We start from the raw sequence: 288,358 nt of genomic DNA, 5'->3' as shown, positions 1-288,358 counted from the left end.
AAGGCCTGCCATAGTGATCATGAGGCTGAAAATCTCCTTTACCAGGAAAGGGTACGTGGCGTTTTAGATTAGGAAAAGGGTGAGTAAGGGGTGACGTGGTAGAGGTGTATAAAATTATGCATAGTAAGGGGAAAGTGAACATTGGAAGCTGCCTTATGCTGAGCCAGACTATTAGTCCATCTAGCTCAGTATTGTCAAAGGGACGCAGGTGGCTCTGTAGTCTAAACCGCTGAGCCTCTTGGGCTTGCCGATCAGAATGTTGGTGGTTTGAATCTGCTTGATGGTGGTGAGTTTCCATTGCTCTGTCCCAGCTTCTGCCAACCTTGCAGTTCAAAAGCATACTGGTGCAAGTAGATAAATAGGTACCCCTGTGGCGGGAACGCAAACGGCGCTTCCATGCGCTCTGGCACGCATCACGGTCCTCCATGCACCAGTGGATGTTTAGTCATGTTGGCCACATGAGCCGAAAAGCTGTCTGTGGACAAACGCCGGCTCCCTCGGCCTGAAGCGAGATGAGCACCGCACCCCATAGTCGCTTTTGACTGGACTCAGCTGTCCAGGGGTCCTTTACCTTTACCTTTTTTAGTATTGTCAGCTCTGACTGGCAGTGGCTCCGCAGGATTTCATACAGGGTTATCTTCCAGCCCTATCTAGGGATACCAAGGAATTGAGCCTGGCATCTTTTGTATGCAAAAAAGATGCTCTACCAGTGAACTACGGCCATTCCCCAAAGTGGGTAGAGAGGTGTCTTTCTCCCAGATGATGTCATCTGATGAAGATGAATTGTGTGAGATTCAGGATTGACCAAAGGTAAAGCATCTTCGCACACTTCATGGTTCAACTACGGAATTTGCTACCAATTTAGATGGCTTTAAAAGGGGATTGGACAATATTCAGGGCAGATCAGACTATCAAAGGCTACTTCCTGTCCATGGTGACTATATGGCGATCGCTCAGTCGGTAGAGCATGAGACTCTTCAACTCAGAGTCGTGGGTTTGAGCTCCCTGTTGGGGGTTGGACTAGCTTGACCCTCTTGGTCCCTTTCAAGTCTACAGTCCTGTGATTCTGTCTTTGCATACCAGTTGCTGGAGAGCAACAGCGGATGAGGGCTATTGGTCTCAGGTCTTGCTTGTGGGCTTTCCAGAGCCATCTGGCTGTTCACTGTAAGAAGCAACTGGATGAGACAGGTCTTTCATCTGATCATGCAGGACTTTACCTATGTTTATAAGTATCCTTTCAAAAGATAGGTGAGGGAGTTCGCTGCAAACTGGGACGAGGGGGCTCAATCACGATTCCCAAAGCCTTGTGCACCACTCACTGAAAGAGATTAATTAAGCACATACACGCATATTTGTTTAATTCAGATAAACGATACAGGCTACAAATTTTAGCTTTTATTAATGTGATTCCTTAAGGGCACTTTTTAAGTCAACTAAGGCTAAGTGCGCATTAGTTGATTAAAATGTAGCAAGGGCGTTTCGCCCACGTTGCCTTTGAAGTCACACAGGAGAGGGGGCAGGGATGTCTTCACCCAATGCACATTATGTCATTTGATTTCCCCATGCAAGCGCCCAAAACTATTCAGTGAAGCAGTCGTCTGTGCATATTGTTGTCATCTGCACACACGCTACAGGTGTCTCAAATGTACACACCTCAGCTTAACCACAGTTTATGTTTTTAAATCAGATGGAAAGGAAAATGCACTGAATAGCGGTGTTTTTCAAGAAACTACAGGATACATATGGATTGTGGCTAATGTCACGTGAACACCAGTAGTAAGAGTACACTAGAACTAGAATAAATTGTGATATAGGCACAGCCTAGCACTGCAATCCTAAAGCCAGTTATTGGGAACTCGATGGAATTTACTTTTTGAGTAGACGTTGCAGCAGGAAATGTACACAATTACTGAGAATATTCTAGCAGATTCTTTATTCAGCACTGCAGTCCTGGTACTTACTGAACCTTCTTTTTCATATCTGAAACTTAATCCACCCACCCACTCTCCCCCCTCCCTTCTCCACCTAACATAGATTTCTACTAACTGGTGTTTTTAAAGCCTTTCTCAGCATTGTTAAAAAAATACTAGTATGAGATCCAAGCATTATGCTCTGCTGAGTGAGCATTGTGAATGGCCCTCCAAACTGTGTGCAAGGGTGGGGAGGGGAGGCTCGATAACCTAAATGCACTGATGACAAAACACCCTTAGACATCCCAGTGGGGGGAAGAAAGCATTTAAGTAAACAGTGATTTATGGCGACTCTGTGGGTGCTGCTGAAACAGACAAATTATTGAACGCCTTAAAGGAAAAAACAGAGGTCTGCTGGGAGATTGACGATTAAAAGCCACAGGGAAGTAAATCTTTTTTCACCAGAATGGGAAAGTGTGCTTTTAGGCCCAGGAAGCAGGTCAATATAGGTCAATGCTTGAATTGGAAACATTAAGCCAAGCAACTCCTCTGCCCCTTTGTTTCGTTGTCCCCCCACCCCCTCGCTTGATCCTCCCCCATTGGCAACCAACTGAAACTAGTTTGATATTATTTTGGTATTGCAGAGCCCCCAACAGAGGTTATTAAGTTTGCACAGTTACACAGTAAGACTCCACAAAAGCTTGTGCCACAATTTTATTTACTTATTTATAGCTTGCACTTCCACCGTGAGGCCCCAAGCGGGTTACATGCAGCTCAGTATAAAATTTTGTCGACACCCAAAATCCTGTGTGGAAAGGTGCATCTTGACCTGGATACCTCAGTCAGTAGAGCACTCTTAATCTCAGGGTCATGGGTTCAAACTCCACACTGGCCAAAGGATGCCAACATTTCAGGGAGTTGGACTAGATGAGCCTTGTGTTCCCTTCCAACTCTACAGTTCTATGACCTGACACTGATTATATACAGTGATGAAGCCAACTATGCCTCAGATGGGAGGGCATTCCTCAATTTGGGGGCCACCACAGAAAAGGCCCTCTCACAAAACTTCACATAGCGTCAGAACTGCTAGCAGGGTCATCCTTGCAGGTCTATATTGGAATAGCTTCCAAAACAACTACTCTATTCCCAACTCAGGAGTGGAAAGCGAAATACCAGTGGACAACAAAAGAGGTTTAAAAATACTTTCAAAGCAAATCTTTAAAAATGTAACATAAGCACTGATAACTGGGAAACACTGGCCTGCGAGCGTTCCAGTCGGAGAACAGCCTTTACCAAAGGTGTCATGGACTTGGAAAAAGCATAAACTCAGGGTGAAAAGGAGAAAAGAGCTAAGAGAAAGTCATGTTTGACAAACCCTCACCGTGATTAGCTCCTGCCTGGAAACCTATGTCCCCACTGTGGAAGGACATGTGGATCCAGAATTGGCCCCCTACAGTCACTTACGGACTCACTGTTAAGACCATGTTCATGGAAGACAATCTTACTTTGCTATGATTGGTCGCCATAGAAGAAGATTGGAAGAGGCACTCCTTCAGCTATTTGAGACCCAAGTTGTTTAGGATTTTGCCTGTCAACACAATCACCTTGAATTGGTATTATCTAATAAACGCATTCTTTTTTAAGGTGCTACCAGACACTTCATTTTTAACAGGATGATTTCTGAGCCAAACACAAACATTGTATAGACAAAAGTAAAGATAAAACCATTAACCCTTACTCAGTGAAACCTAGCTTTTAATTTCTATGGCGTTGTTTTTCAAACTGTTTTCCCTAGGAACGATGGGTTCTTCAGATGCTTTTCAGGGTACCCTGATGAGAAGGCCAGAAAACTGAACTAGCTGTCTTGGCACTGCTCTCCTGCACATGTCTACACAGAAGTAAGTCCCATTTGAGCCTGGGGAGATGTAGCCTCAGGAAATGTGTATAGGATTTGCAGCCTTGAATTAAAAAACTTGCCTGGTAACCATGGGCCAAGTATACAGTCCAGTGGAGCATGGATCTCTTCATCCTTCCTCTCTGCTACTTGGAAGAAGGCCACATTTGGCTATTTGTGTTTCCATCCTGGTTGCAGAGGAACATTAAAATGCTGGCTACTAGCTACTCAGCAGGCTAGTAAGAAAATATGTCAGACTAATGAGAACATGGGAGTTGGATCCATGCATTAACTACTGAAAGTGTGATTAGTCTGCTCCAACAGAGGAGGTTCTATAAGGCATCTTGCCAGTTGTTTAAAGCTTGCTTGTTTCTCTGTCCAAGCTAAGCAACTTCTTCTCAGTCTTCCCATTTCTTTCTTCCTCTCGGCTAAAGTCAGGCTGTATAATGTTGCTTGCAGTGTGCTGTTGCAGTAACCTAAGCAGTATTTGCACTGTGTACGAGGCTGACTCCTCTGTCAGTAATACTAGCATTCTGCTAAGAAGTTCATTAATTTACGGGGATTTGGTGTGAGCCGTGAGGAAGCCAACTCTGCTTATGATACCAGATTGTTTAGGGTGGCTAAAACAGAAAAGGATTGCAGATAACCCCAAAAGGATCTTCCCAGACTGTGTAAGAAAGTGCAAACTGATGCATATTGGGACAAAAAAAAAATCTGATAACTTGACATACACACTAATGGGGCCTGGAACAAGAGCTTGGGGTTGTAGTTGGCCAGCATGACTAAGCCGCTTCTGGCAAAACCAGAGCAGCACATGGAAACTCCATTTACCTTCCTGCCGTAGTGGTACCTATTTATCTACTTGCCCTGTGCGCTTTCAAACTGCTAGGTTGGCAGGAGCTGGGACCAAACAACAGGAGCTCACCCCATCACAGGGATTCGAACCGCGACCTTTCAAGCGGCAAGCCCAAACGGCACAGTGGTTTAACCCACAGCGCCACCCGCGTCCCTAGTATTGTTAATAACTGATACGTAAATACTTCAAATAAATAAAGTTCTGCCTCACCTCTAAAAGGATATTGTAGAGCTGGAAAAGGTTCAAAAAAGAAGTTCTTACATTATAAATGTTGTTATAATAATAATATTGTTCTGAAGACATCTCAGTGAATCTGAATGCAAAACAAACTTGCACCCGGAAGTTATATTTTACCTCAGCTACATTCCTCTTTCTGGTTTAAATTGTCTTCAGCTCCCTATTAGTTTTGTTAAAACAAGATGAGACAGTAGCATTCCAGTTAAATATCACTTCTCAGATTAATATGTTAGTCTATGATGTACTTTAATTTCCTCAGGGACGAAGAATGTTGTTACAAAGCATTGTGGTTATATAGCTGTTATGTACTGTAAAAGTATGAGTCAGTAGTCCTTTAAAAAGTTAACAGACCTTTTTGTTCCAGGATGTTCTATCTAGAAAAAAAAAAGTACTGTAATCCAAACAACTGAAACAACTAAAACTAAATCCTTTGGTATTCAAGCACGATATAATATATCAATCATAAAACAATAATTTGATGTCTGACATTCTTCAAAGGTAAATTATATTTTGGTAAAAACAATGCAGCGTCTCACACAAGATATGCGTGGTTGAAGCTTGTATTGTTTTGGAGGCCTGCCTGTTTATGAGAAGCTTGTAAATGAAGACTAGTTTCAACCATGCAAGCAGAGCTGTAAAATGATCATGGCTGCGGGCTGCTTACACAACTGTACATTTGAAGCACATTTCCTTCCTCTCAAAGGATCCTGGGAACTTTAGTTAAAGGTGCTAATTGTAGCTCTGTGAGGGGTAAACTACAGTCCCCAGGAATTTGGGGGGTGGGTGGGTATGTCCTTTAAATATATGTTATGCAGTGCTTTATTTCTAAAAAAAATGTTTAGGGGTACTCTCATTTTCCTACTCATATTGAAATACTGCCCCACAATGAGGCCAAACTTAGATTCACAAAATGTTTAGGGGGTATGCATACCCCCAGAAAAAAAGCACCAATGTTATGTATGCAGCCATGATCATACATGGACATAGCATGAGCAAGGGAGAAGCACACACAAAGTGTGTGAAAGGCTTTACTGTCCATTGATGATAAACAGGCAGAATGAGCAAGCCTGATTTTCATTTCAAACCAGCTTTCCTGTTCAGTTCTGGGTAATTGGCAGCAGTAAAATCCCAGGCATTCTCCCGTCATGTTAAGTAAACGTGTGGCATGTGTGTGCAGGGATGAACATGTCATCACCACACCAGTTGACATTTTCCACAGTTGAGCAATACATTTATTATGACCAATTGAAATGCCATGAAGTAATGAGCAAGCACTCATTGTCTTCTTTCTTTCTTTCTTTCTTTCTTTCTTTCGGACCAGCTTTGCTTTCTTATAGGCCTTTGTTTTGTTTTTTTACATGTCCTGGAAAATCAAGATGCTGAAACACATGGGGAGTCTCCACTGATACAGGGGCAGCTGACCATTTCAGACAGGTGCCCTCCAACTTGTGGAATGTATAGTTAAACTGTGGAACTCATTCCCACAGGAGGCAATGATGGCCACCTACTTGGATGGCTTCATTTATTAAATAAAATAAAAAATGTGCTGTGGGAGGGGGCGGGGTTATTGGGGTTTGTTGTTGTTCTATGTATTTTGTGGTTTTTATATTGTAAATTTACGTTGCTATCTGCCCTGAGATCTGCAGAGGGAGGGCGGTATACAAATTTAATTTAAAAAAAAAAGAGAGGATTAGACAGATTCTTGGAGGATTTGGCTATCAATGGCCGCTAGCCACAGTGGTTAAGTTCTGTCTCCGCTATCGGAGGCAGTATGTGTATGAACGGCAACTGCTGGGAATTGCAAGTGCTGTTGTTCTCAGGAGCTAGCTGCTTTTGGGCTTTCCATCGGCAACTGGCCACTGTCAGAACAGGATGCTGGACTAAATAGACCACTGGCCCTTATACAGCTTGTTCTCATGATGGTGATGAAAATGACAATTTGGAGGTTGTGGGGAATAGAGCTAGCACATTGATCTTTGTGGCTGTGATAAGAATTTTAAGGTCTTAGATATGTGATAAATGTTCATAAATGTACCAAGCAAACACATACATAAATAAATATATAAACCACATGTCTGAAAACCCCACAGAAAAAAAGTCCTGAACAAATTGACCTCAATTATTTCTCTGCAAGGTCAAAGTGGGAAACCTCCCCATTATCTTTTTCCTTCACAAATCCTGTCTTAAGGGCACATTTAAGATATGACTAGGGTGTGAGCCTGTGACCTGGCTCAGGAACTAAGTATTTATCATTACAAAAGGCTGGCCAGGCTCCCCAGGCAATCCAATCAAGTGACCATTAAACAGGTAACCTGTAGACCGCCTTTTCTGTGATGTAGGTATGATGTATCTGGGGTGGTGGTCTTAGGTTACACCCCTTCTGTGCTGTATGTATGATGTATGGAGGGGTGGTCTTGAGCTCCAGGGCAGGGAATTTAAAATGTCTATATAAGGCCTTGCGTGCCATTGTTCTGGGTTCCTCCTCCTTTCCTGTGAGTGAGGGGAGCACCCTGTTGCAACAGATCAATAAAGATCAGGCTTACTAGCTGCTTTGCTTCTCAATATTCTCTGGTTGGCCTCTGTTATTTTCTCCTACCAATAGGGAACCTACGTAAGGACTCTATATGGGCTCTTGGATACCCCATAAGGGGGGGAAAGGGCAGATTTTTGTTTACAACATGGCCTCCCAAGAGAGCTATGGCCTTCCAGGACTTTAAATTGTGTCATAGACCTCTATGCAAGTAGAGGAGGCTCCCTTGCTCACACCTTTGCCCTCCAGCTCGTGTGGGGCGGCATAGGGAGGCAGAGCTTCTTGGCACAACTCACCCCAGCTCTCCTCCACATGATGCTACTTCTGTGGGGAGTCCTAACTCCTGAAGAGAGTTTATGTTATGGTGGTAATAGTCCTGGCATTGCACAGCCACATGGCATGGCATGCCTGCCATCTCTCCTCCCCACTCCCTAATACTGTTGTCTTTTTATAGAAGACACCGAACAAGTGCTCGCTCTATCTCCCGGAGCCTGAGAAGCAAACGGACTTCCAGATTTTAACGGAAAGCTACAACACGTCAGTGAACCGTAGCTAACGAATGCAGAACATGGCAATTATTGCACATGGAAGTTGGGGCAAGGGGTTTTTTTTTTTTAGGTTTTTTTTAACACTTGGAGTGTGAAGTTTTCTTTCTGCCAGACCTTAGACTGCACTTTGCACAGGCTTTTTGTCATTAAAATACTCTTATGTAAGCCTAATTGACACAGTTAAAAGAGCTATTACTCACAGATGTCTGTTGCTATAGTAATGGGGGAGAAAGGCAGAATGCTCTTAACCCTTCTCAAAATAATAGACATTATCATATGTAAAGGCATTGTGTCTTTTTTTTTGTAAAGCTCCTCTTCAGAAGCTAGGCACTTTGTACATGTTGTAACAAGGATGAACCCTCATTAAGGAGTTCATAATAATTTTTAACACCTGCCAAAATGATGGAGAGGGAGAATGAATGCAAGTGTAAATCATAATGTTCCAGGATACAAGTTATGCTTTTCTAGTGATCTCAACTTTTTTTTTTAATGGGGGTTTTAGGAAATCAGTATTGTTCCCATGGAATTGAAATTAGTATCAAAAGCTCCAGAAAAAGAAAACGTGGTATTATTTTATGTGGGGGGTTTTAGCCTCTCCTTTTCCCCTCACAAAGTGGTTCAACAATCAGTCCCTCTTCCCAAGGAATTCTGGGAACTGTAGCTCTGTGAGGGGAATTGGGTCTCCTAACAACTCTCAGCATCCTTAAAGTCACAAATGTGAGTGCAATATTGTATTAAGTATGGCCGTCCTGTGTACATGTCCTGTGTACATGTGAAACCTGAGAGAGCCCAGGACCCTAGCCATTTGGTAACTTTCTTCCACCAACACTGCTGCCAACCTGTCTGCTATTGCCCCTGGAATACAGCATTAAAAAATGGATAGCTGTGAATATATTTTTGCTTTCATCTTTATTGTCCTGGGGAAACTCTACTGGTGCCCTTCCAGAATGAAACCCAATACCTTCAGCATGAAGAAAGATGCTTTGTTTTCATATATAAGATACTGAAACGCATTTCAGGATCAATATCAAGTGCAAGTGCTAGTCGGACAATATTGCTTATCTTTTATTTGCAATGCAACCTTCCATGTCGCTATTTACTTGTGCAAAACCTTTAATGAAACGGCTCCAAATCAGGCTGCCCAGCCAACCAGAACATGTCACTCTTGCCTTAACTTTTCTTCCATGCCACAAATGGGTAAGCAATTGGAGGAAAATACAGGTTGAGGCAGGCCCCATCCATCCAGGCTTTTAAATGAGTTTTAGAAGTCTCATCATTTCAGGTTGCATTGTTTGCTTGAAGGATTTGTTGTGCAGCGGTTTTGAAACCGTTTCAGAATTTGTAATGCCAACACGTGCTGCTTTAACTGCTTATTTTTATTGAAATGTGAGGTTGTATTTTATTATTGTATTATGGTGTCAGCTGCTTTGCTTTGCCCTGAAATAGTGGCCTATAAATATTGAAATAAAGGAATAAAGTAGGGATTTGAACCATGGATGTAGCTAGGATTTTTGTTGGTGGGGTAGGCTTTCGTTGGGGGGGGGGGGCAGAACCTCATATTTGTATTGGCTTTTATTTTTATTGATTTAGGGGGGCAGCTGCCCCCCTGGCCATGCACATGATTTGAACCTGGGTCTATGAAGTAGGACCACTGAGAAGTGGGTACACAGACTGTATCGATGTACTGCAAGCCTTCAGTCAGCTGGACCCCCAGACTCTGAGCTCCCCCCCCCCTTTTTTTTAAAGTAGGTCTAGTCCTCTTGGAAATAAAGTGATGGAACAAACTGTACATGTACTATTCACAGCCATTTCTGTGAGATGAGCCTTCCTGGTTTCCCCCACCTTTCATTATTTTTAGAGTGAAGTTGGGGCTATGGGTGTTGGCAGCAAGTCAGGTTAATTTTATGTTTCATTTTATTTTTCTTTCTATTCTCTCTCCTTACTATAACTAACTGGTGAATTCTCAGACTAAAAACGAAAAGGGAAGGGGAAAAGTAATACTGTATTTTTTTAAAAAAATTATTTTTTTAAATTTCAGATGATGACAATCTGTGTTATTTTTAATAATGTCTTCTGTGGACTTTATAGCTTTGCATTAACTCTGATTCTTTACATAGAACTTGTGTTCTACTTTACCCATAGAAGCTGCATGTGTACATCACCTTCTGTCTATTACTCAGAGATCTAGAAAACGGTATCTTTGTTCCAGCTCAAGTACAATATGTTCATGCAAAGTCTACACACAGGCCTTCCATTTCAGATACTGTGGTGTATTTTGACCTGGCAGCCCCATTAACAGCTGAGTTTGTTCTGATAGCGGGACGATGTTTGCTGTCCTTGCCGAGTCTGGCAATTACATCTGCTTACACCACAGTCTGCCTGGTATTTACAATTTAATATTTGCTGCTTTCACTTTTTCAGGTTTCACTGCTAATGCTTTAAATTAAGCCACAAGGGAAGGCTTGAGGCTGAAGAGCATTTTGCCTAACACCTTTCCCAAGCTGTCACTTCTGCCTTAACAATGCATTCCTGATTTTGCCACAGCTACAGTACTGTTGTTTGCTAAAATCCCTGGAAGTAAAACTGCAAGTTTTAATTGTTAGATCAGCCCACTAAAACTTTGGCTGAGGACCAGTTTTAACCAGGGGGGTTAAAGGTAAAGTCTCTCTTTGTGTGTATAGACCTGGTGTGTCGCTATACTAATGAATGAAAAAGAAAATATTAAAAATGGCCTTTCCTTCTTTTGCAGGGAGCCTTTGCTTATTAAATGTCTTTCTGTTTTATTTCTTTAAAGCGTTTATTGGCCTCTCTTCTGCTGAAGCTACCAGAGTGCCGTAAGCATAAAACAACACTGCAACCCAGCAGTTGTACTACTAATGATTGATGAACAAGCTTACTCTCAGGTAAGTGCACAGGATCGTAGCGTAACAGCAGTTGTGTACTGGTGATGTGCTGGCTAAGGGACAATAGGATTTGGTGGGTGCGCTGCTACCAATGTTTTGGTATTTTAATGATTGTATGTTTTAAAGTAGGGTTGTATTTTTTAATTGACCTTACTGATTTTATCTTTTGTAAACCGCTTTCAGGTGTATAAATTTTATGAAAGAATTTTTTTGAACTGAATAAGCAAATACAACATCAGAATGCAAAATTCTACGCTGTCGTAGTGGCAGAATGCCTAAAGCAGGACAGAATAAAGGATGGGCTGTCAGTGGAACAGGGAAACAGGGAAGGAACACACAGGTCTCTTCCACACTGTGGGCACATCCCATCAGTGGCACTTCTGGAAGAATAAATGTCCCTCCCATAACTTGCTCCAGGCAGGCTCATTGGGCTGCCTCCCAATGTCCCCTACTGTCAGGGGGTGGAGGAGGCCAAGCACCGCTTCAGTGGCCAGCTGCTGCTTCTTCTGCCATGGAAGACTGCTGAGCATGAGAGAAAAGGAGCCAATGGCCACCGCTTTTGGCTTCGTCCCCTGGCTCCTTCCAAAATGCCATGTGACGCCACATGATGCATGTGTGATGTCACCTGGCCCCTCAATCTTTGGCGCAAGTTGGTGCCTCTGTCCAGAAGTCAAGTGTTTCTCATTGCTTCCTGTACTTGGATTAGACCAGGAGTCAGCAAACTTTTCCAGCAGGGGGCCAGTCCACTGTCCCTCAGAGCTATATTTTTTGTGGGGGGAATGAATGAATTCCTATGCCCCACAAATAACCCAGCGATGCCTTTTAGATAAAAGCACACATTCTACTCATGTTAAAACACCACGCAGGCCCCACAAATAACCCAGAGGTGCATTTGAAATAAAAGGACACATTCTACTAATGTAAAAACATGCTGATTCCTGGACCATCAGCGGGCCGGATTTATAAGGCAATTGGGCTGGATCCGGCCCCTGGGCCTTAGTTTGCCTACCCATGGATTAGATAACACACAGTGATCCCCCTTCCCCCTTTCAGTTTCCAACTCTGGCCAAGGGCAAGTCCTTTATATGAGCTGGAGAGAAGATTCTAGAAAATATTGGAAATACAAAATAAACTCATACAGGTGTGGATGTTGGGTTGTTTGAGGGTGAAGCAAAACAGATCAGGCGGGGTGATACCAGTCCTTTAAAACCATAAAACAGCTGCCTGCTCCTCAGCCAACAGGAATGTATGTACAATCTTTAGCAGAATAAGCTGCTTGTCTTCCTGGCCAGCTTGCCTCTGTTAATGTTGCCTTTATGGGAATCAGAGAAGTTCTGTCCACAGCAATCTAGTTGTTGCAACTCTGCAGGGATGGTAATAAATGTAATGGAAACAGGTGTCCAATGGAACGGAGAAGCAGATTCCACACACAGCTGTGTCCGCCTCGAATAAAGGTTAATTGTTTCACAGTCAGGAGGCACTTCTTAATGGACAATTGAAAATGGATCATGGTTAATGCTTCCATTAAAAAAATAAAGAAGAAAAGAGTCTTTAACTGCGTAAAAAGCAAAACCCAGCAAAAAATCCAATGTCACCTTAAAGAGTGACAAATGTGTTACGGCATAAGCTTTTGTAGACTAGAGTCCACTTCATCAAATGCATGGTGTTATTCTAAGTTGACAGGTGTGAGTGTGTGTGAGTGTGTGTGTGTGCACACGCACACACACACACATATTTGGGGGGGGAGAGGGAAATAGAGAAGCAGTGAGGTCCGTAGGAAATGAAATTCAAAGAGGAGGGATTGTGACCATTAAACCTTAAATGTACGTAACAAACAGTGTGATGAAACACAAAGCAATGTTGATGAGAACACAAATTTATTGGCAGAAATTCAACAGGAAATGATGGGGAAAGATTTATATCCATTGTCCAGAAAGGCTCCACCTACTTGTTTCTCCACCCTCAACTCTCCTTAACTGTAGGCCAGATTTCATGTTAAGGTAAGGCTATTTTCAGAAAAAGACATTCTGAGATGTTCCTGCCATTGATTTTTATGGCCACTGCATCAGGCCCTAAAGGCATTATTTGAGCTCTTATGCAAACAGGCAGTGCAGTGATTCCGCATAACTTGTATAAGGTTGCCAACTGTTAAAGCCCTGTGCCTTTAACAGTAGCTTGACACAAAGAAATTAAACAGGTGTGTTTTTGTCAATGCAAAAAGGCACATATTTATATATATATATATATATATCTGAGGTGGGGAACCTGTGGCCATGAAGATGCTGAGCTACAATTCTGGTCATCCCTGACTACTGGCTGAGACTGGTGGAAAGTGGAGTTCCAATAACATCTAAAGAGCCACAGCTCCCCTCTCCCTTCCCTGCTTTAATGTAAGGTAAAATGACATACGGGACGCAGGTGGTGCTGTGGGTAAAACCTCAGCGCCTAGGGCTTGCCGATCGCATGGTCGGCGGTTCGAATCCCCGCGGCAGGGTGAGCTCCCGTCTTTCGGTCCCAGCTCCTGCCCACCTAGCAGTTCGAAAGCACCCCTAAGTGCAAGTAGATAAATAGGTACCGCTTTATAGCAGGAAGGTAAACGGCGTTTCCGTGTGCTGCGCTGGTGCCGGCTCGCCAGAAGTGTCTCCGGACAGCGCTGGCCCCCGGCCTCTTAAGTGAGATGGGCGCACAACCCTAGAGTCGGACACGACTGGCCCGTACGGGCAGGGGTACCTTTACCTTTACCTTTTAAAATGACATACATTTATGAGTCCATATTATAGTTCATATTAAAGTGGACAGAGGGAGACCAAGCATTTTGAAAAGATTCGCTGACTATAAATATGTTTGCTGCCAAATCAGATAATAGTGCTTTCATGTATACCAGTGTTTCCCAAACTTGGGTCTCCTGTCAGTTTTTGAACTACAACTCCCATCATCCCTAGCTAGCAGGATCAGTAGTGAGGGATCTTGGGAACTGTAGTCCAAAAACAGCTAGAGACTCAAGTTTGGGAAACACTAAAGTATATAAATCCTTTCAGAGAGCCCTGTAGGACATTTTGAGCGTTTAAGGGCACTACACAGTCAACTTACCTGCACAATAAGATAAAGGTCATTTTCCTGAAGTACACTGGCTTCAGTGCTATAATAAGTGTACTTAAGGAAGTTTATGGAAAGGAAGTTTCCTATTCCTTCTTTGCTGCAACAGTCAAATCTTGAATAAATGAATGAACTCTCCTAGGGAGGAGAGATGGCATCACAGTGAAGCAGCAATGCAGTCCCTTGGCTTATTGTTCTCTTGCCTATGATGACCAGCCAGGTGAAGTGGGAAAAGACCTATCCATTTGTCTCTATGGCAACAGGGCAACCTCTTTGGACATGCAAATGGAAGGACTTAACTGGTTAGCTTAACAAAGGGTCTAGTCGGACTGGTTCACCAGGTTTCCTCTTGTAGATTCTAACATTCACAGGATCATAGTGCTGGAAAGAACCAACGGGTATCATCTTGATTGCCCCCAACCTATTAAAAATACATTTTAATATGATTTATAAATATACATACTGTACCACAGTTCAAGTTCAGTTTAGAAATTATCAGGGTGGTTCCATGATGATAGCAGCAAAATCATAAAATATACTGCTAAATAGGACCATAAATACAGTATTAAAGCACGAATGAAACCTCGGTGGTCTGGAGGCACCTGGAGTAATGTGAATCTTACCATTGGCAGCTGGATCTTTTCATCCTGGCATCTGGAACAGACAAAGTATAGGTTGTGAGTATATCCAGGAAGAATAGTGTTTATTTACTTTTCTGTAGGTTCAACCTGAATGATCTTCCCAAAGATCATTCCAAAATGATCTTCCAAAAACAAAGAAATCTTCACAACATTTCTTTAAAATGTGTTAACAGTGCAACTATATATATATATATATATGCAGGTTTTGGTGTCTTCGGGTGTCTTCCCGTGTAAGAGTCGGGGTGTCTGTGCGACGTTTCGACGAGGTCTCACTCGTCATCTTCAGGCTGGTGCTTTCGGCTTCTTGTTACTGGAACTTCTTGTTACTGGAAGCCGAAAGCACCAGCCTGAAGATGACGAGTGAGACCTCGTCGAAACGTCGCACAGACACCCCGACTCTTACACGGGAAGACACCCGAAGACACCAAAACCTGCATTCCTGTACCCGTGAAAATCTACGAAAGCATATATATATATATATATATATATATATATGCAGGTTTTGGTGTCTTCGGGTGTCTTCCCGTGTAAGAGTCGGGGTGTCTGTGCGACGTTTCGACGAGGTCTCACTCGTCATCTTCATTTCTCGTAGGTTCTTGTCAGCTGGAAGGTTTCCTCCCCGTAGAGGTGAGATATTTGCTTTCGTAGATTTTCACGGGTATAGGAATGCAGGTTTTGGTGTCTTCGGGTGTCTTCCCGTGTAAGAGTCGGGGTGTCTGTGCGACGTTTCGACGAGGTCTCACTCGTCATCTTCATTCTCGTAGGTTCTTGTCAGCTGGAAGGTTTCCTCCCCGTAGAGGTGAGATATTTGCTTTCGTAGATTTTCACGGGTATAGGAATGCAGGTTTTGGTGTCTTCGGGTGTCTTCCCGTGTAAGAGTCGGGGTGTCTGTGCGACGTTTCGACGAGGTCTCACTCGTCATCTTCAAAGATGACGAGTGAGACCTCGTCGAAACGTCGCACAGACACCCCGACTCTTACACGGGAAGACACCCGAAGACACCAAAACCTGCATTCCTATACCCGTGAAAATCTACGAAAGCAAATATATATATATATACACACACACACACACACACTCAAAAGTAAGCACCATTGAGCATAACGGACTGCAAGCCTAAAATGTGCACGTAGAGAGAAACTTCTTTCCAAAAAAAGGTTTTCTAAAAATCTTCCATCACAATGCATGTGTTCAAGAAAGAGACTCAAGGCTGTCAATGATTGTTTATTCCAGTTCACTGACTTGGGCTGCACAGGAAAAGAAAATCCCATCAGCCTCCCTGTGCTATGTTTATATGAGTGTGTGTATACAATGACTATTTCCCAATCTGACTGGGAATCTGCCAAAACTATTTGGTATTCAGTGTTTTTTTAAAAAAATAATAATAAAATTTACTGCATGATTGTTTTTTTAAAAAACCCACCTCAAAGCAGTTTACAGAAAGAACATATAGGACATCTATGGAACCAGAAAAGACGGGAAAGCTTCACCATTCCCAAAATGTATTCTGGCCTATCTCAAAAAATACAGAATTTTTCTGCAACCTCTTTTGTGTGGGAAAAGCATGATATTTTGTAGCCTCACATCCAGAGAAAGTGCCAAACAAGTTGGCAGTGCAAGACTGAAATCTCTGGGGTTTGCAACAGTCCTAGCATGTACAGTGAATAGTCTGTGTTTTCATCATGGTAAATTATGATCCCAAACTTTTTACCTTTTTTTGTAACAAGGCCACAACGTGCATGTGTTAAGAATAGCCTACAATGTGTGTACTATGAACTACCATTCTGGATGAAACTGATCCATGCCCACTGCACATAAGCCTGTGAATAGAATTTTGTGGGTTATTGTTGCTGCTGTTTTTTTAAACAACAACAACAGTTTTATCAAAATGTTAAAAGTCTGTTGTAATCAACTTGTAAACACATCAGTTGTACACAAAAGAGATGCAGCAGCAGGAAAAAAATTAATCCTTTAAGCAGCTGGTTATCTTGGTTTAGATTTGGAACACTGCAAACTGTTTTAAACATGCAAGTCGAAAATGTGGTTTGTCTGCTTGGCTGGGTGTGGGGGAAACAGCTGGATCTAAATAGAAACTCCCACCTGTGCATACACAACTTTTAGTATCCACAATAAGAGTTTTCTGGCCACGCCGCAATTTCAATTTGTCAGTGTTTATTCTGGGCACCCAAGCTAAAAAGTCTTCAAATCCTCTTGGACCATATCTACTTTTCTTCTCCCCCTCACCCGTTTTTAGAATGCATATAAATGCAGAGAATGAATCCACAGGAGGATTTTGGATTTGTTCAGACATTACTTTGCTCTTGCATGGAAGCCATCTGTATAGAAAATAATTCAAACATGTTTTTGTCTGAAGGGCAACTTAAGTAACATGAATTAAGAAGTCACCAAGCATCATCAAGTTAATTTATAAGCCACTTTTCCAACCGATGCACAAGGCAGCTCACAAGAACCGTAAACCAATCAATAATGTACAGTGGTACCTTGGGTTAAGTACTTAATTCGTTCCGGAGGTCCGTTCTTAACCTGAAGCTGTTCTTAACCTGAAGCACCACTTTAGCTAATGGGGCCTCCTGCTGCTGCTGTGCCACCGGAGCACGATTTCTCTTCTCATCCTGAAGCAAAGTTCTTAACCAGAGGTAATATTTCTGGGTTAGCAGAGTCTGTAACCTGAAGCGTATGTAACCTGAAGCGTATGTAACCCAAGGTACCACTGTATAGGTAAAAGAAAAACAGCTGTAAATATATCAAACACATTTCACGGAAATAGTGTTTGGTATCCACATGAGCAATATCGCAAAAGCATTCATATTAAGGTACATTCGGCAACTGGAGTCTGTATGCTTAGTTATTATTTAGAGTGAGTTAGACCAAACTGATTGAACCAGTAGACATATGAGTTTATTGGCTCATTTTAGGCAGTGGGGAGCAGGGTTGACTGAGGAACTCTATTGCAACCAACCACTTTTTGTTAGTGTTTGGCACCTCCTGTTTGTGCCTAAGCGGCTTGCCAGTGGCTGCTAGCCTGTGTTAGTGGAGACCATTGCAAGAAACTGGGAGGAGTTGGCCCTCCCATCTGAGCAGTGACTCTGGGAACAGCTATTTTACTCCACGCCTAACAGGGGTGAGCATCTGAACAGAACAGGGCTGAGGGGGGATTGTCTATCTGTCTGTCTGTCTGTTTCTCTCTCTCTCTCTCTCTCTCTCTCTCTCTCTCTCACACACACACACACACACACACACACACACTCACACACACACCCTCTGCTGCTATAAGCTGAGGCCAGAGAACAGCTGGAGATTTGGAGGCCAATTTGTGTGACGGATCTGATGTGATGGAGAAAGTGGGGAATGGGGTCACTTTTGAGATTTGATTGTGTTATTTATTACATTTACAGTGGTACCTCGCAAGACGAATGCCTCGCAAGACGGAAAACTCGCTAGACGAAAGGGTTTTTGTTTTTTTGAGTTGCTTCGCAAGACGATTTTCCCTATGGGCTTGCTTCGCAAGACAGAAACGTCTTGCAAGTTTGTTTCCTTTTTCTTAAAACCGTTAATACAGTTGCGACTTGACTTCGAGGTAGCCTTTTTTTGAGGTTTTTGAAGACTTTGGTGATTTTTGAAGCTTTTCCAAAACTTTTCCGACACCGTGCTTCGCAAGACGAAAAAAATCGCAAGACGACAAAACTTGCGGAACGAATTAATTTCGTCTTGCGAGGCACCACTGTATATATCCTAGCTTTCCTCCAGGGATCTCAAGGTGGTGTACATTGTCCACATGTTAACCTCCCAACAACCCTGTAGGGGAGCTTAAGATGAGAGAGAGTGCCTGGCTCAAAGTACGTGGCTGAATGGGGGATTTGAACCCAGATCTCCCTCATCCTAGTCCAGCACTCTAACCACAACCCCAGTATGTGATAGTTTCAGATTTTTAATTTCTTTAACGTGCAATTTTAATAACAGGATTTTGACGGTGTTTTCTGATATTTTTCATATGTAACCTCTTGACTGTGAGCTGATTTGGCTTTTTTTGGTTTTGAAAAGCAGCATGCAAAGAGCGGTATGATAGTACAGTTACTCACAAAGTGGTCATGTAAGGCAGTGTTTTTCAACCATTTTTGGGCAAAGGCACACTTGTTTCATGAAAAAAATCACGAGGCACACCACCACTGTGTGCGGAGAGGGAGATGTCAGAGCCCCACTGCTCTCTATGGGGAATCGGATGAGAGCAGACCGCCTGTCTGCTCTCATCCGATCCCATCCGATCTGATCCCCACCCAGGATGGATGGAAAATAGGGTGGACACAGTCCAGCGCCAGCCTAGTGGGCGAAAATTTGACTTTTTTAAAAAAAAAAATCTTTCGAATTTTTCAATTTTTCCCACGGCACACCAGGCAACATCTCGCGGCACACTAGTGTGCCGCGGAACAGTGGTTGAAAAACACTGATGTAAGGTACCCTTCCTTTGTTGCAGTGATAGCTCTCTCTCTCTAGCCCAGCTCTCTCTCCTCCCAGCTGTGGAATGTGCTTGCATGGAAATTCCCTGAACTATTAAGGAGCCCTGGAATTCTTTCTCTGAAAGTGGAGTGATCTGTTTAATAAACTTGACAACTTACCCAATGAACAGTAGAGACTAAAGGGTGGGTGAAGAAACTAGAAAGTAGAGAGCCAACCATAACATACTGACTCTAATGTGGTGGTTGTTTTCATTCACGTATGTTTCACTTGAGACACTAAGAAGCTTTGTTTGCTCCACATGTGAATTCTGTTAATGAAGAAGAAAAATAGATGCAGGCCTGATGTGGGCACCTGCCATCCTAAAGTAGCAGGCCCCACCAGAGCTGACGCCTGCCTGCCTCAGGGCTCCCCATTTCACACTGCTGAGTTGGCTAGACTCTATTTTAAGTTCCCTGCAATAGCATTACTGATGTTCCTGGGCACTGTGGGAAATTCAAACAGCAACTCATAGCCCTCTGCCCCAGTTTGGAGTACAGTGGTACCTCGGGTTACATATGCTTCAGGTTACAGACTCCGCTAACCCAGAAATAGTGCTTCAGGTTAAGAACTTTGCTTTAGGATGAGGACAGAAATCATGCTCTGGTGGCGCAGCGGCAGCAGGAGGCCCCATTAGCTAAAGTGGTGCTTCAGGTTAAGAACAGTTTCAGGTTAAGAACGGACCTCCGGAACAAATTAAGTACTTAACCTGATGTACCACTGTACTGCTGTTGTTGCCACTGTCAGATAAGCCCAGTGTAATATGGGGCCCACCAGAGAGCACTTTACATGGGGCCTGCGCAATGCTGGAGCTGGTCCAATAGGTGATACATTTTTGTCAACATTAAGACCAGTTAGGGGAATAGAATCCAAACTTAGTGTATGAAAATTTCATGAGTCCTGAAATTCTGTGTAGTCCAGGGAAAATCACAATGCTTTTGGCATTACTTTAGCTTGTGTGAATTCTCTGGCTAAACTAGCATTAAGCACAGCTCCAAAAGCTGCCTCTGCTGTCCAGGAAGGATTTGTGACAGAGCACCCTGCAAGACTTCAATTGCAAAATGCTTCTGTCACAATGTATTGATTCCTACTAAAGGCATGGAAAATAACCCTGGTGCATTATCGGTTCAAGCCTTAGTTCCATTATTATCTCCAGTAAAAACTTGAATGACAGCCTGCCTACTAGAGATTTATAGGTGCAAACCATTTGTCTTCAGCAGTGCAGTCAGATTGCTTTGCTCGCTTATTAGACTTGACAGCTCCACTGTAGTGGGCCATAAGTCATTCCCAGATCAACCGTAGACAATGAATGGATTGGAAGCCGTCTAGGGTCAGCATGCCAGCCCAATTGACCTGCTATTATTTGGTTGCACTCAGATATTGTCAAATATTCCATACAGTCAAGAGTGCCCTTCTGTAAATGCATTTCTTTCTTGACTGAATCATGGGGCTGTTCAGAATTCCAAAGGCTACCTCAATATAGGCTGGAGAGGTTTCAAGGCAGAGAAGGAAAATCTCGGAATGTGGCTCTTCTAGAACTTGTACAGAAGTACGGATTCCTTGAACAAATTCATGTCCAAGATGCACAAGCATATACAGTACAGTACGCAGTTTCACTGCATTAGTGGTTATAGTGGGAGGGAATGCAGAGGAGTGTGGCTCTCAGATGTTTTTAGAGCAAGGAGTGGTGATGTCATTGGCTGGAGTGCCAGGTTACGGTAATCTATAGACTCTCCTTGCTCTGACAAGTGAATGAGGCATTCAGGTTTTGCTTTAATTGCATGGAGAAAGTCTGAGAATAAGGTCACTTCCAGATAACCTGTTTATTGAGCGCTCATCCTGATTTGTTTGCGCAAAGTTTGTGGGGAGGTTATGCAAAGTTCCAGTGCATTTTCCCATCACTTTCCATAGTGCAAAAAATAGAAATATTGGGGGGGGGGTTGGAAGCAAGCTTGTTGCACAAAAAGCATCAAGCCCACTTTAACTGTGTGAGCTGAATCTGCTGGTATGAAATTGCATTCTGTCTGAAAAATAGTGACAATCAAGCAGCCTAAGAAAAATAATCAAGTGCCGGGGGGGGTGTATATCCTCCTTAATGCTCACAGTTTAAATGGTAACACTTATTTGTGTATCTAATGAAAAGCCAAGGGTTGCATTTCATCTACCTGAAGATCTCTTGTTAAAACTGTGGTTTACAAGACAAACGTATGCAGCCAAAATAAAGCTCCACTGAATGCAACTGAGTGTATTCCCAGGAAATGGCTACTAGTCATGATAGCTATGTTCTACCTCCACTGCTGGGTATCTCTGGTGGGCAGAGTGCTGTTCAGGGACGCAGACTTATAAAAAATATTGGGGGGGCCCCGGAAAGCTCGTGAAATGTAAATAAGCTCATGAATATGCAAATAAGCTCATGAATATGCAAATAAAGTGGCACCGCCCCCTCGTGAGCGAATAGGGAGAGCGTGCTGCGCCTCTTAATCAGCTCCGGAACAGCTGATATGCGGGAAACGGGCTAGCCGGAGAAGAGAGGGCGAGCCCCCTCCGCTCCGGCCCTAAACCGCTGAAACCGCCAGGAGGAAGGAAATTCCCCCCGGCAGTGCCTTGGGAGTGGCGGTGGTGCTGCGAAGCAGCGAGGCAGGAGCCCCCGCCCCCGGGGATTCCCTAATCTCGCGGGGGACGGCCGGGGCTCTCCGGCTAGGGCGCGCAGCTGGCTGGCTGGCTGGCGAGGGAGCAGGTGGGGAGGAGGCGGGGGACGGCGGCGGCGCTCTGCTGGAAGGGCGCCCGAGATTATTGGGGGGGCTGAGCCCCCCCAAAAATTTTTTTGAGGGGGCTCGAGCCCCCTCAGGCCCCATTGAGTCGGCGCCTATGGTGCTGTTGCACATATGTCCTGCTTGTGGGCTTCCTTCGGGCATCTGATCAGCCACTGTGAGAACAGGATGCTGGCCGAGATGGACCATTGGCCTCATCTAGCTGGCTTGTCTTACGTTCATATGAAACTATGCATCAGGATTGAAGTCATGCCAGCCCTTATAGATTTAGCATTATGTTACGTACTGCTGCTCTTTTGGGATAGGGTTGACAGTGGCGTAGCGTGGGGGTGCAGGGGGGGCCGGCCGCACCGGGTGCAACATCTGGGGGTTAGGGTTAGGGGGCGCAAATCCACGGGTTAGGGGCGCAAATTACTTGCCTTGCCCCGGGTGCTGACAGCCCACGCTACGCCACTGAGGGTTGATGGACCCAGCTACCTGCATTTTATACTTTCCTTGGGATTGTGGCTATGAAGGCTGAAATGACGAGTTCCAGCAGGCAGCTCAAAATTTTCCACTACACAACTTTGCATTACATAGATTTTCAGTTTGGACAGAACAGTTATTTTTGGTTTGACCAAAAAAACCACCTTCTGTACTGGCAAATTTTGACAGACAGACAAGAGAGAGTTGATCTTGTCATTCCAGAAGTACAAGTTGTGACCTCCCCAGGTGCATTCCCTGAAATACCAGACATAGTGCAGACCTTAACTACTATGCAGCAGCTGGAAATCAAGTAACACCAGCCAGACATAAAATAAAATAGATCCACTCCTGTCTGCCAGGGCAAAATTCCCTGTCTCAGTAATGTTGGTTTCCATCATCACATATTAACTTAAGTTGATCAGAAAAGGCATTGGCTACAAGGGGTGTAGTTCAGTGGCAGAGTATATCCTTTGTATGCAAAAAGTCCAAGGTTCAACCCCTGACATTTTCCATTAAGCGTAGGAAAAACTCTGAAACACTGCTGATCTGCTGCCATTCTGTGTGGATGACACTGAGCTTGCTGGACCAACAGTCCAACTTATTGTGTATGGTCATAAAATCCACCTTCAGGCAGCCATCTTGGGCAGAATGGCTTCTGCCATGCCTTCTTCCCCTTTTTGCCTCTTTGAATATGACTTGATAAGGATTCACGTGAGCCTCAATAGTCTCTGTACTTTAGAACAAAATCTGTGCCCATTTTGCATCAGGGAACGACACACAGCTGGGCAGTCTTTATATATTACACAAATTAAATACATCTGCATTTTACTTGCTTTATCATAATTCAGTTTGCTTCTGTTTATCCCGGAAAGGGGTCAAAGAGATGCAGAATTCTAAAGCCCCACCTTCTCACCATCAAAAGTCATGTCCAGACATGTTGCAGGTTTTTCTCTCGCCTTCTCTCAGAGATTACAAATTTACACATGGAGTCTGTATGGGGCATTTTCAAATGAGAACCTTGAAATGATACATGCTGAGAGACCTAAAACACTTTTATCTCAGCATGGGTACAATATATTTTGCTGCCTAAAGTCAAGTAGGAAACGGTGTGTTCTCCCTTCCAGGTCAAGTTGCACAAAATTGGGCTTAAAATAATATTTTTTTCTAGATCAATAGGTAGAGCATATATAATCCACACTAGCGTGCCGCCTGTTTTCTCTACCTATATGGCCCCCCAAACCCAAATCACTGAGGTGGAGCCAGAGGTCAATATCTGTACTGCATATTCTATGGGTTTGAGCATGCTTTGTTCCACCCTCCCTTCTTTTTGGGGAGGGGGCACCCCATTTACCCATGAGGAATTACTGCTGCCAGCCCCTAGCATCTGCTGTCTAAGATGGCTGCCTCATTTTGCCTAATGGTAGGACTGGCTCTAGTTAACCTTGAGGAGACACATACCATTTATTTATTGGCACACAGGCTGACAACCGCTTTTCTGAGGCAATTGCATTCTGATGGACATACTGGTTCCTCAGAGCGCCATTTACCCTCTTGAGTCATCCATTAAGTCTCACTGGACATTTTCCCAGTGAGGGCCTGCTGAGGTAATTTCTAATGATTCGAACATTGGCACCAGAGGTCTGCTGAAGTAATCCTGCTAAAAATGGGACGGATCATTACAATCTGTGGATTAAGAGCTCCAGCAAACTCTGCATGTCAGTGACATCACATTCTGTTCACATGGCCACTTTTAACGGAAAGGAAGCCACAATATTGGAATTGGATCCCCTCTATGCCCAGATCAAGCTGTAATGGTGACTGTCCCCTTTCTCCTGAGCTAGTTGGGGCATCAACCTGCTGCAATTACACAGGAAATGTTTAACTGCACTAAATCCAGACATCCTGGTTTCCAAGTAGACTCCTTGGTAATTGTCTAATCTACCACACTTAAAGGGCAATATGCAAATACCCCTGTAGCCAAAAACTTAATGTAATGTACACAGTGGAAAGCTCAGATCATTATCTCCTTTATTTCCCAATACGTATATGATGAAATGAGAGAGAAATAGATGTCTGGACTGCTGATTCATGTCCACAGTGAGGATGTGCCAATAGAGAGTGTCTTCTGTATGACTTGGATAAACATGTTGCCTTTAGAAGGACAAAGCTGACAGCAGCATCAGAAAATATTATCCAGCAGTTTGTGCCCATAAATATGAGGAATTGTATGTGAACCTACCTGTTACACCTGCACTAGCCAGAAGGCTGGAACATGGGGAAGGCTGGGCTTTATCCAGGAAACTGCTTTACTTGCCAGCCATAATAATGCTCTCTGGATATTGCAACCACAATACTGGTGGGAGGCCAAGGGGTGGGGGACACAGGGTGGGACAGAACTCGGGCCATGTGGGGCATGCTCAGCAGTAGGTACTGGAGCAGACCTAGGCAGTGGGGCACAGTAGGGGCATAAGGCCAAGGTGACAGAAAGCAGTAGGAGAGATTTCTGTGTTGCTGGGGGGGGGGGTCAGCTGGTGGCATGTGTACTGGATGGGCCTGAGGCCAGAATATGCAAACAGCATGATGGTCCACAGGGGAGAACTGGGGCAAGTAGCATCACAGCCCAAAGATCTCCACAGCAATATGGACCTATGGGGCAGTGCCAGAGAGGCACTGTCTCCGCACTGTCTCCTCTGGCTCATCCCCTGCCAGTCCCAACAATGTCCATATCTATGGGTAGCTGCCACAGCAGCACCATGCTGAGCAGACAGCACAAGCCATTGTCACCTTCTTAGAGAAGCAGGCCATGTGCCGCCACCACCAGCTCCTGTGTCACAGAGGCAGCAGAACCACATAGTGAACACCACAAATGCATGTTAAACAGTGTGCCCTGTTGGAGCAGTCCATGTACAGTACTGTAGTAGGGAATGAGCTCCTGACTGAACTTAGGTAAGCGCCTTGGCCTCTTGCTCTTAGGCAGCTATTAAAACTTTACAATGAGTAATGTGATGCTGTGGAACTCTCCTTTCCCTTTCCCCGCACCATTTCCTGTAGTATGTATATTTTTAAATAAGGAGGAGGAGCCTATCTCTGTTGTAGAGCGTGTGCTTGGAAGGTCCTGTGCCTTATCCTGGTGTCTTCAGTTCAAAGGATCAGGTAGCAAGTTATGGGAAAGTCCTGTAACCCGAGACAGCCCAAGAGCAGTTGCCCAGACAATACTGGGCTAGATGGATAAATACTCTGCTTTTGTATAAGGCCGCTTACTGCGTTCCAAAAATGCTGCCCTTCTGCTAGCTGCTGTTTTATTATTATGTTTCATTGAACTTCAGACCACTCCCTTTGTGTGTTCTAGCCTACTTCTGCATCAACAGCAAACTACTTTGCATTCTTTTGACAAGGACAGGTGTGGTCAAGAGCAGAGTTGCTTTTTTTATTTTTGTGGTGTGGCTGTCATCACTTATTTACATGTCTTCCAAGGTTGTTGGGGGGGGGTTAAGTGGGGGTGGGGGTGGTGTTGTCCAGAGATTGCGCACTATCAGTGTGTCAGCCCTGGCTTTTCAAGGGTAATCATCCCCAAATAGGCAGGAAGAAAGGAACTGGAGAATGCACATACTGGAGCAGACTGTAGAGATGCACACACGCAGGGTATAAGATGGTATACAACCCATACATTGAAACCACATGGGTTCCGCCAAAGAATCCTGGAAACTGTAGTTTACAGAGCTACAAATGTCAGCACCCTTAACAATCTAGGCCCCAACAGTTTAGTCCTGGGGGAAAGTATTGTGCTTTAGATGTATAATACTGGCCTGCTTGGGGGTACCTGCTAGTGTGTCTCACTATGCACACTGGCTAAATGTCTCCTGGATTGCATTTTGAGACTCATACCCATCTTGGAATCTAAGACTTGTGAGTCGAGAGGCTACTAATATTGCCACCGTAAGAGCGGAGTGGAGTCCCTTAAGGCAGCTGGGTGGCACCTTGTACACCTTCTTTCAGCAACTCCTGTGGCCAAGCTGGTGTCAAATGCATTGCTCTGCTTTCCTCTGGACCACATCAGTGAGGCCTTATTGTCTGGGCAGCCCACGACCTCCATACACACTGCCCAGGCTTGCGTCCCAGGGAGGTCACTTCAGTGCTGATGATGCAGCTCTTTGACTTCACCCCTGGACGTGCACTCTGTTGTCTCCTGAGACAGACGGATGCCAACATGGTTGAAGCCAATGTCAATGATCTCCTGTTATTAATAAAGGGACTGGAAAGGGTTCTAATTTCCTGACATACAATAAAAGAAGAAATATTTTATTTGCTTTTTATTGAAATTTTCCACAGAAAACAAAAGGCATATAGCAAAAGAAAAAGAAGAAGAAAGAAAAAGGACAAACAAAAAAAGTAAAAATAAACACTCTTATCAATCAATGTTAAGTATCGTCCACTTATTTACATTGCGTTAACATGAAATAAAACAAGAAATAAATGTATGTATAGATAGTTGATAGCAGAGGCAAATACGGAGAAAGAACTGCAGCTCTGGAGCAAAGAGACCTGAAAGCAAAATCTCAAGTTTCCAGGTCAGGTCATTTCTTAAACTGAACTGACTTTTAAAATGTGGTGCTTAATCTTAGTTTGTTCCTACCAGCAAAACTGCAAAGCCACCTCCTAAATGCTTTGTCCTATATTTGTTCCAGTCTTCTTCAATAGTACTCAAAAATTTTTTCCCAGTTTAGCATTCAAGTAGGTCACTGTGACACCAGGTAAAGTTAAGAGAACACTGTTACAACATTGGAATAGAAACGGAGATTCAGCCTCAAGTGATGTAGCAGTTACTACTGCTGCTACAGCTGAGTAAAGGCTGCATTGTCCTATAATACTTACTTGGGAGTATATCCCATTGAATTCAGTTGGATTTGTGTCTGAGTAGCCTAGGACTTTCCGATCAGAAGGTCGGCGGTTCGAATCCCCACAACGGGGTGAGCTCCCGCTGCTCGGTCCCAGCTCCTGCCAACCTAGCAGTTCGAAAGCACGTCAAAGTGTAAGTAGATAAATAGTACCAATCCGGCGGGAAGGTAAATGGCGTTTCCGTGCGCTGCTCTGGTTCGCCAGAAGCCACTTAGTCATGCTGGCCACATGACCCGGAAGCTGTACGCCGGCTCCCTCGGCCAGTAAAGCGAGATGAGTGCTGCAACCCCAGAGTCGGTCATGACTGGACCTAATGGTCAGGGGTCCCTTTACCTTTAGCATGCATAGAATTAGGTTGCCCATCTATCATGACAGTGGTTTTCAACCAGTGTGCCATGGCACCCTGGGGTGCCTTGAATTATGGTCGGGGTGCCACAGGCAACACTGACCTCTGTCCCTCTTTCATTCCCTCCCTCCCTCTGATGTGTCTCTGCCTCCCAAAGGCTTGCACAGCTGTTTGCTGCAGCAGCCCTGGCTACAAGCTCCACAGGCGAATGTTGCTTCTGGGGCTGGCCAGAGGGTGCTGGTTGCCAGGAGCTGAGGCGGCCTTGGAGTCAGGCAGGCGCTGTGCTGGCCTTTCTTGTGCTTGCTGTGTTCAAGGCCTGCCTGGAAACTGAGAGTCTTTCCACCTTGCAGGCCCAGCAGCGCCTGCTGCTGTCTCCCAAGGTAAGGTGTTGGCCTCACGTTCACCTTTGGCCGGTCTCTGTTGGGCCAGTAAGCCTGGGAAATCCTCTTCCCAGACCCCCGTGGAGCAGTGTGAGAAGGCACCTTTCTTTGGGGTGGGGAGGCAGCTCAGAGACCAGGGGCGGCAGGTTATCTGACCTATTTGCAAAAGTTGTTCTGTAATATTTATCCTGTGAGGTAGGATTAGCTGAAACCTGGCGGTTTACTACTCAGGGTAACCAAGGTTTTGGCTAACCAAGGATTTGGTGTGATGTCTCCTAAGCCCTGCATCCTCTTTACTGTATAACAATAGCTCACAGGGAACAGGGAGGAGTTCACAGATTGATTAGATGCAATTTGGTCTAATTAAGTCACTACATCAGCTCACAGGACCCACCAAACCTGTTTCTCTGGCCAGTCAGATAAAACATGCAAGGTTTCCTGAAGAGGGGTAAAAAGGTAGCAGTTATGTTAGGGCCCAAATATTCCCTTTTGGAGCTGCTCTAGATTTTGCATGCTTTGGATGTTGTTGTTTTGCAGATGTGGGATGAATTTCCACATCTGCACCAGCCACATATAATGCAAACTGAAAAGCCACAAATCACATCATTGCCTTTGTTCTGATGGAATAACCTCCTTATCTCAGACATGTCTCTTCATGGTTCTCTCTCCTCCTGGACAAGAGACTTACCAGCACAAGAGCTGGAGACTTAGAAGCTATTACATGGGCAGCTATCCGAGGGGCTCACCAGACCACCAATATTCTGCAACAGAGAGTTAAGCACATACCAGAGCACTAACTAGGTTTGTGAAATTAAAGTGGACTGAAGCACTTCCTCACCCAACTGCAACAAATCCACTGGACAATATACTACTGAGTTCTGGCAGTGCGAGGATCTCTGCTTGCACAATGAACCTTCCCCCCCCTTTCCCCACGTACTCCCCCCCCCATCTGCTCTGAAAGGTTGGGGAGAAACCCAGTACAGATTTAAGGGTGTGCAGGGAGAAGGGAGGGAAGGCATTCCACTGCACAAGCAGAAATCCTTGTACTGATGGGATGTGGTACTTAGTGCTACAGAGAGAACCCACTTTTTAATTTTTTTTAAAAAAAACAGTCTTCTGTGGTTTCAAAAGTGATTGGAAAATGCATCAAAAACTGTGGGATGAACAAAAGGATATATAAACGCCATGAAAGCAAACCAGGAAACTAACTTTAGAAAGATTGCCCTTAACTTTCCACTTTTTTATAAAAGAGGAAGCAAAAACCTATATTGAGTGTCCTTATATGACCCCTTTCTTGCTTTCTCTTTCTTCCCTGCAGACTTTGGCTGCAAAGCACAATAATTTTCTCCTGCCCAAGTTGCCATTTGCTTTCTTGTCAACTGGACTTCTGCGGACGTTACTTGGTGGACTCTACTTACACAGTAAGATTTCTCTACATTTAAACAAAAAACAAAAAAACCCTACTGCATCAAAATAACATGTATCAAGTAGTATTATTTTATTTTCTCATCACATCTGCAAGTTGTTGCATAACAAATATAGCTCTCCTACCCAATCGTATTCCCCATCTTCAGATCGCCTCCTTTTAATTCTGAATATACTTCAAGGTAATTTTCCCTTCTCCCCCCCCCCCAACACTTTAATCTTCACCTTCCCTGCAAATCACAAACAGAACTACAAGGCTCCTGTTCCACACCAGTTAGAGCCCTGAAAAGGAGTATTCCTGCTAGAGGAGTTGGAAATACACTGCAACCTATTACTGCAGGTCCCCACTTTTATATACTAGCATACACTTGAGAGGGAGTTAGTTGTTTTACAAAAAACTTGCCATTTAGGCCAGCAGAGTCCCAGTGTGAGAAACTTGGTTGGCACGAACCAAAGTGAAAGACCTTAAGTCACAGCTGAACCCAAACCAGAACGAAACAGACATGAATAAGTTTCATTCCTTGGCCACAACCCTCTTGGGTTATAGAGAGCTTTCAAATACTAACAGTGTTATCCCTGCGGGAGTGAGATGGAGGGCCACACCAGCCAGTGTACACATTTAGGACACATGCACGAAGGAAATGCAGGCTTTTGATTTAGCACTACAGAACTCCTTTCGCAAGGGTTTGCTAAGAGATTCAGGGCCAGCCTTAGCTGACAGTTCTGGGGGGGGGGGTCTCATTAATGGGCACCCAAATAACTCCTACTCCATTATTTTTAACCACTGGATTTTCAGCCCCTGGCAGCAAAACACTGTGGTATTGCTGCAAGTGGCTTGTAGAAAAACATACTTAACATCAGGCCCTGAATAATTAGGATGCATGGGTGTAAGTGTGTGTGTGCCCAATCCTTCAAGACCTTGCTCACTTCCAAACTGAGCATGCCCCTAGCATGCCCTCTCTCTCTCTTGGTTAAGACAGCTGGAAAAATTGTGTGGAGACACTTGCGTGCAGGGGACTTTCCAAAGTGGTCTGGCACTTTGGTCAGAATGACGTCTCCTCGACTCCCTTCATGTTCCCCCGTCACCAGGGTGGGAACTGGGTATTCTTCTGAAGACGAGAGGGTAGCAATAAACGAGGGCTGTGCATTTCCAGGCTCTTTCCCCGCACCTTGCCCAACTTCTCTTGTATTTTTCCACTTGGGCCATGCCTCTCCCTCCCCCCACCCCTCTCCACATTTCGTTCCGCGCACCCCTTCTCCTCCTCTTCCTTCCCCAGCTCTCCTATTCTCTGCTTCTCCTTCTCCCTGCCTTCCTTTTGTTGCCCGGGCTCGCTATCCCGGACGCTGCAGGCCGCCTCGTCTGGCTCCGCAGCTCGCAGAGCCGCGTCACGTGCGTTAGTGACAGCCTGTCCCGGCGCGTCCCGGAGCACCGCGGGGCTCCCAATTGGTGCAGGCGCGGCTGTGCGGCCCTCCCCCTTTCCCTTCCTTCGCGCGCCCCCTGCTAGCAGCGCGCCGCGGGGTGGGAACGTCGAGGCAAAAGAGGCGGGCGGGGCGGGGCGAGGGGGCGGGCGCTGCCGATCAGCTGTTCGCCGGATTCTATAACAACAAAAGGCTCTGCGGGGAGCGCAGACTGGCCGGTGCAACAGGGCTCGGGGCGCCCGCAGGAGCAGCCTCCCCGCCATCTACCTCACTCCGCCGCCGCCGTCCAGGCTCCGGATTTGCCCGGCTGCTTTGCGGACGGTGAGTGAAGGGCTGCGGGCATCCTTTGTACCGGGTGCGTGTGGGTGTTTTTTGGCCACAAGTGACCTTAGGCGCGATATTCTTGGCGTTGGGTGCGCGTTCCGTTTGGATGCAGCCGGGGGGGGGGCGGGAGGGAGAGAAAAGGAAATCTGGTCTATTTTAAGAACTGGGCAAGGGGGATTCCCACCATCTCCTCCGCCTATAAAGTTTAGTATATTTATATATCTGGCTGCTGGGCAGAATCGCTTACCCACTAGCCCTTTCCTGCGTTCCGCTTTCTGGGAAGGGTCCGTCTCGTCCCTCTGCAAAGTATGCAGAGATGCGGGGAGGGGGGGGCGAATAACACCGGAGTTCATGCAGGGAGAACTAACTCTCAAAGTCTTCTCTTCTCTTCCTCTCTTCCCCCCCCCCGGCTCTACTTCCTTAAAGGTAAATTACTGCGCGGTCCTCCTCCCAGCTTTGTCCGTCGCTCGGCAGCGCCTTCCGACTGGGCTGCTCACAAACCACTTGTGGCGTAGTTTTGCCAGCCAGCCTCGCAGCCAGCGAAGCCGCTTCCCTGGAAGCGAGCCCTGCAAAATTCAGTTGTTCCTACTTCCTGGTTAATGAAACTGCCGCGGGTTTCATCTGAGGCTGAGATCGTTAAAAAAAACAGAAAAGAAAAAGCGTCTTATAACTTGTCCTCTCGAGTACCTTAAGGGGTGTTTTCGTTTGGTGATGGTGGTGGGGTTGTTTTATTAAAATTCGCGGAATTAACTCTTATTTTCGTGAGATCTAGCAGTGCAGCCCATAGCCCGTTAAATATAAATTAGTAGTTTTTTAAAAAAATACAACACTATCCCTAACATACTAACTTGAAAGGAGAACCCCACTGATTTCGGTGCGACTTTATTTTTCAAATAAACGGCTCCTGTGAGTGCTTAGTGCCAAGTGATTTTATCCCGATGCGAGCTCGCATAGGATCGCATCCTTCAACCTTACTATCGCCAGATCTGTAGGATCGGGGCTCGGGATCCCCTTTTCAATATCAATTGCAGGCGCGCGCGTGGATCCCTGCACCGTTCCGCGCGCGATACTGCGGAATAATAATCCGGCGCGGACAAACTTTATGTACCCGAGGAGAAGTGCGCGAGCGTTTGCCCGCCTGCCCTGCGCGCCCCGTCTCCGGAGCGGAGTTTCAAACTGCTGGCGAGAGAGGCGCAGGGTGGAGTCCGGCGCCGATCTGGGCGGGCGGAGAGCAGGGGACCTCCCTTTCCCCCCCTAAAGGGCGGGGGTGAAGGTCGTCCTGCGGCCAGGGCCATGGGGCGTGGACAGAGAGCTCTCCGGCCTTGGAGATGTCCTTTCCAAGCCAACTGCCCAGGCAGTGCAGCCAATTCACGCGCCTTGTGGAAGCCCTCCGCTTCCTCTCCCCGCTTTCTACCCGGCCTTGGAGCAACTCCCCCTCCCTTTTGTCTCTGTCCTTGCCCGCCCCCTGGAGAAGGAGTGGGGGGACTGAGGCCGAGGAGGAGCTGGGGTTGCCTGATCCGCCCAAGGGGGCTGGAAAGGGATCGGGTTGCTTTCCCCCCGCCTCCCGCATATCCTGTTTTGTTGACAGTGCCGAGAGACCGCCCTTCCCTTGGTGTAAGGCTTCCGTCTCTTCCCGTCGGGGCGGATCTTGGACTCCGAAGTTGAGTCGGGTTCAGGTGTGTGACTAACCTCGCCGGAGCAGCCAAGCGGCGCCGCCCGGGGAAGAGGCAACTTGCGCGATCAAAACAAACCAGGAACTGGTGACTCACGGCCGCCAAGGGAGGGGAGAGGGGGGCAATCCGGGTCGGCACCCCGAGGCGTGATTCCTGCCGAAGCCCCATCCTGAAGCCCAATATACATGAACAGACAAGAGCAAGCTATGTGCTCTGGTAAACACGCACAATCCCCCCCAGGGGTGCCAACTTAAATAAAATATTGGGGAGGCAGGTAAGCCCTGCCCTATATAATTGATCACAAGATGTGGCTCGCACACACCATTTGAATGACGGTGCCTATCAACTTGTGGGCCCCTGACCCCCTCAAATATTTTATGGGCCCCCCAAAGGGACCTCAGCTCCTAGGAGTTGGTTCCTATGACACACACACATGGATAAGCAGTTGTGTAAGTCACTCTTTATGTAACTACAGTTAGGAAGTTGCCTTTGGCAGTGCTTCCCAAATTTTACACGCACACACTGCCATAGATCACTTGAAAACTGGCAGACCACTCAAGATCTCTCTGCCTGTTGGTAGTAATTGTGATGTGTTGTGCTAGACTTATTATTCTTAATTGCAGTTTAATTGCTTCATATGGCATTACGATTTACATTTTGCAGAATTCAGATTGCAATGCAATAAAATGTAAAAGCAGCAATAAAAATCAATACAGTATGGGCACAACCACAGATCCACACTGTGGACAACCTGGATGAAGCTCTGGTTCATTGACCGCAGTTTTGAGACCCCTGCCCATTGGTCCACCCAGTGTCTGCACTGATTGGCAGCAGCTCCCCAGGGTTTTTAGATGGAGATCTTTTCGAGCTTTACCTGGAGATGCCACCAGAACAAAGCTGGGACCTTCTGCTTTTGCATGCAGCTGCTGATCACAGACTTCATGGCTCCTCCCAATTGAGTATAGTGGGCATTCTGCTGTGCAACTTTCCAATAGGAGTTCCTGATGCTTTGTGGGGCAAGGAAGTTAGTTGTCCCCCCCCCCCCCCCGTGTGTTTTAAAGTTTCACAAGTATTTATTTTTCCACAGAAGGCTCTAGTCTTTGGCAAACTGTTCTGGACTTGCATTTGTTTTGCTTTGCAAGAACATTTCACATTTGATGCAACCTCCGAGCATTTGTCTGATGCAACCTCTGAGCATTCTGATAGGCTTCCGAGGGCTTTTGGAGATGGTTTTGGGTGGGTGGGTGGGTGGGTGGAGAATGCTTGCATGATTGCTTTTCAGCTCTTATGGTAGGCAGTTTCAAACTTCTAAGTTCTCTTTAAGACTTTTGCCCACCCATATAGTGGAATGTGGTAGCAGAATTCTTCCATGGTAAAATTAACAATACCACTTCAAACTGCACACAGGGCAGGAATCATTTTTTTTTAATCCTTCACTATGTTTATTGTAAATATCATTTGATTTGCAGTCCATTCTTCATGGCCATCTTTTTCCTGTCTTTCAACATATCTGTGTCTCCCCTTAATTGGTGTCTGTTTCTGTCTCAGTGGTAACAAAAAACAATGCAAATGCAAATACAAATACAGTACTTTAAAAAAAAAAAAAGATGGCACCCTCTAATGGCAGCCTGATATATCACAGTCTCTTCTGTTAACTTCATTCTCTCCTATATGTAGATCAGACCAAAGTTGTGCTGATTGGATTAGAGGGAGCCAGCCATTGTTCAAGCTTTTGCAACCTGTTTTCAGTTTTCATGGAGCTGCCTTTGAAAGCAGTGAAAATCAACAAGAAGAAAAGTCCTGAATGGTGCAAAAAAATATTTTAACAAATGATTTACCTGTTGGCTGCTGCCTGCTGCACAGCTTTGAATGAGCTCGGCTTTGCATCAGGAACTCCTATTGGAAAGTTGCACAGCAGAATGCCCACTATACTCAATTGGGAGGAGCCATGAAGTCTGTGATCAGCAGCTGCATGCAAAAGCAGTGGAGGGTTGAGGTGTACTGCACATCTGAATTAATGTTGCGGCTGCATATTTGGTTTTATGCTGTTTTAATAGTACTGTTTCATTTTTATTTAGAATGTGCATATTTCTGCCCTGGGCCTATTGGGTGAAGGGCAAACAATGCTTTACACTAAATAACCCACTCAAGACAGTGCCCCCTCCCTGAGAGACCCTGGAGAATCTGCCAGCCTGAGCACAGGCCTGATGGGTGATCTGAATCTGCCCACTCATGTCTGAGAATCTCTCTGCAAGGCTTTTGCTTTTGGACAATGGGGTGGCTGCAGAGTTAAAAACTGAAGGGCTTATGGGGAAAAGGTGGAGGAGTTAACTGGGTGTTCTGTTGGTACCTTTTAATCTATTGTTCTCCTGCCAAAAAAGTCACTCTAGCCCATGGGTAGGCAAACTAAGGCCTGGGGGGCCAGTCTGGCCCAATCACCTTCTAAATCCGGCCCGCGGATGGTCCAGGAATCCACAAGTTTTTACATGAGTAGAATGTGTCCTTTTATTTAAAATGCATCTCTGGGCTATTTGTGGGGCATAGGAATTCGTTCATTCTTTTTTTCAAAATCTAGTCCGGCCCCCCACAAGGTCTGAGGGGCAGTGGACCGGCCCCTGCTGAAAAAGTTTGCCGACCCCTGCTCCAGCCTGTGACTTTGGGGAGAAGTAGATTTAAGCAAGGGGTAGTGAGAAGAGGCGCAAGTATCATTTAAGGTAGATCTGGGGGGAAATTCCAGGCAGCTTACCCAAATGCCTAGAACATGGGGGTGATTCTCTTCTCTTCTCTCCCCCCGCACCGGGTGCATCAAGGTGTATCTGAGAAAGAATTCCTAAGTAGCAAAAGCCCTGAAGAAAAAGAGCCCCCAGCACTGGAGCTATGAAAATTAATATAGGGAATCAGATAATGCTGTGTACAGGACGGTGCTGATTGGAAAATATTAGGGTGGCTTAAGAGGGTAGGGATCGGACCTCCTTAGAGAAGCCTGTCCTGGACTTTGTTCCATTGCTCTGCTTTCTACCAGTCTTTGTGTGTGTTTCTTACTTGGTTTTCCCTCAGCATTTTAATGCTACACATTTACAGTAAGTTTGGGGAACATAGATCAGGTCTACTGAGATTATGTTAACTGTATAATGTGCTATTACTTTCACGTTATCTGGCTGCCGCATGTCCTCAAACAAGAACTCTCTCAGTGTCTCAATATCATTAGCATTAAGACAATTTCCATAAGCTAGTGAGACTCCCTACCTGTGCAACTGGAATCCCGCTGCAGAATGCTATCCTGATAAGTGAAGAGGGGGGGGTATGCTACTTTTAACTTAAAACCTGCGCTTCTGAGCCCCCTGCTGGAAACAGTGATATTGCTGATCTTTGAAACGGTGAATGTGGTACTATAGAACTGATGGACTTTCATTTCTGTAGAGCTTATCCCTAGAACACTTAATAAGAGATGAGAAGGAGGCTGTTAAGTTTGTCCTTGCAGCTGAGTTGAAACATCTCAGAAGAAAATATTTGGATTAAGAACCAGGAGTTCCAGAACACGGGCTGTTCTTTAGATACAACCTTAAGCCCTAGCGCTTCCAGGAAGCTAACTACTGTTGGAGACTAGAGAGAAGGAAAGCATTCTAATTTGGTGATAGAGCACATGCTTTATATGCAGAATGTCCCGGGTTCAAATCCTGGCACCTCCAGGCAGGACTGGGAAGGGGGGGAACCTATGGAGCAGTGGGGATGGCAAGCACAATATGATGGTTCAATGAGCAGAGCTGATTACCCCGTGAGCCTGGTTTCACCTATATGGGCAAGTATAAAGATGAGAGAGATGAGGAATCTTAATTGCCCTGCAATTATCTCAGATTTTCTATAGTGGTATTGTTTTCTCTTTTTTAAAAAATGTAACTACAGTGGTACCTCGGGTTAAGTACTTAATTCATTCCAGAGGTCCGTACATAACCTGAAACTGTTCTTAACCTGAAGCACCACTTTAGCTAATGGGGCCTCCTTCTGCTGCCACCGCAGCATGAATTCTGTTCTCATCCTGAAGCAAAGTTCTTAACCTGAAGCACTATTTCTGGGTTAGTGGAGTCTGTAACCTGAAGCGTATGTAACCTGAAGCGTATGTAACCCGAGGTACCACTGTAATGCTTTTGAAAAGCCACTGGTTGTTTTGTACTTGAAGACACCATTGGAACCAGCTCCCCTCTATAGAAATTTGAAACTGCCCTTTTATTGTGCCATTGAATCTACTTGATAATGGTGCCTGCAGCTCCACATGGCTCAGTGACAAATACGGGTTGCTGCCATGTAACGTGTGGAATAACCCCTGAACAGTATATGTTTTCTGTGTGTGCATGTAGCATTAAGACTCCCCCCCCTCTTTTTTGCAGGATTTTGTAGCAACCGTTTACAAAGAAAGCCATGCCTCCCCATGTTCTGTGCCTAAGCAGATAAAAGTATTTGTGCACTTTAATCTTCTACCTGCACCCTTGGCTAGTACATTGTGAACCTGTACCTTAACTCTTGCATACGAAGACGTTCCAGCCAGAGTCTTGTTATTGCCTTAGTAATGTTCCAGAGGCTGAATAATATGTTCGTGGGAGAAATCAATAATTTGCCCAGGCAAGAGCCAGAGTTCAGCGAGAAAGAAGAGGAGGAGTGGATTCTGGTGGATTTTATCGGTAAGATCTCCATTTCACTATAATATAAGAAACTATAATTTCTTATAGTTTCTTAATTATAAGAAACTATAATTTCTGCATCAGGAAGCAAGTTTTATTTTCTGTTTACAAAGGGTTTTTTTTTTTTAATTGCAGGGAATATTTCATGTTAAACATGAAATTGTGTAAGGGGGAAAAAGGAATAAAAAACTGCTTGTTCAAGCTGGGAAAGTATCTTGCCCCCATCACAGGGCATTTTCCCGGGCCAAGTTCTATACTGCCAACAAATTTCCACAACTCCGTAATTATAAATGGTTGATCTCTCCTCTCTTCCCCCTTCCCATGCCCCAACTTTGTTCAACTATTGTAGAATGTAAGCCACCCCCCACCCTCTGGAAGGATTTGTGGGTTGGTTCAGATGCTTACCTTAGCGTAAAACGGCTGATGACCAGTTGACATGCTATCACCAACATGCAGGTCCTTTTGGACCCAGAAGAAGAGCATGGTGGGTGTAACAGGGCTATGCATGCTTATGCATTGGGGCTGGGATTGGAACCCCCACGCAAAATCCTTATCCTTATCCCTATAGAGGAGGAGTGGGCATTTATGCCCTGCTCTACCATGGAAGGAGAATCATCATCCCATGTAAAGATCTGAACAGATTTTGTCATTCCTGTGTTTTTACACTGCCTATTGCACTAGTGCCCCTATTCTTGTGCTAGCAAGAATTAGTGGGATTTTGCCCCCATGAATGTTCACGCCACCCCCAAATCTGCTCCAGAGGTTGGGGAAAACCCCAGGACACATTTAGGGGGCATGTGGGGGGGGAAGGGAGAATATTCCATAGTACTACTAAAAAAAATTGCACTGGCAACAATAATCATAGGTGAGTACAACCGATTATTTCATTTATTAGACACTTGTTACCTAAAAGGTCTTCCAAGCATCCATTAGCGGTATAAAATTGTGGATATTTTGTTCCTTGCAAACTAAGACTGGGGAACCTATGGCTCTCTGGATGTTCTTGAATTCCAACTCTCAGATGTGGCCAGAACGGCCAATGCTTGCGGAGTTGTAGTCCAACAATATCTTGAGGGGGGAACATATTCTTTGCACCTACTGTAAACCATCTGAACTCTGGCTGCGTCAATCAACCTCGCCCATCTATCTCAATGGCTGTTGTAACTCCCAATAGACACCTGTACTAACTTCTCAATGATTGAAGAGGAGGAGGAGGTGGAGGAGGAGGAAGAAGAAGAAGAAGAAGATATCCATAAAGCATCGCCTGTGGACAATTCACCCGTCTGCTCTTGTCTGCCTCCTTCCTTGGAATGTTTGGCTGATGACAGTGAATCTTGCTTTATCCAGTTTGACTCGTGCCCCATGGAGGAGAGCTGGTTCATTACGCCACCTCCGTGTTTCACTGCGGGTGGCCTGACCGCTCTCAAAGTGGAAACCAGCCCCTTGGAGAACCTTCTGATCGAGCATCCCAGCATGTCTGTATATGCAGTCCATAATACCCGCCACAGCCTCAACAAGACGAGCTGTGGTGGTGATGAGGAGGAGGAAGAAGAAGAAGAGGAGGAGGAGGAGGAGACAGAGCCTCGTGATGTAAGCAATCCTAGGTAAGATATTTGCTCCTTGGTTTGTACAGAACATCAAATAATGTTCACTAGGGAGAAAATATTCCTTTAAAATTAGCACATTTTGGAATACAGTCAACTTCATCAGACGTATGAAATGTTATCCTCCGTTGGTGGTGGGGTGAGCCCAAGACACCTAGCAAAACTCCCTGTGTGCAAAAGAAGCTTTTCAAACATGTGCAGAACACCCCACACATCATCCCATGACTAATCTCCTTAGTATGCTCCATTTTCCTTCTCTTATTTCTCTTCCCCTCACCCGCGATTCTTCCCACTGGTACATTTCTACTATTTCTCTGTATTTGTGACACTACTCCCTCCCCAACCAAATTTCCCATTTGGTATATGCCCATCTTCTCCCCCTGTGATTTTTTTATCCTTGGTACATGCAAGGATTTTCCTCTCTTCTCCTTATGGTACACCCTCCTTCCTACTCACTCCCCCGTCATGAATGCTTCTACTACAATGTTCTGGTGTAATTGAATGAACCCCATTTCTTCTCCTGCCTTCCTCTCCTTAACTTTGTCTACCTTTCACAGACACACATATACACAATGCATGTCCCCCTCTCTTTAACAAGCACACTCAGACCACACATCCCTCCCTTCCAGACCATATATGCATACATAAATTCTTCCATCCATCCATCTATCCATCCTTTTGCAGGCACACACAAAAAATACCGTATTTTTTGCACCATAACACTCACTTTTTTCCTCCTAGAAAGTAAGGGGAAATGTCTGTGCGTGTTATGGAGGGAATGCCTACGGATGGCGGGGGATCTGCTGCAATCGTGAGCAGAGGATCCATGGTTCCCCTTCCTTACCTCCTCCATGGCCCGCTTTGAGACAGCAAAGCGGGAGAGGAGAGGAGCCTTCTCCTCTTATACCCCTCTTCTGCATTATGAATAGCATCCTTCTCCACCCAACCCACGCGTGTTCCTTGTCCCTTGAGTGCTTTTCCTTCCCTCCCCACTTAAAACGTGGTTACAAAGCATGGATCCACATGGATCCTCAGGATTTTTGCACTGGGCTACCCCAAACTCACCGTCAGATCACATGTCTGTGGCCACAGCATGAACCACAGAAATCATACACCCAATGTTTCGTTTAGAATATTTTTTTTCCTTGTTTTCCTCCTCTAAAAACTATGTGCGTGTTATGGTCGGGTGCGTGTTATAGAGCGAAAAATACGGTACTTCTTCCCATCTATCTCAAGAGCACATCTTCACATAATGGAGTCCACCATCAAATGCATTCAGGCCACATGCATCCAGCACCAGCCCAAAGGGGGTTCACATACATTGAGCTCAATAGCGAACATTAATCTGTGCAAGCCCTTTGTCTAAAGCAGAAACAGGGTACAGGGTCCTCCATATATTGTAGGATTTCATCTCCCATCCACCCTAGGGAGCTTGCACTAGTAAATCTTTTGGATGGGCAAAATACGGACTGCAAGAATAAGGATCTAATCAGTTTTCTTCTATTAGCAGCTCGTTAATTTTTACAAGATGCTGGAAATATTTGGAAAATTCCACTTTAGAATATTGGTAGGATAGAACCGTGAACTGGACCCTATCTGAATAGTTAATCCAAAATTCATGTGTTTACATAAAGGCATAACAAAAAATATATTTAACATGGTGTGATTTTATTAAATACAGTGGTAAAGGTAAAGGTACCCCTGCCCGAGCGGGCCAGTCTTGACAGACTCTGGGGTTTGTGCGCCCATCTCACATCTATAGGCCGGGGGCCAGCGCTGTCCGGAGACACTTCCGGGTCACGTGGCCAGCGTGACAAAGCTGCATCTGGCGAGCCAGCGCAGCACACGGAACGCCGTTTACCTTCCCGCTGGTAAGCGGTACCTATTTATCTACTTGCACCCAGGGGTGCTTTCGAACTGCTAGGTTGGCAGGCGCTGGGACCGAGCAGCGGGAGCGCACCCCGCCGCGGGGATTCGAACCGCCGACCTCTCGATCGGCAAGCCCTAGGCACTGAGGCTTTTACCCACAACGCCACCCGCGTCCCCAAATACAGTGGTACCTCGGGTTAAATACTTAATTCTTCTGGAGGTCCGTTCTTAACTTGAAACTGTTCTTATCCTGAATCACCACTTTAGCTAATGGGGCCTCCTGCTGCCGCCGTGCCGCCGGAGCATGATTTCTGTTCTCATCCTGAAGCAAAGTTCTAAACCTGAGGTACTATTTCTGGGTTAGCGGAGTCTGTAACCTGAAGTGTATGTAACCTGACGTGTCTGTAACCAGAGGTACCACTGTATATCATAGAAGCAACAAAGGCTTCAGTAATTTCAGCAGCAACAGACCACCTCACACTTAAGTATTTCCCACTTCATTTGCTGAATACTGCCAAAAATATAAACAAGATTCATTTAACTGTATTCTTTTATGTACAGTACTAGGATAGGATAGGATATTGGAAGGGTGTATTTGTTTTAAACATTTTGTAATGCCAATCCACCATCACAACTTTTCTTCTAAAAATCTCCCGCCCTCCCTGACCATTGGCTATGCAGGCTGCGATTGATGAGAGATGTCATCCAGCAACCTCTGAAGGGGGCTCCATGTTAGGTCCCCTGGGCCTTTTCATTTGCCTCTCCCTCTGGACCCAATCCATAGCACCTTCCCGAGGAGAGAAGGCAAAAGCATATGTAGAGGTCTCTTCTCCTTGCTCTCAGGAGCAGCAGCAGGGCCAGAGATCAGCAGAGACCACCCTCCGAGAGACACACACTGGGGCATGACAGCTGCCCATCCATGCCCACCCTTGATGCTACCCCTAAACAGGATTCTTAAATCCACAGGACCAGATCTTTACCACATGACAAAGAGCTACCTTTGTGCCAACCACAAGCACACACTGGCTGTCACCAGAGTGTCTTGACATGCAGACCATCAGTGGTTGTGCCATAACCTCTCTCTCCTTTGAATTCTAGATCAGAAGCCCAAAGTGAAAGGGGTCAACACATCCGATGCTATTTTGCAGCAATCACTGCTCACTCAACCTTTCTCGAACAGACCAAGAGTTTTCGTCCTTCCCAGTGGATAAAAGAACACAACAAAAGACAATATCTGAACAGAAACTGCCTCCGTCGCCAAAACCTCACCAGGGATTGCTACTCTCGGCAACTCAAGAACAACGGATTGTTTGTTCACCAGCCTTGCCAGCGTCAGTATAATTACTGAGGGCATCTTGCGTTGTTGTTTTTTCCTCCTTCAAAAAAATATTATCGGTTGACTTGCTGTTTGTATTTTTCATGTGTAGGCAATGAAGGCGAGATCAATCTTAGGCTGAGCAACACTTATTTCTACACAATCACTAAGTGTTACATTTAGGTTGTAAACCACATTGTTGTAGCCGTGTGCGCCTCACAGAATGACTTTACTACATTTTATTCATGGCTCGGAAACATAACAGTACAATAGTGTTTGTGTGACTGGGGGTTTGCTCTTTTCGTTTTTGTACATGACTTTCTAGAAACTTTTTATGACGGACGGATGGATGGATGGGTGGGTTTGTTTTTATATTGGCCTTTTTAACCAAGGCAGAGCAGGCGACACATCACTTTGTAGTCCAAATGCAGTTACAGAAATACTCAGGGTCAGCCATACACTTGCAACGATCTGTGTATACTGTATATCCTCTTAACCTAATGGGCGTGGCTAACCTTTGACCTGCCAGATGTTGCTGGGCCACACCTCCCATCATTCTTGGCTGTTGACCAACCTTGCTGGGACTGATGGGAGTTGCAGGTTAGCAACTTCTGGAGGGCCACAGGTCCCCCACCCTTGATGTTAACATTTGAACACGATTATTAAAATGTGATAGACTGTATGGTGTTGAACTCTGAATGACGAGCGAATTGTCTATGGGGCAGGAGAAGAATCTTGTGTGACCTGACTTCCTCCCATCAACTTCTGCTTAACCTCCGTTGCTCAGTGTGGTTTAGCCGGCTTCCTCCACAGAGTAGAGCCTGAAGCAGGCATGCAAGTGAGGGTCATTGTGGTATGTTGGACCTTCTAGACCCAAAAGACAGCGACAAACATTTCCAGTGTCTCAGGCTATAAAATATAAGTATAGAGACAGATGATCACTTGACCAATACTCGCCTTCACTTGAAATACTACCAGCTTAACTAATATATATTTTTAACGAGTTAAAAAACAGCAACCATTCTATTATAAAGTGGTTAAATTTGACCAGTTAGTCCAAATAACTTAGAAGTTTTAAGAAATATGTGGTGGTAGTCTTCTTCTGTCTACAAATTAATATTTTGAGTCTAATGCTTGACATCTGGAGTTCCTCAGAGCCATTTTTCTGTTTACTTCCATACTAGGATATCCTGAATTTCAGCCAGTTGTTCATTTTTTTAAGTTACACAAATGTTTTACCTTATTTCGGTGGTTACCCAATACTGTTAAGCTTCTCTTGGTTTCATGGACAAACACCACAGATATATTTATAAACTCAGGAACGCTTCAGTGTTTGACTGTGGTCCTAGGTACACTTGTTTAGAGGTTTGCCTAACTGAAATAAAGTATTAGCAAATAGCTCTGTGTAGGTTCTTAGTTTTGATCTTTTGTCTCCAGAAACCATTCTCCTTCCTGTTTATAGGAATATTAAAATGAAGATTACCTTGCCCACCTTATTTGTGTATGTTAGCAAACGTTTGAAGTTAGGCTTTCTAGTTGAGATATACAAATATTCCTTACCATTATTTTACTGGATAACTTTCTAGTGATAGAAGCTTATCTTTTTTTGAGGTAGACACACAAGCTTGTTGCACAAATATATGTGCTTTTTGGTTCTTAATATTGGAAATAATACAGTTGGGAAAGGAATGATTGCATTACATCATTATGTTTGACTCTTAATTGTCTTGCATATTTATGTTACTAGTTCTATAATGTGCCTGGAAGTCTTGGACTGTTAGAATTTTTTTTGCTTTTCTAATGCTATGTGTTTTGTGAGTAGGTATGACTTTTTATATAGTGTGTGGGTTTTTTTAAAAAAAATGTATTAACTTGTAAAAGTGGGGGCCTTGTGCTGTACTGAATGGTGATTCAATAACTTTGCTTAAACTGTTTTTTCATATGTATTGTAAACAAAACTGTGCCTTTTTAAGTGACTTGTATACAGCAGACTTGAACTTGAAGACTAAAAAAAGGGATATTTCTGTTGGGATAAATACTGTACACCAGTCTATGCATTACCAATGGCAGCTTCTTTCTAGAGACATTTTTGTTTTGTCCTTGTAGCAGTTCTTTAGCTATTCAAGGTTCTAGCACCCTGATTCTACAATATACAGTAATATCTCAATGTAGCTTGTGCTTGAGTAGTTACTGCAAATCTGTTTCCTGTGCAGAAAATGAGACAGAGATACGCTATTATGGTACTTATTAAACATAACCCCTTTGGAAATGGTTATTGCAGTATAGCAGGTGCATACTTCAGCTGGTTCTGTATACCATTTAGTTTTGTGATGGGAACCTGTTGCCTTTCTGAAGTTGCTGAACTGTAACTCCCATTATACCTGACCATTGCCCATATCTGCTGGGATTGATGTCCAACAAGCAGCTCAACGGCAACAAGTTGTCTATAGACTTCAGTGTGTTTATATATTTCCCCCATGTTCCATCACATCTATAGGATCTGGCTTATACGGGGCGGGGGGCATTGTTTTCCCATTTAATTCCATATTAAGTTACATTTTCCATTTATATTAATTGCATTCCTTTTGTTTCTTGATGGTTATTCTTGTTTCTTTTTCTGCATTGATTTCAATGGAAGACCCATCCAATCTTCGGCAGACTGCAACCTTTTGGTGATCCCTACTTAAATGGCATAGGATTTGCCTTTGTTCATATATACAAACAATATCAGACCTGCAGATTTCAGATAGTTTAGACAGGGGTCAGCAAACTTTTTCAGCAGGGGGCCAGTCCACTGTCCCTCAGACCTTGTGGTGGGCCGGACTATATTTTTTTGGGGAGGGGGAGAATGAATTCCTATGCCCCACAAATAACCCAGAGATGCATTTTAAATAAAACGACTCATTCTACTCATGTAAAAACACGCTGATTCCCAGACCGTCCACTGGCCGGATTTAGAAGGCAGTTGGGCCAGATCTGGCCCCCGGGCCTTAGTTTGCCTACCCATGGCATCTTCTGATGGGGTTGTACAGTGGTACCTCGGGTTAAGTACTTAATTCGTTCCAGAGGTCCGTTCTTAACCTGAAACTGTTCTTAACCTGAAGCACCACTTTAGCTAATGGGGCCTCCTGCTGCTGCGCCGCCGCTGCACAATTTCTGTTCTCATCTTGAAGCAAAGTTCTTAGCCTGAAGCACTATTTCTGGGTTAGCCGAGTCTGTAACCTGAAGCGTATGTAACCTGAGGTACCACTGTAATTCAAAACATCTCAAGCACATCAGGGTGGCCAAGGCTAGATGAGGAACCAGCCAATTTTTAAAAGCGCCCAGTACAGACATAGCATAAGGGTTATCAACATACAAGGTAGAGCTTTACAGTTTGTCTTACTTGATTTCACACGCGCTCTATGCCCCAGAGAGATGCACATATACATCACATTTCAGGCTATGCAGCCAGTACAAAGCACCTTGAAAATGAATGGGCAGTGGGGAAGCCCTAAGTCAGGCATCCTCAAACTCTGCCCTCCAGATGTTTCGGGACGACAACTCCCATCATCCCTAGCTAACAAGACCAGTAGTCGGGGATGATGGGGATGATAGTCCAAAAACACCTGGAGGGCCGAGTTTGGGGATGCTAGCCCTAAATGGATTTCACACACCCATTTCCACACTTTGCGATTTGTTTTCTTCCCTTTCCGTTTTCATTATAAAAATGAAGAGAGCTCATTTATTTCACTGAAAATCAATGCACATCTCTACAGAGTGTGCCATCGCAAGTTAGTGACTGCACAAACCCACAGGATTGGGAGGGGAGAGAAATCCTTACACCTAATAAGCCAGATGGGATGAGGGTTTCCAGCAGAGCCAGCCTTTGGCTGGATATTCTTGTACTCTGCATGGAGGTACTTCTACTACATTACCTGCTGTCTGTTTTGACTGAAGCTTGCAAGCAAGAACATTCCCTTAATAGTTCCAGCTACATGGCGTAGCGCTCCTGCAGGTGGTCTGCCCCCTCACATTGAGAACTTGCTTCCTTTGAAAACTCATAAACATGTAAGCATTATTCCCCCAGTCATTTTGCAAGGGCTTCATCTGTAAGACTGGCTTCAAGTGGTTTGGTTCTTCTATAAAACCAGACATTACCTTAGCATGCATCTTGGAACAATGAAACCTTAGTCATGCACCTGATGTTCAGCAAGGAGAGTGCTTGTCTAATTTCAGGTGGTGGAGAGTACCACAAGCTTGGGCCCACAACCCTGAGTACACTGATTTATTTTTTAATGCCAACTGAATTGATGGCATTAAAAATGTATTAATGAAGTTTATATCATGCCAAACTGACATTCTGAGATAGGAACAGGAGATGAGCCCTGCTGAATCAGATCACAGGCCCATCTAGTTCAGCTGCTCCTTTCCCACAATAGCCAGCTAGATGCACCTGGGAAGTCCACCAGGACATGGAAGGCAAGACACCTCTTCTGATTTTGCTCTGCAGCATCTTGTATTTAGAGGCATGCTGCATTTGAATATTTGCATACTCTGTTCCTGTAAATGGGCGTGGGGGGGGGTAAGGATGGTGTTGTAGAATTGAAACATAAAAAGATGTGTGTTTATCTCTACATTTCAGATCTAACATTGTTATCCTTGAAACAAAATATTTTAAAAAAAACCCTTCCAGTAGCACCTTAGAGACCAACTAAGTTTGTTATTTGTATGAGCTTTCGTGTGCATGCACACTTCTTCTTGCTATCCTTCTTTATACGTTTGTCCAAAGACACCAGTATGAATCCATTGGCCTTTGCAAAAATGTTAAAATTGCTGCCTGGTTTCCATAATCCTCATTGCATTTACTATGCATCCTTCACCTGTAGGTCCCTGGGCAGAGTGCAACAATTAAAAACTAAAACCAGGTGAAACCGATTACAATCACAAGGATAGGGTGGAAAACACACACCTCAGGTGTCAGATAACACTTTTCAGGGTCAAGAGACTAGTACAGCACAATCCTAACCATGTCTACTCCGAAGTACTCAGTGGATCTGACTCTTAGGTAAGTGGGTTAGAATTGTACCCTTAGTGGGACTCAGAACTTAATTTATAAGTTGAACTGTAGTAGGGCCTAAAGCCATCTGAAAGTTAGCCTTCTCTCCCTTAAACCTCTTCTTAATGTAAGTTGATGGAGAGCCAATTGATGTGATGGTGAGAGGAAAATACTTCAGGCATGCATGTTTATTCTTTCTCTTCACCTGTTGCCAGCTTCCAAGGATGGTCTGTGGCTGATTCTATGATCTTGTAAAACTTCCACTCTTTCTTTTAACCAGCCCTTTGGCAACCAGGTGACCCCCCCCCGGATGTTTTGGATTACAAATCCCATCAGTCCTATGCAGCTGTGGTTGATGGGAGCTGTAGCATGAAGAGTGCCAGCTTGGAACAGGCTGTTTAAAACAGAACTGGAGCCACACTGATTACTTTTTCAGTTGCTGTTTCTCTAGCAGCTATGAGTCATCACAAGTTCCTTGCAGAGGCTCATTTTTGACTGCGTTATCTTATGATTGGGCAGGCTAATCTCCTTATCTGCAAACGCCACACCACACCCAGGAGGCTGAGTTCTGTTAGTATATTGATGCAAATTGCTCTGATGGGAATGACCTCTTCACCAGCAGTTTCAAGTGAGATTCAGCTGCTGTTTTTAAAAAAATGAATGTGAATCCCAGAAGGGAACCTGGTAATTCAGGTCACTATCAATCTCAAAGGAGGAGCAAAAACAAAACAAAAACCCCACATTGCATTTAAATGCAGCCCAAAGGTGGTAGGCAACACCTACAGGTTTTGTACAGAAAAATGGTCTGCCAGCTGCTTTCTGGTCCTTTAGAATTCTTTCCTATCTTATATTCAATGCAAATACCAAGTTACTCAATTCTATCTTCACAATGGTCCTGTGAGGGAGGCTAGGCTGAGAGAGCGGATAGGCTTAAGCATCTCTGCACTGAGCAGAGATTTGGGACTGGGTCTCCACATCAAAACACAAGGGTTTTGCCTTGATTCTGATCACATTATTTGGCAGCAAGTTCCACAGAGCTTTAAGGAACTTTTATTTCTTTTCTTCTTTGGAAAACAGGTATGCTGAGGATTGCAGCCACAGCTCGGGGTAGGCTTTGGCAATGCAGCTTTGTGCACTTCAAGCTTATTTTATTTTATTACAGATTTCCTTGTTTTAGAGAAGTAAGTATAAGGTCTCTCATATTTTTTCCATGTAACATTTTTACAAATCCGTTTCATTTGTTGAGACATTAGGGGGAGAAGGGGGGGAAAGGGGGTGGAGGGGGGGAAGGGGGTGGAGGGGGGAAGATAGGTGGGGGTGGGGTCGGGTGGCGATGTTTCTATTATGCTTAATGTATGTAGGGTTTGGTGTCAGCGTTGCTTATGCTGTTCACTTGTGTTCCTTTGGTGGTGAGAGAGGTTGGGGTTGGCCTAGGGTGTGGTTGCTTGTTTGCGATTGGCTGTGGTGATCTTAGTTTTCATGTGTGAGTGGGGTGGGTGGGTGTTTTGGATCAGGTTAGCCATATTTATTTGTATGCTGTTGGTGGATTATTGTCATTGTCTTGTTGGGCTGTGTATGTGATAAAGGGGAGCCATACTGGAGTGAAGGCATCTTCTTCTGTTTGTCCCCGTGTCAGTTTCAGTTTATTGGTTAATTTTTCTAGTAGGGGTGTTTCCCATACTATTTGGTACCATTGGTCCATGCTTGCTCCTGACAGGTCTCTCCAGTGTCTGGTTATGGTGTTTCTGGCTGCTGAAAGTACATTGCCAACCAAATACACCATATAATAGCATATATACTCAAATATGAGACAAAACAATGGGTACACCTAGAGAGGGACACAACTGAAAATATCTGCACTTCAAGCTTATTAACCCTGCTTCGTTCGCTCTGCTTACAACATCATCCAGTCCTGAATGCTGTTTAAGCAGACAATGGAACTGTTTCTTTAACACATATTGGCAGTGAAGCAGTTAACAATGATGGCAGTAGGTGTAATCCACACCATCCTACTATGACAAGACTTTCACTGATTGCATTTGCCGAGGGCTCCTGTCTTAAACCAATTATGCACTCCCTAAGATGCCATAATGCCTTTTGTCTTGCTACAGTAGACTCAACACAGCTTCATAAATGACATTTCTTTCTCCTTTCTGGGATTTCACATCCACATATGCTCTTGGCAATGCCTGCTTGTGCTGCAAAACAGACATGCAGTATTTAAGCAAACCCCACCTCCCACCCCCATTTCTCTCTATCTTTCTCTTTTAAATGCTATTGTATTTTATGATTTTTTTAAATCGCTGTCAGCTTTTCTGGGTGATGCATAGCCAACAGAATGGCAGGATATCAGTTTTCATATGAATAAATACATTAATGACGCAGTCCCAGCATTTATCTTTGGCAACTGATTTTAATATCTGTGAAGGGTCCCACCATTAAAAGAGGCTCAGCTGGTGCTTAGGGAACAATCATTGAAGCATCAAAGTGGTCTTCAAGGGAAAATCTGACCTTTGTTGGACTTCCTTACACATTCTTCCCCCTTTTTTGTATTCTCATTACTTACTCCCAACAAAACCAATGGGCGGACTCCTAATGTAGACTGAAATAATGCAAGGATGGCACGCATTAGCACCTGACATATGTGCATTTACATCTCTGCATATATTTAAATTTTGTGTCATTTTAGAAAGTAATCTTTTATTTTATGTTTTAATATTTTTATTTTGAATTACCTATTGGGAGGCACCATAATCTTTTCAGCGTTTAGGGCCTCTAATGGTCTTCATCCAGCCCTGAATTTAATCAAAAGCAAAGGATATCAGCACCAGCATGAGCTGGTTAAAACAGAAAATGCAGAAACAATCTTGTCACTGTGCTGCTGCAGTTTGAAAGGATTATATAGGGAAAGATGAAGATTATAATTTCCTAAATGGTAATTTTGCACAATGTTCATTCAAAAGCCTTGGGGTGGTATTCAAGGAATACACACTGAAATTAATGTATTTAAGTTAGTCAATTTATATTGACTTCAACCAGTCTGTTCTGTGTAAGACTATCTTTGAATTGGTCTGAGTACTCAATTTGCTTAAATGATCACTGTTGGGAAGTGTTTTAAACTGGGGTCAGCAACCTTTTTCAGCTGTGGGCTGGTCCACTGTCCCTCAGACCTTGGAGGGGGTCGGACTATATTTTTTGGGGGGAATGAACAAATTCCTATGCCCCAGAGATGCATTTTAAATAAAAGGACACATTCTACTCATGTAAAAACATGCTGATTCTTGGGCCGGATTGAGAAGGCGATTGGGCTGCATCCGGCCCATGGGCCTTAGCTTGCCTACCCCTAGTTTCAAACATCTAGGGAGCAAGGCCTGGTTTTTTTTGTTTTTCCTTTTCCCTTTGCAAGCCACTTTGAGGGTTTTTTTAAAAAAAACAATCAAGCGCTGTATAAACTTTGGTAAATAAATGCCAGTTGCAGGAAACTGCAGGAGAGAGTGCTCTTAGAATCATAGAACTGCCAAGTTAGAAGGGATCCCGTGGGTCATCTAGTCCAGTCCCCTGCAATAAAGAAATCTGATAGTGCATTTGGAATACTTCTTTTGTCTTTAATCAATCTTATAGAATCATAGAATCATAGAGTTGGAAGAGACCACAAGGGCCATCGAGTCCAACTCCCTGCCAAGCAGGAAACACCATCAGAGCACTCCTGACATATGGTTGTCAAGCCTCTGCTTAAAGACCTCCAAAGTAGGAGACTCCACCACACTCCTTGGCAGCAAATTCCACTGTCGAACAGCTCTTACTGTCAGGAAGTTCTTCCTAATGTTTAGGTGGAATCTTCTTTCTTGTAGTTTGGATCCATTGCTCCGTGTCCGCTTCTCTGGAGCAGCAGAAAACAACCTTTCTCCCTCCTCTAGGTGACATCCTTTTATATATTTGAACATGGCTATCATATCACCCCTTAACCTCCTCTTCTCCAGGCTAAACATGCCCAGCTCCCTTAGCCGTTCCTCATAAGGCATCGTTTCCAGGCCTTTGACCATTTTGGTTGCCCTCCTCTGGACACGTTCCAGTTTGTCAGTGTCCTTCTTGAATTGTGGTGCCCAGAACTGGACACAGTACTCCAGGTGAGGTCTGACCAGAGCAGAATACAGTGGCACTATTACTTCCCTTGATCTAGATGCTATACTCCTATTGATGCAGTCCAGCCTGGGAGCTGGATGGCAGGCGAGGGCATCTTGAGTTACAACACCCTTAAAATGAAGAGTCTCATGCTCTACGGATTGAGCAATCCTGGGTTATTCTTGCACTCAGGTCCTGCTTGAAGGCTTCCCGCAGGCAGACATCTGCCTGGCCATCGTGAGAACAGACTGCTGGGCTACTAGGTGGGCTCACCTTAAGTTCTCGTCTTCCTTATAATGACTTACTAATAATTGTATACAGTACTCATCAGGATACTGGCAGTACTTATTTACCTATAGATCGTATTCTATTACAGTCTCAAGCACTTTTCCCTTTCTTTTTCTCCCCACCCCTGCGAGAAATCTCTCCCCCCCCCCCATTATATCGAACATTTCTCGTGTTCCTGACCACATGCCAAAGCCTGGACACAGCCCTGCGCGCTGCAAGAAGGCCCAGCACCCCTTAACGGTGCTTTCACAGTCCCTCCATCTTTGACAGCGGCCTTCCTCCTGGCTTCCCGCGAGCCGTGTTTACATTCTGCCGACAGGTCCACGTTGCCGAGCCATTCGGCCTTCTGATTGGCCGCGGCGCGCGGCGCGGCTCCGCCCAGAGGTGGAGCCCGACGTGGCGAGCTGTCTAAGCGCGCGTGTTGCTAATGCCAGGCCGAGAGCCGCGGCCGGCGCAGGAGCCATTCTGGTTGCACGGGCTCCCGGGAACGCAGCTGACACGGCTTTGCAGGGTTAACGAGCTGTTAACCGGTATGTAAAAGACGCGCAACAACGGGCTGAGAGGACGTTTGGGGAGGGAGGAGGGCTGGTTGCTTCCATAGCTGTCAACTTTCAGATTTGAAAATAAGGGATCAGCAGCCTCACCTGTCCTGGGGACAGTCTACGGGATATCTAACAATCCAGGATAGCAGCGGGAAACTGCGCTGGAATAAGGGAATTTCCCGCAAAAAAGGGAAGGTTGACAGCTATGGTTCCTTCCCCCACCTGCCTTGGCGGGGGGCTTCTCCCCTCCCGCCTCGGCTGTCAAAGCCCCATGGGTGCCAACTCTTTGGGGCCCTGGGTACCCGAGCACCCACCCAATTCCCCATGAAGGGGCCGGGCACCCACACATTTCGGGGCCAGGGCCTTTCATGCGCACTGCATGGCACCCACGGCCCCGGAGAACCAACGATCACGGGGTCAAGCTCTTGCAAAAGCCCCGTCGCGTCTCCGAGTCGCGGGCACAGCCGGTTGCCATCTACGACCGGCCTCGGAGGCGAGCGAGCATTTGGCGGGACTGGCGGGGGAAGCGGGACGTCCTCCTAAGGGGACACTCTTACGCAATGTCCCCCCCGGGGGGCGGGGGAGAGAAGACGGACGGGGTGCGGGTATGGCTGGGCGATGCGCGGGAGCGTGCACCGGGCGTGCCTAAAAAGCTGCCCTCCTGTCATTGCATATAGTATATTTTTTTGTGTGTGTGTGTGTGTGTGTGTGTATATATATAGTAGTGTTTCCCTCTCCGAGGGGGAAAAACCCCAGCAGGAACGAGCCGGGGGTTCCTAATGTCTGCCCGCGGCTGGGAATCCGCGAGGTTGGTCCTTTTTGCAGCGCGCGGGGCGCCGGGCGCGCTCCACCTCGGGGTTCCGGGGCGGTCGGGCGGGAGAACTCGCAGCCCGGGAACTGCAGGCGGCGACGAGAGGGCTGAGCTGGGACCCAGGCCGGCGCATGCGCAGGCGGCGCCCTATATAAGCGCCTTGGCGCCGGCGCCAGCTGAGAACAGTCCAGGTTTGGGCGGCAGCGGCGGCTGAGGTGCGGTCTTGGGGGGTCTTCTCTATGGGGCGGGAGGGCGGCAATGCTCGGGAAGGAGCTGGATGGCGGGCGAGGGCAGCGAGGGCTGCTCGCGCCCTGCTGCTTTCGGCCTATATAGGGAGGGGGGCTGGCTTTTTTTAAAATTCCCCCCTCCCTGCGTGTGGTGAATGTCCTGGCGAGGAGGGGGCTGGGGGGCTGAGGGTGCCGGGGCGCCGCTTAGGGGGCTGCTGGGGGGGGGGAGGCAGCAGCGGGCGGCAGGGCTCCAGCGCCGGCTGGAGAAGGAAGCGGAGCCAGAAGGCGGGATGCCCGCCCTCCCAGCTCGCCGGCCGGGCTTTTTTTGGAGGGAGAATGAGGCGGCGGCGAGGAAAGAGCGGGGACCCCCCACCCATCCGGCCCGGGGGGGCCTCTCGGGGGCCGAGGTGGGGGGTGGCGAGGCGGGAAAGTGAGGTGTCTTCCCTGCAGCACATTGTGGGGGGGAGTTGCTCCCGGTTTTTCCTAGGGCGCCTCTGCCTTTTTGGGGGTGGGGGCGATGGGGGTCTCCCTATGGGGGACCCTTTGCACCCCCGCCCCACCCCCGGCAAACCTGTTCCTCTCGTCGGTGTGGTCTGGGAACTGGCTGGGTCGGCCTGCCCTTGCTGGGCGTGTGAGGCTTTTTTGGAGGGAGAGCGACTCCTTCCTCCGGGGGGGGCGGGGGGCGGGGAGCCCGCCTGGTGGCTTCCCGGGCTGACCCGAGAGCACTTGCCTCCGTCTTTCGCCCCCGGACCCTTCGGGGTGTTTTTGCGGGGGGGGGGTCTCCACAGAAGAAAAGGTGTGTTTCGGGCGGCGGAAGGGATCTTCCCCCTCCCCTGGAAGGCGGGAGAGGCAGATTGGGGTGCGGGGTCCATTCTGCAGAAGCCCCCCGCTTTGGCTCTGGACTCGATTTATTGGGGGACGGCGGGAAGAGAGGGGGCGCTTCTTGCCTGGGGAGGGGGGCTGTGTTTGTGGGTCTTTCCCTCTCTTGCTGTCTTGATGCAAGGAGGGGGGGCAATCGGGGTTTCTACTCCTATCCTGTGCACCCCCTCTGTAACATTTCCTCTTTTGCAACCCCAGTATATAGGGGGTCGTCTTCTACTCAGCATATATAAGTGTAGGCGGGAAATGCTTTTCTTAAAAAGAGAGCGAGAGATAGAGCGCTCTTGCCCGCCCCCCCAAAAAACTCCCTCCGGTATCCCTCCCCCACTTTTTTTAAAACACTGTGCTCTTTTCTTCATTATTATTTTTTACGTTTCACCCTCTTAGGGCAAGCGGGAGTTTCACCCGCATGCTGGATGGAGGGTGGTGGCAGAGTCCAGCCTGCTGTTGCCGCCTCCTGCATTTACCCGCTTTCTGTAAATTGGCGCGGGCCGGAGAGCCGCGTATAGCTGGCTCGGCAGCTTGGGGGTGGGGTGGGGGGCTCCTGAAGCTGCTGCCCCCCCCCGCCCTTCCCGCTTGGCAGGCAGCGGGGAGAACAAATGGCAGAAAGAGGAGGGGGCAGCTCGAGTCTTTGTGGTTTACTTAGTTCACTCGAAACAAAATGTGTGTCTTTGCAACAAGTCATCATAAGTGATAAGATCCTAGTGAAAGTACTGTAAAGCTTGGCAATCTCCTTGCACGTAGGATTTTGGTGTGTAAACTATATTCATGTACAGTAATAGCTGTTTATAGACATGCAAGTAGTCTCGGCTCCTGACAATGCTATGTATGGGGTTTGATTCTGAGCGCATGGGGCATACATATTTGCAAAATATGCAAACCAGCACTGCTTATGATTGATGGGGGTACAAAACTTGCAAGTCGGCAAATCTTACCTTGGGACTACATGCTCATAGCAGAGTTCTCTGAGGAAGCAAATGGAATGGTGCCTGGAGCAAGGCATGAAGTGGAACAAAATGGCTACTGGCATTGATGCTGGGAGGCAGCAGATGGAAGCTGGTTGAACCTGAAATTGACCAGTGAGCACATGGATGATGAGAAAGGGTGACCTTCAGTTTTGTGTGTGTAAAGAACTGTTGCTTTGAGCTGAGATGGAGGCAATTAACACAGACCACCCTTGCTAAGAGGGATTGCGGGGTAATGTACTGCCAGTTCACTTCTCTTCATTCAGGTGTGCAGGGTTTTTCAGGGACTGGAACATGACTAATGTGGGCAGTTTGCCCAGATTTCCTGTTCCAAGCGCAGGATTGTCACGAGGTAACAGGTGCCTGCCTCCCTGTGGAACACTTGTAGGCTCCTGGCTGTACATAAAAATGCCTTGCCCACGATGTTGGGCAGTTGCCATTTGGATGTTCTTGGTCTCTGCTACTTTCTGGAAATATCTTTGGGGTTTAGGCAGCAGGCATGCACACACTGGGAGCTGGACTTAATTTGAGGGGAAGGGCTGTAGCTCAGTGGTACAGTATCTGCTTTACACATTCAATCCCCAGCATTTCCAGGTAGTGCTAGGAGACAGCCCTGCCTGAACACCTGGAGAGCCACTGCCAGTCAGTGTAGACAGTACTGAGCCAGATGGACCAATGGTCTGACTTGATGTAATTCATGAGCTAAACAGCACTTTGTATGTACTTTGGGTTAACCTATAGTCTTCTCTCATTTGCAGGCAACTATCTGGAATCCTAATAAGATGTCAAGGCGCAGGTAAACATCACTTTTATAATATGCTAACTGTATACAGTCTGACTGCAGCCCATAAATATATGCCATCATAAAAATGGTTAGTCTTTAAGGGGCCACAGTGTATGTATAGCAATGCTCTCTACTGCTGTCATGATGGGAAAATGTATTTACACTTCCACAGTAGTCGTTTACAAGCCAAGCTGCACCAGCCCTGCCAGGAAACGTCTCCTCAAGAACTGCAGCTGCCAGAGTCTCTTCAGAACAGAAAAAGGAAAGCAATGCAGGTAAGTAGGAATTGAAACGGTCTCCTGGAGCCAGATGTGGTTAAGAATATGAGCAGGATTGCCTTGTTCAAGCTGAAACAAGAATTCACGGCATTGATATTGGTAAACCACCTTCCTCTTGGCCTCATCCTCACATCTGAAATGTAGAGATAATGGGTGGAATTCAGCACCACACTATTACAAATGTTCCGTCTCTGCAAGCATATCAACTTGTCGGATGGGACAGTGGCACACTGCTCTAGGGGTTCTCCCACCCACTCCAGAGCCAATTTCAGGGACATACAGTACATGAGGGGAGGGGAGGGAAGCCCCATTGTGGAAGCCTTTGAGCAGGCCTTCTGGGGATGGGATTTGTTAGGTGAACCCCACACCATATTTGTAAATAAGGCAGACATCGGCACCTGGCACTCTCAAGTGGTTGCCAAGAGGCTGCTGATGTTGAAGTCTCGAATTCCTTGGTCTGCATCTTCCCCCACCCTATCCCAATTTTGGTTTGTGTGGAGCTTCCCCAACATTTTATATTTTCCACAATAACCAAAGCAGCTCATTGTTTCTGTGGTTTGCAGGCATCTGCCGCAGATCACAGCTCTGTTGCTGCCTGTCCACGCTGCCAAGTCAAGGGAAGGGGTGCTGACACTAAGCAGCACTTTGTCAGGGAAGATTTTAAACCTCGTCCTGGCTCACTTTGCATATCACTTTTTAAGAATTCTGGCATAATCTGTGAAGGATATGAGCAGCAAGACCACTATGCCTGTTATTTTTTTGTATGCTGTTGGATGCTATTAAGAGCATTCTGATACTTGCATAATGTTTCCTCCGTTATCCCTTTTTTTAGTTAGGGGAAGTATTTGAATTATCACTGTTTAATAGCTGTGATCAGTGGTTGGGCATATGTTGCCAGTAAATGACTTTCAAAAATGAATAGTTGTGCACTGACGGCTTTAATGCTCCTATTTTTGAGGGAGGGATTTGAAATTGAGGGAGCCCTTGATGTACCAGGAGAATTTGGCTTCACTTGGTTGCTGCTTTGCTCTTAATCAAGGTGCATCTGTGTCTGTTTTCCAAAGGACCCCATGAGAACAGAAGAGATCAACATGAGACATCAGTATGAAATTAAGGTAATAATGACCTGCGTAACCATTGATTTTTAACTTAAGTTGGTCTGCATTCTTCAGTATGTATGATAATTTAGATTGCTAATGTGGTGTCCATTGTGAGCAGGAGGTTCTTCACTTTTTGTCAGGGAAAGCAGGTTTTTTCTTTTTAACTAAATACATAAGGGAGAATTGATGACTCCAGCTGCATAGTGTGTGATTTGTATTCATTTTGTTATGTTGGCTGCTGCAATTTCTGTTCAATGAATATTTCACCACTGAAAAACTTACTTTCAACTTCCAGGAATGTATAGTGTTAATTATATCACTTCCCAATATCCCACCTAATGTCTTGCTGCTGCAAGGGTTTGGATAAAACGCTTTAGGGTTTGATTTGCAAGGCCTAGTAAACATTAGCTGGTTGATGATCTACCGTATTTTTCGCCCTATAGGACGCACTTTTCCCCCTCCAAAAATGAAGGGGAAATGTGTGTGCGTCCTATGGGGCGAATGCAGGCTTTCGCTGAAGCCTGGAGAGCAAGGGGGATTGGTGCGCACTGACCCCTCTCGCTCTCCAGGCTTCAGGAAGCTATCCACTAGCCGTGGGAGACGCAGCTCTGTTCTGGGGGCTGGAGTCGGGGGAAGCTCGGGCTTCCCCAGCCCCACACCTGGGGGGGGAAATAATTTTTTTTCTTTATTTCCCCCCAAAAAAACTAGGTGCATCCTATGGGGCGAAAAATACAGTATTCTATGTGACAGTGAAAAGGTTTCAAAAGGCTGGGACAAATTCTGCTACTCATAAACTATCTTGCTTGGTGTTGTATGTATTTTTCTCATGCTAGCTCTTAATATCTCATTTGTAGAGTTGTTGGCCATCTACAATATCAGGCGGCATCTCCCCTTGTATTATAATAGAAACTCCTCACAAAGAAGCGACAACCACTGATTTTTCCAGATTCAAAAAATACAGGTTCAGAAACCTCTTCATAAATCCATCACCTTTACCGGAACTTAGGTAAGTTACCTATAACCAAAAGCAATTGTGATGCTGCTATACTTTGATATTTCAGCAAAGCGAATGTAGTGCAAACCCCCTGTGTTCTTCACCAATTTGTATTGGTGGGTAGTCTTTGATTTGGAGCTAGTGGCATATAGAAAACACAATGAGGAACACCGCTAATAAAACCGTCTTGTTTTAGTCCTTGGTCTGAATGCTTTGCCTATCATCAAGGGCAATATGTAAGCAGTGAAATTTTGATGGACAAATTATATTCCACCCCCATGTATAAGACGTCCCCTATTTTGGGGGACTCCAAATTAAGAAAATGGGGAGGATTACTCAGAGTTGTTTAGCTTTTTTGTGGGGGGAAATTGCCGGAAATCGCTCAGCCGTCACTGACAATTGCATGCATTGCTGAAGACACGCAGTCGCCAAATGGCCACCCTATTGCCGCAGCGGCAGCCAATCACCAACAGCCCTTCTCACAGCTACCAATCACCCACACTATCGCCACTGTGAATCTCCTGCTCACGGCTGTGACCAATCGCACCCCCCCCCCACTACCCATGTATAAGATGAGGGCTAATTTTAAAGCTCATTTTTAAATTAAAAACCCTTGTCTTATAGATGGAAAAGTATGGTATGTGTTGGTTTCCATGTCCTTTCTCTTTCCCTGCCCTGCTTGAGTGAAATTGACCATTGTTCTGAAACTGCCCAATTGTCAACCTAGTCCTAATATAGTCATTCATTGTTGTCAGTCAGAAAAATCATCTGTTACAGTTTTGCTTAATGACAAAATGACAATAATTTGAAGCAGTTGTTGAAAACTTACTGTCTTCTGACAAGTCTCTATAGCCACTTAAAAGCTCAGTGAATTGATTACTGAGTAATATCTACCTCTTTTCAGTTTTTGCCCTTGAAGGCATGCAACATTGACCATCCTTGATTGGATTTACAAACCTCAAAGCAACTCCATTTGATCAGGGGCAGCAGCTGAAGGGAAGAGCAAGCACCTTTTATTATGCTTGTCATTGGCATAATTAAATCATAGAAATGGTGCAGGGGTGAAGGATTGAAGCCTCATCCCAGGGATATTACCTCAATCTCTTATCTTGTTGGGAGTAGGAAGTAGCCATGCTGTGAGACCTTTCAGTTGAGAGGGGCTAAAATGCTATAAAGAAATGTCCCATCCCTTCAGCTCCCTTTAAAGTCTGAAAAGTCAGATACAGCCATCTGCATCATATGTAGTCTTCAGGCAAATGGACTTTCCTTATCTGTTCTACCTCAGATTTTTTTTTTAAAAAACCCTGTATTTCATGAAATCCAAACAAGCTTCGAGTAGAACCCCTTTGGAAAACTAAGGTCATTAGAGTTTGGAGACTAGAAATAATACATTGAATGCACTAAATCCAAGCATTTGGCTTCATGCCATTGAAGTCCAATTTTTGCTGAGACCACGTATTTTATGTCTTTTTAAAAATAATCTGGAATTTAAAATGTCTGTCTTTGATTTTAGCTGGGGAAATTCTAAAGATGTCTGGTTCAACATTCTCAAAAAGGAGAACAAATATTCTCACTGTAAGCATTTCACATCTCTACACTCCAACTTGCAGCCACACATGAGATCAATTCTATTGGACTGGCTTCTGGAAGTGAGTATTGAACTTATAAATGTAATGTGTGTATAAAGGACAGTCCTGAGAAGTAGTAAGACTGACCCAGAGTGCTTCATCCCCCCCCCCTTTTAAGTATTAAGCTTGTTTATATTCTGCTTTTTCAAATTGTGCTAAAAGCACCTCACAAGGTTAGTCAACATATCAATATACAGCAGGGGTCACCAAGGTTTATCTTGCCTGGGCCGGATCGGTCTCACAGAGATCCCTCTGTGGGCCAGATTGGTGTGCATGTGAGTGCCCAAGCCCACAATTTTCAGCATCTGCACGTGCGCAGATGCCATTTTCAGCATCTGCGCAGACGCGATTTTCGGTGCTGCAGAAGCGAGTCTCCACACCGTGCTGGTTTAGTGCAGCGCACGAGCGGGCAGCTCAGTTCAGGGGCGGCTCCTGGGCAGGTCAAACGACCTCCACAGGCCACTTCTGGCCCATGGGCCTTAGGTTGCTGACCCCTGATATATAGGCACAACAAAAACATAGGCATAAATATATCCCCTGCTGAATTACAACTTTTTAAAAATGTTTTGTCTCGCTGTTTGTAGTATAGTGACTGTAAATAAACAAAGCTTATTCTGTAACAGGTATGTGAAGTATACACGCTCCATAGGGAAACTTTCTACTTGGCACAAGACTTTTTTGACAGATTCATGCTGACTCAAAAGAATTTAAACAAAACCATGCTTCAGCTCATAGGAATTACAGCCCTGTTCATTGCTTCCAAGCTTGAGGTAAGTAGCTGTCAGTGAAACCATTCTGCCGTTGACAATATAGCATTTTAAACCCATAATTGTGCTGCATGTCCTTTACAGACTAAGGCCCATCCCAGTATAGCAGCTGAGGAAGAAATGGGTCTTTTTTCTTTTGATTAAAGTAGTTTGGCTTATTACTGAGGAAAATGGAAGGTCTGAGTTGCAGAGTTTGCACACTGAAAGAGCAGCTCTTGGAAGTGTGTGTGTGTGTGTGTGTGTGTGTGTGTGTGCGCGCGCGCGCTCACAAATGATAGCCCTAATTGCCATTAGCAAATAGCTGCCTGTGTTCTTAGCCCTCAGAGTTCTTACTAGGATTCTGATCACGGGGAAATGCATCCCTCAGTAACTGAAGGCTGGGAGTTTCCTAATACTTAGCTGAGACTGAACACTTTATTTTGTATCCTTTCTGCTTTACAACTTGCCTTTTCACCAAGAACCTCAAGGTGACCTGCATCGTTTTCCCCATTTTATTCCCACAACAACCCTGTTAAGCTGAGAGGTGGTGACTGGTATAAGCTCCCGCAGTGAACTGAATGGGGGTTTGAATCCTGGTACTTACAAGGGACGCGGGTGGCGCTGTGGTCTAAACCACTGAGTCTAGGGCTTGCCGATCGGAAGGTCGGCGGTTCGTAGCTCAGTCCCAGCTCCTGTCAATCTAGCAGTTCGAAAGCATGTCAAAGTGCAAGTAGATAAATAGATACCGCTCCAGCGGGAAGGTAAATGGCGTTTCCGTCCGCTGCTCTGGTTTCACCAAAAGCGGCTTAGTCATGCTGGCCTCATGACCCGGGAAAACTGCCTGCAGACAAATGTCGGCTCCCTCGGCCAGTAAAGCGAGATGAGCGCCGCAACCCCAGATTCGTTTGCGACTGGACTTAACTGTCAGGGGTCCTTTACCTTTACCTTTTTACTCCCAATTCTAGTCAGAAACTCCAACCACTACCACACTGGCTTTTGCTAAGACTTGCTAAAAGAAGAGCACCGATATGTATGCCTAGCAGGCCAAACATGTCAACATCATTTGAATGATGCAACATGTTTTCGTTGTAAACTTCACCATCTTTTAATACACTATATGGGCCGGGCCTGTACATCTTAAAATGTTTCAATTAAGCTGGCAACTGATGAGATCTGTAAAGATCTCAAGCACAGCTTAGGTTGGGGACATGGTAAAGGACTTGATTCTAATGGTCTGGCTTCAAATTTCACCTCTGACTCCTGCTTTGTGACAGTGGTGCTTTGCAAGTCAGACCTGGGCAAGTGACAGTGATTCAGTGAAGAAGCTTTCGGACTGCCCTGTGCAATTGGCCTTGGGATTTCATGGTGTTGCCAGTGGGCTCATGATATGAGACTTTGCACAGTAGTACCACTTCTGTGAAGTTTCTTCTCCATGTGTGGGGATCAGTGCATAACCGTAGTGGCTGAGGATCTATCTCAGCGAGTGCTTGGCTCTTTGCTTTTTCAAGTGCTTGCCCACTCCTACATGGAAACAAGGATTTGCAGCTGAGCCTATAAGTTGGCATGCTAATGGCTGCTCTCCCATGGATGGTAACAGGAGCCTAAAAGCATCTGAATCTAATTTGTGAAATTGAAATGGCTGTGGTATGCAGAATAGGGTTGTAGGAGAATGGATCAACAAGTCTGTAAGCCCTGTTGGATTTGCTGTGGTTTGTTCTAACATTCTGTCTTTTTCTTCTTCCTTTAAGGAGATTTATGCTCCCAAACTACAGGAATTTGCCTATGTGACTGATGGTGCTTGTAGTGAAGATGATATTATAAGAATGGAGCTCATTATATTAAAGGTAACAAAATGAAAATGCTGACCATTTTAGCACATATTTAAGAGTCTACATCCTAGGAATTACTCTATTGGATGGGTAGCTAACATGGTGCCTTCCAGATGTTTTAAGTGCAGTTCCTATTACTCTGACCATTGGCCATGTTACCTGCTCTTGATGGAAATTGAAGTCCAAAACATCTGGGGGGGTTATCATATTTGCTCCTCCTACTCTATTGGCTTCTTAGGCAGAGCAGATCGTATTTATTTATTAGCAATGTCTCCAAAATTTGGAATCTGACTCTGATGTGTACTGTGAAAGCTGCTTGGATACACTGTGAAAAGAGTGGATCCATTTTAAGCTTTGTATTTTACAGAAGATATTTCTTGACTACCATCTCAGGGCTGGAAAGAGTTGGAGCTATGTATAAAGCAGCTAAACATCTCATGCCAGTGTATACATCCTGGAATGCTCTAACAGTACCCTCTGGGATAAGAGAATTGCCTGTGACTTGAGCAACTTTACTTGATTTTACATAAGAACTGGTTTTGCTTGGCATTCTCAGAATGGGAGTGCTTAATCGGAGGCTTGTTGCCAGTACCAGGAGAGGGCACTGGGATCTTGTACATATTTTCAGGCAGGAATGGGGTATCTGTGGCCCTCCAGATGTGTTGATGGGAGTTGGAATCCAGCAACGTCTAGAGGGCAACACAGGCTCTCTATTCCTGATTTAGGGCATTGTGCAAGGGTTAAGTCTTGCAGAGCAGTAGATGAAAAGACCAAGTGGATTTCTGTATCATAGGATAGCATGAGGGGAGGGCTCACAACTTGAATTCTGCTTCATTCTACACAAAGAATGCTGAGCATGTTGGGGAGAAGGAAGAAATAGAGAACTGTTCTCCCTGACGCATCAGTGATACAGTGCAGAAACAGTTCTGCACACTGCTGTGTGAGAACTTGTGCAGGGTTTTGGGCTGCATGAATAAAGCCTTTGTTATGATATTCACACACATGTAGGCTCTAAAGTGGGAGCTGTGCCCAGTAACGATCATCTCTTGGCTGAACCTTTATCTCCAAGTGGATGCTCTGAAAGATGTCCCAAAGGTGCTGCTACCTCAGTATTCTCAGGAAAAGTTTATTGAAATAGCACAGGTAAGTTCCTATTCCAGCACACCTGGTGCATAAAAGCACCATACAGATATATAGATGCAAGATTTCAGCTCAGGTAGACAACTTGCAGGATTCATGTTTGAACACCAGGAAGATGACATTGAGGTACAGGGCAAGAATCAAGTGATGGAAATTTCTTCAGTGCTTGATCATACAGCTGTCTCCAGCAGTGGTCTCCCACAGACGACTTGAAAATTGTGAAGGGTCTTGGCAGACCACGTAAATGATTTTTTTGCCTGTTGGAGCAATTGTGCTAGATGCTGTATTATTTTTAATTGTATTTTAATTCGAGCTTTGCTTATGTATTGCATTGTAATACAGTAAAATACAGAATAAGAGAACATGCTTGTTGCATTGGTTATAAAGCCTGTATGCTATAACCCCACCCACCCAGCTTCAAAATATATGGAGGTACCCAGTTCACCTGGTCTCTGGATGATTCAAAGCAGTGCTTGGTTGCAAACAAATTATAAGATGAGAAACCTTTAGTGCAGCGCATCGAGCTCTTGGCAAGTGGATACATAAGACAATTGGTTTGGATTCTAAAATGTGATGAGGAATCTCATGAGCTAGCATCAGTGCAGTGTTGATCTCGAGGACTCAGGACAATTATGTGAGACTGTAGCTTGCAAATGTTTTCCAAATACATTTGATCTTAATTCAGTTAAAATATTTTATTAAATTAATTCGTCCTTTGGATAGCCCTACTCAGACACAATAGTCTTAAGTGTTATGAGGAACCTCCGTGTATCAGCTCAAGTAACATAAGCTTAGTGAAACTGGTGCTATTCCTAAACTCTAAGCCACCGACAGGCATCATTTGTAATCTTGCACCCTCATAATCCAAGCAATGGACAAGCAGCCATCCATCATGGATGCTTTAGTTGAGATTCCTGCATTGCAGGGGACTGGATTAGATGACCTTCAGCATCTCTTCCAACTTTGATTCAGTGAGTTACTTCAGCTTCTAGTGATTAGCTATCTAATACGGAGATTGGTTATAACCAAGTATTTATACTAATAAATGTGGTTTTTCCCTCCTTGCAGCTTTTAGATCTATGTATCCTAGATGTCAATTCTTTGGATTTCCAGTATAGAATATTGGCGGCGGCTGCACTCTGTCACTATACTTCAGTACATGTAGTTACAAGAGTCTCAGGTAAGATGGAGCATCTTTTTTGTTGTTACTCAGGTTTTCATGTCCTAGCTATTGTAAGATGTCTGAGGCTGCAGTAAATATGTGGGCATGCAAACTGGCACAAACTGGCTAGATACCTTTTTATTTTAGAAATAAAGTACAAGCAGGGCTCCTCAACAATATTGTATCACTGGTGTGTTACCCGATATTGTGGCTGAGGGGGCTGTTGGCTCAGGATTGAAAAGGGTCGTTCTCACTCTCTGGAGGGTTAGTTATGGAGCCTGCTCACAAATTGTGTCTGTGTACTTCTCAATAGGCTAATTTTCCCTCTGTTTCCTCCCTTCCACCTCTTCCCTTAGCTCATGCGTTCTCATAACTCTGCTGCCCCTTGAGCTTTCTCACATTTAATCATGCTACATTAAATGTTGAATTCTAGGGTTACCTCTCACTTTATCCCTGGGCACATTTAAAAATTGCCTACCCAAACAATGGGATTTTTCCTGTCTTTTACACAACGTCTCTTCATCCTGTTCTGTTTCATTTCTCTCCTCCATGTGCAAACTGTGATTACTCCAAGCATGATAAGATTAATGAGAAACAAGAGGGCGTTTTATCTGCAGTTGTCACTAGCTGAGTCTATTAGGAGTTATCCTTGGACATGCTGGGTACTACTTTATCCCTTTGCAATAGGAATAAGAATTGCTAGATCCTCTTGCCAGCACACCAGCCACTATCTTGGAAATAATATTTGGTAATATCTTGCACTTATGCTCATCTAGCTTCGCTGGGCTGTGGCTGTTTATATCTGAAACAAGGCATATAAACTCTGCACAAGGTTCAAAGTTTCAGAAATGCACAGTAGTGGTGAAACCAAGGGGTTCATGACTGTTGTTTTATAGTTTTGAGGTTGCCTTGAGTCTGAAACTGATGGCCAATAATGAAACTGAAAGCTATTTCAGCGAGTGCAAGAACATTAAGCTATGAATGAGAGAAGCTAGAAACTGAAAATCTTGCCTCTGCCATGAACTCGGTAGTTGGCCTGGAACAAGCCACTGTTCCAATAGATTTGTTCTAGCATTAATGGCTTAGTAATATACACAGAGTGCCATATAAATACTTAAAGGCTTTTATTTGTAATCATGTAATTTTAATAATAATAATAATAATAAATTTTATTTATATCCCGCCCTCCCCAGCCGAAGCCGGGCTCAGGGCGGCTAACAACACTAAAATAGTGCAACATTATAAAAACATCATAAGAATTAATTAAAATCAAAATTGATGGCAACCATAAACTAAAGTATTGTAAAGATTGCCAAAGGAGGGAGTCAGGCTGTGCCCTAACCAAAGGCCTGGTGGAACAGCTCTGTCTTGCAGGCCCTGCGGAAAGATGTCAAGTCCTGCAGGTTCTGTAATTTTATTTACATTCTGTCCAACTGTTTATGTAAAATATCAAGTGTAGCTCTTGTATGTTGTAGAGCAGTGAATACGCATTATGAAGACCTAGACTCAAAATTTCTCTTTTATTATTAGGCTTGGAGTGGGACAGTATTGCAGAATGTGTAGAGTGGCTAAAACCGTTTCTTAAGGTTGCAAAAAAATCACCAGTGAAACTAAAGAATTTTAAGAAAATTGCAGCAGAAGACAGGCATAATATACAGACGCACACAAACTACTTGGACATGCTGGTGAGTTGTTTCTCCCACTCTGAGTGTTAAAGTAATGTCACGTATCTTGCCCTCTTCCAGTGTAAAAGTTATTTGGGCTGGCAAGACATATTTGTATAGCACTACAGAGATGTTTAAAGAAATAGGTTCAAGGTAGTGAGTTCTGGGCCAGATCCAGCTGCTTCCTCCTCCACTTGAGCTGGTCCAGGACAAACCTCTGACCCTTAGTGTTTCATGTTTTAAAAGACCTATCGTCCCTGACCATGTCCATGCTGACTAGGGCTGTAAAGACAGTGATGTACATTTTTGGCAGTTAATATAGTTGCATTAGAAAGTAAAACTAATGTATAAAGATAACTGAAATTTGAAGATGCATCTCGTTTTAAATACATGAACACACTAAGAAATAAGCTGTGTTGGAGCAGTAGTACAGTTGGTCTTTTATCAGTAGACAGACATACTGTAAACAGAACCAATGTGCCCCCAACTCAGACTAGGTGGGCTACTGGCTTGATCCAACAGGGCTATTTTGACCAGTCACTAGGCTTGTTTAAGGGCAATGGGGTAGGGGTGGATACATGAACCATGTAATGTCCCCTTACCTCCCTGGAGAAAAAGGAAGGAAATTCTTGCCATTTGCATGAAAGATGCAGACCATGAGGTGAGGAGAGGGCACCCTAGCTGTACCAGTTCCTTTTCAAGGAAAGGGGGACTATATGTAGGAATGCAAGGGAGCAATTTTCTGCCTTTGAGTCCACAGGCAAAAACTCTCATGAAGGAATGTGCTCTGAACCATAGGGGAATAGCAAAGCAGAAATTGCTTGGTTTACCATTTTGGTGCATTAATTTAAATATTAATTAAATAGGATGAAGTCAACTATGAAGTAGCTGTTGCAGCACCAGGCCAGCTATCACCGGTGTCTACAGGAGGAATAATTACCCCACCCAAGAGTTCTGAAAAATGAAATCCCTGCACAACAGGAGTGTGTGCCAACCTGAACAATATTGTAAGACTGTTGGAAAATGCATCCTGGACTTTTTACACTTGACAAGTGGTTGGGAAGACTATCAAAAGGAAGCTCACATTCAACTTTACTGACTTTGCAGCCCAGTAAAGAACAGACTATGAATTAACTGTTCAGCAGTCAGAATGAACTACACATTTTTAACCTGTTGAATGGCCTCAAGTAACTGAGTTTTTTGATACCTGTGGGTGAGTGTGTCAGTGGTTTAGCTATGTATGAACTTAAGATATATTCTGCTGACTTCTGTTGAAAGCACATTGTACAGTCAACTTCTACACTCAACAGCATTAGTCAGATTTTAGAAGCCTGCATAGCAGTGTAACTGCTACTGGGAGATCAATCTTGCTACTATACTTGTGTAGTATAGCTATGAGATAAGGTGAAACTGGTTTTAAGCATTGGCGTAGGAAAGGGGGTGAGAAGAGGCTGCAGTTAAACATTGAAACTACTTCTAAAATCAGCAGGCAACTTAAGCAACCAGCATGTAACTGGAACAACACCTGCTTTACCGTGAATAAATGTCACATACTACCTCTTTCCTCATGAGGTGCTATCTTTCCTTTTATACAAGAAAAGCTGCCACAAAGCAAGGGTGAAAAAACAAGCAGGTGAAGGACTGTTCTGCAACAGCTTAAGTACTACGGAGAGTCATGCTCTGTCCAAGGTATTTTACTGTCCCTCTTTATGCCAGCTTGCATTACAAAAGCTAATTCGCTTCTGTATAATCTTGTAAAAAGAAAGGAAGAATTTTTAAGTTTTCTAAATAGGAAGATGCCACACAGTATGTTTATAAATTTGTAAAAAAAAAAGGTCTTATGCGTTAATAAAGTGTTGGAAATAACTTGCAGCTGCCATCGTTTATCTTGCTCTCTTAGAAATGGTGCTCTAAAAGTAAAGCTTTGCCATTGCTTGAAGAAACTTCTTTTTCCGTCTTTGAGCAGCAAGCTGCAGCACTTCTTCTGGATTACTGGAATTCAGCTCAGTCTGCCCAATAGCTTTAATCTAAGTATTGAAACAAGCATCAGCATAAGTTAGTACTGGCAATAAGCAAGTTATGAGAATCATTTCAGAGTTTTATATGCAATGCATATTGTTTATGTAATGGCTGCACAGAAGAAAGCACATAGTAGCAAAACTTAAACAGCAACTTACTGCTATTTGCTTCTTGTCTGTCTCTCCTCGCTTATGATGAAGGTCTGAAACACAATTAAGGAAACCTAGAAATACAGTGAGCAGGACTTTATATAGACAGTTTTCACATCCTTTAGCCTCTCACAATTATTAAATGCTCCTATGAATGGAAGTTCTGCTTTATTATCTTTTTCATCTTAGTAAAATAAACCATTTTAAAATAAACCATTTTAAAATGTCATTAATACAACAAAATAGAATCATGGAATCATACAGCAGAAAAAATAAAGTGAAGTTTATATACTTTGATGGAAAGAATCCTTCTGTGAGCACAATTCAACAGTATAAGCCACCCTGGTTTTCAAACCAATCCCACGTGGCTGTTTTTATAAAAGGATACATGTCAAGTATTCCAAGATGGTAATATCCCAGATGTAGTCATAATAGGAGTCCATTGCATCATGGCTAAGAAAGAAATCTTAGTTAATGTACGTCAATACATTCAAATGCACAGTATGTGGAAATTTAAAAACTTTCTTACCTGTTTTGCTCCTGAAGTGCTTTAAATGCAGTTTTATAATCTATTTCTCTAAGAAACTGGCACAAAATGGCTACCTAGAAAAATTGAGAGTTGATAAAATGTAACTATGTCACTAACTCCAGATAAGGGAGGCTCCTATTTCATTTATATTATACTGCAATGAATATTATACTATACAAGTCTGTGTTTTATTCTAGCAGACTTGTATTGGTAGGACTTGTTTCTAGGTACACAGCGGATATATGCCTTACCTGCGTATGGCAGTTGAGGAGAGAACAACATTTTATCATTCGTTTTATCACCTGGAGAGAAATGGATATACCATTTTTAGTAAGTCTATAATGTATCCAATCATCTGAGATAATCATCTGATACTCCAGATACAACTAACCCCTCCACAAAGCACTTAGCCTGCTACTTTTTTTTGGCTGAAGCTAGCAATAATAAAGTAACAGAGCAAATATATCTGGCAACTATATCAATTATCCTTTTGCTCAACATGAATTTCTACAGGCTTCTGGTATACCTAGAACTAGGTTTCTTTGGCTCTGGAACTGCTCAGAGCCTAGGGAAACCCATCGACTGAACTTGTGTTATCAAACTTTGAAAACCAGAGCCCTATTTTATGTTGAAGCGGAACATCTTTTGCTTGTTAGCTGAGATGTAACTCACCTGATCTGTATATACATCTGGCGGTACCATTTTAGTAAAGAAATCCGAACACACCGCTCCTGCCTGAAGATAGTAGTGAAGAGCAGCAGAGTACTGATTGGTTGCTGCATTGGGGACAGAGCAATAAAAACAAGCAGTAAATTTCTATCCTGACTCTTTGGAAACAGCATGCAGTAGGTAAGATTAACTGAAGACAGCAGTAAAAGGTAAAAGGATCCCTGACCATTAGGTCCAGTTGTGACTCATCTCGCCTTATTGGCAGAGGGAGCCGGCATACAGCTTCCGGGTCATGTGGCCAGCATGACTAAGCCGCTTCTGGCGAACCAGAGCAGTGCACGGAAACGCCGTTTACCTTCCCACCGGAGCGGTACCTATTTATCTACTTGCACTTGACGTGCTTTTGAACTGCTAGGTTGGCAGGAGCAGGGACCGAGCAATGGGAGCTCACCCCGTTGTGGGGATTCGAACCGCCGAGCTTCTGATCGGCAAGTCCTAGGCTCTGGTTTAACCCACAGCGCCACCCACGTCCCTAAAGACAGCAGTAGTTAGTATTTATTATGGCAACTAAGGAAGCAAGGGTAAAAAACAAATTTTCAGTTAAGAGTCTAGTCCAGGCTTCCTCAAACTCGGCCCTCCAGATGTTTTGAGATTACAATTCCCATCATCCCTGACCACTGGTCCTGCTAGCTAGGGATCATGGGAGTTGTAGGCCAAAAACATCTGGAGGGCCGAGGTTGAGGAAGCCTGGTCTAGTAAGCCTACATTTCTGTACTGGCTGTGGAGGAAGAAGATTCCTTTCTGCATGAAAGTGCAGCTACAAACCTTTTATAATAATAAAAAATAATAAACCTTTATTGTCACTACACCACCTGTGTGCAGTGAAATTAAACCTTCTAAGCAGGCTGGTAACCTGTTTATTTTTGAAGCTGCTCTACAAGAACAATGACTACTCATGAGACAGAACGCCCCACTTGCAATTCCAGGCATTGCTTCCAGAGGAGTCTCAAAACTATTATTCACCAAATCTTTCCTTCTATCTTACATAACAAGATATATGTGTGTGTGTGTGAAGACAAGCCAGCAACACAAATGAAAGAGTGAGAGGAAGAAGTTCATTCAACTTACCAAAATAAATATCTGCTTGAATGATTAACCAGAAGTGATTATTTGAATTTACAGTCAGTGCATAACTGACCAACTCTTTGATAGTAACAGCTACAGCTTCAAAATCCACTGACTGCAAGCTGAAAAGACAAAACATTTTATAACATTTGTCACCTACTTCTAAACTGAAAGTGTAGCATTCAAATTTTAAAGATGTAATTAAACTCTCACATCGTCATGCACTATTTAAACACATTTCCTGTGTATGATTAAAGTACCCCAGGATCACAGAAATACCACCGCTTGGGCATGTTAAGTGTGATCAGGAAGAAGCCAGGCTGAAGCAAGAGCTACTTCATTTTGGTCTGCAGCTGGTGCAGAATTTGGCAGCCAGGTTGCTCACCAGGGCAAGTTGGTTTGAGCATATTACACTGATCCTGGCCTTACTGCACTGGCTGCCGATTCATTTCTGGGCCCAATTCAAAGTGCTGGTTTTGACCTATAAAGCCCTAAATGGCTCAGGACTGCAATACCTCAAGGACTGCCTCTCCCCATATAAACTGACCCAGACTCTGCATTCATCACCTGAGGCCCTTCGTGATGTGCCCCCGCCACAGAGGGCGGAAACATAAGAAAATGTATTTTCTTATTAATATTCTACAGCCTTTTAAATGTGTTTGTGGAAAGGGGGGTTATTGATTTTTTTTGTTTCTGTTTCAACTAATTATTTGTGCTTTTATCTTGTATTTTGTGAACTGAGATCTTTTGAAGATGGGTGGTGTGTACATCTGAAGAAGAATACAATCTCATTACAGTGGTCTAGTCACACAGGAAAGAAGTCATGTGCAGTTTTCCACTTCATTAATTCTCCTATTCTCCCTCACCATTATCAGCCAGGATTAAATAACTCTCTTTCCAACTTTGCATTTCACAGCCATTCCAACAAAACACCTCAACCAGGAGATACATAGAGCAAACAGGGATTCCATTATTGGTGTTATACTGGCTCCAGGCTTAAAGATGTACAGTTACCATCCTACACGATGCACTGCCAAAACTGGCTTGGGTAATTGCCCCATAATGTTCCTTATATATTCATTTGGCATAGTCTCTCCAAGCTGATCATTATCCAATTCCCCTAACAAACCCAGAGTCCTCCTCAGGCATCACCCGCTGTCACATAAGCTTTAAGAAAGGCACGTTAACACATGAGAGTAGTTAGTCAAGCACAACCAAAAGGTATCAAGCCCTAAATATTCTAGATTTAACAAACAGACATGGCTCTCTCCGGGGAAAACAGAATGGGAGGTGTAGTTCCTTGCATAATTGACAGGAAAGCCATTTTATTCTTTAAAATGAAAGGCGCAGAGTTGCTCCTGAAAGACTGTTAAAATATAATTGCCGTAGTTTTTGCTCCATAAGACGCACCTGACCATAAGATGCACCTAGTTTTTAGAGGAGGAAAGCCCCGTTTTTTTGGGGGGGGGGTCAGCTCACAGTTCTGCAGCTTCTTTTGCAGAGGGGAAAAGCCCCCCTTTTTTTGAAGATCAGCTCAAAGTTGTTGAGCTTTTCAAAGGGAAAAAATCCTGTTTTATGGGGTTCAACTCACAGTTCTGTAGCTTCTTTAGGAAAAGAAAAGGAGCCGTTTCCAGACAGATAATCAGCCAGTCAGCAGAACATTCAACAATGGAGGCCTGGGCATGGGGGCGGGGCCAGAAAGGGAGCCAGTGATCGGCCACACATTCGCTCCACAAGACGCACAGACATTTCCCCTTACTTTTTAGGAGGAAAAAAAGTGCATCTCAAGGAGCAAAAAATACGGTAACACATAGACAACCCTTGAAACAAGACACTCAGGACCAAGAAGCAATCTGCAGATCCCCAGAAAAGCACATTTCGCAATTATAATTGGAGCAAAAACAATTTTCTTACTTAGGAATGGATGATGGCCAAATAGAAATATGTTCTGCGGTAATATCATTCACAATGTCTTCCTAGAAGAGGAAAGAATATGATATGGGAAATGAGTCCGAGAGGCAGACATCAAAGTCAAATATTTATGATAAGGAGAGTACTGCACTTACCCGAACATTATGAAGCTTGACAAACAAAGATAATATTGTTGTCAAAACTAGAGGCTCCTATAGCGGAAAAACAAAAGTACATGATACAATGCTTCTTTTCAGTGTCAGGGAAATCCAGTTTTTCTTTGCAAACTTTCAAAATGCTTATACAACTTTGAAATGAAATCTATATACATAGCCTCTTAGATTACTGATAAGGATGTTACATGTCGTAGAAAATTATACAACTTCACACACAGGTTAAGACCATTTTGCAAGAGATGCGTGTCATTCTTTGCATTTCTCAAGTCTAAATAATAAAAAAGCTGCATGGCCTACAATGCACGCTTGATTAAAACAACTGTCTTCCGAATCTCCCCAGCATATTAAAATATGGCAATGTACAGAACAGGCGTTCTTGCAGTTACTTGCGAAAATATATTTAAGTAGCAATTCTTAGGTAAGTTACCCAAGCTATTTATCTGTAGGGCCACACCATAGCAAAAAATTATATGGCCAGCTGCATGTTTAGGGTTGGGCTAGTAGTATTCCTTCTATTCAGAACAGGGAGCTTGTTTCTTACCACTGCCCTGTTGTTTCTAGAAAGTCTGGTGCATATTATTGGTAATATACAATATATAGCTAAGCCTGGATAGCTCAGAACATGGTGCTGGTAATGCAAATGTTGCAGGTTTGATCCCCAGATGGTACAGCTACATATTCCTAGATGATTCTCAGGGTCCCTTCCAACTCTGCAATTCTGTGATTCTACAATTTTCATTCTATGTATTTCTCAGTTTGTGGAATCAAAGGCAGCCTCTTTGTTAAATCAATGATAAAACAAGCAACCTCAACAATAGAGTCAATTTGAAAAAGGGGACTGTCCACTGAGCACACAGAAGTAGTTGCTGATCTCTCTGGAGTTTGATTGATTTGCTTCGGTTTATTACATTTATTCTAGCGTATATCTGGAATTTGGCAAACTCAACCTGACAAAGGGGAATGCATCTCCTGTTACAACTCCCTTTGAATGAAGGATGAGGAAATAACACATTTCTCAAGAAAAAGATAATATCCGCCTTCAAAATATTTCCCTGCAACAGTGTTTTTTTTACTGGGTTAGTCTCCATTGCAAAAACTTTAGCTCCAAACTCACCCGCAACTTTTTGATAAAAGAGAGCAGCTCACTCCTAAATAATAGAAGACATGTGGTTACTGTTATCAATTATTTAAAGTAATTCATTATTTATATTTATTCCATTTATTTGTAAAAGGTTTTAAAAGCAAATTTTAATGCAACAGGAACTACAATGTACAATCAACCATCAGACCTGAACCAAAATGCTGAAGTATATCTTCAACCCCAGAACAGGGTGCTACAAACTGTAAGGGGCTCAAATAAGCAGGCCAGTTTATTCTTTCCCCTCCCCACCCATATATTCAATTAATCCTATGCAATAATTAATTTAATTAGACTCAATTTAGGGGTGGAGCAATGTTGTAGCTCTTCCTAACGTTGGCTACAGGTACACCCATGTTCAGAAGACACCTATTTTGGCTTTGAGTTGTATTTTTTAAAAAACTATAGCAACTTACCTGTACATTATGCCCAACGTTGAATCTCTCTGCTTTATTAAGCTCACTCTGCCATCATTCCCTCGTTTGTGTTGGTTGGTTACACTGCAGATCTGTACAACCACCTCCCAAAGGTCTTTCGCTGCCCGTCTACTTTCTTTGGGTCCAGGAAGATCTTTACATGTTGCAGCCAAAAGCTGTCCAAGCTACGCAAAACACACCACCAAGAAGGAACCGTCAGTCTTTGAAAGCTTTCAAGGCACGCTGTTTCTCTTCCCAGTAATCTGTGCCTGGTTACAGCTAGGAAATCAAATCTGGCAATGAAATCCTCAGCTACACAACCCAGAGACCTACTTCAGGGAAACCCAAAGTTGCTTCTGCATGTTTTACTCTTTCCTGGCAGCAGACAAACTCTTACACCTCATATAACACGTGCTTTTGGGATTTAGAATTTCAACAAGTTTAGCACATACCACATTTTGTGAATCTTTGTACTTTTGTCCATTTACTGTTTTTATGTTTCCCAATTTGAACTATCAAATGGTGATTTTCTTGAGCCAAAATGAGAGCACCCCTAAACATTATTTTAGAAAAAAGCAGTGTGTGTGTGTGTGTGTGTGTGTGTGTGTGTGTGTGTGTGTATCTATATCTAGACAGAGGAGTTAAAGCACATGTTGTTGAAAAATAAAGTTCCATTAATTTGGGATGCATTTGAATAGAATAACAGGTAAGTCAGTTCCGAAACAGGTCTTACCTTCACGTAAGGATTGGTCTGAACCAGTGGGAGAGGAACTTGCATCGTTAAGTACTCATTCTCCCTCCAGTTCAACAAAAAGGCAACGCATTCCTCTGCTACAACTTGTCGAAGAGGAATATCTAAACAATATTTTTAAAGAGCAACTGATTAGATACTTTTAACATCTTATATGTTTACAAGCATACAATGTTTATTTGTTTGAGAAAATTTATATATCACAGTATTGCAGTCAAACCTCTAAGCCATTTGTTTACAAGAAACATTAAAATTATCATTAAGAAGTTGAAATCCGTTAAAACATTTAAATATAATTAAAATTGACAGCAGATTGAAGATCGAAGCGCATCAATGTTACTTCAGCATCCTGTTGACATCCTTCCCGCAAGCACCAGGACTGGAGAATACAGGTAAAATCATTCACTCTGATTACAAGCTAATATCTATGAGTTGTGGAGTATTTCCCCTCCTCTGATCCTAAGCTTCTGAAGAAGTTTTCTCACATAATTAGCCAAGCATTCTTACCAGGAACCCTCATTTCTAAGTAACCTCGAACTCTGCTGATCAGGTTAGAGGGGGGTGTTTCTCCCAAAAGCCCTGCTCCTGCTTCATGGGAATAAATGTCCAAAAGTAGCACCTCGTTCAGCATGACTTGGCGTAGCTTTGGAGAAAACTCTGTCACAAGTTCAAGGCAAGCAGCAAAAAGCTGTTTTGCATGGACAAAATCCTGTAATAAATAAATAAATAAATAAATAAATAAATAAATAAATAATTATTAGTGTGAGGAGTTTGCCTATTTCTCTTCTAGTTTGCATGTATGATGGTGTGTGTGTGGTTTTTTTTTGGGGGGGGGGGCGGGAGCGATGACAGTAGCTACATTCATGTACTACAACAAAAAGTCCAGAGTCCTGTAATAAAACATTTAGCCTACAGAAGCACATAATGCAATACGCTTGCTAAAGTGGTGGTTTGTTTTGGTGGAGGCAAAGGGAAGAATTAAATTCCACATTCTTGATTTTGGTTGCTGCTAAGAAGGCTGGGATAAAAATCAATGGCCCCCATACCCTGTGGAGATCACTGTGCTGCATATCATGACTGTCTATCACATGACTATCTCCATCCTGTCTTAAAGGGCTAGTAGGCTTTTAAAATTATTACATTTTGAACTATATAAACTGAAATCAACCCATAGAAAATAAGGAAAGTAAAAGTTGTAGTTTTTTAAAAAATCTAAATATTGCATGGAGCACAATGTTTTCATGCTTACAATTGCCTTGCTATGCGCAGCAATGCAGGCTATGGAGCCAGCTACCCCTCTTTCTCATTTGTGAGAATAGATCTTCCCAGAAAATGCAGAACAATTCCAGAGCACCTATTGCTGATATACAGTGGGAAACCCATCCACAAACCTATCCCACCCCATGTGAAAGGCCAGTAGTCTTCAGGCAAAAGGAACATAGAGCAAATTAGGTGCACAGCCTAAAATTACAAGTCAGCCACATTTCCCTCTCATAATGCTGGTGGCTTTATGTGCAACTCAAATATGCCATTTGGGGCCTAAGACCAAGACACCGGACATCACAGTGAAGGGAACAACCACGGCGAATAGGAAAGTGGCACCATCTTTTTTTAAAAAAATCCCACATGCTTAATCTCCAACAACATAATACTCAGTCCTAGTAATAGTTATTAGTAGCATTCCATAATGTTAATTGGCAAGATTCTTATTAGCAAGATAATGATTACCTCACCTTGACTGTACTGCAGTGTAGCCCCTTTGCCATAAGGATGTAGACCAAATCCCTGGTCAAATTATCTTTGATCCCTAGGATTACATTGCCGTAAACATTTGGCACTTCCCACTAAGAAAAAGCAACAACACAGAAATCAATAACTGTAATATAGCTCACATTTAAACAATTTTCCGTATTTGTCCATGTTTTAGACGAGGTTTTTTGACTCAAGAATCATCTGAAAAAACTGGGGTTTTCCTATACACAGATAATGCAGCCTGCCAGCTGGTTGGTGGGTGTGCAATTCCCTCCCCCATGCTGCTGTGAGAAGCGTGTGCTCTAAGGAGCTTCCTCTGCCTACAGTGGTGTGTGGGGAGCGGCTGCCCACTTTGCCAACCCCTAGCAACAGCCCTACTGGGGTGATTGTGCTCATGCAATTCTCCCTAAAAAAAGCTCAACAACTTTGGGCCATCTCCCCTCATTTTCTTTAAATTTAGTCCCCCAAAATAGGGGCCATCTTATACATGGGGGTGTCTTATAAACGGAAAAATACGGTAGTCAAAAAATTAAAAGTACCTTGTTAGAAACTGTCCAGAACTGGCGTTCTGATGTCATGCCATGCAATTCAATTAAAATTTGGCGGATCCTCCAGGGATCAGCTGATAATATAAGCTGATGTTCAAGCTGACCAATATTCACACTTGCTGAGGCTGGGAGAGAAAGTATCACGGAGGTCAATGAGCAATTTATTATATTGAGTTTTCCTTGAACCAAGCTACAACTAACTGGAGGCAACAGACAAAAGATTGACATTTTTAAGAAAAGATGGATCAACTAAAGATGCTTTTATTTTACACCAAAATGAAATCACTTTAATTAATGCTATCCACCATATAAATGTTTGAATGTACAGTGCTAATGTCATTGCCATACGTAGACACAGACATGCACAGGAACCTTCAGGGGGCATCAAGACTCTTTGTAGTCATAGCCCTCAAGACACATTAATTTTGGATTCCCTAAAAACGTTACACTTCTGTACCTACCACCCACACATCCACACTGTGTTTGGTCATACTTTTCAAGACAGGGAAAATGAAAATTCTGCATTGGGTTACAACAATAAACGAATAGACTCTTGGGCTCGATAAATAGTCTCAAAGAGAATCTCAGTCTCAGAAATAAGGCATGACAGCAATATCCCACTGTTTCACATAATGCCCAAGATGATGCCTCTTTCCTGCTCTAAGCTCTCCAACTCAACTCCCAAGTAAATTTGGGTCATCCTAGCTGCAGCTCAGAAAGCCATGTAAGTCCAATTCTGTGCCTCCCTGAATTAAGCTGGGAAGGCAAGCAGAAAGATCTCTTTCCTGCTCCCAGGAGCACCTTGAGAGATTGTATGCTTGGTTCTACCACTCTCATTTCTGCCCTGAAGGGCCAGTAGCCCTTAAAGCAAAAGACAATAGCACCATCTTCACAACCTAGCACCGACTAGTCCCATTATCTTAACTCTTTCAAGCCAGAGCGCAGCAAGCAACAGTACTCTACTGGCTACAGGTGTGCAGTTTAGATTTTTCACTCAGATGCTTGCCAGGGAGATAACTATCGCAGGTTGAGTAGTGAACTGCAGGCCTGTTGATATCCCATATTGAGCTGAAACCCCTAGCACCTGGTAGTCAGAAGTGCATGGCTTCTGAATATGCAGGTTGCAATGTTAGCCATCTATGATGGCTAACAGGAATTTACAATAACTGCCAAAACACATACTATAGCAACTTGTTGCATAAGCCGATTACTTCTTCGCACAGGGCTTAACTTACTGCAGGACTGTCATTTGTCTTCAGAAAAAAAGCTATCAAGGAATATTTTAGGGGGGAGGGAAATAACCTGGAATATCATAAAATGAAGTTATAGGCTTAGTGCCTAAGTTGACTCGAGGCGACCTTTTCCTCATTTGATCAATAAGCAGCTTTCGTTCATCATCTTTCAGCAACGCTATGAAGAGCTCGTGGGAGGAAATCATGAAGACAAGTTGGAGGTCTTCCAAACCCAAACAGAGATTTCTGTAAAAAACAATCAAAGGTCTCATTAAGCAAAGATTAGCAGAAAGAGAAATTGCAGCACTTTGTGTAGTTTGTAGTGGCATAACATTTGGAATATACATTCAAAGATGTTTTTAAACAAGGGGCTATTTACTAATCACTGCGTTTACAAGTGAATCATGCCAGGTGTCCAACTGACCACATGAGAAAGGTAGTTGAGACACTGGTATCTTGTGTAGCAACGGCTAAGGAAATCAGCAGGTCTTAATTACAACTGCCTTTTGAATCACCTACCTAGAGTGGATCATGGCAATGAACAAAAAGCATTCTACGTAAGAGTTATTTAGCTTAGGTTTGACCACGAATTACACCAGCAGTTATCACCCCACCTTTTAGAAGTGGCACATGTGGGAATCTGTTGAAGCTGAGAAAACGTCTGAGGCCTATTTAGCTTACAGACAAACACTATTATGTTGTTTCTTCCTTGGTACCAATGATATCTTAGGACCTGATATACTTAGCACTTAACTACTTCCCTGAATGAAAGATACTAATCAACTTTTTAAGGGGAACTGCAAGTAATCTAATATTGCATACTTACTTCAGAAAATAGGCCATTTTCCTTTTTGAGGATTCTGAAGCACTTTCTACTTGTATTGATTTTGAACATACCTGCAAAGTTGAAATACTGAACTGAGCTTAAGTGAAAAATTAAGTAAGCTTAAAACAAAAGCACACATTTAATTTTTTTTTCAGATTGCGTATACTCCTTCAGAAAATAGGCATTTTCATAAGCTCCCTCAAAAGAGTATGCAAAAGAGGAGTAATAAAGATAGCATGCTAGCCACTGAGGGAAAAAACATTATAACAACTGTATGAAATGTAATAAGGTCCCAGATGGATTTGGTGGTTCATGAGAACAGCACCTCTACACAAATGCAGCCCTGCATGCTACTGAATGTCTGAATCAATCCCATGAAAGAGCAGATATTTACCTGAAGTAGTTGTCAAGGCAGACTTAAAGCTAGCCAGCAGATAACCTTTTCACATTCATAACATTAATTCATTTGGGTGAGGGCAATCTGAAAACATACTGCGTATTGTGGCTTCCAGATGCTGGTTGTGTACCTTCTGAAGCAGTTAAGTGTATACACTCAATTGTCTGATAACTCTAACCAATAATTACATGGTAAGGAGATGTATCTAGTCAACCAATCTGCTACCCAAAACCATAACTGAATGGCTAATGATTTCATGGCCACAAAACTAAGCAACACATATTTTAAAAGTAAGTAGCACCCATTAGTTCGGATGCAACACTGAAAAGCATAGCACTTAAAAAGTGCATTAGGATCAATAAGCTGTATTCAGTAGCTTTAAAAAGCAACTTAGAAAACAGTTTAAGCAGATATGCCTAAAACTGAGGACAATTCCATACCTCTAGGAGAAAGTCTATTTTTTCTTTGGTGGGTCTAAGAAACAGCTGGTTAAACTGGACACCGACTGGTCGGCCTTGCATTACATCACAAACACTGTTGCACACACACACCTTGAAACATATTTCTTCCAAGACATCATTCCTAGAAAAATACGGAAAGTTCACATGCTATAGAAGAAAAGCACATAAAGGGACACAAGGGACAGTTCTTACACTCCAGAATGCAGCTTGACTGCCCAGAAGGGGCTACTGCAGAAGCAAGTTTGAGAAAGGTATTGATAATGGACAGTAAGATATGGGGCAAACAATTCATCCTTCACATTCCAGCCATTCTCTTATTTGTTTGTTTGTTTGTTTGATTTATTTCATAAAATTTATGCACTTGTATGGTAAAAAACCTCAAAGCACATTTATCATCAGGATAGAAGACAGAGATTATGAATGTGGCATCAGGACTGTGGAAAGATATACACCAGGGGTCAGCAACCCTTTTCAGCCGTGGGCCAGTCCACTGTCCCTCAGACTATGTGGTGGACCAGAGTATATTTTTTTTTGGGGGGGGGGAATGAACGAATTCCTATGCCCCACAAATAACCCGGAGATGTTCCCTAATGAGGCAACATAAAATACAGCTTCTTAACTCTTTTTTTGGAAGAAATAAACACAGAAAGCGTATGCTTCGAACCTAGTTAGGGGGGGTGTCGTCAAATGCATTTTGAATGCTTACAAGTTAGCCCTGCACTGAACCAATGAAACATTTCAATTCTTTTCACACTAAGGGAATAGTAGGGACCAGACACCTAGGATTATTCAATTCCTGCTTGAAATGCTGTTCTAATAATGAAAAGCAAGTAGTTCAACATTTTAAAAATAATGTGAACTACAAGCAAATCAGGCCAAATTACCTCAGAGTTTTAAGTTGTCAACCATGAGAACTGGTCCGAGCCAACTGCTCGGAAATCTATACCTTCTGCCTGGCCTTAACTGTTAAGCAAAGCGTGCATCGGAATGATTCATTCAAGTTATTTCTCACCCTTGTTGAGCTTTCTGGGAGAGCTCCCTGAGAACTGATTGCCTGAACTGAACGGGTAAACTGGGTGTTCGGTTATCTTCAAGGAAAATCTTCACTAGTTCCTGAAGTACATGCAGAGAGAAGATGAATCAGTTTGACAATATATGGCATTTGGCCCAACACCAAGACGGAATAGTTTCAAAGTTAGCTGGAACCAGTTTACTGGATACTGCAACAACAACTCAACTTATACAGATATTAAATTAACTTATACAGATGTGAAATGTTATTTTTCATTGTTTTGAACTTAAAAACATGTCAATATATAAAGCGTGCTGCGAAAACCAGAATATGAAAAGGTTTTAAAAGTATAATGAACTTTTTTTGTTATTTATGTAACCAATTGATTACAATACAAAATTAAAAGAGACAGCTTTGGTTCTATCTGGTTTTTATTCTCAGGAGAATAACAATTCCTATATACAGCAGACTACTTAATAATATTCTGCTTACTACTAATAATATACTTGCGGAATAGGGAAGCGGGGGGCACTCTGGTCTAAACCACTCTGCTCTGTCCCAGTTCTGCCAACTTAGCAGTTTGAAAGCATGCCAGTGCAAGTAGATAAATAGGTACTGCTGTGGAGGGAAGGTAAAAGGCATTTCCATGCGTTCTAGCTTCTGTCACTGTGTTCAGCTGCACCACAAGTGGTTTAGTCATGCTGGCCACATGAGCTGGAAAGCTGTCTGTGACAAACACCAGCTTCCTCAACCTGAAAAGTAAGATGAGCGTCGCACCCCGTAGTCGCCTTTGACTGGACTTAACCACCTAGGGGTCATTTACCGTTTACCTTTTTACCTTACTTGAGGAATAAACAAGCAGACTAATATAAGGATCACATGATGTGCAATTCAAGCTTTGCAAATCCTTTACCTGATAACTGCCAGATCTTAAACAGCTGTGGATTTGACTGTAAGGGGTTGATGGCTGTGAAGTATTGTCAGAAGGTGCAAGAACTCCACAGGCTTGGCAGTAACCAGCTAACCTTTTTTCATCTATGATGCAATGAAGCGAAGAGCCAATCTGTAAGAAATATCCAATTTCTATCAGTAACTTTAAAATAATTCATTATTTAAGACAAATGTCTTCAAAGGCTATATATGATGAAATCATTTCCTAAATGTATAAACATTATGCATTACATGTTCCAATAGAAAACTCAGTTTTCTTGTACTTAAGACAAAGGATCAGGAAACCCAAATAGGTAAACCCAAATTGCTAACAGGATATATCTAGTTAAAGTGAGCACTAGATCGCATTGCATGAATGTGAAATATTTGGTTACACATGCAAAAACTGAAATGAGCTGTCTATTGTTGAATGACTTACCTTTGAAATCAGTTCCTTGGTTCTAAAAAATTTCTCTCTGGCGTTTCCATAAAGAGCAGAATCTGTGGAACCTTGCTGAAAATAGATGGCACCTAAATCATAGCAGACCTGAAACACAAACAAGCAGCATTTCTTTCAAAATTATATTTTTTGTTTCTTATGCTGTGGGAACATAAATCTATGTTGAAAGTGCAGGATATAAATTATCTAAACAAACAAAACTATGGTAGATATATAAAATCTCTGTGTCTGCCACAATCTTTGAGAAAAGCTTGAAGGAAAAGATTGACTATGCTCAGAGTGTCGAAGACTCTGTGGTACATATTTGCTTGAATATGGGTTTTCCTTCCATTTCCAACAATTGGAAAATATCCAAATTGAACTTAGTAATAATTGGGAAAGGAACAGAGGCCTAGAGATAATTGTAAGACTCCATACTTGAAGCTTACTTTTTGTAAACCACTTTGATATATTTTTTTTAAAAAAAATACATTCAAGTGATATATGCATTTATGAAATAATTAAATATGAAATAAGCTTAGAAGCCACAGGTAAATCAAGGAAGCTTGAATATAGAATAATAGTGGTGCTTTGAGGCATCATGAATTGCATCATAAGCACCACCATTTCAGCAGCTATGCTTTCAGGCAAAATGTCTAGCATACCTGACACTGCAGTTCCTCAGCACTGATGTTGAATCCCGCTGTGGAACTCTCTGTTTCTCCATTAACCACACCAGGGTCCATGGCTAGCAAATCTAGAGTCCGTATTGTGTGAATATAAAGATCTTTATTTAATTTGAGTGCTCCTTCCAAGACCAGAATGGAATCAGCAGCCTGTTCTTTTAGCTGTAACGACCCAAAGAAATGCATGTATCCAGTTATTATTGCCACTTATTTATTCAATGTGTTCATTATATTTAGAATATTTAGCATAAAGTTCTCCTTTACTCCATAAGCAGCATAGGATCTTACTAACTTACTTAACCCCAAACAATAACCCTTTAATTGGCTCCCGGTTCAGATTATCTTGCACACTTCAGAAGTAACAACACAGTCCTAAACATGCTCACTCAGAAGCAAGTCCTACTGAATTCAATCACAATCTTCAACCAGGCCTTTGGCTGATTAAAATTATACACCAACTTTAAATGTGCCTGTGAGAAGAGAAGATTGTTGCTTTTGTTTCAATTATTTACTTGTGTTTTTATCTTGTATTTTATTCTGTGAACAGCCCTGACATCTTGTGATGAAGGGTGGCAAATAAATTTAAGAAATAAATAAATAAAAAGAGCCTGGCTCTTTCTTCCTGTGCTTTTGTGGCCTAGTTCCTTGCACCACAATACACATACGTGAGAAAATTTCCTTCGGGGTGGGGAGCTGCATCTGTCCGGCAGACCAGATCATTATGTGTCCCACCCCCTTCCAGGTAGAGTGTGACTGGTCCGTCAACTGACCTCACAAATGACACCAGGTGATCTTTTAGCCCAAAGTTGTCTCCAGTAGCCCTCTTTAAAGCACTATTTCACACAGTGCTTTGCATAGGGTTTTACAGACACTGCCAATCAGCTAATCCCTGAGACAGGTTTTTATCTATCCCATACCTTACATCGTATATGACACAAGGTGTAGGTGCAGGTGGAAATGACTTAGCCAAAATGACCTGGCAGACCAAATTAGGTCAGAGGTTCTCCACCCCGACCTCCTTGAACAAACTCTTTCTTATAACATGGACCCGGAATTAGACCACAAATAAGAGGGCACCAACAGGGTCACAGGAAAGTTACAAAAAAGATGGAGACTACGATTACAGCAGCGGTGAGAAAACCTCCTTAAAATCTTAAATTGTTACCTACATAAGCTAATTAATTGAACTGAGGACAGTAGCTGCAAGAGAATTCAGAGGGGGGAGTTTACATTCAGCCTATACACAGACTTACAGTTGTCTGAAGTGTAAAGGTAAAGGGACCCCTGACAGCTAAGTCCAGTCGCGAACGACTCTGGGGTTGCGGCGCTCATCTCACTTTACAGGCTGAGGGAGCCGACGTTTGTCTGCTCCACAGACAGTTTTTCCGGGTCATGGCTAAGCCGCTTCTGGCGAAACCAGACCAGTGCACAGAAACGCCGTTTACCTTCCCGCCGGAGCAGTACCTATTAATCTACTTGCACTTTGACGTGCTTTCAAACTGCTAGGTTGGCAGGAGCTGGGAGTGAGCAACGGGAGCCCACCCCGTTGCGGGGATTCAAACCACCAACCTTCTGATCGGCAAGTCCTAGGCTCTGTGGTTTAACCCACAGCGCCACCCATGACAGTATATGGGACACTTAATAGCGGCGTGGATCAGGGACTCAGGAACTGTAGATCCTTAGCACAGGAAATCTTAGAAACTAGTGTTCAAGAACCTGCTTTGCCGACATCGCCTGCACAGCGACGGCAGTCGCTCACTGCTATCTGCCATAATGACAATAACTTTACAGAACAACTTAATTGGGGGGGGGGTAATTACCGTATTTTTTGCACCATAACGCTCACTTTTTTCCTCCTAGAAAGTAAGGGGAAATGTTTGTGCGTGTTATGGAGGAAATGCCTACGGGTGGCATGCCTACGGATTTTCCTCCTCTAAAAACTACGTGCATGTTATGGTCGGGTGCGTGTTACAGAGCGAAAAATACGGTAATAGCCACCTGTCAGAATGAGTACTGACACCAACATAATTACTTTAAATGTGAAGGGACTGGGAAATGTGGTAAAACAGGCCAGAATGGCAACATATTTATACAAAATGGACCCACACATAAGTACAGTGGTGCCTCGCAAGACAAAATTAATCCGTTCCGCGAGTCTCTTCGTCTTGCGGTTTTTTCGTCTTGCGAGGCATGGCTATTAGCGGCTTAGTGGCTATTAACGGCTTAGCGGCTTTAAGAAAAAGGAAATAAACTCGCAAGACGTTTCGTCTTGTGAAGCAAGCCCATAGGGAAATTCGTCTTGCGGAACGACTCAAAAAACAGAAAACTCTTTCGTCTTGCGAGGTACCACTGTATTCTTGCAAGGAACTCATAAAGCAGACAGTTATTTATTTACACAGTCATGGGTTGGGCAAAAATTAACAGCCAGTGTCTCCAATAAAGCAAGAGGAGTTGCTCTGTTAATACACTCACATCTTAATTTTCACTCACATCTTAATATATTCCTTCCTTTTAATGAGATTGGAGCACATGACGTGTTATTCTATGGTTTTTAAGAGCATGAGAATGTTTGGAATATATGCTATGGCAAATAAACTATTGAAAAGAAAAGAAAGTTACGAAGGGCCATATTTATCCAGGAAGGGTTTAAATTCAGTACATTGATCCAAAGTTCCACATTTTTTCCTTAAATATGTCAATCCACTCGCATTCACATCTAGCAAAGAAAAAGGCACTTACTACTTTCAGGATATTTTCTGTTACTTCCTTTTCTTGCTGAATCTGATTCATTCTAAATAAAAAAGGCAAAAGCAACAATGAGCATACCTTCAAAGCAATATTAAACGGATGCCCCTATATTTAGATTTCCAAAACAGCTTACATCTTCTGAATTTAAGAAAACAAAAGTTTTTTTTTTGTTTACGGCATTTTAAATTTCTCCAACAACACTTCAGTAATAGAGAATTGATTCAGTTTTTAAATTTTAGGCATTTTACAAAACTTTTCTGGATATAATTTGCTCTAATAGGACCAGAACCTATTCTCAGCTACAATCAATTCAGTGGCAGGGTTCTTTAAAAAAAGTTTACCAGCACGCGCACACACCCTTTAAAAAAAATACAGTAAAGTTTCAATTGACCATATAACAAACAATAATATTAAACGTCTGAACAATATTTATTGTAATGATCTACGATGTTAAACCACTGCTATGCCTTGCTAAAATTAGAGTTAAGTTGAGTAATGGATTGTTTGTAAGGGTCTGAAACAGATGCACAAACTTACACATTTAACTGAGGTGGACCAGGTTTCACTTGTTTGACAGGAAAACTGCTTTTGACTATGGTCCTAATAGCCCTATTAAAAGAAAGTTAAGTGATAAGCATACAGTTCAGTCATGGAAACAACCTGATTTTTAAATTGTTTTTTTGCCCCCATTATGTTTTTACTGTAATTTTACTAGTGTTAGCTGCCCTGAGCCTGGCTCTGGCCGGGGAGGGCGGGTTATAAATAAAATTATTATTATTATTATTATTATTATTATTATTATTATTATTATTATTATTATCTCTATCCATTATTACAGCTTCAAACAAAAGTTTGTGCTACATTAAAACAGCACTCAAAGTGTGATAGTCACAAGTTATCAAAAAGCACCAATAGCCTATCTGATTCTAAAAAAATATCATGTATGGTATTGCACATGAAGTTGCCAACTTTTTTCTTGCATGGCTCCTACGTATCAAAAAGCTATTTTACAAGGAAAAATATATGAAACTTTATCCATGACTGCATATGCCCCACCCAAGAAAAATGGCAACAAATAGATCTATGACTCTACACCACATTTAAAATGGGATTGTGGTCAACCTCTCCTCCGATTCAATAACTTGACAGTATATCCCTATAATTTTCCTTGATCTTTTATGTAAGTTACAAAATAATATTATAGTTAGGGATCTACGTACACATTGAAAATAATGATTTATTACAACTGCTGGTTTAAATCTCAAAGAAAACTGCAAACCAATGTGCATACAACATTTTTGTCAAAGGACTATCAAATTAGACCAGTTTAGTTTAAGCAATATAATCAAGATTAATTTAATCTTAACACTTGTCTCCATATTTGAATTACATCAATGACACTCAAACAATGACGTTCTCACCATCTATTGTAGAGTAGTATAGCCATTGCTGTGGTTGGAGGTAAACTGGCAAGGTCTACATCTACATGCTTAGTTCCTGGAGGAACCTTACTAATGCACAGCAGTTCGTTCAGCAGCATGTTCAATACAGGAACCGATAAACTGAATAAAAGACCAAGGATTGCAGAAGTTACTGAATGGTACTTCGTTACAAAGCTTCCTTAAAGCAATACAACTTAAGGTAGCATACATCAGGTTTCCAAGTGTTCTCCCATGCAGGCCCTGACTAGACTTGTTTACTTTCAGCAGGCTTGCTGAATCATGATTAATAATTATTAATATAGCACTGTAGGTGCTTTTTAAAGCATACATTTGTATTAGCATGTGCTCCTCTAAGACAACAAAAACAATAAAAACCAGAGAGAACGTGCACAAAATATGTAAAAATAAAAATAAAAATGAAAGCTGTCTAAACCCTGGGACCCTCCAGATGATGTTGGACTACAACTCCCATCAGCCCAGACAGTATGGCTAAAGGTGGGAGATAATAAGATTTTTCTGGTCTACAATTCCCAAGAGCTGCAAGTTCCCCATTGATTATATGTTAACAACATTAACCAAGAAGTCCACTGATACCTTTTCTCCAGTACATCCAAATCCCACTTTAAATGTGCTGCAACTTTCAGAGCAAGCAATTTTAAAATGCGGTTTCTCTTGTTATCAGGTGGAGGCTGGACCTGATTCTGCTCATTCACCAAAGGTTTGGAAGCCTGCTCCAAAAACTGAACGATTAGCTGAACAGGTGAGGGATCTACTGGGCAGAAAAGACAGGTTTGGAAAAGTTTGATCTGGATGAAAATGCTAGAGAAAAAGAGGTAACCAATACAAAGCAAACAGCATTCTTTCCAGGATGAACGTGCAGCGATGACTTTTTATTTAGAGAAAACAAACTTGTCTGATTATTTAATACTGATGAAGATTACAACCCTGCATTTATGGCCCTTTCACACATCACACAGACACAAACTCAGGTCTACCACCAAATGAACACTGTAACCAATCATGGCTATGTTTATGATGTGTGCTTGCAAATGTTTGCCCTATTTCTATTCAATATGATACCTTTTATATATTTGTTGCTAAACATTCACACATTCATAATACGTGGCATTCCCTTAGGCTAAAATGCCACTGATTTCAATGGGATTTAAGCAGCTTAACTGTACAGCCACATTCAAATGACAAGTAACAAATTTAGCTCACAGCAAAAGAATTCCTATACATATAACTAAGGAGAATCCTAACCATTCCATCAGAAACAACACAGTCAAGCTCTCTTGTTCTCTGTAGATTTTTTGATATTACTAACCAGGCGAAACTTTTTTCAGATGTTTGTCCAGCAGAGACTCCTCCAGCAAAAACTCAAACCAGGATGTTTGGGGAGGTGTGCAAGGTCGACTTGAAGTGACGGCCTCCCGGTCAGCAGCTTCTGCACTCATCTTCCTCTCTGCAGTTTCTTTCCCTTTCTTCAAGCATTTGCTGGGCCAGCAGCTGCACCAGATTTAAAAGCAACATCATAACAGAACATGGCTGCTCCATACAGTGCAATATATTCCTACTACTGCAGAGTATCTAAACCTCACTGAGATCCACAACACAAACACAACAAATGGGGATCCGGGGTGAGCGGGGACGGATATCTTGTTTGTTTGTTTGTACGAAAAAAAAACACCCCAGAACCATCAAAACAAATGCAAAATAAATAAAATGCAAAACAAACAAACAGCTATTTAATTATTGATTGGTCTGCAGCCAAACATCCATAGATCTCAGGGGCGGTTCACAACAATAAACGCTTCTCATTAGGCTCCATTTCCATTTCACCTGCATCCTTACATGAAAACCAACAGAGAGGCCCTCATTAAAAAACATACATGAAGTGACTCTTTTTTTTGGTTTTTAAAAGGATTTCATTGAGGCCTTTGCTTTTGTGCACCGGAGCTGTCTTCCCCAGGTGCACTAGAGCTGTTATTATCACCTGACACGGATACACGTAGAAACGTTGCAAACGTTGCAAACAGTGAGCTTTGCATAGAAGCGTCACCTTTCAGGTGTGTGTTGGCTACCACCCTGTTGCATCTCACATACGAGGGGGGGCCAACCATTCCTGCATCCAGACCCCGGTTTGGAGGGGCCACGGCAGCGGTGCAAAGCGACACACTGCGGGTCCTGCGGCACATCTTCCAGCGCCTCCTCCTTTGCACCCCTTTTATTTTGCAAGACCGCACGCCACCTATTTAAACACCCCATCCCTTCAGAGCACCCCCTCCGCCCCACAACCACTGGAGCCCAGCGACGCGGCAGCCCCTTCGCCCTCCTCACCTTTGCCTCTGACCCTTCACAGGCAAACACCTCCGCCTCCTCCTCCGCCTCCCGCCACCAAACAAAATGGCCGCCGCCTGCTCTTATCCCGCCCGCCCAGTCTCGGGGAAAGGGGAGGGACGGAAAGCCGGCCGGCCGGGCTTTGGCTCCGCCCCGATTGTTGGATTCCGGCCAATCCAGAAGCGGCGGCAAGCCGGGCTCGGAAAGCGATTCGTCGCTTTCCGGCTGCCTCCGCCTCCGTTGCCGCTCGCCTAAGCATAGTGCCTTTCGTTTGCTTGCTCGCTCGCGCAGGATTCCACTCAGGACCGCAGAACTCGCACGTGCGCGGCGAGAAGCAGTAATTCAACCGGTAGAGCTTCTCCCGGGGTAGCTGTGCGGCGGATGAAAAGGTTTAATGGATTGTTAATCCCGGGGGGAGCTGGAGCATTTATGCATGTGTGTGTGTGTTTAAGACGGTGGAATCCTGCGCATTATCTTGGCACTATCCCTTGAGATAAGTTGCAGAGATGTGTCTTATCATTTCTACACCGCCTGATTGCAAATATACGGATCAGCTGTGTCTCCACTATCCAATCGCGGAGGATTTTTATAGTGGGCTGAGCTGACATTGAGCAACAGCACCGACAGGTGGGCGAGAGTTGAGCAGTTTACAAACGTCTACTCCCTCATTTATTGCCCACCACACTTCCCCAGGACCCTGGTAATGGTGGTTCACCATCTGCTCTCTCTGACCCAGGTACCTGCAGCCTTTTTCTAATTTTCCCTCTTTCCTCCAGGTGAAGTGCTCAGCACAACAGGTGAGCTCAATACCACGTTCCCACCCATCAAGCATCCTCTGTATGTGGCAATGGAAGCCTTCCAAAGCAACTACTCTATTCCAAACTTAAAAATGAAAAGTGTAATGCTGGTGGTCAGCAAAAGAGGGACTCTTTCAAGGCAAATCTTTTAAAAATGCGGTATAAACACTGATAACTGGGAAACACTGGCCTGTAAGCGCTCCACTGTGGAAGGATGTGTGGAACCAGAATTGGCCTCCGTAGTCACTTACAGACTCACTGTTAAGATCGTGTTCATGGAAGACAATCTTACTCGGCCATGAGTGATTGCCAAAGAAGTTGGCTTGTATGTTCTCACCAGCTGGCCATTCCCCAGCACTCCGTATCTCTGCAAGAATCTGGGTTAGTCACATACACACCCCTTCTGCTTGCTTCTGGCTCTCACACAGGAATCAACCTAATTAGCACCCAAACTTATAGGCGGGAGGCTCTAGAAGGAACAATGCCCTTTGGTATCAAATCATTCACAGGCAAGCCCAACAGCATCAGACCCACCACTCAAAGAAGTGCTTCCCATATGCCCATGGGGGGCTGTGGGTTAATTCTATACTAATTCTACATTTTATTTGTGGTTCCTGCTGCCGCCCAACTGTTATTTTCTTCCCCTTATTTAGAAAAATGAGTGAAGATTTTATTGACGCCCAAGTACAAAAAGAGAGGGACAAGTAAACAAATGTATTTTACAATATCTACACAATATCTACATAAAACATTTAGCATTAAGAGGATTAAATAATACAATATGGCGGAAATTTACTTGCACATCTAGATTACTACTAAAGATTCACACGTTACAGATACTTTAAAGGCTACTCTTCAGTGCTACAGAATTCCTTCATTTCAAAGCATTTCAAAGCTTCACAACAAATATCTCTCTAACGTTATTTGTACAACAGACACTAAAATACTGTATACAGATAATTTAAGGGAAGGTGAGGAGATCAACCACACTACTGTTCCCAAATAACCAGCATGAATAAATAGAACCAAAATTGGATTGTTAAATAAAATACTAAAATGTTTTTGAAGTGCGCTCTCCTAGGAGTAGGATCCATCACACAGCAATGTGCTAGGTTCCTGTCTCCCACGTTTTACAACTGTTCAGTTGGAAGTTCATAGAGCTCTTTCAACCTTACAAACTTTGGTCCCCATTCTTGGAGATAATTATAATTTAGATCTTCCTCTATGCTGGAGAGGTCCAAGGAATGCAAGCTTCCACTCAAAGAGTGTTGCCACTCTCGACAATAAACTTGAACAGTATCAGCTGGAAGGCTCTGCAAATCTTTGTCTGCATCCTGTTGTATTTGAGACACATAATATTTGAGGTCTGGGACCAAAGAAGATTCTTGCAGGCATGCGTGATTCACAAGTGGGTTTCTTTGTGGTCCAGAATGTGATCTGAGGAGTGAAGCAGTGTTTCCTGAGGAAAGATGAGGTATACTTTGTAGAGGTTGCTTCAATGCGTCTATATTATAAGCACTCTAGGGAGGAAATGGAAAGGAAACATTAAGCAAATAAAATTACTACCTTTAATTATTTTATCACACTTTTCATCACTTTCAAGTCTTTACTCTGTTTTCTAACCCAGTGCCCTGGGACGTCAGTCACTATTTGTCCTGTTTGAAAGATGGTGACCATGGTAGTAAGATGATGGACTTACTCAAGGCCATATTCAGACCATGGTAGAGGAAGGAGGACTTTGCATTGGGAGTTTTCCAGATCCAAGTCCATCTCTCCTTCCCCAATATGGTGGCCTACAGAAGCTGTAGGACTCCAACTCCCATCAGCCACAGCCAGCATGGCTGATGGTCACAAGTGATGGGACTTGTGGTCCAAAACATCAGGAAAGAACTGGTTTGGGAAAGGCTGCTTTATCTACTGAATCCCATTGATTCTCAAAAACTCAGTCAAATAAATGGCAGTGCTTCACATATTAACCCTTAGCCCCACCCACCAAATACACACTTCTACATACAATCAAGGTCAGGTCATACAGAATTTCTTAAAGATTTCTGCTTCCCTTCTGTAGGTCCACAGACTTACTAGCCAATGAACATACAGACTCAAACTTCATGTGTTGATGGTTGGGGAGAACCACTCCTGCCAGACCTCTTAATTTACAGTGTATATAGTTTTCCCCACATGAAGATCAAACTCTTAAGAAATTTTTATTATATGAAATAGCTTTCAGAGACTTCTCATGAGGGAACGTTTTGGCAAAACGTCAGTCCTAGAGCAAGACCTCTGGCTGATTCCAGAGAAACAACACAGTTAAAATGCACAACGCCAGTTTTTTAAGAAGTTAATGCTAATTAATATTAAACACAAGACAGGAGAGACAGTGTCAAGTACCTTTTGTACTCAGAGTTGGTTTAGCCTCAGCTGAAAGTACTGTATTCAGTTTTATCTCTTCTTTTAAATGTGGCGACCAATAAAATTTGCGAGTACTCCAGACCCGGCTCTTGGATTTTGGGGGGCGCTCAGACAAGGCAACCCTGGCCCTCTTAACCTGGAAGAAGCAGGTCACGCAAACTGAGAATCCTCTCGTGCTGCCACTGGGAGGGGGAGGGCTCCATACAAAAGGAGAATGGTGGGATGATGGGCCCTTCACCCATCTTGAAGCCTCCTCAGAAGCACACCTCATCATCCCCTGAGCCAGCCCTGGAGTACTCAAAGGGGAATTCACATAAATGTGCAGTAAAGGACTACATGGAGGGTCTGTGTGGGTTAGCACACTTGTGCATTACTACCACCACACTCTGTAACATCCGTGTGTTCAGTGGCATCAGGAAGAGTTGTACCCACATGTAGATGTACACAGGTAGAACTCCTTCCAATTTCAACTGAACATGAAAACTTCAGGGGAATGTGGCAGTGACAGGTAAGGCTCTATGATGATCCCTTCCATGTGGAGGGGTTCATGTGAAACACCCTAAAGGAAAGTGACAATGACAAAAAGGGGAGAGACGTGAAACACAAGGGAGGTCTATGGGAACTCAATGTTTACCTCAGACAAATAAGTCTGGGCTGGTGAATGTGGTCCAGGATGCTAAGAAGTCAGGGTCTGGGTTTTTAAAATCAATGTTAATGAGAATATTTGAGGGATAGGCATCAGGGATAAAATCAAGGGCAAAGGGGGTCTTATCACAAAGGCAACATCTCTTTCCCATTACAATTCTGGAAGTGGTTGTGACACTTATTTCCTCACTGACCCACCCATTCCCAGCCTCCCAGTTTGGTTTTTTAAAACTTTCATGGCATACTTCCTGTATCAAACCCACAGCCCATGCTTTGCTAGTCAATTAACCTGTTCTATTTGGAACCTCGCAGCAAGAGGCTTATAAAGGATGGACTTCAGTAACCTGGTCAGGTAAGCTGCATACAGCTTGGCAGGGGCTGCATTATGCAACTGTAATTTCTAATCTCTTCCAGTTTTGTAAGAATGTAACTAAGATTTGTTTTGTAACACAATAACAGTAATAAAAACTAATTAAAAAAACTGGAAGCACAAATATTCTTTGCAATGTTTTTGTCTGGAGAGTACATTTTTTGGGGGGAAGTATGTATTTTACCCCGATTTTATTGTATGCATTTTACCCCGATTATCTTTTCCCCTATATTCACTCTTTTCTTATCTCTCCCCCCCCCCCACTCTTATTCATATTGTAAACTGCTTTGTAAACAAAACTTGAAAGCAATAAATAAATATTAATTTTATGCAGTCCTAAACCTGCACACTAGGGAGTAATCCCCACTGAACACAGTGGGGCTTACTTTTGAGTAAACATGGACAGCATTATGCTTTAGCTATGGTTAAGTATTTCATTTACGAAACTTTTCCCCTGACAAAACAGTTTGCAATCATGCCTTCAAAATGTTTATTTTACTTCTTTTTTATTTCTCTGATGCATATTTGAATCTGGCCTATTAAGGAATTTAAAATGCCGTCGTGATGCCATACCAGGTCATGCAAAACCATACCAGGTCATGCTCCCCTCCACCCTCCTCGTTATAATTGAAGATGTTTTCTCTAACATCTTCCCAGCTTTCGTGTTCCTCAGGGATGTGGTAAATTCCTCCTTTCCGAAACCTTGATCTCCCCCACTGACTCCACACAGTATAGGAAACTAATAAACCTGAGGAAGGAAAAAGAAAGAAAGAAAAAAGAAACATTGGTTATGAGCAGCCTTCAACCTGCAGAGCATAGCTGTATACTATTCATAAAGAAGAAAAGCAAAGCATTTAAGGTTTATATTCGTATGGAGGAAATTCCGTGTTTTAATTTAAGGGTCAATTAAACAAAAGTACATTTTTCAGGAGTGTAATGAATCATCTATATCTTAACATCAAGCTTCATTAAAAGGGTATTTTACTTACCTACAGGAATCCACTAGGACATTTAAATAGAGGGCATTTTGGCCAGTCTCTGGCCTTTCACCAATCCTGAGTAAATAAGATACCCAAAGTAAGTAAAACACTGTTTTAATGAAGATTAAAGTGGTATTATAAATTGAGTCATTACTTTTCTGAGACATGTACACAGTGGCCGCATTTGTATGCTCGTAACTTGACTTAAGCTGAGGCACATGAACCTTTTACTCATGCGTGCAGCCCCTTCCTTCCTCTCCCCTTGTTGAAAACCACGATGAAATGAGGAAGTCTGTAAATGACCATAGTTTCCCATTTCATCTAAATCATGAAACTATTGGTGCCAGCTTCAGAACAAGTCAGGATATTAAATCACGGTTTGAATTTGGTTTAATATATCTTGGCTTGTTCAATGACTAATAGTTGCTATAGCTATATACCGTATTTTTTGTCCCATAGGACGCTCCGTCCCATAGGACGCACCTAGTTTTTTGGGGGGGAAATAAAGGAAAAAATTTTCTTTTATTCCCCCCACCCCCAAAAGCAGGTCGGGGAAACCGAACCAGGTCGAGGAACAGCAGGATGGCGGCGCTGCGCCTCCCTGCTGTCCCCCGAGCTGTGGGACTGGCCGATGTCTGCCCGGCGCGAGGGGCGCTCTGCTTCAGGGCACCTCGCCCACCGGGCAGCAGGCTGCTAACCGCAGCATGGGGAGCCCTGCGGGGAACTCCTGCAGGGCTCCCCACGCTGCGGATGTCTGTCCAGAGCACGGGGCGCTCTGCTTCAGGGCGCCCCGCCCGCCGGGCAGCAGGCTGCTATCTGCAGCCTAGACATCCCTGCGGGACCTCCCGCAGGGCTGCCTAGGCTGCGGATGTGTTCCCGAAGCAACGGACACTCTGCTTTCAGGGCGCCCGACGCTCCGGGAAGCAGGCTGCTATCCGCAGCCTAGACAGCCCTGCCTAGGCTGTGGATGTGTTCCCGAAGCGCCGGGCACTCTGCTTTCAGGGCGCCCGACGCTCCAGGAAGCAGGCTGCTATCCGCAGCCTAGATATCCCTGCGGGAACTCCCACAGGGCTGCCTAGGCTGCGGATGTGTTCCCGAAGCGCCGGGAGCTCTGCTTTCAGCGCGCCCGGTGCTCCCGGAAGCAGGCTACTATCCGCAGCCTAGATAGGGCTGCCTAGGCTGCGGATGTCTTCCTGAAGCCTGGAGAGTGAGAGGGGTCGGTGCGCACCAACCCCTCTCGCTCTCCAAGCTTCAGCGAAAGCCTGCATTCGCCCCATAGGACGCGCCCAGATTTCCCCTTCATTTTTGGAGGGGGAAAAGTGTGTCCTATAGGGCGAAAAATACGGTATTACTTCCAGGGTGAAACTCTGCATGTCTCTGTATACTAGTCACTGGGGAACAATAGTGGGAGACAGCAATTGCCCTCATCTTGTGTACTTTCCACAGGCATCTGGCTAGCTGCTATGGAAATCAGGATGCTCTGATCCAGCCTGGCTCTTCCCACATCCAAAGAGAGAAGCAAAGGGGCTGCAAAAACATGAATAAATAGCTTGTGCTTATATCAGCAGAAATATCACCATCCAAGCTGACCATTTGAGGGAGGCTTTTATTTTGCTTTATTTCCTGCCTTTCCTCCAGGCAATGCACATGATCCTCGGGCTCATTTTTATCCTTCCCGAGTTAACAATTCATTCAAAGCTGAGCTCAGTTTTGCATTTTGGTTTTCAAAGTCCTAAGCACAGGGTTAAATGCAGGGAGGCAGCCTTGGAGGTTCAAGTGTGGATCTCTCGCTGGCAAGTCCCATGCATCTGTGGAGCTCCACTGAACACAGCAGCCAAAGAAGGGGATCCCTGGGTACACAACCAGCTTTAGCAAGACTGCTCAGCTGTTATCCAAATGCACACAGAAGGGGAGTAGAATCACACCCACTGGCCCTTTCTTTCCCTACAGTGGTTGCCCACAGTGCCCACCATAGCAGCATTCTGGGGTCCTGTGGGAAATGTAAATGCCAGGTCTTGGACCCAGTTGCCCAGTGCTGATCTGAGCACCAGGGCAGGGAATTTTACGGGGTGCACAGAGGAGCAGTGGGACTAGGCCTGCCATATATATTCAAAACAATGTAGATAAGCTTCCGTTTTGTCTAGCATGTGTGCCAATCTTGACCAAGAACTACTGAAGACATAGATGGGGAGATGGGAAGAACTGGGGCGAGGGAAGGAAGAATGTAGCCAGATCTCCATGGAGTATCTTTTACTAACAGTTGTTAAAGCAGTACAGGAAGGCAGAGGCATTGCTAAGTGTCCTCATTTCAATACAGAATTATGTTGTAGCACAAGAGAGGTGAAACTTTCCTACCTAGAAAAACAAGCAGGCACATGCTGATAGCCAAGATGGAACCAGAGCTGAGCCCCACGGGTCTTCCAGCTTTCACGGGGCCGACTTCGCACCATTTCCCTTTATAACCTTCAGGGCACTGGCAGACGTATTTGTCTCGGGACTGGGCCACACAGGTCCCTCCATTCCTGCAGTTCCAGTGCCCGCAGGGTGACGATGTGCACTGTTTCAGGCCCGTGAGATTATCCATCACTTCCACTTTCCCAGCTGGGCACCTGGATGAAGAGAAACCCACCGTTTTCATGAAAGAGAAAACATGAAGCCGCTCCGTTATTTTGCAATGTTTATAAATGCAAAGGAAGGATCGGAAATCCCTTGCCGTGGGACCACAAGTTCCCTAGGGGGAGCGAGCAGAGCCAGTGGCTGAAATAACAGGAGGTACCTCTTGGGTCCCACCTGAGCTGCTTTTGTCTCTGGATGTCTCCAGGCTCCACTATTTTGCGGGAGGGATTCAAGCATATGCCAGGAATTCAGGTTTGCATAATTAAAGTAGATAGGGGCACCCTGTTGCCCTAGTGAAGGGGTCAGCAAAATTTTTCAGCTGGGGGACGGTCCACTGTCCCTCAGACCTTGTGGGGGGCCAGACTATATTTTGGGAAGGAAAAATAATGAACGAATTCCTATGCCCCACAAATAACCCAGAGATGCATTTTAAATGCCTTATGAGGAACGGCTAAGGGAGCTGGGCATGTTTAGCCTGGAGAAGAGGAGGTTAAGGGGTGATATGATAGCCATGTTAAAATATATAAAAGGATGTCACATAGAGGAGGGAGAAAGGTTGTTTTCTGCTGCTCCAGAGAAGCGGACACGGAGCAATGGATCCAAACTACAAGAAAGAAGATTCCACCTAAACATTAGGAAGAACTTCCTGACAGTAAGAGCTGTTAGACAGTGGAATTTGCTGCCAAGGAGTGTGGTGGAGTCTCCTACTTTGGAGGTCTTTAAGCAGAGGCTTGACAACCATATGTCAGGAGTGCTCTGATGGTGTTTCCTGCTTGGCAGGGGGTTGGACTCGATGGCCCTTGTGGTCTCTTCCAACTCTATGATTCTATGAAATAAAAGGACACATTCTACTCGTGTAAAAACACGCGGATTCCCGGACCATCTGCGCGCTGGATTTAGACGGCGATTGGGCCGGATCTGGCCCCCAGGCCCTAGTTTGCCTACCCATGCCCTAGCACAACAAACCCAATTAATAGGAACGGCAAATGGACTCTGATAGGGAAAATGCACTGAAAGTTGCTCCACGAGCAAAGCAGTGTGACTGTTCATTGTTACAGAACTGCCACATAAATGAATCGGAATGCATGCTCAATGAAGGCCAGGCGCAGCGTAAGCTTTGTGCCAGCAAACCAGGATCGATGCAGAATAAACAGATCGCCTGGGAGGAGCGCCTATCTTGTGTGGCTGTGCTCCTGAAACGATGGACCAGAAGCAACACTTCCTGTGGTCCCTTGGTGATGTGTGCAGGCCAATAAGGACCCTGGACTACTTGGTGCCCCTCTAAAATCAAGGGATGGGAATGGAGTTTTTTTTCAAAAGTGGTGCAATGCTCTCCAGCCCCCTTAAGCCAGTGCTTGCCTGCTCCTGCATCAATGTTGATGCCCTCTACAGACGAGTTAGAACGGTTATCACAAAATCTGGAACGACGGCAGGAAATGTTCTCGGGAACAGATGATGTCCCAGAAAGTAAGCTAGTCCCAGCTCCCAACTAAAGCAAAAAATGCAAAGCTCTCTGGGTGCATGTAGAAAGGTTCCTTTCTTGTCTGTGTGCAGGAGCTCATGCACACTGGTGTTGCAGCAAAAAGACTTTAACAAGGGACATTTACATTCGGTTGCTACATATGGTAGGGTTACTGCTGGCTTGATTCCTTCCACAGATATGAGAGAAGAGCCTTAGTGGATCAGCCCAATGGGCCACCTAGGCTGGCATTCTGTTCTCACCGTGGCCAACCAGTTGATTTTACAAAAGGAAAAAGATTTCAAAAGGGAAAAAAAGAACAAAGCAAGGCCAGGGTATGTATACCTGCACTCATACTTCCTCCAAAGGTCTACGCAGTGGAAAGGGCTGTAACAGGGCTGACTGCTGCAAGAGCTGGAATGGCAACCTATGGTGATGCCCTGCTGCTCCACAATAAAGCTGTATTCAGTGCTTTTGCCATCCACAAGAAGAGGCTGGCCATTCAGGCGGACATCCCTCATGCAGCCTGCAGGGGACACCAGAAGGAAGAGAGGCTTAAGTGAGTTTCATTGTAAATGGTCCTCCTTTAACCAGAGCAGGGGTCTGCAACCTTTAAGACAAAAAGAGCCACTTGGACCTGTTTCCGAAGAAAAAACAAAAACCTGGGAGCCGCAAAACCATTGCGACATTTAAAGCATGCGCGCCGCTGCCCTCCGATCTGACAGTGGGCGGGAAGGTGACGTTGGGGCGGTGCGTGACTAACGCACACACCGCCCCCATGCAACATCACAGCCAGTACAGCGCCCGCCACAGTGGGGAGTGTCGGGGCGCACAATGCGCCTCCTCCCCTTGCTAGTATCCGCCCTGGAGCCGCGGCAAAGGTGTAAAAGAGCCGCATGCGGCTCCGGAGCCACAGGTTGCAGACCCCTGAACCAGAGTATAGTGTGACATCAGAAGTGGTGAAAGTGCATTGCACCGATGTTCAGTGAACCCTGGATGTCACTCGAGTCAGGAGCATCATGCTGGCGCAGCGATGCGGGAAACTGCTAGTCTTGCCAAGTACAGCACAGTGCAAAGCTGTCCCATTAACAGAGAAATGGGCGGAGACAATGAGAACCACTTCCCAATGCACCATCTAGAAAGGTTATTCCATTGCTATTGGACAAGCAACATGTATTACCTGTTACAATTGCATTCCATTGATACAACATAGAAAAAGCCACAGTTATGGGGAGAAATGATGATAATGATAAATATTTTTTAAATGAATGGCTTCCTAGGAGTTATACTAGGATGGCATGGCATTTTCAGTGGGGGCCCCAAACATGGAAGAAGTGGGTGGGGCAAATTCTCATAATCTGCCTCTGATCTTCTTAGATACGCTGTACAAAGCAGAACTGGTAGTACTGTTAGATGAGTGGGCCCATTTCTGGTCTTGGGGCCCTGGGAAATGCCCAGTGCGGCTGCCCTCTGGAGGAAGTTCTGAGCTGCACATCCTTAGTGGTTCTACAAAGGACATGAGCAATTTTTTTACACCACGTACCTTGGAAATCGCTTTCTGAACCGTTAGCAAGGCGGTTTCCGAGCACAATGCTTGCCAAATTCATTTCAAACTGTCCGCTTGATCCCAGAATGGCCGAAGTCTCATGATCGCCTCCACCATCATTGATACGCAAATAAAATTCATTGTGATACCGCTGTAAGGCCAGCTCAACCCACTGACCGTTGTCTATGTGCACAGTGCTTAACTGAAGCGTGTGGTCTTTGTCTCCCAAATTGAAGCTCACACCAAAATGTCCACCAATTACCTGCATGGAGACATGACAAATAATTTTATGGAAGACGCATACAGCATACTTAAAGATCTGAGGGTTTAATGGGAGCAAACTGTTGTTCTTTGCAGTGGGAAAAGTGCTCTGCTCCAATTAAGTTTTTATAAGATTAAAGAAACTTTTCAGAAAATGCAGCTTTTTAACTGGAAACCCATTTAACTGGGAAATGAAAAGAAAAATAATTGTTGTGTTGTGTCTAACATAATCACAGGAGAAAACAGCTATAGAATTATGGAATATGTAAAAACAACTTTCTTTAAGTATCTGGGATGGTCATGTATGCAATTTGTGCTTGAAAGCTGGATGCTGGCTGCAGCCAGAATCTCAATGGCACAAAGGCAGCTGGACAGCTCAGCTGGTTAGAGCACGGTGGTGATTGAAGCCAAGGTTGCAGGTTCAATCCCCGTAAGGGGCAACTGCATATTCCTGCATTGCAGGGGGCTGGAATAGATGATCCTCAGGGTCCCTTCCAACTCTAGGATTCTATGATGATTCCATGAAAGGTAGAAAACACTGAAGGCCTTATAGTTAACACGTTGTTATAGAAATATCCATTTCGGAGAGGATTACCCACAATTTAAAGGTCTCCAATGGGTCAAAAGACCCAGATTGTCTTTATGCTTTATTTATTGCACTTTTGGAACTGATGCAAATTATTCTCTACCTGCACTGATGAGGGAAATCTGGTTTGTCTTTTCCTTAACATCAATGTATGATGTGACACTTACTTTTACTTAATTTTATTTTTTGCTCCTGTAATCGCTGGTTTGGTGTTTTTTTAAAAAATGAAAAAATGAAAGTGTTTGTGGAAAAACAGTGGATTAATTGTTTACCTCCACTCTAATGTATCCGCTTCCATCCGAAGATGCCATACTGAGAAGGGTGCAGAAGGACATCCTTGTGCGTACTGCAAGTTGGACACGGGTGTGGTACGCATTAAACAGCGTTTTCAGTTCATAGTGAATCCAACTATCCTTTCCAAAAGTCCATTCTGGAAGAGCTAAATGTGAAAGGACAGACGAAGGTCATACTGTGTAATAATTTGGACTTCCCCACCTCCCTTTTACTTCCTAAGTGTCTAGTATGAATTTATATTTTATTAAAATCAAAGAGTCTTTATTAGGGCACAAGGTTTTGTGGACCACAGCCAACTACATTGCTGCAGGAAGGTGTTCTATTAAGCTGACAGGCATAAACACGACACATTTATTGACTAAGAATATTAGCATGCATTTTATTTTGGTTAGGGACAAAAATGTATCTAGTCCTCAGCACCTCCACGCTCCATTTACCAAAAGTCCCTATTCCTTGTTATGGAAGCAGAATTAGATTATGCAGCGCTTAAGTAAAAAATACACAAAATTAGGGGTGGGAGCATGGTGCAAAATGCACTCCTAACGGAAAAGCTAACAAATCCGTCTCATTAAAATCAAAACCGAAACCAACTCTACTCCGTGATGAGTCCACTGCCTTGTTGCCAGAGTCTTTTCCTTGGGATTACTGAGATTTCCCCCACAATGCAAACCGGACCTTTGTCACATCTTGCTCCTGTGTAGCCGGTGAAACAGTCACAGTTAAAAGAGCCCCAGTCGCCAATGCATTTGCCATGGGTGCCACAGGAAGACACACCAGCTTTCTGGCACAGCCCGTCAGTCAGAGAGCAGCCTGGTGCACTGTTCAAGGACTCTGCAGGATGCTCTAAATTGTATACCTGTAGAAAAATAGATAAGCAAGAAGAATGGCGGTAAGCAGCTGCAGGTAGACTGGGATGGCAGGGAGCTGGGGAAGAATGTGCAATGCCTTGACGGTCTTACCTGGCTATCGAGGACAACATTTCGGATGCAGCCAACAAACCCTCTGAAATGCTTTTGTGTCGTATGGTAGGGCTGGGCCTTCTTCACTCCACCCAGCTGGAGAGGCTGGTGAACATTGAGAAATCTACCAACAGCAAGAGAATTAGAAAGGTAGAAAGCAAAAAAGCAAAACACACCCCACAATTCTAATAAACCTACAGCCAACCTAGATAAGGATAACCGCTGGCCTTTGAGGAAGGGAACACAGGAAGATGCCCTATACTGAGTCAGACCACTGGTTCATCTAGCTGCCAACACTGACAGGCAGCAGCTCTCCATGGATTCATACTGTGGCTGTGTACACACCATGCATTTAAAGCACACGGCTCCCCCCAAAGGATCCTTGGAATGGTAGCTAAACTAAGAACCCCAGACAGAAGGCAGGTTGTTGACAACTGAATGGTATGATGTCTGAAGTGGCCCAAAGAATCAAAGGTTATCATCAAACAAGTCACTAACCTGCATGTCTTGCGGCGTAATGAAATTTGCTGACTTAGCCCACGGCCCTACCGATTCAAATTGGCCTGCATCAATTAAACAACCTAAACCCAAGTTGATTGATCTACCAGTCAAAGCTTATATTTCCAATATTTTACCTCTCACTTCCTGGAGTCTCGGAAGAAACTTTACAGGCAGATTTATCTGCCCTCGACACTCCCTGCAGGGCACCGACGCTGTTCATAACAGAGACATTTACGCAGTGGTCCAAGATCAGCTGTACTTTCTAAAGTGGAAAAGATATGTTGACTCAGATTGGAGCCAGAGCGCTGGAGAGTCCTGTCTCCTGCCCCCTGTGCCAATTCCCCAACCAAATTATTCCACCTGAGAAAAAAATATGCATCTACCCATGTAGCATCTAATCACAAATCTAATTTCCTCCCTTCCTCTACAAATGTGACTTCCATTCAGGATAAACTAACATAAAAAAACATATGCTATGCTCAAATAAAGATTGGGTGTGAAAGCTCAAAAACTTCTAGAGTCCTTTTGGGGTACACTTTACACTTGCCTTTCCATCATTGATTATGTTTATGTTATGCCAGCGCCGATCAGCGACGTTGACTTTCTCCGACAGCTGCAGAAGCAGTGCCCCTGAGCCATGGCTCAAAGTTAGCAATGGAACGCCCTCCGAGAGCTCTGTTTAATGAAAGAGAAAAGCATATTGGGTGGTTTTCTTCCTTGAGAATTTCACTTGATCCTTGTTGACATGCACTTCTTTTGTATCATCTAAGACAGGCATCCCCAAATTCGGCCCTCCAGATGTTTTGGGACTACAACTCCCATCATCCCTAGCTTACAGGACCCGTGGTCAGGGATGATGGGAATTGTAGTCCCAAAACATCTGGTGGACGGAGTTTGGGGATGCCTGATCTAAGACTACAAGAACTCACATTACCTTCACGCAGGAGCAGCTTGCCCAGTGGAAGAGGAGTTGGCCACAGCAACAGCATCCCAGGGAGAAGCGTCACTGTCGCTTACCAGGAGTGGGGGAAAGCGGATGCGACTTAGAGGATGCACCAGAAGGACTGCTCAGTTGGCTCTACCAGTGCGTCTGTGCAGCCCTGACCTTGTTGCTGCCTCGTCCCTCCCTGTAAGTAGCAGCAATGCTACTGCGGGGAGGCCCCACCAGTCAAGTCGCTCCTGGCTTTGCATACCCTCAGCTGGGATAACTCAGTTGGTACAGAATGAGACTCTTAATCTCACATGTCGTGAGTTTGAGCCCCACGTTGGGCAAGAGATTCCTGCACAAGAGATGACCCTTGTGATCTCTTCCAATTCTATGATTCCAGTATAAATACAGTTGAAAGAGGAATATACCTTGGGTGTAGAGAGCAAAATGAGAAATAATAATAAGTTTATTATTTATACCCCGCCCAACTGACTGGGTTATCCTAGCCATTCTAGGCGGCTTCCAAGAGAATAAAACACAGCAAACAAATATCAAACATTAAAAACTTCCCTATGCAGGGCTGCTTTCAGATGTCTTCAGAAAGTTGTGTATTTATTTATCTCCTTGACATCTGGTGGGAGGGTGTTCCACAGGGCGGGTGCCGCTACCAAGAAGGGCCTGTGCCTTGTTCCTTTTAAACTTCACTTCTCACAGTGAGGGAACCACCAGAAGGCCCTTGGAGCTGGACCTCAGTGTCTGTACTGCCATAGTCCAGAGGCCTTTGAAATCACTTCCACTGCTCTACCCATTTTGCCTCTGGCCCTACCCATCTCTAGCATGTGGTCCTGAGGGAATGCCGGGGGGAGGATTCCCAACCCCTGCTTTATGATCCAGTAGTACAGAAGGAGAGAAACAGAAATCTTTAACCTAGGGCAATGAAATCCTCTGCTTCCCCCGGCTTCAGGCGTGTCATGGGCCCGTTGTAAAGCAGAAGTCCATTGGCTGCTTCGGTAATGAAGTCCAGCGAGATGCGGCTCTGAAAGCAAGGCTTGAGGCTCGGGAACCAGGCATATCCGTGCCCTCGGAAGGTGTGCTGTGTCTGCTGGCATTCAGGCCCATGGAAAGCCATGGGGCACTTGCAGCTGCAGAAATAAACCAACGTGTTATTCCTGTCCTTCTCTCTACCCCTAAGCAGACACACATTGCAAATCAGAGAGCGTAGTAGCTACCCTTTGCCACTGGAAGAATGGTTTCTAGGACTCACCTTATTCTTCCTGATGGCTAGTTGTTTAAACTGGCTTTAATATTTTATTTGTACATTACTTAACCCGCTTTGAGATCTTCTGGTGAAGGGCAGGCAACACCCCCCCCCTTAAGATTATTGTTAGTAGTAGTAATGTACAGGCGGAGTTTCTTCACACAGTGCAGTTAAACTATGTAACTCACTCCAGCAGGAGGAAGTGAGGGCCTCTAAGATGGGTGGCTTGGCTAATGACCAGGGGTGATGGGAGTTGTAGTCCAGCGACATTTAGAGGGCCACGGGTTCCCCACCTTGGGTTATGGTGTCAGATAAGGGCAGGGAAGAATTCTCCTCAGCCCTTAAGCTCAATGGATGACCCTGAAATAGCCGTCAATTCTCAGAATTATCTACCTCAGTGTGTTGTTGTGAGGATTAAAAAGGAGGGGATGGGGGGGGGGGACTATGTACACTGCCTTGAGTTCCTCAGAGAGAAGGTGATATATATCTCCTACATGCACACACTAAATCTAACAAAGCAAATTTCTTCTAAATTCTTTAGTATCTAAAGGGCCTAATGGACATCCACAAATAAAGAAATGGGAAAGTTCACTGTACAGTGAGAAGTACTCAAGAGATGGCAGACAATGTTCCAGGAGGAGAAAGGAGACAAAAACCCAAAACATTTTTTGCAGGGGAATAATTTCCCTTTCAAATATAACGGGTCCGCTTCTATTCATTGGTTGTAGGAAAGAGTTGATCAGGGAGGCAAGAGGAGCTATCCTTAAGCTTGAAACCACAGAGATTTAACTTCAAAGCCCAACATTGCCATCTTGTGTCTTGGAAAAATATGACAGCCATGAAGCCATTTCAGAAACATGTCTGGGGTCAAAGATGTATAATTCTGCAAAACCTGGGATTCTCCCAGGCTTCAAGATACTTCCCTCTTGTGTGCAGATGGTGTTGTTTCAGCTACATCAAAATTGGTTATTAGCATATAAGGTGACCCGAGTATATAATCTGCGAATGGTATTTCCTTTTAGTTGGAATTATTGTACTCCGCCTTGAACATTTCTTCACTATAAAGCCCCTGAGACTTGTCCAGTCCCTAAGGGCGGGTGGTCACCAGGTCATATTGTGTCAACCGCACCGACATTTTCCACACTTGATGTCAGGAGCGGGAAGTTCATGAGGCAAACCTTCAAGCTGTGGCTGCGAAGGAAGGAGGGGGAGCCCATTCTTCCTTTGCAGCCATTCAATTCGCATGGTTTTATATGATGTCAAGTGATTGGCAGCTGAGTGGCCCCACCCGCCTGTCAAAAGAGGGTTGGCTACTTTCGAATCTGGAGTTCTACCATGACCCAGTTCCCCATCCCCACATAAAGGTTGGCACTTTTTTAAAACAACAACAACAACACAGCTCAATCATGAGCCAATCTACTAACCTGTAGCCCAGGTCTGTGTCTGTACAGGTGCCACCATTAAAGCATGGATTGATCCGGTAGGAGGAACAAGAATGGTGCTTTCTCTCCCGGGCTTCGCAAGTACACTGGGCACTGCTCAGAACTGTAATGGAGGCCAGCAAAACATTTCCGGAAGAAGTAATCGTGGGAAGAGCACTGAATTCATTTTTGCTGGTGCATCCGGCGCTATGAGAGCAGTTTTCAGTTGCGCACTCATCTATGCCAACTTGTGTGATGCTGATATTCAGGATAGTTTCCAGCTGTTGTGGGTTAGATCTAGTTGTCAGCCCTTTTTTTTTTTTAAAGGAACCCCAAATGCACAAGAGAACTAGACTAAAAACACCTCTTTGAAGACTTCACAAATTATACCTTTTGGGCTCTGCTGCAGTTGTCTCATAGCAAGCAGTGCCCCGCAACGTATTTGTTCTTAAAAAGTCTCCTCTGAACTGAATTCAATGTTCAATTTAGTCTTAAGCTAGTGCAGCTTTCCGCAACCCTGGTACACTCCAGATGTTTTGGACAACAACTACCATTAGCTCTCCTCCAATAACCCACTGGACCCACCCTGTCAAGTCTCCTTCAGCCAGCTCTAAGAAGCCAAGACGGGAAAGGGTCAAGGGGGCAGGTGAATGGAATGGCCTTGTTTCTCCAAGCAGCTTCCCCACTCCAATAACTGAAACTGCCCATTCACTGGGCAAGCTGTAACTGTGATGTGCAGCTCTGTGTGACTCTGAGCCATTTTGTCCCTCAGGAATTTATTATTTCTTATTGCATTTAGAAATCTGTAAAATTGTTACAGTAGGCTGCTGAGGACAAGAACGACGCTCTCTTGGCCACATGGCAAGAGTCCACTCACCACTTGGAAAAGTTTTGCTGGATGGCTTTTCCTGCCATCATCACCCTACGATAAGAACGGCAATACAGTCATACTTTGGAAGTCGAAGACCTTGCGACTCGAACCTTTTGTCTCCCGAACACCGCAAACCCGGAAGTGAGTGTTCCAGTTTGCGAACATTCTTTGGAACCCAAACGTCCAACATGGGTTCCACGGCTTCCGATTGGCTGCAGGAGCTTCCTGCAGCCAATCAGAAGCCGCACCTTGGTTTCCGAACGTTTTGGAAGCTGAGCAGACTTCCGGAACGGATTCCATTCGACTTCCAAGGTACGACTGTATACCCTCAGGTTCAGACTGGGATTTACCCTACCTGTGCTCCAGCTGCCCCCTCCCCCACACCATTTTTTTTTGCCTGCACACCACCAGGTGTTAAGGAAACCATCAGATTCCACCAGTCCCCACAGGTATGCCATCTCAACAGGTCCACTCCCCCTGCAGAGTGAAGTTCTTTGGGGGAAAGACTATCTTCAAACCTGTTTGATCATGAAGTAGCTGCCGTGTGTTTCCCATGCAAAACTGCACTCTCAAAATCTGGAATAAAATTTAGAAGGAAATCCACAAAGATTCCATCAGATAGCTTCTGTAGACTTCATTAAAAATGTTGCCTAGAATTGCAAGGGGTTTTTTTTGGGGGGGGGATGACAAATAAACACCACTTACCCGTGCTTTGGACACAGCAACATTTCCGTTAAGTTTTTCTGCTTTGTAATAGGGTGATCCATGAATTGCAAACCATACATCTACTCCTTGTGTTTTGCCTGGGCTGTTCAAGACACTGAAGATGTGGACATTTTCGAGTTGGGCCGGTATGATTTCTGAAAAAAGCTTCTTCATTTGGTTGTACTTACTTTCACTCTCGGATGACTGATATATAAAATCCTCTGCAGTGATATCTGTAAATATATCACACACACGCAAATTTCCAAGCCTGACACTGAAGCAACGGTGAAACAAAAACCTTCAGGCATCTCCTCTCTAAAAGGCAAGACCACTTCCAGAACGTTCATAGGAATTCATCCTTTGAAAATTTATCCAATCTCATACCTAAACCTTAATTTTTTAAAACACATACTACTTTACCAACATCTTGGTACTCCATGGTTACCTGTGGCCTCTACCAAGGGACAAGACACGTTGCAGGAAACCTTGGGCTATTAAACTGACCTGAAATCCTGGCTTTGGGGGATACCATGACTAGGTATGGGGGAGATATTTGATTCAGTTCATATGTAATAGTGGACATGCCAAATTTTGCACACACAGGAAAAAAATCACAACCTGAAACACAGCCACTGTTTGAAATTCACATTTCTCTGAATTTGCAATGCAGCTTTCTAGCCAAGTGATGCATACAAAAATGCATAAACCAGGGTAATGTTTGTATTAAAATGCACTCTTATTAGGTAAACTGCTTTGCAGTTTAGACAAAATTGCATACAAACACAGGTATAGAAAAATGTACCCTAAAATGCTGGTGAATTTTTGTGAGAAAGTTTTGTTAAAAAGGAGTGGCAGACCAATTTGAAAATGAGAATGGAAAAAATGGGAACTTGACAGAAATCATAATTGACAGTGTTCCCCATCACTAGTCATGGCAGCATTTGAGGGTGCTCTTCTCCTACTGATACTGGGGGCCAGTTGAGTTAGCTTGTGCTGGAATCCAACCAGGGAAGGTTGCTGACAGTGAGAAATCACTTTCTGTCTTCTATACCAGGGGTGGGGGACCTCCAGCCCTGTGCAAAAGCATCCTTTGAAGCAACGTGCCTGCATTAGCCACTTCAAAGAGGCTTTTGCAAAGGGAAAGCATCACTGGATGCCGCTATAAGGTCAGGTGATTGACATGTCAGAGGTCCAGCCCGCCTTGTCAACACTGGCCCGCTAAAGGTGGGGTTGATAAAGATCAGGTGCTCCAGCCAGAAAAGGTTCCCCACCCCAGTCCTAGAATATCATTCTTCTGGGTCCTGGATCAACAACCTTCCACCAAGAGAACTATGATACCCTCATGAACCTGTTACATTGCAACCTTTGATACCCCTGGTCATGAGTCCTTAGTGACTCAGTTGCAGGCCTTGGTGGGCATTCAGGAGTCTCAACAATGTTAACTGATCTCAGAAGATGCTTACAACTCATCATTTACCTCTTATTCGGATAGATCCTGCATTGTGAGCAGCTTCTTCCTTGATTTCTTTCACAACCACCCTTACAGTGGAGACCACATCAGGCCAGATGCCATCTGTAACTTTCACTCTTATGTCATAGGTTCCTGAAGGAGTTCCTTCTTTGATACTTAGTAAGCCAGAATTGTCATTCAGGATAAAATACCTGAGAGGAAGAAACCATTCATGGTATCACCCGATCAAATTGTGGCAAGAGCTCTCTGTTGACTCAAGTGGTGTATAAATTTTGTTAAATGAAATAACAACTTATGCATGCATTCACATCATCTGCTTGGTTTTCATTGCTGTGTTGGCTCGTTGCATTTCATGTGAATTTAACCCTCTGGTAAATTTATCTGCTCCCCAGTATAATTGGTTATGCTCACCTGTTGATCCTTAAAATAAATTTGTCCAGGAGCAGTAAGTGAGAAAGGGTGGCACTAACGCACCTGACCTCCTGGCCAACAAAGTTACTGCCCTCCTGGAGGGAAAGGAACTAAGCAACCCGTGCTCTGTGGGCCCAGTGGAAAAGCCAATCCAGCATTCCTGCTGATGTGTTTGCACAGCGTCAACCACTTCACTGCTCCCCCCCCCCCACTTCTCGGTGATTGGCAGTGCCTCTGCTTCTGGGCAATGGCATGCCACCTTTTGGGGACTCTTGCCCTTCCCAAATCACTTTGAAGTATGAAATTTGCATATTAATGCATTGCAAAAACACACATAATCTCTTAAAGACTTTCCTTCTAAAGAAACCAAACCTATGGCACATACTTGCACCCCTGAAATCTCTCATAGTTTGAAGTTAAGGGATGCACATAATACTATTTTTTAATAGGTAGATTACATTGTCTTGTGCAAATCGCCCCATAAGTGAAGCATAGGGCCCAACAATTTACAGTGGTGCCCCGCAAGATGAATGCCTCGCAAGACGGAAAACCCGCTAGACGAAAGGGTTTTCCGTTTTGGAGGTGCTTCGCAAAACGAATTTCCTATGGGCTTGCTTTGCAAGACGAAAATGTCTTGAGAGTTCCTGCGGGTTTTTTTCCCTCCCCCCCTTTTGCCCAAGCCGCTAAGCCGCTTATCAGCTGATCCTAAGCCGCTAAGCCGCTTAACAGCTGATCCGCTAAGCCGCTTATCAGCTGATCCGCTAAGCCGCTAAACCGCTAATAGCGCAAATCCGCTAATGGGCTTGCTTCGCAAGACGAAAAAACCGCAAGATGAAGATACTCGCGGAACGGATTCTTTTCGTCTTGCGAGGCACCACTGTATATCTAAAAATCTCCTCAATAGTCTTAGTAGCGATAGCCGAAAATGTTTTCCTATGTCCACCCTTTCACTTTACGCACGTCACACTAAACTATAGCATAGCGCAAGGGTTGCCAACATTTTTAGGTCCACAGGCACAATTAGATTTTTGGGCAAGTGGGCACTATGCCACTGGTTACTTAGCAGCCTACCTTTAAAACAAAACCCAGAAATAAAGTGTGCAAACATTTCACATTTCTAAGAGCTGGGTAAAAGTCAGATTCAGCAGAATACATCTGAGCCTTGAAAACACATAGAGCTGAAAGAGGAAGTGGGGAAGAGAGTCCCCTCCTCCAACTTCCTTCTTCAGCTCTATGTTGTTCTTAAGGTAGAAAAAGGAAACCACTCTTAGCACCTTAAGACAAAGGGGGTAGTCTGTGTGTGTGTGTGTGTGTGTGTGTGTGTGTGTGTGCTCAGAGGTGTCAGCCGCCATGTTGGCAACCCTGATTTAGTATGATGTGTGAATGCAGCCCATGTGTTCTGTGAAGCTATACTGCATTAGTTTTCAGAACAGCTACCCGTTTCTGATACTCGACTCTCTCATTAAGAGAGAGGGGTGCCTCAGGGTTCTGTCCTCTCCCCCATGCTTTTTAATATCTATATGAAGCCGCTGGGAGAGATCATCAGGGGGTTTGGACTGGGTGTTCATCAGTATGCAGATGATACCCAGCTCTACCTCTCCTTTAAATCAGAACCAGTGAAGGCGGTGAAGGTCCTGTGTGAGTGCCTGGAGGTGGTTGGAGGATGGATGGCGGCTAACAGATTGAGGGTGAATCCTGACAAGACAGAAGTACTGTTTTTGGGGGACAGGGAGTGGGTTGGTGTGGGGGATTCCCTGGTCTTGAATGGGGTAACTGTGCCCCCTGAAGGACCAGGTGCACAGCCTGGGAGTCATTTTGGACTCACAGCTGTCCATGGAGGCACAGGTTAACTCTGTGTCCAGGGCAGCTGTCTACCAGCTCCACCTGGTATGCAGGCTAAGACCCTACCTGCCCGCGAACTGTCTCGCCAGAGTGGTGCATGCTCTAGTTATCTCACGCTTGGACTACTGCAACGCGCTCTACATGGGGTTACCTTTGAAGGTGACCCGGAAACTGCAATTAATCCAGAATGCGGTAGCTAGACTGGTGACTGGGAGTGGCCACCAGGACCACATAACACCGGTCCTGAGAGATCTGCATTGGCTCCCAGTACGTTTCCAAGCACGATTCAAAGTGTTGGTGTTGACCTTTAAAGCCCTAAACGGCCTCGGTCCTGTATACCTGAAGGAGCGTCTCCACCCCCATTGTTCAGCCCAGACACTGAGATCCAGCGCCGAGGGCCTTCTGGCGGTTCCCTCATTGCGAGAAGTGAGGCTACAGGGAACCAGACAGAGGGCCTTCTCGGTAGTGGCGCCCGCCCTGTGGAACGCCCTCCCATCAGATGTCAAAGAGATAAATAATTACCTGACATTCAGAAGACATGTTAAGGCAGCCCTGTTCAGGGAAGTTTTTAATATGTAACGCTGTGCTGTTTTTAACACTGATTGGGAGCCGCCCGGAGTGGCTGGGGAAACTCAGCCAGATGGGCGGGGTATAAACAATATATTATTATTATTATTATTAGTAGTAGTAGTAGTAGTAGTAGTAGTAGTATTAGTATTATTAGAGAAAGCTATTTTCAAAAACTTAAGAACTTGACATTTACCTGGGTGCTTTCCCTTCAAAGTGATACGTCTTGTGGTCCCAGTCATCATTGTCTGGGGCATGAATCTGACCCAATACAGTTGTCGGTAAGATACCTTAAAAAAAAGAGAAGAAAAATGGGGGAAAAGAAGAAAATCTACTACTTACGTAAATGTGAGAAGGCATTCTGCAAACGTAAAAAATTACTATTCATTTTATTTTCCTATCATGTTTGCTTTTCAACTATTCTGGAAGCATGTTGTGCTGTTGAAATATCAGCGCAAGATATCAACACCTGCAACCTGACACACACCTGTCATCCAGGCTGTGCAGGCTGTATGCCTACGAAAACAAAATCTGGGACAAGAAAACTTTTGTTTCAAGGTAAAATAAGGAAAATCAAATTTAGTGAATTGAGACAATAAAGAAAAAACTGCATATGCTTGCTTATAGCAGGCACCTGTTTTAGAAACCCAGGTTTTTTAAGTGAAGGGAATGTCTCAGAAAAGGAAATACGGAGACTCAGAAACCAGGCAGGTAAGGGCCATGGGAACTATGCTGAGCTCACCAACCACCAAGATTCCTGTTCAGGCCCTTATGCCACCTGAGGCTTGGATCTAACAATTCCTAGGGAAGAGCAGAGGGACCTGCTTTATGCCTAGTCAGACCACTGCTCTCACGATTCTCTACAATGACTCACCATTGCTCTCCACAATTTCAGACAACAGAAGTCTTTCTCAGCCCTACCTGAAGATGCCAGGGATTGTACCTATGACCTTCTGCATGCAATGCATGAGCTCAATCACTGAGGAATGATCCATGCACTGGGGGGAGGGATGTGCCAGTTCCAGCCCCTGCCCCCCCCACGTAAAGTCCTCTCACCATCTAGAGTGGCTTTTCAGAAGTTGTAGCATGTTCTGCGGCTGGTGGGGGAAATCAACAAAATACCCTGCACCTTCAGAAGTGCTTTCCTTTTGCCCACACGTGGATTGTTGGTCCCAGACCAGGATTTCAGCAGGCACTAGAATTAGATCTGTGAAGCAGCCCAGATCCTTCTCTCCTCTAACTCTTGTGGGCCAAATTTGACCTGTCAGTCACTTGACATGACAGTTATGCCGGGTGATAGGGGCAATCTTGCAAAGAGCCCTGCATGGTGTATTGAAACACCACCCATCAGCCGATTATCACACATGATGTCAGCTGTAAAGGGAGGTGGGGGTGGGTTAAGGGAAAACAGCCTCGGGGGCCAAACTGAGACCGAATTAGACCCATGAGCAGAAGGTTCCCCAAGCCTGGTTTGCACTCATTCACACTTCTCTTAAAAAGAAGGGCTAAACATATGCTTTTTAGTAAGGATAGATAGCCAGAATGCCAAACGGCACAGCAGGTGCCAGTCTCTGCTTGCATAACAGCCTGATGGACGTGACAATCACTACTGCCCTGTGATTTAAGAGGAAGACTGATGGTAGCAGGCAAGCTGTTGAGCATTCGCCAGAACAGACTTTGGGAGACACTGCACGAAGGAGAACATTCAAATTACCTGACTTTCTTTAGTACTATTTTACTCCTTCCCCCAAATGCAACCAAATTTACAACCCATAAATCTTTGGGAAGAACGCATCAAGGTAAAACCAATCTGAGATGTAAAGTTGGGATGTAAACTCCTCTGTATGCATCCTAATGTTCACCCAAGGTGTTCTGAAACTGATTGTGTACAGGGAATGCAGGCCACAAGAATGCAGAATACAGGCATGACCATAGATAGCTTCGTAGCAAGTCACATGCTCTGAATGCAGAAGGTCTCATGTTCAACCCCTGGTATCAGAGTTTCGGGTTTTGGGGTTTTTTTAAGGATCAGCTGGTGGGGAAAATGAGCCTGAGACCCTGCAGAGCTGCTGCCAGTTTGAGTAGACAATACCAAGGTAGATGTACAAAACATGACCTGGAATAAGGCAGTCTCCTTTAAGCATGCAAGCCAGCTTCATCACCATCAGCTTACCGTTGTAGCTGTAGATGAGGCACTCCATGAAGCCAGCAGCATGAGGGTGGTCATTTCGGTCTCCGATATTCACGGTTAATGTGTTGGTTGAGCTCATGGGAGGGCTCCCGCTGTCAGCAATGAGAATCCGCAGTTCAAATACCTTGTGCACCTCCCTGTCAAACGTGTGCAATGCAGTTAGCATTGCACTCCCATTGCTGAAGTCCTGCAAATTAAAGTAAGTCACGCTGCCAAAGTCGCTCAGTAAGTGAAAGGAGAAAGGCGCCCCGTTTTCTGGGCTGTCCCTGTCCTTAGCGTACAAAAGCGTCGAGGTATCGTTCATCTGGACAATCTGAGGAGAAGGAGTGTTTTCCCAAACTACTGGGTTGTACTGCACCTCAAACTCGGGTCCGTTGTCGTTTACGTCCTGAAGAGCCACGAGGACTGTGGCACTGCCGCTCAAGGGAGGCTGTCCCATATCTGTAGCGATGACCACGAGTTGGTACTGTGCCACAGTTTCATAATCCAGAAGACCTGCCACAAAGACCCAGCCATCAGTAGCCACAGAGAACTTCCCATTTGGGTCCGACTTATTTAGCAGGCGGTAGGAGAACCGTCCATTCAGCCCAGAATCTAAATCAACAGCAATAACCTGGACGACTTTAGTTCCGAGGGGGACGTCTTCAGCCAGACCTGCTACCTCATAGAATTGTGGGTAAAACAGAGGAGCGTGGTCATTGGAGTCCTCCACGTAGATGACACAGTGAGCTATGCTGGAAAAATCCAGGTCCTCTGCTTTTACGGTCAAGTTAAACACCCTCTCGTGGGGTTTCTCGAAATCTATCCGCTTCCTCAGTCGAATTATACCGCGTTTGTCTGCTTTGTCCGTCTCAATAAAGAATTTGTGGTCCTCATCTCCACCTACGATGCTGAAAGCCACCACAGCGTTTTCTCCTTCATCCCCATCAGTAGCTGACACCACAGCAACCTCAGCGCTGAGGCTTGCGCCCTCGGAGACAAAGGCCGTGTAGATCTTTTGTGTGAAGGTTGGCGTGTGGTCATTTACGTCAGTGACCAAAATAGTGGCAGTCCCTGTTCCAGTCAGGCCTCCTCCATCTTTCGCCTCAACCACCACCAGGTACCGGTCTTCTTTCTCCCTGTCTAAGGATCCCAACACAGTGTAGATGGTGCCAGTAGCTGGGTTAACTGAGAACAGGTTGAGGTTAATCTCGTTTTGGACGTTCTGAATAATACTGTAGGTTAACACGGCATTCTTCCCAGCTCTGGGGTCATCAAGGTCTACCGCCGACATCTCCATGACGGTGGAGTCAGCGGGGGCGTCTTCTGGAATTTGCCCCATAAAGCAACCGTCCGAGGCGCAAAGGAAAAGAGGCGGGTTGTCGTTCACGTCCGTCACGTCAATGATGACGTCAGCGAAGCCTGTTAGACCCTCCCCATCCTCATCCGTAGCAAGAACAAGGAAGCGCCACACGGACCGCTTTTCCCGGTCCAGCTTCTCATTTGCAGTGATCTCGCCTGTGTACTCACTGATAGTGAACTCCGCTTGGGCACCCTGACCGTGCAAGGAGTAGCGAAGGGCACTCTGGTCAGCTTCCTGATCGGGGTCAGTTGCAGAAACCTGAAAGCAAGTACAAAGGTTCAGCATCAAACACCTAAACTTTGGAATTCCTTTCCTACGGAGGCCTGTTTAGTGCCCCCTACGGGTGGTCTTCCGACAACAGATACATTATTTAGAAAGGTTTTTAGCCATCAAGCTCACCTGGGGTTTTTTCCTGCTGCTTTTAATAGGCTGTTTCATTGATCTGGGTTTTTTAAAACGTTGTCTTGTATATCGGTTTATATTTGACGATTTTTTGTTTGTTTTATGTTATACTTTGTTTGTTCTTAATCACTTTGCACACTATCATCTGGATAGGCGGTGTATACATTGAAATAATAAAAATAAAAACCCAAACATGATAGTTTTATTGCAACCAGCTGAGATCGCTATGGAGTCTGGTAGAAACCAAACAACGATGACATGGTGTAAATGTACAGTTAGTATCCAGAAATTCACATAAATTAGGCTGCAATCCTAAGCGCAAACCCACACTTACTATGGAGAATAAATCCAACAAAGCTCCTCAAAACTGTCTTCTGAGTGAATATGCTTTCATTTCAAGAATTGCAATTCTTTTAAGTTGCTGGAATTTTCCACCAGTGTCATTTGCATAATTTTTGAACCCAGATTTACCCTGCTTACCCGTAAAACAGTTACCGGCAGATCAGTAAGTTCCTCCAAGACACTGCTGTGGTATTCGTCCTGGGAGAAGACAGGGGCTTCATCATTCTTATTGACTACATTGATGATAACAAGGGTGTGGTTCTCCCATTTTCCATCAGAAGCTACCAACTGAAGCTCATAATGCTGTTCTTGTTCATAGTCAAGACACTGGGCAATCAATAGAGTTCCCATCTCAGGTTCCACGTAAAAATCTCCTCGCTCATTTCCTGAAGTGATCTGATATCTGAGCTTGGCGTTAGATCCTAAAAACACGAGGTTGCTACCATATTATCCTTATCACAGCCCGGGAGATCTCTGAGCACTAGGGTCTATCCCAACATTACTTTCAGAAGAATTTTGAAAAAAACAAGAAAATTTTAGATCCAGGCTTAGTGTTGCTTAAGAGTAGACCCATTGAAATCAACTGACTTAAGAGCCATGTGGTTCAATGGGTCTACTCTCAGTATGACTAAGGCAGGCATAGGCAAACTCGGCCCTCCAGATGTTTTGGAACTACAACTGCCATGATCCCTAGCTAATGACCAGTGGTCAGGGATGATGGGAATTGTAGTCCCAAAACATCTGGAGGGTTGAGTTTGCCTATGCCTGGACTAAGGCTTCAGTTCTAACCCCACTAACTTAGAAGTAAGCCCTGCTGAATTCAACAGGGCTTAGTTCTGAGTAGATAAGGTTAGGATTGCATCATATGCTTGGATCCAACCCAAAATGTAGAAGGGTCATGCATGCCTACTTCCAAAGTAAACTGTATGTATGTATGTATGTATGTATGTATGTATAGCAAGACTCTGAAGTGAATCCAGAGGCTAGGTACCTCTCTCTTATATCATTATTATTACTTTGCATTTTATTATAATGCAGTAGGCATAAAGAACAAACAACAGAAAACTGTCCCAGTTTAGGAGTCATGTACAGATAGGAACTGCTACTGACATGACAGTGCGATACGTTCTGTGAAAAGAGAATAGCACCATAAAGAGTATATGGCTTCCAAATATCTACAGCAAGTGCTGTTAAGTGTCTTTGTGTATTATGGTCAGAAATGTACAAAATAGTTTCATCCCCAGTGGCACAGAAGGTATGCGGTTTTTTTTCACCTTGCAGAACTTGTGCATTGCATGTAATCTTTTCTGAGACTGCAACTGTCCAGACATTTTAATACCAAGCAGCAATATTTAGACTTTCCAAAGCTTTCCACCTTTGGACTACAGTTCGTTAACGGCAACTAGCAAAAAATGCAGTAAGTCCTCCAATTTAATAGCAGCATTTTGCCCTATAAATAACAATTCCGGCATGGAAATAACAAGTCCCTTTGCTATTTTAACCAACTCTTAATGGGTGTCAGTCCAAAATTATGATCCATCCTATTTAAATAAAAAACCTTGGGAATGTAAGAGTGCCAGACGAAGATACTAACACATGTGAGATACTAGCCAAAAACTTTTAGCTTGGCTATATTCTAACTCAAAAGGTCAGAGTCTACTTTCCATTAAAAAAATAATAATGGGTGGATATAATGAGCTTATGAGAAATGCTTTAAAAAATTATCCCAGTTCTCTTTACAGAACATTAAGAAAGGTCTGAATAAAGCTAGTTTCCAAATAGTCGTATTTTGAAAAGTACATGACATGCAATTTTTGCCATTACTGTTTTATTCCACATTCTATAAACCTGTTCCTGTACCACATATAGAAAAAGTTCCTTCGAAGACAGAACAGTTGCCACCTCATCTTCTGGAACAGCCTGCCATAGCCTGACTACTGCGTCCAAATTAGAGAGGTTTCCGTCAAGACTAGACAACACATAAAATAAACCTGTGTTTCTGTACCTTCATCTTTGTCATCTGCTGTTGCCGTCAAAAATGCATACCCGACATCCTCGTCTTCATCTATATTAATTTCATACACCAAATGCAGGAAAGCAGGGGCATTGTCGTTTATGTCGCTAATTAAAATCCTCACATACGCTGTATCTGAAAAGCAAATAACCAGCTATTTGGCTTTGGAGGCTCAGGCAATCACAATGCCAGCACATCATTCTGAACCCTCTTTTGACCCACAGGAACCTCTATGATGTTCTTTTTGAAACCCACTGAGGTTTACCTGTGTTAGGCTGCCCATATAAGCCAGGCCTGGCTGATTCAGAAGAATCCTGGGAATGAACTTCGATCAAGTAAGATCCTCTCTTCTCTCTGTCAAAAGATGCCTGGGTAGAAATGACTCCCAACTTGGAATCAATGTTGAAGTATTGGTAATCTTCACTAGTGTCCTTCAGTATTGAATAGTGGACCTGCAATTGAAGAACATAGGAGTGGGCTTTATACTCTATCCCACCTTCGTAACAGCTCAGAAACAGGAACACAACCACTCTCAAGGACATCCAACTTAGTTCAGCTCCAAGACCATAATTATTCGATAGTCACAGACCTATGCCATTTGTAGCACTTACAGAAAGTTAGGTAACAGCACCGTTTGTGTGGAAGGGAAAGGTCTGTGTAGTCACAGTATAGCCACAAATATGTGGACTGTGGTTTTCTACCCTCTAGAGCAGCCTTTCTCAACCTGTGGGTCCCCAGATGTTGTTGGACTACAACTCCCATCAACCCTAGCTAGCAAGGCCAGAGCTCAGGGGTGATGGGAGTTGTGGTCCAGCAACATTTGGGGACCCACAGGTTGAGAACCGCTGCTCTACATTTTGAACAGCTGTGTGGACTTGCCACAGAGGGCATAACCTCTGAAGCAAGTCAACGACTGAACAATTCAGGACTCTCACCGATTGCTGCAATTTAGATTCACACACTGGTCTTTAAATCTTTGCACTGGAGAATCAGACATTCTTATGTTTGTGAATCTGCTGTTGGTTGCCGTTGATTATTGAGTAATGTGAGAACGGCTTTAAGGTCTGAGGTTGCCCTCAGCAAAGTGTCTTCTGGAGTCCTCCTGCGCCAATAAGCCCTGCAGGCGGCAACAACACTTCTGCTATCAAATCTGAGTAGCATAAAGTCCCCGTTTTAATTTGCCACAATGTCCCCGAGTAATGCAACCTCAGTGGCATCGTGGGAAGTTAAAATGGAGGCTCACAGGCCCATCCACTCAGCACAAAGTGGGGGGGGGGAGGGAAAGTATCAGCACAGACGTCCAAGGGTCCCCTATAATACACTAACATGAGGTCAAGAGTAAGCGATCAATTCAGGCTCTAGCCAGAGTTAATCTATTTCTCCCATGAAAAGAAGAGGGTGAGAAAGGGGAAAGGAGGGACAGAGAGAGAGAGAGAGAAGGGAAGGGAAGGGAAGGACAGAGACAGGGAAAGAGATGGTCTCACCCACTGCCAGGATGCAGCCCCTAACAAATGACCCCTGAGAAGAATGCAACTTTTGGCAGAAAATAAGAATTCTTCCATTCTTGTCTTAAATGATGTACAGTCTACACAAGTGCTTTAATGCATATTGGCATCCACAAGTTTTAATGCATGCAACAGATGGCATGTGGCGCCAGTTGAAAAGAATATGTATACTGTAACTTCCTACTTCAGGAGGCTATTATACTCAGTTTTCTAACGTCTCGGCTGCCAAACGTTTCAGAAGCCGAACGCCAAAAACCCAGAAGTGAATGCTTCCGTTTTCAAACAGGCCTCAGAAGGCGAATGGCTTCCAAGGCGCTTTTTTCATTTTTTCCCCCACTGACTTTGCAGCCAGCCCACTGATCCTCGGTTTTCAAACGTTTCGGAAGTCAAACAGACTTCCGGAATGGATTACATTCGAAAACCGAGGTTCCACTGTAGTACAAAAAGCAGTGGCGTAGCATGGGGGGTGCAGGGGGGGCCGGCCGCACTGGGCGCAACATCTGGGGGTTAGGGTTAGGGGGCTCAAATCCATGGGTTAGGGGGCGCAAATTACTTGCCTTGCCCCGGGTGCTAATAACCCACGCCACGCCACTGACAAAAAGTTAGGGTCTTGAGTCAATTAAATGGTACTCAGCTAGATTTTACTCAGAGCGCATGCACTAAAATTAATGGACTTAACTTAGTAATGTTCAATGGGTCTACTCTGAGCAAGACTTCACTGACCACCACCCAGAAAGTTTAGGGATACAGAATCACATGTTGCATTTTCTCACTCGTTTTCAGTAAAGGGAAAGGTAACAACGAACCTCTCCGTGGAGTCCCGAGTCTGAATCTGTAGCAAGAACCTGCACAACAGAGGTACCAACCGCTGCTCCCTCAGGTACAGAAACCTCGTAAGTAGAAGATGTGAAGAACGGGACGTTATCATTGACGTCTGCGGAACAAAAAGGCAGATTTAGCGATACATGGTTCGCTGACATCAAGTACTTGTAATTTCAGTTTGATATGCCGATATTAATAAACGGATAACCAACCTGTGACATTAACACAAACCGTGGTGAAAGATGCCAATGGAATTGTAGCTACATTCTGAGCCTTGATGCTCAGTGCAAAGAACTTGGTGGTCTCAAAGTCCAGAGGTTCAGCTACCAGCAGTGAAGCAGACCCATCTGCTCTGTTCGGTTTGAGGTAGAAGCGGACAGGCATGTTTGTCTCCGGAACCTGGCCCTCCTCCAGGGTATAGGTAACCCTTGGGTCACCAAGTGGGGACGTTGCTTTGATAGTCTAGGAACAGGAATAACCAGGAACACCATTCAGTGGGGAGATGCATTTACATGGGCCACCTTGATCCTTAAGAGTTGAAATGCAGATGATACTATTGCGGCCAACGGCCCATGGCATCAGAGCTCTGCTTTTCTGTTAATAATAACCAATCCTCTAATTCTGCAGATGTTTTGGAACACACCTCACATTAGCCCCAGCCAACTGGTGGTCAGGGATGATGCGAATTAGACTTCAAAATGTCTGGAAAGGATGTTCAAATTACTGCCACGCACATTTCACACAGGAATCCACACCCAAGGAAGAACAGAAATGAGCTGTGGAGCAAAAGGAGCCAATTCTTCTTTAAAAAAAAAAAAGAGAGAGATGCAGAAATATGGATTCACTTGTGGATACCGGTGTCCAATAGGAGCAAGACTTGTTTGCAGAATTTCAGAACAATTAGGGGAGGGACCATGACTCATAGAGAAGAACCATGCACACCCTGTTGAGCTCCTGGGAAGAAAGGTAAGAAACTAATAGTCCCACTCTATTTTGTGTCCAGTTCTGGGCACCACTCAGTGTAAACCAGCTTCCTTTTATCCTGAAACAAATACGTTTCCAATTTTATTTTTAAAGCCTACCACTATCTTGGTGTCTCGAATCGTGCTCTCCGGGATCGTGACCGAATAGGCACTTTTCTCCCACTGCGGCGACTGATTAAGTGTGTTCGTTACAGTGACGGTCAGTTCCACCGTGCTGCTCCGGTTCCCTCCATCTGTGGCCACGATGTATCTTGTGATCTGAAATGTCTGCAAAATAATTTTTAGCAGCCGTTCACCAAAAAACGAATGCTCATTTGCTAGAACAAAGGCTGGAAAAAAGCAGGTGCAGCAAGTATTCTGCCTGCCAGATTATATTCTGTAAACCCGAGCTTTCCAAATTTTTCATGCCGGTGACATACTTTTTCAGACATGCATCATTTCACAACACAGCAGTTCAGTTTTAGCAGCAAACCGGAGGTTAAACTGACCCCTTTCCGGCTCTGGGAGGAGCGCGGGTAGTGGCCACGTAACACACCTACACACTGAGCCAACACACTAATGTGTCGCGGCACACCGTTTGGAAAGCTCTGCTGTATGCAGAAGCATACCTGGGAGATTACGAGATTCACGTACACCCAGCCTGTGCTGGGGCTGACTTGGAAGTATTCTGGCTCCTGCGGCAACATGGAGTACGTGATGGCGGCGTTTACCCCCTGGTCATCGTCATGAGCTGCAGCATGGAGGAAACTTGTCCCCACTGGGGTGTCTTCACGAAGGAAGTCTTTGGAAAGATGGAAGCACAGAGTTCATTCTAAACATGCCCTGGCCTAGTTAAAGTGGCATTTCAGTGATGGCAATCACAGCACATAAAAATGCAAGGAGGCCCTGCCAGATCCAGTCCAGCATCCTTTATCTTAGTGGCCAACCAGATGCCTCTTTCAGAAGCACAGAAGCAGAACATGATGGCAATAACCTCTTCCTGCTGTTCCTCCCCAATGGACTGCTACTCAGAGGCACTGTTGCCTCTGATCCTGGAAGCAATATTTAGCCCAGGGACAACTTGTGCCTGATGTGACTGGTAAGGCAGGAGGCAAGGGAACAACGGTAGGTGGAGCCAGAGGCAACAACAGGTAAAGCCACCTTTTGAAGGCAGGCAGGTAGGGGCTGGCTAAGGACAGAATGAGGTTGGTGGGGCAGAGTCCAACTTGCCCTAACGGATTAGCATCTGCGGACAGCCACTGTATGCAGCCTGGGGGTCATTTTGGACTCACAGCTGTCCATGGAGATGTAGGCCAATTCTGTGTCCAGGGCGGCCGCCTACCAGCTCCATTTGGTACGCCAGAGGAGACCCTACCTGTTTGTGCACTGCTTCGCCAAAGTGGTGCACGTTCTGATTATCTCCCACTTGGACTACTGCAATGCGCTCTACGTGGGGCTACCTTTGAAGGTGACTCGGAAGCTACAACTAATCCAGAATGTAGCAACTAGACAGGTGAGTGGGAGCAACTGCCAGGACCGTAGAACACCAGTCCTGAAGGATCTACATTGGCTCCCAGTATGTTTTCAAGCACAATTCAAAGTGTAGGCGCTGACCTTTAAAGCCCTAAATATATCTGAAGGAGTGTCTCCACCCCCAGACACTGAGATCTAGCTCTGAGGGCCTTCTGGTGGTTCCCTTACTGTGAGAAGTGAAGTTACAGGGAACCAGGCAGAGGGTTTCTGGGTAGTGGCACCCACCCTGTAGAATGCTCTCCCATCAGATGTCAAGGAGATGAGTAACTATTTAACCTTTAGAAGAGATCTGAAGGCAGCCCTGTATAGAGACTTCTTTAAATGTTTGATGTTTTATGATGTTTTTATATTTTGCTGGAAGCCATCCAGAGTGGCTGGGGCAACCCAGCCAGATAGGTGGCGTATAAATAATAAAATTAAGATGATGTTTATTTACTTCCCCCCTTTCTTTCATCTTGGAACCTAAGGCAGCATACATTTTCTTCCTAACAAGTAACCCACCTAGGCCAGTGACCACAAATGTACATTTTCCCATATAAAGCAGTATTCACCTAGCTTTAGTATAGCTGGCTTCTGCACTGCTGCTCACGCAGGTGAGGTGAGTATAAGCCGCAGTCAGAGATGTTGCAGAATTCCAATAAAAACAGAAGCGGAAATTGCCAACGTTCACTTAATTGTCCCGTGCCAAGAACAGAAATCAATCCATTGACTACAATTGGAATTTGCTTCTGCACCACCACCACCCCGTTTGTAAATGATACGTAACACAAACAATATGTATTTCATGATGCTATCCCCCTTCCCATTTGCCTTGCATTTCCTATACAATGAAATGAATGGCCTTTGAACTGGGACAAATGGTGTGGAATAATGTAATGATAACTTTTTGCCAGAAACTGAAATGCAGTGGAACGGAAACATTGCTGCATGTGATGAACATGGGTTTGAAAGGAAATTTAAATTTATGCCATCTTACAGCCCTACAGAGAAGGAATCTAACTGAAGGCTTCTGCAAACTTCGCAAACTTAAATCAACTCTCACAGTGCAACAAGAGTTTGTGCCTACTCACATTGATAGCGGCTGTTCTCAAACTTTGGATCATTGTCATTCATATCAGCAATGAAGATGGTGATCTGACACACTCCAATCAGTGGCTCCTGAGCTTGATCTGTAGCCGTCACAGAGAGCGTATACTCCTTCTGTTTCTCTCGGTCAAAGTGCCGAGTCGAAACGATAACACCTAAACAGAAACATTACTATCAAAGAGTCAGCAGGATCACCGATGGCTTTAATCAGACGTTTTCACAAGTCTGCAGCAACTCACTCCCACTGTTCAGGCTTAATAAAAGCTTATTCCTTGTAATGTTTGCCTGCACAGAGGAGCTCCTTTTTTCTTCCACTCTGCAATTTATTTTTCTTGTGTCTCACAAAATAGCTTAGATGGTATACAAACATTTACTGAAGAAATTGCCCAACTCCCAATGTGTTTTGACCCAATTTCTCTCTTCTTCAGGGTAAAGGGCTATTTAAAAGAAATAACATAACTACAGAACCACGAGCTTCTGCTGAAATAACCAGAACATGAGTAGTCAGCTTGAAATGCATTGAGAGTCTGAAAACAAAAATTCAGTAAATACTTGTGCACCCGAAGAATTTAGCATCATTATTTAGAAGCACAACACGGTGAGGCTTGAAATAAGTACAAGGATATACACTTAAAAGCAACAACCAGTTTAGATGAAGAAAAACTATTTCCAATGGGATTGACAGGGAGGAGAGGGGTATTTAACCCCTTCAAATGGTTCATCTCCATTTAAATTTGAGGATATAATTTATTGCTTTATTTCATAACAATAGTTTATAGACAATTTCCCATCCAAGGGTCCTGCAGCATTTATAGCAAGCACTAAAATGTAAAAAAAAAAAATTGCAAAATAAAATGAATATTAAAATATACATAAAATCTCAGGGCAGTTCACAAGGTAAAAATACATAATAAAAGCACAAGATAACTAGTTAAAGCAAAAACAAAACAATAACCACCACCACCCCCTCCTTTCACAAATATGAATATAATGTCAGGAGCAGTGTCAGGGTCAATGGGCCAATGACTTAGCCAGAGAAAGCATGAGCAAACGAACAGTCTTCGGAAGCACTCTAGTGCAAGTGCCTCCCATACAGGGAGGGCTGTAGAGCTCAGTGGGTGGAGCACCTGCTTTGCATCTAGAAGGTCCCAGGTGTCTCCAGGTAAGGGCTGGGAGAGATCCCAGCCATGTGAAATTCTGGACAGGCCCTGCCAGTCAGGGCAGACATTGCTGAGCTACATGGACCAGTGGTCTGACCCTGTATAAAGCAGTTCCCCAGGTTCTGATAGTAAGAGGGGAACAGGCTTGGAGTTAACACTTTCTGATCATGCAGGATCCGGCTCGCCCGGCATTTGAGAATGGAGAACTCTGAAACAACAATGGGCTATTAGCTCCGCCCAAGACATGATGGAGAGCAGCAACAGCTGGGAAAAGATAGACATAATATTTTACAAGGACAGGAAGGAACACCACGGACAGAATAATTGTCACACACAGGAGGAATAAGGATGTACTTTGAATGCTTCACCTATAGATGTATAAAACATTTAATGTGTCAAGACGAATGGATGTCGTTAATATTGCAGTTGTTGTGTAAGGGATTGTTATTTTGACTGGAGTGTAACTGAGATGAATAGGATTTTGGAACGCAGAAACAAAGTAAATCAGCAAACCATCCATTCTAGCACATGGGAGGTCACCTAAATTATATAATTTGGCATCTGAATGATTGGGATTAGTAATTGCATTATAATTTGGCATTGTTATAATGAGGCTATCATTGGATTGTTGTAATTGAAAACCAATAAAAATTATTGTAAAGAGAAAAGAAAAAGAATGCAGCGCTCACCAGACTATGAAAGGCAATTCTTACCTGAATCAGGATCAATACTGAAGCCCGGTGAAGCTCCATCTCTGTGCATGAGGCCATACTTCACTTCTCCATTCACTCCAAAGTCTGCATCGTAGGCTTCCACCTGCAGAACATAGGTTCCTGGAGGCTGGTTCTCTAGAACCCAGGTGCTGTCACTGTAGTAAGCACACTGCAATACAAGAAAACAGCAAGTTAACTTGAGCAACTTCAGAAATCCATTATCATGTAAGGCACTGTAGTCTGGCAACCAAATTAAGTGCAAGATAAAGCAGATGGAGTCAGAGGCATTCATCTGAAAGGAAGAGAGAAAGTTTTAAGAACAAGTTATTTAGGGAGACTTCAAAGGCCGACTTAAAACTGGACGAAACTTTACAGGTTTGAACTTTTCAAAATCAGCAGCAGCCAAGCATAGAGAATACCACATCTTGCACGTTTGACAAGCAGAAGTCAAAACTACTAACAATTCTGCTGCTACATAAAAAATTTAAAACACACGAATGGGGCAGCAAGTCAACTCACCTCCCTGAAAACAGGCTTGTTGTTGTTAATGTCATTTATTTCCACCATGACTTCTGCAAAGCTGCTGAGAGATCGTGGTCCCCCCGAGGAATTGTCATCTATGGCAGAGATATTTAGAACATACTGCGGGCTTTTCAGTTTAGGCAGGGGGTTTCTGCGAAGTCGGAGGATACCTGGATTCAGAAGATTGAAGATCAAGAAAAGAAAGCAAAAGAAAATTATGGATACCTGGATTCAGGAGTCGGAAGGAAGGTGGAGTTACCAACAAGGAAAATGAAAAGGTATCTCTCTTTACAGGACATAAGGGTCTTAAATGTGAGAACAATATGTCCCCATAGATTTCTGGAAAAGGTGGCTTGTTTTATCTTTAGAGTGACACTTCTAAAGGGAAATGTTTGTGGGGATGATCAGGCAAATTCATCGGTGGAGCGATTTTCTATTTGACAGAATGCTTGGTTTTTATAACTATTTTAGCTGTGTAATATATTTTATCTTGTACTTTTCCTTTTGAATGGCTTTGGCTACACAAATAAACATGACAACTTATAATAAATGAATAAATCCAATTTATTCTGGCATTGCCAGGAAAGCTATACTGAAACAATGAGCAGCCTGCATATATTTGCAAGGATTTTCCTATTTAGGTTTATCAATACTGTACAGGCAATGCCTACAGTGCGGAAGAAGATACAATAGATTAACATTCAGCATCTCTTTCCTTACCTTTATGGCTATCCAGTTCAAAATTGCCTTCTTCGTTCCCACCCGTAATTAAGTACAGCACTCCATCTCCATCAGGATCTTTTGCGTGGATGGTAGCCACTAATGTAGCAGGGCCAGCCTCTTCTGAGAGGAAAGTTCTGTAACTGATGTAAGGAAAGGAAAAATGCATTCTAATTCCTAACTCACCCAACAATTTCCCATTAAACAGCATTGTACAGTTCTTTAAACTTTGTACAGAGTGGGCTGGGCATATAGCAAAGCACAGTGCTGGTGAAACTCCCAGCCACCACCTTAATTTCCCAGAGGCATATTTACACCCCCCAAAAAACACCCCCACATATGTAAATCATATGTAAATGTGTGTTATGGGACTAAGCACCTAGCAATGCCTCTGGGGCTAGGTGGGCAAGCAGGTTGACACACCAGAAAATGAAAACTCTTGGTTTCCCCCACAAAACCCACAGAGCTGTCAATTTACCCCTCAGAGAGCTACAATTCCTAGCACCCTTAACAAACTACAGTTCCCAGGATTCTTTGCTGGAAGAAATGTACTTTATAGGCACGGTGTTTGCACAGCCCTGCTATCCATCGTTCTGCCTGGACACTGAGGTCCAGCGCCAAGGGCCCTCTGGCGGTTCCCTCGCTACGAGAAGCCAAGCTGCAGGGAACTAGGCAGAGGGCCTTCTCAGTAGTGGCATCCGCCCTGTGGAACGCCCTCCCACCAGATGTCAAAGAGAAAAATAACTACCAAACTTTTAGAAGACATCTGAAGGCAGCCCTGTTTAGGGAAGCTTTTAATGTTTAATAGGTTATTGTATTTTAGTGTTCTGTTGGAAGCCGCCCAGAGTGGCTGGGGAAACCCAGCCAGATTGGGGGGGGGGTATAAATAAATAATAAGAAGAATAATTCATAATAATAATAATGATGATAATTTGGCCTGATTTCACTTTGTGACTAAACAGCTCTTTAGGAAAGGAGAATTTTGGCTTATAGCGTGTGGACTTTGTGCGATGCTAGAATTATTTGTACATCATTTGTGTGCCAGAAGCAAGGGAAATGCTTATGTCATTTGACACTGAATAAATGTAATACATTGTTTAGCTCTGAGGAAGGGAAGAGAATACATTCTGGAATTTTGAGAGAATTGTAATTTAAAACCTGCTGTAGGAACTAGCAGGAAATGGTCAGGAACTAAAGGTAAGTTCATCGGCCTCCATCTACCACATAGTCACGCCATTGCTGATTCTATGTATCCCATAATATGTCTGACTAAACAGGCCTTTACGAACCTGGTCCACTCTAAATGTTTTGGACTTCAACTGCCATCAGCCCCAGCCAGCAGCTGTAGTCAAAACATCTACCTCAAGTTGTCTTTATTTTTTATTTTTTTAAAAGCAGTGCCATATTTTTACATATCCTGATGGTCCAAAAAATCAGATATTGCAGCTATTTTGTGCAATGCACCTTCATAACATTGCATTAGTTTCTGCAGGTCAGTTTAAGACAGCTAAGGGTTAGGACCTAACAACCATTCTGACTGGCACAACAAGATTACACAGCAAATCTGCAATGCAGGAGTGGTGCCACTGCAAAGGAAGCTCTGCTTACACTGACTGGGAGAACACCGGGGTTTCATCATTCACATTTGCCAAGCGAATGCGCACGGACGCCGTCCCTGTCCGAGGAGGGTGCCCTTTGTCCACGGCAATGACCACAAACTCATACATGTGGTTGGCTCGCTCATAGTCCAGCCGCTGATTGGAATTGACGACACCCTCGGGCGTGATGGAAAAATCCGCACTCTGAATGAAGTAGAGGATCTCAGCGTTGGATCCAGAGTCACAGTCCGCTGCAAGAACTGCAGCCAGGAATGTTTAAAAGGGTGAAAACAATGAGGACATTTGAGCTGGGTCACAATACAGAAGACTAGTCAACACAAGTTTCAGTAATTAACAAAGAACTGCTCAGACAAACAAACACTTTAGAGTGAAGAGCAGAAAATAAAGGAATTAGGACCAATAGTAATAATGATTCAGACAGGAGCCCAGGTAAATTTGGAGGCTGATCGGTAAGGGGTAGCCTCGTGGAAATAATTAAAACCTTGTCTGGTGGCAGCTGGTCTTTAAAGCGGGAGAGTGAACGGAGGGCTACACTCTGTGTTAGCAGGAAACACCCTTCCATCAGAAGGCAGGGGACCCACAGTGGCTGGGAGGAGACCATCACAGTCTGCCAAATGCAACCTAGGAAAAAGGTGCTGTTTGCACTGCAGAGTCAAACATGACAGGAAGCAGAAGAGCTGTTCTGTGCTGTTTCTAACCCCCAAGAAAGATGTTTTCACAGCTGGCCAAGAGGGAGAAAACACATTGTAAAGCCCTATGGGAGCAAACGCTTTTTTCAGAATCCCCAGTGCGATTAAGAGGATGGAAACTCACTGACCTTTGGGTATTCATTCAAGATATTGAGGGCACGAGACCAAGAGCTGTCCAAATATTCAGCAACAGGTTTTTGGGTTTTTTTTTAAAAAAGCAAAATATAATAGTGACTGCTTATTTGTTTGAAGTGCGATAATAAGGGGGGGGGGGGTTTAAGCAGAATGCCAGAATGAAATCTTAATATACATGGATGTATTCTTTCCAAGTGTCATGACTACACCATCAGGCTCAGCCCCAGAATGAGAGGCTCTGGAGGAAGATGAGGAGGTAAAGGAGGCTGGAACAGATGTCCGCTGAGCCCCCTCACACCTTGCACCCTGCCTGGCTGTAGTGGGAAGGAAGATGGGAGTCTGGAGCTGGACAGAGTGTTGTTGGAATCCAGGAAGGGCTCTGGCGGTGGGGAGGAGGGTTCCCAGTGCTCCATCCCAGGACCGGGGAAGAGGCACATGTGCCCACTTTCATACTAGCTGCCCGAGCAGGGACAGAGACTCTTGTGAGTAAGGGCTGCACCTATCTCTGCTTGAAGTAGCTTGCCTGCAGTCCTCGGCTCATCATGTGGTGCTTTCCAAAGACAGGCAAGGGAATGATGACTCTGGTTTACCTTGCAATAAAGACGTGCCTATAGGGATTGATTCAAGAATGCTTTCCCGGCTATAAATAGATTGCTGAAATTCAGGAGAGCAGTCGTTTTCATCCGTGATATGAACTATGACCTACAAGGGGACAGAAGAGAAACGCTTAGTTACATCAAGTGCATATTTCTTTGCCAAGAGAAATTCGTTCCATTTTCCATAGTCCCTGGAAAATGTACATCCTGGAGTTCTGGTTCTAAAGCAACCACTCAAGGTGGCTTACATAACTTAGATAATTAAACAATTCTAGGTATCTGCTCTATATTGAGCCTGACCATTGGTCCATCTAGCCCAGTGCTGTCTACACTGACTGGCAGCGGCTCTCTCCAGAGTTTCACACAGTGGTCCTATCTGGAGACACTGGGGGTTGAGCCTGGGACCTTCCCAGGAGATGCTCTATCATTGGGCTATGGCCATTTCAATGGTCTTACATGACAAGGTAATTAAACAAATTATATTTTAGATCTAAAAATATAAAGAACTGAACTTAAAAAAACAACAAGATTATGAGGCAGCGGATAAACCAAGCAACAACGAACTGATGAACACATCACCTCAGGGATCCAGATTCTGGGAACCATGTACCGAAAAATGGGCACCTTTTGTTTCTGTTTATTATTGTTGTTGTTCATGCTATTCAACATAGCATTAAGCAGACTGCTCCACTGCACAAGAAATCCATGCACTGATGGACTCACCCCCCCCCCAAGTTCCCTAAATCAGTTCTGGGAGATTCCCTCAACCCTTCAGAGCACATTTGGGAATGGCATGGGGTGTAAAGGTAAAGGTAAAGGACCCCTGGATGGTTAAGTCCAGTCAAAGGCGACTATGGGGTTGCAGCACTCATTTTGCTTTCAGGCTGAGGGAGCTGGCGTTTGTCCACAGATAGCTTTCCAGGTCATGTGGCTAGCATGACTAAACTGTTTCTGGTGCAACAGGACACCGTGATGGAAACCAGAGCGCACGGAAATGCCGTTTACCTTCCCACTGCAGTGGTACCTATTTATCTACTTGCACTGGCATGCTTTCAAACTGCTAGGTTGGCAGGAGCTGGGACAGAGCAATAGGAGCTCACTCCGTCGTGGGGATTCGAACCACTGACCTTCTGATTGGCAAGCCCAAGAGGCTCAGTGATTTAGACCACAGCACCACTGGCGTCCTGGGGTAACCCATAGAGCATGCATGGGTGGAGAAAGGGAAATCTCCTTACACAAGCGCTAATGCCTTTTTTAAAAAATCCATTTGGGGTTGCCATTCTAATTCAATACACAAACTTTTTAGGCTGGCATTGGAGGACTGGTATTTCGATATGCTCTGTGTAATGATCTTAACATGCAACCCCCCTATACTGAAATGAACAGATCACCAAGTACGGAAAGGAAAACCCTGGCTCTACCTCAGTGACGCTGCTGAGCAAACTCTCGGCTTCCATTGCTTTAACTAAAAAATGGTAGAGGTGATGCTCGCTCTCATAGTCCACCGTATGAGTCAAGCTTAGCATGCCGGTCTCTGGGTCCATGCTGAAGAGGCCACTGGGATTCATCAGCAGAGTGTAAGAGAGAGGCTGGCTTTGGAAGGAGACTGCTTCAATAACAGCCACTCTGAAAAGGAAAGATTAACCAAGAGACAGTTTGTTAATCCTGGGTAGGCAGAAGAGATGAAAGAGGTGAACCAGGATCCCTTGCCAAGTTACCAGTTTCTCCTTGCAGATTTCATTTTTACACTTTCAGTACATGGATTTAAAAATAACTCCTGAAATTAGACTTCAAATTAGGCTGCTGCAGTCAGTCCAGGTGCTCCCACTTTGCTCTTCCCCTAGTTGGGTGGGAAAACAAACCATGGAGGCAGCTGGCTTAGCAATTACCAGCACCTATGGTTTGTTCCTTACCAAACAAATGGCGATCTGTTTCTCCCAAACAAACCACAACTGGGGAGGTGACTGGGACATCAATACTAGGCCAGCTGCTTTCAAGCAAAGCAGGAGTTACAGGGCTGTGCACACCACCATACAGATTGTGCAAAGGACGATTTGCTCAACTATAGCTAATGGCCTGGTGTTCTGTCTGATGTGGCCATTAGGTTTCTGCAGACACAAACTGGGCTCAGAAAACAACAGGAAGCTACTAGAGCTGTAGCATGCTCCTGTTGACCCATTCACATAGAGAAGCAGATTCCCACATTTTTCACCTGATAAAACTTCAAAGCAGCCATCAAGGGTCGCCCCAGTAGGCAAGCTAGACCCAACTACACACTGAAAATAAATTTTGGTTTTACAATGCAAGCTTTTTATGTTTAAGTAACGTGCGTAAGTATCTACGACGCAGTCTTTTAGTACAGCAGGACATTAATTCACCACTTACTTTTCATTTGCTGGAGTATTTTCTGGAACAAACACACTGTAGGACATATTTGTGAACTGAGGAGGCCTGGAGCCAGCCAGGATAGAGATGTAAGCGTATGGGCTTTTGCTGCCATATTCATCAATGGCCAGCACGGTGACCACATACTCCTGGTTCAGAGTTAAAGGCAAGCCAGTTGTCAATATGACCCCTGTGTCCATATCTATATCAAATCGTTCCTCACCACCTGTTGAGTGAAAGGAGTACAAAAAATTGTGAAAAGAGGTGTTGTTACCTTTTAGCACCAAGCTCCCCACTTACACAAATTTCTTTCCCAGTACTATTTCCCACCAACACTGACTTTTACACATTGCAGTGGACAGAATAAGATGCTTTTGATGGCTGAGTGGCAGCTAAATCAGCAAGCAGGGTGGCTTAGCACATCCACTTCTTATGCCTGGGAAGGAAGACTTTGAGCTGCCACCATCAGTATTCTGAAGAGGAATTCTGTTCCCATTCCTGGGCCAAAGTTAGTAGCACACATGAGCTGCCATTGTCTCCTGCACACACCAGTGGCACAGGAAAGAGCAGGGCTTGCACACATTCCTGTGTACACTCTGAGCCAATTAAAAATCCCATTTATGCAAAGTGGTTTGGCACTAGCGATTAAATCAAGCAAGTCCCTAACCAATTTACCACACTTGACTACATTACGCTATCTCATCTGCTGCTTCTATCAAGCATATGGCACAGAAGAATGAAGGGTATAGGAAGGGAAAGTGAATTATAGGGGAAAGCAACAGCAGTAGGGGGAGAAAAGACCATTTGCAGAGCAGTGACGCTTCAAACTAATCTAGGACTCAGCACAAAAAGTAGTTTGGCTGTGGCTGCAGTGGGGTTTGTTGAGGTGGGGACATTAAATGGGGCAGTAAAGATGCAATCCCTTAGTCACTTTTCAATTAAAACATGCATAATCAATGCTTAAAGGCTTTTTAATTCTGCCAAAAAGAGACTAGCTGGGGCAGAGGTGAGTCAGTAGGGTGTGTCATTTTAAGGGGTGATACTTAATTTTTGCAAATTTCTTCAATGAAGGGTTTTGAAAATATGGTTTTGGGTGTGATGAATTCAAATCTGCTATTATATTTGTGACTGGACAACATTTAGCTTGGTAAATCTGCATTTGATGAAGAAGCACATAAACTGCTTTTGGAAAACCTATGAGTTTTAATTTTACCTACTGAAAATGTCAGGTAATGCTAAATAAAATAATAAGAAATATATAAGTATAAATAAATAAATATTTAATAGAACTGCAAGTACTTTGCAATCATTTTAATGATTTCTATGCAATTTTGCACACATTTTACTTGCCAAGCCAACCTAAATTATATTAAGTTAACTCAACTATCTTCTGAATTTCCCCAGTCATGTTACACCTTTTTAGCACCACTCATTTTTGGAATTGGAAAGTTGAAAAATTCAAAGCACCCTAGTGGGTCAGGGCTTGAATCCTGGCAGTGCATCAGTGGGTTTCAAAATAAAAAGAGGCAAAATTCATTTCAGACAGAAAGCAGCACCCATTTACCTGCAATCAGAGCATAGGATATCCCAACACTAGAATTTTCATTACCACTGTAATGGGCAACAAGTTGATAGACTGATGTGCCGGCTCGAGCGTCAGGATCAACACGTGCCAAATAGGGGTACGGATACATTTCCCAAGAGATGAGCTCCTCTTCAACGGCTATAATCACCACACGGCACAAATACCAGTCATGGTCTGCAAGGGATACAGAAAAAATAAGTACGGTAAGTAAATAAGAATTTGGGAGCTTACACAGGGAGGCCCAGCAAGCTCCTCCGCCAACACAGATATATATTGTGATATCAATATATTTAGCTGGTATATATTGTGATGTTGAGAGCCAGGTATCACCCAGCCCTACTCTTAGCTGGCAGGAGAACATGATATGGTGGGAGCTGCCAGTAATAATTAGAGCTTAAGTTCAGCAGCACATCTTCAGCCTTTTACAGCAGAAGATTGGTGGTTAACTGCCAAGCTGGTTGTATTAACACCTGTAACAGCACAAAAAATCATTTGTCAGGAACTGTCATATATAGCACCAATATCCTGGCTAATTAATTGGACAGCTCATTAACGCAAATGGTGTGATAAGAATCCTTTGTCTTGGTTTAATGAATTCCTTTGGCTACTAGGAAGGACCCCATGCATTTCAGTGGGCATCTTAGCATGCACAGAAGATAGGTAACTACAGAATAACTATAAATTGCATGTGTAAGAAAAAGAATTTTGTAAGGAAATGGGGTAGGCAGGGAGTGAGTGCTGAATTCTTTCCCACCTATACTCCTTCCTGAAAGCCCCACTACGTTTTAATTTTGATCAGAAGAGGAATTGTTTCAAGGAATATCAAAACAAACGGTGGGATTTTTTTTGGGGGGGGGGGATTGTTAGAATTCCTGATCCATGATTGCAGTCATGGGATTTTTGTCTTTCGCATGACGGTGTATGTTTTGACTCCACAGAGTGGGAAGTGACGGAGAAGGATGTTTGTGCTACTGTGTTCCGTGAAATGGGACTATTGTCCTTTGTTCTTTTTCTCTTTGCTGTCTGATGCTAGAGAGGGAGCCATGTTGCAGTGCTCCGTGCGTGTTTATATGTAAATAAAGTAGATTAGCCAAAATGCTGAGTTGCTGAGGTCTGCCACGCGAGTTGCGAAGACTCTGCGGATCCCTAAGTGTGCCGGTGTCTGTTGGCATCGGTCGCTGTGATGTTTGGGCTGAAGAAAGCTTATGAAGCTCCCAAACAATCGAGCAGGAGGGAGAGAACATGCCAGTTGGGCATGTGTCTCTGCTAGGGTCCTACTCAAGTGTAGGCTGAGCTCCTGACAACAACCTTCCTGTTGCTCCCAGAATTGTAGAGCTGGAGGGGAACCAGATGGTCATCTAGTCCAATGCAGGACTCTCAACTAAAGCACCCATGACTGATGGCCACTCAAACTTTGCTTAAAAACCTTCAATGAAGGAGAGTCCACCACCTTCCGAAGTTAATAAGTGACAGATTTATAATCCCACTGCAATACAAAAACCCTGCAAGGCATTAAGCCCATCACTACAGCATACAAACAAGCTCTCAGAAACCACTCACGGAGCTCACCCACTAATTTGCACATAGGTCACTTAATAGCCAGAGGATAACAAGCTATAGCAATCGATGCAAACTGGCTTATGTTTGAACTTGAGCCATTCTGCAGGGAAGGACTTTGGTAATATGGTGCCCTGAGTGAGGACAAAATTTGGCATGCCCCCCCCCCCAATATTTCTTATTATCGCAATAATTCATTTATTATTTTGTGCTCCCTCGGGGCTCGGGGAAACCTCCTGCACTGTCCTAAGTCCAGCACTGCTTTATGAAACCAATGAAATCCAAAATGCCAGCGAACAGGGCATACTAACAGAAAACGCTATCTGGACCTTGATTAGTTTTACCTTCTGCTCAAGCAAAGAGTAGGTATGGATTCGGAACAAAGAACTGGGGCTTCACCATTGTTTTCTGTAGCATTTTCAGCATCTCAAATGCCTTGGAGCCCTCCTTTAAACCTCTTTCTTTCTTTTTTTTGTAAACCCATCTGGGGTGTTCTGCTTTGTTTTTACAATCAAGCGGTGTGTACCGGTAAATTTTATGAAATAAATAAATATAATTCACCTTCAAAACCATCTTGCAATGGATAATGGTCTTTGGCCAACATGACCAACGATCAGAGATGATGGGAGCTGTTGGCAATCTTGCTAATGCCAAGCAGGTTTGGGTCTGGATGGTGCCCCAATGAGAGACCACTGCATCTTTATATCCGTAACTGAACAAAGGTGTATTATAAACACATGAAAAGCACTGTTTTATAGGCACTGACAAGAAAACTGAGGCTAAAAGACTTAACTTACTTGATTAAAAAGAGGCCTTACTGAGGTTGACTTGATTAACTAAAGCCACTTAGAAAGAGACAACCACCTTTGCTTGACAATGGCTTTTAATAATTCCAGATGCACTCACACACGTTTAGTTTCCATACTTAACTGGTGGCTGGCTACATCGTTCAAAATTCGCCAGGCACCAGGTGCACTTTGTACCTGGCTATCGGCCACTTGTGCCACGCCTTGGATCTTGACTGTTTTCACACATTAGCAACACATGCTGGAGAATTCTATCCATTATATTTTATCTGCACGATCAGAATGAATTTCAGGAACCAAAAAGTTGTATTGAAAAATATGACTTTCAAAGCTGTCTGGCCCCAAAATGGCAACTAGGCATTCCATTTTGGTGACTATAACCCTGGTTTAAGGAGCCTAGCTTATATAGCTGAGTTTCTAACACTGGCTGGCTACTTACACAATGCTGCCAACTTTGATGATTGTGTTGACGGGGCTTTTGGTGAAGAAACAATTCCTGTGGTTTGTGCTGAAGACATGCTTTTCAAATGTTTAGGATGTTACATACTATTAGCCAAAAATTCAGAAGTACCCAAATACTTAACATCAGTGCTACACCAGACAAGCATTTTACAGACTACAAAATGTGCCTCCCTGGCTCCCGATTTCCAGCCAAGCCCCCGCCTGACAAAAAATAATAATCAGACATACAAAAGTGTTCAGTTAGTGCTGAATCAATATGACCACACAACATTTTGTTCCGTTGACATAAACAGCTTGATGTTACAGCCAAGTTATTTGTCAATACTGATCTGTCACCACAAGAAAGTGATCTGGCAAGACACAAAATCAGCAGGATGTTTAAGCCAAACTGATAACAAAGAGTGCGGGGGGGGGGGGAATATTACTACCTACTTAAACCACACAGGCCTGGTCTGGGCAAGTTTACTTAGCCCAAAATAAGTGTTGAAAACTGAATGCAAACCACTGCTGCTACACTTTCGTCCCACCAACTTATTCCAAAAGTATACAAATCAATAATAAACGTAAGCTGCTTAAAGAAGAGACATATATTTCCTTCATCATGCGAGGTACTGCCAGTACTTGGAACAAATTCACTGAAATAGTTCAAAAATATCTCTTAAGTCATTCCTATAACTTCTGGGTGAACTGATGAAAATTAAATTCCTCTGGCAGAATGCGGACCATTTTTAATTTAGTTCCATTTTAATTCAAATCGGTTTTCATTGCACTTAACTCTGTGTTTGATCTATCTGAAAAGTGCATTTTTAAGAATACACACTTTTAACACTCAGAGAACATCCGTTATGGGCTCTATGATAAATGTTACACATAAAATGAGTTGATTTGTTATACAGTGTGTTAAAGGGCAATGAGCAGCCACCCTTCAGAAATACAGAACATATAACTTTTTTCCCTTTTTTACACCCTGCTCTTTTAGGCTTTCCATTTTGCTAAGAAATAAGGTGATGGAGCGCTTGGAACTCCTCTCAAACACTCACAAAAGTGCTTTTTTCGCATTCATAAAGCTGCGGCAGGGTTCAATATGCAGCTTATGGTCACTTTGTCTCTCAAGTAGGGCAGACACCAAGAGCCTCAGCAAGATCAAGGGAAAGGACACAAAGGATGGATTTATACTGGAAGAAAAGGAAAGCAATAACGACCAGTACAAAGAAGCAGTCCTGGGAATTTAATGGATTTTGTATTTTCCTATCTTTAAAAATTTAGACTAATTTGGAGATTAAATTGGCTTTTGTAATTACCTGTTTCCTTTGCTAATTGGTACCCACACAGACTAAATTAGACTCCCAGGGACAAGGAGGCACAGAAAGCTTATAGCCATTCATGACAGAGCAATGTACACAAACCTTAAAAGATGACAAGAATAGCACACAAAATAATGAAACCAGAGTCAGCAAAGCATCAAATCTACTTTTTTGTAATATCCATGGTGGGCAATAACATTGCCTGAACTAGTTTATCCTTAAACAATTCTATGCACTACGTGTATTTCCATTTTATAGGTAGGAAATTGAAATTGAGAGATAACTTCCTCAACATGTGGTTATTATGGGAGTTGCTTTATTCCGTTTTCATTATATTGCTTATTTATACTTTCTTTTTAAATGTGCTGTGAATCGTTTGGAGAACTCTGGGTAGCGAGGGATCAACAAGTCTAATAAATAAGTAACAACCACACAGGGCGACTTTGTACTGCCTGTTTAAGTGTAATCCTACTCAAATGAAAGGCACTAAAAAAATTACAGAATTCTCTTTACATTCCCTTCCTCATCTTTATAGTCCACATAATGGATAAAGGGCGGTTTGCTCCATGCAGTCATGAAATACATCTGGGTCAAGCTTGGAATTCCACAGTATTGCACTGTTGCAAGAGCCACCAATGGGTTGGTTTTTGCCAATTCTTCTGAGTGCATTTGTAAAACTTAATAGTTCCTGGAATTGCTTAACAGTTATAAGCAACCATGCAGACATTTTTCCAGCCCAGCATGTTTTATTTTGAAGATCTCCAAATGTAATTTGATTTTGAACAGCTGCTCTAAAGGAAGTGTGGCTATGACCTTGTCCTACATGATCACTGGAATTATTTCCACCCCGAGGCGTTTTGTCTTGTCGATATTGTTATTGGGCACAGGATGAAGCAGAACACAGCTTTGCAAAGAGGATCATGGCAGAGATCATAATAAGCTCTTTTTAAAGAACAACAATGCAGAAGAGCAGCACACCGATTGTGCAGTCGGCTTCACAAGTTAACACAGCAATACCCTTCATCAGTTTGCCTGCTTTTAACTTAATAAGCTAGATCAAGGCTGCACAAAAAGCCTTGTCTGGACTTTTAATGCAGTGGAGGTGGATGGGACTAAACCAATTTGAAGGGCTGGCGTGGGGGGTGGGGAGGAACCACAGCTCAGTATTTTATTATTTATACATTTCATAAAATTTAGACACTACCTGGTTGTTGTTGGTTTTTTTTAGAAGAAGAGTTTGGATTTGATATCCCGCCTTTCACTCCCTTTAAGGAGTCTCAAAGCGACTAACATTCTCCTTTCCCTTCCTCCCCCACAACAAACACTCTGTGAGGTGAGTGGGGCTGAGAGACTTCACAGAAGTGTGACTGGCCCAAGGTCACCCAGCAGCTGCATGTGGAGGAGCGGAGACGCGAACCCGGTTCCCCAGATTACGAGACTACCGCTCTTAACCACTACACCACACTGGCTCTCAACACTACCTGGTTGTAAGAAGAAAAACTCAATGCGGTTGACAAAAAGAACCAAACAGTAAAATCATCCATAAGGACAGTTAAAAATAGCTATTTAAAACATTCAAGGGATGTAGTAGAGCATGCGGTTTACACCAGGAAGTGAGGATCCAGTTGCCCTCTTGGATCACAACTGCCATCATCTACGATCACTGACCATGGTGGTTGGGTCTAGAAAGAACTGGAACCTAGGAACACCTGGAGGGCCAGAGGTTCTCTGTCGCTGTTTTGAATGGAGAAGGTCCCAGGTTCAGCCCCTGAGATCAAGTAGCAGCTGGTGGGAAAGAGCATCTGCCTGTGACTCTGATGACAGAGAGAACAATACTGGACCAGATGGAGAAATGGCCTGACCTCTGTTACCATGTCCTCATCCATGACATTTGCAAGCAGAAATGCACACAGTAAGCATGGGAAAGACGTCCAGATGTTGTTGCATCAAACCTGCACTAAGACACTGTCTAGATTATGTCAATGGAAAGAGTTATATGAGATGGAAACTAAGCCACTTGGAGATGCTCCACAGCTCAGTGTGGCCCTCCAGATACAACTCCCATTATCCCCAGCCACTGACCATGCTGGCTGGGAGCTGCCATATCTGGAGGGCTACAGGCTACCCATACATGCTGTAACAGGCAGTGTTAGCACCTTGAGAACACAACTGGCTCTTCATATGACCAAAAATACATAAATGTGTTGTTAGCCCTTGTGAGTGTGAAACCTCAACTTACACTGAAGTCCAGGGATGGGAAACAAGGAGGAAGCTTTAGAACACATATACAAAGTGTATCTAAATATGTTCAATCTCTATGACCAATAACACACCCTTTAACAGTACCACCTGCATGTAGATAGCAAGAGTAACTCCCAGGCGCCCCAGCCAGCACAGTCAACAGGCAAGTTGTAGTTCAGCAACATCTGGAGGGCAGAAAACTTGCTATCCCTGATGTAGGCACTTGCCCCTACTTAGAGAAGGAAGGTGTACTACTGAAAATCCAAACACCATGGCTTCAAAATCAAACCAGCTCTCTTATCACCGCTCTCCGTCCTTCCCACTTTGCTTAACATCCAGCATGATAAAGAGTTTTGCTGGACTCAAAGAGCTTGTGCGCTTTTTGTGACATTTTGGTTAGTCACAATAAAGGGACTTGCTCCACTACAGTCAGTTCCATCTTAGAACACTTGAAGACTAGAAACTTAATTTTTTTTCCAGAAAAAAGAAACAAGATTCTCAAGAGGCTGAATCACTATGCTTTCACTGGGGGGGGGGGGCTGTTTTGCAATCAAGGAATGTAAGCAATGAATATCAATACTGCACTTTCAGATATTGCCGCTGCACCTGTTTAATGACCTCTCTCTTTAGAAAGGAAGCTGCATTTATTCAAAAGCAAACTGCATATTTGAAATAACTGTAGTTTTGTGCAAACAAGCAACCATTTTCACACTGGTTAGGAAGGATCCCTCAGTCCACACACTGTTTGCCAAGGATAATAGGATGTACAGCTTGAAATGTGCTTCAGCATGTCTTGTTTGCTTGTGAATGTTTGCACCAAAACTCAATATTCTGCTCCAAACTGTTGAAATCTTTACAAATGATGAACTCACACAGCTAAACTATAAGATACAAAGTTGAAGAAAAATCAAAACGTCTGCCACCTGGGATCAAACAGTGTGACATCGTGTTTGCCTGTCCTGACTTTTTTTCGTTTAAAATAAGAAGCAGCCTCTGAAGGCTGCAATCTCAAACAAAGAAAGAGGGAGGATGTGGAAGAGCCTCTCAAACCATTTTTCTAATCAAATATTGCTCTCCCATGTCCTTCTTCTCTCCAAAGGGAAAACATGAAAGGATTGTGTACTTTCCCCATCAGGAGAAATGGCCCAAAGAGAAAGAGTGAATCACCTCCTTCCCATCCACCAGACCTGTGACCATTTTCATTTGAGAAAAAGGCTGAGAAAAATTACGAACACTTGAGCACGATGTGTATTGTAGTTTGAAGCATTAGACAAGCCTCATCTATGGAGAGTAGCTGTATCACGAGTCTGAAGAATTAGGACGCAGAATTTCTGCTCAGTAGGTTTATTTACAGGCTTGATGCATTTCTAAGGTCTGCAATCTCTCACACAAGTCAATATATGCTTTAAAACAAAATAATTAAAAAGGGAATGAGTCTGTGAACTCCAGCATCTCTTTTGAAATAATCACATGAATGCAGTTACAGATAGGTAGCCGTGTTGGTCTGCCATAGTCAAAATAAAAAAATTCCTTCCAGTAGCACCTTAAAGACCAACTAAGTTAGTTCTTGGTATGAGCTTTCGTGTGCATGCACACTTCTTCAGATACACTGAAACAGAAGTTGCCAGATCCTTCTATATAGTGAGAAGGTGGGGAGGGGTATTACTCAGAAGGGTGGTGGGAATGGGTGATTGGCAGATAGCTGAGATGAGCCTGTTGACGACTCTTAACGACTGCAATGCAGGCACCAATCTTTCAGTCTACATGCTGCTTCAGTGTTGCTCCCACAGCACCACAAAAATGTTGCTATCCCAGGAAATCATTTGGGCAGCTTATGCAACTAGAACAGCCTTAGTGGCAAAGCAGTTCTCTGACCCGCTCCACATGGGGCAATTTACCACACAACCCACACCTGGCACCTAACATCAAGCATCAAGCCCAAGCATTTTAGAATATGCTGCATTTAGATAGATGGTTTCATTATTCTCAATCTTATTGCGTTGCTGGGACGTTTACCTTAAATTTCTGTGTCAACAACCCCAAAAGATATACTCATATATATTGAAAATCTCAATAAATATCTTATAAAAAAAAGATATAGTTTGAGTAAAGGACTGGCTTATACCTGTTGTTTTTATTAAAACCCCTAAGATGCCACTGCATCTGCTTCGCACCTGCTCAGAGACCCCCACGACTTAGCAGGCTTCCCAGGTGTGAGGCAGCCTCACCTTGCCCGTCTATCCGATGCACCTTGACCACCACCTCCGTCCGGCCTCCCCTCTCCAGCTGCCGGACGAGGGACAGTCGGCCGGAGCCCCTGTCCAGCTCCACCGGGAAAGCCCCCGCCGCGGCCGGAGAGACCATCTCGAACCAGCTGCCGCCGGCCTCCTGGTAGCGGGTGTCCGGGACGGTGAAGATGAGCTCCCCCGCAGGCGCCCCGACGGGGACGCGGACTTTGTAGCTGGGGCTGGAGGAGGCGGCGGCCAGGGCGCGAGCCTTGCGCGGCGACGGAGCAGCGCCTTGGACGGCGGCCGTGGCCGTCCTCTTCCTCACGGCCAGCTCCAGGCGCCTGGCGGGGCTGCGCAAGGGCCGGGGCAGGCCGTGGTCCTGGGCCGAGACCCAGAGGCTGAGGCGGCGCAGGCCCAGCAGGGAGCCCACGGTGAGCACCTGCCCGCTGCGCGGCACCACGAAGAGGCGGCGGCCCGGCTGGGAGGCGCCGGGCCACGAGCGGTAGGTGAGGCGCGCGTTGGCGCCTTCGTCGGCGTCCAGGGCGCGCAGGCGCGCCACCTCGGAGCCCAGCGGCGCCAGCTCGTCCACCTCGAGGGGCGGCGCGGGGCCCGGCGGGAAGCGAGGCCGGTGGTCGTTGCGGTCCAGCACCCGCAGCCGGAGCAGCAGCGCCGCCCTCGAGGGCCCCGTCAGCCACAGGCTGTAGCGCGGGCGCGCCTCCCGGTCCAAGCGCTCGGCCGTGCGCAAAAGCAGCAGCAGCGCCGGCCGCCGACGGGGAGCCCCGGGCGGGAGCAGCTGCAGGGCGAAGTGCGAGGCGCCGTCGCCCTCCAGGGCCCAGGCGGCTCCCGGCGTCGGCGCCCGCAGCAGCAGCCTCCGCAGCGGCACCCGCAGCCCTTGCACCCGCGTCCCCGGAGGGCTGTTCTCGGGCACCTGCCCATAGAAGCAGAGCGCGCGGGGCGAGGCGGGCCAGCGGCACGGGGAGCCGCCCGAGCCGGCCGCCAGCCAGAGGAAGAGGAGCCATCGGCGGGCCCCGGCCGGCAAGTCCCTCATTCTCCCCCTCGGTGCGGCGCCGAGCGATTCCCGGAGACGGGGCAAGTTCTCCAGCAGCCCGAGACTGCGCGCCCAGCACCGCCGACTCCACGTGGAGGGACGGGCGGGACGGGCGCTCCGCCCTCCGCGCAAGAGCGGCCAATCGGATGAGAGGAGGCGGAGTGCGTTGGCCTAGAAACTTGCACCGAGTGGGTCGATGGTGTGGAAAAAAACGGCCCGCTCTTTCTCGAAACCGGTACGTGTTTGCAGATTCTGTGCGTAAGATCACTCTCGCAGGAGGAAGAGTCAGGGCAGACTTGAGACAGGGGAAGGCGCGCCAGATGTCGCAGGAGAAAGTTCAGCCAAGAGACGGGTCCGTAGGCCACCTTCCCCCGCCTCGCTGTCTGCTAGAACCAGGAGGGGCTTGAACATAGCTGTCAACCTTCCCCTTTTTTTTGCGGGAAATTCCCTTATTCCAGCGCTGTTTCCCGCTGCTATCCCAGATTGTTAGATATGCCGTAGACTGTCCCCGGGACAGGTGAGGCTGCTGATCCCTTATTATCGAGGCTGCTGATCCCTTATTTTCAAATCTGAAAGTTGACAGCTATGGGCTTGAGGCGAAAAGCACAGCAGCACCTTCAATGCAGAAGTCTCAGGTTATGGCTCAGGTTGCAGCAACTGCTCCATAGGACCCAGACCATGTACCTTCCTGGAAAGCAGTGGCGTTGCATGGGTTGTCAGCACCCGGGGCAAGGCAAGTAATTTGCGCCCCCTAACCCGTGGATTTGCGCCCCCTAACCCTAACCCCCATATGTTGTGGCCGCCCCCCTGCACCCCCCATGCTACGCCGCTGCTGGAAAGGAGAGTCAATCACCTTTCATGGGAGTCCATTCCACTGTCAAACAGCTCGTATTTTCAGAAAGTTCTTCCTGATGTTTAGTCGGAATCTCCTTTCTTGTTGTTTCCAGTCTGTTATGTAGTGTAGTTTCACCCTGGGCCAACAGGGGGATATTGTATATAGTTTTCACTCAGGTCTGTAGATAGTTTTCACTCAGGTCCGCGGCAGTTATTTTAGGCGGGAACTCTGGGCTGTTGTGGCTACAATGTTGACAGCCGGCTGCCTATAAATACAGGCCGGCTGAGCTGTTCGCAGTCAGTTCTGTTCCAGCTTACCTTAATAAAGAGCTACTTGAAGGAATCGCTGTGCCGGCTGCTATGTCAACCCACAGCTTAATACTGGCGACGAGGATGGGATAGATGGACATCAGAGCACAGCCAGATGCGGCCAGCCTCTGAACTGAGCTGAATCACAGAGCGAAATCACTGAGCGAAATCACTGAGCGAAATCACTGGGCAGAACCAATTCAGAGCTGACTGTTCTGGCTAGAGCACTGTGTTCCATCCATCACCCTTCACGCCGGCATCGGAATCATGGCTTCACTTGTGCCTCTACCGCCGTTTGCGCCAGCCTCTGAATCATGGGACTCCTACCTCGCTCGGTTCGACTGCTACCTCCAAGCCAACGAGCTGACAGCAGTATCAACGGATCGGAAGCGGGGCCTATTCCTCAGCCTCTGTGGGCCTGAGGTGTTTGAGACGGCCCGAGCATTGGTTGCGCCTGAAGCAGTCCAGGCAACACCATGGGACACGATCCAAGAGAAGCTCCGCAACCACTATGCACCGAAGCCGTCCAAGATTGCTGCCCGCCATGCGTTCTACCACCGGAACCAGGCAGAGTCAATCAACAACTACACCACCGCCCTGCGACAGGCTGCAATGCACTGTGAGTTCCGAGACTTAGACGATGCCCTGATGGATCGAATCGTCTGCGGGGTCCGGGACATCCATCTGCAACGGCGTCTCCTAGCCAAGCCAGACCTCACGCTACAGAAAGCCATTGAGGAGGCTGTGGCCTCAGAAGCTGCTGAACGCTCCGCCCAGGAGATCCGCAAGTCCAGCAGCCCGCGTCTTGCTAGGGAGCCAGTTCCGGTGCATCATGAAGAGGCCAGCAGTGATGAGGCATCCTCCAGTGAAGACGATGACGTGCACCAGACAAAGCGGGAGCGCAGGAAGTTCCAACAGAAGTCCAAGGGCCAATCGGAATGTGCTGGCTGCGGAGGCAACCATTCCCGTGCCAAGTGTCGATTCAGAGACGCCATCTGTAGGAAGTGTTCCAGAAGGGGCCACATCGCTAAGGTCTGCCGATCGGCTCCGTCTGACACCCCCCCTTCATCGTCTCGCAAGTTCAAGTCTTCACTCCAGTCTGCCAAGGAAAGTTGTTTCGCTCTCACCAACTGCCGCTGCCCGTCTGGAACCACGATTGGCCAAACCAACTCGCCTACACGACGCAAGCTGAACGTCACGGTGCTCATTGAAGGAGCTCCATGTGACATGGAGATCGACACCGGGTCTGCCCTGTCCATCGTGTCATGGAGCACCATCAAAAGACTGGTACCCAGAGTGTCCAAAAGGCAACTCGACTCTCACCGCGTACACCTGAGAGACTACCAGGGAAACGACGTTCCCGTGGTAGGCGTTGGCCGGTTCCGGATCGCCTTCAAGGATTTTTCGGGCCTGCTCCGGTTGGTGGTGGTCGAAGGTCAGCGGCCAAGCCTCCTAGGGCTAGACTGGTTTGATGCCCTCGGCCTGGAAGTCACCGGCATCAACTGCATCTCTAACGCAGAGACTGAGGGTCTGGTCAAAGACTTTGCCGAGGTTTTTGACGGCACCTTGGGACAATATACAGGTACGCCCATCTCCTTTAGCCTTGATCCACAAGTCGCCCCCATCAAGCTAAAGCCACGCCGGGTTCCCTTTGCGCTCAAGGCTAAGGTGGACGAACAACTGGACAAACTGATCGCCCAAGGAGTTTTGGAGCCGGTTGACCACGCAAAGTGGGAAACCCTCATCGCCACGCCTGTCAAGCCAGATGGGTCGGTGAGAATCTGCGCTGACTACAAGTGCACGATCAACAAGGCACTTCCGCAGCACGCTTATCCGGTTCCTGTTGTCCAACACCTGCTGCATTCCCTGGGTGAGGGTAAGGTCTTCGCTAAGCTGGACCTTGCCCAAGCCTATCAACAACTGCCAGTCGATGATGCCACTGCTGAAGCCCAGACGATCGTCACCCACCGGGGGGCATTCCGTTGCCGCCGGTTGCAGTTCGGGGTGAGTGTGGCTCCTGGCATCTTCCAAAGCCTTATGGAGCGTCTCCTGCAAGGGCTTCCTGGCGTGGTACCATATTTTGATGACGTCTTGGTGTCTGCAGACTCACACCAGCAGCTGTTCGAGCGCCTCCGTGCCGTGCTGACCAGGTTCCAGGAGGCCGGGCTCAAGGTAAAGAGGGAGAAGTGTCAGATTGCCGTTCCACAGGTAGAGTTCCTGGGCTATCTTATCGATGCCTCCGGCCTTCATCCAACCACATCCAAGATCCGCGCTATCCAGCAGGCCCCCACCCCAAAGAACAAAACGGAGTTGCAGGCATTCCTGGGGCTGCTGAACTTTTATAACATGTTCCTGCCCCACAAAGCCACAGTGGCTGAGCCTCTTCACCGACTCCTTAGCACTAAGACGCCTTGGGCCTGGGGTCATCGAGAGACGGCGGCCTTCAACGCGGTCAAGGCCCTCCTTTCTTCAGACAGTGTGCTGGTACAGTACAGTGAATCCAAGCCGCTGGTCCTTGCCTGCGACGCCTCACCTTTTGGCATCGGTGCTGTCCTTAGTCACCGTTTTCCAGATGGAAGAGAAGCACCGCTCGCCTACTTTTCCAGGACACTATCTCCGACGGAACGGAATTACAGCCAGCTCGACAAGGAGGCATTGGCACTTGTGGCTGGAGTGAAGAGGTTCCATGAATACCTCTATGGCAGGACTTTTGACCTCATCACTGACCACAAGCCACTCCTGGGCCTCCTCGCCGGTGATCGTCCAACTCCACCGGTCCTCTCACCACGCATGCTGCGATGGACTGTTTTCCTGGCTGCCTACCACTACCGGCTCATCCATCGCCCGGGGAAATCGATGGGCCATGCCGACGCCCTCAGCCGTTGCCCTCTTCCAGCATTTGTGGAAGACCCGGCTCCAGCTTCATCGCTCCTTCTGATTGAGGATCTTCCGGCAGCGCCTGTATCGGCTGCCACTGTGGCCTCCGCGTCTGCCCAGGATCGCACCATCAGCCGGGTGCTCAACTGGGTGTGGAGGGGGTGGCCACAAGGGCCTTTTGCATCGGAGTTCCAGCCCTTCGCAACCAGACAACATGAACTCTCAGCTCATCGCGGCTGTCTGCTGTGGGGAGACCGCGTCGTGATTCCCCAGGGACTCCGTCAGCGCGTCCTGGAGGCTCTGCACGTTGGCCACCCGGGAATTGTCAAAATGAAGGCGTTGGCTCGGTGTTATGTCTGGTGGCCTAATATGGACGATGCCATCACTGCCTGGGTGTCCGCCTGTCAAGCGTGCCAAGAGTCGAGGCCTGCACCACCGGCAGCTAAGGGACACACCTGGGAGACGCCAAAGACACCCTGGTCGAGGGTGCACATCGATCTGGCTGGCCCCTTTCACGGCCGGACCTTTATGGTAGTGGTGGACGCCTATTCCAAATGGCTGGAGGTCGCCCTGATGCCCTCCACCACTACCGAAGCTGTCATCCGGGTGCTGCGAGGCCTGTTTGCAACGCATGGGTGTCCTGATGTCCTTGTCTCTGACAACGGACCGCAGTTCACGTCAGGCACGTTTGAGCGGTATCTTTTGGGACTGGGCATCCGCCATGCCCTAACGGCACCTTTTCATCCATCCAGCAACGGGCAAGCGGAAAGAATGGTGCGCTCGACAAAAGAGGCACTGGCGCGCCTGGACTGGGGAGACTGGCATGAGCGGGTCGCCGAATACTTGTTCGTGCAACACATCACCCCTCATGCGGCCACAGGGAGGAGTCCTGCTGAACTGCTTATGGGCCGCCGCCTCAGGTCACCGCTCGACCGGCTACACCCAGACTTTGCCGTGGCTGAACCCCCAGGCTGTGCTAACGCACCACGGTCATTTGTCCCAGGAAACCAGGTCTTTGCCCGGAACTATGTGGGGGACATCCCTTGGGTGCCAGCCACAGTAGTGGGAGTCACTGGACTTCGCTCGTACCAGGTGGCACTCGAAGACGGACGTTTGTGGCGACGGCACATAGACCAGCTTAGGCGCAGGGTTGGCGACTTGGACACTACCGAAGTGCCCCCAACTGCGCTTGCGGCTCCAGAAGAGACACGTACAGATGGCGAGGCCCCACCTACACCTCCCTCGCAAACTGCCAGCGTGGAGCCGAACCAAGCCGTTTCAGAACAGACTCAGACCACTCCACTTGCGGAGGCTCCACCCACAGCAGCGGATCCAGGGGACTTGGTTCCAACGCCACCTAGGGTTGCACCACAGCCTCAGCGAGAACTGTGTGGCCCTCCGGACTTGGCTACCAGTCCCCGGCGGTCTGGCAGAGTTTCCAAGCGCCCAACTTATTTAAAGGACTATGTTGTTGGACAGGTATCACTGTTGGTCTAAGTATGGGAAATGTAACCGATATGCTTTTGTGCCTAATTGAACCATTACGTGTAGTGCTGTATATAAGGAAACCATTACGATTGTAACTAACGCCTTATCTCGGTGGGGAGGGGTGTTATGTAGTGTAGTTTCACCCTGGGCCAACAGGGGGATATTGTATATAGTTTTCACTCAGGTCTGTAGATAGTTTTCACTCAGGTCCGCGGCAGTTATTTTAGGCAGGAACTCTGGGCTGTTGTGGTTACAATGTTGACAGCCGGCTGCCTATAAATACAGGCCGGCTGAGCTGTTCGCAGTCAGTTCTGTTCCAGCTTACCTTAATAAAGAGCTACTTGAAGGAATCGCTGTGCCGGCTGCTATGTCAACCCACAACTTAATACAGTCCTACCCTCTGGAGCAGAGAAAACATGCTTCCTCCATGTGACAGCCCTTTAGATACTTGAAGAAGACTGTCATATCTTCTCTCAGTATCCTCTTTTCCAGGCTAAGCATACACAGTCCCCTCAGCTATTCCCTCTAAGGCTTGATTTCCAGACCCTTGATCATCTTGGTTGCCCTCCTCTGCACACATTCTAGCTAGTCAATATCCTACTTAAATTGTCGTGCCCAGAACTGGACACAGTACTCCAGGTGTGGTCTGACCAAGGCAGAATAGAGTGGTACTATTACTTCCCTTGATTAGGACACTGTACTTCAGTTGGTGCAGTCTAGAATAGCAGCAGCTTTTTTTGCTGCTGCATCACACTGTTACGTTAAGCTTGTGGTCTACTAAGACCCCTAGGTCCTTTTCCCGTATACTACTGGCAATCCAGGTGTCCCCCATCTTATATTTGTGCAGCTAGTTCTTCTTGCCTAAGTGTAGAACCTGACATTTGTCCCTACTGAAATTCAACTGTGGATTTTAGACATAAAAAGAATCAACAAAATGTGCAGAGGTTAGAGTTTGTTTCTTTAATAAAAAAAAGGTTTACAAGGCACATGTTCCAACTGGACTGCAACATCGACAGCAAGAGGTTTGAATGCTTTTTTTTTTTAAAGGACTAGTTATTTCTCCATTCATTAGAACCATAACAGGTTATGCCCGAAAAACACTTAATTAGAGTGATGCTTACAAGCTTTCCAAATACCGCCTTCAAAGTCCTCAGGGAATGTTAGGGAAATGCTGCATTTTGCACAACTAATAAAAATAAAAAGACCTCATCTACCTCCCACTTCTGGCTATTCAACAGCTAGTCCAATAACCAACATTAGATTTGCAGTTTTAATTTTTTTGCTACTTTTTTCTCTATGGGGGGAAAAACACTATCACGGTTTGTGAAGTTTTTATCTAACCAGAGGCCATGAGAGCCACCACCTCCTCCTTCCACAGCTGCAAATCTGATTTCAAAAGGTCCCACAACTCACAGAGAAAGCTTACAAAACAGAGCAATCCTACTGCACATTCGCAATAGGGAGAATAGCAGCTGTCCTCATCCATTGTCCCAAGATTTTGCCTTGGACAGGGCAAGGGGTAGTTTTTTCTTCTGCCTTCCCATTGGCTACTGTGGGGAGGAATACGTGCTTGTTCCCACCATGTCCTGTTTCCCTCTTCTCTACAGGCATGCAGGTGGAACACCTCCATCTCTATTAGCAGAGCGGCACTTTCCACCCCTTGTTGCTGTAATAAGTTTCTGGAACTTAAGAGCTATCGGATTTCATTTCTCTTCAAGCATGAGGAGTGGGATATGGGTAAGCAACATCACTACTTAAAAATCAGGCGTAAGGGCTTATGCGCTGTATGCTCAGAACATATAAAACAAAATTTCAGGCTGGAAAACAAGCTCATCTTCAACTGTGTGGACAAGCTTAAAGTTACTCAGCACTGGAGTAAATATTCAAAAGGAGCCCATTTCAGAAGCGGAGATATAACTGCATTTTGAGCAAGACTGTTAGGGCTGAAGTAATTCAGCCAGCTCAGAAGTGCAATAGTTAGGAGTGGAATTCATGAACATTAGAGACTACCATAGAGGTTGCTGGTCTACCTCCATTAATGATATTATATTAGAGCTGGCCAGACATACTGATGTTACTGCATGACCTGCATCTATTTCCATGGAAGCCTCATAGAAATCAAAGGTGATTACACCACGGCAGTGCCTGGTGAAGGGAGGTGGAGTATTTGATGCCAGAAACATGTCAAAATGGGCAGCCCTTCAATCAGTACAAAAAAGTATTGAAACGTAAATTCCCTTGCAGTAAATTCAAGGTAAGTGCATCTGATGCAATTTATTGCAGCATCAGAATTTTTTTTTCAATGCAGAGGCATAATTGCATTTGTAAAGGAACACAGAGAATGACTGCGGCAAACAAAACCTCACGGATACAGACATTGTCGAAGTGAATGCATCTCAAGGCTAATGTCATAAGGCATTTTACATCCAATCACTCAGCAGTACAATATATACCCTCTCAGAAATCATAACACCAATATGATTTTAAGTTCTATGAGCTGGAGTTCTTCATAATGAATTCCTCCTCAAAATATTACTACCAAGTTGTTTGACCTGCATAAAATAGGCAGCAATGAGTACCACACATAACGTGTGTAATAAAATATACACATACTAAATCTGCTTTGCCTGGTTGTTCTCATGTTTGTGTACCTTGAATGAAAATGCCAGCACCTGGAATTTCAGTTCTAGTCAGTGGATAGAAGGCTTTCCATGAAGCACAGAAGGAATGCTCTCACAGCTTACACTTTAAAAAAACAAAACTCTTCAGGATTGTTGTTTTTGAAAGACCATAAATATCAAACTCAGAGGGATGGGGGGGGGGAGGACACACACAGAAAAGTAAAGAAAATTACCAAGAACAACAGCATAAATACGTGGAGAGAAATTGCTAAGGTCCCATAACAATATTTAAATTTTTAAAAACAACTCGACCCAAAATACAATCCGCTGTTACCAGCTTGGTCTTCAGTGTGTGGTTTTTAAAATCCAATTCAAGAAATAACTTTTAACAAGGCTATAAAACCAGATCAAAGTGATTAACCCCATCCATCATATTTAAGTGGATGCACAGTTCTGCAAAGTGGCTGAAATCTGCAAAATGGTTAAGTCAAACCTCTCCAAGCCCTTTCCTGTTTAGGGACTAAATTGTATATTTGAAACAATTAGAAGGTCTCCATCATAATATTGGATGTATATTCCTAAAACACATCTACACATTTCAAAGAAAATTGTACATATTAAGAGTAAACTCTTATTTGGGACACTGATTTCTTTTTTAAAGACATTTAGTCCACTGTGTGCTACCTTCTTAGGATATAGTCTTTCACCAAACGTAGGGTAAAATTGTGCACCATTGAAGATCAATGACAGATCTGCCAGAAAGCAGATCATAGCTAGCAACCATGATTAACAAGAATCAATCTCAGCCAAGCAATACCCTGTATACAACTCATACCCCACCCAACCCGAATAATTTCCAGCAATCTCCAAACCCTCCTGCTCCACTTCCATTCATTAAAAAAATATAGTGGGAACCTGCAGCTCCAAAAAGGACTGAATATCCTCCCACAACCCCAGATAAATATGCATAGCTTCAGGATCATGCCCAGAAGGTTTACACATTCCTTTTTTTATATTGAACCAAGTAAATAAAACTACTTAAAGGCAGCAGTTGCTATAAACAATAAAAAATAAAATCAATGCACATTAAAATAAGGTTAAAACTGGAAAACCTGGGAAGAGGTATTTTAAAATATGGAAGACAGTCCATATTCTACTCGCATGGCCTTGCAGCATCTCTCTCTTTCGCTGTTCTGTAGTCTGTCCGCAGTATTCCAGTCAGGTACCGTTTTGCATGTTCTCAAGGATGTGTGTGTGTGTGTTTATACTGTATATGGGATATAAAAAAGTACGTTCGTAAATGACCTCTTCCCATTTAGGAATTCTGCCAACTCAAGTCAGTCTTCAAAATGGTATCTCAGGACTGGAAGGATATCACAGTGTTGATTTTGTATACGTAATAGGACCTGTTCCAGTATACTCGAGTGAAGTAGTTCACATACGGAGAATAGTTCATTTTGATCTCCTGGCAAAACCGTCCATATTTAGAGTAGCCATAGCTGTCGTTTTCTTCATAATACACCTGGGGGGAAACAAGGAAAATGTGTATTTTAACTCAATGCACACAAAGGACTGACATTAACTGATTTTTAATTTCATGATCTAAGAAACTGTGAACGAACCTAGTCTAGCTGTGCTGGAGAAAGAGAGAGGGGAACATTTAATTTGTAGAGCAACAATCCTTTCTAAAAGTATGTTGTAGAATGTAGGAGCCACTCATTAACAGCATGGAATCTATTATCCCATATGAGAAAATTCAGTGCAAGCTACCTGTGTCAGGTATGACCTAGTTCCTGCATTGTAGGGAGACTGGACTAGATGACCCTTCCAACTCAATTATTCTATGATGAATAATATTTAAATAATCATATTCTGCCTGAAGTGATTATTAGCATTGAATGAAGTTACCCAGTCTTGCAGTAGCAACAAGTGAAATATATTTTATCATTAATCTGGATAAGGAAGAAATGAACAAAAAGTGTGTGCATTTAAAAAACACCTCTGACTCAGTCTAACCTATAAAAAAAGATTTGAGTTAATCGGCATGAGATTGGATCCGTGTGCATGACTTTCGGGAAACATAAGGTAAAGGTAAAGGGACCCCTGACCATTAGGTCCAGTTGTGACCAACTCTGGGGTTGCGGCACTCATATCGCTTTATTGGCCGAGGGAGCCGGCGTACAGCTTCCGGGTTATGTGGCCAGAATAACTAAGCCACTTCTGGTGAACCAGAGCAGTGCACAGAAACGCCGTTTACCTTCCCGCCGGAGCGGTACCTATTTATCTACTTGCACTTTGGCGTGCTTTCGAACTGCTAGGTTGGCAGGAGCAGGGACCGAGCAACGGGAGCTCACCCCATCGCAGCGAATCGAACTGCCAACCTTCTGATCGGCAAGTCCTAGGCTCTGTGGTTTAACCCACAGCGCCACCAGCGTCCTTTTTGGAAACATAATCGGTATCTAATTAATAAAGCATGAAAGACAGAAAAAAGATGTCCAAAACAGAAATAGAAGTTTGTGCACACCACTTCCTCACAAATTACTGAGTGATATTGAACCACAATGGCCCAGTCAAGGTGGTGCTTGACCACTGCCTTTGAGGCCCTTGTACTCAGTGAATGCTGTTGTGATGGTCAAATAGCTTCTCCATACCTACAGAAAAAGAGTCATGACAGATCAGACCAAAGATCCATCAGACTTCTGGTAAGCCTATAAGTAGGACATGAAGCCAATAGCTCTGCTTTGTTGAACCACATCCCTGTGGCTATTAGATGTTGATAAACCCATCTTCCCTGAATTTGTCTAATTCCCTTCTAAAGCAACCTACACCAGTGGCCAGCAACACATTTTGTGGCAGGAAACTCTAGGTGTATAAACATGGTTTGAGGGTGTAATGAGTGAAGTCAGAAAGAAATGAAATACATAAAAGTACAGGTTGTTATAATTACATTCTTAACAGTGGCCATTAAAAAAAAAAGTAGTTATGTTGAATATAACAGACTCTCTGGCATGGGTAATCCGATTAACCCACAAAGTGTGGCATAAATCCATTGTGCCAATTTAGTCCCCAAGTAATAGCACTGAATGAATTTTAACTCTGCAATTTCACATTGCAGTCTCCCTCTGACGTTTCATTTTCCTAACACTTAACGCGTCTGATGAAGTGTACAGTAGTTCATGAAATCTTTTCCGTTATGAACTGGTTAGTCTTTAGCTCGTGTTTTTGCTGCAAGAGACTAACAGAGTTACCCCTATGGAAATTAGGCACTTGTGTAAGTGAAGAAACAGGCTGAAATCCTATAGACACATTTGTAAGTGAGTAGTACTGAATACAGTGGGACTTCCTTCTAACAAGCAATCAAAAGCTGTCAGCAAACTTTTTCAGCAGCGGGCCAGTCCACTGTCCCTCAGACCTTGTGGGGGGCTGGACTATATTTGGGAGGAGGTGATGAACAAATTCCTATGCCCCACAAATAACCCAGAGATGCATTTTAAATACAGTGGTACCTTGGGTTACATACGCTTCAGGTTACAGACTCCGCTAACCCTGAGATATTACCTTGGGTTAAGAACTTTGCTTCAGGATGAGAACAGAAATCGTGCTCTGGCGGCGCAGCAGCAGCGGGAGGCCCCATTAGCTAAAGTGGTGCTTCAGGTTAAGAACAGTTTCAGGTTAAGAACGGACTTCCTGAACGAATTAAGTACTTAACCCGGCGTACCACTGTAAAAGGACATATTCTACTTATGTAAAAACACGCTGATTTCCGGACCGTCCATGGGCCAAATTTAGAAAGCAATTGGGACGGATCCAGCCCCCAGGCCTTAGTTTGCCTACCCATGGCTTAAACTGAATGTAGTATAAAGCCCTCCAGGAAACTTTATACCTTCTAAAAGGAAACTTGCAAAAGAATTTTGACAGAAGCTCAAGGTGCTACTTACATGGCCGTTGGCAATATCCAGTAAGTCTTTGACCCGGCATCCCCTCACAGGCCCCACCTCATTGCAAATGGAATCCTCTATAACCAAGTAGGTGGCTTTGTATGACGTGAGTATCTTATAAATATCTTCAGCTGATCTTTTGGAATAGATCTGAAAAATCTGTAGGATTCAAATGTGCAATCGAAATTTAATAACCTTATTCATTAATTATTGGGGGGGGAGATACAATTCTAATGCAAGAATTTTAAACAAGACTTTTCATCGTGTCAAACAAAAGCAGTCACCCTCAAGAATCCTTCTCTATAGGGGTGAAACGGCTGATCAACTTCCACATTGGAACTAGATGCAAAAAAACATAGACTGAACTCCACAGAGATATTTGGGTCAGAGCCACTAAGGCCAGTAAACAAAGGGTGCAATCGAGTGTAAATTAGGCACATGGTAAAAATCAGTGAGTTTTACTCCTGAATCCTACACAGACTTACGCCAGACCCCATTGCGTTAAATGGTTTTTATTTCCACTTGGAAGAATCATCAGCAAAAATAACAATACAGTGTGGAGTTTAAATTTCTGTTGATTTCAGTGAACTTAACTTTCTAAATAAAAAAATTCCTTCCAGTAGCACCTTAAAGACCAACTAAGTTAGTTCTTGGTATGAGCTTTCGTGTGCATGCACACTTCTTCAGATACCATCTGAAGAAGTGTGCATGCACACGAAAGCTCATACCAAGAACTAACTTAGTTGGTCTTTAAGGTGCCACTGGAAGGATTTTTTTTATTTTGACTATGGCAGACCAACACGGTTAACTTTCTAAGCTTGCATTCAAAATACATGAGCAAGTTTCAGCTTCCATTTCCTGCCCGTGGAATGGGAACAACAGCAACATTATCCCTGGCTAAAGATTTCGAAGTACACTACAAAACGTGAGAAGCCCTTTAAAAATGATACAAAGCAAAGATGACTCACATTCTCATTCCTCTTTTGCAGGTCCTCCTCATTATACAGGGGCAGATTGGTCACCATCCAGCCAGTGCACAACTTGATCGTGCCCATCAGCTGCGGACTGCCGGCAAACACAGCAGCGATAGGAGCCTGTCTTCTGCGGGGGGGGGGGGGAGAAACCATGTCCTCACTTAAGTAATTCTATAAAGTTATATAGTACGGCCTGAAAATGTTCTTGGGACCTGGCTGTGCTTCCACACAGCGGCCAGGCCAGGGGTGCTCTTGCACAGCTTAAGACTGCAGTGCTCACGGCGCCTGTTCCTAGAGAGGGTGTATTGGGCCACAGTCACCACCCTTGAGTTCCATGAGGATTGGAGTATGATAAGACACTCTGTGTGTGGCTGCCTCTGAAAAGTATTTGGAAACTTCAGCTGGTGCAAAATGCAGCAGTGAAGGCAAGGCCAGTCTAAGACATCTAGCTGTCTGAGGCAAAAGATAGACGGTGCTTCAACACATCACACCACTCCAGGCTGCGCAATAGAGGAATCGACAGGAACGGGGTCCTGCACAGCTGTAATACTGCCAATAGCAAAACATGCAATCTAGATGGGTTAAAACACACACATTCAATTCACCAAGGTTTCTTCAACCGGGCAACAGTCCCAAGTGCAAACCCAAAAAGGTGAGTGGCAAGGTCACATGGAGCTTGGCTAGAGGCATGTGTGAGGGAAACAACTGCTGCACTGACTGCAGCTTAGGTTACAAAAAATATCCTGCGCTAAGAAGGAACACCAAAAAGTACGCAAAATGGGATGGCTTACTTGATCCAGGTCATGAGTCCAACTGTGTCAGGGTCATAAAACTCCTGCAGTTCTGAAAGTTCTGCCATTATCCTAGGAAAAAACTAAAAGGAAGCACCAAGGCTATGAACTGTGGGAAAACAAATTACAGAACTTTAAATAATGCAGGGGATCAGACTAAAAACCATCTTTCTAGCTTTACTATCAAATCGCAGCAGCATCAATGCTCAAGAGCCCTTCGCTACACTATTAGGCTAGCTTCCATCAGAGTGGACAGAATCTATTTTATTCTTCATAATGCATTAGTAAAAGAAAAAAGGAATCCCTTTGACTCAAATACTCCCAACAAAATTATCCACAATTTATTAATTTTTTTTTTTTTTTTGTTAATATAAAGTGTTCGTTTTCCTCATCACCGGGCTAGATTCATTTTTATTTCTATTTATTTACTTTAGCAAACCAACCAGGTCTGCATTTGAGACTCACAGTGCTACCTAGTGGCCATTCACTTTTGCTGCTGCCATTTTAGCTGTGGATTTCTGGCCAAGGAGATATGTCGGAAAAGCCTCTCTCAAAATACAGCAATATATGGAGAATTTGGAGAACTGCGCGAGCATGAAAATGAACTACCTGCTCACCCTTGTAGAGTCCCCTTCAACCAATACTCCAACTGGATAATGCTGACTGCTGTTAGTAATAATGGGAGCGTCACATTATCTTACCTCTTTCCACAAGCTGAAGCCAATGATAGCTGGGACTGCCATACTCAGGATAAGAGCCTGAAATATCAATCAGACACACCATAAAAGATTATGATTTGCTCCTTTAAGTCCTCAACCACGCAAGCGCAGATACCTTCTTATCACTACAGTTCACTCGTTGGGACTGCAGTAATATACACACATTTGAATGGAGGGAAGTCCCCTTGGATTCAATGGGACTTACCTTGAGTAGGCGTGTACAGGAGTGCACTGAAGAGTTCTAAATACTACAGTGGTACCTCGGTCTACGAACAGCCCTGTTAACGAACTATTCGGTGAGCGCGCCTCAGTTTAAGAATGCTTTGGTGTAAGAACGGACTTCCAGAATGAATTAAGTTCGTAAACCGAGGTACCACTGTACTGTCGGTTAATTAGCTTAACAAAGCAATCCTATACTTACATTATGACAGGACCAGAGATAATTGTGATGGAACAGGCACTGTATCCAGTGCGCAGGGTTCCTGATCGTTGGGGATGACTGAAAGCAGATTCAGCTGCGCATGCTTCTTATTCCCCTTCAGGCTTTCTCCCCCATGCAGTGGGGGAAAGGCTGCGGATGGAGCAGGCATGCACACAGCTCCTCCATAGATGCAATTACCTAGAACTAGGAACTCACCAGCAAAATAGGGTGCACAGCCTTCAGTCGGAGCCACTTGAATAGAGTCATCCAGAGCTCCGGAGAGCATACGCCAAATGCAGCAATCATGCAAACATGGGGAGTCCACACGTACTTCATTCTAGAAAACCACCACACAAATCCATAAAGAGATGAGTTCCTACATATATTGTTCAAGGGAGATTACAACAGCATCCAATCGCACCACCATCTCCGAGTGCCTTCGCGAAAAGCTTTGTAAGCATCAAGAAGACACCATTGAAGACTGCAAAGAAACCTACAGCAATTTCTCTGTGTCCTCCAACAAACTACTACTGTGTGGGCTTTCTTTAGACTCAAACCCATTTCTAAGCCTGTTTGAGGCATCCAATATAGACATTTGAAGCTGCTTTCATAGAACAGCACTTCCAGAGGGTGCAGGAGTACATAATGGTCCTCGCAGACCCATAAGAATCCTATTCAATCATGCAATGTGAGGCTGTCCGAGGGGTCTTCTTGCCTCTATTTCCTAGGGCGCAGATAGCCCTATTCTGCAGTTAAAATCTGATTCTGCAACTGAAGCCCATTTTGATCCAAGCACATATATTTGTATGAAAGAGTTCCTCCATCCACACCCAGAAAGAAACGAAAGCAAGTTAAGAGTAATTCCTTGCCACTTCCAGTGAAAACAAACCTAGACAAACTCACCCTTCCATCATCATTGCAAGCAATCCCAGCGAAAGTGTGTGAAGTACATGGTACACCACCTCTGGCCTTTCTCCAATCCTCCCGCCCTCAAGCTTCGCTGTGTCATTGACTGGTTCACCACTGCAGCTTGTGGAAGACAAAGAAAAACTATAGAGTCCGTTGACAACTAAGCAGTCCACATCAAGCCCCAAGATGGGGCTCTTCCTTATGATCATCTGTCAGAAGTAAGCTTGCATTAAATCACACCATGCAAGTTGAAGTTAACTTTTTTTTTTAGCAAGAACACGATCTGCAAAGATTTGGCAGAGCGTCAGACCTAATGAGCACAGCAGCCCACAACTGTTAAGTCTTGTCCCATGGATCAGATGCCGAGACTGAAAGTGCCTCCTCTCCAGGATTTTCCCCAAGCAATCAATCAGACACTGTGCCTGCATGAAGCCAACTTCTCCTCTGCCCTTTTCATACTTCTTCTGGTTCTGGGAGACTGGGGCGGGGTGGAGCTTATCACAGCAGGAAGGGGAGACACCTGTGACTCTTCACCAGTCAGTCAGGCTGCCAGAAAAGCCCCTCCATCTTTCGTCCGACGTTGTAAGTGGAACCAGGCACAGTGCTTGCAGTAATTAACTTTTCTGCTCAGTAACCAAGGAGTCAGCATACAGCACACTCATCAGATAAGCACGTCAGCTGCAGAAGCTAAAGTTCTGTCCTCTCTCCCCCTTATTTATACCTCCCTCCACCTTACATTTTTTCGCTGCGACTCAACTTTTCTTAATTGTTGTAGCCTTTTCTCAACCCTTAATTCCTGCACTGAGAGTTGGGGAAGGGTAGAAGCTGAACCAGGACTGTATTGCAGAGAAGACACAGTCCCTGCTCCTTCTCTATCCATGTCTGTGGCTACCTCAAGCCTCTCCCCTTCACTCTCATTCTCTGCTGCTGATTTCTCCCTGTCCCACAAATTTGAACCTGGTTCAAAGTCCCCTTCCACCTCAGGGGCCTCCTGGTCTACTGGCTTATACAACTCTTCCTCGTCCAGCCAATCCCTGACCCAGCCTGACTCATCTTTGCCTCTTGGCAAAGCTTCTGCCTCTCATTCTGGACTTCTCTCTACCACAGACTCTCCCTGCTCACTAAGCCCTGTTACCTCTTCAGCTTCTGACACCTTCTCTTCCCAGTCTCCTCTTCTCTGACCGCTCATTGTTGCCCCACCACCCCTCTCTGGGCTCTGAGCCTTCTTTCCCTTGGGGGTTCCCCAGGTGGTTCCTCCCACCATTCTTCCAACCAGTCCATGATAGCAACTTAGAGCCTTACAATAACGCAAGAACAGACCTCTTAAGTTCCCCCTCCTCTTGGAATATTCCCCCCAGCCCCGCCACCAACCCTTTTTGCAGCAGTATCTTTATCTTTATTCTAGTATCTTTATTCAGCACAGCCACTGCTTACCCCAAACCAGCTACGATTAAAACATTAAACATATCCAATCTGACAATTTCAATCTTTTTCAGCTCAGCCTTTGAGCAGATTCACACAGCCTCCAATTCTGAAGCACTCTAGGCATGATGGTGGGGCAGTGAACTAATGTCACCACCGTAATGTCACCATCCTTAGCCAACCTGATGTCCTCCGGCTCATGCCAGCTGGGGCTGTTGGGAGTTGTAGTCAAAAACCTCAGAGGGCACCAGGGTTACCTAAGGGTGGTATATATTCTATGTCGTGTGCAGCACACACTTGCCTACAATCACACCTCTACATGCAACAGCTCAGGATTTATACTACTATTCTGCATAATTTTTTCACATGTAAATACAGAATGCATTTCTGTATGCAGAATTCAAATGCAAACAGATATGCATGCATCATATATTATGTTACATGCAAAGGAAGGGGAAGTTATATGTACTACCTCAAAAACAGTGTTTTCCAGCTTGGAAGTTCTTGTTCTGCAGCTGGTGTTTGCTGTTGAAGGTACATCCATTACATGCAGCAACTAACACATAAGGTCATAAACAAGCTACGGACCATGCGGTTGAGAACAGAGAGAAGTTACCTTACCTAATTCTCCTGAAGGTGGCCTGGCCAACAGACACGAGGCAAATGGTTAGCACTAAAATGTAGAAAGGCAATAGTGAGGACTGAGTGAGTCGCAGAAAGAAGTCTTGGGATGGTGTCTGAAGGGACTCTTGACAAAGCAGCCAGTTGATTGTGAAGTTCCTAAAAATTGCAAAAAAAGGGGGGGCAGTCATGAGCTTAGCCAGTCAGTATAAACCCTATCAACTGCATTTTCTAATATCACCAAGTTGCTGGATCAGACCAAAGACTTGTCTGCTCCAGCACTTTGCTCCCACAGTGGCCAATCAGATGTCTATGGGAAGCCCAGAAGCAAGGGCAGTGCTGCTTTCTAGGCAGAATGGCTCCGCTGGTGCTTTTGCACCACGCCAATCTTATCTGGTGCTCTTGCCACTGTGCCTGCCTCCCCTTCTCCCTCCCAGTTAAGTGGCAGCAACCCTGTTGCTGGGAAGCTAGGACTGCAGCTCCACCCTACTGGGTGACTTGCTTCTCCCCACAAGCAGGACATGAGCTCAATTGCACTTTTCTGCCCGTGACCCTCAGCAACAGGTATGTAGAGCCATACTGCCTCTGATTCTAGAGGTGGCAGACAGCAGCTACGTTGGCCTTATCCTCCATATGCTCTTCTAAACCCCTGTTAAAGCTGTTCACCAAATTGCTGGTGTTCACCAAATCCTGTGGTAGTGAACTCCATAGCTTAGTGTGTTGTGTGAAAAAGCACTCCCTTGTGTTTGGAACAGCTATCGTTCAACTCCATTGGATTACCCCAGCTTCTAGTATCATGAGAGGAAGAAAAAACTCTGTCCACTTTCTCCAAGTGCCACACAGAATTTTACGCACCTCTATAACGTTCCCATTCCCTTCCCTTGCTTTTTACAGAGCTCCAAATGCCATAACCTTTCCAGTTGCTCCAGCCCATTTTGACTGCCTTTTCCTGCACTTTTTAAAGCTCGACAATATCCCTTTAGAACTGCAGCAACCAGAACAGTATACAGTTTTCCAAATGTGGTTGCATTACGGTATCGGAAGCTTTATTTTCAAATGATTCCCAACACTGAATTTGTCTTTCACAACAGCTGCACATTGGGCTGGCATTTTCATCAACCTTCCCTAAGATACTGAAAATCAAGTAATAACAAGTACTCCCCATCTCAGTGTGTAAAGCTCTGCTAGTGATCCTGGACAGCTGCCACTGGTTTAGAGCTGATAAGATTCTCAAACAGACACTATACTCTCCTCCAGTGATCGTAATGTACAACTCCTTGCATTTTACAAAATATCACTTCAGACTTACTTAGTAATGTTTAAACCCAATTTTACTTCAAGCACTTTCATTAAATGTTCATTTTCTTTATGAGGAATAAAAGTCTGCAAAACAAACAGCAAGGAAATTGTGTGTTAGCACCACACTTTTGAGACAGACCGTTGCTACATCTGACAAACATTTGCAACCGCGAGAAATAAACAATCTTTCAGTTAGCAGCATCACATTTTCTACTGGAAGATTTTTTAAAAAACAAAAAAAACTTAGCCATGTTGAGTGTTTCAAAAGATGGGTTAATTCTTTACCAGTTCTATCCATTACCTTTTTCCATTAGAAATAGAAAAAGCACAGCAGGAAGAGGAATTTCAAGATTATTATTATTTCCCTAGGCAACTAACATCCAAAAACAAACGAATGCTTTCATTATCCTGTATGATTAATTTTAAAAAATAAAAATAAAATCTTACCTTCACTACAAAATTCAAAGTCACTGTTATTGTGAATACCAAATAAAAGTAAATGACTTTCAGCATCCTTGAAAGAAGTGTCCCCTTTTTTGTATTCATCTAAAAAACAGACAAGGAAGTATTAACTTTACAGAAGAAGAGTTTGGATTTGATATCCTGCTTTATCACTACCCTAAGGAATCTCAAAGCGGCTAACAATCTCCTTTTCCATTCCTCCCCCACAACAAACACTCTGTGAGGTAAGTGGGGCTGAGAGACTTCAGAGAAGTGTGACTGGCCCAAGGTCACCCAGCAGCTGCATGTGGAGGAGCGGAGATGCGAACCTAGTTCACCAGATTACGAGTCTACCGTTCTTAACCACCACAGCATACTGGCTCTTATAGAGGAGGGAGACAGGGAACATCAGGCCTGTGGGTCAAATGGAGCTCTCCGGGCCTCTCAGAACCCACTCAGGCCACGTCCACCCCCTACTTCCTAAACCATGGCCCTCGCCTGCTCTTCTCCACACTCTCCTCAAGCGCTTCTGCCTAACTGGAACGTGTCCCTGACCTCGCTTGCTTGCACGGAGAGATGTGTTGTGTTACAGAACACTCTGCCCTTTTCATGGCTGGGATGCATCCTACTTAGGTTGCTCCGCCCACTTTTGCCTCAGACCCCTCCCCCCACTTTGGGCCTTTCATGCCCCACATGCAGAGATGTCAGGAGTTAGAAGAAACAAGGGTTGCTCAGTAGTGCCAGGCCTAATGACCACAGCAACTCTCCTGAATGTCCCTGCCTTCCCACAGCTGCCTAAGTCTCCTCCTTTCCCGGGTCTTTCCCAAGCCATCTGAGACTATGCCGGCATGCCTGCCTTTGCTCCTTTCACTTCATACCTCTCCTGGTTCTGGAAGACCAAAGGGGAGGGGAGCTTGTCGCAGCCGGAGGTGGAACCATCCTGGCTTCTTCACCAGCCTGACACATCTCCGCCTCTTGGCCTCTTGCTTCTGATTCTGGACTTCTCTCTGCCACAAGCTCTTACTGCTCACTAAATCCTGTTACCTCTTCAGCTTCTGACACCTCCTTCTCCCAGTCTGCTCCCTCTTCTCCCTCTGACCACTCTTTGTTGTCCCAACACCAATCCCTGGGCTCTGGGCTTTTTTCCCTTGGGGGTTCCCCAGCTCGTTCCTCCCACCATTCCACTGTATCCAGCCTGTCCATGACAAAGAGACCATGGAAGGTTGTCCATGGTGGAACACAGACCTCAGGTTTAAAAAGATTCACTACCTCTGCTAGAGAGAGAGAGAGAGAGAGAGAGAGAGAGAGAGAGAAACAGCAGTACAGGCAGAGGTAAAACCACCAAACGATTTCCCAATTATTACCTGGAGGTATTTTGCCAGCAGCACCGCTGCGACAAGGCTGAGGAGTGGAGACACTAACAGAGCTGGATTCTCAAACGGTAACATGTATCCCAGAAAGAGAGAAAAGAGGTAGACCTTATACACTTCATGTACCTGCGGAAGGGAAAAGCAAAAAGGTATTGACCCTCAAAGCAACAGGCGATCACGGCTGCAAGAAACAACCAGCCTCTATATTTAAACTTTTTCTGCCCCCCTTTTATCTGTGCCTGTTAGCAGAATGAACAGTTCACGGGCTTAGAAGGCAGGCAAAAGGAGAGGGGAAGAGCAACAAGCTAGCAATTAAACTGGTATTAAAATTGGTAAGTTTCAAGTGCCAAAATACCTTCTCTGTCTGCGTGAAACCCACAGTGTCCAACAAGAAGAGAGACACAGCCTGGACAAACAGCAGATAGTGACTGTACTCCCACGTCATTATGAAAGTGTAGGTAGCAACAGGTAGCAACAGGTAGCAAAACCTCTGGGGGAATTGAAAGGGAAGACATCTTAATCACCATGTACTTATTTTCATACAAAGCAAGATTGGGGAAAATATATAGTATCAGTAAATGGCATTCCGTCTTAAAATGTACAATCCTGCATAACTCTTGAATGCATTTTTATTCTTAATATGATAGTAGCAAGAAGAAGAGGCTTTAACAGTTCTGGAAAATGAAATATTTTTTGGTCCGTTACATTTTACCTTAGGCAAAACCATCTCATTTTTTAAAGCAGGGTTGGGGCACCCTTTCCAGCCAAAAGGCTGCATTTGCCTCTGGGCAATTTCCTGTGGGCCACATGGCAGCGCTGGATTGGGCCAGGGGAGTGGGTGGAGCAATTCATGTAAATTTAAACCTTCGTATGGTATGAACAGGGACACAGGTGGCGCTGTGGGTTAAACCACAGAGCCTAGGACTTGCCGATCAGAAGGTCGGCGGTTCGAATCCCCACGACGGGGTGAGCTCCCATTGCTCGGCCCCTGCTTCTGCCAACCTAGCAGTTTGAAAGCACGACAAAAGTGCAAGTAGATAAATAGGTACTGCTCCGGTGGGAAGGTAAACGGCGTTTCCATGAGCTGCTCTGGTTCGCCAGAAGCAGCTTAGTCATGCTGGCCACATGACCCAAAGCTGTACGCTGGCTCCCTCGGCCAGTAAAGCAAGATGAGCGCCGCAACCCCCGAGTTGGCCACAACTGGACCTAATGGTCAGGGGTCCCTTTACCTTTACGGTATGAACGCTCCTCTCTTATCCTCCATCCACAGAAACAATAATGCATTATCTGGGTTTAAGGACACATGCCAGCCAGGCAAAAGTACTCAAGATGTGAAGGAATGCCAGTAGAAAGTGTGTTTATGGAGGGGATGTGGTCTGGGGAGAGTTCAGAGGGCCAAACACAGAAGCCTGCAGGGCCACATTCAGCCCCTGGCCCGAAATGGTTTATTGGATCAAGGTTCTCAAATCTGATCAGCCTATTTATACTATTATATTTTGACTGAAAACGTCTTCATCTTACCTCAGCAGAAGGATTGATGTTGTTCTTTAAATAGCCAGTAAGAGCTGCAACTTGACAAGCAAAATATGGCAATGCCCAATTTTCTCTTGACGGGATAGAATAGTCTATTTTTGTGGTATCTGCCCTGGAAAACATACAGGGACAACCCATTAAAATATACAGGTTACTTTAGAACATAGTTATAGGCTTGACTATTGCTCTTGACAGAAACAACGTATCAGCAATAAAGCCTTAAGCGATTGGCAGTTTTGGAAGGGAAGTTATAAAAAATCCTCTGTGGTCAATGTAAATGTCCCTGCAAATCTGGAGAGGTAGAATCGATAACTGGTGTTCTTATGTATTGCTCCTTCTATTGTGATATGCATGATTTTTATTGACCATTTTAAACGGAAATTCCCAGAGCGACTGGATGCATTTAATGCTATTTTTCTCCTTTCTGATGAGAACACATCCATCTCTTCCAGGATGGCTCAATATTGTGCTGCTGTGTGTAAAACTCTCCAGAGACTAATTTTAGCAAATTGATAATTTTGTTCTCTGTGCCGGGCATTTTATAGTACGACACTTATGGTTCTCTATTTTGTTGTTTGGTATTCTTTTATATATTCATTTGTATGACTTTTTTCTGAATATTAGTCACTGACCATAATGAAGAGCCTTGGAGTTTTTAGCGATTAGAACTTTTGGGGGTTTGATCATTAACAGCCTTGCTACTTAATCCTAGATGTCATTTTTCACCCTAACCCAACCTGGTGCCTTCTAGATTGCAACACATATTGCGTCCAGGCAGCATGGCCAATAGGCCTGAATGGAGCTGCAGGCCTGGTTGGGAAAGACTGCCTTCTACAAATAGAAGCATACTCTAATGAAAGCAAGGACAATGAGCTTTTACAATAACATTTCAATTTCTAAATTTTAAACAGAAATACTGCAAAAGCAATGATCTATGCAATGGGTTCTTTCCCTCTCAGATGTATATCTTTGATTTTATAAACAACAAAACAGCACAAAGTATAGCCACAAATTGGAGTATAAACTACATATACAAGAATTACCGTATTTTTTGCTCTATAAGACTCACTTTTTCCCTCCTAAAAAGTAAGGGGGAAATGTGTGTGCGTCTTATGGAGCGAATGCAGGCTGCGCAGCTATCCCAGAAGCCAGAACAGCAAGAGGGATTGCTGCTTTCACTGCACAGTGATCCCTCTTGCTGTTCTGGCTTCTGAGATTCAGAATATTTTTTTTCTTGTTTTCCTCCTCCAAAAACTAGGTGCGTCTTGTGGTCCGGTGCGTCTTATAGAGCGAAAAATACGGTAAATACCTTGCCCCGTCATGAAAGGGCATGTGGAAAGCGACAGGCTCCATCAGGAATCCATATGCCTATAACCTCTCCACAGAGAATTTCATACGATGGGCTTCAAGACACTTTCCAGACATTTAAAGCCCAACATGCAAATGTAACCAACAAAAACCACAGGACAAAAAGTATGGGGTGTGTGGGTGTGTGTGGGGGGGTGAAATAGAAAGGCCACAACCAATTCTTATCCACATGATCCATTTCCCACTCTTATAATATTTCCAGTTACAGAATGAACCTTTCCTGGTAGTGTAATACATCAGCAACTAGAAACTTTCATAAAAGTTCCCTTTGGAAATAGCGTAGAAGGGAAAAGGAAAAGAAAGAATTAGGAATACAGTTGCTTGTTCAGTTGAAGGCAGGGAAAGAACAGCAAATTATGGGGTGGGGTGGGTAGTAAAGATTTGTTTTACCTGTTAATAATGAACCAGACAACAGTCAGCATCCCTGCCAGCCAAGTCCCACTCATTAGCCAGCTGGTTACGAACAACGCAGTCACATAGATCCCCTGCAGCCCAAATACTATACCAATGTAATAATATACTGGCTCAATAACCTCCTGAAAATTAAAGACATAAATATTTTCAAACACGCAATACTAGCAGATGAATTGCAACAATAAAGTACCGTTTGAAATTCACAAATGGAAAGAGAAGACCATGAAGCTGATGGGGTGGGAGATAATAACCAGGGGAGGGAGTAGCAGCAGCACCTTACTGTTGCCGCAAAACACTAACCCCTTTATAGAGCAAAGGCAAAGGATATTTGCATGGGTCATTGAGAACCCTCATAGCAATAAACTGCAGTCTTGCAGCTTTCAGCTTTTCAAAATATAAGATATGGACTTCCTTACACTCCTCAAGCTACTCTTAGGGGTGCTTCCATTAACTGAGACCCCACACCCAGGTCTCAACTAAGGGGCTGATTACACGCAGAGGGGGTTGCACTTTCTCTGGGCACACAGAGAACCCTCAGTGCACAGTGTAGAGTCCTCCGACAGCTCACCACATATTCGTTGAGGGTCTGGATGCACAAATAATGCTCTGGAGGAAAACAAGCTGCTTGCTTTTAGGGCAGAACACTTCTCAACTACTTATCCCCCAGGACAATAAGAAACAAGAGAGGGGCAAAGCATACTTCACTGCCAGATGCTTGGTATAAGAGGCTGGCGATCAATTCTGGATACAACGTCATCTGCCGCACGACATTCATGGTCTTCAGCGAGAGAGTCCTGTTGTCGTGGGTTAATTGATTAACTCCTGAGAATGAGATTTGGGTGGGAGGAAGGGATGCCAGCATTATTTATGCAATTTCTCAAGATCAACAAAAGGAAGAGTTCTACCATGTTTGGTTTCTGCAACTTGAGGAAGAGTTCTACCATGTTTGGTTTCTGCAACTTGAGCCCTGTTCAGGAGTCATGCCTAAGAATGGAACATCTGCATGAGTTGAGGCCAGGCCAACTAGTCTCGCCCCCCAATGCCCTTGCATGCACTGGCCCCACCCTTCCCGCATTGAGTAGGAAGGTCCAAAGGGTATTCAGCTGAGCAGGCTCTGAAGGCTCCTTGCAATTGGGACCACAGATGGCACAGTATTCCCAGTTATTGGGAGGCTTCTAAGCATGTTCAGTTGAATGCAGACCTTCCTGCCGAACAAGAGAGGATTGGAGGTGGATGGAATAGATGGAACACCATAGGCAGGACTGATGTGTGCCTGACAAATCCCCTACTTGTGTTGCCATTCCCTAAATGCTTGAACAGGACTACTGTGGAGGCTACTTGCAAAGGCATGGGGTGAAATATTGAAATAGCCTTTAGGATTTCAGGGATATTGTGCTTTGTGAAAAGCTGCTAGATGCCATCTCATAACATAACAAGCAAGGTTAGACAGATGTATTGCAGAGTATCTACACCCATTTGCTTGGGAGGCTAGTAACTCCCTTCCAGAACTAGTCCTGCTACAAAGCCTGCATTTGCCTGTTGATGAATTTGATAGGCAGCCTCTGGCTTTGCCACTATGCAGTGAACACTGCAGCTCCTTGGACGACACAGTGTGCAAGCTTCATTGCGCCAGTCCTGAAATCTACCGTATTTTTCGTTCTATAGGACGCACATTTCCCCCTCCAAAAATTAAGGGGAAATGTGTGTGCATCCTATAGAGCGAATGCAGGCTGCGCCGCTAAGCCCAAAGCCAGAACAGGAAGACGGAGCACTGCGGAGCGCTCCGACTCGCTGCTCTAGCTTGGGGACGGCTGCGCGCAAACCTCTGCAGGGCAGTGGGTTGCCTTCACCCCGCTGTCGTGCAGAAGCTAGCAAGGCTGTTCCCAAGCCAGAACAGCAAGACGGAGGGCTCCGACTCGCTGCTCTAGCTTGGGGACGGCTGCGCGCAAACCTCTGCAGGGCAGCGGGGCGCTGCGCTCCAAAGGCTTCAGGGATCTTTGAGGCTGGCTGTGGGGGAAAGCAGCGCTTCCCTCCACCGCCAGCCCCACAAGCTCTGGTGAATGTACCTTGAACGCACCTTGTTTTAGAGGGGGAGAACAAGGGGGGGGGGAATTTCCCTGTTCTCCCCCTCCTATGGTCCGGTGCGTCCTATGGTCCGGTGCGTCCAATGGAGTGAAAAATACGGTAGCTCTTTATTTACAATTCATTAGCAGCGCAGGTCCTGCTCTACTCTACAGCTAGCAGCACAATCCAGGGAAAAGAGCTTTTGATGGTGGAGTGAAGTTCTGTGGCTCACAGGAGAATCTCAGCTGTCTCCTGTAGGGGAACAGATCAGGTCCATAGTTCTCCTTTGCCTGACCACTGGGGTAGGGTTTCCAGACCATAAGGCCTAATAGTATTAGAAATGGATTATCCCAGAGAACAAGGGATATAATACACAAGTGGAAGCTTTGATGAACCAACTTTGCATTGATAAGATGTGCAAACGGAGTTACATAAGCCTGTGCAAACAGCTTTGTGTAGTCTGAAAGCTTACACGCTTTCTCTCCTCCATCCCAAGAAGCTACTCAGTACTATCTTTTCTGATTTTGTCTCACTTGCTATTTAGTAAATGTATGTGTCTTACCTCTTTTAAAGGAGGGAGCTCTTAATAAGTCTTTGTAAAATGAGTAGTAAATGGCACCATCACCCTGAAATGTGATTTCTCGTTCAAGCTCCTAGAAAATCAAAATCAAAAAATCATATTCTCATTTGATATTCATTTGCCTGGATGACACAACCATCCAATGAGAAAGGATACATCTTTAATAAATCATGGGGGAAGTTTGACTGGGGTGTCATTTCCAGTCATTAATAATCCTAACAGCAATAATGGGTGATATTCAACTAAGTCATACTCACAGCAAACTGAGTGCAGACAAGTCCAACAATTTCAATGGGTCTGCTCTATTGATGAATGTTGGATATCACCCAATAATAGTTATAAGATTTATTGAGCTATTTGTCAATGAACTTCCACGAGTGGCTCGCTACAAAATGTTAACAAGATTTAAAAGCCAACAGTAAAACACAGCAAAAGAACAAAAAGCACCTCCTCCTTGCACAGAGGCTGTGAAAAATATTTCAATGGAAAAGACCTGGGGCAGCACAAAACTCCAGTTGCAGCTTCTGGCAATTGCAACAGCACACTTGTTCACCACAATAATGGGAATTAATCTGGAGTATCTATGAGCTATAAAGACCTGCCTTTATGTTCTTTCAGAATGACAGCCTAACTAGCTTGATACTGGTACTCCATCTGGTAGCAGCCCTTTTCCAGTAGAGAAAGGTGTCTGTACCCACCTGCTCTAGTAAGCAAGATGCTTTATCACACTTCAGGTTCAGATCAGCCCAATAAAGGGTGCAGAGAAGGGGGGAAAGGGGACATGGCCTGGAGGAAGTTCTGAGGGCCAGACAGAAAGGCTGAGAGGGCCACATTCAACCCAAGGGCTAGAGGCTCCTTTCTTCTGAATAAGGTAAAGATAGAGCGTTTTCTGTATTGTTTGTAATTATGATTCTATTTCCTTACCGGCCTGCCAGAGAACCAGAATTTGCGCTCATGGTATGTCGAAAGGTACATGGCATACATCATTCCACTTATGACTGCTGCAAGACAGCCAAAGAAAAGCTTTGCGAAACGTGGAATGAAGACATCTGTAAAGGAATGTTAGGAACGTCACATGAAGCCACCAGGAAGCTCTAGGTTTTGAGCACAAAGAACAAAGCTTTCAAGACCAAACCAATGGTCTGCCTAATCCCATATTCTTTTATCAGCCAGTTCCAGTGACCTGATCAAGAGTTTCCAACAACACACAGAAGCTAGGATAGCGCTATTATATACTTTAGTTATTATATAGTTCAATCTGGAATTTCCTGTTGCTGTTTTTCCTATCTAGCTTCCTGAGGAGTGTGTCCTAGTCTAAGCCTTCCAATACCATGACCTTCCCCTCTTTGGGGGATGAGGACTTGGAGGAAGAATTGAAGGAAGAACAGGGAACTGTTCACAGGGTTTTCCCTTCCCCAGAACCTCCAGCACAGGAGTCCATTCTGTCAACACCTCTGTGGCCTGAGGAAGTCACGTCATCACCCTCCAACTCTGCAGACTCCAGTTTAGATGCTCCAGCGGAACCACCATTTGCACCACTCTGTAAGCTGCTGAAATGGGCAGAAGAACTTTAACCAGGAAAGCTTCTCTCACTGAAGACAGAGCTTGCCACCCAGACTGAACTGGAGCATTATTTAAGGGGAAACTGCAGTTCTCGGAGTTCTTTAGGGAAAAGCATAAACTGAATCCGTTTCTAGCTACTGTACATTTCTCACGTAGATGGCCCATCAGCAGTACGGCTGTAGGCAAAGGAAGCGATGCACGAACGTGACTGTTTTTCAGAAGAGTAACTGTGAAACCAGCATGAACCGCAGAGTCAACTGCTAAGACAGCCTAGCCTTTTGCTTGGCAGCTGTTCCATGGACGCAAGTGGGCAGCCTGGGAGAGAAAGGGTAGATCACTCCATTCCTCATCCAAACATCCTACTAGCTTTCCATACTAGCCACAGTGGGAGGGAACTCTCACCTACCACAGCCAGCACAGAAATTCAGCAGCCTGCCAGAGAAGAGACAAAATGGTCCACCCTTCCAGTAATTGACTGCAAGCCCAAAGCTAGCAGTCAATTACTGGAAATCAAATATCATTTACTAGTTTAAGAGGTTTGATAATATGTGTTTTCCCTGCTGGTCTCAAAGAAGAGGGCTTCTCTCTTCCACAGCCAGCACAGAAATGCATACTCCTAGTTTTGTAGTCGGCTAGTATTTTATTCTTTTACAGGCTAGAGAATCTTTTGCATGTTGATTTACAAGGCTGCACTATTACATAGTATGGTGCAGCCACAAGTTTCCCCCCCTCAATGTAAAGATTTTCATGTGGTGCAACAGAATTGCAAAGTGAATTTGCAACACAGAGAAAATCTTAACCCATATACATGATTTTACAATGAAAGAAGTAGAGTGCCACTTTTTTTTTAAAGAGGGCACAACTTACATCTTGGAGATTTTTTTGACTTTTTCGTTTCCTCGTCGTTTTCTTCAGGAGCTTTTCCTTCAGCTTCTGTACTGTTTGGCTTCTTTCTCTGCTTCAGATCCGCAGCTCCTGAAAATAGAGCCAGAAGTTATTATTGGGCTGCAATCCTACAAATACACATTCTCTCTCTTATCTGGGAACAAATCCCATGGAACTCAGTGGGACTTCTTCCAAACAGGATTGTGTCTCATTACGTTTTCTAATTAGGTGTGGTGCCCATATATTAGCATAATGCTGAACAATGGCAAGCATCAGCCCAGGGTATTCAAAGGACAGCCTTCCTACATAAGCAACCAGCCCACCCACCATCATAGTCAGAGGCCCTGCTTTGCATCTTACTGACATCAACAGAAGGCTGGCTGGCATTTTAATAGTAATAATAAATTTTATTTATACCCCAGCCAGAGCTGGGCTTAGGGCGGCTAACCCCAATAAAATCACAGTAAAAACCTAATAGGGGAAAAAGAGAGGGGGGAAAGAAAAAGGGGGGGGACACAATTTAAAATACAGGTTAAAATGCAATTTAAAATGCAGCCTCATTTTAAAGTAGCTGATAAATCATAAGGGGAGGGAAACATGGGTCAGACTGAGTCCAAACCAAAGGCCAGGCGGAACAGCTCTGTCTTGCAGGCCCTGCAGAAAGATGTCAAGTCCTGCAGGGCCCTAGTCTCTTGTGACAGAGCGTTCCACCACGTCGGGGCCAGTGCTGAAAAGGCCCTGGCCCTAGTTGAAACCAATATAACCTCCTTGAGTCTCAGGGCCTCCAAAGTGATGTTATTTATGTATCTTAAGGCCCTCCGCGGGGCATACCAGGAGGGGCGGTCCCGTAGGTACGTGGGTGCTAGGCCACATTTTCAGTTTTAGTGCCCATGTTGTGGAACTCCCTAACCTGGGAGGCCCAAGTGGACCCCTTTCCATGGCACTGAAGAGCACTGAGGAACAATCCCGTTAATAAACAAATTGCAAATTAACAAATAATAGGTATCAGAAGGCAAGTGCAGTGTGAGGGCACTTGCAGGCAGATGCCCACTGACACTCCAACAAACTCCCACCAATACATTCACAAGAAAAAGTATTATAAAAGAACTGGGGTTTGGGGGGGAGGGACCCCTAAATTGGGGAGGATTCCCAAAAAGGGCCCAACGAGGACTGAACATACTCAGTAGGAACTGACTGTTGTTGGGGAGGGGGACTGAAAATCAAAACGGGGGGGGGGGATGAAATGACCAGAACCCTGAACAGCTCCCCACTACAACATTTTCTTACAGGTTCTGTGTGTCAGAGGGAGACTTTCAGCTAAGTAGAGATTATTATTCCAGACTGCATCTGTACTGGAACACTTTTAAACTATTTTTATATGTGAAGCTGTTTTTCAATTATTTTTACACTTTTCTGGTTTCACCATTGTATCTATTTTCTTTGTTTTATCATTGTGCCTTTTATTGTTATAAACTGCCTTGGGACCTTGTGGTAAAGGGCAGGTAAGTAATCTATTTTTTTTTTAAAGGTACAGCTTTGAACACTACAGTTCTATACCACTGGTTATTTTACCGCACACAGGCAAAACTATGCAAATTAACATTTTTTCACATAGTTGAGCTTCAAAACCTTATTTATAACAGGAAGGTCTAAAAAAAAAAGCATTAAAACACCCACACTGTAACACAGAGGAAGTCAGCTAAATGACGTACATGTTGATTTTACAGACTGCTGAACTGTGACCAAAACACACAGGCAAACTGCTTCTGTTTAGTTTCCTGCTGCTTTAAAAACAAGGAAAATATTGTTTTCACTCCCGAATACCTTTTACCAAGGTGAAAGGGAAAGTTGAGCAAGGTTAAGTGCTAAAAATAGGTCTACGATTTTCCATTCTGACACATAATTAGGATGGTTAGCATTTCAAAGGACCCCCATTATGGGGGCAGGGGAGGGGACTAGAAGCTATTAACCACAAGCTACAATACCTAAATGGAATCTCCACATCTCCAGGGGTGAAACACTTCTGAATACCAGATCCTTGGAAAAAACAAGGTCTTCCAAGAAGCACCTGGCTATTCATTGCTGCAACCAGGATACAAGGCCCCATTTGCACTATACATTTAAAGCAGTATCATACTAATTTAAACAATCGTGGCTTCCCCCAAAGAATCCTGGGAAATGTAATTTGTTAAGGGTGCTGAGAGCTCTTAGGAGATCCCTATTCCCACCACAAAGCTAAGATTCCCAAAGCGGTTTAACAATCAACCCCAGGGAACTCTGGGAATAGTTAGCTCTCTAAGGGGAACAATAGTTTCTATAGTTTCTCAGCACCCTTTAAAAAAAAAACCACTACAGTTCCCAGGATTCTTTGGGGGAAGCCTTGACTGTTTAAAGCAGTATGATACTGCTTTACACGTATGGATGGGGCCACAAGACTCTGTGGGTCTTGGCCAAATTCAGCAGGACTCTTCATGCATTCTTATGAAACAAGTTTGTCAGGCTCACAAAGCCCAATGAACGTTACAAACCTCTTTCCACAGAGAAGATAAAAATCTCACTCCTCAGTCACTAAGAACAATCTAGATAATCTCAGTCAGCATTGTAGTCCCTTATCCGGAATTTTGGAGATTTTCAGAGATGCAAATGACATTCTGAATTCTGAGCTGGTCTGTCCAGATGTTTAGGATATCTAAAATACTATATACTGATCTTTGAAGGTAAACACATTCACAATACCAAACAAACCTGATATGAGCAGCACTATGTTGTGCAACAAAGCCAAGAATGTTATGATGTGATAAGGTCATATCTAAAGCAAAATGTTAAGTTTCTTTTCAAAAATAACTATCTGTAAATGGAGATAAGGAGATTGTCCAAGGGTGCAAAAACAACAGTTGCTTAAGGTCACTGTCCCACCCCACTTCTCTTAATCTTTTTCCAGGTTGGGGAGCGAGCAGAGTGGGTGAGTAACAGAAATGGGAGGTGGAAGAGGGCAGGTGGTTTGTGACTGCAGGTGTGTATGATGGTGGATGCAGACTGGGGAACAGGGCACATTAAACATATTGCAAAATGAGATACAAGCAATACGTCAATGAAAAATACACCAGTTTGCAACGACGGCAATAATAAATAAAAGTTTCTCTTGGTGCCAATTGCTCAACCACCTTAAAACAAGCATGATATAACCAAGCCAGTGCTTCAAGGATATCAGGCCATCACTAGTCTTTTTTCTTTAATGCATGCTCATTTGGAGAATGCTTGCAAAGTGCATGCATAGACTTTAACTGCTCAGGTGGGTTTAGCTTATTAGTCAAAAGTTAACATTTGACTGAGCACATGTACTGCATCTGAGTTTTTTATATTGCAAAGACCACTGTTGCATTTGAGCCACATGGGAAACTATCATCAACTATATGTTGAACCTGTCACCCAGAAGTATGTTCCACAAAATTATTATAACTTTAAGAATGAAAAAAAAAACTTAATAATATTATGTTTCGGTCATGTAGCTTAGAACAAATTATGTTCATCTAATTGAAGGAAAAGGAAAAGAAAGACAACAGTAAGCCAAATACAGCGGTACCTCGGTCTATGAACAGCCCTGTTCATGAACTATTCAGAAAACGAACTCTGCAAAACCGGAAGAAGGTGTTCCGGTTAGCGAGCTTTGCCTCAGAACCCGAACGGTAGAAGGGCACTGGCAGCAGGAGGCCTCAGTAGGGAAAGCATGCCTCGGTTTAAGAATGCTTTGGTTTAAGAACGGACTTCCGGAACGGATTAAGTTCGTAAACCATGATAAAGGTAAAGGGACCCCTGACCGTTAGGTCCAGTCGCGGACAACTCTGGGGTTACGGCACTCATGAAGGCATGAAGGGTCCCTGGCCATTTCGGTCCCAGGCCAGAGATTTTCTAACTCACTTTACTGGCCGAGGGAGCCGGCGTACAACTTCTGGGTCATGTGGCCAGCATAACTAAGCTGCTTCAGAAAGCGCACAGAAACACTGTTTACCTTCCCGCCAGAGTGGTACCTATCTATCTACTTGCACTTTGATGTGCTTTTGAACTGCTAGGTTGGCAGGAGCTGGGACCAAGCAACGGGTACCATTGTATAAAAATCTGGTGGTGTGTTAAATGAAAGTTTCTGTTTTTACATTAGTTTATAGAATTGTCCTTATAGATATGAGTGTGGTTAAATATTGTGAGATTATTTGGGGCACATATTTTATTTTTTTAAAATATTTTTTATTAACCGGCCAATCACATCAAATTAAATCACATCACATAAATTCTGAATTACAAAGCCGAATTTTAAATTTTGTTGGGGGGACCCATTTTTCAAGATCCGAAGGGGGATTCTGATCATCTTCTTGCTACTGCATTAATGTCCAAATCAGACCAAATCAGTCCAAACAGAGTTCATAATTCTATCCAGTCTTATCTTGCTGTTTCCACATCACATCTTGTTCATGTATTTTCTCTTTTTTCTTTATGATCTCTTCTGATAGTCTCCTTAAGCCGATAAACACCAATAATAATAACCCTGTGTGAATTTTTCCGATCTTCCAATCCTCAAATCGAGATGGTTTCCATATATCATCGCCTTCATAGATAACATCGCTCTTTCCATCATTAATTACAGATCTGTCGCTCTTAAATCCCTCTAAGGAATTTCACCCACAATATAAAAGCAGCTCTATTTCTCTGTTTCTCCTCTCAGACTTAAGTCCTCCGACAGAGCTTCCCAATATGGCGATGGCATTTTTAACTGCGTCATTTCAGAGCTCTTATACATTCCACGCTCATAGAATCATAGAGTTGGAAGAGACCACAAGGGCCATCGAGTCCAACCCCCTGCCAAGCAGGAAACACCATCAGAGCTCTCCTGACATATGGTTGTCAAGCCTCTGCTTAAAGACCTCCAAAGAAGGAGACTCCACCACACTCCTTGGCAGCAAATTCCACTGTCGAACAGCTCTTACTGTCAGCTCTTCTTAAAACATGCTCTGGTTCAAAAGTTTATCTCCACACAGTCTTAAATCCACAGCTTGAGTCCTTAAAACGACATTTCTGACTCGTGAGGGGAGGGGATTCTTATTTAATCACATAAGGAAAGAAAGGAACGTTTTCCCCCCTCCCCCATCAGTCATTTGCCATACCGTATCTTAGCGTATCTTCTCATGATTTATTCTTGTCTTGTTTTATCACAGATCTCTTCTGTTAGCAGTCTTTACTCCCCCTTCTTCCTTGAAAAATGTGCAATTAGTTTCATCCAAATTGTTTCTTTTGAAGTTCTTGCAGCTAGTGGTGCGAATCAGAGACGGAGTCCAGGAGTGCCGGAATCCCACAGGAGGGCTTTGTGCCTAGTGCCCCCACCCCCACAAATTCGGGGATGGTGCAGGGCACAGCAGGCAAGGGCAGTTCCCCCCCACCTTCCTGGGGGGGGGTAGGGAGGCTAATTACTCCCATCATAGCCTCCAAATTACCTCATGTGGGTCAGAGAGATGTTATTGTCAGCCATCTTCCGATGCGCCCCCTAGTGGCCCCCCTTGGGGTACATATTTTTAGGTAGGGATGTCACATGATACTTAAGACATACACAAGCACTTTAGTAACTCCCAGGCCGGGGTACTACAATGCACTCTACATTGATCTGTCATTGAAAGCTGTTCATAAACTTTAGTTAATTCAAAATGTGGTGTCCCATTCATTATCAGCCACTGAGAGCACAGTACAACCATGCTAGGAGATCTGGCACTGGCTCCCAATTGGCTTCCTGACACAATGCAAAGCACCAAAGCACCAGTTTCAACCTTTAAACCAGGGGAACCGATTTCAGTCCGAGGCCCATATTCTCCTCTGGGTGTAAATTTGACCTTTGTAAGGTAGGGTAGTTTCCACATATGCTCACAACCCCTCTCTATCCTCCACACAGGCAAGCAAGAGTTCAAGGACACATCCCAAGCTGGCAAAAACTCTTTAAGGAAGGTGCAAAGCAGGATAACAGTGTGGTCAGGGTGGGTGTGCAGCCTGCAGAGAGTCCTGAGGGCCAGGCATGAAGGGTCCCTGGCCATTTCGGTCCCAGGCCAGAGATTTTCCAACCCAGCTTTAAACCTAACTCAAAACAGCCTTGGTCCAAGGGGGTGCTGGGAGAGCTCAGAGTCCTATCTTTGCCAGAGGCTAAAGAGCAGGACTTCTCTTTCATCAATAGATCTGGCAGGCCATCTTGCTTCTGTTTCACAAGGTTGGTGCAACAATATTTTTGTTGCAACAACCGCTGGAGTTGGAAAGGCAAGATCTTGCTGAGCTGACATATGTCTTTCTTTCTTTCTTTCTTTCAAACAAGAACCAGATAGAGGGCTGTTAATATATTTTTGTTCCACTTCTTCAAATGTCTATACCTGCCAACTTTGGTACAAGATATGTTGTTTATTTGTGCATTTAATACAATCTTGCTTAAACCTTGTTTCATCGGAAGCCACCCTGAGGGTCCCATCAAATTATACCAGCGGTTTAGACTTTTCAAAACTTTAAAAAGGCACGGAAGATGGAAGCAAATGAGTATGAAAGCCAATTAAAACAAGCATGGGCTGTACCTCCTCACACAGAAAGCTCTTCCGTGTAGGAAGACGCACAAGAACCCCATATAACGCAGAGAGCATCAAAACCATCACACACCCCTGTTGGGCGCCTGCAGATTTTGCCCCCCCCCCCAGTGCTTCCTGTGCAGAGAACTCCTTAACAGGCAAAAAACACATTCCTTGAAAAAACCAACCGCTTACTTTTGTCACCTGCATTTCGAAAAACCTGGTTTTACCTGTGTCACAATTGTTTGCAGAAACTGAGAAGCCAAAAGGGAGGGGGGGAGAAAAATCCACATACACACTCACTTGTACAGGGACGAAGTGGGGTTAAATGCCCACCTGGTCGTCCTCGCCTTCCTAACTCCGTCCCCACGAGCCCTTTGGCTTCCCAGTGCCCACATTCCTTCTTGCATTTCAGTGAGCCCGACACACACACGCGCGCCCCACATCCGCGCCCCTCCTAATCTCAACCCGCAGCGCCTTCCTCCAGCCCGGCCGCGGAGCCCCGCAGCCCCAGGGCGAGAGGGGTGGGTGGGAAGGAGAAAGGGAAGCGCGCGGCACGTCCCAAGCGCCCACCTTCCTTCTCCATCTCCAGCCGCCGCCGCCGCGAACGAGCCCCCGGAGGTGTGGAGCCGGCCTCTCCGGAGCTCAGGGGCCGGCCGGGGTCTCCCGTTCCTTCTTCCCCCCGCGCCCGGCCGCACTCGAGCCCCACACGCCCCGCTCGGGCTGCAGAAGAGGCGGCCTCTCGCTTCCCGTCAGCGTCCCTCTCGCCCAGCCAGCATCTCTCTCTTTTCCCCCTTCAAGGCGGAAGCGGAACGTCCTGCTCGGGGATCGAGGGAGCAGGAGGCGCGTATTTCGGGCGCGTACCGAGGCAGAGACGCGTCTCCGCGCACGACTTCCGCCCTGGTGCCAGCCTCGGGTGCAAAGCGCGGAAGAAAGGCTTCCCAGCTTCTCTTTTGCTCTGTATTGCGTATGATGATAATGCAGGTTCATCCCCACGCACAATTGCAGGCTAGGAAGCGAATTCTCCACTGTGTAGGATGAGATTTGTTCCTGTCTCCTGTTACTACAATTTAAGTCTCAGGACTAAACCTATGCTCACATCATTATTATTTTTAAGAAACACATTTGCATTTAGTATTTCACATTCCTAACCTCCACCTAAGACAGTTCATCCAAGTCACCCCATTTTACAACAAGATTAGGCTATAAAAGTTGTTGATTGGCTCAGGATCACTCAATGAGCTTCAATAGTGAGCAGGGATTCAAACTCTGGTACTGTAGTTCCAACTCACAGGGCTCTTTGACTATACAGTGGTACCTCAGGTTACATACGCTTCAGGTTACAGACTCCGCTAACCCAGAAATAGTGCTTCAGGTTAAGAACTTTGCTTCAGGATGAGAACAGAAATCGTGTTCCGGCGGCGCGGCGGCAGCAGGAGGCCCCATTAGCTAAAGTAGTGCTTCAGGTTAAGAACAGTTTCAGGTTAAGTACGGACCTCCGGAACAAATTAAGTACTTAACCTGAGGTACCACTGTACAGTATATGACACTCTTTGTGAACTGCCTAGTTAGTCTAAAAAGAGAAGTTGTCTGTCTAGGACTAGGTTCAAAAGACAGCAACCAAAATGATCAAGGGGCTGGTGCAACTCTCCTCTGAGGAAAAGTTGCAACAGTTGATGCTTTTCAGTTTAGGGGAAAAGTGGCAGTGTATAAGATGCTATGCATGGTTTGGAGAAAGTTCATAGAAGTTTCTCTCATGATTTAATCTATGTATTCCACTTTTCTAACAACATTGAGTTTGCAGCAGCTCTCATTAACCACAGCAATACAATTGCTAACACATTTGTAAAGCTAAGCAGGGTCTGGTATGGTTTCAATTTGGGTGGGGAACTACGTGTTGAGATTCCCACATATTTTGCTGTGTTAATGCTGGTGTTTATGCTTTAAAAGTTATTGTACACTGCCTGCAGATTTGATGTGAAAAGCAGCACAGAACTGTTATAGTAAATAATTGCATACAATTTACCTCTCAAAGCTAATGTATACAGATCACATACCCTCCATTTAAAGGCCAACTACCGGTATGTTAATCTTTGGCACTGCAGCAGCTGAAGCAAAAGCAAAAAGGAGTGCTTTGGCACCTTAAAAACTAACAAATGTACCATGGCATAAAAGCCCACTTTGTAAGATGCATGAGGAGGGGGGAATTATTAAAAAGGGAGGCCAGAAGGCTTAGCAGTGCAAAGGAGCTATTACTTAGCAGACAAGAGCCAGGAAAGGGGCTAAAAGATTCTATTGAAGTTGGTGTGCGATTTACTCTCCCAACAGGTAATGAATGAATTGGCAAAGAGCGATCATTAGTGTACATGAATGCCTAACAAGGGACAATAACCTTCTATGGTGAGCTAGTCACTCCCAGTCTCTATTCGAAGCATCTTTGATAGTGTCAGATTTGCATATGAATTCCATTGCTCAGCAGTCTCACTCAGTAGAGTACTGCTCAGAAAACAATGGTGAATCATTTCAGTCTCTTTGGGCATTCAGTGGCAGGCTTGAAAGTTGCCATACTTCAGCAGCAAAATGTTTCAAAGGGAAACCCTAGCTTGAAGCTACTGAATCAGAATTCATATGCAGATTTCGCACTATCTGACTTGGAATAGAGAAGGGGAGTGCTAGCTCACCACAAAGCAATTACTGCTAGTTAGGTCTTCGTTTGTGCTTTATATCTTGCTTTGCCAGCCTGGAGCGGGTCACCCCCACTGATGGATTCCTTTACCCTTTTTTTTCACCCAATCTTGCTTCTGTTTGGCTCTGTACAGACCTTTCCCCCTTGCTCTGTTTGTCTGCTGCACATCTGAAAAAGTGGACTCTGGCTCACAAACGTGTCTGTCATTATCAGTGTCTTAATCTTCAGGACTCCTTGTCGCTTTACTGGGAAACAGATTTTTATTTTTCTTTCAGACACATTTAAAGCACATTCCCCACCCTCCAAAGAATCATGGGAACGGTATCTTACCCCACACAGAGCTACAATCCCCAACACTCTTAACAAGATTGTTGTTGTTGTTGTTTAGTCGTTTAGTCGTGTCTGACTCTTCGTGACCCCATAGCATAGCTGTCAACTTGCAGATTTGAAAATAAGGGACCAGCAGCCTTGAAAATAAGGGACCAGCAGCCAAAATAAGGGACCTGCAGCCTCACCTGTTCCAGGCACTCCAGTCTTCCTGTCCTCCTACAGTCTGGTCAAACTCATGCTGGTAGCTTCGAGAACACTGTCCAACCAACTTTGTAACCAGAGGTTCAACTGAATAGAATCTGAATCACATGTACCACAAGGCCTATGCAGCCTCAACTTAAGATGGCTCCCCAGCCTGGCTTTGCACTGCAAAGTTTGCAGCAGCACGTGCAACAAAATTGTGTCCAGCATTCAAAAAAACCCTCAGCTTGCATTAAGTAGCCACACACAAGGCATGCAAGGTCCACCCCCCAGTCGTTCTTTGACTTATTGGGTGAGCAACACAGCCAAGCAACATAGTTGGAGCCTCCCTCCTCCCTGGCCGGCAGGGAGGGAGGGGAGCTGCTTCCTTTGAAATTTGAGGGACATCATTTAAGGGACATTTAAGGGACATCCATCAGTAAGGGACAGCAGCAGGACATGGCGCTGGAATAAGGGACTGTCCCTTCAAATAAGGGACACTTGACAGCTATGCCCCATGGACCAGAGCACGCTAGGCACTTCTGTCTTCCACTGCCTCCCGCAGTTTAGTCAAATTCATGCTGGTAGCTTCGAGGACACTGCCCAACCATCTCGTCCTCTGTCGTCCCCTTCTCCTTATGCCATCCATCTTTCCCAACATCAGGGTCTTTTCCAGGGAGCCTTCTCTTCTCATGAGGTGGCCAATGTATTGGAGTCTCAGCTTCAGGATCTGTCCTTCCAGTGAGCACTCAGGGCTGATTTCCTGCAGAATGGAGAGGTTTGATCTTCTTGCAGTCCATGGGACTCTCAAGAGTCTCCTCCAGCACCATAATTCAAAAGCATCAATTCTTCAGCGATCAGCCTGCTTTATGGTCCAGCCCTCACTTCCGTACATCACTACTTAACAAGATAGTTCCCAGGATTTTTTGGGTGGGGGATTTGCTTTCAGTGTGCTTTCAATGTATGGCGTGTATGCAGCCACACAGCTTACACCGAGTCAGACCATTAGTCCCTCTAGCTCACGGTTTCCCAAACCTGGGTTTCCAGCTGGTCTTGGACTACAACCAGTGGTCAGGGATGCTGGGAACAGTAGTCCAAAAATAGTTGGAGACCCAAGTTTTTGAAACCCTGCTCCAGCTGACTCCAGTGACTCCCAAGAGATTTAGGTAGGAAGAAGAAGAAGAAGAGTTTGGATTTGATATCCCGCCTTTCACTCCCTTTAAGGAGTCTCAAAGCGGCTAACATTCTCCCTTCCCTTCCTCCCCCACAACAAACACTCCTTGAGGTGAGTGGGGCTGAGAGACTTCACAGAAGTGTGACTGGCCCAAGGTCACCCAGCAGCTGCATGTGGAGGAGCGGAGACGCGAACCCGGTTCCCCAGATTACGAGTCTACCGCTCTTAACCACTACACCACACTGGCTCTCCCAGCCTTACCTGGAGATGCTGGGGGTTGAATTGAGATGTTCTGCATGCTAAGCCAATGCTCTAACACTGAGCCTCCCCCTGGGTCCATTAACCCTCCAGCCTCTCCTGAGCTGCAGAGGCTCAGGGCAGAGAGGCGGAGGGAACTGGTTTCTCCCAGGAGGAGTGCTCGCCTTAAGGCCAGGAAAGGCGGGTCTCCTGGGGGCCGGGACCGCCCCTGGCCTCAGAGAAGATAAAGGCCAGTCAGCCTGGTCCCAGGTTGCTGGAGCAACGTCGTTGAAGAGCTGTTTCAGCCAGCACCCTGTCCTGTTCCTCGAGAGTTCCTGTCCTTGCCCTGCTCCTCGCCCTGGACCCCGCTTCGCCCATGGAGGACTGTCTGCTGACCCTCGACTCAGGTCCTGGACCTCGCCCCATGGTAACCGCCCCCCTGGGACCAGCACAGCATGCTCCAGAATGCACAATATAAGCATTTGTATATGTAGTGTTTATAATTCTTATTACAATGCCTTTCCATTGAAGCAGATTTCTTAATTAGTTCATATCAGGGGAACCACCCCATGTAATTATTGTAGCTAACCCATTGCTTCCGTATATATGAGGCCAAGTATTTATTGCTGGTGAACAAAGGGCTTTCCCTTTATTTATTTTTTTAACTTGTTATCCCATATTCTCTCTAAGGAGTTCAGAATAGCATGCAAGGTCCTTCCTCCTGCCTCCAATTTCATCCAGGCTGACAACAACTCTGTGAGGTAGGCTATCAGATACCTGAAAGGCTGTCACATGGAAGATGGAGCAAGCTTGTTTTCTCCTGCTCCAGAGGGCAGGACCTGAACCAATGGATCCAAATTACAAGAAAGGGAATCAGACTAAACAGTAAGGAGAACTTTCTGACAGTAAGAGCTGTTTGACAGTGGAACCAACTCCCTTGGAAAGTGGTGGACTCTTATTCATTGGAGGTTGGATGACCATCTGTCAGGGATGCTTTGGCTGTGATTCCTGCATCACACAGGGCTGGACTATATGACGCTCGAGGTCCCTTCTAACTCTACAATTCTCTGATATTCTGAAAGAATGATTGACGAAAGATGATCAGGTAACATGATCAGGAGAGTATTGTTGCTCTTGAGTAACTCACCTGGTTAGAGCATGGTGCTGCTGATAATGCCAAGGTCACAGGCTTGATCCCCATACAGGACAGCTGCATATTCCTGCATTGCAGGGGGTGAGACTAGATTATCCTCAACGGTCCCTTCCAACTCTGATTTTATGATTCTGCTTTTGGGCTTCCCATACCCATAAGCATCTGGATGCTGGACTGAGATGGGTCTTTTGTTAGCAATCCACCAGGATTCTTCTTAAACTTCATGGCTGAGCAGGGCTTATGAACCATTTTCTCACCCTCCCCGCCCAGTCCAAAACCCCACATATGCCCAAAGCACAAATCCCATTGTGATGATGTTGGGGAAGAGTTCCTGTTTGTCCTGCGTTGGTAACACTGCTATCATTAATATGGGGCATACCAATGCAAACACATCAACAGAGAAAACACACTTCTTTGCTGCCTTGTGATCTTGGTTATATCCAAGGAAGGGCATTTAAACCTTTCTGAGAATCTTGGCCCTCCCCTTCTTAAATCTGAAATAAATTATCCTCAGGAAGATGTTGCTGCAGTAACTGTTTATGGCATTTCAGCTCATGTATAACTTTGTTTAGTCTCCTATTTAAATGAGAGAAAGTAACATTTTGGGAGGCACAGGGCTCTTAAGTGCTTCCACATGATTCAGGCTACAATCCCATTCACACTTACCAGGGGGTAAAACCAAGTGAAGCTGGTGCAGTTTTGCCTTGGAGTAAATGGGAAGAGCAACCGCTTTGCATGTGGAAGGTTCCAGGTCCAATTCACAGCATCACCAGGTGGGGCTGGAAAGGACTCCTGCCTGAAAGCCTGGAAAGCTGCTGCCAGTCAGTGTAGACAATACTGAGCTAAATAGACTAATGGTCTGACTCAGTAGAAAGCAGCTTCCTATGTTTCAAACATCTACATATTTAAAACTTGTTTTTGTTTTATGCCTGGTAACCTACGGACCATTTTCCCGCACCCTCATTTAATTATTTCCGCAAAACACTATGCGTATTGCTATATCCAGTAAAGTTGGCCAAGAATATTCAAGCACGCATACATATTTATGCATAAGTACATGCATGATATAATAAAATATACGTTTGCTGTCATCATGACAAAAAAATGATGTGGCTTTTGTTGATGATTTCATACAGACCCTCCAAAATGCCAAAGGCTGCAAGAAACCCTTGTGCCTCTAGAGGGCAGGGTTGCTGCTCTTCCCTTCCCACCTTTGTATTCAAAATATCACAGTAGAAAGCAGAATGGGGGAAAGCAGGAGTTGGCACTCAATTGATTCCTACTAGCACACATAGATAAGCAGTTCTGTCTCTCTATCTCTGTCTCTCTCCCACTTTATTAACAGAAGCAGGGATGGGGAACCTTTTTCTCAGCTCGAGGGCTGTATTTCCTTGAAGGCGAGATTCCCAGAGCTGCACGCCAGTGGTAGGCAGGGCTAGAGCCGGCCCACTCATGAGGTAGGGTGAAGCACCCGCCTCAGGTAGCAGAAGTGCAAGAGGCCCCACTGCTTCCACCATCAGAAGAACACGTTCCGGTGTGCAACGTAGCCACTCGTTTCCCCCATCCCGGGATGGAGAAGCCCAGCAGCAACGCTTTGTGGAACACTCTGGCTCTCGCCAAGTTTGGTGACAGCCAGGACATTCCAGATGCAGAAGTTGGGGAGCACAGGGGGTGGGGGCATGAGGCGACAATTCCCATTTTGCCTCAGGCGGCAAAACGGGACAGGCCACTCATGGATGCAGCCAGAGGCAAATGTGGGTTGGCCGGCGTACATAGGCACCGGCTCCTAGGGGACGAGGCAGCTTTGGGCCCTCCAATGTTCTTTTTGATAGCAATACCCATCAACTTGGGGGGGGGCTCCCTGAGCTAGCTCAGAAAGCAGTTCAATTAGGAAAGGACTAAGCTTTGTTCAAGGGTTCAAGGAGGTTCTGTGACAACAACATCATAGTGGATTTGGAGCAGATCTGGATGGCTCCTCAAGCACGAGCAGGGAGCTGCTGGACTGACCCTGTAGTCATCAAAGCCTGTCAGCTTCCAGAGCATCTCTTGGTACTGATATGTGAATTCTCCCCACCCCGCATCCTCCAAAAACAATCCTATGCAGAAGGCAGGGACTTCATCTATTAAGGGTGGAGTTGACAAAGGAGAAAAGGCTCTTCCTAGCTGACCATGCAACTTTTAAATGTCAAGAGGAAAAGGACAGAAGCTGCTCTTTTGTTGCTTGTTGTCAACCACCCCCAGCTCCTATTAAAATGAGGGAACATGGTAACCCATATACTGCAGAGCAAAACCTCCTGATTGTTCAGAACAGCAGGCCTCATCCTGAAGCCTTTACAGCATAGGAAGGCAGATTTCAGCTTACTTTGGTTTTTTAGTACCACCAACCCAAACGAGATGCGAAAAAGTGGATCAGAGCAGCCAGGTGGATCTACATTTAGGGTCAAGGAACAGGACACTTTTGCGCAATCTCCTCATGGTTCCACTCACCCAAACTCCTGTTTTTTCTATTATGGCAACCTAATGAAGTCTCCAGGTAGGACTGGGGAAAGCTCTGGGGAGTCACTGCCTGTCAATGTAGACAGTGCTAAGCTGGATGGAGTCGGCATAAGGCAGATTCTGATGTTCAAGTTCCCTACTTTGACAAAAGCTGGACAACCTAATTCCCTGACTTCCAGCGCTCTGCAGAGAGGCAAAGCAGGGCTATTCTATTGCCTCTGCTGAGACACTAGCTACCCCTTAACTGTCACTTGGTGGCAGCCTTTCCCATCAGGCAACCTGAATGGGTTCAGTCCCAGTTGGTCTTTATAAAGTGTGACACATTACAACAGAAGTGGTGCATAATCTTGCTTCTTTTGTTCTCCCTCTTCATCCTTTTTTCCTTATGTGTCATGTTTCCTTAGGTTGTAAGTCCGAGGGCAGAACTCCTACTACTTACTTCTAAGCCTCTCTGGAGCGGGCGAAAATGCTTTAAATAAATAAACCTGAATGTTCTGGTTAAAGCACACCATGTGACCAAGCCCTGATATTTTTGGGGAAGGGGGAAAGAGGAGCTCATGCGTCAGAGAGAAATCTAGACCAGATTCAGTCAACAGTTTTTAATATAGTCATCAAGAGAGTGACATGTTTGTGTGCTTGCCGACCCATTCATTCCAAGTATGAGGTGTGAGAGAATGTCAGTCTAAGAAAAGTAATGAAAGCTAAAGTTCCGCAGGATGTGGTGTAGGCCTCACCACATCGAAGAAAGCAAATTTAAAAGAAATAGGCAATATGTGATGGATAAAACTCAGACTTAAAACGGTCAGGCACACAGGATACAAACATTTTAAGTAGGTGGATTGCAAATTCCCACATAACATTTTATGTATAGCCAGCCACTCACCGATCCTTTAAAAAATGTAAATGCATGGGAGCATTGGTGACAGCAACTTGGTATGGATCTTGTCAGCCCATTTGTGTGGGAAACCACTGCAAGCATACGTGGCGAGTTCTGCCCAACATGGGGGGCTCGTTGCATGAGCATGATGTCACACTGCGACACACACGTGATGTCACATGCATCAGGAGGAGGCTGCGAAGCCTGGAGGGCCCCTCTGCTACAGCATGGAGGCCCAGTGATGCCCTCCATCACTGTGGAGAGGCCCGCCGTTGGTGAGGCCCAGCCCATCAAGATTGGGGGGCACTCAATCCTGTCTCCACATACTTTGGGGGCATCTATAACATTAGAAAGGGCCATGAGTCAGCTGCTGTTTTGAAATAATCCTACAGGATGTAGACACCCAGTTTTCAGGCAGCTTAAGAAATCTTGTATAATTTCTGAGAAGCAAAAGTGGGTCAATAAATCAAGGTGTGGCTTTGGGAGCACTAGGCAGGAAATACATATTATTTCCACACTTTCTGAATCATGGTCAACATGGCACCTGAGATCGGCTTACATTTGATGTTGCTGTTGTTAGCCTCACAGGATCCTCAAGTTAAGTGATATTAGGAAAGAATTGGGAGAGCAAGAAAGTAGGTGAAATGACAGGTACAGATGTTTGCCCTTTGTAAATATTATGAGAACTGGGTTGCAATGATGCAAAGCCGCCCTGTTGCATAAAAGCTTTCTCCTGGGAAATTTCCGGCTGTAGGTGCATGCCTATCGCGTGTAAACTTGCCAGAGAGATGATTCACAATATTTTGCTTCCTGCTTCTCGTGCCATAAATGGATTGTTGCTACCTACAATTGTTCTCAGCTTTGACAGCAATTCCCATAATAATTAACAGAAGAGAGCAACTGGATGTATGACACAGAACCTGACAGTTGAACAAGTCAGGAAAGCTTCTGAAGTCTAATGACTAAGAATCTGCACTACAAATTAGGGCACTTCTGTTTTAAATCTCACCTTTACTATGAACTCAGTAGGAGTGCAAGCCTATGCACACTTAGGCAGTCCTACTGAATAGAGTGACACTCACTTCTGAGTAAACATGCAGAGGATTCTGCTGTAGTCATTTGGACCTGATGACCTCCAAAATCCCTTCTAATTATATAGTTCTAGGTTTCCTTTGGCAAGCATCCACAATATGGGGATAAGATCCTCTTCTCATATTGTGGTGTTATCAATAATATCAACTTGTCTGCTAAAAGCACCCAGAGTGGTGTACAGCCTAATCTGAAAATGATGCACTACTATGAATAGGAAGTCCAAAAATAAATAAATTAAAAGCCATTATGAAGAACATACAAACACTATGTTGTTGGCATCTGTCTATCTCGGGAGACAATGGAAGAGGGAGCCTTAAGGAGTAAAGTCAAACCATTGGACAGTTACAGTTTCTGCTGTGACTGTAGAGACCGAAACGGGAGAGACATGTTTTATTGCAGGTAGGGCAGATGAAGGTGTCTGGTTTTGCTGCTACAGGTGCGCCATGACATTTCTTCTCTCTGTACTCCTCCTAGTGGTCATTCCTCTGGTCACTGCTGTGGATATACGACCTGCCTGTAAATGCTAAGTATAACTATTTAATCTGGTTGTTCAATATCAAACTCATGATGCAATGTGTTTCTTTTTTTATCAATCATCCATTCACAAACTGACACCTTTTTCATAACGGTGGGCTGGAAGCACTCAGCCTCATCCTCTGGTCTGGCTCATCATCACCATGCAAAGATATTCTGTTGGGATCTGAGAGCTTTGAGCAGCAATGTGAGAAGTGAAAACTAGTGGTGGCAGAGGGCATGGTTCACTGGTAGGATCCAGGGCATAGTGATCAAGGGACAAGAAAAACACCAGGGGAGGAAGAAGGTGGCTAATTCTGCACCATTCAAACATGCAGTTGCTGTCTGGCTAGCAGGTCTTCATGTGGACCACTGATCTCAACACTGGATGTAGACAGTAAGCAACCATACACCTGTTTGGTGTGAACCAAGCCTTCACCTCCTGAACAACAAGCAAAACTGAGCCATCTATGCATAAATGAACAGAGATAACAGGTAGCATCCAACTAATGCATCCCATCAGCGCAATGGAACATTCCCCCTCTCCCCCTTGCCCCTCAAATCTTGAGGAGTTCCTCCAACCCTTTTGGAACAGATCTGGGGAGGGCACGAGGTACATACAGGTGGAGGAGAAAGAGACACATTCCACTGAACAAGTGCAAATCCTTGTGTTGATGGGACGCATTTGTGGGATACTACCCAACATAGCTTTAACATTTGCATTATAGATCAAGGAAAATAGTGCCACTGTATTCTGCTCTGGTCAGACCTCACGTGGAGTACTGTGTCCAGTTCTGGGCACCACAGTTCAAGAAGGACACTGACAAACTGGAACGTGTCCAGAGGAGGGCAACCAAAATGGTCAAAGGCCTGGAAACGATGCCTTATGAGGAACGGCTAAGGGAGCTGGGCATGTTTAGCCTGGAGAAGAGGAGGTTAAGGGGTGATATGATAGCCATGTTCAAATACCGGTATATAAAAGGATGTCATATAGAGGAGGGAGAAAGGTTGTTTTCTGCTGCTCCAGAGAAGTGGACACGGAGCAATGGATCCAAACTACAAGAAAGAAGATTCCACCTAAACATTAGGAAGAACTTCCTGACAGTAAGAGCTGTTCGACAGTGGAATTTGCTGCCAAGGAGTGTGGTGGAGTCTCCTTCTTTGGAGGTCTTTAAGCAGAGGCTTGACAACCATATGTCAGGAGTGCTCTGATGGTGTTTCCTGCTTGGCAGGGGGTTGGACTCAATGGCCCTTGTGGTCTATTCCAACTCTATGATTCTATGAAAAGGCGCAAAGCATTTTAAGCATGAGTGTAGCCAGGAGTTATGTTAGCAGGGGCAGGACAACCACTTGTCATCATCCTCTGTCTGCCTCTGTTTAGCAGATTCAGAATGAAATGTCTCAACAACAGTTGTTTAAATTACTTTCTTTAGACCCCAAGTGCTCAGAAAAATCTGTCAAAACCTTCAGTACCATCTGAAAACGAGGAAGTTAAATAAACAATTAACAACAGGGAGTACCTTTCATGCGGTTATCGAGTATATTTTGCAAAATTACAAAGAACATGCCTTTTTTCATCTTATTTTTTAAAAATCTAAACTAAAACAAGTTTTCTTGGATTTGCTGAAAATCTTTTCACCACTTCCTTCTCAAATTCCTCCTTTTTCCAATGCAGTTTTTCTGTGCACACACAGTAAGCACAACCCCTTGAGACGCTCTCCTGTCATCACATTGACCTTAGCCAGGTCTTTTCTCTCCGCAAGGTACTGAATGACCACTCTGTGGTACCAGTGGTGCATGGCTGGCTGAGCAAGAGAGATGAGCAGAGCCTTTTGTGGTAGGGTAAAAGACCTCAGCAAACATTTCAATTTCAAATATTCTGATTATTTCTACTTTTAGCTAAGTATTTTTATTTATTCACTTGATGGAGGGGGTAGCTGCTCCCCCTGCCTCCCTCTGGCTACACCCATGATTCTTAGTGTCATGTATGGAAACACACGTCATCTTTTCTGCCTTCTTTGTAATGCATGAAACAGCCCAGATTTGGCATTGTCTGAAGAAGTGACAATGGATAATTCCTTCATGTTTGAGCTTATTATTTTCCTCAAGGAGGATTACAAGTAGGCTTATTAATTTTGCCACTGGTTTTTGAATGACTTACACACAGATAATTAAGAGGGCGTTGAAGGACAGTCATTCTTGTGGTATCTTTGGAAACCCATTGTAATAAAATAAACGAATGTACCATGAGTAGATCTCATGCATATTATTTCATCTCTGCGAACATCACTAATGTGCCGCGTTCATTATGGGAATGCCAAATATTTACACTGTTACTAGGACAGGAGGACCTTGAGATCAAGGCTTTGTGATAGGATTTAGTTGCTGTGCTTCTGTTCCCTGTACACATCAGCATCAGATAATAGGTTTAGACATGTTCTCAGCCCTCCCAGGTTTATATAACTTCACATTCATAATTTGAACAGGTTGCTCCTGCCCTAAAGATCACAGAAAGAGTGAATGGAATTTTTTGACCCATTCTGCCAATCACTTTCTTTTTCATTAAATTACTCAGACATGGAAAGTTGCAGTCTGGTGAGTCAGGGGAAGGTACTTTTTGAGAATTTCCACCAAGGAGCCTCTAAGGAATTGGTGCCAATTTTGAAAGTGGTCATTCATTTACTCCCGTTTGCAGATAGTTTGCATTCACGCTGAAGGGAGAGGGAAGGGTTGCTTCTATACTTTGTACCTTTGCTTTCTATACTTTGTACCTTGTACCTAAGAAGGATCTTCATATGTACCTAAGAAGGATCTTCATATTTTCTGTCTAAGTCAATTTCTTAGCTAGAAATAACTTCACCTGCAAAAAGGGCCCCCCGAAGGAATGCAAGATAAGACAGAGACTGTAAGCTAGAAATAGCCTCGCTTTTTTTACTTTAGGAATGCAAGACACATACGGAGGAGACGGGAGGAGACGGGAGGAGACGGGGGGGGGGATGCAAGACGCTTGCATAGGGAACAATAGGGAGGGCTGTTTAGAAGGCTATAGACATGCTAAAAATAAGTTGAAAACTTTCCAGTTGATTGGGAAAGTTTCTGGAGGGCGTGGGGAAGAGGGAGAGAGCCCACTCAAGGTATAAGAAAGTCTGCAGAGGCGTATTTTCGGGGCAGTCAGTTTTCCAGAATTTATTCTGCTGGCTGTCTCCTGTGCACAGAGAATAAAACTGCTTTCCTCCAAAGAAGGATCTTTCCTGGTGTTTTCTTTTACTCTCTCTCTGGATCTGAGGACGCGGGCCAACGATTCCCTGGCATGGACTAGGCTCAGCCTACATCTTGGTTCCCTGACCGGGAATCTGCCCCACCTCAGAGGGCTGGAGAGAGCCAGGCTCGACCTGGTGGACAGCTCAGATCGGTGATTGCAGCTTCCACGCGCACCCTGCCAATTTGTGGGGGGAACCAGCCACACCGCTCCAGAGCAAGGACCCAGGTCGAGGGAGGAAAGAGGACTGGCCAGGGAAGGGACTCTGCAGCAGAAAACGGTAAGCCCAAGGGAAAGGGCGTGGCCGTGGGCCCAAGGGAAAAGAGGGAGGCCTGATCAGCCTCACCTGGTTATGCAGTAGTGTGCAGCCAGGAAGGGAATGGTTATGCAGTAGTGTGCAGCCAGGAAGGGAAAAAAAGGGCGTGGCAGTGGTGTGCCACCAACAAGGTTTTTTTTTTTTTGTAAAAAAGAAGAAGCAGTGAGGGGTGCTCTTGGGCCCCGGTCGAAGTCTAAGCGCTGCCGGTTATGGTTGGTTGTTGGTTTTGTGCCCAGAAAAAGCAGCAAAGGGTGCTGCTAGGGCCCCGGTCGAAGTCTAAGCGCTGCCGGTTGTGGTTGTGGTTGGTTTTGTGCCCAGAAGAAGCAGTAAAAGGTGCTCTTGGGCCCCGGTCGAAGTCTAAGTGCTGCCGGTTGTGGTTTTTGGGGGGAAAAAGGGATTGGGGGAGGTGCATGGGTTTTGTTTTTGTTTTTGTCTTTTTTCTGAATGTGCGTGTGGGGACACTCCAGTGAATGTTTTGAGTGTGTGAGACGTTGACAGCAACGTCTGGCCTGTGACTGAGTGAAAATAATAATGTTAGGAGGGCTGAGTGTCCCAGTGTCCCCAGGATCCCAGAGTCATGGGAAATAAAAGAAGTAAAACAATCCTTGAGACACCACTACAGAGCTTTCTGGAAAACTGGAAAAGTGCCATGAAAGCAGAAGAGTGGGGATGTAAACTCAAAAAAAGCAGACTCCAACATTTATGTGAAGTTGACTGGACTTTGTATTTACCAGAATGGCCTCCTGGAGGATCCTTTGATCCAAACTTGGTCAACATTTTATGGAGTAACATTTTCAAGGCTCACACAGATCAGATTCCCTATATTTCTATCTGGAAAGCCAATGTGGATCAAAATCCCTCATGGCTTCGGAAAAATAGAATTTTGACTGCCCAAGTCAAACTGTGTTCAGTACAATTACAAGTTAAGAAGCCACCAGTTTTGCCAGTCCTAGAAGAGGAGATAATTACCCCCCACCACCACCACCATATGCAGCCACTGCGCCAAGGCAACCAAATCTGGGAGCAAATAGGGCTGTTTCTCCGCCCAGTGCCCAGACTGAGGACCCAAATGAGAAGATTCCCCCCTCTGCCCCTCCCCAACCAAGCAAGGAAGGTGAAGAGAAAGGTGATGATGATAGTGATGATGATGAAGGCTTCAGAAAAACTCTAGATAAAGAGATAAGATGGACTAGTAAGCAGTTTGACAGAGTGTTCCAGTATGTAGAACCGTTTAAAACAGAACTGGATGTGGCCCCCTGGGTTCTAGAAGCAGCCCAGTGCCAGGATGAGAATTGGAGAAAAAAGCAAAAGGTTTTGAGAACAGCGTGGGACAGGGCAACAAAACATGTAGACACTTAAATCGAAGGCTTTGTCCAAACCCACTGTGGTGGCCCCTCTCAGGCAAGTGTATGATCCTTTGGAACAGCCAAATGATCAGGGTGTTCGACCCCCAAGGACCTTTACCATTCAGCATGTCCCTTTTACAAGCTCCGATATTTGCAATTGGAAAAATCAAAATCCTTCTTTTGAGGAAAATCCTGCAAAAATAATTAGACTTTTTGAAGGTGTGTTCAAAACCTATATGCCTACTTATGATGATGTAAGTCAGCTTTTGGACACAATTCTGACCACTGAGGAGGTCCGCAAGGTAAATGCCTGTGCCAGAGAACAGCTCAAGGCAGCAAATAATACTGACGCTGCAATTGAGGTCTCTTACCCCAGAAGGACCCCCCCCCCCTTGGGATTACAATACTACAGAGGGAAGGGCGGCCTTAGAGACTTATCTCAGAAATGTTTTAGAAGGCATGAGACGGGCAGCGAAAAGGCCTACAAATATGGCGAAATTATCTCTGTTCTTGCTAAAAGACTGTTGCAGCTAGAAGCAAGTGAACTAACTGTTTCTAACATTCATTCATGAAAGTAACAGGACATCAGCTTTTTTTCCTTGTGCCAGGTGCTTGGAGTAGCTTATCTCTTGGCAGCTATCTCAGAAGGACACTGCTGCATTTAGCCAGCTACCCTGAACCTCACACTTTCTGGATTTACAGTCAAGCGACATAAACCCGAAGGCCAAAGAGTTACCCACCCCCTGCCCCAAAGTACTAACCTGGAAAAGTGACTTTCTTAAAAAAGCAAGTGAATACTTTCTGTGAACTTTGTCAAGTTTTTCTTTTAAGGTGCAATTTTACTCTGAAAGGAGCTGCGGCATAGGAATTGATACTTTGAGGAATTTGAAACTTTGCCAGAAGCAAGGAGTGCATTGTTCTTTCTACAGACACTGGCAAATGAACTGAAATTTGCAACATGGCTTAGAGTTCTGAAGCCCGAGCACACATGAGAATGCAAGGGACAGAGGAGGCCCCTGAAGCCTACTTAAAGAGGCTGAAGGAAGCCTACCGCCAGTATATCCCTGTGGACCCAGATGAGGCTGCCAATGCCCCTATCATAAAAACTGCCTTTGTAGCCCAAGCGGCGCCCGATATCCACCAAAAAAAATGAAGGTTTTTTTATGGGCCACACCCTTGAATGGATGCTGGAATTAGCCCAGACCATTTATAATTAGAGGGAAAAAGAGACCCAGAAGAAAAAGAAGAAGTACCAGGCAAAGAAGTTGATGGCCCTGGAGACGGGAAGTCCACCGTTAGGAGAAGAAGAGGAGGGCGAGGCTGCTTAGGAAAGAATCAGCGTGCCATCTGCCGAAAGGCACCTATTTCTTCTCCCAGGCTAAAATGAGGAAATGTCAGATGCTACTACATCCGCGTTAGAAATTCCAAGTCACCACAGCCCTCAACCCAGCTACCCTATTACCGGTAGGAGAAGGTGAGGAGCCCACGCATGACTGCATTGAAGTAATGAATGAGGTGTATTCTAGCAGGCCTGACCTTAAAGATGAAGCAGATCCCCAATGGCCATCATGGTTTGTAGATGGAAGCAGCTTTGTTGAGACTGGACAGCGGAAGGCAGGCTATGCAGTGGTAGCCCTGGAAGACCAGGTGATCGAAGCAAAGTCACTCCCACCTGGAACATCGGCCCAGCTGGCAGAGCTAACTGCGCTTACCAGAGCCCTGAGCCTGGCAAAGGGACAGAAGATAAACATTTATACAGATTCTAAGTATGCATTCCTGACTTTACATGCCCATGGAGCCTTATGGAAAGAAAGAGGTTTGCTTACCTCCAGAGGAAGCCAGGTGGCCCACCCACAAGCCTTATTGAACCTTCTGGATGCTGTATGGGAGCCCAAGGCAGTGGCAGTTATCCATTGTTATGGACACAAGACTGGACCAGGGGAAGTGGCCAGAGGAAACCGATTGGCAGACAGAGTAGCCAAGGAAGCAGCCCGAGAACTGGCCCCCGCCTCGGTTATTGGAGCACTGGTCCCAGAAGAGATTTTAAGCATTACTGACAAGCCAGCTTATACGAAGCAGGAAAGGGACACTGCAGATGCTCAGGGGTTAACGTTGTCCAACGAAGGATGGTACCTTACCCCTGATGACAGGATATGGATTCCGGAGTCCCTTTCTCGGCAGGTTACTCAGAGATACCATGGTTCAACCCACATAGGACCAGATGCTACAACCAAGCAGCTGGAAAAATGCTTCTATATAGCCCACCTTTACCAACTGGCAGCCCAGATTTCCAGGAAATGCCTGCTGTGTCAAAAGAATAATCCCAGAGCCGGACCACTGGCTCCCCCAGGGATTCAGCACAGTGGAACTGCACCTATGGAAGATCTTGTCGTGGACTTTACTGAATTACCCCGTTGTGGACTGCACTGCTACCTGCTGGTAGCAGTGTGCACCTACACCGGATGGGTTGAAGCATGGCCCACAAAGACTGAAAAGGCACTTGAAGCAACCAGGTGCCTGCTTAGGGAAATCATCCCTCGCTATGGACTGCCAAGGTCCATAGGATCTGACAATGGACCAGCATTTGTTCATGCAGTCCTACAGGGAAGCGCTCCAGATCAACTGGAAGCTGCATACTGCTTATAGACCCCAGAGTTCTGGAAAAGTAGAGAGACTGAACAGAACTCTAAAGAATCAGCTGTCCAAGCTGACACAGGAGACCGGGTCTAATTGGGTGACCATGTTGCCCTTGGCATTACTCAGGGTCCGCAGTCTCCCGTCAAAACGGACCCATTTGTCACCTTTTGAAGTTATGTTTGGGAGACCAGTTCCATATGTTAGAATGTTAACTCCATATGTTAGCCAAGATGTGCAATTGAATAATTATGTACAGTCACTCTCCCGAGTTCTTTCTTATCTCAACAGGTGGACCCAGGCTCGCACCCCATGTGTGTTAACTGAACCGTTCCATCAGTTCGAGCCAGGTGACGAAGTGTGGGTGAAAGACTGGCAGCGAGCCCCCCTACAGCCCTGCTGGAGGGGACCCTACACTGTGCTACTCTCTACCCCTACTGCTGTGAAGGTTGCCGGCATCACCCCGTGGGTCCACCATACTCGAGTGAAGAAAGCCATTTCAGACTGGACAGTAACACCAGATCCAGAGAATTCCCTTCGGCTGACCATCTCCAGACGCCCGGTAGACAACCGCCCTGCTGATATCACTCCGGAGGCTGATATCTCCACGCACGGCTGAAGAATTGGATGGGAGGGGCGCCCGCGGGCAGCGTCCCCAACGTAGAAACTTGCTCTCCAGCAAATTCAGAGGCACCAATCGGACTTTTGGTATTGGGTCCGGAACCCCTTGATATAGTCACCCCAAGTGTCAGGCCATTGCAGGGGTGGACATATTCCTGTGGGTGCATGCTGATATATGAAGAGGGAGAAGCCCCTTTTGGGTATAATATCTTGAAGAGACAACACGAGAGCCCAGTCCACCCACAAGGGATTGTAGGGAAATTGCTCCGTATAGTAGGTGCTTCAGCAGAGAAGTGGAAAGTTACCCCTGAGGCCCAGGAAATAATTGAATACGAGTATCAGTGGGCCCTTCAGCTGTAAAAGAAAACTAGAAATGAACCCTGAATTTTGGTGGGAGGAACCATGGAGATATTGGGTTTGGTGGGTAGGAGTGATATGTACCGCCCTTGTCATATGGATGCTTTCGTATTTCTGTTGGCATGAGCGCCATAGGTTTTGTGGAAGGAAGCGATCCCCCTCCATCCCCTTGATGATCCTTCTCCTATTTATGATGGGAGAATCTATTCCCAAGGCCGAATGCTTCCAGGTCTTAAATCGTAATAGCATTTTCCCCACACAGGAAATGAGAAACCAGGGGGCTCAGAGTCCCTATAACAAGTGGCTTCAATTGGCAGAAATAGTAGCCCATGAAACAAATAAAACTGCTTGTTTAGTTTGTACCCTTGGACCCTTAGATGGAGGAGGAGGAATGCCCATGCTCCCCATACCCCTCAATCGTTCTCAGATCCAGTATACATATAGTCCATCCCGCCCAACTCCTTATTGGAACCATTCAGCTCCTTTACGAGTTTATAGGGTCTCGGGATGGTTCTGTATTAATCAAACCCGAAATGCCGCCTACAACTATACGAGGTTTATAGGACGGTCATCATGTAACTGTACATGTAGTAGTCCTTTGGACATCTCTGAATGTGGCGGGGCTTGTACCAACCTTGCACTCATGGTGGGAAGTTCTCGAGCCAGCTGGACCTCTTCTCAGCGCGGCAGTAATATTTATTGGATTTGTGGAACAAAAGCTTATCACCTCTATCCACAGAACGGATATGGTGTCTGCTAACCAGCATTTCTTGTACCTCCAATGTGGATACCCTCTTCCCCATCCCATCGTACCCACCGCTTTGCTGATATCTCCAACATCGCGGGGGGTAGTAAACAAACCTGGGGAAAGGACGAATGGCCACCTGAGCGGATAATCGCCCACTATGATCCTGCCTCCTGGAACCCCGATGAGCTAGTAGCAGGCGCCAGAGAGCCTATTTACAATCTCAATTGAATCATCAGGCTCCAGGCAGTGGTAGAAATTGTGGCTAATGCCACAGCCACCGCCCTCCGCCTTGTTGCCACCCAGCTAGATGAAACCCGAACGGCTATTCTCCAATTGCGTTTGGGAATGGACTTCATTTTAGCTAAGCAAGGAGGTTTTTGTGCTGCCCTGAACCTGACAGGTGGAGCATGTTGCTTCAACATTTCAGACCATGGCGAGGCTATCCGTGATCTGGCAGCAAGAATTGAAAAGGTAGCACATGTCCCTGTACAAACCTGGGAGGGCTGGGATATGTCTTGGTTGGACGGCATCCTCCCAGGTGGATGGATGGGGAGAATATTTACTATGGTGATAGGTCCAATAATGCTTCTATTGCTTTTCTGCTTCTGTATGCCCTGCTTGATGCAATGTATGCAAAATATGATGGAGAAGATGATGTCTCGCATGATGGGACCTCGCGTGCTTGCTTTCATGAGAGATTATAGACCCCTACCCCAGAACGAACCTAAGTATTAGGTTGTTCATAAGAAGAGGAGGGAGTGAAGGGAGAGGGAAGGGTTGCTTCTATACTTTGTACCTTTGCTTTCTATACTTTGTGCCTTGTACCTAAGAAGGATCTTCATATGTACCTAAGAAGGATCTTCATATTTTCTGTCTAAGTCAATTTCTTAGCTAGAAATAACTTCACCTGCAAAAAGGGCCCCCCGAAGGAATGCAAGATAAGACAGAGACTGTAAGCTAGAAATAGCCTCGCTTTTTTTACTTTAGGAATGCAAGACACATACGGAGGAGACGGGAGGAGACGGGAGGAGACGGGGGGATGCAAGACGCTTGTATAGGGAACAATAGGGAGGGCTGTTTAGAAGGCTATAGACATGCTAAAAATAAGTTGAAAACTTTCCAGTTGATTGGGAAAGTTTCTGGAGGGCGTGGGGAAGAGGGAGAGAGCCCACTCAAGGTATAAGAAAGTCTGCAGAGGCGTATTTTCGGGGCAGTCAGTTTTCCAGAATTTATTCTGCTGGCTGTCTCCTGTGCACAGAGAATAAAACTGCTTTCCTCCAAAGAAGGATCTTTCCTGGTGTTTTCTTTTACTCTCTCTCTGGATCTGAGGACGCGGGCCAACGATTCCCTGGCATGGACTAGGCTCAGCCTACAACGCAACATTTTATTCTAGAATCGATGGAGATCAAGTACTTCCCCCCCCCCATAGTCCATACACAATCAAGATCTACTGCACATATTTTTGCCCCTGCAAAGTGCTTTTTGATAAATTGGTTTTATGCTGAAAATAAAAGCTCATTGTAGATTGATTCTGCATTACCCCACAGTGTGTTTGAAAACAGCTGTAGTTAGGGGGGTGGGGTGGGGTGGATTATCCACACCTACCCATGTCATTGTGATTAAGCATATCTCTAGATCGCAATCAGCATTTCTTCCTTCATTTGCCTGGGGCATGTACAGGGAGGGAAAGCCATGGATAACCTAATCAAAGGAAGAGTTTTGAAATGGATATCAAGTTTTCACATGCATCCTCCTGGATGGTAGGATCCAGAATTAGTATGGATTGAAAGCATCACACTGAGGACAAGCACAATAGTAATTCTGGTTACTAATTAATAGCACACAATATTATCAAACCTTTGCTTGACTGTATGGATTGCAAATATCTTGAAGACAACAAAACTGATTTTTAAAATGAGAATGTGTGGTTTTTAATTGTTAGCTGAATTAGTGTAACGTTCAATATAAAAATCTTAATTGCTATACCTGCTGTCTATCCAACCAAGTATCGAGTACTATAACTGTCTGCCACACCCAGGGGCAGAGGCCTTTCCTATTACTTACTGCTTGATCCTCTTTTATAGCCCAGGCCCTTCTGCAAGGTAGGTGTGTGATTTGCCACTGAACTATTGTCCCTCCATTTCCAAATAGCATCGCCTTTATATCTGTCACTCCCCATTCCCCACAAAAAGAATGCAGTTTTGGAGGGAATCACGATCCCTCCCAACACACACACAGAGAGAGGCTCTTACATGTAAGTAAGGAGGAAATATTTATTCAGGCAAGTAACTGTACAGGCTTGGAAGCAGAGTTCACGAGTCACAATTCAGCAGTTCAGGGATCAGGCAAGATGTTCAGAACTGGTTGGAATCAAAGAAGATGTCCTAACAGTTACCACAGCCTGCCCACTGAGCTTTTAATGATGAGACTCTCTAGCTTTTGTAAGAATGCTGAGATTGTAAATGTGCACACCTCTGGGGTAGGTGGGCCTGCTCCCATAGTGCACCCTCTTGTTCAGGCTCCTGATCAGCTGCAGTTGCCTCCTGAGTAGCCTTCTCTCTTGTCTGGCCACAGCCTCCACTGAGATTGTCCACTCTGCCGGGAGGTCAACAGGAGGATCCAGCATCCCTTCTCCCCCTTCCAAAGCAGCTGAAATCAAAGCACAATTTGCCCTTCCTCAGGGCCGGCTCACCCATGAGGTGGACTGAGGAGGTTGCCTCAGGCAGTGGAATCCCAAGTGGCAGCACCCCCGCAGGCACCCTGCCCACCTAGGGTCTATTGAAGGAATGTTGATGGCTATTTTGGAGGGCAACCAAAATAGCCATCAACATTTGACCATTTTGGAGGGCAAAATGGCCATCAACATTTGACCATTTTGGAGGGCAACCAAAATGGTCAAAGGCCTGGAAACGATGCCTTATGAGGAACGGCTAAGGGAGCTGGGCATGTTTAGCCTGGAGAGGAGGAGGTTAAGGGGTGATATGATAGCCATGTTCAAATATATAAAAGGATGTCACATAGAGGAGGGAGAAAGGTTGTTTTCTGCTGCTCCAGAGAAGCGGACACGGAGCAATGGATCCAAACTACAAGAAAGAAGATTCCACCTAAACATTAGGAAGAACTTCCTGACAGTAAGAGCTGTCCGACAGTGGAATTTGCTGCCAAGGAGTGTGGTGGAGTCTCCTTCTTTGGAGGTCTTTAAGCAGAGGCTCTGATGGTGTTTCCTGCTTGGCAGGGGGTTGGACTCGATGGCCCTTGTGGTCTCTTCCAACTCTATGATTCTATGATTCTATGATTCTATTATGTGGGACTTGCTGGCAGCCCACATTAGAAAGTAACAGTAGGTGCCTTGCCACCAGGATCAGCCAGCACCAAGACTCTGCACATCCTTCTTAAAGTAGCTGTCTGCTACCAAGGTTTCTATAAGAACATAAGAAGAGGATCAGGTCCATCTAATCCAGCATCCAGTTTTCACGGTGGCCAACCAGATTCCTGTGGGGAATCTCAGCGTACAACAGTTACAGTACATTCAGTACACAACAGTTCAGGTAATCTGCTTTCATTTATCTGTTTCACTTTTACTAGTATTGTTGCACAATAAAGCATTGATTCCTCCTTGACCTTTGTTCTCCAGAGTCTTTGTAGTGTATTGAAAACCAAATGACTGAGGTAATAAAATTACTCACTTTTTTCCTGCAGAATTGCTAATCTTTGAAAGGCAGTGCTAGGTTTACAGGCAGTACATTTACAAAACAGATGATTTTCAGGAGGCACTAATACCCAACATCCAAATGCTAGTTGAAATGCCTTATGAAGACTTTTACTGAGTAAAAAATCTGGGCCATCTCATTCCTGGATTTGAAAGGAAAATTAAGGAAGTAGGTTTGAAAGTATAGATGGGGTGGGAAACCCCCATGAGTGTAGAACAAGCCTAAAATTATGAAACAGTTGGCCACTGTCAATTAAGGTACCCATCTGAGAAAGCAAAATAGGTGTAAGTTGTTCATGTAATGTTCCCAAGGGTGATGCAACAATGAGTAAGATTCTTGATTCCTGCATCCAGGTTTGTCCTCGGAACACAGGGTCAGCTCAAGTTATTTTGCCACCAGAGGCACAGCAGCAAATATTCCCCAGGAATAAAGAAACCTATTTGCATAAGTCATTGAGGCAAATTTGCAAGCGATAGGAACCATAAGAACCTAGGGAACTGCTTTACACTGAGTCAGACTATTGAGCCAATCAAGCTCAGCATAGTCTACCGACTGGCAGTGACTCTCCAAGGTTCTCAGACAAAGACACTCCCAGCCATACCTGGAGATGCTGGGAATTAAACTTGGGACACTCTGATTCCTGCATGCAAAGTAGATGCTTTCCCACTGAGCTGTGGCCCTATATTCAAGAGCTATATAAGATGACCTAAGGCACCTAGGGACACAGGTGGCACTGTGGGTTAAACCACAGAGTCTAGGGCTTGCCGACCAGAAGGTTGGAGGTTCGAATCCCCCGATGGGGTGAGCTCCCGTTGCTCGGTCCCAGCTCCTGTCAACCTAGCAGTTCGAAAGCACGTCAAAGTGCAAATAGATAAATAGGTACCACTCCAGCGGGAAGGTAAACAGCGTTTCCGTGCACTGCTCTGGTTCACCAGAAGCGGCTTAGTCATACTGGCCACATGACCCAGAAGCTGTACGCCTGCTCCCTCGGCCAGTAAAGCGAGATGAGTGCTGCAACCCCAGAGTCAGCCACGACTGGACCTAATGGTCAGGGGTCCCTTTACCTTTACCTAAGGCACCTGTTAAATACATCTACAACACAAAGGAATTTTGATAAAGCCAGGTTCTTTATTACATTCTTAAGAAAGGACAATCCCACATAGAACCATGTAAGCATGGACATGATGGAGAGTTTGGGCATACTTTGAATCTCAGAAGAGTAAATGCCTATGTCTAAGGTCTAACTAAATGTTTGTGTTGAACACTTTTTTAAAAAGTGTGCTTACCACTGGCCTCTTTACCTTTGCAGGAAAAAGCAGTCATGCCCCTCAAGTGATTCAGGTGATTTCAGGCTGGGGTTTGGGGGGGCAAACAGCAGCCAAGTTGTCGTGAAACCAGTACAGGGAGTAGTAAATAGTTAACCCCCTCCAATCCACATGCTTTGCTCCCCGTTTGGATTGTGTAGAAGACACATGCCTGCTTTTTCTTGAAAAAGGAAGTGGCCAGGGTTGAAGGCGTTTTTAAAGCTATTCTTATTGAATAAGAAAGGTGCTTGATGTAAGTTGTAGTTCAGCCCTTATGGAGGAACTTCCATGAATGGCTCCATGGGTGGAGAGGGCTGTGATGCCTTTATCTGGGAAAGAGACATGCCAGGGCAGAGTGTGCCCTTAGGCACCTGCTTGAGCTTGTTCTGCAAGTTTAAGCAGCCAAAATGGCACCAGCCACACACGAGACGGAAGTATTCTTATGCTCAGGGGAACCTTACAGTTTGCAGAAGTACCAAAATCCTTAGGAAGAAACTTCAGAAGGAGAGCCCCCAAAACATTCCAGGGAGGACTGAGAATGTTCAGCATGGTGGGGAAGGAAAGGGAAAGAAAAATGGGGGCTGGGATGGCTGAATGGAATATCTTAACAGATATCTTAAAAGGAATATCTTAAAAAATGGCTGGCCAGAACCCTGAACAAGAGTGCAGGTTCCGCTTGTTAACACCAGCAGAGAAGGATGTGTCAAAGCTGCATCCTTGAGGAGCCAATTTCTTGTGCTTTCCTTTTTGTTGTTGTTTCTGATTTACCATATTTTTTACTCTATAACACGCACCCGACCATAACACGCACGTAGTTTTTAGAAGAGGAAAATCCGTAGGCATGCCACCCGTAGGCATTTCCTCCATAACACACACAGACATTTCCCCTTACTTTCTAGGAGGAAAAAAGTGAGTGTTATGGTGCAAAAAACACGGGATTTTTTATTGCTTTTCTTCTTACAAGCTGAACATCACTTTGTTTGCATTCCAAGATGGTTTGGGGTTCAAAATAGAACCCCCGACTTGGGTTAATGTGCCTAGAAGACAGTCGTACACTAGCAGGTCAACACACCACTAATCAGCACTGTACCTTACAAAAAGCAATTCCATGAGCACCAAACCTGACATACGAAGCAGTTTTGCTACATATGGTGATGACTGAACATATATTGTGTGTTTCCTAGAAAATCAACCCCATGATCCTCCTGGTGTTGTAAAAGGATGGCAAATAATAAGGAATGCCCTCTCTCATAGTTAGTATTCTTTGCCTCTGTGCAATAACATTATTTAAGATATCTTTCCCATTAATGTTTAGTCCTTTTACAACTTTCAACAATCCTTTTATTGGAGCATCTACACACAATAAATCTGTTGAAGTGTTTATTGTTCCATTTTGTGTTATATAAGAGCTCTGATTTATCTCATATTCCTGAATGGTGACAGCACCCTTGATACTGTAATATATTGCTTCCATTTGCAGTACTTATCTGTTTTGATAAAGGTCACTTTTTCAGTTTCGTTTCTTTTTTGAAAAATAAGAATCTGTTTAAGTCAGTAGCAGAAAGCTTTGGGCCTGGGGTTTTAAAAAGAAACAAACAACCCCATTCTGCATAAAACAGGTATAACAGAAGTTCTCTCTTAATCCCCTCCCCCAAGGAAGCATGGTAACATCTACCGTATTTACTTGAATAATGTGCCATCAAATCTAATGTGCAGCTCAATTTTCAGAACCTTGAAACCAAAAAAAGTATTCACTGGGGAATATAAATGTGCCATTGAATCTAATGAGCACCTTAATTTTTGCAACATAATTTGGCCAAAAAAGATGAGTGTTAGATTCGAGTAACTATCGTAGTCTAGCACATGGGTAGGCAAACTAAGGCCCGGGGACCGGATGCAGCCCAATCGTCTTCTAAATCTGGCCCACGGACAGTCTGTGAATCAGCATGTTTTTACATGAGTTGAATGTGTGCTTTTATTTAAAATGCATCTCTGGGTTATTTGTGGGGCATAGGAATTAATTCATTCCCCCCCCTTCAAAATATAGTCCAGCCCCCCCCCCCAAGGTCTGAGGGACAGTAGACCGGCTTCCTAATATCCACTCCCTAATATCTTAGATTGAATTTCTTTATTTATTAATCTCATTTCTATACCAACTTCTCCTCCAAGATACTCAAGGTGGTGAACATAGTTCCCCACTTCCCGTTTTATCCTCAGAACAACCTTATGAAGTTGGTTAGGACGAGAGGCAGTAACTGGCCCAACGTCACCCAGTGAGCTTCATTGCTGAGCGGGGATTTGAACCCTGGCCTCCCAGGGTCCAACACTCCAACTGCTACACCGCACTGGCTTGTATTTTATTGTATTAACATTTGTACTTTATGGAATACAAAAATGTTTGTGTGTGTGTGTGTGTGTGTGTGTGTGTGTGTGTGTATACAAACACATACATATATGAAGCAATTAAATGCAATTAAAAGTCACACAGCGTCTAGCACAGTGCATCACAATGTATGCTACAACATTCTATGCTACATTTTGTTGTTGTTGTTGTTTAGTCGTTTAGTCATGTCCGACTCTTTGTGACCCCATGGACCAGAGCACGCCAGGCACTCCTGTCTTCCACTGCCTCCCGCAGTTTGGTCAAACTCATGCTGGTAGCTTCGAGAACACTGTCCAACCATCTCGTCCTCTGTCGTCCCCTTCTCCTTGTGCCCTCCATCTTTCCCAACATCCGGGTCTTTTCCAGGGAGTCTTTTCTTCTCATGAGGTGGCCAAAGTATTGGAGCCAAAGTATTGGAGCCTCAGCTTCAGGATCTGTCCTTCCAGTGAGCACTCAGGGCTGATTTCCTTAAGAATGCTACATAGCAAAGTCATTAAAGGGTCCACCAATTCTCCCAGCAAATTTCAAGTTGTCGTAGGGGAGGGGGATGTTTCAGAATTTCTTCTGTAACCAACGACAACGCACAGGCAGTTTGGTACACGTCCAACTAACACAGAAGAGAAAAATTAGACATAACTGTTATGGTTGTTTGTTTTACCTGACCTTGTAAGAGTTATCAAGACCAAAGATACCATGGTAACAAGCCATTCCAGGATGTTTAGGGCCTAAGTTTCTAAGAATCAGAACGCCACTCTTTTCACAATAGCACTGGAGTGAGGGAGGGTGGCTAACTGAAATGAGTCCTTTGGAAGGAAGAACAAGGTGAATTTAAAAGGAAATCTGTCATCCTCATGCCAGCTACATGAAAAACATCTACATCTGGCGCTGTTCCCACTTTTCACTTAGAATGTCATGCTCCCCATGAAGAAGTGCTACCATTTTGCGATGTGCCATTGCATAATGCAATAAAGACCCTTATTTGTTATGATAGGATTCCATTAACGCCTTTCAGTGTGTCAGTGAAGCTGACACTTCACTCTGTTTTATTAAAGCAGTGTAATTATTGTAATGCCCAATCCTGTCTCAGTAGGTGAGGCTCTCTCATCGACGCAATTAAAACTGCATCTCTCCCTAGTTCGAAGTTTGGCTAGTTCTGGTCCTGGTGTGACACCATCAGGAGGATCTAACTGACTGGTAGTGGAAACTGGATGATGGACTAGAGATGGCCTTGGTCTGATCAAGCAAGGCGATTCTTATGTTCTTATGTGCCCATACTGTTGAGAATCTACGGTGGCACAGTGGCGTCAGGGCTTGAACTGGGAACTCTGCGTCTGTGTGCAGCAGCCCTGATCAGTGAACCACTGGACTGTATGGTGCAATGTCTGCCTAGGCCCTGCACTAATCCTGCCCATCCAGGCTGGATTCACCTAGACAGGAGGGACTATCACAGACCACCCTTGTTCCAGGTAAACCTTTGTGTTCCTGTATCCTTAGGGCCCAGCTTCCGGCTTGGTTCTTGATCCTGTCTCTTGGTTTGTCATTCAGTCCGGACTCCGAACTACTGGTTTGGGCCCCAAACTCCTCAAAAATGCAGGCAGCTATGCTGATCTAAACTTAACCGTTGCTCACACCACACATCAGCCCTGCCTTTGGTGGGGTGAGGAACCATTTTGGCTCTGCCGGCCAAATTTGACGTGTGGGTGGGACCTCCCACCTGTCAATCAAGTGACATCACAAATGACATCACACTTTGAAATCCCAAAGTCAGGACTTCAAAGAACCTTGCAGGCAGCAATGCACTACTAAAATGAAGCCCGCCTTCCTCTTAGCAGCGTGCTGCTGCTATTTATTTATTTGTCCACTTATTTATTATTGGCATTCATATCCTTTCCTGCCAATAAGCTCAAGGTTCTCCCCCATCTCATTTAATACTCACAGAAACTTTGTAAAGCAAGTCGTTCTGAGAGGCAGTGACTGGCCCAAGGTCACCCAGTGAGCTGAGTGGAGATTTGAACCCTGGTCTCCCAGGTCCTAGCCTGACACTTTAACCACTACACCATACCAGATCTCTGCTTCTGTTTGTCTCCCACCCACCCACCCCATCTCTGTGAATCTAACAATAGCTTCAAGGGAGAGGGGAGAGCGAGGGGTTCAGGAGAAAAGGGTTAAGCACTTTCTCTCAAGAGTGCCGCTTCCTTGATCTTCAATTAATAGAGAAAAATGCTTTGGGCATCACAGATCTCCCACCTCACATCTAGCTTAGGCTGCACTGCACAGTCATAAAACCGTTTTCACAGGACCAGCCAAGGGTAGAATTAATGTTAAAAGATCTGAAATAGTCACATTCTCTGGCTTGTTAAACAAATAACAGAGCAGGCCTGAACAAGTGGCTTCTGAACTGTGCATCCTGAGTTCATTGAGCACAAAACCCTCAGGAGCTTCTGTGTCATATAGTTTTATGGCCAACTATGCTGCAGTTTGGACTCGATTCCAGGAATGAAACTGTGATTCTGCGTTAATGAGCTGCAAAGGTGTCCCATCCTTCTCATTAGTAATGTTGGAATTAAGTCCATGTCCCAGGGGCAGTTTACTGTATTCTTCCAATTTTTATTAAATGTAAATGTCAGGGTTGAACTTTTGGAGCATAAGGGCAACTTTTCGCTAGTGCAACCATCAGCAGTTGTGCAACACACTTCTGCATCATGCTTCCAACACTGGGCAATTACCAGATCAGCATAGAACAGTCTTTGTTATAATGAATGGCATATCCCAGTGCCCCAGCCTTCATATTTTGCATTTCAGAAAGTCAGTGTGGTGTAGTGGTTAGTACTGGACTACAGCCTGGGGGACCAGAGTTCAAATCCTCACTCAGCCACAAAATTATCTTGGTGACCTTGAGTTACTCAGCCTAACCTGCCCAATAGGTTCCAGTTACAGATAGGTAGCCGTGTTGGTCTGCCATAGTCAAAATAAAAAAAATCCTTCCAGTAGCACCTTAAAGACCAACTAAGTTAGTTCTTGGTATGAGCTTTCGTGTGCATGCACACTTCTTCAGATACACGAAAGCTCATACCAAGAACTAACTTAGTTGGTCTTTAAGGTGCTACTGGAAGGAATTTTTTTATTCTGCCTAATAGGGTTGTTGTGAGAATAAAACTGGGAAGAGGAAACTATGTCTGCCAATTTGAGCTTTTTGATGAAAAGATGGGATAAAAATCTGGTAAATAAACAAACAAGTTTATTATTGCAGGATACGGCCTGCGCTGGGTGGGTGTTATTGTGACCAATTTTGCTCAGTAGCTAAGGAAACTGGTCCCGGTATAGCCTAGTGGCTAATCATGTGAGCAAATGTGCAAATTTAGAAGTAAATACTATAATTTGAATAGAAATACATCTCACCAAAGTGGGGAAGCCAGAGCAGGTGACCTGTGCTGGTGGGCACCTGCCAGGCACCTGGTCCTTATTAATTTTTATTCTTAAGATGAACTTTGACTGGGCACTCTTTGAAAGAAAGGGTGCCTTCAAACATAGGACTGTCTTTGGTAAAGTAGAGCACATGGCCACCCAATTTAAGCACCTGTAGCCTGACATGTTTTCCAATTCAAAACAGACCAGTTGATAACAAATTCACCCCAACACACACACACTGGTACATCACACCATGGAATTCAATGGTGCCACATATACTTCTGGAAGTGGCAGGCATATTGCAGTCTTTCATTTGCTAGAGGTATTTGGTTTAAGTCTGGGAATGAAGACGTCAATATCATAATTACAGGACATTCCTTTTAAAAAATCACCTATAAATTTTGACCCAACATTAAATAAACCTGGGGGGGGGGTTGAAAGAAAGAGAGATTGGGTGGGGGATGAACCCAAGGCTTAAAATCTAGAAGATCTAGAAACCTACTTGGTATGTTTAAAATATTGCAATTCTACAGTTCAGCCATAACTCTAATTAGCGCTAGGATATATTTAGAAATGTCTTGAGAAAACTCTTGTGATCTCTGGAAGCAGGATGAAGTGTGAACCAGCCTTCATTCAAGACTGTGCCTTCTCCCTACCACAAACAATACCAGTTAAAGAGAACCATTTAAAGAGCACATTTTTATTCTGCTGGGTCCTAAGGCTGCAGTCTTGCACCCACTTACCTGGGAATAAGACTCATTCAACTCAGTTGCACTTATTTCTTAGACATTTATAGGACTGTGCTGTTAATCATTCTATGAACTTTATATATAAACACGAAAGTGTAACCATCTCTGGAATGGAACTCAGCATCCAGCTGGCATATCCTGGTAGTTCACACAAATAAGGGAAGGAGATATTTTTGGCCAAGGACATCAGGACAAGCCCCTCTTATTACAGAAAGTGCATTACAGTGGTACCTTGGTTTAGGAACCTAATCCGTTCCGAAAGTCCGTTCTTAAACCAAAGTGTTCTTAAACCAAGGCGTGCTTTCTCATAGCAGCGGGGGACTCAATTTACAAATGGAACACACTCAACAGGAAGCAAAACATGTTCTTATTCCAAGACAAAGTTCACAAACCAAAACACCTACTTCTGGGTTTGCAGCATTCTTAATCCAAGTTGTTCATAAACTAAGCTGTTCTTAAACCAAGGTACCACTGTACAGGTTTTTATAGTATAGTGGTACCTTGGGTTACATATGCTTCTTGTTACAGACTCTGCTAACCCACAAATAGTGCTTCAGGTTAAGAACTTTGCTTCAGGTTGAGAACTGAAATCATGCTCTGGCGGCGCAGCAGCAGCAGGAGGCCCCATTAGCTAAAGTGGTGCTTCAGGTTAAGAACAGTTTCAGGTTAAGTACAGACCTCCGGAACGAATTAAGTACTTAACCCGAGGTACCACTGTACTGTACAGGTTTTCCCCACCCTGAAAAAACAGTTGCTACATTTTTGTATCTATTCATGTAAATTAGCAAAGGCAGTTTTTATGCAAATATGTGCTCCCTTTTGACCTCCTTTTCCCATTTTTTAGCAACAACTGTTGCCTCAGGCCTAGTTCCTCATTCTGTGGAATTTGTCAAATGCAACAGTTGCTCTTGAGATTCCTACACCTTACCTTGCCCTTTTTGGAACTTGACTTGAATTCCAGAACATAAAAAGTTCGGGCGAAAGGCCTATCTAGCATTCTGTTCTCACAGTGGCCAACCAGATGCCCAGGGGAAGCTCACAAGTGGAAGCTGAGTGCAAGAGCACGCTCCCCAACTGCAAATCTGTCTGTGGGTTCTCTGATCTTGGGTTGCTACTCTGGACCTTGACTTCAGGTTGACCTGAGCTACATACTGTTGCACACCACCCCAATTTCCGAGCGGTGCAATATTCCAGGCACTTACCCAGGGCTCATGTTTCCTTTGGAATGAGACACAACAGAGACTGTGGCGTCTTTTTTTAATACAGTGGTGCCTCGCAAGACAAAATTAATTCGTTCCGCGAGTTTTTTCGTCTTGCGATTTTTTCGTCTTGCGAAGCACGGTTTCGGAAAAGTTTTGGAAAAGCTTCAAAAATCACCAAAGTCTTCAAAAACCTCAAAAAAGGCTACCACACCGCGTGCTATGAGTTGCTCCTCAAAGTCAAGTCGCAACTGTATTAACGGTTTTAAGAAAAAGGAAACAAACTTGCAAGACGTTTCCGTCTTGCAAAGCAAGACCATAGGGAAAATCGTCTTGCGAAGCAACTCAAAAAACCAAAAACCCTTTCGTTTTGCGAGTTTTCCGTCTTGCGAGGCATTCGTCTTGCAAGGTACCACTGTATATGGCTTATTTAGACATATATACAACCTGAGCCTACGATGGAGGGCTTTCATCTCCCATAGTTACAGCCTTGGATTCAAACAGAAACCAAGCATTGTTCTCTCTCCCTCTCTCCAGCTTGTAGCTTTTTCTTCTAGTTTGCATCACTGCCCCAAACTCTCTGCCCTCAACCCTGACTTTTTCTTTCTAATTATCCGCAAGTTGGGGAAGCAGTCCCACCCATTTGCCATCTTGCACCCCCCCCACCCATGTGCTGTCTCACACAGAGCCCCTTCTCCTTAATGGCCCATCACCCAAGTGATCACCTCATCAGGAACCTATTCAGGCTTGTATTTTAACACTTGCTGGATTCAGAGGTTAGAAGGGTCTCGGCATACAGCCTACCCCCACCCAAATTCATAACAATACTCTTCTTTGGCCCTTCCAGTGAACTGTGTGTGGGTCTGCCTGTCTGACTCTCCATGGTCCTGACATCATAGTAACACACGTACACCTGGAGCCATGTGGAGAAAAACAGCAAATAAGGTAGCAAGGGAGTCCCCTTTCTTTCCACTGCCTCCCTCCTCCAAACTGCCCCCTTCAGAAACAGTGTTGCCCTAGTATCAGAAGACTTTGAGGTTTTGTTCCATATGTTCATATGTAAGGGAATTCCTCCCTCAACCTGTTTTCAAGGGCAGGCCAAGATATGTCTCGTGTCTTCAATACTGCTTTGATTAGTACTCTTGAATGTTTGACATCACTACTGCTGCAGCTTGACTTCCCTTCGCATGGGAGGTTTCTCCCACTGTAAAAGTCACTCCACCCAACATTAGCTTATGTAGGAGAGAACACTCTTTCAGTTGTGTACTCTGGGAAGCATTCAAATATGTAATTGTGCTGAATGGATAACTAACCATTCAGTAGGCTGAGCACATTGGTTCATTCATCAATATAAAGCATGTAAAGGCTGACATGTAAATATAAATATGCATTTACATGCGTAGAAATTCCTTTGCTGGATCAAACAAAAGCCCGGTCCCTACTCCACTGTTTCCAACAGTGGTCAGGTGCATAACTTTTGGTGCTCGTATGCAGGGGGCTGAGGTGATGTTGTTCCTATTTGTTCCTAGAGCAGTGGTCAGCAACCTTTTTCAGCTGTGGGCCGGTCCACTGTCCCTCAGACCTAGTGGGGTACCGGACTATATTTTTTTTTTGGGGGGGAGAACGAATTCCTATGCCCCACAAATAACCCAGAGATGCATTTTAAATAAAAGCACACATTCTACTCATGTAAAAACATGCTGATTCCCGGACCATCCGCAGGCCGGATTGAGAAGGCGATTGGGCTGCATCCGGCCCCTGGGCCTTAGGTCGCCTACCTCTGACCTAGCGGTATCTTGTTTCTCTGTATATGGAGCATCCACTTAACTGCCATGCCTAACAGTTTCCTTTTCATCAACCTCAGTCGGTTTAAAACCTGGGTTTCTGTGCATTCGAAACTGAATTAGAGTCACTCAAAAATGCACATAAATATCACAGGAGAGGCTGAAAGGCGGAAATATGGTTTCTATTTTGTTTCCTACATTTTAAACAGAATTGTGAGATGGCACTGAAAACACATGAGGGGGTGGAGTGGGGATCTCATAATGAGTTTCACATGCTATGGAGTTTGCACGGCTGGAATTTATTATGAAAAACTTATTTTTACTTTTTGGCTAGACGTCTGCTATGAATTCAAGGAAAAGGTTGTAAATAAATATTGCAAAGCCTACTGAAATTCTGTACTGAAAGGTATGAAAACATGTCAATACCAAGCAAAGAAAAAGAAAGGTTAGTCCTTAAAGTTTCAGTGAAAGTTTATTTGTGTCTAATAAATTGTTCTGGATTCTCCATAATGACTGATCGTTAAATGCCCTGAGATCTATGGATGAAGAATGACATACAAATTTAATAAATAATAATATTAATCTTGACGAAACCTGAATTTTATCAAGCATGGCGTTTTAGGCTGTTGCCATCTGCCAATACAGTAATAATCTCTAATACTGGCTAGAAGTTTGAGAAAACTATGCCTCTTTCAAAGTGATCAAGTAGTTCAGTGTATGGATGTTCAAAAAAAGGCTTGCCTATACAACACTGCAAGCGCAGCAAATGCAGTAGCTATGTCCCCTTTTGATCCACGTTCTACTTAAAATTGCTGGAAAAGCCTTGTTTCCCCCTATAGGTCAGATCATTTCCAGTAAAAATAATAGGTAAGTGCTCATTAATTTCATGAGTCCTTGACCCAGCAGCATTCAGTTGCCTGGAAGCTGCTTAGGATTCTGTGCACAGATGAGGCCAAATTCACACACATGCAAAAATCAATGTCATGATCTTTCTCATTCATTTCATAGCCTTTACCAAGTTACCTTTATCTGTATTTCCATCTCTCCCCACCCTAAACTGTCTGATTTTTCAGATATTCTGGGTTAATCCATTATCTCCTTCATCAGTTCCATATAACACCTAAAGAAAACTAGGAGGGGTCTTGGCCATGGAAGAATAAGAAAATACAAAATTATTGTATTAGGCAATGATGTCACATAATTTTACTGGCCACTGCCCATTTTGTGTGGTCAAAAACTTAGGCTGCAGTCCTAACCATGTCTACTCAGAGTAAGTCCTACTGAATTCACTAGGGCTTACTTCAAGGAAAGTGGGGTTAGGATTGCCGCCTTAGTGGATCGCAGCTGCAGATAAAAATACTTGTGGGCCACTCAGCATTACAAGTTAAATATCTGTTTCTTCCATGCAATGGAGAAATTTCACATGATATTATGTTGGCAAAGCACTCATCTGTATCTATGTATATCTATGAAATCTACCTATAGGAAAGAGCATGGTTTATGGGTCAGTGATGTGGGTCACAGAATATGGCTAAGCTTGGGTCTCCTTTCATGTTAATTAATTCAGTACTCTGCATAAATAGAAGATAGGAGTAAACCTGGGGCCACATAATCAGATGTTTACAAAGTGTTTGCAATCCTGAGTAATACTCAGAGCCAACATGTTACATTTCCTTGTCTGTGATATAACAAGCCTTCTGACTTAATTCTGTTTACATCTGAATCTATAGTCAGTTGTGTTTATCATCCAACATAACAACCTTGGCAGAGCTGACTCATTGTTTCTGCTGGTGGCGTAATAGTTGTCTGTACTGTTTTTCCAACACATTGTGTTCCAAATAGAGCCATCTGTGCTGCACTGCATTGGTTAGAGGTCATTGCTTTTTTAGTTTATTTTCATTCATTAAGAAAAAACACCAGTCACTTAATAACAAAACAGAGTGGGGCACTTACACAAAACTAGGAGAAACTGATTTCTCAAATAAATATCTCTTTCTCCCTCCTCATCTTAAGTTTATTTATAGATCAAGCTGCCCTTACATTTGATACTGAACACAAGACATTCCAGTTCCTTTAGCTGTGTTAAATCACTCAATCAGGGTATCAGTGAATGGACAGGAAGTTATAAAATGTGAGGATTTGAGATGTTATAAACTGTACTCCAAATCTGGCCCAGCATGAGAATATCTAGGACAATTAATATATAATATCTGAATTTTGAACAGGATTGGAGGGCAAGGGAGATGATTTAATTTTTAAGGAAGCAGAAACCAAGTCTGGCCATAAGCCATATCATTTAACCTAGAAGTCCCCCCGCCCCCCTGAAAGATACATAGTGGTAGGCAATCCATGATAAAGGAAAGGCATACTGCACATGCTCAGAGGCACCCTTTTTCTTCTTCACAGTAAAATAGAACCACTTGCTGAACCTTCACCCCTAATATGTTTATCCAAGTTTTGACCATTTAATTAAAGAGTTTCTATGGGCCTTGGAATGCAGGAGCAATGTTTTCCCCATTGCTTCATAGAAGCAAGCTATGTGGTGCTCTGTAGTATTAAAGCTGTGACATCAAACAAGGAAGCAGAACCAATTGCTCCGAGTACCAGACTTACAAGGCTAACAAAGACCCTCTGTGCCCCCACAAAGGACCTGAAATAGCTGACCTACCTGTTTGTTGAGAGATAGTTTTCCCTTCCCTTTTTCTGTCCCATTTGCACACCTGCAGCAAGACTTCATAACTGCAAGAGTTTTGGTATGATGGATATCTACAGTCTTCTGATATTATTACCATTTTGAAAAGAGATACCGAGGGTTTTAAAAAAACGCATTCCTTACAAATATGATAAAATCTCTAACAATGGGAGGATGTTTGGGAGAACCAGCAGCTGTGTTATCACAGGAGTGGCACCCAGAACGTGGGAGTAACTTCCCAATCTGTAAAAAGTGCCGCTGTTGTTTGCTCCCATAAGGAATCTTGACATTTGCAAAGCCAACTGCTTTTCATAAATCAGGACAGGTTCTGCAACTTTTCCCCAGCTGTAACTTAACAATTGCCAATGGCAGGCAGTTCAGCTGCATACCTTTAGGGTGGGAAAGCAGACTTGGGGGAAAAAAGATGCTTTTTAAAAACATGGTCTATTTGTAATATGCTCATTTTAAACATGCTGTTGAACTACTTGCTTGAGCAACTGCTGACACTTATTCAAGCACATACCAGACCATAAATAATACCTGTAAGTTAACACTAGCTGCCTTTTAGGTACCTTGAGCCATATTTAAAGGCCTTATTTCCCCCTCTCCTGTTTTATTTATGTCTCTATGATCTAGGTGCCTAACATCAGATATGTAAGACTGAAAGCGTCGTCTCTGCCCTTTACTAACTCTGTTCTGTGCTGTGCTGAGTTTTCCTGTGAAGTTCTGACCGCAGTGTAATACTCTTGAGTGCAACGTGAGGATGTGAGCACAATATGAGTTTGATGAAGCTCAGGAACGGGTTTTTACCTGAAAACAGTCCTTGCCCCTTATTACAGATAGGTAGCCGTGTTGGTCTGCCATAGTCAAAATAAAAAAATTCCTTCCAGTAGCACCTTAAAGACCAACTAAGTTAGTTCTTGGTATGAGCTTTCGTGTGCATGCACACTTCTTCAGATACACTGAAACAGAAGTTGCCAGATCCTTCTATATAGTGAGAAGGTGGGTTGATGGACTTCCATTTCATGCGGCTCAATGTGGTGCCTTCCATGGTTCCAGTTACAGTATATAGAAGGATCTGGCAACTTCTGTTTCAGTGTATCTGAAGAAGTGTGCATGCACATGAAAGCTCATACCAAGAACTAACTTAGTTGGTCTTTAAGGTGCTACTGGAAGGAATTTTTTTATCTTGCCCCTTATGTTTTCCCAATAGCTATATATTCCTGTGTCCCAGGCTGAAGCACGTAACAGAAATAATAAGTTGCAGATGACACATTAGTCTCAAAATGTTTGTTACTGAATTGGATATTTTCAGGAAGTAAAGAGAATTTCCTTAAAAATATGTTCCTAGGAGCCCTTCAATCCAACTTCCTGGGGAATGTAGCTGCAGTAAACAAGAAAGACCAGATGCTTCCTCAAATCCTCCAAACATCAAGAGGGGGATATATGCAATCCCTTCCCAAATTGCATAATCACTGGAACTTGCTGGCTTTTCACATCACATCATAATGAGCCGGGAACACTTAAGGTTAGGCAAAACTGCCAGGTTCTGTTCACATAAGAGCAAGAGAGAAAGGTGCTGGGGTCAAACCTACTTTTATCTAGTAAAAACGTCTACTCTGATAACAATATTCTGATCCCCAATATATGGGGTTAGCTTAACTATACAGTAGTTAGTAGCATAGGAGAGACACATCCCTAGTGTGGTGTGGTATAGTGGTTAAGAGCAGTAGTCCCGTAATCTGGTGAACCGGGTTCGCGTCTTCGCTCCTCCACATGTAGCTGCTGGGTGACCTTGGGCTAGTCACACTTCTCTGAAGACTCTCAGCCTCACTCACCTCACAGAGTGTTTGTTGTGGGGGAGGAAGGGAAAGGAGAATGTTAGCCACTTAGAGACTCCTTTGGGTCACTACCCAAAATCACACACATTAAAGCGGGATATCAAATCCAAACTCCTCTTCTTCTTCTTAGTTTGTGTCCCATAATCTGGTTCGATGCTTTATTATCATTGTGAAATACGGAGGCAGGGGAGAGATGGGAAGGAGGAAGTTTAGAGGTGTACCAGTGTAATGTATTATGAAATGAGTGATCACACAGAAAAAAATGGTTACATAATTTAAGGGAAGCCTTGATGAGCAGGAGCAATGGCATCACGGGATATGATGTAACACCAGCCATCAACGGTTAAAAGTCCAGTTCAATCTAAGGTGAGTTATGTCACTGACGTATGCCATCTTGGGTGATGATACTGCTTGTCCCAGTTGGCGAAGGAAAAGCACGAGGCAAAGGCAATACAGACATATTATTCTAGATTTCTGGGCAAGTATGCAGGTTTTAATTAATCTATTGCAGCCTTCAACAACTTAGTGCCTTCCCAGCATGGTCAGCAGTCAGCGAAGTTGGGAGTTATAGTCCAAAATATCTGGAGGGTACCAGGTGTGTGGAATGCCTGGTTCTCTTAAGTCGTGGCAACTGTACCAGAGCTAGAATACAGATCTATATGTTCCAGAATCCATGAGTGCACAAATTCTTTTTATATACAGTGGTACCTCGGGTTACATACGCTTCAGGTTAAATACGCTTCAGGTTACAGACTCAGCTAACCCAGAAATAGTAACTCGGGTTAAGAACTTTGCTTCAGGATGAGAACAGAAATTGTTCTACGGCGGCTCAGCAGCAGCAGGAGGCCCCATTAGCTAAAGTGGTGCTTCAGGTTAAGAACAGTTTCAGGTTAAGAAAGTACCTCCGGAACAAATTAAGTACTTAACCCAAGGTATCACTGTATATATAATTTTTTTAATTTGATTTTCAAAAAATATAAGCATACATCAAAAAATAATTCAAGATTCAAATATTGAGATTGCTCTGAACCGCCTGACTTTCCCCCATCCCTTCCATGGGTCCTAATGATAATATTTACAACTCCATATCAACCCTTGTCCAAATTATTATCCTTCCACATTATCCATACTTTCCGTTACTTTACACGTGTGGTTAAAATCCTGCTAATGTTTTAACCTGCTTACAATGGTCTTGTAAGTAGATTGTGAACTTTTCCCATTCTTTTTTAAAGTTTTTGTCCTCTTGATTTCTGAGCTTCCCAGCTAATTTTGCCATTTCAGCATAGTCCATCAACTTGGTTTGCCATTCTTCTCTGGTTGGGGTTATTTCTTCTTTCCATCTCTGGGCTAACAGCATCTATGTGGCTGTTGTCGAATGTGAGCACAAATTCTTTTATGGATCTCTCCATAGGCAGCCCTGAGCCTGGTAGTATGTATTCTACAGTTCCTCAGTCATGCCACTGCATAGAATCTGGTTTTGAGCACATAATTCATTATTCTAAGGCTGTGTACGCGTTTATAGCACAAAAATGTCATTTTTTTTTCTCAGTCCGGAATCATCCGTGCTTGTCCTCAATATACTGCTTTCAAGTTAGATTGAGTCTAGATCCTGCCTTCTACAAAAGGAATCAGATATTCCAGTACATGTCCAGTTCTCTAGTGCCTACTTTCTCCACACTGTCTGTATAAGCCATCCTTGGCCAGGAGACCTTTTGCTAGAAGCAACAGCGGCTTTAAATGCTTATGTAAAAAGTATGAGGAAGTGGAAAAATCAAACACAGGGATTCTGTGGAATAAGTACTGGTGGTGAGAGAGAGAAAAACCATCAAGGATGCCTGTTATCTTGGCAAGCCATCATAATATGATCCATTCAAGCCCAGATCATTTTACACTAAGCAGAGAAATGTGATGGGCAGAAGGCAGTTCCTCTCCTGGTGACATAATAAGAGATGAATGTGTGCTGGCCTGGTTCTGCATACTGTATATGTCCTTGCTAAATTAAGCAGCATAAATAACTGCAAGGGCATTAATACTTTTTTTGGGAACAACTATAAACATGCTCTGGTGGCTTCAAAAGAGGAAACTAGATCTGAGTGCTTGGCATTGTGGGATTTGTGAAGGATCAATGGGGTCAATGGGAGGAATCAAAGCCTCACAGAAACTTCTTCTTTTTTTAACCTACTTAGTTTTGAACTTCATCTGTAATTCGTTTCTAGAAACAGTGAATGGTGCACAGAACATCTAGGCATCAACCGAAAACTGTTTTTCATGTATAAGGAAACATTTTACTGACAAGAGCACACAGCTATAAGCAATGTTTGCTTGTTTTTAATTTGTGTTTTATTGATTTTCAGTTACTAATGAATTTGATATATATATTTAAGCTGCCACTATATAGTGGGCAGCAGGGGTAGAAAAAATACATACATACATACATACATACATACCTTAGCAGCTCATTCTTGATATGGGGGGGGGGGGAATGGCAAGCAGCACAGAGGAAAAAATACTAATATCCATTTTTTTAAATAAAAAACCCTTTCAATAATAAAATAGGTTAATGAGCCATGTGCTGCTTAAGAAAGAAATTACATCAACTTGATCCGTAGCCTGTTAGTGGAATGTGTTTCCAAGGAAAACACACCTGGCACTATCATTGTCAGTTTTTAGGTGCCAGCCTAAGACATTTTTATTAATCCAGTCCTTTGGTAGTAAAGCTACCCTCTACTGTGGTGCTAATCTTTTAAGTGGGGTGGAGTAAGACTTGCCCTCCTTTGTGTATTTTTGTATGAGCAATTTAATTTAAATAGACATATATTTCATGGTAGTGCTGTTCAGGAGCTTACTTTCAAAGGGCACCCTCAAGGTCCCTGATCCGCCTATTGACTGTTCTTTACCTTTAAACTGGGCAGTGACTTAGAGAGCATTTCAGACAGAGGCCTGTAAAGTAGGACACACAGTCACCCTAGTTGGCAATGACAGAACAAGATGAGGCAGGACCATCCATCCACACCCACCCTCCAACAGAGAATCAAGAACTGATGACTGAATATGTCAAGATTGATGCCTGCAGATGAGGAAGTGGCTGGCTGGTTCCAATGGATATGTTAAATCCAGCATCCTTTGCTACTGAAAGGGCATGGAACTGGCAATGATTTCATGCTCTCACTATCTAAACTGGAGCTGCCTGACACACAATCCCCAGGATTATTCCCTCTTTATGCCTGGAACTGAGCCCTCCAACAGAGGAACTCCTAATAGGGTGATTGGGGAAATAATAACAACATGAGTGGGTGAATTTTGGTGTTCTATTGACAGTTAATAATTTCCTTTCTTTCTGGCATGTCAACAGGTGTATCTAGCAATTTGTCTGAACAAAAACTGTGGGTGGGGGACAAGGGTGTGATAAGTGCATACAAGCTCCACCCTGACATCCTTGTGCATGTTTTCCCACCATCTCACTCCACAATTTTCCTTGTGTTGAGAGGGCAAAGCTTTGCAGGGAACTTTTACTCACCACATTTACTTAAATTTGAGCAGAAAACCATGTGCAATCAGGAAGGGACTCCCTGCTTTATCAGGGTCCGCAGTCACGCAGAGGGCTGTACACATGCTCAAGTGACCTTGAGTAAAAGTTGCAGGCCTTCCACACTCAACACAAGGAAAAGCTGTGAGATTAGAGTGGGATTAGACTACATGCAGGGGGTACAATGGGGGCAAGGGTGCCAACTTGAATAAAATATGGGGGGCAAGTTAAACTCTGCCCTGCATATGTGGTGCACACAAACCATTTGAATGGCAATGCTCACCAAATTTGAGGGGTGGCTTCCTCAAATATTTTATGGGGGAGACCTCGGCCCCTAAGAGTTGGCTCCTATGATTGGGATGATTGTGGGCAGTGCTTCTGTCCACACTACATTTCCCCATCCACAGATGCACATTCATGTTTTCGGGGCATCAGAAGTGGGAGACTCCCTGGCTTCTTCAGCAGCCTGCCTCTCCCCCACTTCTCCCCAGCCCTTGCTTCTGCTTCGCAGTCTGAACTGTGCTCTGCTGCAGCATCTTCCTGTTCACTTAACCCTGTCACCTTCTCCTTCCAATCTGTAATCACTCCTTGTTGTCCCACCACCAATCCCCTGGCTCTGCGCTTTCCTCTCCTGGGAGTTCCCTAAGGGCTTCTGCAGCTGATGCCTCCCACAGCTCCTTGGCATCCAACTAGTCCATGACGATGCCCTGGAGCAATGCTACATTGGGGCATTTTGGGTAATGGCAGATGACCCTCGGTGCTGGTGCTTCTGTTGCATGCCACCAGTAATAAACCTGCCTTGGAGCGGAGAAGCTGATGTTCCCCTCCCACCTCGGGCTGGCCTTGACTTTTCCTTGAGATATGACCACCACTGCCTAGTATCACTTAAACCACTCACAAGCTATTCTGCCACAAGGCTTGGTGGATGGTCTCCCTTGCTAAAAGCTATTAGCAGAGGGGAAAGTTCTTTTGAATGTTGTGAGAGAGTGGATCTGACTGACATACTGTGGGCGGCAAGTCGAATTAACGGTATTCGGCTAGTCATCAAACTTTTTAAGACTATTAAATATCTACGCAATTACACGGAGAAACTAAAGGATAAAATTACTCACATCAGACTACATAATGCAATGACTCTGAAATGCTACAGAGGAAACCTATGTTATTTATGCACGGCTATGAATATGATTCACTGATTTTGCTGAATATGTATGAGGTGGCTGCTCATCCCTTTTTTTACCATCCCTTTTTTTGTGCAATTATATAAGAGTCTCCTGATTTCACCAGAAGACAGTCTTTCATTATGGCTGCCTCCTTTGTTGCCTTTGGAATAGATAAGCGGCAGTTTCATACAGTAATATATTGTTCTGGCACAAACAACAGATTGGTGCTTTATTCAGTTCCCCAGTCGTAAGATACAGACATCCTTCTTAAACGTCAGGCGGCAGAGTCTTGGGTCACTAGCAAAAATTTAGTAAAACTTGATGCAGGTTGAGGTAGCCAGAGTGAACAAAGTGTGGGGAGGGGAGGAATTATATTTTTTTTTAAATCAAGGTGTGGAGAAAGTAGATATAGGTAACAGTATAGGTAACTTGACAGAAGAAGAAGAGCTTTGCTCTGTCTAGTCCAGGAGTCAGCAAGGTTTACCTTGCTTGGGCCGGTTCATTCCGGCGGAGATCCCTCTGTGGGCCGGATTAGTTGAACACTCTGCTTCCGACACTGGCTGACTAGATTTAAGGGTCTTTTACACAGCTAGCTGATACTTTTTAACAGAATATGCCAATGGCAAAGCCTGGAACTTTTTTCATGAGCTACCAATGTGCTATGGCAAGAATGGGGAGGATGTGACCCTCCAGATAATGTTGGACTCCCAACTCCCATCAGCCCTAGTGAGCATGGTCAATGGTCAGGAAAGATGGGAGCTGTAGACCAACGGCATCTGGAGAGTCAAAGATCTTGAGAGCCACTAGTCTTAAAGGGGGAATTAGACAATTTCATGGAGGATGGATCTATCAATTATTATTTGCCATGATGGTGATATGTAGCCTCCATCTTCTCTGGCAGTACTGTACACTAGTTGCTGGATATCGTCTTTATGCCCTACCTGTGGACTGCTCAAGAGAGGCATCTGGTTGGCTATAAATAGAATGCTGGACTCAGTGGAGATCTGATTTAGGTCCTATTACATTCTGGATACCATGATTGGACCAACGCATATCCAACACATATGGTATCTGAAGAAGTGTGCATGTACACGAAAGCTCATACCAAAAACAAACTTATTTGGTCTCTAAGGTGCTACTGGAAGGATTTTTTAAATTTTCTTTCACATATTCAAAATGTTTCCTTATTTTTCTACTGAAACAACTGTTTCTGGACAAGCTCCACCCAGGTCTACCAATTACAATTACAATTTTCCTTTATTATTAAATTGTTGTTGTTGTTGTTAATTAAATTTTTATACCACTCTTCATCAGAGGATCATGGGGCAGTTTACAATACAATTTCACAAAACATATAACATAGTACCAAATGAAAACAATACCCCTGCCACACACAGCATAGAAAACATAGTGAAATGTTACTTTAACTTTACACATATATTTGTCAACCTTTAGTCAATTATTTTTTATTTGTTTAGTCGATTAAGTTATTTAAAACTATTTTTGTATACAAATAATGTATGCAATATTAACTTATGAGTATCTTCCTTTACTTTTTGACATGTGTAATTTACCGTTGAATTATCAAAACGTAAGAACTGCAGGTGGGAACAAATGCAGGGGTCCATAAGAGACAATATATCAGAGTCACTAGAGAATACTGGGCATGGGGCCCCCACCTGCAGAGAAAGAGGTTGAGAAAAGTGGTTGCATGGGGATTTAAGTTTAGTCCTGTAAGATAAGGTTGAACTTTAAAATAATGGCAAAAGAACTTTTTTTGAGAGAGAACAGGTTAGTATATTAAAAGCTGCAATGTCAATCTGTCCCCCTTTCACCAGCCAAAAGAATAAATGCATCTAAGTAGCTGTAAGAATTCAGTCTGATTATCTCCTGGGATGCAAACAGTTCTCTCAGTTACTGAGAGAAGCTAGATTATGCCCAGTTGCAACATAAAGGAAACCTACCTGGTTCTGCCTCCAGGTGTTCCTTGCTCACTGGTATTTTGAAACTTTGAATCTGCCTTGTTTGAGTGAAAATGCCTTATGGCAAATTGCTGAAGGAGCAGCCACTGAAGAATGTCAAACATCAGTCACTGCTTTGTGATTGCAGGTTTGTGCATAATCAAACTATCAACTGCATGAGGGTTCTTCTTGTGCTGATTGACCTCTTTCCATCTGAATTCCTCCCAATAGCACAAAGGACCCTACACATCTTTCACCTGGGCAGCAGAAAATGTAATCACCAACCTCTGTTTGTCTTGATTGTTTACATCAGAGAGTTTTTCTTCCCCACTTGGACCTTTGGGAGGTGAGTAGCTGCAGCTGCCTTCAAGAACAAAGCAATCTTCTTTTTCAACTCCACCTAGATGGAATTAGAACACAGTCAGTCAGCATTGGAAAGGTGGCACGAGCAATTAATTTATTGTTTGTTACTTAATGGTAGCAACATGTTCAGAATGACAACAAATGCGTAGCATCTTTGAATTACAAGCCACTGACGTTTCATTTCTGAACGGTGACGTATGATTAGGAAGCTTTGAAGTTGCGTTCTACTGAGTCAGAACATAGTCCATCCCGCTCAGTATCATCTACTGATAGACAACACACTCTAGGGTTTCAGGCAATGGTCTTTTCCATCTCTACATGGATATGGAGGGGTTATGCACTTTTTGCATGAAAGCATGTGCTCAACCACTGAGATGTTGCCCCTCCCCCAATACAACTAGACTTCAGGGATGCCCAATGTGATGCCCTCCAGCTGTGGTTGAAGTACAACTCACATTCAGCCCGAGCCAGGAAGACTAATGATCAGGGATACCGGGAGTTGTAATCCAACATCTGGGGGCAGAAAATGTAGCTGGTACAGTGTTTTTTCTGCAAGGGAATATTCTTCTTAGGAAGGCTTTAGCTATTGAATTTAATTATTAAATACATGTGAGCCCAGTTGCAGGAGAGGGGAGATGACAACCTTAGTGAAGTGATTTTACTTGCAGCTTTTTTTAAACTAAATTTTTAAAAGTGTACATAAGAGAATGAAAGTCAACAATGCATGTCTTCTCCCTCTCTCCCTGGGCTTCTGTTTACTCACAGAATGAATTAGGTGAATGTAATTTTTTATTAATATATGCAAGTTTGTGTTTACAAAGTTTAAGAGCCAAGGTAACAAGATACATTATTGTGCGGAATGAGTGCTTCAATGCACACAACCGTCTTGAAACACACGCAAAGCAAGTCTCTTTCATCTCTAAGCTTGTAACCTAAATACCACACAAGCAACATACTGTGATTCATCATTATGAACTTGTTTATTGATTGCTGACTTTAAGGATTTATTATAATTCAGGTTGCTTATCAGATCATCAAGGGAAACATCTGAGAAGCACTAACTGATTTTTTAAAAAAAGAAAAGAAGCAGCACTAACTGATTTTTTATCTCAGCATGTGAAGGGGGAAAAACTGTAATGATAAAACATTAAAGAAAATAGACATACATAAGGGCCTGACACAACAGAGAAAGGCTTAACACCATTTAGTATTAACGTCCCACTGTGTGAATCTAAATGCCTATAGATGTTATCTTTCTATCTGCAGAGCCTTCCACTTTACAGAGGACAGTCCTCTATTTTGAAGAGCTGTCAGAGAACAGTCGTCTCTTTGAAGAACTCCTTTATCTGAAGGGCTGGTCAGTCTAAGTCAAATTATTTATTTGCATTTATATCCTTGTTCCAAGGAGGATTGCCAACTGTTCTGTCAGCAGCTGCTCTAGTGCCCTACTGCCTTTAACAGGAACCTGATGTGCCGACCTTGATTAGGTGGCAGTGCTTTAGTCCATGCCATGAAAAGACCCCCAAGCTGTTGTTAAAGGCACAATGCCAAGCCAGACCAGGTTTGTCCCCATCCCAGTCAGTTGGCAACCCAGCGGGAGAGGAAACAATTCCTGAGCGCCTGTCCTTTGCCCTCACCATTCCCAATCTGCCAGCTCTGATTCTGCACAATCCTATTGATCTTACGAGGTTTGTGCAAAGATTCTGAATGAGGCTGTGCTGAAATGAAAGAGGTGCTTGGCAGGCTGAACCCAGTATTAACTTGCAAATTCAGGCACATGCAGGGACAAAACAAACAAGTATTTTTGTTTCTAGATGGTCTAATGAAGGTGTTTGCCACCATGAAACCAGTCCCTCCCTAAAATTTCTCAAGCGAAGCACCCAAACAGATGCATACCACTGAACACCCACATATTTGTTTAGTGGGGAAAATGTTAAAAACAAGTTCCTTATCATGGTGTGCTTGGATTCTGCACCTCTGTGATTGGAGAGTGCTTTATTATCACTTAGCAACCTTAAGTGCTTTGGCAAAGTTGATGTTTACAGTACAAATTGTTGCAAGCTTCTGTTTCATTTTGCATTCTGCCACATTCCTTTCCCTTTTTCTTCTCAGACTGTGATATTGTCGAATCACAAGGCAGGAAGAAGAACAGAATGTGATTTTCATTAGGGGTCACCCCCTTATTAAGCCATTATTCTGCACACAGGTAACTAATAGCTACCCTATACAATAACCTTGTTGCTCTCTATCCCTGCGTGATGCCAGAATTTAACATTTTATGAATAGGGGACAACAGAGAATATGCTTTTTAAAAAATTGAATGCAATATTGATCAGAGGCTCTAACTGCAGCCACACATAGACATCTAGATAAATGATAACCAATCCATATATAACATAACTTTAACATATATCTGAAAGTATTCTGCCTATTATTGAATGATAAATAAACAAGACAGTTTAAAATATGCCCAGTGTGGCTAACTCATACCACTAAATTTATTTTATGAATTCATCACACACTGCTTGAATTTAATCAGCTTTTGGTTGTTGTTGTTGTTGTTGTTAATTCAATTTTTTTTGTTTACTTGGTTTTGTATTTGTGTCCTGAAGAGATGCCATTCCAATTACACCACCCCACCTCACCTCGCATCGTTCTTGTCCTCTATTACAGACTTCTCAAAAATAATCTGTACAGGCAGTGAACTTGTCTGGTTGAGTCACTTTTGCTAATTCTGATAATGCAGGCTATGTTCTCAAAGGAGGGGGAAATTGTAAATCAATGCACTGCTGGATGGAAAGACAGTTTGTGCATACAGAAGACAAGAAATATCACTATAGAATTGAAAACTATGAATTATCTGGCAGCAGAAATATAAATAAAATGGAGATGGAAGCCTGCAGAAGATTGCCATAAAGGGAATTGCAAACATGTCAGGGCACTTTTGAAGGCAAGACTTCACTAGAGCATATATGCAGGAAAAAATGTAAACATTCCCTCTAAATTTACAGTATTGAACAGAGCATTGAAACTTCTGACGACTGGACTCCAGGCCTATGTAAACAGATTGCCTCATCCTACTTCCCACATCTCTGAGACACTCCAAAGGCCATGGCAGGCTATGAAAAACAGGCTTGTCTTATTTTCCTCTCACACCATTAGTAGGGGCACCATGGGATAATTGCCCAGATTCTTCTAGAATGAACTAACAAAGAGCTGTGACCAACTCTGTGCATAGCTTGTAATCTATGCATAGATTATATGGACTTGCTGATACAGTCCCATTGACTATATCTGCAGGAACTGTTCCTTTTGTATTGTTATGAGTTTGTGGAGGGAGGGAGTAGGCTGGATGCAAGATCCTTCTAACATGGATCCAGAAAGTGTTAAAATATAAGCCACACCAGTTTCCTGTGCTGAGATGATAGCCTGGGTGATAGGCCATTAAAGTAAACAAAGGAAAGAGGCTGTGTGTGAGATAGCAAATGGGTGGGGCCCTTCTCCCAGCTTGTGGTTAGCTAGAAGGACAAAGCCTGATAGAGATGGGTATGCAGTGAGGTGACCTAGAAGCAAAGAAGCAAACAGACAGTGAGAGAACCATGCTGGATCTCTTCCTGAATCCAAGGTTGTGGCTATGGGAGAAACAAGATCCTTTTAGGGAGTTAGTGTTGTGAAACTCCCCCCAACCCCAATTGCAGGCTCAGGTTGAATAAACCATATATCATAAAGACACCACAGTCTCCGTTGTGCCTCATTTCCAAAAGGAAACATGAACCCTGAGTAAGTGCCTGGAACCCATGGAATCAGAGATTGTGGTTGCGTGGAACAGTATGTTTTGTAGGAAGACAGATGGGCCCTTCACTGGCTATCGCTATGACATTTCTACTTTCCTTTGATCCAAAAGTTGTAGAGAAAAAGAGTCAAAAGGGAGAGGACATTCTCCCCAAAGTTGTGGAATTCCCTCCCCACAGAGGTGCATCTGGCTTCTTCACTATGCAGCTTTTGGCAAAGCCACTTCCGGCTTGCCCAGGAGGTGGGGTTGCGGGCTTCACGCCCACCCCACGCGAGCAGGGGCTGGTCGCAGCCCCCGCAAGAGCAGGGGAATCCCGGCCGGGCCTGCCCCCCCCCCAGCCAGCCAATCAGCTGGCTGGGGGGGCGTGGGCCTGTCCTATTTAGGGCCGGCGCAGAGGGGGCTCGCCCTCTTTTTGCCGGCTAGCCCTCACGTTTTCCCACCCTCCCTCCCTTTAAGTGGGCTTTAGGTAGGTCTTTGACTTTGCTATGGACTTCGGTCTGTCGCCGCAAGGGGCATGGTAGGAATTTTTCCCAATTGGCAATTTCTAGCCTTTTGGTTTTTTGCCTACCTCATAGCAACTCGTCACAACTTCTCGGCATGGGCGGTAGGCATTGGTAAGAAGGGGTTAAGAGGATGTGGGGGGGGGAGGAACGCCATCCCCTCCCCCCAGTGAGCGAAGGGTGGTCCGTTAAAGGACTCCTGGGGGCGTGGCCCTGTCTGAAGCCTATGGAGGTGAGGGCCAAAGGCACGCCCCAGAGCGGTGACCCGGGGGAGCTCCTAGTCGAAGTGCCTTGGCGGGAGACTCCCCCGATATAGTGTTAACCCTTCCCCGTGTCTCCAGCAAATGGGCTAGAGCCGGATAGTTGTTAGGACCAATGCCTAAGCCAATGCCTCTCATTCCTGAATTCAATAAAGTTGTGGCCTAATTCGCCCAATTAACCTTAAATTATGGTGTCTCGTGTCTTTATTTATCCTGGTGGGGGGCAGGAACTCGCCACACAAATCCTCAAGATGCACCTCTTTCCTTGGCCTTTAACACCTGAGATGATTGATTGCAAGGCCCAACCTATTCCTGTGATTGAAATCTGCTGTTTTTAATTTCAATTTGTTGTAATCTACTCTGGAAACTACTAGTGAACGGTTGGCAATAAATATCATCACCATAATCCTGATGTGATAGACAGTCACATCTGCCTATATCACTGAGTTGTATAATGTATTGAAGTAAGGAACACCTTAGGTATTAAAGAGCCACAAGCAAGCTCATTTTGGGGACTGGTCCAGCTATGGCACCCATTCTAAGCAGAAAGGAAACTTGTTCTCAATATTTGTTTCTTGGAAAGTGATATGAGAGACAAATAGGGCTTCACACATGCTCTTCCCCCTCCACATTTACTTAAGGCTGTATATACCTCCCACTTTTTTCAGACAACTTCATGTATATACCCTGAATAAGTGTTTACTCCAAACATGCAGTTCGAAATCCACCACTTTTTTTAACCATAGATTTGAATATTAATGGAGCTGCTGTTGTAACCCAACCCGTCTTAGGTCAGCCTGCAACCCAATAGTTGGTCCCAATCTATCTGTTGAAGCAACATATTGCATGTGAAAACTCATGTCCTAAGAGTCAGCTGCAGCATGAATTTATCCATGTTTACTCAGAGGTTACTCCATTGTCTTACTTCCTAGAAAATGTACTTAGATCTGCAACCCTAGTTTGAAACTCATTTTCCAAAGCAATCTCAATTTTTGCAAATAAAAGGAGGTCTTATCTGGTCTTTATCATTAAAAGCTGCAGACCTATGGAGACCTAACTCAGAAGTGGGTTTCACTGAGTTCAGTCTGATTTGTTTCAGAGTAAACATGTATAAGATCTTGCTGCATGAACACTGTGCATGCAATGACCCTGCTGCATAAGAAATATCTTACTTGCCATATTTCCAAATATTTGCTTTGTCTTTGGAAGACCTTTGGAACCTGCATATTTTCAATTATGCCTAATCCCTTTTTTTGTTAAGAAGCACAGTAGCTCAATCAACCATTAATTCTGTACTACTTTGTTTTGAAAAAAATCAAAGTAACTGTAACTATTTCATTTTGCTCTAGATATTTAACCATGATAATGCAAAGATAGTTGTTTCAGTTTTAAAAATATTTTACCCATTCCAACTTTTCCCAGTTGCCGATAGCCTATCACAGCAAGAAGGGCTACTTGCACTCTAGAATGCAGAGCAGAGAAGTTGGGATGTCCTCACTCAGAAAGTATTCAACAAGCCTGAAAAGTATAAGATTATATACTTCCTATACCCAGGATAAATGTCCTGGACAACTAAGAAGAATATTTCAGTTCAATCCAGGTCTACCAACAATCACTTATGGTCAACCACAAGTACTCTGTTAAGGACTGCAAGAAGCATTTTGACCCAGCCAATATCCTCCTTGCAAACAGGAGGGGAAATTGCTGCCACACTCATGTGTTTCCTGAGGTTTCTCTCCTCCTTCCTAGGACTGACAGCACATTAATCAGAAACCACCAGTCTCATTCAGTTATATTTTTTAAAATTCAAGAATTTATATCATGCCCTTTAATTCATAAGCATTTACTCTGGGTGGCTTCAAATAATGGGAAATATCACCATGATATCATAATAAAACAGTCATATAAAACACACAAGTATAAAATAGAAACATGGCCCACAAACAGTAAAAAATAACAAAGTTTGCCACATAAAAACATGATCAGTCTGATAAAAGACAAAAGCAGCCCGTAACAGAAAAGTCTTGATAAGGAAGGCCTAAACCACATGCAGCAAATTACTTAAGGACCATGTCATCTGATCTAGGTTGAGTACACACCATAAATTTAAAGCACATGCCACCCCCGCCCCAAAGATTTATGGGAGCTGCAAGGGTGCTGGAAATTGTAGCTCTGAGAGGGGAAACTACAGTTCCCAGGATTCTTGTGGGGGGAGGGGTAGTCATGTGCTTTAAAATTATGGGGATACCTCGCAGAGCTACAATCCCCAGCACCCTTGGTGAACTAGTTCCAGGGTTTTTCGTGTGGTGGGTGGGATATGAATCAAATGTGCTTTACGTATACTGTACTCCGCATTCCCCACCCTGAAAAAGTATGCCTTGTGATGGATTAGGAAGGGCTGCAGAATAGTTGGAAGGGACACCAAGGGTCATCTAGCTCAATCCCCTGCAATGTGCAACGTGGGGCTCGAACCCACAACCCTGAGATTAAGAGTCTCTACCGACTGAAAAGCAATGACAAACCTAGACAGCATCTTAAAAAGCAGAGACATCACCTTGCCAACAAAGGTCCGTATAATTAAAGCCATGGTTTTCCCAGTAGTGATGTATGGAAGTGAGAGCTGGACCATAAAGAAGGCTGATCGCCAAAGAATTGATGCTTTTGAATTATGGTGCTGGAGGAGACTCTTGAGAGTCCCATGGACTGCAAGAAGATCAAACCTCTCCATTCTTAAGGAAATCAGCCCTGAGTGCTCACTGGAAGGCCAGATCGTGAAGCTAAGGCTCCAATACTTTGGCCACCTCATGAGAAGAGAAGACTCCCTGGAAAAGACCCTGATGTTGGGAAAGATGGAGGGCACAAGGAGAAGGGGACGACAGAGGATGAGATGGTTGGACGGTGTTCTCGAAGCTACAAACATGAGTCTGACCAAACTGCGGGAGGCAGTGGAAGACAGAGGTGCCTGGCGTGCTCTGGTCCAGGGGGTCACGAAGAGTCGGACACGACTAAATGACTAAACAACAACACCACCGACTGAACTATTCACAGGGTCAAATCCAGGTCCGGCTAGGAGAGACCGCTGGCCTGCAATCCTGACCAGCCGCTGCCAGTCAGTGTGGAGACAGCCCTGAGCTATGGAACTCGCTCTCCCGGGAAGGCAGTGCCGGCCTCCACCACCTCAGGGGCTACTAGCCCGACTAGCTCTGCTTGGTGGGCTTCTCACAGGCATTTGGATGGCCATGGCGACACCAGGGCGCTGGGCGAGCGCGGCCCCTGAGGTATCTCACCCAACGGCCTCTCGAGCGCGTGGCCGGCTCTGCGCGTGCGCGTACGCGCGCCGCCTGGTTTGTTGCCATGTCGAGCTCTGACCTCACTGACTCCGCGGCGGTCACGCCAGCCCCGCCTCCTCCCTGCCTCCCTACTGTACAGGCCGGCGTTTGAAAAAGCGGGCGAGTCCACCTGAGCGCACTCAGTACAGGGGTGTGTCTGAGGGGGGTAAAAAAACCCACACGCTCCTGCTTACTGACACCTTCGTGCCTGCCCTTGCTGCGGCTAGCCTGCCCCCACCCTGGGCTGCGAAGCGACGGCCGCCGAGGTGAGCAAAAAGGGCCGGAGCTCCCCCCCTCGCTTCTGGAGCAGTTGGACGCGCCCGCGGCCGCGTCACCCATTGTTTACAAACCAACCGCAGCAGCAACAACAGCGTTTTGAGAGCGAGAGAGCGAGCGAGCGAGCGGAGAGGGCGCCTCATTGGTAGCTGCGGAACGAGCAGCGGAGGCGGCGGCAGCAGCGTGCGCGCCAAGCGGAGGAAAGGAAAGCGGAGCCGGCTGCTGCCATGCCTTGCCGGCGGGCGGGCGCAGAGCGCTTCCTGCTGCTGGAGCACGCCGTGTCGCTGCCGGGCGGCGCCGTCGGGGCGAGCAGCGGCTCCAAGGAAGTGGACGCGCTGGTGGCCAAGCTGGGCGAGGTGCTGCAGCTGAGCGCCCAGCGCCGCGCGCCGCCGGCCCCTCGCCTGCCCCCCAAGCGCCAGGGCCGCGACCGGGCGGCCCCCTACTCGTCCCCGAGGGGGCTCGGCTTCTTAGCCTCGCTGCACCACCACCACCCGCGGCCGCCCCACGCGCTGTCCCCGGCCTCGCTGCTGCTGCTGCCTCCGTCCCCGCCCAGCGCCGCCGACCGCGAGGGCAGCCCTCGGGTGGCCAAGCAGCTGTGCGGACGGGGCTGGCTGCGGAGCGCCGGGAAGAAGCAGCGCCAGCAGCACTCTCGGCTGTCCGCGGGCGACGAGGACGACGACGACGAGGACGACGACCCGCACCGCCTCCTCCAAGAACTCATCCTGTCCGGCAACCTCATCAAAGAAGCCGTCCGGCGGCTGCAGCTGGCGGCCACGGCGCCTTCGACGGCGCCGGCCGAGGCCTCCTCCGCCACCGCGTCCCCCGGCTCGGCTTCGTCCACCGGCAGCTGCTGCTGCCACAGCAGCAGCGGAGAAGGAGACTCGGCGGCAGCCTCGGCGTACGGAGTCTCCGCTTTGCAGCCCCGGCCCTGACGCCCCCACCCTGCCCGTCCGCGATGCAGCCGTGCCCTCCCGATCGCCGACAGACCCCATCTCTTTCACGAGGGGGCAGACTATGGGATGGGGCTTTGCATCTTTTTCCTCTGCGCTACACACAGTTAGGGATTTATGGCGGGGGGGGGGCAGGCCAAACGCGACGGCGACGAGGTGCGACTGCAAATCCCCAGACGCGGATTATCGAGGCAGCGCCGTATATACTTGAAGCAGACTTGTCTATTTGCTACGAGACACTGAACGATTATTATTCTTTGTAGCTCGTCGTTATGGACGAAGCCACGGCTGCTACTGACTCACTGTTCTCTCTTTATTAAGAAAATTGTGGTGCTATGCAGCCCTGGACGGTTGCCCTCGCAGCCTTTCCCGTCGACCAGCCAAGATGACCCGAATCTGCCTCCTGCGCCAGGATTTGTGCTTTCCGTCTGAACGCTAGAGCCCCACCGCCGCAGTAGCCTGCTCTTCTTTGGAGGGGGGGGGGGCGAGCAAAAAAAAGGGACCATCCCGCATGGCATTATTTAGTGTGGAATCATTTTTACGCACACGCCGGTGTGTTGCTTGAGGGGGGGGCGGGCGAGGGGTGCTGCACAGTAAAGGCATGTCAGATGTTTTCTATTAGAAAGGGAGGGTGGAGCCAATACACTATTGAATGCAAATATGAATTGGTTTGAAGAGCTGCGCCCCCCACCCTTTTCTGCCAAGGTCACCCCTTTCTGCCTTTCCCGTCCAGGCTCTGTTTGTTCATGTTGCGTTCCCCAGGCAGTTGGAGATCGTAATCCTATCCGAGCTTGTTTTGACTGGGCTGTGGGCGAACCCTGTGTGTTTTGTAACGGCTGGGAGTCTCCTGAGGACGCACACGTTGCCATCCGAGTTGTTGTGCTTTTCTCTCCCCCCCCCTTTTTTTTCTCTCTCTCTCTAAAAGCTCCTCCTCTCCCTACAAACAGGATTCTGAGAAAGGAGGTCATGTTACAGCCGTCTTTCTAAGAAATCTCTCCCCCCCCCCCGCCAGTCATAAGCAAATCTCTGGGGCTCTGCCCAGCCAAGGGTATTTGGTTTGCCTCTTTTACACTGTCTAAGATCCCCAAATTTCCCTTGTGAGTCAATCCTCGTACAAAAAAGAGAAAAGAAACGTTGGCTCTTGTTTTGGATTGTCTCAACTGGAACCATTTGCATTATGTTTAAATTCTCTTTTTGGAGACTCGGGGTTTTCACCATTTTTATCTTTTACATAAATCTGTTTTGCGGCTGTATGTAGCCGTTTAAAAATGTGAATATTCATGCTGGAAAGTGGTTGGCTAACATGCAGTGAGAGGCTGAGGGCGAAGAGGCACATTGTTCACAGAAGGTAGCTAAAAATGAGCTTTTTAAAATTAAAAGCAAAAAAATAAAAATAAAAATGAATAAATACACACAGAACCTCAATGGCTCAATCAGCAGAAGCGGCTGTTGACAAAATATAAATATATATACACTTCGTAACGGAGTGTTGGAGTTATGTGCCTGGTTTTCAGGACTTGTCTTTAATATGTCTGTATTGAATAAACGTGGTAGACTTTTATATGAAAAAGAAATTCTGTGTTCTGTCGTCTTTGCACTAGAGTGGTTTAGTGTTCCCACTTGCTGTATATATGATCAATTGTTTCCTCTTCTGTGAAGCCTTCACGAGGTGGGCGAGGGAGTATGGGGGTTGGGACTAAACCTGGGCTGTGTGATGCAAAGAGCTGGTTACAAAAGTCTCTGAATGCAACTCAGTCCCTTTGTTTGCCAGCAACATTCTTCCAGGCTCAGAAATCTTCTTGTGCATTTTGTAGTTTTGTTCTTGGAATGTACACATTCTAGTTTATTTGATGCAACCACTGAAAATTTAGAATACTATAAAGGGTGTGGGTGGGTGTTTGCATCCCCTTATTCTCACCCCATCTCCCTCCCCTGCCCACTTTTGTGGTAAGAACAGAAAGGATGATGTAGCTCTCATTGCAGCAGTTTTTTTCTTGATTACGGTAATATTGAGATGCAGGAATCTTGGACCCAATCCAGATCCACTGCCATCAGGAGGAGGCTGCACATTCATGTTAGTGAGATAAGAATGGCCTTCCCTAGATGCCAATTAAACCAAATGTCCTCAGAACACTTCTCACATTAAGACATTTGCCCTGGATTACTCGGCATCAAGATACAAATGAACTAAAGCATGCTATTCCACCTCTTGCCTCTGTGTCACAATTGCAAACAAAATCTGCTTCTTTGTAGTAGATGGTGATTGTGTCGAGAAGAAAATGGAAGGCAATAAAGCTATGAAAATGTACTTGCCTCATGCTCTAATGCTTTGCAATAAAAGAAGGGCTATGTTAAGATTACTACTTCTTAGAGTTTTAGAAAAGAAAATGGAAGCAATGACAGGAATAGCTTACTTGCTGCTAGAACTATCTGTGCACACAAATGATTGGTAGACCAGTGTTTCCCAACCTTTTTTGGGCAAAGGCACACTTGTTTCATGAAAAAAATCTCGAGGCACACCACCATTACAGCCCCGTGATGTCAGCGCGCAGCGTCACGCCGGGAGGGACATGAATTGCTAGCAAATTACATAATCACCTCCTTGAGGACTGGCTCATCTTCTCCGAAGGCAGAACCCCATTAATTAACAGCACAGACTCACACCATAGCCAAGACGAGGGGGGGAAACCTCAGTCATGCACAGTCATGGACATGTGGGGGCTAAATGAGGACGAAGACCGGGCAGAGAGCAGGGTTCAAATCACCCCACCTGGCCAGGACAATCCCTGGGTGCTCCCTTGGGCCACTCGCCTGACCCACCTCGCAGGGCTGCTGTTGCGAGGATAACACGGGGAGAACCACACGCGCCCCCGGGAGCTCCTTGGAGGAGAAAGCGGGCGATGAATGCAATGCACGAAATATATGAGAGGCGACCAGGTTTTGCAGGTGAGGGGCCCCCGCCAGCCTCCACTTCCAACACCCGGCGCAACGACGCCGAAGTTTCCCCCCGGGCTCGGCTCGGGGAGCAGCGCTGTTCCCCCCCGGCTCCCCTTCGCCCTCCCGGCTCTCTCTGCCTTCCACTGGGGACCCCCCTCACCTGCCAAGTCCGGAGCGCCGGTGGAAGTTGCATGCATGCATGCAGGGCGCCGCGTTGCCATTGCATTGCACTGCACTCCATGCAACGCCTGCACGCACGCATTGCCTTGCACGCCCGCCAAGGGGTCTCCCCGCGGTCCGATGCGTCCCCTCGACGCAGCCCTACCTGGGGGGCAGCCTCCGCCTCCGCCGCTCCGCCTCCGCGGGGATCCCCGGGCTCCATCCTGCCGCCCGATCTCCGCGGGGGCGCAGGCAGGCTGCGCGGGGTCTGCGCGGAAGAGCCCCTGCCCGCCCGGCCGCCGCCGCTGCGCTCATTCCATGGCCGGGAGAAGAGCGCTTCAAACAAAACGCCCGGCCCGCCAGGCCACGCTGGGAAATGTAGTTTGCGCACCCCGCACGGGCGCGGAGCCCAAGGGCGAGGGGACTACGGATCCCGGCAGCCCCCGTGCCAGGGACGGAGGGGGAGAGGCCGGGTGCAGGGATGGAGGGACGGGTGGGCGAGCGAGTGAGTGAGTAGCAGCCGCCAAGCCTTGGCCGAGAGCCAGGAAGGGCCTCCCCGGAGGAGGAGGAGGAGGGAGGCGCAGAGCGGGAGGGAGGGAGGGAACCCCAGGGGTCATCTAGTGACGGCGCCCCAATCGAAAATTTGACTTTAAAAAAAAATCTTTCAAATTTTTTAATTTTTCCCGCGGCACACCAGGCAACATCTCGCGGCACACTAGTGTGCCACGGAACAGTGGTTGGGAAACACTGTGGTAGACGCTGCAAGAATGTGATAGCCCTTCCCTTTGCAGAAGATGAGGGATAGAAGATGATAGGATCCTACCTAACAAACGAGTAATAATTATGCAAAAAGTCATATGTAATGGCTGCTACTACTAAATAAGAGTGTTAAACATAGAACACATGTATATTTACCTCGCTATTTTTTGCCAATTATTTTTTTAGCCAGCCAGGTGGTAAACTAGTAGTGTGAACCCATGGCTTATTTCCTTCTGGCCTTAATGATACTCCATTGATTACTCCAATGATTACTCATTGAAAATTCCAGTAGCAAATGTAGATTTGATGGTTCAACAGGATTGCCAGGCCTTTACCACTACAATTCTGGACAAATCTGACTTTGATGGGTACCTTGTCAATATGGTCTCATCTGAAGGTAAATGGGTAAAAAAATTAAATGCATCCTTGTGTAATTTACTCTCTCTTTACAAAAGGAGCCAGTGAATACTTTTTTTTAAGGACTGGCAAAGCTTGATAAGATGTTCAATTAAGTTTTAATGGCAAAACTGATAACCTACATGGGGGGGGGGGCGAGATTCTGCTTCAGCGCACTTGGGGTGGCTCTTGTTTAAACCAATGTACAAATTCTGCTGCATTATAAGGAAATGTTGCAGCTTGGTAAGGTAAAGGAATTAGTTGTATAGACTTGGGGTCAAACTAAACATGATGGTCAGATGGAGGTGAACACAGATTTAATTGCAAACAGCAATTTGGTATTCTCTAATCGCACCAGAATTGGAGAGTAAGAGTCTATTGTAGTACCAAGAAGTAAGGAGTGTAGACCACTTCACTTTGCTGCACCTTCCCCCTATCCCCAGTGTATTTCTTCCAACCAAGCACACTTTCAATATTAGGGTTTGGCTAAGGAGAAAAGTACCTAGAGAAATGGAACATGGGGGTCCTGTGCCCCTCTTTCTCTTTCGCATAGGCTCCCACCCCCTTTTTCAACAATGAATGGAATCACGGAACCTACCGTACATGACTTGGGCAGATTAGTGTTTAAATACTTAAATCTGTTGCAGTCCCATCTAGCTCAGCACTTACGTAACTCGTTTTGTCATTGCTTCATATAAAGCAGATGTTTGAAATTGTATCACTGAGTAATTATGTATTCCTTACATGTGCTCTAGGCAAATTGATCTTGAAATAGAGTTTCATAACTCTACGCTAATGGACAAGTTTGGTTCACAACTGCTGTTTGGGGCGAATGTGGAAGGGAAGCTGTTGCAATATACAGCATCTATAGAACAAGCTTTCGTTCTAAAAGCCTTTTTTGTTTGTTTGTTTGTTTGTTTGTTTGTTTCCTGCTTGTATTCTGTATAGCATGGGTGGGGAACCTTCAGCCATAGGGGGCTGCATTTAGCTCCCACCCCTGCTCTACAGCAACACGAGAGTAAATGTTATTCAGTGATTGTTCAAGCCAAGAATAGCAAAGGTAAAACAAACAGAAAGCTTAGGTGTTTCCAAAATCAACACTGTCCTGTAGCAAGCTTATTTCCCTCCCACCCCCATATAGTGAAGCTTTTCAAAATTTGAAAATCTAAGCTTAATTCAGTCACTTGTCCTTCCCAATTCCCAGAAACCTTCTGTCTTTTTAATCTCTTTATGCATCTGCCACGTCCCTTTTATTATGGCAACATTTTCTCACCAAAGGAAATATACGTATGTGAGAAGCACAGACCTCTTCATCAGATACAATAAAAATGTGGATGTTCACTGCACATTATTGTAAAGATTTTGTATTCTTCAGATACAAAGAAGCCTAGCTGCAAAAGGGATAGACAAATACTTGCTTTCATAACCAGTCCTCTGTGTCACTGAGAATTATATGCCTTTCAATTTAAGCCTTATTTTTAAAAAATTCTTTCCAACTTGTTCTATAAGCCCAAGTACACAAGTAAATAGGGAGTTAACCCCATAGGCACAATGATACTTGCTTCTAAGCAAACGTGCATAGGTTTGTCCTGTTCGTTTTGCAAATTGCAACCTTGTTTACTAATTAAAATAGCATGTTGGCTGGCTCAGGGTGACGTGGCCTTTCCCAACAGTTACAAAAACAGGCCAAAAAAAAAAGTTGGCAAAAAGGAAGAACTAGTGTAGCGGATCAATTCTTCATTCTAAAATAGGTAAAAGGTAAAGGACCCCTGGACAGTTAAGGCCACTATGGGGTGCGGCACTCATTTCGCTTTCAGGCCAAGGGAGCTGGTGTTTGTCCACAGGCAGACAGCATGACTAAACTGCTTCTGCCACAACGGGACGCCATGACAAGTGCCAGAGCGCATGGAAACGCTGTTTACCTTCCTGTTACAGCAGTACCTATTTATCTACTTGCATAAATACCGTAGTTTCAGCAGAGAGACTGACCCATGCACCAGAGCCAGGAGTCTATCAAGCCCAACATAGGTAAAGGTAACCCTGACCATTAGGTCCAGGCGTGACCAACTCTGGGGTTGTGGCACTCATCTCGCTTTATTGGCCGAGGGAGCCGGCGTACAGCTTCTGGGTCATGTGGCCAGCATGGCTAAGCTGCTTCTGGCGAACCACAGCAGCAAATGGAAACGCCGTTTACCTTCCTGCTGGAGCGGTACCTATTTATCTACTTGCACTTTCACGTGCTTTTGAACTGCTAGGTTGGCAGGATCAGGGACCGAGCAATGGGAGCTCACCCCGTCACGGGGATTCGAACCGGCAACTTTCTGATCAGCAAGTCCTAGGCTCTGTGGTTTAACCCACAGCGCCACCCGCGTCCCTGCTGAAGCTCAACATACTGTTTCGCAAAGTGGTCAACTAGACTCTTCTGCAAAGTCCACAGGCAGGCCAGGAAGGCAGCTTGTATTTTATTTGCTGGGCTACTTAGTCTATTTAATATTTGTACACTACTTATCAATTAAGATGATAGCCAAATCAATTTACAATAAATAAAATTCAGAATAACAGGGTAACAGCTGGGACCCTGAGTTTATGCCCATTGGAAGGAATGCTGCCCGAGCAGAGGTTTGCTCACAGAATGTTCCCACCAGCAGAAGAAGATGGAGGCAACTTTAACTAAGTCTCCTTCTCCCCCTGCATCCCTTTCTTGCTCCTGAATATCTGCTTTAAGAGGTGAAGAAGCTTCTAAAACAGTGCCTGTTTTCCCTTGTGCTTCCCTCCCCTTTTGCTTGAGATACAAGTCATAGGCAGAAACTTATGAATTCAAAAATTAAAATATCAATGCAACCATGTTGTAAACTGCCTTGAGGGCTGCAAACCAATATATAAATGATTTTATAAATAAATAAATGCACACTGCCTGCAAGAATTAAAGCAATGAGAGGCAACAGTATTAACACTTTATTAACACACATAGCAGGTCACTGATTTAGAAGCTGGCTTGCTTTTAAAAAAGTCTTTACTATCCACCATAAGAAGGGGATTAGGGGAACTTGAGTGAATTTCTGCTGGGAAGGAATTCCACAAACAGCGCATCACCACCACCACCAAGACCCTGTCTCTTGTATTGCTATGCCTGACATCCCATATGGGAAGGACAGAGAGCAGGATGAAACAAATGAAATACCATTATAAATGAAACAGTGAGATCCTTCTCAGAAAATGTTAACAAATGTTATTGTTTAACACATACAAGTCACTCTGATATCAACAGGCTTACATGTGCCTTACTCTGTGCTGGATTGTGAAAAATGTATGTGGTTTCTTATGTATTAAATTTATTTGGGCTTCTATGAGTCAGACTGAAATAACTGATAGAGAAACCAGTTTAGCTCTTAAAGCATTACTCAGTGGACCATTTAGAACTGTAGGCATCATCAAAGCTGGGAGAGAGAGAAAGAAAGAAAGAAAGAACGAGCTCCACTTAGAATGACCAATTACTGCTACCCACAACAGCCAATAGTATACTGTTTATTGTGGCCTCTCTATTATATCCCAGCTTTGCCATTGGGCAGCATATAAATATTGTTAGTAAACAAACACCTGAAAAAAACACCTTGCATCTTGAATATCTTGCTTGATGACTAGGGTTTTGTTTTTTAATTAAAGTACCAGTAATTAATTCAAGGGTGTATATCACTAACCACAGAAGTTTAGCAACTGTGATTAGATGGTGCCCATACAGAAAAGTGTTTTGAATGCAAAACTGAGAGCCTTCGGACTGTTAGTGCGAACAGGAGAAGCAAAAGATGAAGCCTTGCTCTTTCTTCAGGAGGTTGAAATCTACACAGGGCTTCAGTATATTTTGCCAGTTATCTCTCCTAACCTTCCCTCCCTTTCTCTTCCTGAGTCATTTTTGAAGGAGGCAGGGAGTGAACGTTTTTGGCATCGCAGCTTCCTTCCCTCTGAAGTGTGACAGCTATTGGTCTATATGATGCAATGCCACCGTTTTTTTCCTTTCTGCAAGACTCAGCAGCGAAAGCGGCTACCCTGGAATTAATCTGATCCAGGTGATCAGAACTGTGAAGTGCTTTGGTGGTTTTTTTCCAAAGAGAATACAGAAATGAATTCCAGGGCAGCTGTTGTTAGCCTGGTCTTGCAAAATGTTACATCATCGACTCCCCAACGGTTCGTGTGGCACAAGCTTTCTTAAGTATGGGTTTCTTGCTAACCAATCTTATGCATGTTATGGACAGAGGGATCAAGAGTTACAGTTCTGGCCAGTCTCTTATCACTTTCAGCTGCGCCTTTGAAAAACCCCCACACAGCTGGGGCCAGGGGAGACGCTTCCTTCCCGCTGACAACTATCATATCAGGGAGAGATTCTCTTGGATGCTGCTTCGCTACTTTTCTAGGAGTGCAGTTGAAGACAAGCAGCAGCCACAAAATTAAATACAAGGTACAGTGTTACCTCGGGTTAAGTACTTAATTCATTCTGGAGGTCCGTTCTTAACCTGAAACTGTTCTTAACCTGAAGCACCACTTTAGCTAATGGGGCCTCCTGCTGCCGCCACGCCACCGGAGCCTGATTTCTGTTCTTATCCTGAAGCAAAGTTCTTAACCTGAAGCACTATTTCTGGGTTAGCGGAGTGTGTAACCTGAAGCGTATGTAACCTGAAGTGTATGTAACCCGAGGTACCACTGTAGTTGTGGAATCTGAAGCCCTGACACTAGTTTACCTTGGAAATAATTTCACCTCCAGACATTCGACTCCCATTCAGAAAACCCCAAACCAATTCAGCTTAAGAACATAAGAAAAGCCCTCCTAGATCAGGCCACAGGAGTGTGTTGGTTAGTAATCGCACAGTTCAAAGACTGAGTTAACTCTTTATTAGCAAAAACACAATACTCACAGACTTGGTTGAGTGTCAGGCCTAATGTACAATTTGTATGCACAACCAAGGAATAAAGGTACACGTGACACCAACCCCGTATGTTTATTTTTCCGTATGTTTAACAAAACCTCCCTGGGTTCCTTTGGGGGAAGGTGCAGAGCATAAATCTAATAAATATATAAAATAAATAAACACACCCGCCAGTTAAATACTCTTAGAATGCCTTCCAAAGTCTTAATGCATGGGTTTCCTTGTCTGTCCCAGAGAGATCTTGGACTGATAACCCGCTGAAAGAACAGGTAGGGCTGGTGTGTGAAATAATGGCCAGAATCAATAATAGCTTTAGTTCCATTTTGTGCAAATTACATGTCGCGGGACTTGACAGATCAAAAGGTGTGTCAAGTTAGGATATCTCTGATGAGTATGTGTGACGATTGCAACAGAAAACCCAGCAGCTGATGTAATATATACTGACAATGCAACACTCTTATTACTACAGCAGATCATCTAGTTCTAATCATAGACAATCCTCTGCCTCGTTCGGCTTCATTCTGGTAAATTCTGCCCCTTCATTTGCTTCTCTCTTTTTTAAATCAATATTTCTCCAAGAATTATTTGATCGATGAACCTCAATTTACAAGGAGGTATTTGCGGCCTGCATTATTTCCACTCTCCCCCAGCAAAAAAGTAAGGTTAATAGCACCTGAGGAAAGCACAAAGACACAATTTTAAGATTGAGAAAACAGTGCAGGGGAAAAGGGTTAAGCATCGTCCTTCATCGCACTAATGATGATGCTCCTATTGAAGCAGGAGCCTCCCTGTGATTAATTTGTACTTAGACATAAAAGTTGGGGTACCCGAACAGGGATCTCCCATGGCATGCTGTTTTTGGGCCTTGCTGAAGATGCTGATGGGACATATTCTGCACTGGTTTCCTTACCAATATCCCCCCTTGTCCCTTCCACTGTGATCTCCCTTGCATTGAAATTTATAATTACGAATTCCTCAAGGGCAGGGACATGACATTTTCTTGGTCATGTTTTTCTCCCCACTCTCACTCTCTTCTTCTTTTTTGGCTCATGTTTACATGGAAGGCCCTCTATGAATAACAACACAACTCCGACTACTCACTTATTTGTATACACACAGCATGCACCACACACACACACACACACACACACAGAGAGAGAGAGAGAGAGAGAGAGAGAGAGAGAGAGAGAACTCCTCCACTGTTTTTAAAGAGGCACATCTGGTGGTACTAAAAATAGGGGCTTGTCAGCAGCTTGGTAATTTTAGGCTCAATGAGAAGCTGTCCCCATGGCAACCGTACAGTTGTTGAATCATTTATTATTTGAAGGAGAAAGCCATAATAGTGCTGACAATTTTCAACTCCAGAGCTTTTTAAGGGTACTTCATTTTCCCGTATTCCCCGTTTCAGATCATTAATATTTATCAGACGGCACCGGCTCTTCAGCTCCTTGCTTGCTTTCATGCTAAGTTCTAACAATTTGATGTGTGTGGAGCGACGGAGTCTCAGCATGGCATTTGATAAAGGGGGAGGAGGGAGGAAAGGAATAGACATAACTTGGTGCTTTTGCGCTCCACGAGCATTGCCAATGTTTGCTCCCCAAAGATACGATACTTAGACATGGCTGGGCAAAGACTGTTGCAGAATTAGATTCAAATCCATATATCTCCACCCCCCATGGCGCATTGTTCTTTGTCCCCCTTGGTGTTTTCAAATAGTGTTTGCTTAGAAGTACACAGAGAGATCAGAGCTGTCTGAAGAAATTACAAACCTGAGGAAGTCCAAATGCTCTCCTCCTTTCTAATTAACAGGACTCGCATAAGAACCTGCCCATACCCTAAGAGTTGTATCAGAAAACTTTGAAGGTTAGTGACTGGCAGCTGGGGATGGGGGGGCCACCACAGAGAAGGCCCTGTGGAATGCTCTTTTGAGAAAACACTCACTATAGCCTACATTGTATAAGGCACCAGGGATCTCAAATTGTGCAGGGCCCAGGCACCACTAGGGCAACTCTTGGCCAGAGTGTATCTATAGGTCCTTGGGTCCCAGATCGTGTCCTCCACTTCTCGCACATATTGGATCAACATCTGCCTGACTCAGAACCCAACCAGTCCCGATTAGACCATATCATTTGCCTCTGACTCAAACTGGCCAAGCCAAGCTGAGCCCTGCCCTGGCACTGTGGCTTAATGGGCAATATTTTCATGTTGCTCTTATTCTTTTATTATGGTCTTTTTAAATTGCTTATTGTTTTATGATTGACCTTTACATTGAGGTTACATTTCTGTTTTAGTTAGCCAGTTTGGAAGTCTCCCCCCCCCCCCATACTGACAAGTAGGAAAGAAAGTAGGAAAGAAAGCAATCAAGAGGGATTTTTTTTTTTTTTAAGGGACACCCTTTTCAGGATAGATCAACTTCCCTCCATTTCAATAAAGCTTGTGCAAGAGAACTTCTCTGTGCCTTTAACTTCCACCACAGCAAGCCCAAACCATTTTAATCAGCCTTGTACAGTGGTACCTCGGGTCACATACAGATCAAGTTAGATATGCTTCAGGTTACATACACTTCAGGTTACAGACTCCACTAACCCAGAAATAGTACCTCAGGTTAAGAACTTTGCTTCAGGATGAGAACAGAAGTCATGCTCCGGCGGCACGGCGGCAGCAGGAGGCCCCATTAGCTAAAGCGGTGCTTCAGGTTAAGAACAGTTTCAGGTTAAGAATGGACCTCCAGAATGAATTAAGTACTTAGCCTGAGGTAGCACTGTATTTAACAACTCAGTTAGCATCCATTGGCAGCAAGGAACTCCAATACAGGTGGGTTGGGGAGGGAACAAATATTCTCCCGCCTCCACTAGTCTACTTGGTTTCTGTGATGGCCACGGAGGAAGTCTACCCCTGTTCCACCAATTCTCTGGATAGAAGTAATGTTAAGCTCAAGAGGCTAGCAGCTTGCCCTTTCATGCTGGCTGTAGAATCACAGAATCACGGGATGTGGAAGATAATCTGGTGTAAATTCCATGCCCAATGCACAAATTTGTAGCTCCCCTGGCAGATGACCATTTAGCCTATGCTTAAATACTGCCCGTGAAGGAGACATCACTGCCTCCAGAGGCTGTCTGTTCCACTGTCTGCAGCTGTTGCTATTAGAAAGTTTTTGCTTATGCAGATATAGAAGGAAGAAATAGCAGGTTAACAGTTTGATTTCCTGCTCCCTCTTCTGGAATGGCTCAGAACAGCAGTGTGTACTGTACTATATTGCCGAGAAAATTAGTAATTTGTTGTTTTGTGGAGCTTGATGCTCGCTGGTGTCAGTTTGTTTAGAAAGTATGGGCAAATCTGCATGGCAGTTTTGATAAGTGCTAATGTGCATTTGATGCAGAGAGAGAGAAAGAATTCTCCAATCTAAATTATCTCTAGTTCTGTTTCGATTTATACTCACAGCGGACAGATGACTTATGTAAGTTATGCATGCGACTGTAAGGGTGGTCTAACAGTATAACAAAAAATGATGAAGGTTTGCAGAATTCATCTCACCATAGTGGGCAAGACTGATCAGGTGACCTGTGTGCCTGATCAGGTGATTGGTCATCTGTGCCCGGATGCTCAGGACAACTTCAAGGTACCTGCTCTGCCTTCTTATGGTGCTTTATCTTTAAAATGGTCTTGAAATAGACTGCCCTTCAACAGAGCTGTCTTCTGTAAGAAGAAGAAGAGAAGGAGTTTGGATTTGATATCCCACTTTATCACTACCCGAAGGAGTCTCAAAGCGGCTAACATTCTCCTTTCCCTTCCTCCCCCACAACAAACACTCTGTGAGGTGAGTGGGGCTGAGAGACTTCAAAGAAGTGTGACTGGCCCAAGGTCACCCAGCAGCTGCATGTGGAGGAACGGAGACGCGAACCCGGTTCACCAGATTACAAGTCCACCGCTCTTAACCACTACACCACACTACACCACAAGCTGGACAGATGGTCCCCTGGGCAACCATTTCACTCTTTTGCTGAGAGCACCTTTTCTTAGATGAAGGGTGTGTGTGGAAATCCCTCTGTACTTTTAACTACCAGCAGCCAATTTTAAAACCACTAAGCTGGGCCAGTAAAGCACACTATTTGCTAATGAGATGAAATGGCACCATGAAGCAGCCAAGCCAGATGAAAGCGAAAGCTACTTATTTATACACCTTTGCACCACATGAGCTTTTAAGAAAATGTTGGAGAATCTAATGCGGATGGTGCTTTTGAAGTGGCTTTCCCCACTATTACTAGGTTGCAGAGTTGAACAAATCAAGGTGGAAATATCGTACGCGAGGCCTTCGTGTTTTGAATGCAGATGTTTCCTATTTCAAACAGCTTTTGCAAAAGCACCTTCCACCAGATGTTTAAAAGAGCCAGTTCTCCCTTCCCTCCCACCCATCTACCTTGCGTATTATACTAGCCACAGCCCAGAAATAAATTCCTATTGCAATCTCATGGGTAGGGAACAATGGCAGACTTACTGCAAGGGGGAAATCACTGTACTTCCTGTTCACCAATACCCCCCTCTCAAAATGGGGTACATGCGCTCTCCAGCACTGAAGAGGGGGGTGAGGCCAGCCTTCATGTTCCCTCTGGCACATCTTCTGTACACAGTAGAATGCTCTATGCCAGACCTGAACTTGACAGACATTTGGAGTCTGCATCAGATCCCCCTAGAAAGGGATGGTCCAAGGAGGTGTGGGGCATTGCCATGTCTATATGTTTAGCCAATCAGAAGAGGTCTTTAAGAGGTGTTACAAAACAAGGCCATTTTGATATTGTATGGTCTCCAATTACATGCTTTATAAAGATAGTGCTTTGAATAGGCCTTATACGGCAAGGCTACTCCTTATCAATATGGGACTCTTGCTTCCAAAATGCCCCTTTGCATATTCTACTGTATTACAAAGCCTGCAAAAGTATACTGAACTGTCTGTTCATTCCCCCCCCCAACTGCAGTAATGTGCTCCACAGAGACCCCCGTTTTCATTTCTTTGTCTTGTCTGCAGGTTTTTGAAAACTTAAACACATCTTTTTTTTAAACAACAACAAAAAGGTGTTTATTACAGCAGTAAACTGAAAGGGTGGGGAAGAATCTTTAGTTGCAATTTGGAATACAGTGGTACCTCGGGTTACATACGCTTCAGGTTACACACACTTCAGGTTATAGACTCTGCTAACCCAGAAATAGTACCTCGGGTTAGGAACTTTGCTTCAGGATCAGAACAGAAATCGTGCTCCGGCGGCGCGGCAGCAGCAGGAGGCCCCATTAGCTAAAGTGGTGCTTCAGGTTAAGAACAGTTTCAGGTTAAGAATGGACCTGGGGAACGAATTAAGTACTTAACCCGAGGTACCACTGTATTGTTACCTTACAGCAGCTGAGACTGCTGCTGCTAACAGGGCTGGCCATTGCTGTTGGAGGACAGAGCTGTGCAAAAGCTGCCTCTCTTCATTCCCCAAACCAGCCTGCTGCTCTCAGGTGGAGTGGAGGACGCTGTCCCAACTGCTAGTGTTGAAGTAAGTGTCAGCTGTCACTCTGGTCAGGTTTTGAACATAGATGGGGAAGGAGAGGGCCAACTTGCACTTTTATCCCAACTTCCCTCCCTCCTCAGACAGAGGTTTTGAAGAAGTGATTTGGTCTCGTTCATGGCCGTTGTGTTCTCTCTTCCTCCCAGAAGGGAAGGGTGGTGACAGGAGGCTGTATGTTTTAAGTGATATTTCCTTAATAAATGGACACACAGCAAACCCTCAGCACTTTAGCATACTACCGATTATACAGAACATTGCATTCGAAGGACCTGATGCATATGTTATGAAGATGGCATGTGCCAGCCAGGAAATCTTGCGGAAAAGGTCCGGATTGCGCAATGATCTTTGGGAAACGATTTCCACACAGCTCGGCACTGCAGCTGTTTATTTTACAAGAACCAGCCCCATTGAAGGATGCCAACTCTGCTCTGCTCTGCTGGGAGAGCAGGTGACCAACATTCCGTAATAATCAAGCAATAATGGGGTGTGTACAGAATGCAACTCGAGGGGTCCACAAATGGATTTAAAACAGTTTTAATACTTGTAGAAGATGCAAATGCAATGTAAGTCAAGGAGCAAAACATCCACATAGCAGGGTGGTACAAAATCCATGTAGAGCAGCTCAAAAAACGCACTTCTACAACAGTGATATGGTCTGTTTTTAATTTTTTTTTAATGCTTTCGGTAACAATTCATTCTTTTAACTCAGCAGACAGGGCAGGTACTAAAAGTTAAAAGGAGAGTTTCTGGGTTACAATTCTCCCAATAATCTCCGATAAACCTCCAATACCATCCAATCTAGTTACTGCCTCCGTAGTCAAGACCACTGTGAGCAAGTATTGTGTTCCCATTATTTCCAAGTGTCAGATTTTATTATCATACCAGTAATTCTAAGTTCTGTATCTTATGAGAGAAGAATGGAAGGGTTTGTGTATTGTTACAATACCCTCATTCCCCCCCATTAAAATAATCCTGGGACAGTAACTTAAATATACAGTAGTCCAAATGTGCAATATACAAGTTTAGAACATTACATTTTATACTTTATATGCATATAATAATATATAATCTATTTTACAAAAATGTTACAGCATTTTCTCCCCCAAAGTATTGCATTTCACATTCTTAACCAAATCTAGACTGTCAAGTAAGCCTGGTTAGAATCCAGTTTTTTAAACAAATAAATATATACAAACACAAAGCAAACAATTCTTTATATATATAAAAAAACCCAAAAGGCACAATCCCAAGGTCTTAAGAAGCCTTTATTTTATGGATATATAAAAATAATAATTTTGTGTGCAAATAAAAATGAAAGGTTGGTTTTGTTGGGTTTTTCTTTTGTTTTTGTAGTGATTTAATCTCAAGGAGGACCCTTTGTGTGATAGGTGAATTTAACGCTTTGAATGCCAGGGCAACGAAAACATCCAGCAATATCCCTCCCTTGTGAATTTGGCAACTGTGCTATCAAAGTAGTGAATGTCCCAGAAACTTTAAATTGCAAGCTTGCACCTGGGGTGTGCGGAGGGAGAGAAGCATCCCTATGGCCAACTGTGCATATGCCTAGTTTTTGTTTCCAAATAATAATTAGAAAACACCACGAAAACACAAAATGACAGGTAGATATCCAAGACAGTGGAAACTTCCCATGTGCTAGAAGGGTTCAGCCACTGTAGAATTAGGAGTGAAGTCAGAGGGACCGGCATTTGGTTGGCTGAAGTTGTGCAGGAAGTTTAAGTGGAGCCTAAAAGAAACAGGCAAATAATAATAATAATAATAATAATAATAATAATAATAATAATAATAATAATAAAGTCCTCCCCGGCCAGAGCCGGGCTCAGGGCTGCTAACACCAGTAAAATTACAATAAAAACATAAGGGGGGGGGGCCTGAGAGACCAATTTAAAATATGGGTTAAAATACAATTTAAAATGTAGTCTCATTTTAATAGTAGCCCATAGATCAAAACCATAAGGGGAGGGAAACATAAGGGTCAGACTGAGTCAAAACCAAAGGCCAGGCAAACACCTCTGTCTTGCAGGCCCTGTGGAAAGATGTCAGGTCCTGCAGGGCCCTAGTCTCTTGTGACAGAGCGTTCCACCATGTCGGGGTCAGTAGTGAAAAGGCCCTGGCCCTAGTATAGACCAATCTAACCACCTTGCGACTTGGGACCTCCAAAGTGTTGTCATTTGTGGACCTTAAGGTCCTCCACGGGGCATACCAGGAGAGGTGGTCCCACAGGTACGTGGGTCCTAGGCCACATAGGGCTTTAAAGGTCAAAACTAGCACCTTAAACCTGACCCTGTACTCCACTGGGAGCCAGTGCAGTTGGTAAAGCACTGGATGAATGTGATCCCGTGGCAAGGACCCCGTAAGGAGCCTCGCCGCGGCATTCTGTACCCGCTGGAGTTTCTGGGTTAGCTTCAAGGGCAGCTCAGCATAGAGCGAGTTACAATAATCAAGCCTGGAGGTGACCGTCACATGGATCGCTGCGGCCAAGATCAGGGCGAGAAAGGTAAGGGACCAACTGCTTAATATGGCGGAGATGGAAAAATGTCACCTTTGCTATGGCTGCAACCTGCGTTTCCATGGAAAGGGAGGCATCGGTTACACCCAAGCTCTGAGAGTTCTGTAAACTAGCGCTGAAATTCATTTTGCTTATAGTCTTAAATAGACTCCACCCTGCCGGCCCCAATCTACCAGTTCATTACCATGTGAGGGCTGTCCCTCAATAGAAGGATTCAGGCAACAGCTACCCTTAAACACAAGAAGCTGAGCATGAACAGTTGCATCCTTAAACACAATATGCCAAGCATGTAACCACAAGTTGGCATGCGCACAAGGGCAGTCAGCTACTAAAGCACTGTGCCGCCCCTCAACACTTGGAAATGGCAACGTAGGAGTATTTTAGCTGCCGATCCTGGCTTCAAAAGGCTTGGAAGGACATGCAGGGGAATGAAGGGAAGGAGGAAGGAAAAAGATCTGGGGGTAATTGTAAGCACCCACTCCCCAAATAGCTACTCCCAAAGTTCAGTGCGTACATTGTGCATTTGGGAGAAGATGTTGCTGAACCTTACCTTTGTTAGGAAAATCTAACTGCTTGGACCTTTGAAGACAAATCCGTTCTTTGGGCACTGACCTGGCCGATTCATCTGTGTGTACAGATCCATTCTCTGCTGCATACTATAAAAATTACAATTAATATGTGTTGCAAGGGGAACAGTTGTTAACACAAAGCTTAGCTTGTAACATCATCCCAGGCTCATTCCATAAAGAGCGTAAGGTGTGTCTATTGTCTGCTAGCACTATTACTTGATTCCTAGTGTCTGTTTAACATTTACAGTTAAGTAAAAGTTGGATTCCAGAGAAGGCTTTCAGCAATCACATAATGGCAATTGCTATCAAATGTTCACAGTTTTACCCCCCTGCATCCGGTGGGCTTGAATAAAGACCCCAAGGTACACATGGATTTCTATTAATCATGATTATTGTAGAGAAGACTGATTAGATAGCAACTTTTTCCAGATGTACTTGGTTACTCAGGTCAGGCTCTCAGGATATGCACTTGGGGCAAGGAAAGCCAGCGGAGTTTTAGTGAACAGCCTGTACCGAACTTGAACTTAAAAATACAACTCCATAAGGCAGTTCAGGACCTCAGGAGTCACAGCCTAACTGGGTACTGGAATATTCCCCAAAAGACTTCGGGTTTGGTTTGGCTTCTATTTCAATACCTTCTTCTGTCCTCATCCTTGTCTCAGCCAGAACATTTTCCAGGATCACAAACCAGCTCCTTTCCCAGTGCTCAAGAACTACTACAGCTCCACCATCATATGAGCCTCCATTCCTCCGATATGCTGAGTTTCTGGACTTCCTTTTCCTTTATGCTGCTCTCTGGGGCTCATCTCCTCCAACCCTGCTAGGCTCCATTAAATTTCCAAGGGGAATGCCTGTGGCACATGCCCACCCCCCGTCACTGCTAGACTAGCTGCCAATGCACAGAGTAAATATTCAGTTATTCCCCGCTAGGTGGTTCCAAAAGTCCATTTACTAAATAGTATGGGGGTAGTCCAGTGTTTCCCAATTGTAGTGTTTTGGACTACAATTCCCATCATCCCTGACCAGTGGTCCTTGCTAGCTAGGGATGATGGGAGCTGTAGTCCAAAACCAGCTGGAGACCCAAGTCTGGGAAACAGTATGGTAGCCAATCCACTGCATCAGCTTTACTCGGCATGGTCAGTGGTCGGGGTTGATGGGAGTTACAGAATAGAACATCTGGAGGACCATACTGGCTACCCTTGCTTTAGTGCAATGCACCCTTGTACATAATTTCTGACCAATTACAGGTGCTCTGTACTCTTATATATGTCTGATTGAGCTATCTGGGACATACGCTCAGGTAAGTGTGCGTGTACAGCAATCTTTCTCCAAACTTGGGTTCCCAGATGTTAAAGGACTACAGCTTCCCTCATCCTCAACCATAGGGCTGTGGCTGGTTGTTATGATGTGGGGTCAACAACATCTGGAGACCCATAGTTTTAGGAGATGCGAGTGCACAAAACTGCAACCTTAGTCTCTCTTAATTTGCAGATCAAGAAGGGAGTTGACAGAAATTGCAGACACACACACACAAACCCTTTCCTTGCACGAACAAGAAAGCCACTTAGGATCCAAGTCAGTGTTATTTTAAGACAGGTCAACATCCTTTCCAACTGATAAAACATTTCTCACAGGTGACAAGTCCAAACTCACTCTCCCTACCCGTAATACAACAGCAGCAATCCGTAAAGCATCCTGATCGGTGATAAGCAACAGCTTGTTTTGCTGCAACATAGCATGTTCATAGCTTGCTATATTCCGCTACAAAAGAAGTCTGCCCCTCACTCTCTCTTTTTTGGCGTTTTGCTTACCTAGGGTAATATGCTGTGTAATTCATAAAGAGCTGAGTGCCAGCTGGATAATATGCTGTAGAAGGCTGAAGTGTCCGTGGGTTGAGGAGCATGGAGGGTTGGTAGAGTGCTGCGTCCGTCGGAATAACTGCCGCAGGAGCAGGGAAGGAGTAGGAAGGAGGAGACATGCCTAAACGACAGAACAAGACAGAGATGAAGAAGGTCAGTGCTTCTGCGCACAACCTTTTTTAAAAGCACAAAGCGTGATTAAGGCCAGGCTACACTCCCGATCCAGGTGGTCATTTCACAGCAGAAAGATGCAATTATACCACAAGCTATATTTTGCCCTCACACTTCTAGGAGGTAAAGGTAAAGGACCCCTAGACGGTTAAGTCCAGTCAAAGGAGACTATGGGGTTGCGGTGCTCATCTCGCTTTGAGGCCGAGGGAGCCGGCGTTTGTCCACAGACAGCTTTCCGGGTCATGTGGCTGGCATGACTGAACCACTTCTGGTGCAACAGGACACCATGACGGAAACCAGAGTGCACGGAAACACCGTTTACCTTCCCGCTGCAGCGGTACCTATTTATCTACTTGCACTGGCATGCTTTCGAACTGCTAGGTTGGCAGGAGCTGGGACAGAGCAACAGGAGCTCACTCCGTTGTGGGGATTTGAACCGCTGACCTCCTGATCGGCAAGCCCAAGAGGTTCAGTGGTTTAGACCACAGCGCCACCCACAGCACCCCTTCTAGGAAAAGCTACACTAATCGACACATACACAAAAAGGCCATACTTCTTGCTGACCACTGTTCTTAATCTGTTGAGTCATATTGCGGCCTTCATTGGAAAGAAGTATTCAGATCCAAAAATCTAAATAAACAATTAAACCAATCACACACTCAAAGAGGGTGCAGAGGTGGTGAGAGCTGTGGCCTAGGGAGAATCCTGCCTGATCATTTAGTGTAGGTTTCCTTCCAAATGTTTGGGATTATAAACTCCCATCATCTGACCACTAGTAGTCATGGTGGTTGGGGCTATTTTAGATTAGATTAGTTTAGAATGCCGCATGAACCCTAAACTGTGACTGAACTTAAAACCATGGTTAGCAAAAACTAGCCAGTTTCACAAACTATGGTTTGGAGATTTAGTTCTACTAACCAGTTAAGTTTAACCAGATGGCAAGGCAGGCTGTGGTTGGTAAAATGGAAGCGAGATCTTCCAGACTCCCCCCTGTGGCTATGCGAGCTGAGGGGAGAGCCCAAGGAGTGGTAGGTTTGTTCTCATAGTACTGAACCACGTTTCGCATTACAACCAAACTAGCCCCTGTGAACGGCAACTTTATACATAAAGAAAGATTACTCAAAGAGTTCTTCTGTCTGAACACTGGTCTGCCTCCAAGATCTTATTGCACGTTTAGTTTGGGCTATTCCTAAATCAGACACAAACCTAAGTAGCTGACATGTTGGGAATTTGGGACCAAACACTGACCCAAACTACACCCATTTGAAGTGGATGTTATCTCATGTCAAGCTGCAGGATTAGTAGAAGATACACAATACAGAAAAAGGAGCTCTGTCTACATATTATAGTCCTGTTCTCAACAATGAGGATGAAAAATATGTTCCACCATCCTCTTCCAGACTTAATGCCTTCCTTGTTTTTGAGACTGGCATATACTGAAGTATGGAGTGTTTAACTTCTAAAAGGAATAAGTCAGGACCAAAGCCTTTCTAGAAAGAATGTGTTTTCAAAGGTCTCTGACCTGATATTAATGTTTACACTCTGCTTTATGGCCCTGGCAGAACCCCCAAGGCAGCTTATAGAAATTAAAATTCCATATATAACATGAAAACCCATAATAATAAAGCCAAACCAATACAACCCAATAAAAATGGAAGTACTGCACAATTCACCAGTATCCAACAAACATAGGAAGCTGCCTTATATTGAGTCAAACCATTAGCTACATCTAGCTGAGTACTGGCTGTCAACACTGACAGCCAGTGACTTTCCAAGGTTTCAGGCAGACGTCTCTCCCAGGCCTACCTGGGCATGCCAGGGATTGAACCTGAGGCCTTTTGCACAGCAAGCAGGGCTCCACCACTGAGCTACAACCTTTCCATGCCAACACAACCAGCTACTCCAATTACTTTATAAAAGAGCCAAGTCTTAACTGACCTCCTGAAAACTAAGAGAGCACAAGCTGATAAGCTTCCCTTGGACAAGAATCCTGAAAAGAGAATGCTGCCCTCGAGATGGCTTTTGAAATGCAAAATAATTTGTGGAGCTGTAGCTGCGTTAGCTTCTTACAGCAAAAACAAATCAAAGATGCATCTGATGAAGTAGGCTTGAGTCCACAAAAGCTGAGGCCATTACAGATTTGGCTAGTCTTCCTCCCAGAACTACCAGGTGATCCTAGTCCCCCACTGAAGTCACCTGACAAATCATTTCACAATCCACACACACTTGACCTGTGCAAGCTTCTTTCCTGCCTTAAAGATATTCTGCATTCTCAGTTCCAGCAGAGAGCCTCGCCCCTCCCCAAGCAGGTGACACTCAACTTCACTCTGGCCAAAGCGGGTGGGGGAGAGAGAGAGGGGAACAAAGAAACAAAGAAAGAAGCTGGACATATTTCACCCTGCAGATGCTACCTTATTGGCGAGAGTAAGCCTCATTGAGCTCAGTAGGGCTTACATCTGAGCAGGCAGGCATAACAATACAGTCGTACCTTGGTTTTCGAACAGCTTAGCTCCCGAACGTCGCAAACCCGGAAGTGAGTGTTCCGGTTTGTGAACTATTTTTGGAAGCTGAACATCCGACCTGGCTTCTGACTGGCTTCTGCAGCCAATCAGAAGCCACACTTTGGTTTCCGAACATTTTGGAAGTCAAACAGATTTCCGAAATGGATTCCTTTCGACTTCAAGGTATGACTGTATACTGTACAGCAGGGGTAGCAAACATGGTATCCCCTCCAGAGGTTGCTGAAATACAACTTCCATCATTCCCTGACCATTGGTCAGATTGCCTGGGGCAATGGGAGTTGTGGTCCATCAATATCTGGAAGACACCATGTTTGCCATCCCTGCTGTAATTACTAGTTTTAATTCAACTTAACTGGCATTTCCTTGCTAGCTGAGAAAAGAGTTGTCCTGTGCAAATTTCTCCCCCTGCCCAGACCCCAAATCCCTGGAGGATCTGTGGCATATCTTTCTGGCATCAGTTTTTGTGATGACACCTGTGCCAGTTTGCAGTTTGCATCCTCAGTGGAGAAGGGGTGGAGGAGACACTGCACAAGGAGGAAGGGGCCCTTCCTGCTTCCCAGAGTCCCACTCAGCTTCTTTTTCACACTACTGATGGTTAGGAGTTAAGGGTACAGAAGGCTTTCAGGTAATAAAATCAAACAGGAAGGAAGATGCCTGCAGGGGCAACAGATCTACTGAGGGCTGGATCAGGCTCAGGGCATTTGGAGTCCATCTCCTCCCCAAGTAACTCCCTAGTGACGATCATGAGCTGGTCAAATGGGAATTAAGCAAAACAAGCAAATAGACCCAGTATTGCTGGATTCCAAATCTGGATTTCTTATGACACAGCTTTTTCGCTTTATGTTTTACTTCGCAGAGCAAACAGAAGCTAGTCCAAGATCAACCGATCAATACACCTGGGAGACTTTTACCAGGCGCAACTACTCTGTGAATGTGAACAGAGGGAGAAATATTGGACTAAACTCAACTTGGAAGCTTCTCACTGGCCATTGATAGTGGAATAACCAGGCTTTGTTCGCTCATTTCTGAATGGGGCATCTAATCGACATAGTGATTAGAACAGGGGTCAGCAAACTTTTCAGCAGGGGGCTGGTCCACTGTTCCTCAGACCTTGTTGGGAACCTAACTATATTTTGGGGGGACAATGAAGGAATTCCTATGCCCCACAGATAACCCAGAGATGCATTTTAAATAAAAGGACACATTCTACTCATGTAAAAACACGTTCATTCCCAGACCATCTGCAGGCTGGATTTAGGTGATTGGGCCGGATCCGGAGTGCAGAGAGAAGGGAGGATTTCTCTCTCCCCGCACCTTGTACTCAGTGGTCCCAATGAAAGTCACCACACCTGAAAGTCATTTGGGACTGAGGAACAGCCCACTTGGGTACCATTTGGATTCTGGAAGTTAAGATGCTATTCCACTTTCAGCCTGACGTAGAACAGTTATGATCAGATGTGATTACCGGCAAATCACCCATGTCATTAGGATGCACTCCTGGACTCCATGTTAAATTAACTACCTCTCTCACAAAGGCTGTGACTATTGAAAATAGTCTCCTATACCTTCTGAGGTTCTTAAGCGTAAATATACTGAAATATACATACTTGTAGTAATTTACTATGTCAGCCAGAATACATAGGTCTCATCCATCTGAGCAAAAAGCTCTTTGTTCCCTAACAACCCATCATTTTGGCTAACTTTGGTGTAACAAAATGCCCCGTACATGCTCCTCTGCATTTCCAGGTACCCATATTTGATATTGGCTTCTGCTGCCAGTCAGTTTAAAACAGGGGCCGGCAAGGCATGAGCCAGATCACTCCCGCAGAGATCCTCCGTGGGCCTGACCGGCACAGCACAATGGTGGAAATTGCTTCTGCGCATGCCCAGACACCGAAAATCATGCCTGCGCAGAAATTATTTTCGTGCATCTGGGCATGTGCAGAAGCGATTTCCAGCGCTGCGGACATGCACAGATGCGATTTCTGGAGCCATGGAAGACAGTCCCCACGCTGCGCTGGTTTAGAGCAGCACACGGGGACTCGCCAAGCGGGCGACTAAGTTCAGGGGCGGCTTGTGGGCTGGTTAAACGGCCTCGGTGGCCACTTCTGGCCCATAGGCCGCAGGTTGGGGACCCCTGGTTTAAAACACGATCCTGCAATTCTGAGCTGAAGTGCTCGAAATCAACACTTGCCCAGTGCAAATTAAACTCCAGAAGGTGTGGGGGTAGGAAGGTGTGGGTCAGCAGAAAAGCGAGAGTAAAGAAGCCAATCACTATCCAAATCACAGTAGTCCACAGCCAAAAGGGAGAACAAAAATCAAAGGCTGCTACCAATTTCAGATGGGAAAAGCTTTGCATTCCAGACCCCACAGACACGCTGATCCCTTCCAAGAGAGGAACACAAAAACAGAATGGGTGAAAGAAGCTCCGACACCTACCAGCGTACAGCAGAAAGTAGCGCCAAGACCCAAGCTAAACTTACATGGTAACTTACATGGTGGTGGGGATAAGCCATTTCGATTTAAAGTGCCCCCCATTAACACAAAGTTCATCTCCTCTGCAGAACACTGAAAGACTTCGACATATCTGTCCTTCATGGTTTTCTTATGGCACTTCTGAGCAGCCGTAAATGCTCGGTCTGACGATTTCATCTGGATAAAAGCGTCTCCGGAGGGACGACCCTAAGAGGGGAAAAGGAGAAAGGTGAGAGGCTGCAGCATCAAGACTAAAGGATTTACTCAATTTTTTAAAGAAAAAAACATCCGTGATGATAGCTCTTCTAAGTTTTACCTAGCACCCGTTATGTTTCAATAGTGGGGGGAAAGTATAACTTTTATTCCTTGCTGTAAAGCAGCAATATGCCTGTTGGGCGACAGTCCGACAGAGTTCTTATGTACCAGGAAGTTATTTTGAAGAGCACAGATTAAAACAGTTCATGTTACATCCTAGGATAAATAATTGCAGGACATCTTTCTGAGCCAGGCTTGTAGTCAATGTGACGCCCTAACCCGTTTCTACATCGACAAGCAGTAGCCGGGAAACATCACTGGCCGTTGCTAGGCACCCGAGAAAGCAAGTCAACTGTACAACTCCATCCCATAATCATGCGACCAGTGAAGAGCAGCTGTGGCACAACCAGGGGCTGCAGTAGTGCCCAGTTAGCACCATAACAAGGTGGGAGGTGCAAATTTTGACGTGCCGTGAATCCTGCCTCAAGGACTGCCTCTTTTCATGTGAACCTACCAGGACCCCGAGATCATCTTCTGAGGCCCTCCTTCGTGTGTCCCCTCCTCGAGAGGTTTAGAGGGTGGCAACATGAGAACGGGCCTTCTCACAGCGGCAAGATTGCTATTAGCTAAAAATTGGAAATCTCAAGAAATGCCAACGGTAGAAGAATGGCAGATGAAGATGCTGCAGTTTTTGGAGCTGGCAGACCTGACTGGAAGAATCCACGATCAGAAAGAAGAGGAATACCAAGAAGACTGGAAGAAATTTAAAGACTATTTAGTTAAATATTGTAATATAAGATAAGTAGAAAATACTTGAAAATACCAAACAGGCCAAGAATTAGAATAAGAATGTTGTATATTAATATGGAGCTAAGTCAATAAGAAAAGAGATGAAGATAGTGAATTGAAGGAGTTAATTGTAGTAGTAAGATGATTTTGGAGAACTGTTACAAGGTGATACAATGAAATTCAGTTAGAGGGGATTTGAGGAAGTCAGTTAACAATGAAATTTAAAATGAACTTTTGAAAGAATATGTTTCTATTTTTTTCCTTGTATTATTGTAGTGTGTTTTCTTTTGTATGTTTTATATGTTTTATCTGTTAAAATCAAGAAAAAAAGAACGGGCCTTCTCTGCAGTGGCTCCCCGTCTGTGAAATGCTCTCCCCAGGGAGGTTCACCTGGCACCTTCATTATACACCTTTAAGTGCCAGGCAAAAATGTTCCTTTTTAGTTCAATAAATAAATAATAATAATACATAGGAGCCGCGAGCCACGGCAGAGTTCACCACTATTTAGTTCTCTGAGGACAACCCTTTATAAAAACCAAGAACACACAGGAAGGGGGGTTCTATACAGCAGCAGTGGGGAACTGGGAGCCTCACAGCACAGTGCTTTGCAGGCACATCAGCTGATCATCAGCATCTGAAAAAAAACCCTATTTGGCTCGGTCACACATCTTCCAAATTTATAGGCATAGGGAGGTGAGAGTGGCTTGGCTGAAATGGCCTCAAAGAGGCCAAGTGGAGAGGCCTGGCGGGCCTGATTAGGCTAGAGGCTCCGCACTGCTACTGCGCCCTTGGGAGAAAATTGGGATTGTCCTCTCCACTTACCTGGTGGTTTAATACCATGTGAACCCCATGAGTCCTGATATCTCCAGAGAACTCCCCTAAGAATCCCAGAATGTCTTCTATAGTGGCGGCATACGGAAGCCCCCGCAGCCGTATGCAGTCTCTGACGTTGGTGGGAGGTACAAATTGCTGAGGTAGTACGGGAAGGATGGGCGGAGCAGGGAGAGGAATGAGAGGCACAGATGAGTATCTGTTCAGTACCTGCAATAAAATAAAATAAAATAAAATAAAATAAAATAAAATAAAATAAAATAAAAATACGTTAACAGACAAGTGGCTTCCCTGTATTTCGGATTATAGCCTGCACCGTCACATCGTATTTTGTTAGCATTGTTAAGTTCCCATTTAACTAAAAGCAAAGTAAGACAGCTCATGCCTGATCATTCCTCTAATTAGGCAGCTGGTGTATGTGGTACAAAGAGGCCAAGAGAAAAAAGAAGAGGTGGCTTCTTACTGGCAGGAGGAATCCCAAGGCACACCAGAAGATCCTGTACTCTTGAATGCAGCAGCTAGACTGGTGACTGGGAATGGCCACCGAGATCATATAACACCAGTCCTGAAAGACCTACATTGGGCTCCCAGCACGTTTCCGAGCACAACTCAAAGTGTTGGTGCTGACCTTGAAAGCCCTAAATGGCCTTGGCCCAGTATACCAGAAGGAGCGTCTCCACCCCCATCGTTCAGCCCGGACACTGAGGCCCAGCGCCAAGGGCCTTCTGGAGTTCCCTTGCTGCGAGAAGTGAGCTTACAGGGAACCAGGCAGAGGGCCTTCTTGGTAGTGGCGCCCGCCCTGTGGAACACCCTCCCATCAGATGTCAAGGAAATCAACAACTATCTGACTTTTAGCAGACATCTGAAGGCAGCCCTGTTTAGGGAATTCTTAAATGTTTGGTGTTTTATCGTGTTTTTAATATTCTGTTGAGAGCCGCCCAGAGCGGCTGGGGAAACCCAGCCAGATGGGCGGGGTGTAAATAATAAATTATGATTATGAAAGGACTCTTCCATTTGTGAATTGGCAGGAGGTAAAGGCTGCCTATTGCACGTCTCATGCTGCATCCCCAAATGCTGACAGCAGAGAGCAGCACAGAGGCATCAAACTCTCAGCCCAACCGAGTTAGGCCTGCCATTTGAGACAGTAGCCTGGCGAAGGTTTTATACTGCTGCTTTTTAACTGCCGACTGCAGTACTAGTAGATGAGCGTTTTAATTTGTGTTCATGTGATTTTATTGGTGTGAACCGCCCTGGGCTCCCTTTAGGGCGGAAGGGCAAGCTATACATTTGCATGCAATAATGATCTGCCTCATCCCTCCAGCATGAGGCCATATAAGAATAACAACAACCATTTTATTATTTATAAATAATATGGCTCTCTCTCTCTCTCTCTCTCTCTCTGTGTGTGTGTGTGTGTGTGTGTTTGTACCCTGACTTTTCCCACTGACAGCAACTCAAGGTGGCTTACAGATAAAATTAGAAGAGCTAAAAACATTAGGGAGGAGGGAATAAATAAAAACCAGTTAAACATTAATATAAATAAAAACCAGTAAAACATTAATATTAAGATAATAACAATAGAAGCTGCACAGCACCAGCCCTTTCATTAAGCCCAGCCTTGGCTGGGGAGGGCGGGGTATAAATAAAAATAATAATAATAATAATTATTATTATTATTATTATTAAAAGCAGTCTGCTCCCAAAAGCCTTAGGAATAAGACGGTCCTCACCTGCCGGCTGAAGGGCAACAAGGAAGGAGCCAGCTTAACTTCTCTAGAGAGGGAGTTCCAAAGTCGAGGAGCAGCCACCGAGAAGGCCCTCCCCTGCGTCCCTAACCTAGGGTGCTTGTGAGGGTAGTAGGTCCCAAAGGGGACGACGGAAGGGTGGCAAGGAGGGACTGGGCTTGGTGAACCATCAGGCAAGCATTCTACAGGCTCAGCAACACCACCAGACCTTTTAAACTGTGAAAGAGGAATGGCTCCCTGGCAATTTAAAAAGTTTGCAAGGATGGTAGTGGAATTGGCCTCTGAAAAATGCTCTGCTGTGATCCGCTGCACTCCAACCGTAACGTTCCCGCTCCCATTTGTTAGAATGAAAACAGAAAGGGACTACTGAATGAGTTACTGGTACGCTACAAACACACTTTCCAGTCATCACTTTTGTAATTCTACATTCTTGGATCATGCGTCTTCTCTCAAGCTACAGCCCATTGGCTCAGAGATGTTGCAGCCGGGATCTGAATGCGCAATTCTGAGCAAGACTTAAAAGCTGACATCGTCATTTATTATTTGTACCCTGTCCATCTAACTGGGTTGCCCCAGCCACCCTGGGCAGCTTCCAACATATTATCTATAAAGAAAACATTAAACATTAAAAAGCTTCCCTGCCTTCAGATGTCTTCTGCAGGCTATATAGTTTACTCATCTCCTGAATACCTCTTGACAGCTGAAGCTCAGAAATACCCAATCAAACAATGTAGAAATTTTATGAAATAAAACAGTATATAATCTTGTATTGGCCCTGGACCCAACACTGAATAGACTCCTGCTACAACTTCCTCTGTCCCACAAAAATTCCGTTTCCCAACAGATTCCTTTTATGACATTAAATCAAGTCCTTAACTCACCTGCTGGACCTCAGCAGCTGTACTCCTGAAGAGCTCTATGTACCTTTTGCCCAACAAGTCCTTGTGTTTCTTTAGCGCATTCTGTGCATATTCCTCACAGGCAAACAACACAAACGCATCCCCTGTCGGCCTACTGTCAGGATACGTCACGAAAAGGATCCCTTCTTTTCCACCCGTCACGGGACAGTGCTGACCAAAGAATGCCAACACTTCATCAGTGGTGACGTTGAACGGGAGGCCGCGCATACGAAGGATCACTTGGTTCTCTTTCGAAAGGAACTGAGCCACTTCATTGGACGTGCCTGGAAGAACCAATGAAGTTAGAGGTTGAGATAGTTGTTCGTTTCCCACAGTTATGACAGAGTAAAATGGCTCAGGACCGCAATACCTCAAGAACCGCCTTGTTCCATATGAACCTACCCGGACCCTGAGATCATCTTCTGAGGCCCTCCCTCATGTGCCGTCTCCTCGAGAGGTCTGGAGGGTGGCAACACGAGAACGGGCCTTCTCTGCAGTGGCTCCTCATCAGTGGAATGCTCTCCCCAGGGAGGTTCGCCTGGCGCCTTCATTATACACCTTTAGGCGCCAGGCAAAAACATTGCTTTTTAACCAGGCCTTTGGTTGACCTGATGGACATCCTATACCCTTTTAAAATGTGGCTCTTTGTGGGGGGTGTTATTTGGGTTATTGTTTTTATTTTGATTTTATATATCGTGATCTTTTCTGTGAACTGCCCGTAAACCTCCAGGTATAGGGCGGTATATAAATTAAATCAATCAATAATGTAATGTAATGTAGCAACTCCTCTCCCTGTGTGGCCTGTGCTCATTTCAAGAAGACTCACATCTACAACGTACATTTAAAGCACTCCAGTGCCACTTTACCTGTCAGGAAGAATCATGGGAACTGTAGGTTGTAAAGGTCCTGGGAACTGTAGCTCTGTGAGGGAACAGTTCCCAGCATTCTTTAAGACTAGGAGAAGAGTGCCCTTCAATGTATACAGTGGATGGAAGTTTCTTTACTTCTATACAAGAGCCAGAAATACCACCACAAGGGACACACCCCAACAAGTCTGGCAATGAAATTCCTTTAGCTGTTTGCGAGGTCCACCCTTACCTGAGGCAACGTGTGGGATTTGTTTAGTTTTTCAGAGCCTGCACGCAACTAGTGCTTTTGAAATGCTAAGCTTCCAAATCTAGAAGCTATTTTTATGGCCTTATAAATGCAAGGGGACTGGCCTTTGCCCCAAAGAGTCTACAATCACTTTGGTGGTTTTTTTGCCTATTGGCAATGCCAGGTACAAGGCTGCTTGGGAATTCGAAGAAGAAGAAACCCCGTGCCATTTTGAAATCAGGTGGCTAGAATCAGTGCTGTTTTGAAAGGTTCGTTCAGCCACTGCAACGTGAAACGGTGTCCAGTTGCATCCAAGTGTGGATGAAAACCTGCTCCTTGATCTCAGGACCCACCTCACAAAATTTGGTTGTGATATCTTCAAAGGTTTCCAAATTCAAACAAGCAACTTTTTGAAATATGCAGCAGATCAGCAGGTGGGGAGTTTCCCATAAAGATTGTTGCAGTTATGGTATTTTTTCTATAATTAGTCAGCATTCTGAAGGGCAGCTAGTCCCTCCTGCCTCCCCCAATTGTGGGTGTGTGGAAATCTTATTACTTTTAAGAATGTTAACTATTCGTGCCAAGGAGCTTTGAGAATGCACCACAGATCAGGGGCAGAGCACGCAATCTGCAGACAGAAGGTCCTCAGTCAAGTCTCTAGGTACAACGCAACCCCCAGGATGGCCAAAGGTCAAAGATGAGGGGAGCTGTACTCCAGCAACATCTGCAGGGCCACAGGCTCCACATCCCCGCTCTACGCAACAGATGAGCCAACAGCCTGTCTTGGCACAGCCCTTCATCTACAAAAGACATAAGGCTATAGTGACATGATCAAAGGCTATAATAGCATGATCACACCCAGATAAAATCTTGCAAAACTGGGCCTGCACCAGAACTTTCTCTCAACAGCAGGAAGCAGACCTCTTTCTCGTAAATCACGCTACTGCACAAGCCATATCCAAGTAGCATTCAGCGGCACCTAAAAGCTTATTGCACCTAACTCCATAGTGAAGCAATTTCTGTAACCTCTGATGATGTGGGAAGCTCCGTATTATCAGATCCTTCACTTTGCCTCCCCCCAGTATCCAAACAGCTGCAAGGTCATGGCAAATACAGGCCTGCCACGTGAGGGTCTGCAGGGCCACACTTTTAACTGTCTCCCTATTCTCTCGTGGCTCCTTCTGGCTTCAACATTCATAAAAAGCATCTGCAATGGGGAACCTGCTGCACCCATGTTCGCTCCCTGGGTGATCAGGGTTCCAAATTATGCAGGGAGCTTAGAAAAAGTATAATCAGAGTTGCATGACAGTGGCAGGGCAAGGAAAGCTTGCGGCACAGCCGCTTCATACTTTCAACTGAATAGTTCTGCATTAAGGCCCAGTTCATACATTAATGTTGTACAATGCAAGTCCCATCTACACTGCATTGGTAGCGTCTGAATAGCTGAGACCTTCGTGGCTGCTCTCTCCACATCCAATTTTATGCCAGTCTATTATTATTTTTAATAAATAATAATAATATACCACCCTTCATCTGAAGGTCAAAGAGTGGTTTACAGCATGTAAACAGAAAATACTTAACAAAACAACAAGCAAGCAATAATTCCCCACAACAACCCCCCCTCAATAAACCGACACAGAAACAGTGGTACCTTGGGTTACGAACTTAATTCATTCTGGAGGTCCGTTCTTAACCTGCAACCATTCTTAACCTGAGGCACGCTTTTGCTAATAGGGCCTCCCACTGTTGCCAGAGCGCGATTTCCATTCTCATCCTGTGGCAAAGTTCTCAACCCGAGGTACTACTTAGCGGAGTTTGTAACCCAAAGTGTTTGTAACCCAAAGTGTTTGTAACCTGAGGTACCACTGTATTATGTTGGCCAGTGTTCCAAAAGTGCCCCATTCTTTTTGAAGCCACATTACTATAGGTAAAATGGTAAAGGACCCCTGGATGGTTAAGTCCAGTCAAAAGCGACTATGGGATTGCGGTGCTCATCTTGCTTTCAGGCCGAGGGAGCCGGTGTTTGTCCACAGACAGCTTTCCGGGTCATGTGGCCAGCATGACTAAACCGCTTCTGGTGCAACGGAACACCTTGATGGAAACCAGAGCACATGGAAACGCCATTTACCTTCCTGCCGCAGTGGTACCTATTTATCTACTCATGCTGGTATGCTTTTGAATTGCTAGATTGGCAGGAACTGGGACAGAGGAACAGGAGCTCACCTCATCATGCGGATTTGAACCACTGACCTTACAATCGGCAAGCCCAAGAGGCTTGGTGGTTTAGTCCACAGCGCCACCGCGGCCCTGGAACATTACCTTACTGCATATTCTCAAAATATGACTGGTGCCTCTGGATCAGTGCCAAGTTATATAAAATGCACCTCCAAAGAGAGAATACCTGATCTGAGGGGGCAGGGAGGCTGTCCCTCAGACCACTCTGGAAGCTTAATGGCAGAGAGAGATCTGGCGCAGAGATTTGGCTGGATAGACAAAACGTTCAACTCCATAGTACAGTTTCATTTGACCATGTAATAACATGCTAGGTAGCCCGTGTGACACAGCAGTTGGGAGTGTAAGACAAGGGTGACCAGGGTTCAAATTCCTACACAGCCATGCAACTCACACCTTGAGCCAGTCACAGCCTAACAGACCTCACAGGGTCGATGAGAGGATGACAACAAGGAGGGGGACAACCACGTATGCCACCTGGAGCTCCTTGGAGGAAAAGGTGGGATATAAATGCAATAAATCAGCAAAGCAAAAAACATTTATATACTGCTTTATATCATAAAGTGTCAAAGTAGTGTACAGAATAGTAAATTCATACTTTAAAACCCTACCATAAAAAAACACCCATCACCAGATTAAAGAACAATTACCTCCAGCAATTTTCAAGAAGTCCTCCCCAGTTGCTTTGTACACCTGAGAAATGGAAAGGGAAATGATTATGCTGGGAGAAGCCCTCCGTATCATTTAATCCAAACACCAATTTTGGAGCCTGAGCAACATACCTCAATGTACCGGTTCCCCATGTGATGCTTGTGTCTTTGCAACGCCAGATCTCGGTGCTCCTCACTGACAAACCTGACAAGAGCTTCTCCGTTCCTCCTGCCTTGGGCGTTGAGGCAAAGTGCGGCCCCGCCTCTAAAGAGTTAAGGCAGCAAACAGAGGCAGCCGTAAGCATTATGTCTCACCTTGCAAAACCAGCACTTACACAAGTCAAAGGCAAGCCGCACTGGGTGTTCTTAGGTGCATTCACACCTCCCTTTTGAAAGCAGGAGTAGCTACTTGCAGAAGTAGCTACTTGCATGTGAACCTCAGCAGCAAAGTCCTTCACTTCTGAAATGTTCCCACTACTGGCATTTTAAAAATACTCAGTATTTATTTATTTATTAAGCACCTTTTTAATCAATAGTGTGCACTTTTAAAAAATTGGCTCTGCAACAGACACCCTAAAAAGCAAGAAGATTACATAATTGTATACAGACTGAGAATTCAACTACTCACTCCTGCTATATAATAGGGGTTCTCTTACTGCAAAGTTTTTAAAAAATAATTAATTCAAGGAAGTACAGACAAGGATATTTTTTATTCATGCATATGAATCATGGGAATATGAAAAGAGGATATCTGAGAAGGGTCCGTCAAACATTCCTGCCAGCCCCACACCAGATGTCAGGTAAAGAGGTCTTTGCAAAGGAACAAACAGGAGGCTAAAGTGCTGTTCATTCAAATTGGCTCTGCAACAGACATTTTCCCTCTCTGCACATAACTTTGTTCACAGCTTTGCTCACAGCTGTGGTCTGAATGCAAACCGCACTTGCGAAAAGGCAAAGCAGGGCTTGCTGTCCCTGCCAATCTGATGACAACAAGCCCATCTGAAGTTGTCATCTGTTGTTATGACAGAATCAAGTGACTGGCAACAGTTGGGCCACAGGTTCAGTGGGAATAATAGTCCACCAACATCTGGAGGGCCATAAGTTGACCACCTTTCCATCCACGCCAATTTCAGATAGTCCAGAAAAAGACATTAAAGTCCATTTTTTCAAACAGAAAGCAAACTATTTTAGCTGTGGTTTTGCTGCACTGTGATTGTATTTTACCTGGTTTTTAACTCAGCTGCTGGGCAACTCAGGAAATGAAAAAAGTAAGGTAAAGGATCCACAAATGCACTCACTAGCTTGCCACTGGCAAGGGCATCTTTTCTTCTGGCAAGAACGCGGGATGAAGGAGAGCCCCTGCCTTTCACCTAGGCCCAGGGAGACTCTGTTCCTTCACTGAGTCTTGGAGACATTTCAAAAGCCATGAGTTTTCCCACTGCTTCCTGAGTGCCAAAGGCAGGTGTGCAGAAGATTTTGCCTGCCAGATGTTGCTGATCTACAACTCCCATTAACCTCAGCAAGCATGTCCAGTCCCCACACTTCGTCTAAGGCTTGGGGCAAGGGAGGTAAATTTCCAGTCCTCTCTCTTAGCCATGAGCCGGGGAGCAGGGTCTCACCCCTACAATAGTCGCATTTCGCCTTCATTGTATTTAGCAGGGTCATGCCAAATACAAATTTCGGTTGGTCGCCAAGGGCAGCCAATACGTCAACTCCAGGAAACATTTTGAGAACATGGCTGAAAATAACAAACGTTACTAAATGAGAGAACTAACTTGGCAATGTTAAGGCCTTTGAAGAACCTAGCAATGTCCTGGTCCGATGACTGCCATGGTAAGCCTCTTGCTCGGATTATGGTGTTATCATCTACAAGTTCCATCTTGCTGCTGCAGATCAAGCAAAAGGATATATATTTAAAACTTGCCTATCATCATGAACCATGGCTAGAGTCAGGGATATCTTCTATAGGCTCACATTCCACATTTTTCAAAATGCTTTCGCAACAAGTCAGGGAGAGATTTATCCCCACCCCTACCCCCCAAAAAGAGAATCTCAGCCAGTTTTGAAATTATGGGCCCGTCCTCCAATATGCTGTAATCTTCAAAAATGGAAGTAGAGAAAAACAAACAAACCAAGAGCCAATGTTGTCACCACTAGGCTGCAGATGTTTTGAATAGACTATCTGTGGCAGTCTTGCTGCTTTGTCTCTTTCCCAGCTTATCACTTTTATATTGTAAGCTCCTTGCAGGTAGTGAAATGTATTTAAGGCTATGGGTTGTAGTAAAATAACATTTACTCAGAGTATACCCACTAAAGTTAGCGACCATGCCTCATTTATGTCCCTTAATTTCAACTGACCTGCTTAGCTAGTCACCATCGCTTAAGTCTTAATCTACCTCACAGGGTGGTTGCAAGGATTATACAGGAATAGAACAAAGTATGCTATCCTTTGCTCCTGGGAAGGAGGGTTGAGTTTAATTGTAATGATAATTTTTTTAAAAAATGCTGGGTCAGAACATTAGTCCACCTAGCACAACGTTTTAGCTCTTAACCATAGTCACCCAGACACCACAAGCAAGATGCCTGGCGGTGGAGGTATGGATCCATTTCCCTGCCCCTAAGTTACAGTATTCTAAGGGAAACAGCAGGCCAGATTCAAAATGGAAAGAAACTGTTGCTTTCCCACGTTACAAAAAGAGCATGCACTTACCAGGTCCCACTTTCAAATTTGTAGTTCACCCTTTCTGGATCCGAAAACGTGTGATCTACAAAACACAGCAGCATGAAGTTAGCGAAATTCCAACATGTTGCCAAAGAAGGGGACAATTGCACATCTCGAAAAAGCACTTCTTGTCTCAAGAACTGCTGCATGATTCCTCAAGTCAACCCAACAATTACACATTGATGGAGCCTCTTCTCTGCCAACCATACTAAGCCTGGAGCTGCTTCTGAAGCTGGTGTGTTTTTAGTAAATAGAGTGTGACTTGTGCAAAAAGGCAACAGCAGGGTTACAGAGCTCCATGTTTAGTCTCTGCCTCCAAAGTTGTGCAGCTCCTCTCAGTCCCTCACATGAGAATATTTAAAGCAGGGAGCATGTGTACCCGCAGGACGTTTTCTCTGGGGTGAGGAGTAAAACACTAAAATATGATGAGCAGACTCATTCTCACAAAAATGGGAATCGTGTCTGCATATTTTGTCTTATCTGTTAAATTCCACAACATGCTAGAAACGTACCCCAATTTTAAAAAGAAAGGAAGCTGAGAAACTGGAGATTATGGTCCACCCACTATGGATGACCATGGCAGGAAGTCTTATTATTTCTGTGTAAGTTCCTCGTGTGATTTAGAACTCTCAGGCTGAGCATGTGATCCCCACAGCCTCTTTGCATCTGTGTTGTACTTTCATGTGAGGAAAGAGGGCTATAGCAGAATCGGGGAGCTGTGTGGCCCTCCAGATGTTGCTGGACTCTAGCTCCCATCACGCCCATCCACTGGCCACACCGGCTGGGGCTGATGGGAGCTGGAGTCCACCAGCATCTTGAGAGCCACAGATTTCCTGCCACTGTGCCACAATTTCCTTTTCATTCTACTGATTTCTAAGTTCCTAAGCTGGCTTTCTGGTAGTCTAGTTCGAAACATTTAATCTTGCAACAGAACTGGCTCAGCAGCCTTTAGTACCTGGATAGTCAGTGGGGAAGGGAGGAAATTATGGCACACCTGAATATCCTAAATTTCTTTTAAAAAAAACAAGTCATCCCTGTCAATCAGACGCAAAGGACAAAGTGATGACAGATTTACCAGGAACAGGCAACCGGAAAAACAGAAACAGCTTACTGTATGGTTCTGAGATGAGTGTTAAAATGACGTTTCCCATGTCTTCCACCTGAGACGCTCCAAAATTCTGTGGTGAACTGCTCTTGTCAAGATTCAGATCTGAGCATTGGTGTTAAGTCAAGAATCTTAAAGCGGCAATTTAAACAGATTATGCTTCAGGGCCAGCTATCAACCTGTATCGATTCACTGTGGTGTTTGTCCCTAGGCCTGTTCTCTCATATCCTCCACATCTAGGTATCTGCCCAGCCACCATACTGTTAAAAGAGTAATTAGAAACATAAGAGCTGGAAATGTACAAAAGGAAAATATTCACAATCTTGATGAGATCTGACGCACGATATAAAATTTTAAAGCTTCAAACGTGTTTCCTCTGATCTTGGAATGATGAAGTTAATCACTAAGCCATAAATCTATTACACTAATGAAACAGGTAAGAAACGTAACGTAAGAAAAAGCCTGCTAGATCAGGCTAATGGCTTGTCTAGTCCAGCATCCTGTTCTCAGTGGCCAACCAATGTGTGTGGGAAACCAGCGAGCAGAACGTGAGCACAAATGCACTCTCCCCTCACCTGGTTTGGAAGCACTGCTGTCTCCAGCTGTGGAGGTTAGAGCACAGCTATCCTGGCTAGTAGCCATTGATTGCTCTGTGCTCCACAAATTTGTCTAATCCTCTTTTGAAGTCATCCAAGTCAGTGGCAGTCATTACCTCCTGGGGGAGCGAGTTCCATAGTTTGACTATGTGCTGTGTGAAGAACTACTTCATTAAAGGTAAAAGGTAAAGGACCCCTGGATGGTTAAGTCCAGTCAAAGGCATCTTTTGGGTACAGCGCTCATCTCACTTTCAGGCCGAGGGATCCAGCGTTTGTCCACAGACAGCTTTCCGGATCATGTGGCCAGCATGACTAAACCAATTCGGGCACAACGGAACACTGTGACAGAAACCAGAGCGCACAGAAACGCCGCTTACCTTCCCACTGCAGTGGTACCTATTTATCTACTTGCACTGGCATGCTTTCGAATTGCTAGGTTGGCAGGAGCTGGGAATCGCAGGGAATCAAACTGCTGACCTTCCAATCAGCAAGCCCAAGAGGCTCAGTGGTTTAGACCACAGCACCACCCATGTCCCTACTACTTCCTTAGTCAATGTAACCATATGTTAACCATATGTATCTCTATTTATATATCACACACACACAAAATATGAAAAGTAATTTTTGTATATGATCGTATATATTGGAACTAAGTACATCCATTACACTCCTTATGCTTCAGATTTATTTTTATAAAACAGATTGTCAAACACAAAATGAGACTCTTTGCTTCTGCAGCACTGCAAACCTCTGCATGAAAGCATTTGCATGAGAAATATTCCTTTTCCTACATAAAATGGTTTCGTTCCCAGTTATTCACAATTAATGGCTCTGACATTGCCATGCTGCATTAGCAGCTCTGGCCATTGATCTGCACATCGTTATTAGATTTTTTTCCTCTTTGATACTCTGACAGAGTATCCTGTAGATTACCAACCACAGCATTTCTTCCATTTTATACGATTCCTCAAATTGTCAGTGTAACATTGGTTGAAATTGAATCAGACATGCTTGATGAAGTCAGAGTCTAGACTCTTAGCTGATCTACGACTAGCATTTATCCTTTTCCACAAACCATTAACATCTCAAAGCCAATGAAAAATGTTCAGGGGGTGGGGGGAGAACCCAACACAATCCTCCTAGCAGTGTTCAAAACTCCCATTGTTTTAGGTTGCATCTGGTGACAGGGAATTTCATTAGTGCGAGCAGTTTCTGAGCTCTGGGCACAGTACTGCGCCTAAGATTTCAGATTAAAACTGCAGAGTGGAAGGAAAGGAGAACCTTTTTCTGCCTCCCCACTTCCAGCTACTCTCTGAAGACTCGAGAAGAGACCCTATTAAGAATACAGTGGACCCTCTGGTTATGGATTGAATTTGTTCTGGGGGGTCCATAACCAGAGGTGCCGCTCCTGTGCATGTGGCGAAACCCGGAAGAATATACTTCTGGGTTTGCCGCACTCATAACTTTAAAGTTACGTATCCAGAGTGGTATGTAACCAGAGGGTCCACTGTATTAGGGGGTTGGGCTGGGGAAGGACTACACCATGTGAAAAATGAACATAATATTTTAGGGGCAGTTCATTCATTTTCAGCTTTGTATTCTTCTTATAAAAAAGTGTGCCTAGACATTCCATTGCTGCGTCCATAAACTAGGTTTAAGGTGACATTTAGCTCCTAGCTTTCATGTCTTTCCCCAAGACTGCCTCCTAGGGCTGTACCACTTCAGAAGACAGGAGGAGGCATCTCCCTGAATGCTCCCCATGAGAGAGAACCTCTTTGCAAATGGAAGAGAAGCATCTCTTGAGAAAGAGAGACTTCTGCCTGGGCTTTTACCTGATGCACTAGCTATTCATGCACAAGATGTTTGTACTGCAGAGCAGCATACTGAATAGCAGAGGCAAAAATGACTAGAGGAAGAGGGGGGGGTGTTTGTCAGTCCCACTCCCAGCAGTGTGCTGCACCTCCTGCCTTCCTTACAATTGGGAACCTTCGTAAGACTAAATATGCAAAGGTTAGGAGAATGCGAGATGCACTTGGCAAAATTAGGATTCGGTGCGATGCATATTCCCTACTCTCTCTACACTTCTGCCCTCCTGTGTTCAAGCCTACACATCATGTAGTACAAGTGCAGGTTCGCCTGCCATAGCTACTTCAAATTGCTTTTCAGAACACCGTTCCGATAACTTGAGAGCCAGCATGGCATAGTACTTAGGCTCTTGCCAAACTCTGAGGCTCACTGGGTGGCCTTGGCTCAGTCACTGCCTCTCAGCCTCATTTGCCGCACAGAGGTTGTTGTGGAGATTATGAGGGGAAGATTATGAGGGTTGATGTGGGGGATGAACCATCTATCCTACCTTGAGCTCCTTCGAAAAACAGTGAGATATAAATGCAACAAATAAATAATCAAATAATTTTCCTGTACAGTACAGTGGTACCTTGGTTTGCATACGTCTTGGTCTGCATATGTTTTGGATTACAAACACGTCAAGCCCGGAAGTGTGTGTCCTGGTTTGCAACCTTTTTTTGGATCACAAACAATTTTTTTTTGGAGGCCCCATTGGTGAAAGCGCGCCTTGGGTTACAACCTGTTTTGGTTTACAAACGGACCTCCGGAACGGATTATGGTTGTAAACCAAGGTACCACTGTATAGGGAAGTTTTTATATCTGTTGGAAGCTGCCCAGAGTGGCTGGGGCAACCCAGTCGGATGGGTGGGGTACGAATAATAAAATTATCACCATCATCTTGTATAATTTTACATTCCAACTAAAGGCTACTGCCCCAGCCTGTTTCCTAAGTGGCACAGTGCTGGGAGGATGAAACTATTTCCTTCAAACATTTGAATGGAATTTCAAAAGCCTTGACCCAAACAAGTCATGTGGGCATTTCGTGTTGCAAGTATACTCATATTGGCCATGTAATGATTTCTGCATGTCTGACTGTTAAGGGAACAGCAGAATGTATCCTCCGAAGGCACATGATTTATGGGCAGCCATGCAAGCCTGATTCACTCCACCCTTGAGGCATCTGCAACCAGAAACTAGCCGAGCGAGCTTTGCAAGTGGAGAACGGCGATGAACTGAAGCAGGGGCAGGGAATGCAAGCAGATAGCTGTAAAACACAGGGCCACTTTAGGATCCAAGTTGGAACAGTCAGTTCCCTAGCTCGTTGGTCAGCGTGGTGGGAAGATCTCAGACCGAGGAACTAGGCTGATAAACCCACAAGGCGATGCCTTATCATTTATGGCTACATAACATGATGGGCAACTAAGGCTGGCACATGAGTTGTAATGGACCAAGGGAACTTGAGTCAGCAAGGTGATGCTGCAGCACAAAAAGCCAATGTCGTATCTTAACAGGAGCATTGCTGCCAATACACTAGAAAGGAAAAGGACTCGATGTTAGTTAGATCTTGTTTGAAATCCTGTATTTAGGCTCCTTTGGGAAGAAGGCCAGGATAGTGTATAAAGTTGATAAATAAAAGTAATGGAAAGCTTCAGAGAAGACCACCACAAGGTGAGAAAGCTGTGGCTTCAGACGCAACAGTAGGGTGCTTGTAGTAACTATCGTCGAATAACATTTAAGGCTAATAAAAAAATTCCTTCCAGTAGCACCTTAAAGACCAACTAAGTTAGTTCTTGGTATGAGCTTTCGTGTGCATGCACACTTCTTCAGATACCAGTGTGCATGCACACGAAAGCTCATACCAAGAACTAACTTAGTTGGTCTTTAAGGTGCTACTGGAAGGAATTTTTTTATTTTGAGTATGGCAGACCAACACGGCTACCTATCTGTAATTTAAGGCTAATGTTTTATTAAATTTATATCCCACCTTTTCTCAAAGGAGCTCGAGGTGAGAAAAGAGGCAAAAAGATAGTAACTGGTTCAAAGTCAACCAAGTGGGCTTCATGGCTGAGTGGGGATTTGAACCCTGATCTCCCAAGTCCTAGTCCAGCACTCTAACCACTACACCACAGTGGCTCGGATACATGGGCCTCATTCAGTAGTAGATGGCCTGGCGGTGGTGGTGCAGCAGCAGTGTACCTGACCTCCCACCAGCTGACTGGCTCTGCCACAGCATAGGCACCACACTGACCTTCCCACCACCTCGTCCCGGCCTCCTGGTAAGCAGTACCAGCAGGTGAGCACTGCCTCCCCAAACCGCCACCTGCCATTGGCCCCTTTGTTAAGTTACTTTTACAACCGATTAAAAAGCTTCAGTTTGGGTTGTGTGGTGAGCATGATACCAAACCTTTGCATGAGTCTGACAGAAAGGCTAGTTATGCCTCCCACTCAAAAGATACGGCAGAGCAAGAGAGACCTTGGAGGGTTGGATTAGATGTCCCATGGCTGACACATGTTAAGCCCAACGTTTCCTTTTTTAAAAGAAAAAATGAAAAGCAGCTGCAGGTGGCTGAATCAGAAACTGAAAAATTCCCCTCTGATTTTTTTCCAGCTCAAAATGTGCTCTCCTTATTTGCTTCCCCTCTTTACAGTCGAAATTTCACAGTGAGGTAACCAAACAAGATTTAACAATAGCATGATCCCTTATCCCCAGCTCATGGTGGCTGGGGATGAAATTCAGAGGTTCCAAATCCCCAGGGCAGTGGAACCTAAAGAACCAATCTGCACAGGGCAGGGGTAGTCAACTTGTGGCCCTCTAGATGTTGCTGGACTCTAACTCAGGTAGAGAAGTCCACAGAGCAACCAAGCAGCATAATGTTGTGCTTGCAATAGTGGTGTAATTAAGAACACTACTGTGGAGAAACCCAGGAACAGTCCCCCTTCCTCCCCTCAGTCCCAGCCCCAATAGTTGATAGGGGTCTGATTAAGCTCTGCAACTAATCGCAATACACCCTGCCAGGCAGAATTGTGTGCAAATAACACAAAAGCCGGGAGAGAGAATCTGCTCTAAATTCCAAGGGTAAACTTTGGAACTGATAGAGTAGAGGGGTACCTGTGCCAAGTCTGTTGCAGCAAACAAGATGTGGTCTTGTAGCAAAAATCTAACATCAGAAATTGCAACATTCAAGAACCAGAGAGTGTTTCTGCCTCCAAGGACACTCTGACTGGTCTTAAAGAGGAGAACCTTGAAGAAAGGAGCTTCAAAGGCAAGCTGAAGTGAATCACAATTCTTCCAGACGCTCTAAAGATTAAACTTGCACTGCTCTTAACACTTCATTCATTTTAAAAGGATACATTCCGCCATGGCTTTAGCATCTAATTTGTCGATTTCAGGTGAGCCAGGACAACATTTCTTGAATTCCTTCCGCAGATCAAAAAATGAGTAGAAACATTCAGACAACAAGATGTTCTGAAAAAATGACATGTTAGTTCTAGTAAGTCAAGGTGTGTAGCTTGTACACTATCAGGTTGAAAGCATGCTCAGTTAGCCTTACAGGAAACCGTTTTGTAAGCTGCAAGTCAACTTTTTATCACTTATCGGTATCTAAGTTTCCCCTCGTGAGAGCTTACCCTCAGTGTCTTTTAATAAGAAATTGTGCCCCATTCACAATTACTCACTAAATGAAGACTAACAGAGCCAAGAAAGGTTTTGCAGAACTCATTTGAAAAGGCAAACACATCATCTCAGACTAAGGGCAGGATTCAACTAACAAGCCCCACTAGCAGAAGCCAGTGCAAGGGTCCCTGTTAAAAGAGTGGGGCTTCTTGCCTCCCTCTGTACACACCCAACACACCCAAAAATGATGGGGGGATTAGGAGAACCCCCAAACTAGCATGTGGAGGGGGGAGAGGGGGTATTGTTCCACCTGGCAAGCTGAAAAGCTTGCACACTGATGGAACAATTGCCATTGTATTATGTTGGATTCCTGCCATGGTCCTTCCAGGCCACATTTATAGTCTTGTGCAAAAGAAAGTGCAAAAGAAGGGGGGGAACCCACCACCCACACATTCATTCAGAATTGTAAGCCAGGTATGAGGAACCTATGGCTTTCCAGATGTTGCTGTATTCCCATTAGCCCCAACAGCTGATCATGCTGAAGTCTGAGGCCAGCAAGATCTGGAGGATCAAAGGATCCCCGTTCTTGCAAGAAACTCTCCATCTTTTCCAGTAAGCTCTCTTATTATGGAAAACATTTCCATAAAGAACATCCCAACTTAAAACCTCCTCTCTAATTTATATGCAGGGTTGAGCTCCCTGAACCCTGGGCTTGGCCTGGCTATATAGAAGAGACATAGAGAAGTCGCTTCCACACAGCATTTTTTGTACCTGTGCATATATTGGAAGATGCAAGATTGGAAGAGTCTGCAATGCTCACGAGAAGAACTATGGACGAGCTACGCAGCTTATCCCAAATGAACGCCAGATTTCGCACACATCCATTATTCTGTTATTTTATAGAAGTTTAAAGACTGCTCTAATGATCAAATAAATAGTACCATCTCTCTCTCTCTTTCTCTCTCTCACACACACACACATACGTATGTACCGTATATTGCTATGTTTCATATCAACTCAACCCCAAAGGCTTTTTGAGAAAGGACAAATGCATTGCACCACTATATATTTATGAATGGGGTTATTATTATTTTAGCTGCAGTTGACATGGTTTAGAACCTTGGGCATGGCTAAAAAGCTTCATTCCCTCCCCCGCTCTGTTGGCACATCACTAGCAATGTGATCCTATTATAGGGCAATATGCCTCAGGCACTGATTTACATAGCGGAGGGTGGGCTGAAGTGGAAAGTAAAAAAAAAAAAGAGGCATACTTCTGTGTCAGATTGATTTCTGTTTTGCCTCTGCTTCAAGCCTCACAGCTGATGAAAACTGTGGGGCTCTCCAGGTGGTGCTGAACTCCAGACTGCCCACCCAACTACTAAGAGAATATGTATTCTCTTTATAATGGGTTGAAAGATGAGTTTACTGGTGTTCTTCCTTATTTTTGAAAGCAACAAAAAACCCAACAAGACTCAAAACACGTATGTATTTTTGCTACTGTAACATTAGGAACCCTTGGAAAGCACAGATTGTTCAGGACCAGAATTTCAAGATCTACAACAACGTGATCTGAAAGGTGCGGAGCACAGATTTAATCTCCTTGAAAAGATGACTGATAGATTAAGCAGCAAAATGCATCAGCTACAGCCAAAGTAAAAATTGCTTCACATGTGATTTTTACTGGCATTGCTGTCACATGCGCTGGAAATCTACATGCAGTGTACCTGCGATGTAGTACATACGCAACGCTGCATACGTAGATTTCTTATACAGAAGCAGCATAAATTCCAAGCAAGCATTGCTTGGGAAGGAAGATCGACCACTGCATTACTGGTAATATTTACACACGTTTTATCTCAATGGATTGCAAGGTAATTTACAAAAAATAAGACACAAAGCAAAACAAAATAGATAATATAAGGAAACAAGCAGTAGATATAGGCAGGCAGTAGTTGTTGTCAAGTTTTAAAATATTTAAGTCATCAGAAATAAAATGTTTTTGTCTGGCACCTACAAGTAAACAAGGTTGGGACCAGACATACCCCCCTGGAAAGGTACCCAACTGGGGTACCAAAAATAGGCCACCTCCCTTGTTGAAGCAATTCTCCCCTGTGATAAAAGTAGCATTTGAAGAAGGGCATCAGAAAATGAACTTAAAATGCAGGCAGGTTGATTTGGAGTAGGCATCATCAAGTACATGGGTCCCAAGTTGTTCGGTACTTTAAAGGTTACTCTGCAATGCGCCTGGAAGCAAACACTAGCCAGCAAAGTGTAGTTGTTTTTAAGACTGGCAATATATGATCCAAGTCTGCAATGCCAGCTATAACTTAAATGAAACATGCAAACCGTTTTCAGAGGAAGAGCTAAGTAGAGTACACTCCATTTTTGCAAACATGATCCTACCAGAGTAGATGATCACAGCCAGATAAAACTTGGCCGGATTTCCAACCAAGGATTAGGTCCAAGCCAAAAATGAATATTCTTATATGCAACCTGATCCTATGCATACTTTATTCAGATGTAAATCCCACTGAAGGCAATGAGTCTTAATCAAAGTTAAGTGTACATAGGTTAAGTGCATTTAGGATTTAAATACTGTTTATGGCAGCAAGATCTGGGAACACTTGCAAGCATGCTATCTAACAATCAATTTTGCTTTGAAAATGCAATTGTGCTCAACATTAAAATTCATGTTGGGTCATTATACTACTCAATAGAAATTACAGGCAAGAACTGCAGTTGGTATGTAACAGAAATATGTAAAGAAAGGATACTTAGTCCTGTAGCTCCCCCCCCCCAAAAAAAGAACAAGACTGGACTGTGAAAAACAAACCATTTTCTTCTTTTACACATCCCCGTACATCAGTGACTTCAGAAAACGGGAAATGTGACGAGAAATACTTCATTTTAAGCAAAACTATGTGCAATAGATTCATGCATATCCTGATTGTCAGAAGGGGTCAGAATTAATTAAATATTAGTCTTCTTACCTTTTTGGAAGCTTCAGGATGAAGAACTTGCCTGAGATGAAGCTGCCCATCTGTGCAGAGGCAGAACGAGGTACCTACACCAATATTTAGTTCATTGCTCACAGACTGGTTAAACTAAAAGTTACAAGACACAAAAAGAAAAAGAAAAATCCACTTACAACCTGAAAGTACAATTTGCAATACTAGATAAATATTTTTTATCAGTTATGCTTTCAGTAGGATTCACTACCTGCCCAAATCAGAGTGCTGCTTACATTACTTTGTACCCTGCTTTTCAATCACAAAGTCCCAGAAGTGGCTTTCAAACCAAAATATTATTTTTATTTATTTAACGAAATGTAATTAATTTTTATACCACTTAATGCCAAAATAGGCTTCTGCAAAAAACATGTTAACAAATGCAAGAGGAATCACAAAAATGCACAACAGCAAACAACCATTCAAGAGATAGTGTAGGTACAGCAAAATTAATAAAGAATATTTGAACATCAGCAGATTTAGGTGTATTTCAAGGCTGCAAGTTAGATAGATGTTGTTAAGGTATTTTTTGCACTGTGGATTTAGTTGCCCTTCCTCCAAAAAACTCTGAGGAGAACACAGTGTTGCTCCTTTTTACCCTCATAATAGTCTGTGATGTAGGATAGACAAGAATATGTGACTGGCCAAAGTCAAGCAGTGAGCTTTATGTCTGAATAGCTAATGACTCCATTAATACAAACCACACACACAATTTCTACTAGAGAGGCAGAATTTTTTTAATAGCATCTTGATCATACACAATTAAATATGAGCAACCTTCAGCAAATCTTTACACAGGGTTGGCCCAAGTTACTTTGCTTCCTGAGGTGAATATGAACCTCACGTCAGCCCCAAAACAGAATCTGACCAGCTTAACCACTGGATCTTGGTTCAATCTGGCATTTGGACAAAATGCTCCACTACATTGCAGGGGATTGGACTAAGATGACCCAGTATGAGGTAGACCACATGCTACACACACACACACACACACACACACACAGTCCTCCAACACCTCAGTACCCCTCACTCATTGTCCAATTGACACCAGTGTGCTGCTTATTCAAGACAGCTGATGTACAGTCATACCTCATGTTAGGTTTGCTTCATGTTACGTTCTTTCAGGTTACGTCCTGCGGTGACCCAGAAGTACCGGAAAGGGTTACTTCCAGGTTTCACCGCTGGCGCATGCACAGAAGCGCAAAATGACGTCTTGCGCATGCACAGGAGCAGTGAATCGCAACCCACACGTGCACAGACGTGCTGCTGTGGGTTGCACTCTTTTCATGTTGCAAACAGGCCTCCGGAACGGATCCTGTTCGCAACCAGTGGTACCACTGTAATGCAATGCATCAGTGCAGCAGCACCCATATGCATCACATGAAGAAAGCTGCAAGGCATGGGCCAGGCAGGTGGCCTTTCGTCCTGCTTGCTTGGTCAGGGATTTCCCCCAAAGGAAAACCAGCATGTCTGTGACATATTGGAAGAAGGCAATTAAGTGAGAGAGCCAGATCCGATCAATAACACGCAAGCACTGAACGTAAGAACTACCACCAATGAATCAGGCCAATGGCCCATCTACTCCAGCGCCCTGTCGTCACAGTGGCCAACAGCATCTCTGTGGGCGGCCTGCAAGCAGGACATGAGCACAGCAGCACTCTGCCCACCTGCAGTTCCCAACAACCAGTATTCAGAGACATATTGCCTCTAACAGTGGAACCTCGCGATGCGAACGGGATCCGTTCCGGAGCCCCGTTCGCATACAGAAGCAAACATAACGAGCAATGGCAGGTCTGCGCACCCGTGCATCGCTTTTCACCGCTTCTACGCATGCACGAGGCATCATTTAGAGCGTCTGCGCATGTGCGAGCGGCGAAACCCAGAAGTAAAATGCTCCGTTACTTCCGGGTTGCAGCAGAGCGCAACACGAATGCGCTCAAGATGAAGCATATTCAACCCGAGGTATGACTGTACAGTTATTGCTGCCATCTCAGAAGGTTGCAAATAGCTGCTCAATCATAAAAGCATAGAATTGGAAGGGAACACAAGTGTTGTCTAGTCCAACCCCCTGCAATGCAAGAATCTTTTTCCCAATGTAAGCTTTGAACCCATAACTCTTAAAGAGTCTCAATGGTCTACCAACTGAGCTATCCCAGCTGGCTCAAGAAGAATGGCCACTCCCTACATCCCCAGCAATTGTTTCGAGGTAACTGGCTCACTCTGCCTCATGGTAGGATTAGCCCATCTGTAGGGTTTCATAACTCTCTAACAACACGATTTTAAAAAAGGTTCTTCATCTAACTTTTTGTACAAGCAGCAAAATATTGCCCCTAACATGGCACGCCAAGGGCTTGGCTCCACAGTCATTTTTTTTCCCTTACAATACTTGCACATCATTTATTCTATGATTCACTACAGACCCAAACACTTCTTAAAATCCATCAATAAGGGAAAATGTGCCCATTGTTCCACATGAGGACATATAAATTTGTTTAGTAACTTGAGTTATTATTTAACCTCTTATCTGTTTTGGAAAGACCTTGTAGGCAGTTGTATGCTTGCAGTTCCCTCCTTGTTAGAGAAAGGTAAAAAGATAAAGGTAAAGGGACCCCTGACAGTTAAGTCCAGTTGCGAACGACTCTGGGGTTGCAGCGCTCATCTCGTTTTACTGGCCAGGGGAGCCAGCGTTTGTCCGCAGACAGCTTTTCCGGGTCATGTGGCCAGCATAACTAACCTGCTTCTGGCGATACCAGAGTAGTGCACGGAAACGCTGTTTACCTTCCCACCAGAGCGGTACCTATGTATCTACTAGCACTGTGTGCTTTCGAACTGCTAGGTGGGCAGGAGCTGGGACCGAGCAAAGGGAGCTCACCCCGTTGCAGGGATTCGAACCTCAGACCTTCCGATCGGCAACCCCTAGGCTCAGTGGTTTAACCCACAGTGCCACCTTCTGATCAGAAAGCCCTAAGCTCTGTGGTTTAGACCACAGTGCCACCCGCGTCCCTAGAGAAAGGTGTAATTGCTCAATTATCAGTTAGCTAGCTGGGGGGGTGTGTGTTTAATATATTTGCTAGTCAGTTGTGTGTGGAAGTGACTAGTAGTGACCAGCAACTTTAGAGAGACTTAATTTACTGCACCCACTCTTCGGGTCTTTCCTCTACTCAACTCCAAAAACAAACCACAGACTTATGGAATGACAGAATGGAGTAAACAAGGTGGAAAGGAAGTGTGCCAACTCTGAATTGGGGGTTTTTCTGACCCAGCAGTAGGGAAATCACAGGGTCCACCTTCCTTTCAAGACTGCCATTTCTAGCCACGTTTATCTGGGAGTAAGTGTCACTGTGGAGCAGTTGGGGACGGACCACAGCTCAGTGATAGATCATCTGCCTTGCATGCAGGAAGTTCCAGGTTCAATCTCTGATGCCCCTAGGCAGGGCTGGAGAAAAGCTGCTACCTGAAAATCTGGAGAGCTGCTGCCCGTCTGAATACTGAGCAAAATGGACACATGTTTTGGCTCAGAGCAAGGCAGATTTCTGTGCCCCTATTTTGAAGTGATGCCTCTACAGCAGCAACAGCCATCCTCCTGGCTTTACTTGCAAGCGTGCACACAAATGCCAAGGCTATGGAGCTTTGAAACACCAGAAAAACAGTCTAAAGCCATCTCCTGTCTTCCTTAGGCACACGTGGGCGAGGAAGGTCGACTTTTTCCTGCTCCTTCTGCGGTGACTCAGCTTTCCCTCCCCTCCCAAAACAAGCCCAACCCATCCCTGGAGAGAAATGGAGCGTCTTCTTAGCACTTCTCCCCCTTTTAACCTGCATGCACCCGATTCCCACGACCCAGCCTAGCTTACCTGTCTCAGAGCTTGCTCCAGCTGCGGGGCCAGCGCCAGGCGGTCCTCGGCGAGGCCGGTTTCTTCTTTGCACTCGTCCGTCAGCTCCAAGTGATCGGGCCCGATCAACTCCTCATGCAGATTTCCCAACTCCATGGAATTAAGGGAGGGGTCGGGGAGAAGAGGGGGAAGGCAAAAGGAAGAGATAAATCCTTCCAACCCAAGGTCTCCCCTGCAGGCATTCCCAGATAAGACAGACCAAGCTGGTTGCTGGTAAACCGGATCTAACCTGGGCCAGCGCCGGGCTCTTTGACCCATGTAGGCCCAAGCCTCTGGAAGTCAAGGCCCTCGTTTCTTCGAGCGTTTGTTTACACTGCGGCCGCTTATCTGGGAGAGTTTACTTCCGAGTAGACACGTGCAGGCCGGTTCCGTCGGGTTTCTGAGTCACCCAGGGCGCGCGGGGCACAAATCGAGCCTTGCAAATCAAGCTCCTTGGCAGTCACTGGGACCACGCGGAGAGTTTACACGCGGCCCGGCCGAGATCCGAAGTCGGGGCTCGCAGCGTTCTGACGCCGGGCTGGCTCCAGCAGCACCGCTCCGGGCCTGAACAACCCCTCGAGCACACTCCTTAAGCCGGAAGGGTTTATTGGGGCAGTCTAGTTTCTTTTCAAACACCTTTACGGTCAAAATCCATGCATATATATACTGTATATTTAAAAATAGAACACCCCACTAACAACTCAAGAGGTAAATCCCATGGAATCTTATTTACTCCCAAATAACCGTGCACTGGATGGGAGCTGGGCTGCGTTCACAGATTTAAAGCACCCCCACACCAAAAAAGGAATCCTGGGAACAGAAGTTTAAGGATGCTGGGAATTGTAGCTCGGTGAGAGGTGAACTGCAGTTCCCAATGGGATTTGGGGGGGTATTAAATAGATGGTGTACACAACCTTAATTCCGACCCACCTCGGTTTTGCCGAGGGCACGAAAGTTCCTGCCCACACTTTTTAGCGCAGAAAACAAAAAAGGGAAAGCGGAGTACCTTCTTATTGGTCAGATCCACCACCTTCCACAGCAGCTGGATCAACTCTCTCTCATCGGAGCCCAGCCGAGCCCCGTTGGCTCCGGCGGTGGTCCCGAACAGGATGACCAGGTAGCCCGGAGACGTCGTCATGCCGACGGGGATGAGCCCCACAGAGGGAGGGACGGGAAGAAGGACCTTCACCAAACTTTTGGCAAAACCAGCCCAGCCAGCCCCCAACCCAGCCACCCCCCAAGCCGCCCTCCTCCTCCTCCTCCTCCTCCTCTCCTGTGCAGGGGAGCAATACTACCCCCTTCCCAACCCTACACCTCAGCTCTCCCTCAGTCCCTGCCCCGCACCTGCATTTAGGAGAGCGGGGGCGTGGGGGGGAGGCGCCTGCCCCACGCGGCCTCTTTTTGTAGCTTAATTGCAACAGGAGCCAATTCCGCAGCGCAGGGCGGGCTACACCCCTGCGAGGCGCGCAAATGGCTGCGGGCCGGGGCTGTTTGGGGATGTGGCTGTACCTGCCCCTTCCTCCGCCCCACGTGGTGCAGGTGAGAGAGACACACCTGAGGGAGGCCGCCCATTGGCTTCTCTCCCCGCAAGGGACGTGGCAACCGGGCGGGGGGGGGGGAGGCGAGGGCGGGTCAGGGGAGCAGGCCGAGGGGCTTTAACCGAGGGACGGAGATTGAGCCCAGGAGAGGCGCCAGGGGACCCCTGCCTGAGACGAAGGCGCACGCGATCGTGAGTGTGGAAGCCCCGGAAAAGGCTGGCCGGCTCCCCTCCACAGCGGAGCCTTTTTATTCTTTCTTTGTATGGAGCTGCAAAATAAAGAAATAAAGCGCTGTGTTGGTTTTATGTATTTTACAAAGCTGAGAGTGTGGTGTAGTGGGAAGAGTGTTGGGCTAGGACTAGAGGGGTTATTGGTTGGCTTTGCTTTATTGTGTGTTTCGCATTCTCGTTTTGTGTTTTCCTTTTGTGAACTGGCCGGGGATC

The 288,358-nt window shown here is 44.8% G+C and overlaps 7 protein-coding genes and 2 long non-coding RNA genes across 28 annotated transcripts; 5 read left to right on the top strand and 4 right to left on the bottom strand.

Moving 5' to 3' along the window:
* Positions 1–2,687: 2,687 nt before the first annotated feature.
* LOC309539650 lies at positions 2,688–30,672 on the top strand. Of its 3 annotated transcripts, none has more exons than XR_014222911.1 (4): positions 2,688–3,808; positions 10,770–10,878; positions 18,384–18,472; positions 29,304–30,672. It is a non-coding gene; the product is annotated as an uncharacterized lncRNA (long non-coding RNA). The 3 variants fall into 3 exon arrangements; XR_014222912.1 differs by lacking the exon at positions 2,688–3,808 and adding an exon at positions 4,173–4,475; XR_014222913.1 differs by lacking the exon at positions 2,688–3,808 and adding an exon at positions 9,909–10,631.
* A 317-nt stretch (positions 30,673–30,989) lies between these two features.
* Positions 30,990–44,563, top strand: TP53INP1 (tumor protein p53 inducible nuclear protein 1). 5 transcript variants are annotated; one of them, XM_082235910.1, is made up of 4 exons: positions 30,990–31,150; positions 37,212–37,502; positions 38,677–39,106; positions 42,074–44,563. In XM_082235910.1, exons 2-4 carry the CDS (start codon positions 37,391–37,393, stop codon positions 42,321–42,323), a joined length of 792 nt encoding a protein of 263 aa, XP_082092036.1. In that variant the 5' UTR covers positions 30,990–31,150; positions 37,212–37,390; the 3' UTR covers positions 42,324–44,563. The 5 variants fall into 5 exon arrangements, with proteins under 5 accessions (XP_082092036.1, XP_082092037.1, XP_082092038.1 ...); XM_082235911.1 differs by having other exon boundaries at positions 31,013–31,184; XM_082235912.1 differs by lacking the exon at positions 30,990–31,150 and adding an exon at positions 32,427–32,829.
* Positions 44,564–53,232: 8,669 nt separating this feature from the next.
* On the top strand, positions 53,233–68,211 carry CCNE2 (cyclin E2). Its single transcript, XM_082235345.1, has 12 exons — positions 53,233–53,306; positions 55,921–55,958; positions 56,119–56,221; positions 57,289–57,339; positions 58,179–58,330; positions 59,832–59,967; positions 60,570–60,716; positions 62,441–62,536; positions 63,530–63,664; positions 64,730–64,841; positions 66,354–66,508; positions 67,354–68,211. Exons 2-12 carry the CDS (start codon positions 55,945–55,947, stop codon positions 67,450–67,452), a joined length of 1,200 nt encoding a protein of 399 aa, XP_082091471.1. The 5' UTR covers positions 53,233–53,306; positions 55,921–55,944; the 3' UTR covers positions 67,453–68,211.
* On the bottom strand, positions 68,166–90,258 carry INTS8 (integrator complex subunit 8). 3 transcript variants are annotated; one of them, XM_082235344.1, is made up of 28 exons: positions 90,184–90,258; positions 89,171–89,352; positions 88,438–88,615; positions 87,823–87,963; positions 86,939–87,010; positions 86,393–86,444; positions 83,633–83,815; positions 82,968–83,075; positions 82,512–82,661; positions 81,599–81,699; positions 80,566–80,707; positions 79,729–79,799; positions 78,973–79,148; positions 77,662–77,795; positions 77,104–77,214; positions 75,878–76,079; positions 75,353–75,474; positions 74,620–74,804; positions 74,180–74,213; positions 73,045–73,101; positions 72,893–72,954; positions 70,982–71,100; positions 69,857–69,960; positions 69,436–69,486; positions 69,185–69,258; positions 69,044–69,108; positions 68,665–68,708; positions 68,166–68,514 (listed from the first exon to the last, which is right to left on the bottom strand). In XM_082235344.1, exons 2-28 carry the CDS (start codon positions 89,298–89,300, stop codon positions 68,398–68,400), a joined length of 2,985 nt encoding a protein of 994 aa, XP_082091470.1. In that variant the 5' UTR covers positions 89,301–89,352; positions 90,184–90,258; the 3' UTR covers positions 68,166–68,397. The 3 variants fall into 3 exon arrangements, with proteins under 3 accessions (XP_082091470.1, XP_082091468.1, XP_082091469.1); XM_082235342.1 differs by lacking the exon at positions 90,184–90,258 and adding an exon at positions 89,906–90,101; XM_082235343.1 differs by lacking the exon at positions 90,184–90,258 and adding an exon at positions 89,906–90,099 and having other exon boundaries at positions 88,438–88,612.
* Positions 90,259–91,679: 1,421 nt separating this feature from the next.
* On the bottom strand, positions 91,680–145,325 carry LOC309539335 (neural-cadherin-like). 8 transcript variants are annotated; one of them, XM_082235337.1, is made up of 34 exons: positions 144,005–145,322; positions 135,386–135,580; positions 133,822–134,047; positions 132,858–133,062; positions 131,431–131,542; positions 130,006–130,255; positions 128,398–128,540; positions 127,675–127,847; positions 127,156–127,324; positions 125,267–125,437; positions 123,293–123,465; positions 122,784–122,951; positions 121,914–122,163; positions 121,686–121,813; positions 119,640–119,826; positions 119,366–119,509; positions 117,499–117,782; positions 115,257–116,874; positions 113,280–113,373; positions 110,270–110,454; positions 108,793–109,025; positions 107,220–107,497; positions 105,465–105,679; positions 104,153–104,284; positions 103,744–103,867; positions 103,109–103,232; positions 102,825–103,005; positions 102,128–102,294; positions 101,006–101,270; positions 99,808–99,988; positions 97,743–97,996; positions 95,001–95,155; positions 93,372–93,528; positions 92,362–92,500 (listed from the first exon to the last, which is right to left on the bottom strand). In XM_082235337.1, the coding sequence occupies exons 1-34, from the start codon at positions 145,050–145,052 to the stop codon at positions 92,490–92,492; spliced, it is 8,400 nt and encodes a 2,799-aa protein (XP_082091463.1). In that variant the 5' UTR covers positions 145,053–145,322; the 3' UTR covers positions 92,362–92,489. The 8 variants fall into 8 exon arrangements, 7 of the variants coding, with proteins under 7 accessions (XP_082091462.1, XP_082091461.1, XP_082091463.1 ...); XM_082235338.1 differs by having other exon boundaries at positions 95,055–95,155; XR_014222827.1 differs by having other exon boundaries at positions 92,369–92,500; positions 94,981–95,155.
* A 6,172-nt stretch (positions 145,326–151,497) lies between these two features.
* On the bottom strand, positions 151,498–218,440 carry DPY19L4 (dpy-19 like 4). Of its 4 annotated transcripts, none has more exons than XM_082235286.1 (19): positions 218,302–218,440; positions 174,476–174,583; positions 172,970–173,094; positions 172,028–172,118; positions 170,102–170,223; positions 169,378–169,523; positions 167,608–167,731; positions 166,442–166,576; positions 166,081–166,212; positions 164,723–164,821; positions 164,286–164,359; positions 162,977–163,135; positions 160,928–161,053; positions 160,241–160,361; positions 159,586–159,642; positions 158,885–158,967; positions 158,088–158,220; positions 157,120–157,278; positions 151,498–154,703 (listed from the first exon to the last, which is right to left on the bottom strand). In XM_082235286.1, exons 1-19 carry the CDS (start codon positions 218,423–218,425, stop codon positions 154,539–154,541), a joined length of 2,283 nt encoding a protein of 760 aa, XP_082091412.1. In that variant the 5' UTR covers positions 218,426–218,440; the 3' UTR covers positions 151,498–154,538. The 4 variants fall into 4 exon arrangements, with proteins under 4 accessions (XP_082091412.1, XP_082091413.1, XP_082091414.1 ...); XM_082235287.1 differs by having other exon boundaries at positions 160,928–161,047; XM_082235288.1 differs by lacking the exon at positions 218,302–218,440 and adding an exon at positions 181,651–181,890.
* LOC309539839 lies at positions 194,837–202,093 on the top strand. Its single transcript, XR_014222992.1, has 2 exons — positions 194,837–195,354; positions 199,662–202,093. It is a non-coding gene; the product is annotated as an uncharacterized lncRNA (long non-coding RNA).
* A 16,693-nt stretch (positions 218,441–235,133) lies between the features above and the next one.
* On the top strand, positions 235,134–237,861 carry LOC309539308 (GSK-3-binding protein-like). The gene has a single exon (XM_082235292.1). The coding sequence runs from the start codon at positions 235,565–235,567 to the stop codon at positions 236,267–236,269; it is 705 nt and encodes a 234-aa protein (XP_082091418.1). The 5' UTR covers positions 235,134–235,564; the 3' UTR covers positions 236,270–237,861.
* A 13,657-nt stretch (positions 237,862–251,518) lies between these two features.
* Positions 251,519–287,621, bottom strand: ESRP1 (epithelial splicing regulatory protein 1). Of its 2 annotated transcripts, none has more exons than XM_082235290.1 (15): positions 287,384–287,621; positions 286,360–286,488; positions 282,491–282,604; positions 279,239–279,353; positions 273,453–273,551; positions 272,330–272,384; positions 271,395–271,505; positions 269,752–269,884; positions 269,620–269,662; positions 265,625–265,926; positions 262,990–263,208; positions 261,132–261,330; positions 255,908–256,076; positions 254,078–254,183; positions 251,519–252,744 (listed from the first exon to the last, which is right to left on the bottom strand). In XM_082235290.1, exons 1-14 carry the CDS (start codon positions 287,513–287,515, stop codon positions 254,093–254,095), a joined length of 1,911 nt encoding a protein of 636 aa, XP_082091416.1. In that variant the 5' UTR covers positions 287,516–287,621; the 3' UTR covers positions 251,519–252,744; positions 254,078–254,092. The 2 variants fall into 2 exon arrangements, with proteins under 2 accessions (XP_082091416.1, XP_082091417.1); XM_082235291.1 differs by having other exon boundaries at positions 261,144–261,330.
* Between the last annotated feature and the right edge of the window lie 737 nt (positions 287,622–288,358).

The sequence above is a fragment of the Podarcis vaucheri genome (assembly GCF_965113315.1).
Source record: "Podarcis vaucheri genome assembly, chromosome: 8".
In the NCBI taxonomy this organism is placed as follows: domain Eukaryota; kingdom Metazoa; phylum Chordata; class Lepidosauria; order Squamata; family Lacertidae; genus Podarcis; species Podarcis vaucheri.
Note: the sequence above shows the minus strand (reverse complement) of the source record. Positions and strands in the feature narration are given on the sequence as shown.

Bases quoted from the DNA above. Each gene is read 5' to 3' on its own strand.
- CCNE2 (XM_082235345.1), top strand. The intron at 57,340-58,178 runs GTAATAATGACC...TCTCATTTGTAG, and splicing joins GACATCAGTATGAAATTAAG to AGTTGTTGGCCATCTACAAT. The intron at 63,665-64,729 runs GTAAGTTCCTAT...CCCTCCTTGCAG, and splicing joins AGTTTATTGAAATAGCACAG to CTTTTAGATCTATGTATCCT.
- INTS8 (XM_082235342.1), bottom strand. From the start codon at position 89,940: ATGCAACAGGGTGGTAGCCAACACACACCTGAAAG. The intron at 74,805-75,352 runs GTAAGACCTGTT...TGTTTTGCGTAG, and splicing joins AGACCAATCCTTACGTGAAG to CTTGGACAGCTTTTGGCTGC. The intron at 69,961-70,981 runs GTAAGTTGAATG...TCCCCAATGCAG, and splicing joins TCAAGCAGATATTTATTTTG to CAACCAATCAGTACTCTGCT.
- LOC309539308 (XM_082235292.1), top strand. From the start codon at position 235,565: ATGCCTTGCCGGCGGGCGGGCGCAGAGCGCTTCCTGCTGCTGGAGCAC.
- LOC309539335 (XM_082235335.1), bottom strand. From the start codon at position 145,052: ATGAGGGACTTGCCGGCCGGGGCCCGCCGATGGCTCCTCTTCCTCTGG. The intron at 119,510-119,639 runs GTAAACCTCAGT...TTTGCTTTTCAG, and splicing joins ATATGGGCAGCCTAACACAG to ATACAGCGTATGTGAGGATT. The intron at 107,498-108,792 runs GTAAGTGGTGTT...AACCCACAACAG, and splicing joins TTGCTGTGTCCAAAGCACGG to CTGGAAACTATCCTGAATAT.
- ESRP1 (XM_082235290.1), bottom strand. From the start codon at position 287,515: ATGACGACGTCTCCGGGCTACCTGGTCATCCTGTTCGGGACCACCGCC. The intron at 272,385-273,452 runs GTAAGCTGTTTC...TGTGTTTTGTAG, and splicing joins ACTCATCTCAGAACCATACA to ATCACACGTTTTCGGATCCA. The intron at 271,506-272,329 runs GTAAGTGCATGC...CTTGATCTGCAG, and splicing joins AAATTTGAAAGTGGGACCTG to CAGCAAGATGGAACTTGTAG.
- DPY19L4 (XM_082235286.1), bottom strand. From the start codon at position 218,425: ATGGTAATAATATCAGAAGACTGTAGATATCCATCATACCAAAACTCT. The intron at 170,224-172,027 runs GTAAGACACATA...TCTCATTCTCAG, and splicing joins AGCTCCCTCCTTTAAAAGAG to GAGTTAATCAATTAACCCAC. The intron at 169,524-170,101 runs GTATGCTTTGCC...TTTAATTTTCAG, and splicing joins ACCAAGCATCTGGCAGTGAA to GAGGTTATTGAGCCAGTATA.
- TP53INP1 (XM_082235910.1), top strand. From the start codon at position 37,391: ATGTTCCAGAGGCTGAATAATATGTTCGTGGGAGAAATCAATAATTTG. The intron at 37,503-38,676 runs GTAAGATCTCCA...AACTCCCAATAG, and splicing joins GATTCTGGTGGATTTTATCG to ACACCTGTACTAACTTCTCA. The intron at 39,107-42,073 runs GTAAGATATTTG...TTTGAATTCTAG, and splicing joins CGTGATGTAAGCAATCCTAG to ATCAGAAGCCCAAAGTGAAA.